Here is a 288,358-nt window from a genome sequence, read left to right as displayed (position 1 = left end):
GCTATTATTTCTGTCACACAGATGTGCTAACGTGATTATTGACTGGAGCGGGGCACAAACACGAGACAGGTCAGATTCCTGATACTTGAAAATTTCCAGGCAAGAGGATTTTAAGGAAGAAAGGCAGAGAACCTGAGAGAAAGGTATCAAGGTGGAGGGAGGAGGCAGGGAATTGCCAGGTACAGTGTGAGATAAGGTAAACCTGCTCATAGTTTTTCTGGTTAAACAGTTTAATTTTTAAAAAAATCAACAAAAATACTGGTTTGTTGTGTTTTAACTGATGAACTTTTACTGAGCCCCTCCTGGGTTCCTGCAGATGGTCTGGTGGCTGCACAGAGCTGACTCCTGTGCTTGGGGGTACTGATTCTGCTGCTCTGGAAAAGGTGGTGGTACAACAACTGGGTGAAGAGAAGCTTCCAGGACCTTGCAGATGCTCAGCAAGTTCCAACCTCCCTGGCTAAACACTGCTGACAGAGAAATGTTCATTTCACCAGCTTCATGCTAGTTTGCATCAAAACCAAATGGCAAAAAGAAATAAAACTTTTTTCTCCCCCTGACACCTTTCTTTCAATGTTTATAAGTCACTTTTTAAGTAGAACCAACCAAGAATCTCCACTGTGAAAAGCCCACTGTCCTTCCTCTGGGATTCTATTAAGCTGCCTTGTGTAATGCCTTTCTCTGTGCAGGTCTGTGGGAAGAGCTGTGGCTTCTCCTTGCAGAGGTGTGGGATGCTGGATGCAGTCCCTGGCCCTGGGCTGCAGCTCCATGAAACTCCAGGCCCCTCTGGCACCGAGCAAAGCTGCTCCATGGCACAGGAGGGTTTGGTCATTCTCAGGTGTAAAAGTGCTGTTCATACCTGCCCTGCTCATGCTGCCCCTGCTCCTGTGGGTGGGGAGGTGTTTTGGTCTGTGCAAAGTCTGAGAACAAGCTACTTTGCACATACTTGCACTCAAAATAGCTTACATGAAGGCTGGGGTCGGTTGTCCTAAAAACGAGTGGCCCAGGGCTGAGGCCAGTGTATGAAATGTAGGGTTTTATTTAAACTACTATGTGGATCAGTTTTGTTTTTCTAAACTAAAGAGTTTCCACAAAAATCCATGAGGCAAAAATGGATTAATTTTATTGATGCAGAAGTCCCGACCCTGTAGCTGCACATTCCCAGTGAGTTGTGCTGTTGGCTGGCTAACAAAGTCTGTTGTAGGCTACACACAGCTGAGGCTGACCCTGCTCATTGCATGGATTTCTCTCATTATTAGCACTTATAAAATGAGCAGGTAAGTGACAATGCAACCAAAGTCCCCGAAAGTATCAATGTAGTATCAAAGTATCAATGCAAGGAGCAGGGCTGGTTAAAACTGAAAGAAAGTCATTATTCACATCATGTTTGTGCTGTTTTGGTGGGTCAGGAGCCTGGCAGTGACGCTGCTGGTTTTGTTGCAGTTTCTCCTGCTTGCTGTTTTTCTAGCATTAGTTGTGCTGCTCAGAATAATGAGGCATGACAGGCACCAAAGGAATCAGCCTCTCGGGGGAATGGATGGCCCAGTGCTCTTTCCCCAGCAACATGGAATTCTAATGACCACAGCATGAAATGCACTTTTCTGCTCTCTTGAAATGTGAATTAACAGGAGGGAGGTCAAGGCAGGAGTAACAAATGTCCCCCAATCCCTACCTGAAACTTAAGTCACGCCTAGAGCAAAATGCTGATTGAGCGTGTGAAGTGTCTGTGTTAGGGCAATTATTTCTTTTCCTCTTTTCCAGAGAAATCATCTCAAATGTGTGAGAAATAGAGACAGGTGAAAAAGTCTTTCTGGGGGGAAAAGAGTAGATTTCAGTATTTGTTTCATTTCCAGAAAGAAATTAAGATTAGACCTTTAAAAGAGCCCGTGAAAAAGAAAATAAGGACACCACAGTGTAGGAGATTTCTAGGGTACTTTCTTTGGCTCCTATTTTGTTTTGGCTTCCATTTCAATGTGAAATGACTCTAAAGGTGAAAATCTTTTCACTTTGTTGAAAAAAAAATCTACAAAATGCTTTGCCTTATCTTAAACTGAGATTTTTCTCCTGAATATTCAGATAGGCCATTCAACCACGTGAAGATGGGAGAGTAAACATACAGTTTATCCAGCCTGAAAGGTAAGTTTAAAAAGACCTCTTGAGCTCTGCATATGTATGAGATGCATAAATATATGTGTGTGTAAGTATGTGTGTGTATATATATATATATATATATATATATAAGAGTGCAGTAGTTGAATGGAAATGAGGTGTTTCTTAGTGTTACATCCTGAAAAGTACCCAGTATGGATGTCTCCAAATCTTAAGAGAAAGGCAAAAAAAGGATCTCTGCTGTAGCTAAATTTCTATTCAGGAGAGGGGTTTGGTTTTAATTTTTGCTTTTCCCACATAGCTGTAACTGTGGCTTGAGTGCTAGGATGTGAAATAATCTTCAGATCAGATATTGGGATTTTCAGTGGTGTGTGTCTCTGGGAGTGGTAGGTGAAGTGGAAAATAATAGAGAAGCTCAGTTAAAAATAAAAGAAAGTGGATTTTTTGATAAGTTAGAAATTGAAGGATGGAGCCCTAAGAGGGAAGTTGAAAACATACCTGCCCTTAATGAAATATTTAAATAGAAGGATTGAACTCAAGACATGCGTCTATCCAGCAGTGAAAGAAGCTGAGAATCCCTGCTGAAGGGCTGCATCTGTTATGAAAATCATCTTCCAGCCATGGCTTCAGTCTCTTTTGCAGGAAATCAATTCCTTGGTGAAGCTACTTCTCACTTACAGTGTAAGATACAATAATAGACTAGGAGAAAAATGCATTTTTGGCACCTTTTGGCTTAACCTACTTGAAAATGAACTTCTCCAGCTTCCAAAATGAGCAAACTTCTCTGCAAGAAGGGTTGCAAGGGGAAGCCAATCTGTTTATAGAGCAATGGTGAAATGTGGTAAATGCAGATCTCAAATTTTTGGTTTATTATAAGGTTGTCATTCAGGCAAACTTCTCATTCTCCCTAATTCTCCTTCTCATTCTCCTTCTTATTCTCCTAATAGCCATGGTGCTTTGATGGGAATTGAGTCCAGGCCTCAGGATTTGTCCATATAGCTTAACAAATCCTTGCAAATATTGATTAAAACTGGAGTGAAGGTAGCAGGAACAGCCAAAGCTGACTGCCTAATGCAGTGATTTATTACACAACACGATGTTTTTCCTTTGGCTGGTGTGCACACAGGCTCCCAACACCAGCCCTGAATTAGAGGAATTATTCTGTTCAGACACTCAACAAATTCTGACTGATGCAAATACTTCTCACTGAAGGAACTGAGTCACAATTTCACAAATAAACCTTTTTCCAGCTTTAATTGCTTAAAAAAAAAAAAAAAAAAAAAAAAAAAAAAAAAAAAAAAAAAAAAAAGGAAAAAGGAACATTTGAACATTATTTCTACTGGCGCCATCTGGTGATTTCCCGGCAAGGGCTCAGGCTCCCCAGCCAAATGCCACAGCCAGCAGTTCCTCCTCAGTGTGTTCCTGTACGTGCTCCCCCAGAAGTTTCTGCCAGTCTGAAATACAGGGAGATAATTCCGGCTTCATAACGATCCACTTACCGCGGAGAAATACAAGTGGAATTCGGTTCCATGTCATTAGTCCTCTCTCTCCCCTACTTATCTCAAGATCTCAGTGCCTCTTCCTAAATCTGATGTATAAAGATCAGCACATCCCCTCCTGAGGGGCTGTTAACATTCTTGGCAATGTGAGCAGGAAAACAGCAGTGAGGAGGATTAATCCATTCCAGTCCATACAGCAAAGCAGAGCCCAGCTCCCCGGTTTCCAGACCCATGCTCCTACCACCAGAGCATATGTGCTGTAATAATCTAATTTGCTGTAATAATCTAATCTCTCCCACCATTAATTCTGCACCAGTTTCTCTGGTTTGTTAATAAAATCAAATGTCAGCCTTGCTGTAAGGAGAATGGACTGAGAGACATCCTGCTTTTAAAGGAGCCAGAAGTGTTGTGGGTTTTATTTCATGGAGGTACTGGGACAGCTGTACCCTTTTAGGTTCCCTCTGCTCTGCTCCAGGCAGAAAGTTCCCTTGCTCCCTCTCTACCCAGGGAAGTTTGCAAAGAACTAAACAGAAAAGTTTGTAACCTCTCTCCTTTCTACCTCAACACCCAGAGAAGTGGATGTTCAGGTAAGGAAGAAAGGCACAATCAGTGATAGAGTAGAGGAGGCTCCTTTACATTCCCTGCATGCTCACAGAAATCAGGAATGCCATGGAAAAAGCAAGGATACATGGAACTCACAGCTAGATGTTCTGTCCTTACAGTATGGGAAGAGTTTGAGCTCCTCCATGAGTAACAGTGAAAAAGAAACATTTATCCAAAAGGAAGAAAAGATGCCCCAAAGAATGGTGACTTCATTGTCTCTTGAAATAAATAAAATCTTCCTTACTTGGACCAACAGAATATCCTGCATTGGAAGAGATGGAGGAGGGTGTGGACACATTGATGTAGGTTTTCCTTTGGGTTTCCTGCTGGGGGAAATTCCCACTTGAGCTGGGATGTCCTGTGCACACCATGTGCTCCAGGACGTCCCATGGATCTTCTTTAATTTTATCACAGAGAAGCAAGTTAGAGGGAGGTGATTTTCAAGAAGCTCATCAGCATAAAGAGATGCAATGTCTAGACACCTACCTAGGATCAGTACAAAATTCAGGATGAGGAATTCAAGGACAACTTGGCTCATAATAGCAATGTGGAGTAGCAGAAGTTCCGTGTAAATTTTGAGTGTAATTGAGCACATTTTGCCCTGCTGTGGCAGACAACTTTCCTTGCAAGTGCGTAACTTGCATCTTCTCTTTTCTTTTGCCATGAGCTTCACTCCTACAATTTTTCTTTTTTATTCCACCAAAGAAGAGACATAAAGCACAGCCAGAATAATTTCAAAATCCCAAGGCTGATGTTATAAGATAAGATCAGCTGGTTTAGCAGTCACAAGTACTTATTTATTTTTTAAAAGAATACAATGTGCTTGTATTGAATGCTGAAGCTAAGATTCTTCTATCATTTGTAGAAGGCTTTGTCACCAATAAATCTTTATATCATTACTTGGGTGATGGTGGAGCTTCAGTAACCTTTCACAGCACAGTATCAACCACCAAAATAACTTCATCCCAGACAGCTTGCTATACTCTTAAGAAGCAGAGCTAGTAAATGACAGTATAGCTTCTGGTTTTGTGCTTTTCCTCCCAAAACCAGCTTTCTTTTGTAATTTAATTTGAAATATTAAATTTTAAAAAATGGTATCATTTAAGATAAATGGCAGTGCTTTTCAAAAGTGCATGGTAAGCTCCTTTTGGATACAGCATGTAGAAAAACGATGGAAAAGATTCATGTTGGTTCTTTTTTATTTTAATGACATGCAAATCATGGTTCCATTTTAGATACTTGGAAATAAGCTCTACAAGTGCTTGATTATGTTTAATAGGGGCTATGCAAGTCCTATCCAGAGGCTGGAATGCAAGCCATAATATGCAGAAGGAATGGAAAGACTGATATAAAAGCAGAAATTAAGATCTTCTTTAGTGTTTCTGCTTTCTTTGATTTATTTAACCCTACTTATACAAAATGCAGTGCACTTGGGAAGCTTGTTTCTAGACAAGAAACCCTTTTCCTCTTCAGCAGGACAATTCATCTAAACTGGCTTCAACACATTTTGATAAATGCAGCCATTTTCACATACACACACCAAAAAAAAGGAAATGGAAAAGTACAATGGTATTAAGAGGGAAATGGAAAAGCACAATGATATTTAATGCTTTTTTAAAAGTAATTCAATGTGCAGCTACTGCTTCTCTTCTAGAAACATCTGTGAATTCAGGCTGTGGGTCACAGGTATGTGTGTGTGTGTGTGTGTCCAGGACATTTGCAATACTGCATTTTCATGATGATGACGATCATCATCATTATCTTCATCATCACAGGGAAATCACTGTTCCAAACTCACAAAAATGTGTTCTTACACATTGGTTTGGTGAGCAAGTGGGATTTTCAAGGGCAATCCAATGAGGCCTTACCAGGCAGAAGCCCATGGCAAGGGTCATTTACATAAGCATTTAATTACAGTTGTATTAACAGCCATCTCTCTGGTCTCTTTTGTCTCTGTTCCACAAACCAGCTCTACCACTGAGTCTTGTGCTGCTGCTGCTGAACCCTTGCTCACGTGTCAGCAGTTCTGCCAGCACCATGCTCCAGAGCAGCAGCGATGGCGTTGTCTTTAGCTCCACATCAAAACAAACCCGAGCGGCAGAACCCTGACATCCGTTGCACAATGGAATTCTTGGATTTTAACCAGCCCTCTGTGTGGGAACAGGATGATCCACCACAGCACAACTTCCCTGTTAAGTGGGTGACGTTTCTCCCAAGCCTTCTTTTGTGGACTGGCAGAACTTCAAAAAGTGACAGTGCAAGTCTTTAACGTGTCCCTGATGCAGTATCACCCCAAGGCAAAAGCATCCCTTCAGCTGTTATTACCAGTGTGGTGTTTGGGCAGGGATCTCACTGGTGAGTGCACCTCCATGTCAGCCCAAGGCACACAGTCATTTAGTATTAAAAAATCCTCCTCAATCCAATTGTTTTTCATTGTTTATGCTCACTTTTAACCAGTAGCCTCCAAATATTAATTCAAGAGAATGGTTCTTCCCAAAAGGGGTGGGAAGGCCATGAATAAATGCCCATTTGCTGTTTGCAGGGCTGAGTGGTATTTCCCAAGGAGATCGTTGGGAAGCAGCACAGGGACTCAATTAATTGCCCCTGTCTTTTGTAATGAAGCCACTCTCCTAATGTGGAGAGCTGCTCTGGGGGCCACTGCAGTGTCCATTCTTGGTGGTCACAATGGGGTGTGGGGCAGAGAGGGGGCCCAGCCCGAGTGTTCAGCTGTGCCACGTGAAGATCCCGTCCAATTTCACATAACAGCAGCAGCCTGTAGAGCCTGCACAACTCATTTACATTTTAAATGAACCTGCTGATGCCTTTGGGCAATCTTGATGGTTAACAGCTTAGGAGTAAAACATACCATTCTTTTCTCTCCTCTAAAATAAACAAATACATCTAGGCATCAGAGCGTCTCTTCTCTGGGTAGGTGCTTTATCTCTAGTATGAGGTCTGCATTTTAAAGGCATTCCTAGTGCTTTTAAGCACTTCTAAATCCCTAATATAGGCAGTGGCACTGGATCTTTTTCTTTCCTCATAAAAAACTAAAGAAAACAGCATCATAACGCACACACACACACCCCCAAAGGAAAAAATCTCTCTCACAGACATCTTGGACTCCTTATCTTGATCTCCACAGAGGACAACACTACCCTGCCATCCTCTTGCACAGGCAATACAGTTCACTGTCACAGCATTTTCCTTAATACCTCAGTAATCCCTAGAGCTACTTAAAAGTAAATTCCACTGGTAATGGGGAGATGAACTGACTGTTAGCAGGTCTCCCCTGCATGCACCATGGCTCTAAACAGGATCATTGTGATGGGGATTTGACTGCAAACAACCATCAGCCCCATTAGGTGAGATGAGCAAGCACAGCTTTTTGTGATTAAGCCTTCTCTGGGAGATGCCTTCGTTGATTTACAGTGATTGCCCGGACAGTGAGCTGAAGGTATTTCTGTTTGCTGCTCATCCTTGCTGCAGTTTCGTTTTTAGATAGCACTCATCCATCTTCCCCTGGCCAAGTTTTCACCCTGTAGCTTCTCTTCACATCCTGTTTCTGATTTGCTGCCGTTCCTTTCAAGGACATCTGTGTTGCAGATGAGTCCTAGGACAAATAAGCATCAAACTACCTTTACTTCTCAATCTAGTGGCCATGACCAGGAGGGATTGCAGAACTGCTGAGTGAAGATAATAGAAAATTTCACATTTTGCTGCTAGTCCAACACTCAGAGCAAGATGGAAAGGAATTATTTTGTGAATAAACTATTATAGATACGCATAAAGCTATGGCTGGTCAGATGATGGCAGCTATACATCTTAAAAAGTGCCTCCAACTCCCTCAGGAAAGATGCAGGTTTAGGAGCATAACACAGATCACCTGTGGGGAGATTGAACAGTACCAGATGATGGAGAGGGAATTAAAGGAAATTGTGATGTTTCCTCTGGGAGTCACAAGAGCAAGTTGCTCTTTCCAGAGAATTAGCTGATAAAATTCACGAAAAGGGGACCCCAGCTTGCCAGATGGGTTACATGTTTCCTTTGCAAGTCCCCCTCGAGGCTGATCCTATCCCTTGAGCCAGCTCTTTGGAAACCTGCAGCCATAAAAGCCTCCCTCCAAAGATCTGAGGGTGAAGGAAGCTCTCTGAAAGATGCTGCTCTGAATCCCTTTTGCTGCACTCGTGGTTTCCCTAGCGTTTAGCACTCTGAAAGGCAAGTGTCAGCAGAGTGCTTTCTCCAACAGCCACTGCAGAAGACAGAGCTGGCACCCTTTCAAGCTTGTCCAAAGAGCACATGCAAGCAGGTGTTGTGCCTTGTGGCAGAGACAGCACTGCTGTGTGCTGCTGGAACTGGGGGCTGTGGTCAGGCTGCCTGACAGGAAACCCAGAGGGAAAACGCTGGCTTGGGTTTCACTGGAGCCTCCCACAGCAGATGGGTGGAACATTTGAATAAGTCTTCTGAGCAGATGAGCTAAATGTTTTAGACCGCATAAGTGCTGGTTAGAGAGGCCCTGTGTGTGTCCCCTGCTAACGTGTCAACTTTGCAAAAGCAAGAAATACAAGGTTGCTGTAGAAACAGAAGTCAAGTGGCATGGGAGAAGTCAGTGGAGGGTGAGGAAAGGCTTTGAAAGGGTAAAGATCAAACCCACCTCTTGGCTTCTGGTTTTCTGTGGAGATGGGCTGAAACAGAATGGGAGAGCAGATGCAGATTTAAGAGGGTAAAATTGGTTATACAGCCAAATAGAGGTTGATAAGAGGAAGGACTGGTGGAAAGTAGATGTCTGACTTGTAAGGAGAGGGGTTTATGAGACCTGTCTCCAGACAGTCTTGCAACTTATTTTCCCCCAAAATATATTTCTTAGTGGAGATGCCAGATTGGGAACAGCACTAGGAGCCCAGAATGTGCTAGCCTTGAAAACCAGCTTTAGCAAGAGAAGGAGGAAATAGTCTGTTTGTTTACTGGAAAGCTCTCCCAGGGCAGCAACAATCTGCAATATTGATTAGGAATAAAGGCAACACATGAAATGGGTATTAATTTGTAAGATGAAGCTTAAATGTTTTGCAAGAATATAAAGTGGCAAAGTTACCTGTAGCTGGTTCTTGGTGATTTAGGAGTGCCTCCCATGTCCCCCTGCATTGCCTGCACTGTGCTCTCCCCAAACTCCTCGGATTCACCAGCAGGGACTGCCCAGGCAAGACCACAACTCTGGATTTTTTCCAGTTACTACAGATCTGTAGAAGCTGCAGCATATCCACCCACAGTGTGAGGATGGTATGGCACTGGGATCCAGGCAGGAGTGTTTGTGTGGGCAGATGATGAGAGGACACAGAACAACCTATTACTCACCCACAAACGAGACTCTCTGATGGGATGTGATCTGAGAAAACAAAATTCTTGAGGAAGTGACGGAATATCAAAATTGAACATTGGAATGAAAGGTTATAAGCCATTTTTCTTTGATGCTATCTTTTCCTCCATGGGACAGAAACAAGTGGTTCAAAGTCCCCTATGAAGTCATCATTTAAAGACAGAAGAAATGCATAAGAATGGAATTAAACCTCATAGACCAAAACTCAGTGTTGAGCTGAAAATTGTAAACTAACATCAACGTTCAGTCCTGGAATCTGAGTCCTTGCTGAGGAAAGAAACAAAAAAATAGAATCACTGAGAGGTTGGGTCAGCACATCCACTGGCAAGCAACTCTTGGGGCAAAATAGAGAGCACTTAACTGGATCATTGCACTTGGAACTCAGTTGGAAGGAGACACCTGGTAACTTCTCCCCCTAAAATCCCACAACCTCTCCCTTTTTCCCTGGGGCCTGCAGAGCTGGTGTCCCTTTTCTGCAAGGGAAAATTTTTTTGCTCAATTCTCCCTTTCTCTCCCAATTCATTTTTTGATCAGGAAAGTGGAAATTGGAGGAGATGTTCATCTCAGCTGCAGAAATGTTCCTGACAGTGTAGTATCACGTGCATTTGTCAGTCCTGCTCTCAGCAGCTAAAGCAAAGAGGCTCCATCACTTTTGCTATGGCAACCACTCCATGCACTTTAGTTAAACTTCACTTAACTTCTTTTCCCTTGGTGATATTCAGCTTGAATTGTCCTTCCCATGGTCAAAAAGGCTGCAACAGCCACTCTGAATTCTACCTGTATGGACAGAAATCAAAGGCTCAGCAGCCCAGCCACTTTGACAGTGCAAACTGCCTAAATTAAAACATCTGCACTATCTCTACCTAGACAAATAAATCCAAATTAATTTAATCTTACAGAGGAAAGTTTGTTTATTCATTAAACAGAGTAAAATGGTGAGTCAATTTGTAGACACCTGGGCTGGTATCAGCCTTCTGACACTGCAGGGTGAAACCGGCAGCACACGTTCAGAGCAAGCTAAAAAATCTCCCTCTTCCATCTTCCAGACAAACAAAGGAGAAAGGAATCAATTTTAAAGTGTCTCTTTCTTTTTTTAGGGGGGTGATAAGTTGTCAAGGAACCTTCTTCAGAGTTCACCTTCTCCATTCCACTTCTGGGGGAGTCTCTTTCCAAATTTCTGAAGAAAAGTAACTCTTCCTGTACTCCTGTTCAACCCCCTCCTCCCTGCCTGTGCTGGCCCTGTGATCTGTCTTGTTTGCAGGATATTCCTTATTAGGGAATGACTAATGGCACAGTGATGTCAACTGGAAAATATCCCCAAATCTCTTTATCATTGTCTTAGATATCTGTCATCCCTGATCTTTTGGAGCCATTTTATGGATAGGAGCATGTAAACTTATCCTGCTACTGGTGAAACAGGAAAGAAATTTAGGAACTATTAGCATTAGAGGCACAAACTAAAAGTAGTGGCATTTCTGTTAATTCCCTTAGAGTCATTGCATTTACTTCCTGCTTTGTTGTTATTTAATCTGTTTGTACTATTTATACATTTGAATGTCACAGGTTGGAATCTGATCCAAATCACTTCCCAATAAATCATGAGTAACCTTGGGGAAATCAGAGGTGTGCTGGGGAGTTCAGATGAAATCATAATTTCCAAAATATTTCTCCACAGTGAAATTTCTCTCCCCCAGAGGATCTGGGGAATGCATGCAAGTAGTTTAAAGCCTAGGGATTAGACTCTTAGCAACGTCCCAATCCAGTTTGTTTTACTCATCCACCTTGTCATATTACCAGTCCACTCCTGCACGGAATTTTACCTGGTGGTAATTAGATTTGCCTGGAATTGCATATTGCTTTGCAGCCTGGATATTTGTAAACCTCTGGATATTTGTAAACAGAGAGACAAAGCAAGAGGTAACTGTATGTATATATAGACATATACATATGCAAATCTTTTCTGCAACTTTGCTCACATCTTGAATTGCACAGGTTTAATATTGGCTGCTGCTGAGATATTGAGATTCAGTGGCTTCAAGTCCTTAAGCAACAACTCCGAATTGTGCAGAAACCATTGGGGACAGCACTGCTGTGAGCAGGTGCCGGTGCAGTTTTCTTCCACATGACTTTGCCAGTGCTGAAGGGCTCCCGGTATTCCAGCTCCGGATTCCAAACAGACACAGTGTCACCTAGAGGAGAAAGCATGGCCATGCACACCGAGATATAAAGGGAATATATTTTTCAGGGGAATAAATGTCCCGAATGAAACCAGTGTCCATACTGATGCAGTTTTCCCTTCCTCATTATCTTTCTGGGTTGTGTGTGTGCGTGGGCACAGGGCATGACATGAAGGTCTCTTGGGAAACTCCTTTGTGATAAGCCATAAAAAATATCTCACTGATTTGGGTCATTTATGTCTTTCTATTATCTCCTCCTTATTTCCCTTCTCAAGAGCACGGCGGGCTAACAATAACTTTTGATACTTCAGTGCCCAGTTTGAAATGTAGAAATAGCTCAGATAGTGAATTATTCCTTTGTAATTGGAGACAAGAGCCAGCAGGAGCCAGAAGGAGGATGATTGGCTTGCATTCACGTTCTCCTTCTAAAGGCCCTGCTGTTTCTTTGCTTCTACTGTACAGGAAGCAGACAAGCTGTTATTTCTTGTTGTTGAGTACAATAGGGCTTGGAAGAAATGTGTTGGGTTAATATTAACCACCTTTATTGAAAATCTTGGCAGACTTAACTCAGTCCTGTACCTTTGCAAGATGTGATAGATAAATGAATTATTGAGCAGTTCACTGCATGGGAGGTATTTCAGTCCTGCTGTAGAATAAAAGAGATTTTCTCCATGGGCATTTCAGAGCATCGTGCAGGTTTTGGCCGAAGTTTCCTTGTGCATGTCCCTGCTGTGCAGCCTCTCCTTTTGAAGAGCTGGTATAATTTGTCCCCACAGATGGATATATTTATTTCATAAAGCACCCAGACAACTCACTGGCATTTATACTTCCTAATGATAGGCATTAGGAGAACATGAAACATAGTGGTCCTGGGGTTAGTCGCTTGATTGCGTGTTAGGATTTCATGGCGTGTAGGAGGGGGAAATGAGCAGTAACAATAACACAGTTTCAAAATATGCTCTTCAGTGAAAGTAAAGCAGTTCCAAAAAGGCTCTCGTGTGGGAGAGGCATTGACACAAGCCTGTCAGGAAAGGTGATCACAGTCCAAAATGAATTGTGCCCAGGTCTTGGAAGATAAACATCCATGAGCAGGGATAACTTTGCATGAGTGAATTCTTCCCCAAGAAATGCAGATGACAAACTCATTTGGAGAGCGTTTCTTGAGAAGCAATCAGCTGCCTCCGGGCTTTGGAAACAGCGTGTTATTTAGATATTACCTCATGGGAAAAGGGGTTTAAGAGACCTTTTGTTTAAAAGTATTTGCTTTAACCAAGCCCAGTAATTATAGTCAGAGGACTTGCTAGGATCACATACAAAGGTCACAGGAACCCCACTTAGTTTAAGAAAAATAAAGGTACTACTGGTACAAAGAAAACTGAAAAATAACAGAGGATAGCCCTGATAAAAACATTCAATAAAGTGCCAGAGTTTCAGACATCCTGAGTTACAAATTTTCAGGATCGCTGTTAGGGAACATGGAAGGTCTTAAATCTGAATGAGAAGAGAAATAGCAAGTCTAATTTTCCTGCTTCCCATTAATAGAGAGCAAGTCCCAATTCTTCATACCACTAGATCTCATCTCTGCCAGCTACCTGCTCTTGGCAGGCATTGGAAGTTAAGGCATAATTGTTCTGCTCTATAGCAGGACATATGAGTAACTCAACAAAAAAATCTCAACTCTTACAAGATGACAGGGCATTTTTAAATTTCTTTTTCCTATTAGAAGCCACAGAGAGTTCTTAAAGGTTAGGTTTGGCCCAGCAAGCATGAGTTCTTGCAAAGAAGCACCTCACTTGCTAGCTGATACAAGAAGAACTCCAATTTACATTTAGAGGACGTGAGTAAGTGGTCATATAGGCATTTTTTTTGGCAAACAGAACTATTAATCATTGCATTTATTGTAAAATTAGACACATGGCTGAGATGTGCTGAACATGAGCTGATCACTTGCAAGTTCAGTTGTTGTGAGGGGCAGTTTGCAAGATTTTGTGCTGCTCTGGATTGGATCTTCCAAAACCAAGACTGTTTTAGAAGGCTGCAATTAGTCATTTTGAGGATGATTTGATGATTGGTTCCTGAACTGGGAGTTTGTTTGCCCAGACATTACTTGTGCTCACTCTGTAGCTGGTGGGATAAGTCACCTGCAGAGTAATATTTAGTCTCCATAAAAACAGCAGACATGACTCACTGATGTGTTTAACATCTGGTACATCAGTTCATTTTAAAACAGGATCCTCTATCCACCCAGCTGTCCCTATCCTGATGACTTGGAAGAGTCACTCTGTGTAGGCCATAAAATCATAATGATGCAGGTGATTTCTGAGCACTTGTGTGCAGTGGGCTACATGCAGGAACTCCTGCAAACATGGTGGTATTTTACTATCCAGAACTTTTGTGCTGTAATTGTTCAGACAAAAGAAGATACCTGCAGAAGAAATGGGGTGAATTGGTTCAGATCTTCATACTCAGAGGCATCTGACAGGGATAGACATGAGTTTGTTAATAACAGCTCACAAAGGTTCTTCAGTTGTTAGCATGGCAGGGGGAGTACACATATTTTATAATCATTTGTGATCATATTCCTGGATTGGTGTGTTCCTGTAGGTTAATAGGTACAGGAGCCCCATAATTCCTGACTCATAGCAAGCTAATTGATTGTGGGTTGGGGACTGCGCTTAACAAATGACAAACCTCACATTTTGGGAAAGGGAGAAGAGTAGAAAAGAGAAATCCTATTAAGTCTTGTCCTCCACTAACACCGGACACACTGCACATCAAATCCTCTGCTTGTGTGTTAATCACCCCACTCATTAAGCAGTGGAAGCTGATGAAACAAAAGTCACTCAGAGGGTCTGATGATGGAGGCTCTGTTAAGTTCCAAAGCAGACCAAATTAGATGGCTGGATAAGTATTTGCATACATTAACATTTACTAGCCCTTTCTTTTGTAAAGATCCAGGCAATATCTTTCTGGGTGAAGCATCAGGATTTTAATCATATTCTCTCATGGATTAGTTCACTTATGTTTCTAATATTGCAGGTCGATAACTACAAACTAAGAGATGATGTCTCATTAAAAAATCATTAATAAATACATGTTAGGTAGATGTAAAGATTGATAGGAAGGTTGTCCCTTTTAAATCAACGTGCATGGACCAGTTACAGCTACATTTTGTGCTGCTTTAGATTCAGGAGTCATTGAGATCTAAATCCCCAATGACCTAGAGATTAGATGTGCTCAGTGTCCCGAGTCATCCAGACCCTCTGTCATCTGTGTGATGTATTAATGGCATTGCTGTTGCATTTCAGGGGTTATCTGATCTTGCAGTGTCATTTCAAGTTCCAGCATTATGAAAAGCCATACCTGTTCAGGTGCAGCTAGGTTACCACAAACAGAAGAACTGTTTGTACTGTTTCCCAGTGTTTCCTGTGCTGCTTCTGACATGCTGTACATTCAGAGATCCTGCTGAAATCTGTGGAAGCTGCATGTCTTCTGCCCCTTGTACAGGAAAGGAGGTGCTGCTGGCACTTCCATTGCAGAGCACTCACCTGTGAGTGATTGTGGGAGGAACAATTCCCACCTTCATGGCCTTTGGGAATGGGACTTTGTGCAGATCAATAGGAAAACTTCTTTCATTACTTCCAATATGAGAATATCTGTGTGTAATTATGGTCAGAATGTGTCACCTTTGCCAGTATATCTATTGGAACAGGTCTGTATTGTCCTGTGCAGCAGTGAGTTCCCATGTGTTGCAAGATTTTAAAAAATAACAGCCAAAGAAGTGATAAAATGCAGCTGTTGGCAGGTACAGGCAGCAAAGTAGGGGAAAAAAAGAGAGCAGCCATAAAGCTTTATCATTCCTTTCCTGCAGAATAAATTCAAATGCACTCTCCCCTATCAGTTTTAGGCAGACAGATGACAGATGCCAGCAGACTAGAAAGGCTCAATAATATTGCATTATTATTATGGCTCCTTTAGAGAGGATAACATTTCAACTATTACAATGACTTGCTTTGTGCTGGCTCATTGTTAACGACCTACTTTATCACCATCAGTAACCTGAATAGCAAAGCTCTCTCTGGATATGGTAATCGAGAATCGATTTGCAGCCGGAGCTAAGCCTGGCTGCCACTATTGGAGTCTCAGCTGGCTGGAGATGAGGAGTGCCTTCCAACCTGTTCCTTTTTCTTTCTCCTTTAAAAGCTGGTTACAAACAGACCAGTATCACCTCACTGGTACATACCTGAGCCTCTCTTACTGCAAAATAAGCCTATGTCATGCTTCTGGGATGAAACCTTGTGAAAAGTCCTGGTCTATCAGGATTTGCTGTCAGACTGCATGTAGTTGACTCCTGACTGGTATAAAGAGCTGAGAAAATATCTTCCTGAGAGAAAAAAATCCTTTTTCATCATTACCCAAAGACTAAATATCACTGTGGGTGGGCTAATTGCTGGGCCCATCAGAGTTCAGGTTCTTTGGCCACGGTGCACAAGAAGGATCACAAACTACTTCTTGATGCTGATGATATTATCCTTTTAACACACAAATATTTTTTTTCAATCTCACTAGTAGGAATAGGTCTCAGCACTGAGCCTCTGTCACTGTATTTTAAGCATGGCAATCAATAATCAGAAAACCTTACAGGCTTATCACATAACTGAATTGAAAACCTAAGGGTGGTTCTGAAATCAGATTTGAGCTGTCTCCAACCCATTGTACCACTTATGTTAAGAAAGTGAGGCTGCTTACCTTCTGCCTTCAAAGAGAAACAGAAGTTCCAGATGTCTGTTTTTCTACAATGGGAGGTGTGCTTTGAAGTCTGCATGTCCCAGTCTTAAACCTGACAGATAATCTCCAAAGCAGTGTGTTACAATAAATGTAATCTGTATTCTTGTCCCCAGACACTTTCTAAATTCACACCCTCTGAATACTCAGGATGTCAAGAGATTCTTTAATTCACCTCTCTGCCCTTGGACACAGATCCATTCCCTCTTCTGATCAGAGGCTGCAAAGTTCCCCAGTTTGAGGTTGCTGAACACCTCAGGGGTTCTGCTCAAAGAATCAGTGAGAAGAGGTTCTTTCTAGGCTATTTTTATGTGAATGGTTGGGTTCTTCTGAAATGGACAGAAAGTACCATCTCAGGAGCCTCCTGTCCTTACAAAGATCAGAGAGTGTGACAGTAATTTCTAGAGCAATAGAGTGAAAGAGCTAGGATTGCCTCTTAGGGCACTGAGAATATGATCTGAACCTTAACATAACACAGCTGAAATTCCTCCCATTCTGCAAAAGAAGGAAAGATGTTGCTACCTAGTGGTGACTCACTGTCCTATGAAATATTGTCCCACCACTGTCAACGGGACCAGGGCATGACAAGGTACAATTGATTCTGGATACAACAGAAATCCTTCCACCTCTAGAGGGGCTGGTGGAGAGGAGGCACAGTTTGAGCTGCTCCAGTTGGTCTCTCAAGTCTTTTTTTTCTTTGTCACTGGATAGATCCCTTTCAAAGCACCAAGGAAAGAGAAAGGCATCGCTCTTAATTGCTCATTATGAATTGTTACAGCTCCTTGAGTCCAGTCAGAGCTTGTGAGCCAGTCTTTCAGCATTGGCTTTATGAGATGTATTTATTCCATATTAATTAGTGCACACATTTGGGATTACTGAGCATCTTCATCTTGGGATATTAGACTTCCAGAGAAGCTGCTCACCTCAGGCAAAGATATTCCCCAGTAAGCAGATTCCCACTGGGCAAAGCTCATTAATTAATCAAAAGCTCTGGATTAGCATTTTGAAGCCAGGCATGGAAGTGACCAGCTAGGAGTAGCTGAATAAAAATTAAACCTGACTGCCTCATGACAGCAGCATACAGCTGCACTCTCTCCATTTCCCTTCTGACTTCTCCATTTCCCTGTGAGGATATTCAGCTTCAGCAGAACCTGTCAGGTATTCTCTCATTTCCTTCAGAAAGTTCTGGTAGGGCCTGTAAGAAAAAGGAGGAGAGGGGGAATGACACAAGGAAATGACAGTGCCAGAGGTGGCTGGAAAACACTGTCAGTCTTAAGACTCTCATCCTGGAGACTTCAAGAAGATTTTAAGCTCCTTAATGGAAGCAGTCTTATAGAGGGTGATATTATAGAAGTGTTTACAAGGAGAAAAACCTTCTGTTGCAGAGAACTTACATAATGCTCACTCAGCTTGTTTGATGGATGAGACAAAGGGAGGGTTGGCAGCAAAATGGACCTGCTGCAAACCACAGTGCCCTAGTGGGAAGCTGCCAAATGCTGGTGAGCAGGAGGTGGTGGGGGATTTACAGATGCTGATCACAAAGGAAGTTTTAAATCCTGGCAGTTCTAGGCATAAAAATTTTGTAGGCACAAAAATATTTACTATACTATTCTGTCTGCAGTAGAGTGATGAGGGCCCCAGCCTTAGTTTAGGAAGATGAGTGTCCCACTGCAGTCAATGGAGAGAAGTTCAGCCCGTGTTGAGCCTCCTTGCACTGGCCAAAGTGAAGTTTTATGAGTGCTGAGAGAAGCGAGCAGTTGCCTTCTTCTTGTCTGTACACTAGTTTTTATAGAAGGAAATTTTGAAAGTTTCAGGGGTTTCAGACAAACTCATTCCTTTTGTCTCTTGGAATCTCAGCTTCCATAACCACAGGTGCAATATGCCTGTGAGGCTCTGGTAATCCTGTCTGTATCAGCAAAATGAACACAGCTCCTGTTCAGCTCATGAGCATGACCTGGCTTCTCCTTGAACTGCAAGCAAACATCTCCAGTGCTGATTTAAGGGTTCTGTGTTATGACTCTTGGCTCTGCTAAAGGCAGTGCCTGACATGCCCTGCTTCAGCACCTCAACCAAGAGAAAATCTCATATCAGACAGATATAGTCAAACCTCAAAACTGACTGAGCCACTGCCTAATGAGTTTTCAGTTTAAGTAGACATGACAGATTAAGGGTAGGGAAAAGACTGCTTTTCCTCCTATATCCCTCTGTTCATTGTGCCAGACAGAAAAAAGAAAACCTCCACTGACCTAAAAACCCCTTCATGTTTAATATTGGGCTGAGGGAGATGAGGACCTTGGTGTCAGCCCTGGTTTCTGTGACCAGGGCCAGCAGCTGGCCAGGGCTGGGCTGTCCTCTAGTGGAGCTGCAGGAAAGAAACTCAGCTTTCTGGAAAGAAGCTGATAATAGCTTCCCTAAGCATTGCTTTGGCTTCCTGCAGAGAGAAGTCTGGAGAGTTCCAGATATTTTTGTCTGTTGTTAAATTCAGCACACAGTTGCCATTACGGGCCTCTCTGAGAGCCTGATCGCTCCCAGCGTGAATCCCACATTGCAGCACTGAATAAAGAGAAGCACTTGCCTTGCCTGCAAGAAGGAGAGAGATAATGCTCCTACATTTCCATAGGGGCTGTAAAGCAGATCTGAAGGCACTGTGGTGCCAGGCTTCTCTGGGTGCTGTGAGCTCAGTTGGTGTGCAGGCACAGAGCTCTGGCTCCATGTGAACGCCTCCCCACGTTAGGATCAAACAGTGGATGGGGCAGGGAGCTTGGGCTGAGGCCCCATCTCTAAACAGGAAGGATCTCGGTCACATACATGAAGCAGAAAGTTTAAGGGAAGTTCAACCTAAAGCTTGGGTCACAGCAGCACATTTCACCTGTCTGAGGTGGGAGGATAGATTTAGCCTCTGCCAGTTTTTAAAGAGCCATACCCAGCTGAAGTTGCCAAGTGTTGGGAAACACCGTAAAATTCAGCTGGTGTCTCTCTCTGGGGGGAAAGTGATTAACAACTCTTGTGTTATATTTCTCCATAGGAGAAGAAATAGGTGCAGCCTGAAGAAGCCAAGACTTATTTTTCACCCAAAGTACTTAAAAATTAGTTCAACTTGAAGTAAATGTTCCACTACCCAGCCTGCTTTGTTAGTAATGCAAGAGTAATAGAAAAAATACATGGGCAGAACTGTATCTGCAGAGAGCAAAGCCTGCCCGTGCTCACGGGGAAGACTATTACCAATTGCTGCAAGAGTGTTTCTCAAAATGGTTTATAAGGCATCAGCAAGTCTTTAATTTAACTGTGTGCCATTATTACATGCTGAGTGTGGTTTATTATTGTGCTAATAAACCATAAAGAAGACTCTATAACTTCATTACCACAGTCAATTGCCATGTGCAGTGTTAATTTGCCAACAGATCATTAATTGCCGGCACTTGCTGCAATGTAGACATAAAGCAAAACTATTGGGCAGAGTTTCTTTTCCAGATTCTGTTCTGCTGACAGCAGTAAGACTGAGCACACACAGAAATAGCTGGGATTTGCCAGCAGAAAGGCTTAGAAGAAAGAAGGCATGGAGGTTTCCAATCCCAGCAATCAAATCATGGAATCAGAGAATAATTTGAGTTGTAAGAGACCTTTAAAGGCCACCTAGTCCCACACCCCTGCCATGGGCAGGGATATTTCAATTACATCAGGCTGCTTGAGCCCTGTCCAACCTGACCTTGAATGTTCCCAGCAGTGGGGTATCCTGTGCCAAGGTGTTACCACCCTCATCACAATTAAACTTCTTTACAGCTAATCTAAATCAACACTCTTCTCATCTAAAATCATCACTCCTTGTCCTATTGCTACAGGCCCTACTAAAAAGTCTCTCCCCATGTTTCTCATAGACACCCTTTAAGCAGTTGAAGGCTACAATAAGGAATCCCCAGAGACTTCTGTTCCCCAGGCTGAAGAACCCTCAGCTCTCCCAGTTCTGTTCTCTCAGTACTCCCCTAAATGACCTCTTGGCCCAATAAAGGCAGCTTTCAAATAAAACCAGATATATTCTGATTTGAACCTTTAAAAAGATTTAAAAATTACATTATTTAAGGATTTCACAAATGTAACTGGGAAGTATCATTTTTCTGTAGGGGGAAAACCAAACCAAAATAACTCATTTGGCTGAAATAATCTCTTCAGCAAAATGCATTGTTACATTTGGTCTATTTTGGGGGATCCATTTTGCACATGAAGTTGGTTTGATCCCTCTTTATCTACCTAATGGAGAGTACCACATGCACATATATGGTTGTATGTTATTGAGCCCTTCGTGGTCAGCAACAGCCTAAAGTGCCTTGGGAAAGCTGCTGGAGTAGGAAAATGCAGTTTAATCCTGACAGAAATAAAGATGTTTACATAAGTCCGGCAATGCAAAACAAAACATTTTGTTTTTGAAATAGTGGAAATGCCAAAACACTCTTAAAAATCTCTGATCCTGTGGGAAGTTCATCTTTTGCCCGATTCACCATAAACTTGAACACTGGAATTTTATCTGGGGATGAAATTCTAAATTGTACTCTGCTGCATCAGTGCATTTTTCCCAGTTTCAGAAAAAAAAATGTAATGGTCCTGATGCTGCATGTGGTCTAGCTCTCTCTCTTAATGATGCCATTACAACAGGGAATATTTTAATGCTCACTTTCCCTGGAGATATACAGCCCCACTCAGTTCAGGTGCAGTATGGGGTTTATTAAGCTTCACAGGAGGTGCTCTTTCAATTCCAGTTCAGATTTGCTGGCATACTAATGTCCTGTTCCAAAGACTGTCTAACACTTTATTACCTGGAAATCTGAAAGGCTATAAGGTGATAAAAAATTCCTGCCAGAGCCAACATGGGATATTCCTTTACTTATGCACCCCAGAGGATTTATAGAGTGGGACCTGACCCTGTGAGACGGAGATGGAAAATTGCTCTGAGCTCTCACCACCATGAGGTGGCCCTGACCCCTGTTCTGGGGAGAGAGCTGGTGTCTAACTGGGAAGTTTCTGTGGCTCTGATGACAAGGTGGTAATGTAACACCATGGTCAGCTTTACCCTGAAGCTTGTTTCTAGTTAGTAGGAATAAGGTAAGGGGGAAAATACAAGTGAGAGAGCGCCTGAAAGTTTAAGGGCATTAATTGCCTCCCAGCTATCAGGGTTGCAATTAAATTCATCTTGTTGACTTCAGCTTTGTTGTGATTATGTGAAATTAATCTTCAAGCACACTGAAAGCTTCCATTGCTGTCTGTTTTAGTGCTGAAACCAGCAAATCCCAAACAATATGCAGAGAAGCATTGGCATGTGTCTGGCAGTCACCCAACTAAAAATGTCAAGTTAGAGAAATGCAATTAAACTTTTTTTTCCAGTTTGCTTTTGTGTATTGTTTTTCCCCTTGTTTTTTCTCCCAACCATATTAAAACTCTGTCTGTCTCTCTGGAAGGGCAGAAATTCAACTGACAAATCATTTGAGGAGGTCACGAAAGTCCAGTTGCAATTCTTCTCCCGATCCTTAGCTCAAGCTGGATTAGATGTAAAGGATTACTTGGAAATTTCAGCTCTCAAATAACAAATCCCTACTGCTTTTTAACTTTTGATTAGTGCTGTCAGCCTCCTGGTGCTGTGCATCACACACAATTAAAAGCAGTTTCTGCCCCAGAAAGCTGGAACTCAAACCCCCTGCTTAGTATGCAAATGCATTACCTGACTTGTGCACGTGTTAAAAATTTATGCATCAATGTAGTCAGTGAAAGCTTGCTATTAACATCAACTAGTACTCTAAGCCCTTTTTATGTAAGTGAGGTGTTCATAAATATGTTCATGCATTTTACATCCCTACTTTCAGAAAAAAAAATTGTAATTTTTCCATGAATATATAAATACCCTTGTAGCTGCAGTTTCTGTATTAATTAAATGATGTTCACTTTTAAGCAGCAATGTACCAAGGAGTAATTGATGGGGTGGGTGCTCACATCTAGGCAGAAACAATGTTTATTATCTCTGCTTGCTGCTTTTAGCTGCTAGGTTCTGCCTACGAGAATTTGAAAAAACTGCCAGCATGATTTAGTTTTTTCTGTTGTGTTTTGATGTCATCTTTGAGAAGCCAGAAACCTCAGTAACCAAAACCTGCAGGAAGAATCGCCCACTTCTCAGAGTATGAGGTAATCAGGTACCCCTTGATGTGTGAGATCTGCATGGAGGAAAAAACCAATGAAACCTATATTGTGTGGACAAGAAAGCAGGACAAGAGCAGCAGAAATCAGCATTGTTTTCTCTCCTGAATGTGATCACTGAGTTAATATTGTTGAGTTGCATTGACTGAACAAGTCACTGAATGCCTGAACATCCCTGCAATCAGTGCTCCCTTGTGCCTGCTTTAACAACAGAGAAACCCCATGGAGGATGCTCTTTCTCTTACCCTTGGAGTGAGCAGTTGGCACAATAATGAACTGGGATGAAGGAGATTGTAGTGCTGGATTTCCCACGTCTTGGTCTCCTGTAGCAATATTCACCAGCCACTACCAAAGGAGGACACTCAGTGGTCCCAGAGGTGTTGCACCTGGGGAAGGTACCTGGAAGAAGTGTGCCCATGATGGAGAACACAAGGAAGTGCTGGGATCCAGCTGGGTTCTCTCTGACTCCCCAGAAATTTGCTCAGGTGAATCACTCCGTGGTCGGATTGACTGACAGCTCCAGAGCTCTCTTATCTGGATATTCATCCCCACTTCTTTGGGGCACCTACCTGATTCCCCAGCTGCTCAGAGAAGGTTGTAATCAATACCTGCCTCTGCAGGTTGTGTACAAAGGCCCCACAGGGTTTCATTTGGGGTAACTATTTGACACCAGTCTGGATGATGTAGAGCCCTACTGACCCTTTTTACCTTTGAGGGCCATATTCAGTCCTATGATGCTGTGTTACAACACTTAACCCCTGTTCCTTGCCTCTAATACAGGTGATGCTGTACAAAAAATGTCAACTGAGAGAGGGCAGAGCTCAATTTTCCAGAGCTTGTATTACAAGGAGAGGGTTTGCATATGAAAGCAGCTGCTGGATGCACAGCCCGGCGGCTGCTGACATGGCCAGCCAGTTTCTGAAACCATTTGTTTCCCTGAATCTTACTAAATATTGCATTACAGTCTAAATTTGCAGATGTCCCAGTACAAACTAAAATCACTGGGGTATTTTTACCCCTCTGGAAAGCAAGAATTCTTAATATGCTGAGTATTAGCCATGATTAATTCCACTGCCACTGGCTACACAATGGGCAAGCATCCCAAACCAAGACTGTGCTCTAGCTTAGGGCAACTCTTGGCCTTGCTGTCTGTCAGCTCCCCCTGGAGGGAAGAGCCACGAGGAATTACTGCCAACACTTGTAATACTGCAGGACTCCATCAACAGAAAGAGATGAGACTGGTGTCTCAGATAAATCTTCTTTCCTTCATTCAGATACATCTTCATTTCCTTCATAAATCAATTTCCTTCATTTCATCATCCAAAGTCCTCGTGTGGTTTTCAGAGGGAAATACTTATCCATGAGAGCTGGAGCAGCACTAGATCTATAGGTAAACCTCTAAGAGAGGATAGTAAACTACTAGAGTTTTGGGAAATTTAAAGTCCCTGTAAGAAGGAAGGTCAAGTGTGCTCTGTTAGGTCAATCTGACCTGGCTCCTTTCCCAGATAACCTGGCCTGTTTGACTGGGGTGTCTAAGGAACATAATTGCTGGAAGCTGTCTCTGCAGCCTGTAGATATAACCAGTGAAAACAAGGACTAGCCCACCTAAAGTATGGTAAAAAGAGAATTGAAATGAAGATTGTAAGGCATAGTGTGGAGGGTGAGGGTAGTGAGGGAAGACAAACCCCTGCAAAGTGTGTAAAGTGTGTTATGTTCTGAAGGAAGTGCTGAGGTTCCTGGAGTTCCCTATCCCAAGACCTGCTGGTACCTCATTTAGCAGAACTTGCCCCAGGCATTCGGATGGGTTTGGCTCATTTTCTAAGATCCCTGAGAAAATAATTTGCAGGCTTGGGGTACAACCTAACTGTTCATTTTATGACCAAAACTAATTTCCTTATACAATTTGACTAAGCTCAGTTAAAAGTCCTCTGGTAGGTGCAGTCACCACAGAAGTTTCCTTAGGTTATAATTCTGAAATCTCATACCTGCTCCACAAAGAAGCTTTTCATCCACCCTGGCAGCCCCGTCCTCCATCCCGGCAGGGGAGGGCACCACAGTTTGGGCTGGCAGTAACCCCATCAGGGTGGTGCTGCGGTTATCAAAGCCCAGCTGGAGCATCTGAGGCTGGGGCTTTGCAGAGCTCTGCCACCTTCCCTGCAGTTCTGGCTTTCTGTGCTGCCAGGAGTCCTGGAGCCCAGCGAGGGGGCTGCAGCCCCAGGGTCAGCACAGCACAGGCAGGAGCAGATGCTGCCCAGGGGCTCCAGGCTTCTCCCTCCTGGAGCTGACAAGATCTGCACTGCAGATGGATCCTGGGATCTTCTGGGTTATGAGGATCTTAAGTACAGGTTCCCCCTCACAAGGCTTTTTCTACCTTCCTTGTTAAAAAACAGGAAAATTCCTGACCCTAAATTTAACCCCAAGGTTAACTTTTTAACCCCAATTTCTTTCAGAACTCTTTATTTTAGACTGCTCTATTATATTTTGAGCAGTGCTGACAGGCGTTAGTTCTGGAATAGCGAAATGTCTTGCAGCCATGGTAACACAATGTACTCATTGGAAAGTTTTCTGATATTAAAAAAAATCACTTTGCCACAATCTTGCCCATTAGATTTCCTATGATATTCCTATGTGCTTTTTGTTTGAGTGCACAGAAGCCTTTGAGTGATCAGGATACATTGCAGAGAATCACTCTGACATGACACACAGCATTTGCCCCTGGAGCACATGACAGGAAAAAGCCAAAAGGAATCTGCTTTTGAAAGCTATCAAGCTGGAAAAATTGGAACTATCATCATTAAAGGGTGCTTTTGTTCTCATCCATTGTAGAATTCCCTTGCTTCAGATACAAATACAAATAATGAAAAGTGTTTCTATAAATACATTAACAACAAAAGGAGGGCAAAGGAAAATCTTCATCCTTTTTTGGACAAAGTGGGGAACAATGTCACCAAGGATGAGGAAAAGCCTGAAGGACTGGACAATTCCCCTCCACTTTTTCACTTTTTTACCCTTTCTCTCAGTGGGATAGAATTCCTGCTTGCTGAAATCACCACTTTCTCCTCTGTAAATATTACACACAGTTTACCTCTCTCCATTATCGCTGTCTCTCTCCTGAATTTATATCTACTCTTACTCTTTTGCTCCTGTATTATGCCAAATTAAAATCTCCTAAGTGCATGAAAAGTGGTGACTGTAATGCCTGAGCGAAAATTAATAAAGCCAGAAGAGAACATGAAATCAATAATCTGATTCTGACAGCTTGCTTTGTCTCTGTGGCCAGGCTCTAAGGATATACTAGTGTTTCCCTGTTTAAAATTAATTGAACTATTTTATCATATCAGATAAGAGTGGACTCTTTCTGCTATTGAAGTGATAATTATGACATGATAATTACAGGCTGTGGCCAGCATGATTCTATGAATGAGTCAGCACAGGCAATTAGTTTGAGACAGCAACTTTGTGTGAATGTGTCCCTACAGACGGAGCTAAAGGATGGTCTGGCTGCTTATTAGCTCTGTTCCTCAAGGTTCCTTATTCACAGGGGACTAAGGCTTTTTTTAATGGCTGTTGTGGTTTTGAGAGGGAATTGGGAGGGGGTTGTTACTGATTTTGTTTCCAGTTTGGCCAATCCGTTCATATAAATCTAATGGAGGAAGTTTATATAAATATAAGGAATCAGAGACAGAAAAGACAGCAATGGGGCCAGTCCCTAAGGCTGGTGGTGCTGAGCTCTGTGGTGGTGTCCTTTAAGGAATTCTGTTTGATGCCAGGACGATTTGGGATCCCCATGCCTGCTGCATCTTAGCATGACTCCATTAAAGCTGATCCACCTCCGAGTTTCCTAAATCATCCTTCACTGTGACTTCCTGCTGACAAGCCTGTGCCCCCCTGAGCTCACTGAAAAGCCTAAAGAACATCCTGCAAGAAGGAATACAAAATACTTGTCAGCAGAAAAGGCTAGCAGCATCAAATATTGCTGAAGAACTGCTTGGTTTTGGCCAGCTCAAAGCACGAGGGTATTTCATCCCAAGCCATTCACAGTCTGAACCAGGAGACAAGGTAAACAGAAATGTGTGCAGATAATGAAAGAATGAAACCATTTTGGGAGACAAGAGAGAGTGCAGGGAAGTGAACTTGCTGGGTTATTTTCTCCTAGAGGGAAGGTAGGAAAGGAGGGGGTTGTTTGATTTGAGTTCTTGCCCTCTATGATCTCAGGTGAAAAGAGGAATAATCCTGATCCCAGAACACATCAGTAATTCATTGCAATAAATAACACGCAGGACAGCAAACTGAAGAATGAAGAGAAAACACAACAAGGAACAGCTGCTGACTAGGGGGAACATCATCCATCCTGTGAGCTGATGAGACAGTGGAAGGATCATTATGGGGTGGTGCAATTAATGATGATGCCTATCCGATCCAACAGAGCTGGTTTAGGGACACCTTCCATTGCTTTGCAGGGCTCAGGTTTGCAACCCTGATTTTCTTTGGCTCCGTGTGTAATTATATCTTAGCTGTATTATTCATTTATCACAATGTTTATTTTGAAGCTGCTTCCACCTTAGGTACACAAATATGAATGTCATAAGATCAGGCCAGATCCCAGGCAGCAAAAATTGAGAGGGCATATTTTTATTCCTTGAACGCTGTGGCGTGTCACCATCTGTGAAATTTCATGAAAGGTGCCGCTGCCTCATCCCAGATCCCTGGTGGATGTGATGAGCTACAAGGAGCTGTCAGCAGGAAGGGCTTGTGTAGAACATATTGCCTCCTGATAAAAGGAACATGTCAACACATGTACAGCAAGTCACTATTAGGTCTGGATTTGGAGTTCAAGAGACAGATGCTCTCTCATATCCCTGTGCTCCGTGGAACTCTGCTAGCACCAAGTGAGAATATGATTCATAGAAAACCAGGGGCCTGTCCCATGGTTTTTAGGAGAGAAAAATTTTGTCCTGTAACCTGCAAAAGAAAGGCATTTTTATTTATTGGGACAGGCCCTGTTGGCTTGAGGATAAACACGTGCTGTGCTTGTGTTTTGCAGGTCAAAGGGAAATTGGAAATAGTGTCCCATGCAGCCTAAGTGACAACTGTTTGAGTGGCACCCAGCAGATCTCTTGGACATGTAGTGTCTGGCCTAAACTCAATTGTAAGTATAGTAAGAAAAAGTAAGAAAAGTAAGAAAAATATCAATGTCAATACATATTTTTTAATAAGGAATTACATTCCTTTATAAATACCCTCTCCCCTCTTCTTCCCCCACTGACAATCAGAGAAAATAGTTGGGCATGAAGGCCAGACACATCTTCAGGAGCATTTTCCTTTCACTTACCTAACTGGATATGAATATTGATAATTGCTATCTCTGACACTCTTCTTCTTAACAGGTTTCAACTTGCAAAAGAATCCAAAATACCATGTATAAAATCCTAAATATTAAAATTCATAGTCTCTGCCAAAAATAATGTTTTTAGCTTTCCAGTTTCTTCCCCTGAACAAAGAGGGTAACAAATATTAAAAAAAACAGTAGAATGAGAGAAATGTTGGCTGGAGAGGACCTCTGGTGGTCAGTAACTCAAATTCCCATTTGGAGCAGGAATATTGCCAGCAGAGCCAATGAAGAAAGCTGTTACAAAGCAGAGATGCTCCCTACTTGTGTTTTTAATTATGTATGCTCATTCACTGCCCACAATAAAGCAGGTTTCTGTGTTACTGGGGAAACCACAGCCCAGGAACAGGGCACAGCAGGCCAGGGCTTGGCAGGGAAGGAGCTCTGAGCTGAGAACAATGGGGCACCATGGCTAGAAGGGTGGCTTGCACCTGAAAGGTGGTTTGTAGCTCAGCCCTGCTGTCCTGGTGGTTTGAATCAGCAGAAAGAGCTGCTCCATGTTGGTGTCCCACAGCAGGGATGTCGGGTGGAGATTCAGGATGTTCCCATCACCTCTGATCCTGTGGGATGTGGCTGGGAGTCAAAATTAACAGCTGAAGTTATTTTGGCCAAGATTTTGTTAAGGAAACAGTAACTGAGGTTAAGTGTCATTTGTTGATTTACACCAGTGTATGTTTTTCTGAGAGTGACAGTGGGGCTGAAAACCCAGCAGGATCAGGAAGTGAACCAAAATGTCTGTACACAGGGGCAACATTTCAGAGAGCCACTGATACAAGTGGAAGAAAGAAAATTTTAAAATATCACGCTGAAAAAGAAGCTGTACAGTTGAGGGACTGTGCAGTGTGAGGCTATTTGCTTTGACTTTAACTTACTGTGAAATCTAGCCTATAAATGTGATCCAAGTTCTCCAGTTCCTCTCATTATGAGGGAAGGAAAGCAGGACATGTGGTCCCAACGATGCCCTGCATGGGATTGCTGGAAAATCAGTGAAATAATCTAAGCTTTGTTTCTGCAGTTTGAACAACATTTCTCAAACAATTTATCCTACAATGACATCTGGTGGTTGTTTTCTTTGACAGGAGATTTCTTGCAGAAGTATCTTGCCAGGAGTTGGTTGGGTGTGAATATTCCTGGTGGCAATAATTCCCTGGGGTTCCACTTTTGGGGAAAAACTGGAGAACACTGAGACCTGTTGCCTGCTCCTGGCAGGAGCCTGGTGCCCACTCGGGAGCTGGTGATGCCCAGTATTTGCCTAATCCAGGAGAATCTGCAGGGCAGCCCAGGGCTCTCCTCGCTCCCTCATTGCTGCTCCACCCTCATGGCAGCAGCTCACCTCTTCTCCTTGGATGCTTGTCTTCACCCGTGGCCATTGAGGTGGACATTTGGGCACGTGTGGCTATCACAGGTGGTCTCCTGGCTACCAGGTGGAACCCAAGCCATGTCTGTCTTCTCAAACTCTTGCTGCCAAAAGCTCCTTTCAGAATTTGAAGGTAACTCAGTGCTCCTCTTCTGTGGGCTTTATCCTTCTGGGCTGCTGCCCTGCTCAAGGAGAAGCCAGGTCCTCAGGGGGAATTCTGCAGGTAAGACGTGGAGTTTTAAAACTGATTGGTGGAAGGAGTAACATGAATGAATTTCATGGATTTTGGTCTATATTAAAGTAAGGCAGCAGCTAAGCCCTGGCAGCTCCTGGTGTCAAATATTGCCTTGTTTCTCGGGGAAAACAGCAGAGAACTGCTGAGCTTGGTCTGTAAAGGTCTCGGTCACACAGTCAGGGTCCAGCTATCCTGGCCTGGATTGCTGTCTGATGCCCAGCATATTCAAACCAAGCATTATCAATGAAAACTGTTTCAGTTAGACTTCAAATTAAATTTTTCATTTTGATATCCTCTCACTAGATCCTCAAAAGTTTTTGCCTTGGAAAGTCACCGGTCAATGCCGGGAACCACTAGTGTTGGTTAGTACTGACTTTTGTTTGCTGCAAAATTATTTTTATCACTCCAAGATATTACAAAAGACTTGAAGGATTTTTGTGAAGTATGTGTTTTTATAAAAGATTAACAGAATTTTGGTTGTGTTTTATTTGTTTTGTTTTGTTTTGTTTTTTTTTTCCCGGGGCTTTTTAAAGACTTGGAAACTGCTAGGGAAAAATGGTGTGTGTGTGTGTGTATATATGTGTATGTATGTATGTGTGTGTGTGTGTATCCCATTTAAAAAATATTTTGGGAAGCATGTATATGTATATATATATATATATATTTCAGTCTTTCTCCTAGGGTTAAGAATGACCTCCCACTTGCCAGAGCAGGGTGAGGATGCAGCAGCTGTTGCTGTTTATGCTCTAGGATTGTGCAGGCTCCCCCCAGAGAATGTATAGCCACAGTAGCTCATACATTTGGACCCCTATAGCTCTGCTGCCACTGCTGCAGCTCTTTTCCCTTTGTTTCCCTGCCAGGACCAGCAATTATGAGCTTTTTATTCCTCCCCTCAGAGAGGGAGCCCAGAGTCAGCCCATGAAGATCATACATGGTTAACACTCTGTGGCTTGTTGACTCACACATCAAAGATAATTTCTAAATATCTTTGTACTCTTTAACCTACTGTTTCTTCTCATTACTGGCACTGAGAGAATATCTGTGATTCCTGCTGAAATCCCTGGCTGCTCAGGATGCACCACGGGTGCCCTGCTCAGCATCTCAAAATCTTTATCATCTTTATCTACTTCGCTCTAATGTTTGCTCTTGTTTATTTGCACTGGTGTCATGTCACTGAGGTATCAGGATCTGAACTAATTTATTTCATGGTTTAACACTCTAAATGTGTGAACATCAATGATGCATAAGATGCCATAATCCAGCTCTACCATCTGTCTGCTGGCTGGGGAGGGGAGCATTAGGATGTTTCACCATCAAATGCCACAGTGTTTTTCTTCAACATCAAAACCACTGTGAGTTTTCTTCTCTTGTTCTTTTTAAAAAATTTTGTTTTTCCATTAAAATTTGACCTAATTAGGGCAAGCAACTTGAAATCAAATATTTCCTTTACAGACCAGGGAAAAGTTTCTAATTGATCTGAAATTTGATCAGAGTGTATTTTCATTTTTCTTGAAGGGGAGTTGCCCTCATTGAACTTGCCTGTTCTTCTCTCCCCTTAAAGGAAATATATTACTTGAAGCCACAGTGGTTATGAAACCATGTTGATTGGAAAGTGTGGTGTTCCCCTGTTGTGCCTGCCTCACAGGTGATTTATTAGTGAAATGGAGATTTATTTCAGCTGCTTTGTGAGTGGCATTTCATTTCCTGAGGTGTCCTGAGGCCCAGAGCAGGATTAGGGCTCTGACAGCTCAGCTCTGTCACCTTACAGCAGCTTTCCCACCTCTTCTGAGGTTTCCAACATTCTGCTGAGGTTATCTTGGTAGGGAGATGGCATAGCTGGATGTGTGTCATCTCTGCACATTTGGCCCTGCAGAACCAACTGCAGCCTCCTCAGGAGAGGGTTTGTGTCAGCTCAGGGAGCAGCACATGCTCATTTCTGCAGCACCTTGTACCAGGGCAGCAGCTTCTGGCAGTGACAGGGCAGATGTGACTTCACTGTCCTTCCCAGAGCAGCACCCCTGGCACCTCTGCACCCTTTATGTCAGTGCTACTGAAAGAACTTGAGCTGTACTTTCAGCTTGCTCCCTTCCAGCAGCCAGATAAGTGCAGAAGTGAGTGACAGGCACGAGATATAAATGAAATTTTTATAATGGCAAAAAGATCCAGGAAGGTACAGCAAAAAGTGGTTGAATATTGTACAGAATGGAATGAATATGCAGAAGGGTAACAGATTGTATAGAGAGATTTTTTTCTGTGTGTAAAATCACTCATCTGCACAGACATCACTTAGCAGGAGCCTCATCCCTCTCAGTGACTGGCATCAGTGTCACCATCTGCTCCCTGGTGCTGCCACTGCACAATGGCCTCGCTGTTCTCAGCCTTCCAGAAAAGTCAATTGCTTGAAATACAATTTTAAAAAGCCATTCTGCTACTTTTCAAACTATGTCCAAAAAGAAGTGGGTAGGAATGAAAGGCTTTAGTGGGAATGGTGAGAAATAATCAGAAAACACTGATAATACACTGGAGTGCTGCTGGAGAGAAAAAAGGCAGCAGTAGCCTCAAGCAGTCCAGGCAATCATTTCCCCCCTGTGGATTGAATTTATTTACACTTTTCTGTGCCTGTGTTAAGCCAAGCTAGAGCAGCTAAGCTACCTGGTGTGGTCATTCCCCCTCTCCACTCAGCTAAATCAGGTTTTGAGGGAAATGGAGATTTATTTCAGCTGCTTTGTGAGTACCGTACCGAAACCCAACTGTTACCTGCACAAAACCTGGGCACAGCCCCCAGCCCTTTCTGCCTCCCTGTTCCAGCTGCATTCAGCAGCAATCTGAAATTAATTCACAGTCTGAAGGCGTGGGTGGGGGGTTTGCTGAAAAGCTGTGAATGGCCCCACTGCAGTCCTGGGTTTATGACTTAAGAAGACAGTGATTGAGTTCCATTTTCATAGGACAAAACACTTCAAATATTTCATTGCCAGCTAATGTTGAGCCTTTGGGGAAAATTTTAAAAATATAATTCTTCTGAGAAATACAGATTTTACGTTGTTGCTACAGTTGTCACTATTGATTAATATTGCTCAGCTAAGAAATACCTCAGATAGGAAAATTTCCTTTTAAGGCCAAATGTTTATTTGTTATCAAATAAATTAGAAGAAAATAAAAGTAACGTTCCTGAAGAGGGGAAGGATTTGATTGTCCATAACAAAAAATCTCTGCTTGTGTTCAGGTTGGAAACGGCCATGAACCAGCACCTCCAGAACCTGAATTTTCAGCTTTGGAAGAGCAAAATTACAACCTGACTGAAGGCTCTGAAAAAGCGGTAAGGAAACCTTCTGTCAGGGTGTGAGAATCAAATAGGGAAAACCAAGGGGATGTGTTGCCTTAGACACTCAGAAATGTGATTTATTAACAGATCTCTGCCAGTGAACTGGATCTGCCAGGAAGTTCTCTTCTCTTACCTCAGAAAAACAGTGTTTCTTCTTTCTGGTAAGTCAATGATGTGAATATTTTTGATTTGTTTTTTGTTAAAATGGGATTCTTATGTCCATTTTGATAATGTAAAAAACATGGGCTGCTCTATGAATTATTACTTTAAATAACTATTAATTGGGTTTTTTTGTGTTGAGTGCTTTTGTCTCTATAGTCAAACAAAAAAGGAAAAGAACACCCAGTCCTGCTAAAAATAATGTTTCAATAATCAATGGAAAAATGGGAGGCTTTTAGCAGGTTAGACTGGAAAAGCCTCATTAAGGAATATTCCACAGGCTGTGGAAGCAGGAGTTATTGGGGCAGACTGTGTCAGGATGATGTGGGAATTGAACTGAGCTAAGAAAAGCCCCTCTGTATTGAGCTATTCACTTGAAGAAAAGAAGAGCTGCTCCCACTGGATTTGGCTATGGAGTTGATGCTTTGTTTTTAGCTTCGACTGTTGGTTTTCTAAACCTCTAAAATTAGATTATATGAAAGACCTCTTTTAGCTGTTGTTTCTAGAGAAACAGAAGTATTTATTTCAGTTTGAATCAAACAAAATCATACTTGTACCATCTTGTAAAGCCATGATCCCTGGACAATTGTGGCTCTGCCAATTTGCACGTTCAGTAACAGTGAGCGGAGTAGCCAGATTAATGCAATTACACTGTAAATGACACTGAATGGCTGAGCTCTAATGGTAAATGCTCATCTTCCTCATGGGGCAATTTTTATTAGCAAAACAGGCAAAAACCCAGGGTAAGTCTGGGGGTGTTGTACTTGAATAAGAAATTGTGCTCACTCTGTACCAACTCTGAATCACCACGGCTTTCTGTAATCCTGATTGATCAAGAAATTACTGAGCCTGGAAGCCTTCAATTTCCAATCCATACATGTAGTGCCACGAGAATTTTCTCTGGATTCAGCGCTGCAATTTAGCACAGCAGCACGCGACTGGAAGAAAATGATTTGCTGATTAAAAAGTCTGAACTTCACAGCAGCAGCCCAGCTAATATTTCCTGAAAGTGGTGTTGCACCACAGACAGACACATTGTGTTGGCTGTAGGGCACTGTCTCATCTGGAAACACCCATTTCATAGTAGTTGCACAATTAATAGATATATTCCCAAATAACTCTTTGTCTGAATATTTTAACCTTTTTTAAAGTGTTTTTTGAAATACTATTTCCTTCCTTAAAATTTGCCTAATTCATTATAAATCACACAGTGCCTTCCAGGATGGAAAGATCCCCCAAACCCTGTCCCAGTTGTGCTCCTCTCTGCACAAGCATCCGTCTTGCTCCTCCTCCCCCCATGGTGAGCAATCTCTGTGTCCACTCTCAGCTGGCCACATTTCCAGTCTGTTTGACCCAGAGTGATTCAGAGCAATCTGCCCATTAGCAATGAATCTCTGCATCCCTTGCCCTGGGCTGGCTGTGCTGTAATTCCAGCAGCAGTGATGCAGTGGATCCCCAGTGGGACTGACCATGGGGAATGTGCTGGCCACAGCCCCCTGCCTGCTCACCCCAGCCCTGCTCATCACTGAGTCACTGCCTCCACTTTCTTCCTGTAGTTTTTTGCCAGTGTCAGGCTTTAATTTTGTTTTTAAAAGGATTCATTTAGCTGCACGTTAAGGCACAGTCTATTTCCATCTGAAGGGTTGGGGACACTCACACATCTATTTCTGTCATTCATGCTGGAGGTGCTCAGTTCTCAGGGGAACTGGATACTTTGGAGGATTGGGAAAGTGTGGCCAAAGACTCAGGCAGCACTGCTCCAGGAAAGATGTCTTGCCCAAAGGTATTGATAGCAGACCTGGGCAGGAATTAGCAAAGATTTTCAAGCTCTAAAAATGGCTGAAGTTGTTCCCCAGCTTTTCTGAGTTTTGAGGTTTTTTGTTTGGCTTTTTTCCCCATTTGTTTGGGGTTACATTTGTTCTGAAGTTGGACAGGTTCTAGGGAGCCAATTAAGATTTGTAAAATAATAGAAACATTTGCTAATGCCTTTACTAGGTCCAAGGGTATCCTGAGATTGTTTTTGTGATTCTGAAGGCATTGTCTGGACACAGAGGTTGATTTTTTCCTTTGGGTCACAGATGAAAATGAGGATGTCCCAAATCTCACAGGTCTCCGCACTCCCCACTCAGGAGGGTGGGCATCCTCTGTGCCAGCTCCACCTCCTGATCTCTGAGGGGGCTGTGGAAGGGACAGAGTTTTCCATATCCCTGCTGGGCAACCAACACCTTCCTACTGAATCCTCCCCTGGCATCACAAAATCTGTTACAATTTAGTCAGGAAAGGAGATTCATAAACAAATAAAAAACATATTTGTAATGAAATTACAATCTTTTCTACTCTGACACTTCTGTCCACAGATGGTCTTCTGAAATATTTCTTAAATTTTAATCAATAGTGCATATAACTGCCCTCTATTAATACACTGGGGGTGATTGCCATGGAGCATAAATTGCAAAAATTACAGAATAGCTATTAACTACCAAATACTATGAAAATGGTAGTTTGGGGAAAGACAAACTGCAGTGTAAAGCAGAAAGAAATTAATTTGTTTCTTCTACAAAAAAGAAGTTAAAAGGAAAGTCTGATAAGCCTCCAGCATGATAAAAATGTTTTTTTTTTTTTTTTACATGGGCAGTAATCTGTGTTTCACCATGTTCACAAATCTGGGGTGTAATACAAAGCCAAAGACTTGTAATTGAGATAATAAGAAAAAAAAAATCTGGCTAAAGAAAGTCCAGCTTTTGACAATGTCAAGTCACATTTGGAATTCTTTATGAATATATTATTTGAAGAACAAATAAATTTTAGAACCATTCATATTATACCTGATGGCTCTTCCTGTTTAGGTTGGTGGGACTAAGCTATATCTGGAGGTTAATGTGGCTGTTGGAGGACAGATAAATTTAGGCTGAAGGAGGGGTGAACCCCAGAGCCAGCTCACTGTACCTTCCCTCACACATTTTAAGTAACACTCCAGTCCCAATGTCTACTGGTAAAATATGAAAATATCGCCCAAACCTTCCAGATAATGGACTTTCCTGTTATTATAGAGGCACAGGAGTGAAAGGCCAGAGGACACAGGAGACAGGACAGCCCTGAAGGTATCCTGTGACTGCCACAGCCCTGCTGGCTGCAGGAAAACCAGACATGAATAATTCAGTGCATTTTACCTTGCTGCAATGAAATAGTCACCTGCTGTGTCTGGCTGGCTGAGAAGTGACTTGGAGCCACTAAGCTGTCATGCAGTTTGCAGCAGCAGAAGGGATTTGGGGGATTAGAACTGGCTGGATCAATCCTGTTATATTTAAACAGCCGAAGTTGGCACAGGGAGCCAATTTGGGAGAATTATCTGCCTGTTAAGAGTTCAGGCCCCGTCTTCATCTCATTTTCTGATATTTCCCCCTGGTCTGGCCCTCTGTGGAAACAAATAATTTTTCCAGGTGCTTGTGTATGTTGCTTTCCTCACAGTAGGAGTTCATTGCCAAAGACTTTATGAATATTGTGAAAGTTGATTACTTGGACTCACCTTGACAGGAAATTTGAAGCAGGCCAAAGTGTTTAATTAACATCCTTATTTCCTTTACTCTCTGATGCCACTTCTAAACATTGCTGAAATACTCTTCTTACTGACTGTAATTTTATTTTTCCTGATACCGTCCTGACACTGCAGGTGGTTCCTAGAGTTCCCTGGACTGCTAGGCATGATTCCCCCTTTAGATTATCATCAGTCCATGCACTGCTTCCTTCTTGCATCTTAACTGGTCACAAGGCAGTCAAATTGAAGCTGTGTCCCAAAACTGAACAAAAACGTCACTTTGTTCACACAAAATTAGAGAAACTGTGGTGGTGTTCCTTTTTGTTGGTGGTGGGTTTTGGTTGGGTTTTGGTTTTGTTTTGAAAGATGTTCTCTTTTTTGGCTTCAGTTGTTGGGGGCCAAGTGAGCCCTACATTCCTGGAGGTGTTTAGGAAAGAGCTGCTTGCAGGATTTGTTCACACAGACACTGAGAGCCCTCTGCCCCTGAGTTCTGGAGAGTTCAGCCTCACACTTGGAGCTCATTCAGACAAACCCATCCCTGAGCAATGGGATTTTCCAGGCCTTACTTTTCTGGCTAATAGAAAGATTATCTTCTGATTGAAATATTAGCTTTTGTTTATCATGTTGCGCCCACCAGAGGGAGAAATTCACTGAGCAGTAATGGTCCTTATTTATAGGATTATATGAAATTGAGGCACTCTTCCTAAGAGTATTTGCTGCAATAAGAACCTAATCGATTTTTCCGATAAAGTGTTTGCAAAGATCTGGTTTTCAAACAGCTCTCTCATTTCCTTATCTCTGTGCTGCATGGTTATTTTTTTCCTATTTTGTCCCCCAGATGTCTGATCCTTTCTATAAACAAAGTTGAGGAATCACTAAATTAGCCAATGTAGGCTCAGGATGAGTTGGCATTTTGCTACCACACACATTTATTTTGCATCTTCAGAACTTTACCACAGCAATTCCACTACATTTCCTGTGACATTGTCCCAGGATCTGCCATTCTCCATGCTCAGGTATTGCCTTGTGGTGCTAAACAGTGGCAGGAATGGAAAGAAAGGGATGCTGTTACTAACTGGAGTTTAAAAGCATTAATTACCTCTATTTCTCTTCCATGGCAGAAGGTTATTACTGTCTTCTAGACAGTGCAGAATTCCGAGTAAGTTGTTTCTCTTTGCTGCCTGCTTTCCACTCATCTTTAAATAATAACAGTGCCCTTTTTAGAATTCAACCACTTTGCCATTAAGTAGTAAACAAAGCACTCATGCTCTTCATGCTGGTCTGCATTTCCAAGACACATCAATAATAAACACTACATGCATTCTTCTCAAATCATGGGAGACATCTGCACAAAAATATGGAAATGAGAGTTGAATACTCAGAAGGTAAGGAGAAGGCCATCTCTGAGGGAATAAGGGTTGGGATGATATTTTTTAGCAATGGTGGATCATCTTTACTCCTCAAGCTCCACTTTCTTGGTATCATAATAGATCATAACATATAAATTTCCAGTTTTAATCCCCTTGGGTTTACAGCATGTTCACACACTCTCAGGTATGTCAGATGAGGCACATGGAAGGTGGATATCAGTGTTAATGAACTTAATAGCACACCTTATGTGGCAGATGTTGCTTGATTCTTAGCAGCACCTGAGAAAGGCTGAGCAAATGTCAGCCATACCTCCAGGAGAAAGTTACATAGGGATGGATAACCTGGGAGTGGTGAGATCCCAGATAAATTCCCTGCTGCAGAGTCCAGCAGCTGGAACACTGCAAAGGATGCAGCAGTGCAGGTAAAGCCCAGCCAGGCTCCTCTCCCTGCAGGGCAGGAAAAGCTTCCTGAGCATCTCCCATGCTGACATTTCACAAATGCAGTCAAGCACTTTGTGATTTTTCATAGCTGCAGTCCTGTTTGGGTTTGGGTTTTGTCACTTTTGCTAATAAGGAGGTCAATAGATTCATTAAAACAAGGCACTTGTCATTGAGTTCAGAGGAAAAGCAGGCATTACCAGCTCCTGAATACAGTCAGAGGCAAAACAAAATCAGTCTCATCTGCAGAAATTTTGTTCCTTATCACTCTCATTTCGCTGGGCTTCTCTTATTAGACTTCTCTTTCTCCTTCTAGAAATCTGCATCCTGACCTATACACAGAAAATAGCTAGTCCAAAGAGAGTCTTAAATATGAGCCTGACTTTGATGTAAGCATCTTGACTACAATTCTATTTTCATGAATTGGACTTTTATGTTCCTGTTACATTCAAGCCATTAAGATGATGATTGTTTTAAAAACTGAAACAGTTGTGCTGACAATTATGTGGATATCAGGTTTTAGTACAGTAGGTCATTTCTTGAAGTAAATTTCAAAGTAAAATTACTAGAACATCTTCCTAAAGATGCAAAAAAAAATGCAATATTTTGGTTTGTTTGTGTGTAAATAAGATGTAAATTAGATGCCACTGCTTTTTTATTTGCTTTAAACTGCCTACCTGTTTACATTTTCCCTTTCCAAGCCACAGAAGTTTCATTGCTGAAGGCATATTTCTGAACTACTTCTGAACACTCTAACATTTAGAAGATAATCTTTATCTATCACTTCATAATTTCAAAACTATTCTAAACAATCCCATTTTTGTCATTCTGTAAACACATGTTGTTTTTAAAAGTTCCTTTTTATTCTTTAGGGCATTTTCAGTATGCAAAGGAAACAAATGCACAATATAGGGAGGCAAAGAGGTGTCTGGGAGACATGAACATTGTATTCTTACAGAAGTTGAATTTCTGACCCATTTTCCAGTCTGGGGAAAGTCACAGAAGATTTTACATTTTGCTTGTCATTATTAATGGCCTTTGTTTGTCATATAAGGGAGAAGAAAGGAAGAAAAGCATTTTTGCTTATTCTCTGGAAAAACCTCAAAGCCCTCTCTGTTTAGCTGCTCATCCTTGGTGGGAACATATCCTCACCAGAATTTCCCTGAATCTCAGCTACCTTTGAAATAAAGTTCAGATCTTGAGAAGCAATGCCTCCTCTGCCACATCAATACTTTAGGGTCAGTTTTCAGATAAAACAAAGGCTGTATGGGAATGTTACCCTGGGCAAACCCAGAGCTCATGTGAGTTCCAGACTAAGGGGAAGGGCTCACCCTTGGTGAATCCAGGTCAGGCTCTGACAGCTCCACATCAAATGCCCAAATCTGCTCACCACAGGAGGAGTTTAAGTGCCAGACCTGTGGCTACTTTGGGTTTCATTGAAGTTGCTGTGTGGGAATGGAGAGCTGACCCTGCTGTCACACACACTGTGTCCATTCCCAGGGCCCTGAGATCCTGGCTTTTCTTGGAAAGGGGCAAAGTCTTTCACTGTCCTTCTTAGAAACCACATGAACAAATCTGTCTCCAAGTTTTCAGAGCAAGTGCCTTTCCAGGAAAGGTTTTTAGTGCAACAACTTGGCATTTTGTGATGACAGCTTGCTGCCTACTGAAAAAAAGATTACAGTTGAATTAATTGCATAATTAAGTCTAATGCATTCTGTGTCCCTTCCCCTCACTATTCTGGAATACTGCCTATACAAAACTGCTGAATTATTTCAAAAACTTCAGCCAGGATCCCACTGAGCTAAATATTTTCATTAGGGGGAAAAGTTTTTGTATTTGTCTGCACTGAAGCAGCGCAAGGGAGAATTGCTTTTTATATCTGCACTGGAGAGGTTTAAGACCTCAATCTTAAGGAGTAGATATTGTGCAGAAACTGTGCTTAAAATGCTATTTCCAAGATCATTAGAAACTATTTGTTGTATTCAGCCAAATCTGGGCAGATAAATCCCCAGATAAAATCTCGTGTCACCTCACACACTTAAAAATGCAATGGAAATGCAGACAGAGATAAGAAGCACTGATCTTCTTTCCAACAACATCAATACTTTGACCTTTTTGGAGTAATACAAAAGTTTAAAACACTGTCAGAAGCATTACTCATATTTTTGTCTTTCAAAATATAGACTAATACAGTTTGCCATAGTGGGCAGGTTATCTTTATATTTTCATTTATTGGAAGACTTATTTTATGTTTAGAACTAGGATAGACTACAGGAAAACTCTCCCCATATGTACTTTCATATCTACACTTTATAAAAGACTTTACACACATACATAAAACTGCACAGATAGAGAAGTCCAGAATGTCCTGAATTTATCTTGTTAGCATTTAACAGGCTCTCTCTGAACTGAGCCCTGCCTTTGCTGTCCTCTCCTCTGTGTGTAACCGAGGTCCTGCCTCTGAGTTTGTCTGATTGGCATGAAAATGAGAAATCTGATGATGCACCCCTTAAAAGCTTGTCTGTTCTGTATGTAAATACAGTCCTGCCTGCCTAAGGTCTGCAGATCCGATTTGCAAAGGTGACTGTGGAACATTTCACACATAACCAATCTAAGGGAAAGAAAACTGATGGTTTTTGGAGTTTGTTGGGATTTTGAGTTCATTGGAAACACTTGAAGAGTTATTTTCTAAAGCTTGAAGAGTTATTTTCTTTCAGAATCAGGAGGAATAACTGAAATACTGAAATCTGCTGCTGTGGGGGAAAAACTAAACAAAGCAAGATTAAAATTCCAGTGGTTTTTATAAAATAATATAATTTTTTATATGTTAAAAATATGTCCCAGGTAAACACCAGATTATCAAAAACAGCTATTCTTTGTGTAGTGTTTCCAGTACTGCTCTTTTCTTCTTGATTAAATGAGAAACACACTGAAAGGCTTCATGGTGCTTTTCCAGTTCAAACTCTATTCAGTAGGAACTGTACTTAAAACTTATTAAAAAGGTCAGAAAACATGTAAGTGTTGTGCTATTTCTGGCTCTGTTTCACACTGTAACTTGATATATTCCTAACAAAACATATTAAGTAATATTTATGACAGACTTTAAATAATACAGAAATATTCAAACTAATATAAACGAAAAGGCATAACAATATTTTTATATGAAAAGCTTTATTTTGACATATCTAAAGCAGATCAGTTTTTCCTTTCAGAAGTTTTCTGGAGGAGAGTGATCTCATTAAAATCAGTAACTCCTCATGAGGCAGGAAAATTTCTGGTTTTCATCAAAACATTTTTTTCCCAAAAGAAAATTTGTTTAACCACAAGATTGCAATGAAAATTTGTTGCTACCAAGAATTTCACTATTTTGTCTTCTATACATCCATTTGTAAACTTAAGATGGATTCACAAGGGTCAGGACCAGCCAGTGAAATGTGCAGGAAGAGTTCCCACACTGCCAGGAAGGTTTGGAAAGAGAACAGCAATGAAAGACAAGGCACTTTGAAACCAATGTCTTCATTGCATTAGAAGTGGATGAAGCATTCCCAGTGTCTGATCCCGTGCTGCTCCAGATCCACACAGACTTACAACAACCTCTAATAACACCTTGAGCAGCAGTTGGACTTATGGAGTGTCAGACTGATGCTGCCAACCAGAAAAGGGGCAGTGCCCACACAACTCATTCCACTCCTGCTGCAGCTACCAATGGAAACAGCTCTGATGGGCTGCGGCACATCCTCCAAGCCTTGCGACCTCTCTCCATCAGGAGTGGGGAAGAGAAATGGCTCTTTACAGCACTTTTGTGACACTGCAGTTTCATTTCAGGGCATTTGTTCCTTTCTTTACCTCGAGTGTGCCAACAGAGATTAGAGCGCAGTAGCAAAACTTTGATGTTAGAGCAGAAAAGTAGAAACCTTTTTGTTTTTTTGGTCAGCTAACTGGATAAAGAGCCAGCATTAATGTGGGTGCTGTCAGAAAATACCATGGTTTGAAAAGCACCTTTGGCTGTTCAGCTCTTCGGATTTGGGTGTGGGATTTTTCATTCTGCCCTTCAGCTTTCACATGCTTCCATGACACTTGTTTGTTTTTCAAATTTGGGCATTTTCTATCTGAATGATGCAGAGCACGTATTTTAAAATACTGAGGGTAATCTCTCTTTTCAGTTAAATACAAAACTATTCAAAAGAGGGGATTTTTTTTTATTTAAGAGCATATTTAATGTTGAGCCTCATCTTTTGGGCCCAGTTTTCATCTTGCAGTTGCCTTCATATCTCAGAAGTCTAGCTGCAACAGAGCAATACATCTGCAGAAGCCTGGCTGTTACATGGAAACTACATATTTTCCTATTTTTACCCTTTTCTTTAATGGGAAACCCTTTCATGGCCTGTACTTTTAAAATGCCAGGAGCAGATGTGAAAAGCATCCACATAATGGTCAATATGAATAAGGTCTGAAGAAAAAGCTTCAAGCTAATGTGTACCAAATGTATTAGCAGTTTAAAAATATTCAAATAATCATTGCAGCAGACTCAAATGGGCTTTTAAGATCTCCAGGGCTCTTGACATTATGGTAATTGTTGTCAGAAAGGACATAACATCTCTCAGAGAAGAATCTATATAATGCTCCAGAAAAGGTGGAAGGAAAAACAGCATTTCATTTGGAAAGAGGCAAAAATGCCTCATGTGTTGCTAGTACAGCACAGGACAAAATGCCACAAAGTTTAAATCACTACAATTTTTTTTAGAACTTTAGACTTCCTCCTTATCTCGCTGGGGGAGAGGAGCATCTTTCTTTGAAGGGCTGGGTTATCCATAAAGCACTTGATAATCACATGAGAATTTTATAGCCAAGCAAGGGGGATATCTCAGGAAAACGAGCTTTTTCCCCACTAAGCACAGTCTTTTTAACCTGTGAAGCACCATCTGCATTGCTCTGTAGATTGCTTTTGAAAGAATCACTAGCAAAGTGTACAGGCCTTGATTCTCACATCTTTGGAGACAAAATCATGGCCTGAACACTTCATCTGAAAAGTACCTGTTCAGCTCAGGCCCAGGGTGGGAGCTGCACACTCACCATCGGAAGTGTCGTAAATGTTCCTTAAAATGGACCAGAGATGTGCGGATTGAACATTTTTCCACCTATCCACTAAGAGTGGCTCTTTTTTCTTTCTGTCTAAGAGATATCCTTTAAACCTTGTGCCTTCCCAAATATCAGGAAATTCACTGTTTTTCTATAAGCATGGGGGCAGACATTCTCTGTATATTCTCAGGGCCCTATAAAACTCTTAGCAAATGTGAAATTCAGACAAAGAACTACCTGCACCTCTTCCTTTTCAGTTCTGTTTGCTGTTAAATCAATTTGTATGAGTGTTGTGTAAGACCCTGGTGATTGTCAAACAAAAGAAGTAAAGCACAGCATCTTTCTTCTTGAAAGGAGAACCACAGAGATGCTGGAGGGTTTGGCAGCCATGGGACACCCAGAAGTTTTGAGAGACTTACAGATCAACACTGTAAGGGCAGTGCAAGGGCAATCAAGAAGGCCTGGGGGAGGAGCTTTGTTCTAACTCTGGAACATTTTTATGACTTGAGAAAAAAAATACCTAGATGTTTTTTATTAGTGCTAGGAGACTATCCAGTACCGGCTCATCATCCATTAAATCTTCCAGGAAAATGGTAAAGTGGATATTTAAGCAAGACAGTCCCAATTCTGGAAAAAAATATGTTACAATATTTCTCTTCTGTTACTGGTAACATAAGCCTGGGCACCAAAGCTCTGAACAGTCTTTAAAATTCAAAATCTCATTTGTACCAGAGAGACTTAGGCTCCCAGACACCTCATAAATCGAGTCTGTGGATACTGCTCCCTTTCACTTCTGGGATGATTGAGTGATATGGAAGCAGAAGAGAGAATAATGAATAATGTGGGGTTAATCAGGTTTATTCACAGCATTGTCTTGGAAATAGCAATGCAGAAGGACCGTTCCTTAAATTTTAGAGGTAGGAGTTTCCACTCAGAGGAGTGCTAGGAAAGGCACGCGCACGCCAGAGTAAAGCTGGACGGGGAGCAGCTCCGCTGGGAAGCACCTGGGGGTGTTGGTAGATCTCAGTCTGGACAGGATCCGGCTGTGAGCCTGCAGACTGAGGGAGGTGTTCCTTCCACCCAGATCAGCATTTATGGGCTCGTTTCTGGAATACTGCATCAAATTCTGGCCTTCCTTCCTTCCTTCCTTCCTTCCTTCCTTCCTTCCTTCCTTCCTTCCTTCCTTCCTTCCTTCCTTCCTTCCTTCCTTCCTTCCTTCCTTCCTTCCTTCCTTCCTTCCTTCCTTCCTTCCTTCCTTCCTTCCTTCCTTCCTTCCTTCCTTCCTTCCTTCCTTCCTTCCTTCCTTCCTTCCTTCCTTCCTTCCTTCCTTCCTTCCTTTCCTTCCTTCCTTTCCTTCCTTCCTTTCCTTCCTTCCTTTCCTTCCTTCCTTTCCTTCCTTCCTTTCCTTCCTTCCTTTCCTTCCTTCCTTTCCTTCCTTTCCTTCCTTCCTTTCCTTCCTTCCTTTCCTTCCTTCCTTTCCTTCCTTCCTTTCCTTCCTTTCCTTCCTTTCCTTCCTTTCCTTCCTTTCCTTCCTTTCCTTCCTTTCCTTCCTTTCCTTCCTTTCCTTCCTTTCCTTCCTTCCTTTCCTTCCTTCCTTCCTTTCCTTCCTTCCTTTCCTTCCTTCCTTTCCTTCCTTCCTTTCCTTCCTTCCTTTCCTTCCTTCCTTTCCTTCCTTCCTTTCCTTCCTTTCCTTCCTTTCCTTCCTTCCTTCCACCATTTGGTATGTTTTTCACTTCTATTAATTTTCATATCTAAAATCCATTATGTCCTTTTTCACTCCTAGCTCTCAGTGTTTCATTGTTTATCTTCCTACGAGGTTATTGTTTGAATGTTGTTAGCTCTCCTCCTCCTTTTATTTCCTTTCTTTGTCCCATGAGCCATCATTAAGCTTTTCTTGTTTCAAGCAGCATTAATCTTTAGCTATTGATCTCTAAATAGAAAGGAAAAAATAAAACATCAAACTATCTAGTTCTGCTTTCCTTAACCTAATCTGTTTCTGATACCATTTGAGTTTACGTTAGCACTTATTTAAACACAACTTCCTGTATTGAGAGGACAACAACTTGGCTCAGATTTGAGTCATTTCTGTCTGGTGCAGAAACTTCTTTCATTAGAGGTACAGCGGAACGTTCAGATGTTGGTCAATACAAGATGTGTTTAGCATTTAGGACAAACACAGCAGATCAATAGAGTTCTGGGTCAGCTCAGATCTGATTGCTGACCAGAGTTTGCAAATTTGCAGATAATGAAGGCATCTTGGTTAGATGAAATGTCTGACAGTCTGATGTTGAGCTGACGTCCCAGTAAGGGGAGGAGGCCCAAGACAAATTTGTACATCTGCAGTTAAACCAGCGCTGGGGAAGAATAGAGATGCACTGCAGCAGCTGTGGCCTTAGAGCCCCTAAGAAATCATAGATCATGGAAAGTTTTGGGGTCATCATTTCCTTCCAACCCCAGGGACACTTTCCACTATCCCAGGTTCCTCCGAGCCCCATACAGCCTGGCCTTGGACACTCCCAGGGATGGGGCAGCCACAGATTCTCAACCTGTGCCAGTGTCTCACCACCCTCACAGTAAGGAATTTCTTCCTAATATCTAATCTAAACCTTCTCTCTTTTAGTTTGAAGCCATTTCCCCTTGTCCTCTCATTTGTCCTATCACAAATGTCCAAACTGCGTTGTTTTGCTTGTGAAATGAAGAGGGCACAGCCTTCATCCCCTTGCCTGTTTGCAGGGTTTTTGTGGGAAGCTTCTGAGACTCACACTCACCTCCAGTTTCACTGAGGGAAATAAAGCTCCAGACTCCAACTGGAAGATTGATCTAAATCCTGGTGGAGAAGAACTGTCCTAATAAAGTCACTGAATCCCAAATCACAGCTCAAAGGGATACTGAGGCCATCACACCCCCGGTCCTGTACAGGAGAGCTGCTCTCCCTGCATGGGGACTGCTCCTGGTTCTTTCCTCAGTTCTGGAAGTCATAGATGGAATATTTTACCTTATTTTGCAGTTCTGCCTGGGGTCATCTCACTACTGAGTGGGTGGTAAAGCACAAAAATGTTTTTGTGGTGTCCAGCACAATTTGAAGAAAGCTTTTTAATAATTTGATCCAGTTTGCTTTCCATGTGTAAGGTCCATTAGGTTATTTGAAAACTATGGTAAATCCTGCCTCTGGCTCATATTTTTGCATCACTGTTGTGTCTAGAGTTTTCTTTCTCTCTCTAACCTTGTATCAGGAGACATTCAAAAGAACATTACCATCCCTCGCTGCATTTAACTTAACCAAGATATGACTCCTGGGGATAGTCTAATGTGGAAAAGAGCAGGAAGAAATCATCATCTGTCAGCATATTAATGTTCTAAATTAATGCACATCCTTCTTCATAAAAATGGTTTCTTCAATTCCAAGTCAAATAATATTGATTATCAATGTGACACAAAGACAAGTGATCTCTGTAATACAACTTAAAAAGCAACCTGAAGAGTAGCTGAGGCAGGAGGGAATGGGAACTTGACAAGTGTTTTTGCCTACGTGTCAGTACAATCATTCTTTTAGGGAAGACAAGAAGTTTAAACATGCACAGGTAATTTAAACAAGCCTTTTCTGAAATTCCAAGAAGAAAAAAATGCTCTCCAATTTCCACTTCATTAAATTGTGATATTATTAATATTAGTATTCGTATGGAAGTAGATGTTTAATTCTTTGTAGAATATTAATTAACACATCACTGCATTTCTGTGGGAAAATGTATATAGTATTCCAATAGGAACAAAAGTTTTCCAATTATCTTTGTCTTTCTTATAGCCAGGCTACCTCCACCAACCCTTAAAGAAGGAAACATTCAGAAAATAAATTCTCTTAATATTTCTCTTAGATTTATATATGATATGTGCTTGTAAATTCCATGTGCCCCATTTATCATTTTCATGGATGGATTCAGTTGTCCTATCACAAATTTCTGACTGTCTACCATCTCCAGTAGCACAATACATCCCTACCTTTCTTTGAATATGTTAAGATTGTCCCTGTGGTTCCTTCTGTCCCCTCAGTGTGTATGTCTAACACATATCCAGGAACAATGCAGGCTCTAGGATATGGATGGCTTTTTTTTCCATTGGAGGAAAATCCTTGCCCAAACCCCAAGTGTGGAACAGAAGCCAAATGGATATGAGCTGAAAAATATCTCTGCTGTGTCAGGGAAGTTAAGTCTGTTTTGGGTCAGACAACCAAGTGAGTCGAGCTCTCTTGAGAAACATCCAGCACGAGGAGAGGAAGAGATGCAGGGGAGTGTTGAAACTGGAATGGGTGCAGAGAGCCACGGAGAGGTGCTGAATCATCTGATTCTTCCTACGTAAATCTGAGCCCTGTAGCACCAGACCCCTCCTGACTCAAACAACCTGACTCATCCTGGACCCTGCTTGTGACTTCCATTTTCTCTCATGAAAATCCTTTCCTCTTCCTGCACATAAACCAAGGCATGATGGACACATTCAGTATCACAAGATTTTCTGTATCAGGGTTCTTTTTCAGCTCTTTTTGCTGTTCTCCTCCATATCAAGACTGAACCACATCCCCGGCTGTCACCCACTGCCTCTTCAAAGCATGAGCACGTACACAGACACAAACACACAAAATGCTTTCTAAAAACAAAATATATAATTCCCAGTAATTTCTGGAGTCAACACTAACAAAGCAATCCATTGTTGGAAATGTGTCAATAGGTACCACCCCACTGGGTAAGAGAGGAGTAGGGAGTGATTTTAGCACTGGTCTGTCCTCACCCTGGACCTGCTGGCTGCCTCTCTGGCCCTGTTTTCAGCTGTCCTAAACATCTTCTCAAAAATGGAATCTCCCTCTAAAGCCTGATGGGAAGGGGAGGGAAAAGACTGTACAAAACTGAGGTCTAAATTCATTTCTGTTTAATAAGCCTGCTGTTAAAGTTATTACCCACTTCCCCTCTGCAGACAATGAGAAAAATTAAGCTACTTCATGTCATGTGTCTCACCTTGTGCTGTGGCTTAGGAGAAATCCCTGCTGGAGGTTCCTCTTTCCATTATTGACTAAAGTAGGAACCTGAAAAATCTGTGAAGACTCATTTGCTGGTTTTAATGACTAAAGTTAGTCAAAATGTGTTCCACTCCTGAAGTGGCCTGTGTCTGCACTGCCTGTGTAGGATGCCAGCTGCTCCAGGCAAAGAGGTGCCCTTATTGATATTTTATACTGTAGTTATGAAATCCACTTCTTATGTATGTTGATTGATATCCTTGGGACTTCAGATGTCATGCACAGCCATGGAGAAGCTCTCTGTGAAGAGCCAAGGTAATTGCAAAATTACTTAAAACAAGTCATGGAAAGGCTACTGCAGATCCAGCTTTTGTTATGGTGCAGGTCCATCCTCCAGCCTTGAGCAAGAGAAAATGCACAGAATGTACTCATGTGTTTGGTGGCATGTCGAATTTGATACTGAAGGTACTTAGGAAAATAAGGATTCACATTCCAGCTACTGTAGGGAACATTTCAAACAGGCCTTTCAAAGAAGAAAAAAAAGTCAAATCCACGAGCTATAATGATAACTCAGGAATTTATAAGGGGAATGGGGCTATATTTTTCTAGGAAATTGTGTTAACGTCTTCAGTGTAGTATAAATTAACATTTCTGCTTTCTAGCTTTACACCCTCTTGTTTGCATCCTCTTCTTTGCATTCCTCTGGGACAGAAACACTTGGTACTGCCAAGTCCTCCAAGGATTAAAACAGGGAGTTTGAATCTGCATTTCAGAACTTTGTGTGGCCCCAAGGGCAGCTCAGAAAAGTTCCATGAAAGGAGCAGGGAACTCAGGCCCAGACAGGCTACAGAGCAGCTCCTTCACACAGAACCTCCAAAGGCTTTTGCCCCTGCCTTCAGTGTCCTCAAACTGCAGGGGAGAGACCACTGAAACAACAGAATCTGCAAAAGGAAATTAGAAATGAGAAAAAGGCCAGGCTTCACCTGCCGAAGATAAAAAATACTGGACCTTCTTGCCAAGAATTCTGGCAAACCCAGCACCTCTCCAATCCCTTCAAGTGAAGCAGGATGACTTCCTGAGGGTGTGTGCATAGTAAGAAGTGCAGCATTTTCTGCAAACTCTGAGCAAAATCCCCTGCAGCTCTGCTGAGAGATGCCAGCTCCAGTCCTGGGTGCCAAGTGGACATGTCAGTGCAGGATTGCACTGACAGAATCCAGCAGAACTGATCTGTGTGGCACACCAGGGCATTTACACAGGTCTATTACTTCCAGATCCACAACCGAGCCTGTGATGCTAGATGAGAAACCTCCTTGTCTCACCACATAGCTAAAAATATCCAAAATTATCTTGTTTTGCATGAATGCAAGTCTCCATTCTGAAATAAACAAATGTTCAGAAGAGTCCATCATACTGGCTCATAGCTCAAAGTACACCCCTCACCCCTCTGTCACTGGGGCCAGTGGAGCATTTACCATTTTCTGTACCCTTCTACTGTCCTCTGCCTCTTTTGATTAATGTGCCCAATGTTCCCATTTCCCAATTACTCACCACGTACTAATATAAAGTAGTTAATGGTGCCCTTACAAGGGCTTTGACAAATACGAAGGTGCTTGAATTCAGCCCTTCTTAAGTGTGCACTTTGCTGTCCATAGTGGAATCCAGGGATGAGCTGCAGCACATTCCACTGGCAAAGGGAAACATTCCCCAGTGTAAACCTGGTACAAGGGACATCACCAGCATGAGGACATTGTCAGTGCCTCACTGTGACTCCTGCACAGTGCCAAAAAACGTGTCTGGGTTAATGCTGCCAACATTACACTACATTAATGGAGATATTACATTACATTCATTGCATTGCTATTGTATAAAGCTGCACAATTCCAAGGCCAGGATGCAGCACACCTTCTTCCTTCCAGTGTATAAAAGCAAGCACTATTGAATTTTGCTTTATAAAGAAAAATATCAAATGCTTTAATATTACTTTCATAAGGAAAATCTGTTTTTATTTTCTGTCTCGGTTGTAAAAATAAAATATTTCCATTCATATAGAGCCAAAGCAAGTCTTTGGTTGAATACATTCTTCTATCCTTATTGAGACAGATATGATATAGAACACAAATAAAGCTTTGAGAAATAAACTGAAATATATTTTCCACTCTCTTTGTCCTCTCCATCTGCAACACAGTCGTGGTCATAGCAACATTGGTCCATGGGTTATCTGGTTTGTTTCTGCTTCTATTCTTACAAGTTTTCAGCATTCAAGCTCAGCAGGATCAGAAAGGATTGAGAACAAGTGGAAGTAGGCACAGGTGGGTCTGGCACATCCACACTTTCAGGTGACCTGATGTTTTTGCACAGCCCATTGCTTTCCTCTCACAGAGATCACAGTGGGTGTTCCTGCCCTTTTGGCTTTTTAGTAAATGACTCAAACCTCTCTGGTTTCCTTTTCTGTGAGACTGGGTTCAAGCTGAACAGACTCAATCTTCCGCTTCAGTTTCTTTGGAGAGGTTAATGTGCAAGAAGAAAAATGAAGCCAATTTGGTAGCTACTTCAGAAGGGTTTACTCACCTCAGGTATGCTGCAGGGTGGAGTGAAATTATGGAATTTACCGGGGGAAGAAAAAGGAGAAATGGAAAGAAATTAAGTATTGGAAAATTATGTGGGGGAAAAAAGAAACAAAACAAAAGACATAAATAAAACAAAACAAAAAACAAATAGAAAATTAAGCAGAGGTACAGAAAATGTTTAGAACTGTACAAATTTTCAAATACTTGTCTTCTGCTGTGATCTGAAAGAGTTAATCCTGGTGTCAGCCAGGAACTCAACTAATAATTCCTCTCCTACCTCTTACAGCAGCAGCAGATCAAGATCAAATTTAACATTGTTAAAATGCAGGGAATAGCTATAAAATGAATCCTTAATGAAAGGAGCAATGGGTCAAAAGGGCACATTTGTTATTCAATAATCCAGTAAAACTTTTCAATCTGTTGAACAAAATACCTCTGTGCAATGCTGAAAATAAATGAGCTGGGTCCTTCGGATGCAGTTTAAGTGTGAGATAATTTCAGCAGGTCTGATAGTCATCACAAGAGACTTGCTTCTGCCTTTTAGTATGGTTGTTGTGGTACCTTCCTCGCCTTTCACATTTTAAATGATTGCTCAGTGATTCCCAGGCTCCACACTTTGAATGTGCCTCAAAGGGACCAACCCCTGGTCCCTCACGCATTGATGCTATTTTGGAGGCAGTCTGTGCTTATTGGAACAATCTTTTTTTTTTTCCTTGAGAGGTCAAGTTAAAGGGTCAAACAGAGAAAAGAGATCCACACACAAATAGCAGATTCAAGGAGTTCCTTGCCAAAGGATGTCAGGGATGTAAAAGGTTTACATGGCTTCAAGGAGGGGACTGGGCAGGTACTCAAAAGTGAGAGCTAATGAGAGGCTCTGGGCAGACAAATCACACACCAAGCTGACAAAAATCCTATAAATTAGCCCTCAGACCTTGCACCTCTTCAATTCCAAACAGCTGAATCTCAGAAAATTTTATCTACAGACTTGGGACCTTTTTTGGTTTAGAGAAATTCAGGAAGTAATCAAGCATTCATCCAGAGCTAAATGATCTATTTTGGCACAGCCGTGGTCCTTGCAGAAGACACTTATTTTTTGGCTCAGAAAGTGTGTTTACAGAATGCTTGTCATTCATGAAGAAATAAGTTTATAGAAGTTTATGCCCCATAGGCAATAAATATGGAATAATATGCTGTACAGAAATATTCTCAAAACAAGGCTCTCTAAGAATATAGGATCAAATTCCAGCATACTTGGAAGTGAGAAAATATTTTGATGTCAATAAGAATTGCAATTAAAATCTTTAGTCAGATCTCAGGAGAAAAACAATTGCAGTGTTTAAAAAAAGGCTGAAGCATTATAATTCCACAGAAATGGCTACAGAAACTATTTGGCTTTCTACTGTTCAAACTCTGTTTCCAAGTACTTGCTGCCATAGACAACAGAAAATAAAAATCAGCAGAGATTTGAACAACAAAATCATGACAGAATCTTTTGTTTTGTTGTGTTTTGCTTGTGGCTCATAACTAGGATGTAGCACTATTATAATTTTGTAAAAGCTTTTTGGACTGAGTTTTTGGGGTGTTTCTGGTCTGCTTTCCCACCCTCTGACATAAACAAATAACCTGCATCTGGTTTTGTGTCCCATATTTCAGATTCGCAGCTCCCTAAATCCCACTTTTGTGACTCTGTGAATGCATCAGCCCCGGGAGCTGATGCAAGTGGCTGGAACCTCTTTCCTACACTATAATCTAACGCACTTAGCGAGCCAATGAATATGTGGGAAAGGAGGGGCTTTCTGGCTGAGGGGCTCTGGCAGGGGAACAGCTGTTGAGCAGCAAAACCTTACCCAGAGCCAGGCAAACACACTCATTCACATCCTCAGTGGCTCTGTGCTTCCAGGGGTGGCAAGGCAGCTACACCCCTCCTCCTCTCTCTGCAAAAAGTGAGCAAACTTGCACAGAGAAACAGAAAGGACAGCAAACCTCAGCTGTGAGACATTTCAGCAGATCCAGCAATGGCCTGGGTCAGTAATTTCTCCTGGTTAAACCACCTTGCTCTACATGAAGAACGTCTCAGAGGGTACTTAAACAGCACTGAGGATTACTTAACCTTCCTGTGTGGGCCCAGACGGAGCCACCTGTTCCTGCCCATGGCTTTGGTGTACTCAGTGATCTTCGTTGTCGGGGTGGTGGGGAACTTCTTGGTTTGCCTCGTCATCCTCAAGCACCGCAACATGAAGACCCCGACCAACTATTACCTGTTCAGCCTGGCGGTCTCAGACCTGCTGGTGCTGCTTTTTGGGATGCCCCTGGAAGTCTACGAGATGTGGAGCAACTACCCCTTCCTGCTGGGGCCCGTGGGCTGCTACCTGAAGACGGCTCTCTTCGAGACCGTGTGCTTCGCCTCCATCCTGAGCGTGACCACGCTGAGCGTGGAGCGCTACGTGGCCATCCTGCACCCCTTGCGCGCCAAGCTGGCCAGCACGCGCCGCCGCGCCCTCAGGACCATCCTGGCCCTCTGGCTGCTCTCCGTGCTCTTCGCCCTGCCCAACACGGGCACCCACGGCATCGTTCTGCAGCACTTCCCCAACGGCACCCTGGTGCCCGGCTCTGCCACCTGCACCGTGGTCATGCCCCTGTGGATCTACAATTGTATTGTCCAGATCACTTCTTTGCTCTTCTATGTGCTGCCCATGGGGGTGATAAGTGTGCTGTACTATCTGATGGGGCTAAGAGTAAGTCCTGCTCCAAGTGTGCTCCGTGTTTCCTTGGCTCATTCTTGTGTGTTGCTGTCTATATGTGGCTTTTGAGTGAGTTTTGCACCTTTTTTGTTGCCCATGTTTTCCCCTCCACCACAGCAAAAGTGTTTCTCAAACCTCTGAAAATAGTAGTTCTAACTTCTCTGGTGCAATCCTGTTCAGAAATTAATATAGCTATGTTGGGGAATAATATACCCCAATCTTCTAATAAAAACTTACCATCGCTGCTGCTCACATCTGAATGTTAATGAAACACCCAAGTCTGTAGATTGATTCCAGCCTCTCAGAGATTTACACCTTTGCAGTAGGGACTAGAAAGAAATGGACCAAAAGGAAAATGTGAAAAGAATAAAAAGAAGATGGCTAGTGATTGAATCTTTTGTACTATTTGTTTTCCCTTTCCTTGTGACTGTAGAATTTCCATTGCATTATTTTCTTCTTTTCCTTCCCTGGAGCTGGTGGTAATATTCACTTGTTAAAACTCACAAAGCTCATAAACTGAAATGTTACCTTATTGCTCCAGCTAGAAAATTCAGCAATCATTTCTTTATATAACTAGAGCCTTGTTTCACCAGGCTACCTTAGAGCTTATATTCATTCTCAGTTCAGAAATTGAGACTACTTTTGACAAGTATCCATCATGTCAATGTGTGGAAAAACAATCAGGATCACAGTGTTATAAAACTACATAGCACAACACTGAAATGTACTGCTAATCACAGTGACTTGATGACCACTTTCTTCTCATAAGTTACAGACATTTAGACAATATAAATCCCATTTTATCACACTGAATGTAACTTAAAGTTTACAAAGATGTGTCTCATCCCTTAGCAAGAAAGGAAGACAAATGAACCTATTAAATAATATGCAAGAAACTCAGCTAAATCTCTGCTGGTGTACATGTCATTTTTACTTACCCAGGAAAAAAAAAACATAGATTATCTGCCAGAAATCCACAGAACAGAGCAGATCCTCGAGGCAGTGAATGGGTTAATCTATCCCCAATCTCTGGGGGCTCTTGAGGGGTCTTTTACATAGTTTCAATTAATACGTTGCAACATTAGACCTGAAGGGAATGAAAGGTGATGAAAATAGAATTGTTACAAAAAGAGAAATTTCTGAATTTATAGAAGGAAGACTTGAAGGTTGCAATAACTTCTATTTGCAGCAGCAGATATTCCTAAACCCATCCCAGAAGAGAAGCTCAGTACCAGATGAAGGCTGATCCCCCAGGACTTCTGCAAATTCCCACATTTCTTCAAGCTGTCTTTCCTGAAGACAGTAATGTTCACTGTTTGTGCCTCTGTTTTTCTGTATATCCAGCTCAGAGTTCCAAATTTTAACAGGATCCATCCTGGCTAGATCTGCATTATCTCCAAGCTGCACGGGCAAGATGATTTCATTTCTTCAACAGAAGTGTTAGAAGAATGATGAATATATATAATTTTCCAAGAGGAGACACTTTTCATTTACTCACAAAAAAGGAAATTCATGAGGCTTTAGCAACACCCTGCAGTCTCCTGCGTGCCATGTATCACTCACAGAACGTAGTGGAAAAGCTCAGGGTTGATCCAAAGGTTGTACAACAGCTCAAATTCAACAAACAGAGACGTGACTTTTTCATATCCAGGCTTTGTAGAAAGGGCATTTCTTCACCATTTTCTCTCTCAAGCTCTGGACACTCTCAGGATGCAATGCAGATGGGGACAGGGGACCTGCCAAGCAGCTGTGAGAAGCAGCAAACATGGCTCATAGGGTACCTGAGTTAATTTATAATTTAATCCCTTGAAAATGTAAAAATAATTTGTCTTTTTCACTGGGAAACGGTTGATTACCTCATTACCTACTTGGGTATAATTTTAAGTTTTGGTGGTTTAATATTGCATTGTTATGGTCAATTGATCAATCAAGCAGCAGTGTAAAGAAGAGGACACTGATCATTGCACTGTAAACTCATTAGGCTTAATTGTGGAGGCTTCCTGCTGCCTCTTTCATGGGGTTCTCATCACAGATACCTTTAGGATAAATCCCTAAATCCTCCAGGCTCTTCAAACCCAGTCCAGCTGTTGAGCTGTGGGTTGCAACCCACAGCCAAAGAGCTGAGGAGGGAGAGGAGAGGGATGAGATGAGAACATTGGGCAGTAGCTGCTTGTGGAAGTTCATCCCTGGGACACAGATTGAGATGGGATGGGATTGCTTGGGGAGAAGTCTGCATTGCAGCAGGATTCAGTGCAAGGTCCCTGCCCATTTCTTTCAAACTGGTTCCTAAAAGGACACAGATGTAGGTGCTGATCACTGCTTGTCTAAAAGTCATACTCTGTTTAACAAGGGTTTCTGACAGCATAGGCTGGATGATTCTTCTCCCAAGGTTCCAGATTTTCTCTTAGTCTCACATCCCCTCAGTAATTGGCAGCAATAATAATAATAATAATAATAATAATAGTAATAATAATAATGATAATAATTTTTTATAGTGGCAATTTTACTTTAGCTGTCTTTGAATCAAGACAACTTATTCTTGCCAATGCACATCTGGTCCAGCTTTAATCATCAAAATTGATTTCTCCCCCCAAATGCCCAGCTGTTAAACATCCAGAATTATCTGTGGATGGTGACTGCCTTTGGCTAATTTCTGCAGAGACCAGCACAGCTCTTCCAGAGCTGTCCCCTTTCCATGGAGGTTGTTTAGCAGTCCTTGTCCCAGTGGCTGGCTCTCCCTTGCCATGGGGGTGAGCTAAGGGTACACCAAGGCTGCAGCTCAGCCTGCTTCAGCCAAACCTCTGAAACAGTCAGGACTGTAATCTTTAGCAGAAGCCTTGTGGGGTTTGAATATCAATTTTTCCATCAGCTGAAGAGAAACTTTGATCACCACTAGTGTCAGACAGGCCAAGGAGTTTACAGAAACCATTCCTCTTCTGCAGATTACAGAAAGCAGTCTTTCTTTTGCAGAGTGGCCTCACTATGCTTGTCTGGGGATAGGTGAGACCCTGCTTTTCACTCAGCCTTTTGATTTCTGGGGTGAAATGCTGTAGCTAATAAAGACTGGGGGGGAAGAATCCAATTTTCAGCTTCTTGCTCCAGTCACTTTTAATTCTCTTGCAGTGAAATGGTAGCATTCATCTCAAACCTACACAGCCTCATACATCACAGTGATGTAAAAGTATCTTGGCTGGGGTTCTATCCCTCTCAAAACGTTGGCATTAACTCAAGTTACAACCTTTGCCACGGGCTCATTTATTTTTTTTTTCCCTCTCTGTTTGTAATGTTTCTCTGTTTCATTAAACTGCAGCTGCTGAGTTGTTCTTACCTGTTACACCTTCATCACTTGAGGCTAAAGAGGAGCCTTACAGCATCATCAAAATGACAGGAGGAAGGGGAAAAATAAAGATACATGTGTCTCTGGCTTATTACAGCATCAGCACACTGTACTCTCTGAGGCTTTGGAATATGCCTGGAATAGATTACTCTTGAGACTGAAAACCACTGAAGGGAATCCAGGAGTTTTAATAAATCTGATAATTTATCAGTAGATGTGTTACAAATCAGCTGAGGTTTTTTTTCCTTTAGCAACTGTGGCTATGACTAAAAGTTACAAGGGAAATAATGTAAAATATGAGAGGCTGAATTGCACTATACTTGACTATAATTCCACTTATATGTTTTTTTCCTTTTATAAATAGAATAAAGAGAACATTGAAAGAAGGGCTCATTTCATCATCCTTACAGAAAAGTATTATTAATCAGAAAGCAAAGTCACAGTGTAAAAGGCAAAAACAAATAGCACAACTAGCATGTCTTCACAAGGCTTTTACAAATCCAGAGTGATTACTATCTTTTCCCTCATTGCTGATATTGTCCCATGTATAATTAAGTTTTGGTTCCAGTTTCTCTACTTGAAAACAGACAAAGCTGTTGGCTAATCAGGAGTTCCCACTGCAGGAAGCTGGGACCAAATATGGACTTTCCAGATATTATTTTTTATTGATTCAAATTATTATTATATTATTCTTAATTATTATTAAGAATAATTATTATTTCTTTTGATTCAAACCAATTGCCCTGTTTATGTAAACCGACCTTTACATTAAAGCACCAGTCTTCTCATCATAAACATACTGGGGATGGATTTCAGGGATGATCAGATTATTGCTCTTTATATATTATTTATATTATATTTATATATATGTTTATATTATTTATATTATATTTATATATATATTGCCCTTTTTTTTTAAGTCTAGGAAAAGCTACTGGAGAAAACCCACTCCTTGTTGTGCCTGAGCAGTGTGTGGCTAAATCTGTGTGTCTCATGCACCCTGCCCATCTGCAAGGCAGAATTTCTGGGATTTGTTCATTAGATAGGTTGAATATCAACTACTCCCAACACTCAGGACATGAAACCAACTCCCTTGAATTCCACATGATTTTTTCCAGTGATTACAGCTGTGTTGTACTGAGACCTCTCTGGCTATTTTTTGGATCATTGGATTGTGCTTAATTGTGGGGAACATTTTTAGGAAAATAAACAAACAAATGATATTTTGCTAGAAGAGAAAATAATGCCTAGGAAAATACTGTTTAAATGGAACATAAACTGTGAACCAAATATTGACTCCTTAAGAAAGGATAAGTGGGGAAGTGAAATACAAATTTGCTGTAATCTGCAGATTGTTTTGAACCTAAAGCTTCCATGTTTTTCTAGACCAAAACTGAAATTTAAATGCAGATTTTTTTTTTTAAACGAGTCCCAAGTGGCCCCAAATTTTGCTTTCTCAAACTACAACTATCAAAATATCAAACAGCCTATGTCTGGTGTGGATGTGGTCTCTTGTCTAAGCTGTCCTTTGGTTTCCTTCCTTTTGCCAGTTGAAAGGAGATGAATCTTTGGAAGTGGAGGAAATGGCTGTGAATGTTCAGAGGCCATCCAGGAGATCAGTCACCAAGATGCTGTGTAAGTAGTGAGTCCTTCTGTGTTTTATTTACCATAAGCACGAGAGGGACCAGATCCTGAAGGGTATTGAGCAAGTTCATTGGATACAAGAGTTATGAGATGAGTAGCTGTCATATTAAAAAAAAAAAAAGGCTTTTTCTGTTTTATCTGGACTTGCAGGAGTGAAGCATTAGGGGTAACTACCAAAAGACTCAGAAAGCAAATTTTCCTCCCCAGCAGAAGAGGAGGGGAGGAAACCTTCGTGGCAGATGCTTACATGGCAATTCTCCAACATCCTTCACTCTAAACTAGCTCCTGCAGCCCTCCAGGGAGGATCCTCTTTTTTTCAGAGTGCAAATAGTCGATCTTGTACATTTTTACAGAATGTACATCTGTTTTGCATTACACCAAACTGTACTTTGGAGCCAGCCTGGTTTTCTGAACCTGGAATGGGTTTGGCCTCCATTTATACCCCAACATTGCCTGGCTGTTTCCTGCTCTGTCTGAATGTCACCCCGGGTGCATGCATTGGGTTATCAAATAGAGAAATTAGTGGAAAGATTGTTCTTTTATTTGGTAATGGTAAGACAGAAAGGATGGCAAAAGTTTTGAAACCATGAATATAATTTATATATTAAGTCTCCCATCCAGCTTTATGAACTCTCTGTCCTGTGCAGGCTGGTGAACCACATCCTCCCATTTCTGACCTGTTTTCCTTCTCCCCTTTCTGCACACCAGTTGTCCTCGTGATAGTTTTTGCCATTTGCTGGGCTCCGTTCCACATAGACCGACTTTTCTTCAGCTTTGTTGTGGAATGGACTGAGCCCTTGGCCAATACCTTCAACTTAATTCACGTGGTGTCAGGTAAAGCTTTCTTCTTCCACTTGCACAGGGACTGGCAAAAAAAAAGTATTTGTGAGTGGTATTACTTGGAATGTGTAGTCATTTATTTTGGGGTCATGAGACTTGTGTGGAAAACCCTCTTGAGGTTTGGTGGGCAGTGATGAGAACTGTGCCTGAATAAAAACTGCAGGCAGGTTTCTGCAGCTTTCAAGATCTGGACATGTTGTCAAATTCACAAAAAATAAAATGAAAAAAAAAAAAAAGGATATCATGCATCATTACTAGCTGCTTTTAATTCCTGGGAATGTTCAGAAGTAAAGACTGCTGTCATTCAGCTGCTTTTAAGAAGTACACAGGAGCAGGCAGCATCCTCCACAGGCTCTTAGGGGCAAATAGGAAAACTTACCAAATAGGAAACCTAACCAAATGCAAAAGCCTTACATACTGCTCATCACTGGGTGATGAAACCAAATGTTTATGGCCCTGCCAACCATAAAATGAAGGGCTTTTCAAAGAGGAATTTTATTTTCAGTCTGCCATGGGAAAACTCTGACTGTGGCCATTAGGCTGCTCAGAGAAATCCAATCTTATGCCATTGTCCTGGTGAGTTGTAGGAAATTAGCTTCCCCTGGCTGGAAGTTATCCTCTGACAGCTTTGATGGGGCACCAGCTGTGCAAGTCCTGCTGTGGGGATGAGGGCAGTGCTGGAGGCAGGTCAGGGCAGCTCAAGAGAGAGCTGGTTCCTGAACAGCTGGAGAGACTGGGCTCCAATTCCCAATCTCCCCCACTTGCCTTTCACTGCAGTGAAAGCTGAGCTAACCTTGGTGAGACATTCCTCTGCCTGTGCCAGGAAGGCAGCAGAGCTCCACTGCTGCTGTCTCCACCCTTGCATCCAAGTTTAGTGGAGCTGCACAGGCAATAAAGAGATTTTCCTCTCCTGAGATAGTTTCACAACCAAATAAATGTCTCTCTCTTCCCCCCACCCTTGTTCTCCCAGGTGTTTTCTTCTACCTGAGCTCTGCCACAAACCCCATCATTTACAACCTGCTGTCCCAGCGCTTCAGGATGGCTTTCCTCAGTGTGATTTCTCCTTGCTGCAAGCACTGTGCCCCTAAACATCCCACTTGCAAGATTTCATCCCAGAAGAGCATGTTTGTGATTGAGGATCACAATCTCATGGACTCTGCTGAAAACACAAGTGTCCCTGGCACTCACAGGACATCTGTCAGCAGCTCTCAGCTCTCCACTGGCCTGTGACTTTCTGTGTTGTCATCCAGGTGAGAGAGAAGGTTAAGAAAACTAAGAAACTAAAGCAGAAGAAAACTTCCTAAAAGACTGATTTCAGCAAGAATTGCTCAGGAGGTGTCCCACTGAATGAATGAAGGAGGAGGCTGTATTTAGGATATCTTGGGGAAGAACTGTACTGCCCCCAAGCTAATGGGAAGGCTGGAAATGGGAGTTTGCTTGCTGCAAGCTGTGGCAGCAAAGAGCTGCTTTAAAAGGTGAGAGACACTCCCAACGTTGCCAGCAAGGGAAGAGAATCAGCTTAGCCAAGTCTTACCAAATAGCTTCTTGTGCAACAGCCAAAACATCAGTTTTTACTTATTTTGAAACAGGACAATTTTCTCCATAAGCCTTCTCTCCCCACTTCTAGCTTTAGGTAAGCCAGTCCCACTTCCCTCTGCTACAACCTTCTGAGGTATGGCTGTTGCAGACCTCTCCTGTCAACATTAGCAAACAGGCAAGAATGAGAGCAGCTCAGAGCTGGGCTGATAAACTCCAGCTACCAGCAACAGCTGCTTCTGGGCCAGAAGAACCAGGGAGCCAACAACTGTAAAATAAATGTAAAGCAAACTTTTGCTTTCTGAGCTTCTTATCATTACTTCAACTTCAGGTATTTATGTGTTGTCTCCACCACTGAAGCCCTGTGGTTGTGCATCAGCAGACTTCACTGCTCCTGCACCAGGTGGACTGCAGAAGTCAGAGATCTACGTGGATCAGCAATCACCAGGAAGGAGCCTGGACAGCACTCACAACAGAGGGAATTGGGACGAAACCTTATATAAAAGGGCAATAAAAAGGGGAGTTTTGCAGTGATACTGAATCTACTAAATTCAGTTTTTGCCACAAAGCACAACACAAGTCTGACAAACTTCCCTGCATCCCGTGGTGCAAACAGATGTGAGGGCAGTACACCCATATCTGAGTGACAAATTCCTGGGCTCTGCTGACTGCAGGGACAGGCCCCTATAGAGTTTTGCCAGGGGAGGGTCCATTATGCCATAAAGAATTTTGTAAACCTCTGTCTCACACATTTCAGAGACTTTGCATTGTGTTTCAGGGAAATGCCTCCTGCGTGCACCCTGACGCAGGGCTGGGTTTGGTCCCCAGGCTGGGCTCAGGCTTGGCACGCACTGCCACAGAGAATCATCCCATGAGTGCCACCAGGGGACTGGCAGTCACTTACACAGCCAGAGAACACAGAGTTATCACAGCAAATAGCAACATTAGCTCCTCAGAGATGATACACTGTGTGCATAAAGGCATTTTCCATTCTGGTCCCAGGGGATGCAGATGACATTTTCTACCAAGGAGGAAGTGACTGTACTCCTGATTACCACGGTCTCTTTCTTTGTTTGCCCCAAAGTTTTCTGGTTTATTCTCACTGTGGGACTCCAAGGTGGGAGACTCATGGCAGCTGGAGAGTCCTCTTTTCCTGAAGCATAAGGGGAATATTTTCAGATTCTTATTACCACCTGCAGTCTTGAGAAACAAGCCTTGGAGAGGGGAAGAGCCACACACAAGGACTGCAGAGAAAAAGCCATTCCTGCTCCCTCAAGACACAGCTGAAATGCTTTGCCACCCCCAAGTGGACACTTGCATTTTACCAATGACATTTACATTTCTAAGCAGAAATTTTGCATTATTTTTCCCTCTGCCAGAGATTACAGTGTGTTTTCCCTCTGGACAAGCCATGGCAGTGGTGCCTTGCTGCCTGTGGGCTGCCCAGGTCCCTGTTCTCCTGCCTGTGCATTGCTCTGTGATCCCACCAACCACTTGGGGACCACCTGGGGACCCCCTGGGGACCACGTGGGCAGTGGCTGTGCTGGATTTCCTCCCTCACCCTGTGCCTCCCTTGGGCAGATCCCTCACAGAGCCCTGGGGTTTTTGCTCCCTGTCCCAGCTGTGTGAAATCTGTCCTAGACACCAGCCAAAGGGCTGAGGAGACACAGTCACACATCCAGCATGGGCTGGAGACATTCCTCTGCCAGCTTTTGTGGCTCTTTCAATGCCTTTTATGCATTTAGGGTGTGACAGCATCTTGTGTTGGTGCAGAGAGAGCCATCCATGAGTGAGAGACATCCTCAAGTGATGCCTCTCCTCTCCTCTCCTCTCCTCTCCTCTCCTCTCCTCTCCTCTCCTCTCCTCTCCTCTCCTCTCCTCTCCTCTCCTCTCCTCTCCTCTCCTCTCCTCGGGACAATCCCAACCTTCAGCTGCAGAGCCCTGGGTTGAGAAATGCATCCCTTGGCTTGCAGATGAGCACACAGACCTGCAGAGAAAGGCTGGGGGTGAAGCTGGAGGGTGGAGATTTCCTGTGATCTTAAACAAAGTGGCCATGTTTTTGTCCCAAGGGAAGATAAAAGTGTTTTGTGTGGAAGGGGAAGCAGAGGTGGGAAAATGTGCATGGATGGAAACATTTTAGAAGAGAAGTAGTGAGGAGCAAATCATCATGAAATCACCTGGTTCTGAATTAACTTATTTTCTTGTCCTAAAATCAGTTTTTATCACATTTAATTTGCTGTCAGCCAAAAGCAGTGGTATGCAAAAGCAAAACTACTGAGCTTTTTTTGGCCAAATATCAAAATCAAAGCTGAAAACATTTAGTCTTGCACCAAACCAAACCTTCTGTGAAAGTGTTATTGGGAGAGACATGTCAAAACTCCTCTGAATTCTGCTGAAAATAAAATAAATGCAGTGAAAAAAATGCAGACTAACTGGAGACTCCAAGTTAATCTCCTTGTGACTGCACAGCTTGGTACCCCCTCCCTCCTGAGGGAGGATCTATAGAAAACAGTTGATTCACTTTGTCCCTAAATGTAGTTGATGCCCACTGGAGGCTTTTCTTCCCAAAAGGTCAGTGCTTGAGTTATTTATCACTCTGCTCTGATATTTACCTCCTGCATTTTGAAAGCTGGATCCAGAGATGAAAAAACCAGGAAGATGGATAGAGATGTCATGAAAGCTGATGCTGTTCCTTTATTTATACATTAAGGAGCTTTCATAGGCAACTGCTGAAAAATGTTGGCAACTGGCTGAGAAAAACTCCTGTTGCACAAAAATGGAGAACAACTCTCCTTCCCCCACAGTGGTCAGGTGTGATAAAACTGTATTTATTTGAAATCAAGCATGACTTTGGAGACAGAACTGTCTATTGATTTATTTCTCTGCTTCTGTTTCCCTCTGGAAAATGTGCAAATGTGTGAGCAGAAAGTGTGAAGAGCAGGGGCAGTGCTCCAGCACTGTGAACAAAACGTGGAGAGTCTGAAATGTGCTACAAGGAAGACTCAAAGGGGAGAAGAATTGTGTTTGTTGCCAGTGAGTGATGCTCAGCTCTAATACCAGGTTCAGTTGGGAAAAACACCATGAACAGCAGGTGGACAGCTCTGTTCAGTTTATATGAAGAGTTTTTGAACACCACTGTGTTTTGAAGTGCTTTTACCACAGCTTATCAGTAAAACTAAATGTACATTTCAGCTGCAGAGATGGCTATCTGTATCTGTATGTGACATGAAAATAAATATACTAAACTCTGTCTACCTAAGCCTGGTCCATGCTCCAGAAAACCTCGTGCTTCTCCCTCTGATTCCATGGGAGCAGCAGAAGATGGACATTCCCCAAATGTTCAGCCAGCACCAAGTGCAGAACACCAAGAGCTCATTCCAAGTCACTGTCCTTAAAAAAAAAAAAAAAAAAACATATTTCAGCCGGTATATTTGCACAAAACCAGCACAAATCCCCATGGGCCTTGAAGAACAGCATCCAAGAATTCTGCACAACTGCTCCTGCAGAGGAGGAGGTTATAAACTGGGCAGCACAGTTGTCATAGCCAGGAGAGGGTCCCAAAGCAGAAACTGCTCCTTCCCAGCCTCTGGAACAGCCAGGCCTGCTCTCCCTCTCTGTTTTCACACAGTTGTCTCATTTTCTCTGCTTTCATTATGACACTTGCTAGTATTTTCATCACTGAGGTTTCTTTTCCTACAAAGTAGCAAATTGCTGAGCTGTGGCATTTCCATATCAAATGGATATTAATGTAAGGACAAATATGATAATGAAAGCAGAATGAACAAGAAATCAAACAAGCTCTTGCAAGGATTAAAATTGGAGTACAGAATTTGGTCCAAGTCAATGCAATGATGGCAAATGTCCTTCAGAGTGAGCTGGGGGTTAAAAGAGTTCACAAAGAAACTGCAGAAAATTGCCCAATCTGGCCCCTGCAGGTCTCCTCTCCTGGGAAAAACACACTTTTGAGGTTGTTAGGGCAGGTCACCATCCACCAAAAGACAGTGAACATCTTGTGCATGATTCCCTGACTCTGAGAAAGGAATTTGCCATGTACAAAATGGACCATAATGAAATAACCTCTCCAGGAGAGTCAAAAATTTTCCTCAACATTTCTTTCCATTTGCATTCTGGGTAGTCAACAGCCTGCCTTGGTCATACCCAGACAGAGCTAAGCTCATTTGCTTCTAGCAGAAGAGGACTTTCTTTTACCATCTAGACTTTGTGAAACCGTGAAAAGCTGTAGCTGATGTTTTAAAGGCAAATTATCTTAAATCCACTTAATTTTTAAAGAAGAATTAATTTTAGGTGTATGGGAGCTTTTGGAATAATTTGCTTCCCATAGGATAGCTAATTCATTAACAAAATACTAAGGTTCTTATTGTAAAATCCCAAATAATTTTTTTCTTGCATCCTCAGCTTACACTATTTTATGAAATGCAGCAAGTTCCTTCCCAGAGGAACAGTATTTTGTTTGATTTTTTGGCTAGATGTGGGTCTTCCAGAAGACCCTCTGAGTCAGATGTCTATAACATGATCTCCATCACAGGAAAACTGAATTCCTTTCTCTAGTCAAACGAGGGGGAAAAAAAGCTGTGCTAAAGTCAATTTAGTGACCTACTTCAGTCATCTACTTTAGGTGTTTTACAGGTAGTTTTTATGCATAACTTCTGCAGCTGAAAAACACAACCAGGCACAAGTCACCTTGGAGTGCTGTGTGCTCTTTGTTGCAGAGCAGGTATGTTTATCAGACCCTTTCAGTTTGTTTCATTTTTTCAGAACCCAGGAGAGTCCCTTAGAAATGACTCAGTAGGAAAATCATGCTCCAAATGAGCAAAGCAAATGGCTCACAGCTCAATCACCACTAAACAGAGGGAGAACAGCACCCTCAGGGGCTCACCTACCACTTTGTTCATTGCTCTGGGGCTGGTGCCTCTGGGACACCTGGGCTACACTCAAAAGGCAGAGAAGTTCCAACAAAGTTCTAGCATGTGGAGAATTTTTGCAGCATTTGTTTGCAACCTTGCAGTTTTCTTTCCTTTACTCCTTTGGAGATGACAAGGGCAGGGAGGAGTTCTGTCCTGCCAGAGAATGTGCTAAACAGCTGCCTGAACTGAATGGAAAGTCTCCAAAAAGAAGTTTCTTCGTGCTGCTGTTGACTGCAGTGCAGGTGGGTTAGGCAGCACAGAGCAACTGCAGCAAAAAAATACAAGAGTCACAGTTTAGAAGACTCACAGTTTTGGGAAAAAGGAAAAACTCACCAGACTGTCTGTGAGGAAAGAAACAAAGCATGAACACAGGAACCTGGAGGTATCTTTAACCATGTTTATTTAACCATATACAGACTGGGGTTTGTTAGCTGGCTTGGTGTTAGGGAAATCCTGCAAGAAGAGGGTTTTTTTGAGTGACATTTTTTTGAGTGTGAACAAACCTGGTTAGCACCACAAAACTCAGCTTCCACTAAGCCCTGCAGCACTGTTTCCTCTTAGCTCAGGTTACCAGCTCCTGCAGAAAAGCAATCCACAGAAAGAGCAGCAGGTATAAATTTCCATTTCAGTAGCACTGGCAGGCCCCTCCATTGGAACTGAGACAGAGCAAGCTCTTAGCTTAAAATGATGCAAACCAGTTTGTGTTCCTGCATGAAACAAAGATGAACAGCAGTTGACACTGGCCCAGATATATCTGCTTTGGTTATGTATCCCAGCCCCAAGATGAGGGGATGTGCTCTCTGTGCTTGTAACATTAAATAGTCCCAAAGCTGGGGCTCACATGGCAGCCTAGCAAATCCCAGCAAACACACTGCACTCCTCCAAGAGGCAGCAAGGACTGCCAGACGTGCTTCAGCCTCAGCACAGCCCAGCTTTCGTGTGTCTCTTGCATTAACAGCAAGGAACACTCATGTAAGTGTTAGTCTCAGCCTGGTTCCTTCCGGTCTCATTTCATTCCCTATCTTCCCTCCCAGGAGGAAGAGGTATATTGAAAATCATCTCTTTCCCCCCATCCATCCAGTCTTTTTTGCTGCTAAGAAATTCCACTGAGAGCTGAATCTTTTCTCTGCAACTTTATTTGCCAGCTGTAGGGTTTTCACACCGTTATTTGTATTCCAGTCCCGATTTCAATTACCTGGCTAACCTTTTCAATTTTCACAGAGAGTGAGAATCAGAAAACAGCAGGTCCTTTATTACAGCTCACACTGGCAGGGAATTCTTCACCCCCGCTTGCCTCCCCCATGTTTGCAGCAAAGCTCTGTCAAATTCAAACAAACTCATTGATAATGACTTGTCTATTTGCTTATGCTTTGCTGGCTGTTAAATATTCTGGTCCTTTCTGAGGACCTCTCTTCCATCCTCCTTTTGGCTTGAACATATTATATTTTACACCATTTCTAAAAGCCAAGGAGAAGCAATCTTAAGCCTTCACCCTGATGCTTGACTCCAGTGGGAATTCTCAGCAGGGTCAAGCACTGGAGAAGTTCAAAGCCTTGTGCTTTGAGCGGGGCTGTTTGCTGATCTTTGATAAGCAAGAGGTGGTGGTGGCCAGTCCTTCTGTCCATATCTCAGAGCACTTCCCAGGGGAGGCTCAGGGCATTGGGGGGGTTCCCTCAAATAAGGGGTGAGTCAGGCACAGGACACCACTCTGCTGAGCCCAAAGCCACTGCTCTGCCACTGATTTGTGCTGGCCACAGCTGTCACCCTTTCTGCCTTTCTCAATTCTCCAAGTCACACCCTTCCTCTTAGCTCCTTTATTATTCTGAACTCTTGATCTAGCAGTCATTTCCATGCCTGTGCTCTGTCTGCCCCATCACTCAGCCATTCAGATCCTAAAAGTGGTTTTATTTGATTGGGGAAGGGAGAGGATTTAATGCAAAAGACCTGTTCCTTAGCAACACCTTCCCATCTTTCTTCTTTTGTTATTTCCACCTCATTATCTTTGCCCATGTCCAACTCCAAATTAACTTAATTACAGACAGATTTCATATCTCTCTGAACCAGAAGGGGCAATTGTAAAACATCCCTCCAGTCCATAGCAAATGAGGGCCTTGGCCCATGCTAAGCAGGCTTTGGGAAAGGCAGCTCAGCTGTGCCTGCCCTGCTCCCTCCAGAGACCTCTCCCAGTTGCTCCCAGCTCCTGCTGCTCCTTTTCAGTGAGGCATTTCATCTCTCCATTTTACAGCCTGTCCAAGTTTACCTCAACCCCTGAGCCCCACAACAGACATCAGTATAAATCACCAGGTGACTGCTTCTCTCACTCAGATGCCAAGGGCACTGCAACCTTTCCACCTCCCCTTTCCAGATTCTGACAGGGTACAAGTGCCTCAGTTCAAAGTCTGTGATTGGAATCTGTCCTGAGTACAAATCTGAGCTAAAGCTGAGCCTTATTGAGTCTGAATATCAGATGTACTCAGTCCAGGATGACATCTGATTACCTACACAAGTCAAAGATCTCTCTTGGTTAATGCAGCCCTGGGTGCCCAGAAGTCATACACCAATGACAGCTCTCCTCTTCAACACCCCTCAGAGATAAAAATGCAACAACTGAACTAGATCCAGGACAGCCCCTCATACCATGTCTTGTCCTTACTCTGTGATGCCAGGTTTTCTTTGGAAATCAGCATCAGGACCTATCTCTAGCAGATGACAGGTTCCTCACCTTCTCACAGATAAATAAGCATTGCTGCATTGCTGTGTCTTACCATCCACAGAAGCTCTCCACTGGCAGAGGAAATATCTTCTTCCTTCTGTTGGAGCTCTAGTAGCTATCAGCCAGCCAGGACACCTCTTCCTAAATCCACCAAGTGACTCCCCGCTGGTAGAAGCTGGGTGCTGCAGTAAGGATGAGGAGAGATCTGTATTCACACAGTGAGGAAAGTGTTGTCAGAGAGAGCCACCAACAGAACCGTGTTGAGGACACATGAAACACAAGGAAACCCTCTACAAAGACATGGGAGAACCAAACTCCCACCAGCAATAAAAAGGGAAGGCTCTGTGTCAATTTTAGAGGAATCAGAGAGCTGTAATTCTACCATTAGGAGAGGATGTAGGGTTGGTTTCTGGAAAGGAAGGAAAGTCTGAGTGATGATGCAGGTGCTTCCTCCTCATTCAGGTGAGCACTTCCTCCCAGCAGCTTGCCACCCTGGGAAGTAGAACCACTGGTTAAATTGGGATGAGTTTCCCCCCTCACCCTGCAGAGGTAGAGCTGCAAATCATGCAGTATCCTGGGATTAAGTACCTCAAATGCAGGCAGCAGAATTTCATTTGCAGAGTGAAATTCACTCTGCCCCAAGAGTTTCAGGTTCTTCTTTCTCTTTTGCCCCTTTCTTTCTCACCACTTTGGCCTGCAGTGAGAGAAGCCATAGGTAGGATACTGCCTTCCTATTTCATGAGAACATTTTCAGAATTTCCCGCCTCAGCCAAACATTTGCCAGCTCAGCAGGAGACAAGGTCTAAAGAAGGCAAGGAGCAAATATCTGCCCTGAAAACTGAACGTGTAGCCTCTAAAGAGCATTTGTACACATCGTCCGCAGATTTACAGCCCAACCACACAAGTCAGTGCCACTGGAGGTCAGTCTTGTGCCAGGGAAACCTGTGGGACCGAGCACTGGGGTGCCCTGGTTGCCAGAAGCCTTGGGAGATGAGCCTGCATTTGTGGACACCCCAAGAGAAAACCTGTTCCAGCTCCCCCGGTGTTGATTTTTGATGTAGAGATTCTTCATTTCTTTTTTCCTCAAAACTGCTTAGTGGTCTGCTGCTGGATAAGCCCAGCACAAGATTCTCGTGTGCTCAGTCAGCCCAGGCTCACAGGAAGCCAGGCTGCTCCTCAGGCACAGCCAGTGCAAACAGTGCTAACACAGATGGAGAGCCAGGCTTGGCCTCCTCATCCAAACCAACTTACAAAATACTCTTGTTTTGGGACAATTCTCAGTCTTTTGTTTCACAGGGTATGGCAGAATAATTATATACAAGTTGCAAGTTCTGAATGAAAAATCAGGATATTGGTTCATGACCAAAACAAGTACAAGCTCAGATACAGTTAATTCAGCACCATATTCCTTGTCAGTGCCTATAATAAAGAATTCCTACACAGAATCCCATTCAAAGAGTCACTTCCTCCTTCCATAAGACCCTCCAAGAAGGGTGCAACAAATATTTAATTTAAAACAAAAACTTTCAGCTAAACATTTTGGTAAAACAGATTGTCTGTGCTTCTACCACAGCATCCCACAGTGCCAGTGCAAACCCAGCTCTGGCTGTGCCAAGTGAAGTCAGCTCTTGGTAACTGTAGAAAAAATATTCATCAGTGTGGTCTGAGTAGAAAATGGAGGCTGAAATGCTCAGTTGAGATATACTCAAGTTACTATCCTACATATATTCCTTATTTTACCTTCAGGATCAGTTAATTTTTCTCTCTAGATCAAGGATGGCAGTGCTGTTCTCTGCCCTGTCTCCAGCCAAACCACATCTGGAGTGCAGGGTACATCATCCGCAATCATTCACTGAATCTCAAGTCTGCAATGAGAGCCAGCATTGCACAAACATCTGCTGGCCCCTGATACAAACAGCCTTAAGCACAGACTTCTTCTGCTCTGCTGTAATCATTAAAGAGCCATTCCTTTTCTGCTATTTTTCCAGCAGAGCAATAGAAATATTGATCTCCTCCACTGGCTTCTTTCCTGTGAATGATCAGTTATCCTTAGGTGTTAAACAAACTGCAATTATGCATTCTAAATAACCAGAGAATCACAGGGTCCAGGTACCTTCTGCTCTCTTACCTCTTATTCCCATTAGCATTCCTGTCTGCACGGCCTTGGGCACGCCACATCTTTCCAGGGAGTGAAAAGCAGCATCCATCCCTCTGTGCCACACTCACCTCCTGCCTCAAGGAACAGCAAAATTCTTCCTGAACCCAGGCAGTTCTCAAGAGGCACTGGAGCAGACAGAAAAATGGAGACAGGGTTGGGTGACTGCAATAACAGTGATAGTGGCTCCCCATAACTAGGAAAGAAATCCCACAGTGTGGCCGTGACACTGGAATCACTTCTGGGAAGATGTGTCCCTAAGCAGCCAGGACCTTGGCATCCCCTTGGTGACACAGACAGCCAGAGACAGCCAGAGAAAGCTAGAGACAGCCAGAGACAGCCAGAGACAGCCAGAACCCAGGCAGGCAATGGGTAAGGACAGAGACAAGAAGATTATTAACCTTGGCAGAGCCCATCAGGCGTCCTTGCAGTGCTGCCACCCCGCTGGGTGCAGGAAACTGTGTCAGGAGAGTGGGGTGCACTGCTGTCAGGGTGATCCACAGGGGCAAATTCCACACCAACAGTTCAGGCTGAGGGGAGACACACGTCCTTTGCCTTGCATATTCATCAGTTTTGCATGTAGAGCTGAAACAACCTTAGTGAGGAACAGAGCACAAGCCTCTGTCATCCTGCCTGCAGTATTCACCACTAGAGCTCTTCCTTCCTCTCACAAGCCACGTTTTCATTCCTTTTTGGTTTCTTTTTGTTTCTTTTTTATTGTTTGTTTGGGTTTTTTTGGGTTTTTTTGTGTGTGGTGGTGGATCCCCCCCCCCCAACTTCCTTTGCTGCAACATTTGTGCTGTAAGCTACAGCAGATAACATGACAGGTTTTCACCTGGATGGTTCCTTACCACTTTCTTATGGGGTATTTATTTTCTTGTGGGTATTTTATACCTTCACAGATGGGACTGAACCATTCACCACCGTGTCAACAAACCACAGTAGCTAAACTCTTGTTTACTGCCAGGCTGGGCCAACTGTGGAGTATAAGTGTGCTAAGGACAAAAGGTTTGAACCAGGGATATATTGAGCTGTTCATATTTAAAGAAGGATTGGGAGGAAATGAAGAGTTCAGAAATCATCTGGGTGAAAAACAGCTGCATGGAAGCTGCAGGTGTCTGTGAGCAGGACCCAGCTTCATACATTTTGCCTCATTTACTCCACTGAACTGCCCAGCACATTTTGGAGTGAAGATTTTCTCAGCCTTCCTAAGAACACATCTCTCTCTCTCTCTTTCTCTGTCCTTGCACTCCAGAGCTGCAGGCTGAGTCCTGTCCATGACCCAGTGAGGAACTTCTGCCCTGGGCATCACTGGATAAAAAAATCCCTTTGTTGAAACACTCAGGGGTACTGGTGCATCACTCTTCAGTGATGCTTTGAAGGAAATAGTGCTTGTTTTAGAAATGCTAAAACAAAAGGCTTATGGATACTGAGGGGTTTTGTTAGTTTGACTCTGGCAGAAGCAGCTTTTCAATCGATTTATCAAGCTGCCTGCAGCTGCCATTTCAAGGCTGATGAAGACATAATAAACAGCAAGCCAAAAAAAGTCATTTGAAAGGTGCACCCAGAGCAGTTTAATAAATAAAAAATCAGGGGCAGGGGGGAAAGAGAATGAAAAATCAGTGCAAGTTTTGACTTTCCTCTGCTGTCCATTTTTATGGCATAAATTTAAATAAATGAATGGTGAAGGTTGGTGGAATCACTCTTTCATTCTCAGATACCCTCTCTAAAAATTTCTGCTTGTGAATTCATTGTTCTGCAATGTCTTACTGGCTCATGTTTTGCCAGCTACCCTCCAAACTGTCACTCCAAAATGTTTAAGGACGTCCATCAGACTCTGCAGAACCCAGAGCTCCTGATGGATGAAAACTCTTTGTGGAATCTCCAGTGCAATAAACCTCAACACTGCTAAGCAGCTGGATGCCAGCGAGCTCAGGTGATCCCAAATTTTATACTGCTCCCTTCCCACTGCTTATACAGAGGTGACCTTGGAGTTTGCACCAAGCTTTAATCTCCCACAGAGGAGACTTTGCTCCTGCAGAGATCGCTGCAGGTCCCAGTCCTGTATCAGCTGTCAGCTGTTTCTCTGGGTACAAGGACAGCTTTGCTCACGTTGGGATTAAGTGTCATTGGCCATGCTCTCTTTTCCATTTGGATTCATGGATATCAGGCAAGCTGGGAGCCTTCTCAGGCCCTTGCAGGGTATTCTGCCCATTGATCTCTGGTATATGGCGATGCAGCTATTGCACATCTTGCCATTGCACATCTTCCTGGTGCATTTTGGTTATCAAGGCCTGATGGACATTCAGGCTGGAAGTCCAGGTTTAAGTCTCAACATTTTTCTTCCAGAAGTTGCCACCTGGTTTCTTTGAATTGCAGGAACTTTTCTCCAGGTCTGATTCCTCCCTCAGAAGTTGGGGTCAAGGCTCATGAACTTCAGCAGATATCACAAAGATCCTGTGAGCAACAGAGAGAACAAAGAGGGTGTTGCAGACAATAAAAAACATTAACTGGTGAAACACGGCGAATGAATCAGAGGAAAATGAGGAGAAAAAGACAATCCCAAAGGAACAAAGGAAAGAATGGAAAAGGAAAGAGAGAAAAATAATTTTAAAAAATTATTAAAGAATTGAAATGAGAATAAGGATGAAAGAAGAGAGAAGAAGGGGAAGTAGAAGGAAAGGTGAAGACAAAAAAAGGCCCAACACTATGCATAAAGAAAAATATCTGCTGGTTTCCATTTTCCGTTAATGCTTCACCAGATGGAGATGGTATCAACAATAATAGAACCTCTGAGCTGCAGAACAATAGGTGAAATAATTCAAGCACCACTTTCAGATTAAAAAACAATGAAGAGAGTTTGATTTATTTCCCAGTTTTTCTTTTCTTTCTCTATATATAGAAAATAACCTCATCCACTTACTCAAGTTCTGTGGCTCATCACCACAAAAATATAAATAAAAGAATGAAACCACCCTTCAGCACAGACAGAAAATAAATCAGAGGCTTCGATGCATTTTCATTGTTGCAGCTGGGTCCTGTCTTCACATTTATTTATCTTTAAATTTGCACTCCAGAGACCATATCCCATAAAATGCTGGGTTAACAAGTCAACCATGAATAATTCATGAGATAATTATAAAACATTTACACCAGAACATTATTATCCTGCAACTAAAAAACCCCAAATACTTAACGTCCTCCAACATTAATGGTAAACCTCTTGTGACTGCAATGTTCTTTATCACTAAAATTAAATGGAAATAATCTTTGATTTGCTTTGTGGCCTACTAGCAGAAAATCACAGGGCAAAAAACACCCCCAAGTGATATGGAAACAAAAATACATAAATACATACACTTATTTCTGTGTGTGTGTTTGCACACACATATATATGGGATTCTGAAACATGCCCACAGAGGAGATCCAGTTTTAATCTTCCTCGCCCAAACACACTCCGAGGCAGGAGGGACATGAGGTTTTTTACTGAAGGGATTGACTCAGAGCACACGTGGAAAGGACAAACACAGACCTGCAGCACTCTGTGCCCAGAGCGACTGTGGCTTACCAGGTTTTCCTCATCCCTTCCCACTGCACAGGTGGTCCTTGGTCAGACCCTGTTCCCAAAGTAAGCCTAGAGCTTACCCTGAAATTAAAATAATAATAAATCTCAGTTTTGCACCGATATCACCGAGATGAGGATTTGGCCTCACATGTACACACATACAAAACTAAGGCTGTCACATGTGTGGCTATAAAGCTCCTACAAGAACACGACCAGTAATGCAGATCTCCAGTACAGCCAGCGTGACAGCCCATTAGGACTCCTGCAGTTCTAGTCTGCATAAAAGCTCCTCTGTGCCTTCCCTCTGGACATGAGGCCAGAGAAGTGTTGGGAAAATTCTCCAGCCATCCTTCACCGTGTGCTGGTGATCCCCTGAGGGCTTTAATGGGCACACACAGAGAAACCTGCAGAAGGTTCTTGCTTAGATCACAGAGACTGTCAGCCTGTAGTAGAGAGACCCGAGTTACACAGCAATGACTTCTCCTGTCCCTCAGGAACTCAGGATAACAGAGCAGCACTAAAGCAAATCTCCACCAGAGAACTCCTTCTGTGAACTCCATGGGCTGCCATGAACAGGGAGCCAGCAGACCTTGGGCTGGCACTGCCAACTCGGGCTACAGCCCCTGGGGAGCCCAGGGCAGAGGAAGAAATTCCCTCAGGGGAAATGCAGGAAACCCTCTTTCTTGTTTCTCTTTCTCCCTTCCTCCCTCTTTGAATGCAGTCAATCCACACAAAAAACTACCTGTGCTTTCTCACAGACACATCTACACCCAGGCTGAGACACTGAAAGCTTTTCTGCATGGAAAGGAAGGCCAAGGGTTCCTCTTCCTCACAGGATTATTAAGAGGTCACATATGGGAATTCAACTGCTACATCTGCCTGACAGCCAAGAGCAAGGGCTGGAAGCACCCTCCGCGTGTTCTGAATCCATGAAAATATCCCAGGAGATTTGGCACTAAGCTGATGGTCAACAAAACTACCCAGAGCCTGAGGCATTACAGTTTGATTTAACCATGCACACTTTTGTTAAAGGATTAGGAGGACTTTATCACTGTGACATTTGAATTGTAATTGAAAACCAGTCTCTCCCACACTTTACTGGTCTGGGACCTGGGAGGAGAGGTGTGTGTGTCCATGAGGGGTGGGTGTGTGTGTGTGTGTGTGTCTGCGAGGGGTGTGTACATCTAGCAGCTGCTTTGGGGCAACAAAAGTTTTCACAGCTCCAAAGAACCGTGTTCACCTCCCATCTCACATCAGCCCAGCAAACAACGTGGGATTTTACAAAGCCAATGGACACAGTGAGGATCTCAAGCTGGAATTTCAATCATCTCTGCAGAGCCCATTTAGAAATCTGTCTGCTGTACATGAGTGTCAACAAACACTCATGAAATTTCACCTCTGCATCAATTTGCAAAATAGAAAAAATGCTTCATGAACAGCAATACAGTCCTGTGTACACAGCTGCCAGCAGCTGCCCTCTAGGGTGATTCTTGTAATTTTCTATATTTTGCTCAGCAAGATGTCATTTATCATGAAGACTATCATCAATATATGAACAGGTAAGGAGCTCTGTTATCTTCAGCCCTGAAGCACAGAGGAGTTTTGTTTTGGATAATCTTGTCTGAGTACCTAACTCAGCTACACCGCACACAGATCTGCAGTCAGGAGTGGGGAGGCTTGGATTACCAGACTGCCAGGGATGGAGGGAAGTAATCCCAGTGCCTCACTCTGAGCCCATCACTGACTCTCTAAATGCTCATTTCTGAGCATTCCATCCCAATGTTCGTGTTACAGTGCAGTGCTGGCATTATGGAAGCAACAAGGCTGTCTGTGAATGGCTGTTTAGGCTGTCTGTGTGATCCTGCAGCTCAAAACCACCAACCATGGCGCTAGAGTTTGTCCAAGCCCCTCACATGCAGCTATAGACTCTTCCTTAAAGAAATCACTCTCTCAGAGAAGAGTTGATGTCAGCAGGCAGGGAAAGGAGGGGACAGAGATGAGACAATCTTGACTGATCTTACAGATTCTGAATGTACCAACAGCTTAACTGAGTGTCAGCAGCTGGTTAGAGATGCTACAGAGGGTACAACCCTGCAGCTGATTCTGCACAGCCACAGAGCCCCAGCCTGATGCCCGAGGACATGGCAGTACAAGGAGATGTGTTTGAGCTCAGGCATTTGCTCTTGCTCTCCCTGAATGCCTCTCCCCAACATCTGGGACCATCTGAGTGTGAAAGCTTCCCAGGGAAAAGAGCTGAAGACTGCAACATTCATTTCTCTCTGTAAGGACAAAGGGAGGATCGAGTCCAAGATGTTTCTCCTCAAATCACGAATCAATCAAGCAGCTCTGGTGATGTCACTATCCCTGGCACGGGGACCTAATTTAAAATTACCTCAAATCTGAAAGATTGATTTTCACCATCAGCATTTAATGTCTGCTGTATCTTTCTTTTCCCAGCAGAGAAGAAAAAAAGAAAGGAGGAGAGAGGGAGAAGGAGATGGTTCGGATTCAACTGCAATTTAGCATTCATTTGCATTTTTAAATTAGTTAAGCTGTGGACCGTTGCAAAGCAATGACAGAGAAATTTTGTAATAATTAGTCTGCTGGGAGTGTAGAAATGGCTATACAGGCAGGTTTCACTGAAAGAGGAGCAATATCCCAGTGCTCAAACTGGGATTTGCACAGGCAAATTTACCCTCCCTCATATGGGGCCAGATCCAGCTCAGCAGACACAGAGAGCTCCAGCTCAGACAACTTCATCTGCTTTAGACACTGACTGCAGCCAGGGGAGAGAGGGGGGCATGCTCAGACTATGATTCATCTTAACCTAATGTAGAAATCTAAATCAGGCCAGATGATTAGACACCTGGAGGGAGGTGAGAGCAATCTCACCACTGTTGTTTACAATAAGATCTTAAATTCTTCAGCCTCTGTGTGTGTGTCAGCCTCTCCTCAGTGGGCTCCACTCATCTGACCCCTTCTCCCTTCCTTCTGTAGCTCCAACCATGATTCTCTTACTGCCTGTATGGAGATATACCCCTCTCCTAAATGCAGTGGAAAGTCATCATTACCTCAGATCTGACAGTAGGTGCTCAGGTAAGGGGGAAAGGAAGGATCAGGATGAGAATGAGCTGAAGGACCCCCAGTTTGGCCACAGGGCCCTACCCTCCCTCAGTTCACCAGGGGGATATGACAGCACTTCACTGTACAGTGGAAGGAGCTGCATGTTCAGCAACCTGAGCCACTGATTTTGCAGTGCATCTCACAGCTGCTGTTTGAGATGAGTGGATATTGTAATGCCTCCTTCTTTGGATGGCAGAACATGGCAGCACTAATGCTCACTTTGCTCAGCAAGGGGAAGAGCCCACTGGTGACTAAAGATGACTTCAGAAACACTGCACACCCGACCATTCCGAAAGCAACTCTTCCTCACCCATCAGATGTTTTCTGTCTTGCATCATTTTGCTGTCCTTTGCTTGCCCTGCTCCAGAAGCTGGCATCTGTTTCTCAGTGTGACTGCTCCTTTTTGCCTAAATTGTCCCTCTGGGTGAACAGAAGCACAAGGAACACTCAGTGAATTTCCTGAAATCCTCCCCCTGATCTGAAACATCAACCCTTAGTACATTTGTGTTTATCCAGCCTCACCACTGCTTTGTTCAAAAATGTGAACTCATTCTCTTCCAAAGCAGCACCAGCCTAGTCCCAGCAGCTCACCAGGAGCCATGGGATGGTTTGTTTTCTCTCATAATTTGGGGTTACAGAGCATCCACATTTTACACACATTTAGTCTATAGTGGTGTGCCATGTACATATATATATAAGAAACAGAATGAAATTATTTGAAAACCATTCTACCTGCATCAAATGCATTAACTCTATAGCCACAAAATAGACACCCCATTATTCTGAGAGCAAAGTGAGTGCAACTAGATTTCCCTGAAGGAACCCAAACCTTTCCAGTTTTATTACCTTGTCACTCTGAGTTTTTGTAGATATCAATCACAAAGGTACATTTTGTTTCAGTGTGGACTCAAGTGACTTGATCCAAACTATCTCCTTTGAAATCAGAAGAGCAAGAAGATGAAGGCTAAAATAAATAAATGGCTCTACTTATATTATGGATACCAAGAGCAAAATGTGCTCTGTTTCACATTTGTTGGTCACTTGTTTAACTTTTGGGGCTGGCATTTCTGGAGTGTGTTCATCCCACCAAAGTTCCATTTTGTCCCATCACATCAATGGCTCTCATCTACAACAACCGGCATTGCCTTAAAAAATTCAAGTTTCTTGCTTGCTCACCTGTCATTTTGTAACTAGACACATGTCCAAACTGAGGTAAAAGTACTTCCTAGGATCCTCTGTGCATTTTCCCATAGGATATTCTTACTTTCTCGCTCTGGCAGAGAACTGTTGTGGGGTTTGTGCTTTGCAGCTGTGGTGAAGGCTCTAGAAAAGTTTTTTTATCAAGTATACAGGGGTGCATGGAGCAAACCTGAACTCTGTGTTGGTTTCTTCTCAACTGAGCATGGGCAGCTGACCTGCAGGATTTCTTGGTTTCTATTGCAGTCACTGGGGAGACAGACACCTCCCAAGGACCATTTGTCTCATCCTAAGGTGGCTGTCCAAGAGAAAAATTTCAATTTCTGAAAGTCACATTTTAGTCCTACCAACTACAGGGCAAACCTATACACTTGTTTTGACCAGAAGCCAGGGGGATCCACCCAAAACATCTGCGTATGTTTCCCTGTAAATACACAGGAGTGGACCCATTCCAGCTGTTTATTCCTGAGCCTTTTCACAAAAACATCACCTTGGAAAGGACACTATTTTCAGACAGAACCAAGCCAGTCCAGATTTAAATTTATAAACTATAAGCAAACATCCAGACCCCTTACACTGGCTGTGACTGTGATGGTGCCTTCCCTGAGGGACAGCAGCTTGTGTAGAGACAAGAATGAAAAGAGACAGAAAGGAGATGAGAGAAGGAGCTTCACTGGGTACCAGGGGTGAGGACAGATCTGCATTATAACCTCCCTTCCTGAGAGACTGAATTATAAGAAACTTTTCTGAAACATCTCTAACCATCCCAAGACTGTCAGAGTAGTTCCCTGCCGTATTTCTTTGCCGGTATTTCTTTGCCTTTTGTTCCCAGCGTGGTGCTGGAGTCAGGCAGAGAGGCTGGAGGGGCACAAGGGCCCATTCCCAGCGCCCTCTGACACCTCCTTAGACCCCACCCGCTGAGGCACAGTAGTCTATAATGATGTTTTTCTGGATATTTCCATATGTGTAAGGAGCAGTTCAGCTAAACCGCAGTCCCAGAAAGTACTTTTCCACAGAAATAAGATCCCACAAAACCTGTACCTTTAGATAACCCCCACCCTGACATAGCCCCAGTTTCTCTATTTTACAAAATAAAGGTTTCAGTGTTCAGTCTCCGGAGTTTTGCTGTGTTATCTGTGTTATCTGTGATTGTCTTGGAAACGCAGCTCACCCTGAGGCCAGCTATTAACATCTTTCAGCATAACAAAAGCCTTTATTGTCCCACTATTTCTCATGCATTCTGTCAAGACACGCAGATGAATGAGTTACCAGGGGGTAAGTTTAGGTATAAATTTACAAGGCCTCTACTCCATCATAATTGTCTGTATTCATATTCTCATTCTTCATGCTCATCCAGATGTACTTGGAAGTGGTTTGTCCTCAGGAAAAAAAGGGGTTGGTTGTTTTGCATCTGCTCTGTTGAAACAAAGGAAAGGATGTCCTGGGGCTTCTTGAGGAGAAGGTGACATCCTGGGAGGTCACCCACCAGCCTTCCCTGGGAACGAGTCCTTCCTTCTGTGACATCCATCATGTCTATTCCACGTTGTTAGAAAAGGTTTAGTGCAAATATGAAAACAGCTATTTAGTTTGAAAGATAATCTTCATCCAAGCAGCTGAAGGGTTTCGGTTGGAAGAAGATGTTTTAGCAGGGAGAAAACACCGAATGGGGTTTTCTACACCAAAATTCTCAACACTCTGCACATATGAGCAACCATCCGTAAAGGACATGCAATTTACATCACCACAAGACTCTTCTACAAGCACAGCTGTAACATTTCTCCAGAGGTACAACCCAAGAATTCTTCACAACCTGTATTTTTGCATGTGCCCCAAAGCTTTTGTTAGCATGACTATGATGGCTCGTGGGCATGATTTGCTCACATTCCCAGCTGACAGCCAGGCCAGGAAAATCTCACAGCTTATACAGGCTCCCTGATTCCTTTTATTATTTAGAGGATTAACTGAGAGTCCCACAATGGCTCCAATGACTGTTGTGTTCTCAATGAAGTAGCAAATAATTGAAAACACTAAATACCCATTATAACTGGTAAATGGCAATACCATCCCAGGCAGGAAAATATTAGAGAACTCACCAACCTGAGGGAAGCCAAGTATAATAAAGATCATCTTCAAAGAGATGTGCCATGAAGGGCACTTATCTCTCTGCAGCAGTTCAGTGCACCCTTCTAACCCAGGGTGCCTTTTCATTGTGGATGAGAACAAAACCAAAAAATTCCCCAAGTCCAGCTCGTACACACACGTAACTTACTCAGTGCTTCTCTGCCATGTGAGAACACAGATTTAGTCATCTTCTGCTCACACCAGCAGCCTTGCTTATTTTATTCTTTCTGACTACTCACCCAATCCACCGATGCTGGAATTGCTCTGTAATTGCAAGTGCCATATGGTGCCCTAATTATTGCAGTGCTTCTTGTATCAATGTGTTAGAAAATCGAGATGTGGGGAGAGGAGCAACAAAGAGAGTCAGGCATTTGGAGGGACAGGCTTGCTCAGTGAACACCATTTACTACAAACAACTCCAGCATGCCAAGAGCCACATCCAGGAAACTAAAAAGCAAGGGCATGAGAATACCAAAAGCATCATCTGCCTGGGGTCTCTGTATCAATGTGGCTGGGATTGGATTTTATTTCTCTTTTAGATTTGATATCCCTGTGGCTAGAGAACATGGCTGTAGTTTATAGGAATAGAAAAGTATAATGTTATTCAAGATTATGACATTGTTACTCTAATTTGTAAAAAGAAAGGAGGAGGAGCAAATAGAGGATGATACAAAACCCTTGGGCTGGATTCCCTTTCTGGCTAAGATGGACGTAGATAACATGCAGGACTGGAAAAGTCCATATTAACAAGGGAATTAAAATGTACCACTGAATCTGCATTGCTAAAATAATGCAAGATTTAACAGGCATAATCATAAAACAGTTTCCCCCTGAACTTCCTCTTTTACATTCACTGACTTGGTCAAACCCCCTCCCTTGTTCAGATTTCACTGACAAAAAATTACTCAACTAAAGGCTTTAGAGTAAGTGTGGGTTTGTACCACTGGAGGGGATAATAGGTTTTGTTCTAAAAGCAATGTGCCTTTTCCACAGTGGTTCTACAATTGTGGATGTTCAAGGGCAGAATGGACAAGCAGTTGAAAGAAGAACCCAAGGCAGCTTACTGAGAATCACATTAATCTTAGGAAATCCTGAGCTGACTGTACTCAGAGAGTAAAAATGTTATGGAGGAAGATTAAACAAGTTTTTTCTATTCTTATTCTTCACCAGGTGTCTGCTTATGGCCCCTACTGAAGACCCATTACTGATGCTGTCAGCCTCCTCTGAAGGCTCAAAAATATCCATTCCCCAGTGACCTTACAGACTCAGCTGCACCATGAACATCTTCCATACACTGCAAGAGTCTGATGAGAAAACAGAAGATGGTGAAGATTATTCACAAGAAAGGAACTCTCTGCTCTCTGCATTCCTGGCAAAGCCCTGAGCAGTAAACAGGGACAAAATGCTACAAAAAATTACAGACCTGGCCCTTGGCACAATGATTCTCAAAGATTTTCCACAAACTGGATGTGGTTTACGAGATGGACAGAGCAAATCCCAGTGTGCCAATTTCACACTTTATGGTGGAATGAGGAGGTGTTCCTCCAGGAGTAAAACACCTAATTGACCCATAACCTATCAGTGAAACAATAGAGAATAAAATTCCCAGTATAATTGGGTTATAAATCATTCCTTTGATACCAGGACCTAGCAATTTATTTTGAGTATCTAGGTGTTTATTCTGAGGAAATACAGTGCTTTAGATATATTTAAATGCTTTGGCTGGTGCTTAGAGGGGAAAAATGACAACTGTGCACAGTGATTTATTTCTCCACTTTACTTGGACTGTAAAGGTGTGAAGACAGAGCTTTTAAAAGCAATCCTTGCAGGGGCCCACAGGCACTGTGCAAGTGCTCTCCCTGCTGGCCCAGCTTCCTGGCTCCCACTCAGAACAGCTGGTGATGGGCAGTCTCCTCCATCCTCTCCACTGCCTGCCATACCATGCTGGCTTTTCACTGCTCTTTGAAGACCATTTTGTCCACAGGAATTTACCAGAGTCAGTGCCTCACACAGATAGCCTACACAATAAAAAATCCGCATATTTACACACCATCTCTAAGGTCACGAGTATTCCCTTGCAGATACGATTTCTCTACATTATTATGAACATTTTCAGAAGTGTTTAGGTGCACAGTGGACACAGGCTATGGTCAGGACCAGGGGGATGATCATTCCCCAATGCTCTGGTTTGTGAGGCACTGTCTTCACTTCCTCACCAGAAGAGCAGAAATGGTTTCTCAATGCAGTTTCTGGAGAAAGTCCTCAAAAGCAGCAGAAGGACTGGTGTGACATAAAGACCAGACCTGAGCTGGGGCTGAGGTCAATAATCATGTGTGACAATATTTTGTGACAGTTTTGTTTAGGCAGACATTTAGCAGATAAAAAAGCTACTCCCAACCTCCATGGAAGGAATAGGAACCACCTGCCAACCCTTTCCCACAAGCACGTGGCCAGGACAGAGAACATGACTGGCAATTTCCTTTTCCTGACACTTACTGCCATATTCATCCCTCCAGGAAGCAATAGCAGGGCCATCCCTGGATCTCTGCAGCTGTTCATGGCTTGCTCTGTGCCAGAACACTGACCTCAGTGCCAGCAGACAGGAAGCAATACAGGAACATCCTCCCTGTGCCACGGATTTACAAGGACAAAATATCTTCTGTGGCTGGCTTTTCATTAGCAGAATTGCACAAAGGGAATTCTGAGGTTCAGGAAGCACCGTGTACATATCCAAAGCAGACAGAGATGCTCCTAACAGACAATGAGGTACTAAAGTCTGTTAAAAGGCAGAGGGAGAGATAAAATTTTGCACCATGCTGTTCTCTTAAGTTATCAAAGGAAGTCTGGAAGCAGTGGGCTCTAATTGCAAATTTGGTCATGGAAATGCAGCTCTAGGGAAAAAAGGAACTAAGAATTAGAGCTCTTTCTAACTGAGATCATGGAGAACGGGTGAGCAGCAAGGATCCATATGATCACAGTAATCAGAACAGATTAATCATTACTTCCCAGTTTGGGCAGTGCTGTCTAGAACTGTATTTTTAAAGCAGATAATCCTGATGGTATATATCTTCTGATTAGTCCTTCAAAAGAATATTCATGTAAGTTGAAGCTGAAGCATCTCTGCTGCAGAATTCTGATGACATAATAGGTCATTATAAATAAATGATTTATCCAAGTGAAATAAGTCCAGCTATTTAGGGCAGGTCACAGTGACAAGTTCCTATGGCATCTCTAATGTAATTTTTACTATCTCTTAGGTCAGAGAGAGCCTGTTTAAATGCAAAAGCTCTTTGTAACATCAATTTGCAAAACAATGAGAGAAATATGCACAACATGGTTTGCTGATGAAGCAGAATTTTGTCAGAGTAGGACATTGTTTAAAGGTTTACCCCAGGGGCACCAGCTGTTTTCTAAAAGCACTGCTAAATGACAGAAGAAAATACATTTACACACAATGCAGGAAAGACCAAGAATGAAACCTGGAAACCTTTTATTTGTGAATAACAGCACAAATACAAGAAATCTGTGAGCCCACAGATAGGAAACTGATGCTAGAGAGACATTAGCCATTATATATCTGCCCCTTTGTCGAGAAGAGAAAGCCTCAGGAGGAGGGTGGGAGACAGCAGCTATTTTATCGTTTAGCAGTACACAACCACCAAAGGTGCTGATGTTCAGTGCTTACCTTTTCATCCATTACTACCTGTGATTTTTCTTCTTCCTAATACTGCAAACTGCTACTGATTTTTGCAACATGATGAGTGATGCTTAATACTTAGCTGAAATGAGAGCTGGGGGCAGAGAAGTACTAAATGCAGAGATGGCACTGTTTTAACAGGCTGTCAGCCTTAGCTGTAAATATGCTATCAAAAATCAGACCAATAAAATTCATCAGGAGAGCAGCAGCTTTGCCAGCAGCTGTTACAAAGGAAATAAGGAATAAGGAATAAGTAAAGGCCAATAACAGCTTTTAGGATTAGACTAATTTGTAGATGGTGGAACCAACAGTGTCTATGAAAAATGAGAGTCCACATGAAACCACTCACAATATCTTTAAACAGAAAAGGAGGGGTAGCAGAGAAGAAGCCTTGGAATATTTCTTTACTTGGCCTCCAAGCTGTGAAAAGGAAGTAGGAGAAAAGGGAAGCAAGCATCACAGCATATTAACTACAAGCAGTGTGTTGGACACTTTCCTCCCACATCCCTCAAATCTGTGGTGCTGATGCTGCAAAAGCCAGGCCACCCTAGATCTGACAGCAAGGAGCCAGCAGCCCCAAAGTCAGAGGAAAAAGGATGTGCACAGCACACAGGGAGGAGAAGACACAGGGAGAGGGGAGCAACACCGACCTGAGCCAAAATAAACAGAACCACTTGCCTGAAGGGCCCTTTGTTCTGGTACCATATGTGAGTTCTGATCACACCAGCCAGGTCTCCAGGAGAGACAATTCCTTGTACAGCATCAGCAAATTACTCCAGCCTGCAGTTGTGATTAGTGCAAGGGAGAGAAAAAGTAAATGCAATCTGGCCAATTATACACAGAGGAGAACAGGGAAAACAAACAAAAACTCTCTGAAACTGCAGGTGTCAACACAAATGCAAAAGACTGATAAGCTTGTTTTCTCAGTGTGGGACTGTAGCTGTGAGCTCAGGGCATGGGAGTGATTCTTCCAGGAGCTGCTTGCAGGAGGTCAGTACACAGCACAGGGGTCACCCCAAACAGGCATGGGAAGGCAGAGCCACAGGGTTCCAGCACTTAGGTTTGTTTTCCCATTCTTTTATCTGCAGTGAAGCCTGTGTTGGCAGTCACATGGGAAGAGACAATTATATTTCTGTCCATGGCTGCAGCATATTCTGTGAAATCCTGTATCCCAGAGTCTCAACAGCCAGCCCAGAGAGTTTGAGGCTGAACACACTGAGGAAAATCTGGAGGAGATTAGCATTTTATGGACCTATCACAAGGATTGGAAAGCCCCCAACCTATTTTATTCTTTCAGTTTTTTCCCTTGAGCACCGTTCAGCCCATTCCACTGTGCAGGAGAGCACACACACCCCTCAGGACTGCAGCTGCAGTGGGGCTGAGCACCATTGCAGGCAGGACCAGGGCCCATCCAAAACAGCAGCTTTGAGACCTGCTGCTACCAGGCACAGTCCTGGGAGTGAAACAAGAGACACAGCAGCGAAGCCTCTTTTTGCTATTGCTGATGAAATGAAGTGTCACTCCCCACTGAGACTCTCCCGGTGTTTTGCTGTTCAAATACAATTATTACTCCACCCTCAGCAATGTTTTGTGCCTGTCTCAGCCCAGGGGCTGCTTTCTCTGCCGTATCTGATCTTGCATTGCCACGCAATCCACAGGGATTGCTTCAGCCAGACCTCAGCAGTCCATACAGAAGAGGCCAGAACTACAAAAAATCATTGCATTCTCCACCTTGGAACAAAAGCAAAGTCTGGAAGGAAGAGATGCTCCAACTTGTTTTCTAAATAGATTCTTTCCACACTTTCCAATCACTCATTCCAAGCTTCATAAATACATGCAGGGTCAAAATCCTGTCCTCGGGAGTTGGAGCAGTGACCTGGATACATGACAGTCAATACAAAATCATTTCTTGGGAAGGAATTGCCTCCAGTACAATCTTTTGCTCATTCAGTCTTCTGTCTCCTTCAAGCAAAATCTGCCAGAACTGACTATTTCCAATTTATTTTCCCTTCTTCCTTCTCTTCTTTATTTTATTTCATGTGTTGTCCCAGCCTCCCCTCTGAGAGGTGTTTCCCTGGGGAAATTCATGTCCCTGGTACTTTTTACTCTGTGCACGTAATAGAACATTATCTGCATAATTTACCTTACACCACATGTTGTCTCCCTTCTGGCTAAGTGTTTACCTAAAATAAATATATATCCTCATCATGTACACTGTCAAAAGGAGACAAAAAGCCTGTCCTATGTGAGAACATAATATCCAAAACCTGAACCACCCAGAATGTGTTAGCTCAGTCCTTCAGGTCATATCTAACTGCAAAGCTGATCCTCCTCCTCCTGCCTCTCTCTGCATTTTTCAGTGTCCCATTCCTTTTGTAGATCTAAAGAAATCCCCACAAGGGGAATCCAAATAAAATCTGGATTTTAAACACAGCCCACAGTTAATGGGATTTCAATAAATCTTCCTTTAACCCATTTTATCACACCTCTGCATGGCAGGGTATGAAAGAGCAGCAGACTTGTGGAACTGGGCAGGGCAGGAACATTTCCCGTGGACTAATCATCATGAGTAAAACATCCAGATCTCAGGGCAGAGATGTTGCTTCCAGGAGCACAGCTGCCAGCCAGTGCAGCTCTCAGTGTGCAGGGCAGCTGACACAGCACTTGACCATGTTTTTGAAGTTAAATGTGCTGGGGCTCTTGTGGTCCAGTCAACACAATCTGCAGCCAGCTTCTCTCACACTCTCTTGAGCATGAGGACAGCACGGTGCTGGTGCTTTGCTGATGCTGCTGCTGGGGTTTCTAGGTATTTGTAGCTATCAGCAAGAAAAGTTGACAGGAAAACATAACAAAATATTGAAGCCTGAGGCCTTATGGCTAGTTTGAATCACGGTATATCAGGGTGAAGACATGTCCTGAATACTGGAATATTTATTTTTACATTAGCACAATTATAAGTGAGTGTGATGTTTGTTTCTTCCCATTTTCCCTTATGATGATTTCAAATGTGCCCTACTTTTGTTCTTTACACAACACTCCTATGGTCCCTGTTTTGTGTCATCTGTGAAAGACAACAGATAAATTGCCACAAGAAGAAAATAATTTCCCACCAATTTCTGTCTTAGTTTAAATTATCTTTCTACAAGTGTAAGGTGATGATGGGAATTTGCAAAGGTAACTGAAAATGTAACTGATTTATTTCCCTCAGCTTGTATCAATAAAACCTCAGTTTTATTCCACTGGGAGCACTGGACCTCAACCCAAAAAAAAAAAAAAATTTAAACAATTAAACAATTGCAGACATTCCAGAGGAGAGAAATGAGAACCATCAAAGACCATGATCTATGTGGGGCAATGAGGGAGCTGCTGGTTCAGGCAGAGGAGAGAAAAACACTGGAGAACATGAGAAAAACACTGGGGAGAGCATGAGAGCCATCGATTGTTTACAGGTTGTTGGAGAGAGGAAGGAAATAATCTGTTTGCCACAACCAGGTGGCAAGAACAAGAAATAATGGGCTTAAGTGATAGCAAGAGATATGAGGGTTAGACTTCAGGAAAAGCTTCTTAATGGTGAGGGAAGTAGGGGATGGAACAGATTGCCTGAGGTGGGGTAGAGACTCACTGTTGGAAGCTTTTAAAGAACAAACATCCATCAGAAATTATAAAGATAGATAGCTGATCCTTGCTAGAGGGGGAGAAAAAAGGATAAAGAAAACTCTCTAAAATCCCTTCTTTACCTGTTTTGTTTTTTTTTTTTTTTCTCTGATCCTATAAAGCCACTAAAGAGACCCCAGCCCAAGCAAAATCCCAGGGATGTGGTCAAAAAGAACTATAGCAAATTCTCCTGCAGTGAAATTGCAGTGTCCTCATAAACTCTTAACAAGCCAGGGGACTTCCCAGGATAACCCACAGTGCCTTACACCAAGGTGATGAGTGAACCTCTGCCACTTCATTTTGCATGATGTTTAAACCCTGGACTAACTTTCAGTAATACAATTCGAGTCCTGCAGTTGTCCTGTGCAGGGCCAGGAGCTGAACTCCAGTGATCCTTGTGGGTCCCATACTACTCAGGATATTTTATGATTCTATGACTTATATAACTGTGTACTTTTCCCCCAGAGAAATTCAGCAAGACTCTGTTTAAGGTCATAGATTTGTCACACTAATATTGGAATCAAATCTTCTCCTTTTTACTTCATTAAAAGCTTCAGGCAAGAGAGATCAAATTTAACCTTAACATCATTCTGTTTCAAACATCATACAGTCATGATGAACAAACTGGAAGGAGAGGCATTTATTTAATGTATTTATTTGTGTGGTATTATGAAATTTGAGGTCCAGAGACTGAAATCCTACTCTCCACAGTCCTGTGCACACATTTTTTAATACAAATTTTGCACCACGAGAAGAAACACACTGAGATATGCTAGATGGTGAAAACAAATATTATCATTGCAAAGCAGCAAGGTGGGGAACGAGACAGAATGACAGAGACAAATTAAATGATATATCCAAGGACAGACAGGAGGAAACCCATGTCACAGCAAGGAACTGAACTCACATCTGTTCTGCTCCAGCCCAGCATCTTTTCTACAAGGAGCCTCCCTCAATGTGCTTCATTTGTAGTCAAATTTCTAACCAGGGAAAAGAAGAAACTAGGAAATACTGCAGGAACTTTAACCCCACTATTGAGCACTTTTCACAGTGTCCAGATAGCTAAGTTTTGTCTTTAATAATGTATGACAGAAAGCAATTTACACCAGGAGAGGCAGGAGCAGGGCAGGGGAGGTAGAGGTGAGTGCTGAAGAGCACAAGCCAAAAGAAGACAATCTTGTAGGGGAAAAAAAAAGCTGTGAGCCATAACAGCTTTTTTTAACAGAACTTAACTAGGTTAGAGCGACCTCTGAGAGGTGCCAGAATTTTAACAGCCACATTTTAATGTGAAGGATTATGGATATTTCTGTATAAATTGCCCTTGTTTTACACAGACCGCTTTGCTGAGCACAATGTTAATTTTGCAGCTCCGCTGGAGCAGCAGCTTAGGAGAAGATAAACAGAAAATTATTCCTTTAGCAGCTGACAGATACCTTGGGATGCTTTGGCTGAGAGGGACAACAAATCTGTTTACATGAAGATGCTGGAGACATGAAGGAGGCACCAGATTTGTAGCAGTGCAGCTCTAAATGGGGTGGGGAAGGTGGCAAGAGATGGGAAAGGATGTATTTTTTTCACTCTGGCTCTTCACTCTGAAAGCCAAGGTTAAGACTTCCCCAAGCCTGACCCCAAGGCTGTGCTGGGACATACATTGTGTCCAGCTGTGCCACGGCCAGTTCTTTGTTGAGGGACGTACCCACTTCTTGAGGGACAGCAGATGGGGTAGGAATGGAAAATTGTTGAGTTGAAAGCAATCCGTGACTCCTCCAAGTACCACCCTCAACAACTCTACAGCCACATCTCCAGAGAGGTAGGATTCAGGCTGAATCAGCTGTGGCACAGCGGTGAGTGAGCAAGCAGGACTCTTCCCAAGCACTGGGAACTGAGGATGGAGGAAGGAAGGGGTGCTTGGTGGGGTCCTTGTTCTCCTGCCTCTCTGATCCAAGAGGTGACGTACTCCAAAATTACCCAGTCACAAACTCACTCCTTGACTTGTCAGCTACACTTGGCCTAATTTCAGGTAATTATGACTTAAAAACTAGACTATTTAATAATCATTCATAACAAAGTGTTTTCCTCTCTTTATACTTCCCTCTCATTAACTCTTTTTCAGTGTGAGACAAGTAACTGGCATTGATTCCAATTAAAAGTAAACATTTTTTTTTTCAAAGAAAAATGATATCACTGTGGTAGCCTCACTTGAATAGCACCAATGGATTTTTCCGCCCCAAATGATATAGCTGAATTCAGTGGTTACAGCGAGGTATTATTAGCTCAGGTACAATCCCTCAGAACTCCACCTGGCCACAGACATAAATTCCTGCCTCCATTACAGCTTTGCCAATACCATTTCCATGCTGGCTGCACAGCAGCTTTATCGTCAGATAATGCACACTCACAGGAGTGCACAGCAGTGACAGAATGGGGTTAGGGCGCCAGAGAAGCCACATTATTTTTTTATCTATGGGAGCTGCAAAAGAAGGTAGGAAAGAGAAGGGCAAAGACACTGAAGGCTCAGCTCCAGGCTGCTGCTGAGTGAAGAGAGAGGCAGACAGAAAAGGGCTGTGCTCACTCATCTACTCTTAGTGGAGGAAACTTTCCAGAGCAATTTCCCACTAGTCTTTCACTTGTTATGCATCAAGGGCAGAACTGTCTCCGTTTTATTGCACTCTGTCATTCAGAGCTGGGCTAATCATTGCTGCTGAGGAGGAAGGCAGCCAGTTGGGAATTCTCTCTTTAAGTGACCCTCATGTTGCTTATCCACTGCCCTGACTGGAGTTGTCTGGTGACTTTGGAAAAAGGATATGGATAGCTAAAGGACACAGTGAAAATAGACAGGTATATATGAGAAAAGAACTTAAGGACAATTCTGCAACGTCCTGAACTTGAGTTGAGTTCTCTTGAAGCAACTTTGGCTCTGATCTGCTCAGCACAGCTTTAGTAACAATGTGTAATGAGCTCTGAGCAGAACTGCCAAGCCCAGGAGATGAGCCAGTGCCTCACAGCAGGTGGGGTGGAAGCAGCCCAGCACCTTCGCTTCCCCCAGGCCCAGTTCAGCAAGGTCTGCTCTCACCACCTCGGCTGTTGAGACAGACCTGGGTGCAAAGTTCAAATGTGGAATTTTTCAGACTGCTAGAAAGTCAGATGGGCTAGCAACAATGTCTTGGAAAAGGTTGGGTCTGGAGCAGCTATTTCAAGCAGCAATGTCAGAGGCCATCATTCTCTCATCCTGATGTGCCCAGGCAAAGAAAAACACCTCTATCTAAAAATCTTCATATATATGTTTCTAAAGAAACAAGAGAAAAAAATAGAGATGAGCTTCCTCAAGGTGAAGAGCACACCTGGGAGTCACAGGAAGGTGTTGTAGCTGCACAGAGGTCGGTGTTTGTGCCAGTCACTTGAGGGAGGCAAAGAGCCACACTGGGGCTTGCCTGGATCTCCTGTGGTCTGCCTTCATGGGAGAAGATAAGAGGCACAAGGTTTGGAGATACGTCTTAGCTTCTGGATGGAAAACAATAAATAATGAGATGAAAAAATGAACAGGGAAATAGAACATTTAACAGGATTTGTGAGGACACCATCTCAATAAGACTACCAAGAATGAGTGAGGGGGTCAGCACAGGTTCAAATGACTGCTGTAGACAATGACAAGGGTTGGGATAGTTTGCCTGAAAGGATCTAAGCTCACTGTAACATTTGGTGAAAGAAAGGCTGAGAAAACAAAGGTCATTTTGATCCACTCAGCATGATCAAACATTCTAAACACCACAGATGTTTTGAGCAGATGTGTCAAACTTCTGCTTCAGAGCTAAAATACTGAGAAACAACATGCCAATGTTCTGTGCACTAGGGAAACCACAAGTCATTTCCTTGGTGAGTGCTGTGATCAGATCTGTGCCACAAACCCAAGAGGGAATGGTAAAATATGAACAAAATTTCAAAAAGGATTGTAAGGATAATTGAGATTTTTTTTTTTCTCCATGGAAAAAGGCTACAAAGATAATGGCCGCTGAAGAGGAATATGAAAGATGAATGAGATGATACAACACAGACATGGTCAAGAGCATAAAAACCATATTTGGCACTTTTGTTTCTAACCTGACACTTGAGCAAGCACTTTGGGACAATCTGCACAATTAAAACAGAAGTTGCTAGAAGACTTAGAAAGAAAACACTTTAAAGTGTTTAAACAAAAGTAACCACTGGAGCTCCATTCTGTGTGACAAAACTGAAGCCACCAGCTACAGTCTTCTGTAAGCTAAAAATGATATTTAATATAAGTGCCACACAATGTGATTTCTAACATGAGGGCTGCCAGAACATCTTTTATTTTATTGGTTCACATTGCATTTTCTTGGCAAGTTTCCACCCTCTCCCTTCCATCCAACCAAGAAGGATCTTGGTTTGTTAAGTCACAGCAACACAACAGATCTTTGTGGGAAGTTTTACCTGAAAGAAGTGAGTCACCTCTCAACTCAGTTTTGCTCTGGAAACACTACAGAGGGAGGCTCTCCCTTGCCATTGAATGGTGTCACCATCTGAATTAGCTGACAAACACCCTGAGATCAGCTGAGAACACCCTGAGCTGTGAGTATTCTGAGACAAAATCACAGAATCATAGAATGGTTTGGGTTGGAAGGGACCTTAAAGGTCATCTCATTTTCCCCCCTGCCACGGGCATCTTCCACTAGACCAGGTTGTTCAAAGCTCCTGGACACTTCCAGGGATGGGGCATCCACAGCCTCTCACAATGTGAGAAGCATTAAAGGACATGTGTGTGAACACTTGAAAGGAACTTCATTCAGCCATTAAATTTGGATGTATCTGCCTCTTTCTTAGCGGTCACAAATGAGAGCAATTTACCATAAACCTCTAGGGATTCTGCAGTATGAAGGCAGTGGTAGGTAAATATTTCAGCTGTCTGTAGAAATTTCTGGTCTGTTTATAATTGCAGTTTCAGAGCCACTTACGTGAACCAAAAAATAGTTTAGCAGTTCAGTAGAGCAAGACAGCCACGGTATCCATGCTGGACCGGACACGTGTGTGTTAGCTGCATCACTGACCATCAAAATGCCCCCAGGTGTGAGTGCAGGATTCCTGTGTTCTTCCAGCTGACATTTTGGTGTAATTCTACATTGATAGAAGTACAGCTGGAATAGCAGTGCAGAATCCAGCTCAGTGTAATCCGCTGAAGCTGAAGAAACACTGTGAAAGTCCTTTTGAAGCTGTGGGTTGGGGCTGGGTCAAACTGATCTGTATATCCAAGGAGTAGCACCCAGTCACTGCTCTCCCTGTTCCTACAGGCAGTCAGCCCCTGAAACGATGACAAATTGGTTTGGAAACGCTCTGATGCACCTGGATGATTTTAGAAAAGTAGAGGCCTGGGGGATTCCCTTTTCAACCAAAATGGGAAATAAATTTTTATAAAAACTAGTCATGTTACTTTTCTTTTGCTTTCATCACTGAGATGTCTTTGGTGACAATGAAAGCAAAACATGCACAGTCCAGGGGAGAGCCAGTATCCCACAGGCAAGCAACAACCCAGCTTGTCTCCAAGACCTTAGCCAGTGGCTTCACTGCAGAATTGTAGCCAGTTTCTCTCCCTGCTTTACTTAAATCGATCTCCTCATTACCTGTGGATGGACTTGACCTTAGTTTAGGCCATTTTACAATCTCTTGGACAATCAAATAAACAGAGATATGCCATAACCTTAAGAGTTTTCTCCATGGCTGGTTAGGGCTAGCAACTAGAGGGGGAAAAAGCAAGCAAATACTGAACCAGATGATAAATTCTCTGTTACTCCTAGACACCCTAAGAAAACATTCATTTCTTAGTTCTCAGAGATCACCTTGTCCCTCAAGCAAACATATCATTTTCTTTCCTAACAGAGGCATGAGTTACTTTAGATCAGTTTTGGGATTAATAGCAGCAGCACTGGGACTTCTAATACAACACTGGCTGTGCAGCTGGGTTATTATCCTAACACTCTGTCTAAACCAAGGATCAGCTCCCAAACTGAAAAGTTAAACATCCTATTGCCCAGGTGATTCACAACCAAAGACCCTGTGCTGGACATTTCAGCAAATCAAATCTTGGGCCTGCCCTGACCCACATCATAGAGCCCTTTCCACTTCTACTGCAAAAGTGCAAAATCTTCTCCTTCAGGAGTGTCACACCAGAGGAGGAGAGATTTCTCCTGCTTTTCAGGAGTGACTCCTGAACATTTAACAGGATGTGTAATGATCCACTGATCCATTTACCAGGCGATGGCTCAAGGAAGGCAATGGCAACTCAGACCCCAGTGAAGTCTTAAGGCAGAGCTCAGTGGTTTTAGCCACAAGTTCTTTACATTCATGTTTCCTGCCTTGTTCACACTAGCAACAACTTCCACTCATTCCTCTTTCTCCAACCTTTAGTGATAATTCCTGAAGGGGCCTTGCCCAGTGTTTAATAAAGCATTGCAGAAGAAGCAGTTCAGCTGTGACAGGTGGTCCTTGGGGACAGCTGGTCAGGAGCTGCCTAGAGAGGCTCTTACAAATTCACTCAGCCTCTGAGAGTAATGAGATTCACAGGAGAAGAACAGCAGTGCAAGGCCATGGGGGTTCCTACAACCTCTTGTGCTTGGGAGGGGAGGGGAATGTTCCTTCACTGCCTTTATGGACATTTCCTCCAGTGGGACAAAGCCTGTGTCTGGACCCCCTCAGGAAGGTACTGTTGACCCTCCTTGTTTCACTTCCAGTCTCAGTCCTGGAGTTTGATCAGTCTTGAAACACAATTTATCAAGAAGAGGCAGCTTGGGTTGATCATCCTTCTGTATCTCACCTTGCTTTGCTTACTTGGACAAAATTATTCCACACCGATGCCTTCACACAACCAACAGAGCTGAGCCTCTCCTCTGCTCCTGTAGCATCGAGTTAATTATGAGCTGCACTCCCTTGCCAGGAAAAGTAACCACCTTGGACACTCTAATCAGACACACGAGGGCTCAAGAGGATAAAACCAGATGCACAGAAATATATGCAAGATGCATAATTCCAGCCCCTGTTAAAGCAAGACTTGCACAGTCCCCTCTCCGCCTGCCTGCAGGTTCTCCATCTCCCCTGTTTGCCAGAGACAACAGGAGAAAACCTGTGTTCAGCTGTTCCCTCTGTGCAGAGATTAATTCATTGACAAGGCTCCTAGGAATGTGCCAGCTCATTAATTACCGTAAGAACTATGTCAGCAAGAAGTAGGGAAGGTGACTGCTGAAAATGGTCAGAGAGACTATCTATTAGTGCTTGCTATCCTGGTCATTACATGCCAAAATCCAAACCAATAACACCTGGCAAGGGTTTCTCAGCTATGAAATATCACAAATGGCACACTTTAATAAAAAGCACTCATGTAGATCAGCACTGGGGGAGCAGACTACAAGGAAATTAGCCCCACAGGCAAGTCAGCCCTGTTCCAGGGATAAGATTATTAAGTTACTTCCAATGGAGTCCTGGGAGAATGATGGGTCTCCTGGCAGTGAAAGGTGACATGGAAAACTCCCAAAGCCTTGACATACCACCTCATCTGTGTTTCTATATCTGTTATGAAAGACAGGGTTGCCAGAAGGTGTCCCATATCAAACCCACTGGGCAGAGACAGGGAGAGATCAGGCTCACCAGGCTGAGATCTCAGACTCAGCTCAAGTCAGTGCGTGACTCCACCCTGTCTACAAAGGCAGAGAAGTGGCCACAGCCCATTTCAGATCTCACAGCTTCTAGCTCTGTCTGATGCCTCCCTTAAAGGGGGAACATGAACACCAGAAAGTCTCTGATTTGCTATTAAAATTCATCATTCTTCTTGTAAAGCCAATGCTGGGATAATGTGCCGGGGATTAGACCCAGGAAATCCATCAAGGCCAACACTTAGTCACACTCAAGTGCTTTTATGGCACAGTTGCTATGAGGAGCTCTTCAAAAACAGATCCTTAAGAAGATCAGGAGGGCAGGGGGTCTCCCAACTGCTGTGCAATTGAAGGCAGGGCCCTTCCCCAGACAGAGCCCCTGCATTTGCAGTGAAGGGGCATTTGAATGTCAGGTAGTGGGAAGCAAAGTTTTATCAATGCATCAAAGGTTTTGCTTCCCTTAGCTCAAAGGGAATTAAAGGAATAGAGAGAATAAGCTGGAGAAACTTAATGTTGTTTCGACTGACTTGCACAGAGCTCAGAAGAGCTCTGGAGTATTCGTAAGAACAAAAAGGAAGATCCATGTTACAGCCTCTCTGCTTTCATGCTTGTCACATTGCAGGTGAAGTCATGCCCTAAGAGCAAAGGGCCACACTGAGAGTTGTGGTGTATCTTGCCACATTCCAAACCATCTACCCATAACCCTTTCCAGTCACCACACTGAATCAGAGGGGCTCACCTTCCCGTGGGCCCCATAAGCAGCCCACTTCCTTCTCGTGTTTCTGATAGATTTTCATTCTAGTTCCCCACTCTTCCCTTTCTTTGGCCACTCTCACTGCAGGTCATAGCTCTAGGAAACAGTAATTTTGTCATCTGACGTAAAGAGGATGTGACAGAGCTGTGCTGTAAAATGCCACACATCAAACCATAAGGAATTCCACAAATAACTGTTCAGATGTCCAGAAAGGGGAGGCAGGATGTGAATGGCCCCCAAGTGCTCAGCTAAGTGCACCAGCCCTGCAGAGAAACATGGCTCTGCCTAAGTCTGCAAGGTTTCAGGAGGTCCTTGCACAGGCTGAGAGCAAGATGTGCCAGCAGGCAGGCAGGCCATGTCACCCCCTGAGAGCTTTGTCAGAGGTCCTGCAGAGAGCCACTGCCCCTGGGTGACAGCATCAGCTGCATCACACACCTGCAGCAATCGATTGCCTCGAAGAAATCGGCACTTGCTGACGGAAAGCATGAAAGGAGTGACCTGGAGTCCCCTCTGGGATGTTTAGTGAGGTGTGGGAGGAAATCAGTAAAGGAAATGCGTGAGAGATTCCCCTGGCAGTGAACAGGCTGATGCTGAGCAGCTGGGTGAGTGTTGGTGCAGACAGGGAGAAAGCTGGAGGAGGAGGAGGAGTTGTTCTCTGGGAAAAGGGGGGAGGATCGGATGGGAGCTTCAAGAGACATTTGCTGGGGGTAAGGAAGGTGGAGGGGAAGGCAGAAAGCAGGTTGGCAATTCAGATAAAATGGATTAGATGCTGATAAAGGCGGCTGGGAGGCACTCAGATAACACGAGATTAAGAAGTGCACAGGGGAGATGATGAGTTTTGGAGGGAAATGAGAAGGCACGGTTGTCTGGATCCTGCTGATGGCTTTTTAGAGAAGAGTCTCAGCAGTCTGAGAGAGGGGCTGGCCACAAAGCAGAACAGATGTGCAGAAACCCCCAAGGGGCCCAGAGAAAGGCAGGGGACTGCTAGACCTCCTGAATGCCCTCTGGGATCATCAGCCAGCCAGGTTAGAACCAGCCCTGTCTGAACAGCACAGTGACACTGTGAGACCCAGCTGCTCCCAGGGCTGCACACACTCAGGGTGATGTTCAGTGGGGTACAAACACTCTGCAAGAGTTCCTTACTTTTCAATCTCTGTTTAGCAACATAGTCCTCAGCTAGCTGGGCTTAGATCCCAGCCAACACAGCAGACAGAGCTAAATGACACAGCTCCAGTCCCTGGGGACATGCCACCACCCTGAGGGGGACTCTGAGTGGCCCTGGTACAAGATTCCCTCCCCAGGGACAGACGAACACTTTGCCAGCCTGGGTGGGCCAGACCGGGCTGTGACCCCTGGGCTGGACATCACATGGCCATGGCATCGCTGCTCTCACTGGGAGAAAAGGTAATTGAGAGGTCTGAACAGGGCAGTGAGCAGGAGACAGAGAGGCAGAAAAAGCCTTGGCTCCATTCCTTGATCTCTTTTCTGGGCTGGGAATCAACTCATGTGCCAGTTTGGTCAGGCAAGAGCAACCACAGTGCTGCACCCCGGCTCCTTCCAGACTACATCTCTGTTTGCTTTCCCCTGATATCCTTCAGCATTTGCTGTCAGATTCCTGCACTGCAGGTCCTGTGAAATGGGCTGGAGCAGACCCTCACTTAGTGAGACCATCCTCAGCAATGACTCACACCATTATTAGGGATCCAGGCTGAGTGGTAATGCTTCTAAATGGGGCAGTAGATGCTTTAACTTGCTTACAAACCCTTGCCCAGAAAACAGTGCAATGGCAGAAACAATCAGCCAAAAGCAGGAGCTCACATGGTGCTTCATTACTACTAAAATGCTGAAGAAACACGCGTTTAACTACAGCCTAAAGGAGATTAACTCCTCTTTGGTGCTATGAAGACCGTGGGTTGTCCAGTTTGAGGTACTTTCTCTGCTGTCTTCCCGGTCAGGTGTGTAAATAGTTAAATCACTTTATAAAATAGAGTTCACGATTCTCATGCTGCTGAGGAAATCCAAGGAAGAGAATAGCAAAGGCAAGCAGAAGCCAAATCTGCAGACCAATTGATAACTCTCCTTATTCTTATCACAGCTTCCCCCCATCCGCCCCCGTTTTTTCCAAACAGAAACTGTCGCATCCGATGAGGCCAGGCCACCACCCTGCCCAGACGGTGCCTCCAGTGTCCCAATGCTCAAACACAAGCACAGAAGATTATTTTTCCCTTATTCCTTACAATAAAAGAAAAAAAAAAAAAAAAAAAAAAAAAAAAAAAAAAAAAAAAAAAAGAACAGGGAAGAAAGAAGACAAAAGGAAGAAAAGATGAACAAGTAGAACCTACTTTGAGCAATGGGGGTTAATCTGACTCAAAGCCTAAATCCATGTTAGCAATTAATCCAGTTAGTAAGGCTTTCATTGGGAGCTTTGAGAAATCCTTTAACCTCTTGCTGTAAACCAGGAGCAGCTTAACAGCTCAATGTTCATGAGAAAAGCCTGTCAATAATGCTGCTAAGCAGGTATTTAGCAGGATTTAAGAAACAAGCATGTGACAGCTCTTCTTTAATGAAGCAATTGGGTTTCTCTCCAGGAACCAAATGGTCACCATTTCCTTTCGTCTTGCCCGTGATCTGCTTTTCAAGATTCAAAAGAAGATGTTGTTCTGGTCCTGGCAACTTGACAAGTATTCCTTCCTGGGGAAAGCTCAGTAAAATGCCGATTTTTCTACTGGTTTTTATAAATCTCATGGATTCTTTGTCCTAAGAAATCTTCTATGACTGCAGTAGAAAAAAAAAAAAAAAAAAGAAAACTACTTTTTTTTTTCCTTTCAGAGATGTCTATACTGTTCCAAGGAAAGCGAGCTGACAAAGAGCTTTAACATTTAAGTCTTCTTACCCCAGCCTGAGTCTGAGGATCAACAGAACACCACGGTCTTTTCACCATTGCCCTGCAAAATCTGAGTTAGCTGTAGCCCAGAAATCACGCTGTCACATGTAGCCAGTGCTGCACCCCTGTTCCCGGCAAAGGCAGCGTGTGAGCAGGTCTGGGAGACACCAACATTCTGCAATGCAAACTTCATCCCTGTCCCGGGAGACCTGGCTGACAGAGGGAGGTGATGGTCCCTCCTTGGCCCCTCTGGGTGTGCAGCTGGTGCGGGGTTTGTGAGGATGTGCAGTCATCCTCTGGGCTGTGCTTATTCATCCCTCTGCTCATGGAAATCCCACCACAGAACGTTTCAGGCACAGCTGACATCATAATTATCTGTTTGAATTGCTACAGATTCTCTCAAATGCATGAGGTCCAAGGAGTCAGGACCCACTTTTTAATGTGTGATGCTCTTCTCAAGCTGCAAAGGCTTCTGGAAACCAGACCTGCTTGGCAGCAGGGCAGAAATCCCTGCACTGCCACAGTGCACCCTATCATACAAACCGAGATTTTTCGCTGTGCTCTCCCATCCACCCCATTTCTTCTGGGGAACAGGGCAGTTCTGAGCTGCAGGGAGGAAAAGAGAGAGGGGAAGCGAGAGGGTGTGCATGTCAAAGGTGAGTGACACACATACAGAGAATGGGGGACAAAAATCATAGCTTTCCTCAACCTTCCCATCTGACAAGGGGAGTATTTCACCCAGCCCTCTCTGCCTCTCCCATTTCAGACGCAGACACTCCCATTTCCATTCACTTTCACAGCTGAAAGGTCGTTTTGCCTATTTCCCTCTCTCAATTCCAAGGAGGAACGCTGCATTACCTCAGGCATTTGCTGTGTTCCCTCAGCAGACTGAGGCCCATGCAACATTAATCCTGTGCTAGCAGCCGGTGATGCTCAGAGGAGGCCGATCTTTGCGTTCTGGCTGCTGCACAAGAGCAAGCAGGGTCCTTCAAAGGGAAACACTTCGCAGCTCTCAGCTCCTGAATTCAGTCCCGGGTTAACAAAGCCAAAGAGTAGGAAAATCCAAGAGAAAATACTTCCTCTCTAAGCCCTCAGTCAGAATCTCAACAGTGTGCAGGTATTTTACTTTCTGGTTCCGTTAATATCATTTTCTGCTGATAACAGCAAAACATTTCCACGCATGCACACAGATATTAAACCACTTACAGAAAGATTGTCTGTATTGGAGTCCTACCCAATGAGACCATGATCCTTTGTGAATAACTCTGGTAGGCACAAGGACAGCACAGATACTAATTAACCTATAACACTGCCATTAAAAAGTCATGACATGAGTTAATGCACTGACTAGGAGAGTTATTTTTCCTTTCATAAATTATATTTTCCTATTGCTCAATTAGCCATTTTCAAACACTATTTTTCCCCCAGTCCTTACACTGTCTTTTCTGAAAGGATGGTAACAATCCATTTTAAGAAAGAAAAGTTAACCTTCAAGACAACAAGAATGGTAAAAGAGTGAACTCCTACTCAGTTCAAATTCCAGCTCAGTCCTTGTTGGCCAGGTATATTGATGGAGATGAGAGCTTTTATGCATTATGCAGAGACATCTTTTCACTGAAAAACATACTTCAAACAGATGCAATGTTAGCAGACACTGGGATACCGAGCAATTGATTATTCTGTTTACTGCAGAATAACCTGCTGTATCTAGGCTTGATGGTGCTGTGTTTTCACACTCTGGTTTCTTATGAAGCCAATACAAAAGACAAAGTGGACAAGGGTAACATTTGTTAGACCACAGTCACGGCTGAATTGCAGCATCTGGATGCAGGAGGTAAGGTTCAACTGAGGAATTCAAATTCATAAAAGCAGATGTATAAATCACATATCAGCTACAGAGAATAAAAACACCAAATCCTCAGTTTCAGGTAATTTTCACCTTGATGCAGCCACCTCCAGCCCCCAGAGGGAACCATCTCCTGAATTGCATCCTTGCTATGATTCCCTCCCTTCTCAGCAGGGAGACACATCCATGGCTTTTCCAGCTCCGTTTTGTTTTCCTGCTGAGCTGGCCAGGACAGTGCAGAGCCACTCATGGTCTACCAGCAGCCCCAGCCACCACCCCCAGAGCTCCTCCTGCCAAAGAGAGCAGCAGCACTGATGGTCCCTGCATCACCTCCCAGTGCCGCTGGGGACCACACTGGCAGGGATCTGCTGGGGAGCACCCCACGGATGGGCTGGGTGCTGCTCTCTGCTTTCCCATGCATCCCTCCCTCCTGGCCATCCCTCGCTCCTCCTGGCCATCCCTCCTTCCACCTGGCCATCCCTTGCTCCTCCTGGCCATCCCTCCTCCCTCCTGGCCATCCCTCCTTCCTCCTGGCCATCCCTCGCTCCTCCTGGCCATCCCTCCTTCCACCTGGCCATCCCTTGCTCCTCCTGGCTATCCCTCCTCCCTCCTGGCCATCCCTCCTTCCTCCTGGCCATCCCTCCTCCCTCCTGGCCATCCCTCCTTCCTCCTGGCCATCCCTTGCTCCTCCTGGCCATCCCTCCTTCCCCCTGGCCATCCCTCCCTCCTCCTGGCCATCCCTCCTTCCCCCTGGCCATCCCTCCCTCCCCCTGGCCATCCCTCCTTCCCCCTGGCCATCCCTCCCTCCCCCTGGCCATCCCTTGCTCCTCCTGGCCATCCCTCCCTCCTGGCCATCCCTCCTTCCCCCTGGCCATCCCTCCCTCCCCCTGGCCATCCCTCCTTCCTCCTGGCCATCCCTCCTTCCTCCTGGCCATCCCTCCTTCCTCCTGGCCATCCCTCCCTCCTGGCCATCTCTCCCTCCTGCTGGCCGCGGCCCAGCGCAGTTTGTGCTCTTTAGTCAGCATTGCCCTGGGGGTTTCCCGCAGCCATCTGCCCGCTGCACCATCTGAGCAGACCTTCTGCTAACTCTGCCTCCCGAGGAGGGAGCCGGATCCCGCCACTCGCCTGGAAATAAATAAATAACAAGGGAGCGAGAAGGGGCGCTGCTCTTTTGTCCTGCTGCAGTCTGGCAGGCTCAGCCGTGGTGTGCTGCTTGGAAAGATACAGAAAAATGACAGGGTCCATCCAGCCTTGGAAAATCCCCCCTGCCCAGGCTTTGCAGCCAGTGCTACAGGGAAAGAGCGAGGATGCTACAGGGTATGATCCCCATGTCAGCACTAGGAAGGATAAACCATGGCCACTTGGAAACTGCATGGGATTTGGGAGAATCTCTTCTTAAGGTGGGTTGTGAATCCCAGGATTGTCTTCCCTCAGGCTGGGAGATGCTACAATTTGGGACTTGCCAATTGCTATCAGCCAAGAATGAAAAGCAGCTCCACAGAGCAGGGAGTGATGGGACACAACAGCCAGCTCTTGTGCCTCCCCATTGCCAAGGAGATGCAAACCAGGAGATGCTCTGGAGAGAGGGACAGCAGAACAAGGAAAGGTAGGCAAGGGAGGAGCAGATGCAGAAAAGCACTGAGCTTAGGCATGGCTGAAGAGACCAAAATATGAGGGGATACACAGAGCAGAGTCTAAGGCTAATTCGGCAGCTGTTCCTGTGGGTATCATAGGCAGATGATGTGCTCATGTGCTCATGTTTGGGGTCACCCCATTGCATGAAGTCACTGTAAACCCAGGCTCAAAAGCCACCACACAGTTCTAGGGTCTCCAGTTGCCTTCAGGCACTGGGAGTATTTGCCTGAAGCTGTTTTTTAAAAAAATCTGTGCAGACACCCCTGAGAAAGAGGGTTCAGGAACCAACCCTCTGCTCACAGCACCCCCTCACCCCAGTCCCTTTCCACCTAAACAGAAACAGCCTGCAGTGCCTCAGACTGTGACTAACACCTGAAGTGACACTCACTGAAAGGGGGGATCATTTAACAAATTAGTCTGGGAAGATCTGCAGGAGCCAGGCTCTATCTAGGATGGAAAAGCTTTGCAGCAAAGCCATGCAAAGGCAGACTGAGTCAGAGCCCTGCTACAATAGCATGGTCACGTTACTCAGATCAAGCTCCTTGGGCACTGTTAGCAAAAGCTGACCTTCTGTCCTGCTGTCATCTGAGGCCTGACAAGCTCATCAGCCAGGCTGCAGGCAGGGAAATGACAGAGGTGGAATTAATGGGAATCACCTCATTTGCCTCCCTGCCCATCCCGATGGCTGCAGCGCTGGGACAGGGACAGCCCCTGCTCAGCCTCTGCTTGAAGTAATTAGGGCAGATGCAGGTTGAATGCACCAAGCACAGGAGGGTGGGGGCAGCGAGGGAGGGATTGGGAGAACATCAGGTAATGCCAGGCTCCGGGCACAGACGGATGGCACAGAGATTCCCTGTGTCAGGCTCTTGGTCCCAGCAGGTTAAGGTACAGCTGCCCTGACAGATGCAACCATCCAGCTCGGAGGGATTCAAATTAAGGTCAAAAGGGATAAAGCAATGGTGAGGAAATGAATGCTTTGTTCCTGCCTCACAGTCATGCCCAGATGCACGTTCCTCATCCTTTATGAGGATAATTAAAATGCATCATTTTTGTGTGTATGTGCATGCACATACATGCAGGCACACACCATTTATTTCTCTGGGCAGGAATACAACCGTAAGAAATATTTCTTTTTTTCACTGCCTCTGTGGCAGCTATGTGGATTTTAAGGTTGGGAAGACAGGAAGGGAAATGGGAAGGGAAAGGATACCCCTTTTCTCTGTTTATCCTCACCAGGAGAGGGGGGGAAAGCTGCTCACAGCTTTTCAGTCCTGAGCAGGGATTCAGTGGCACAAGAACAGTTCACACAATCTTCCATTTGCACAGAGCAAGGTATGCAATGCCTGTGCTTGGAACTGGGCCCAAGAGGGGCAGGTTTGCTCCCCCAGCTCTGTCACTCAGCAGATTAATTAGCCATTTCTCTCAGCTCTATAGCATAATCACAGCCCAAATCTGCAAACTCTGAACCCATCCCAGAGCCCAGTGCCAACTGTGCCCATCACTTCTCCAACAACCATGAAGGTCCTACATGCCAGGACTTCCTTCCCTCCTCCTGCTACAACAACGTGGCTTGAGGCTGTGACAGATTCTCTTTGCATCCTGCTGTGCTCTCCATCATAGCTGGTCAAATGTCCACATCTAAAACCGGAGTCCCAGGAAACAACTCGTTCCAACATTGGTGCCCAGAAGCACAGCCCAGAGCTGGCAGGGAGATGTGCTCAGTGCTGACTGAGGGAGAGGATGGAACTGCCCACAGCTGACAGGACTGGTTTGGCTCTCTGAGGCCACTGCACACCAACTGAACCCTATTTTTCAGTCTTCCAGCTGAGGCACACAATCTGTTTGCCTCCCACAGCAGGTTGTACCTTATCCCAAGGTAGGCACACATTCTACCTGAGACCCAAGAGCAGAGAAGTGTCTGAGCACTGCTCTGGTTTGCAGAAGCTATTTTTGCTGGCCTCTAATACCCTGTTAGTGCCTGTCAGAGGAGACACGAGTGCACTGAGGAGAGGGCTGAACACTTTTCACTCATGGTGCATTTGTGACACTTGGGAATTTGTTTATTCCTGGCCAGAAAATGCTAAGCCCATCAGTTATGTCCTCACAATTCTCATCATGCTGTCTTAATTTACACTGACCTCCCAGCCAGAGCACGGCCCTAAATTGTCACAAACAGTCAGCTCTCCATGACACAGTTCAGTGGAGTGTGGGGGAGAGACATCTGTGTGCAGGGGCTCAGATCTGCCTGTGCTCAGCACAGGATCCCCGGGCGTGATCAGCCTGGACACTGCACTGGATCCTGGCTGCCTCTCCTGCAGCCCCGCTCTCCAGCTCACAAACCTTTCCAGAGTGCCAAGTGCTGCCATTCCCTACTCTCCTCTGCAATGCTTGTCCCGCCTGCCCCCTGTGCCACCACCCAGCTGCTGCCACCTCCAGCTCGGACACACCCGACCTGGGGCTGCCCGCTGGGCTGGCAGTGACACTGGGGGTGCTGCAAAGCCCATGCTCATTGCTTGACCCGGGCTAGAGCTGCTCCCATCCCTCACCCTAACAGCTCCTCTGCACCACCTGCCTCTGCATCCTCTCCTCTGGGAGCCTGGGTGAAGGACAAGCAAAACTCACACAGTAATTCAGTGTCTCACCACTGAATGTCTGAGTTATGGATTCTTCACCACAGACTTGGCCAAGGTTGTCTGTGAGCTGAGACACAGGCATCTTCTAAGGAGCCTGGGAACCATCACCATATTGGTCTTCTTTGGGATTTGGTCCTCAAGAAAAGTTGTCAGCAATTAGCAGAGATGTATTTTAGGTCTGTTTATAAATGTCTTGCAGCTGCAGTGATCAGGAGTTGAGCACAAATAGCAAGTGAGAGAAGTCTGTTTGGGCTCTTTTCTGATGTAACTGGCTCTGGATAGAGTCAGACTTGGTTTTTCTTCTTCCAAAGGCTGATGGTGTCTTCAAATCTGTGAAAGCTGGGATGTGGGTGGGAGAGGAAAAGGACTATCCTATCTTAGAATATCCAAATTGTTCAGAATCACTGAGCATCAAGACTAACACTGTCTGGGGTGGGATCAGCAGAAGCTCTCTCTAAGTTCAAGAGCTCATTAATTCATCAATATTCACACAGGGTATTTAATCAGGATTTAGACTGCCATGGGGTTAAGATCTTTGCTTCAGAGACACCATAAAATAAAGAGCATGGTGATGTTTGTCCTTTGTCTTTCTGCTGGTGATCTCCTGCTAAACATCAGAACCCAGAACTGCCTGCCAAGGCCTCGGATGTTATCAATACCATCCTTGCTATCTTGCTACCATTACATATTTATCTCCTGGGATAAAGCTTCTGATTTACTGTATTGCCTCTGGTTCCCCAAGCTCAAAGCCCTTCCCCAGACACTACCCTGTGCCTCAGGCACTGCTGCCCAGGGTGTGCTCCCTCTCCCCTGCAATGGCACAAAAAAGGCTTTGACATGGTCTTTGCAAAAGGACAGTAGCCCAAGATGCAAGTCTCAAAAATAGAAAATACAATTCAGGCTGCCACTAAAGCATTAACATGAAAAAAGAGGAAAAGCACCTATCCCTGCTGATGCTCTGCACAGCTTCAACTTCCTTGGCTGGTTTCACTCTTTTCTGCTCCAGCATCTCTGACTATCTGGGAGCAGGACCTGACCCAGCAGCCCCCCAGCTCCTCCTGCCCCTCCATGCACTGCTGGTTCCATGGCCAGAGCTGTGGCACTGAGCCATGCACAGCCCCTTCAGCAGGTGGACATGCTGCCTTCAGCAATAAAGAGAGTTTGAAGCCATTAAAAACCAGCAAAATGACCCCTCCTGCAGAGCTCCTGCCATCAGGAAAGCAACACCACCAGCAAACAGAAAAAGACACTGGAATTTTTGCCAGGGCAGCCGTGGTTGGGAAATGAGTGGTGGGACAGGGCAGCAGCAGATGTAAAGTAATTCCATCTGCGAGTGTGCAGTGGTGGCTCCAGGAGCAGTGCAGGATGCTCCATCCCACCCTCACACCAGGAGTTCATAACAAAGGGGCAATCAGGACGGGCTGGGCAGGCAGCTCGGCTAAAGACACGGTTAACTGCTTTATTGCATGAAGTAATAATCCTGAATAAATCCAGAATTTAAATGCCTCAAGGGCTTAAGGGCTGTCAAGAGCTGCAATTCATTTCCAGAGGTTTTATTTAGTTGCAGCAGCAATTTTACCTGAGGGTGACAGTAAATTTGAGAATTACAGGGCTAATAATTTAACAGAATTGGCTGCGGCATTTTCTTAAAGAAACAAACACACACACACGGACCTGATGAAATGAGTTCTGCACATTACATGCTTGCAGGTTTCATTTGAATGAGAATGATTAATGGGAACATAAAGATAAAACACACCACAGCAATAAAACAAATCAGCTCTGCCTCCTAAAGGTCAGAGCAAACCTGCCTCCTGGTTTGGAAATCATCTCCCAGGACAACATCAGGCATTTGCTTCTGCATCCCCCTCTTGCCTCTCCCTGCTGATAACTGCTGGTTCCTGACATCCCCAGCAAATGGATGGAGCAGAAAAACAAAACACATTCGTAGTCAGACACACAAGATATGGACAGAAACTGTGGTTCACACCACTGACTCTTTAATTTTAGAGAATAACTTTTTCCTGTCTGTGTATCTCTATGATTTGCAATTTAAAAAATAAGAGCGCTTTCGCTCTGTACCTCAGTTCAGCTTGGAAGTTCAGCTTCCCTCGGGAAGAGATGGGGACTCAGCATAGCATCAATGTGCAATTTCCATTACCAGGAAGGTAAAACAACATAACAATTCATAGGGAGCTCTTTCCTTATTGCCTTGGTCCCAGGAATGAGAGCAAACAGATTCCCCTCATCCCCTTCCCAAATCGTGTGAGGGACAACGTTGCAGAAGTTCCCAGCCAGCCAAAGTAGTGTTTCAGGGAGGGAATTTAAAGATTTGGGAGCCTGGCCCAAGAAAAAAACCTGAACCTCCCAGGTGTGAGTCTGTCTGGCAGAAAAATTTTACATTATTTGAAACCGCTGATATATTTTCCCCCTCCCTGCCATTGTCATTGAGAAATATGTTCTTTTCTGCATTTCTAATTGGGATGGAACAGATGGCAAAGGCTTTGGTTAATGAAATATGTCCATTCAATTAACCCACGCCGTCAGGGACCCAGCAGTGCAAAAGGAATCAGCATCCCAGTGCTGTAAGGGGATCCTCCTGGCCAGACCTGCACACCTGAGCGAGGACCAGGGTGCCACGGGCAGGGCCTGGAGACACAGGCTGGACCTGCTGCCACTCCTGTTCCCAGAAGAATGGTTCCTCTAATTTTTCCTTTTTATTTTCTATTTTTCTCCCCAGTTTCCAGTTTCAGAACTGCATCCAGAGATGTTGCACCCTGTGCTCAGCCTTGCCTTAACAACCCAAGGAAAAGGCAGCATCTGTTTTCCCCAGGAATTGCTATGGGGTCCAGTTAGACAGGGAGCTCTACCAAAGGGAACTGGGTCCCACTGCCAGACCTGGCACCAGACCCTGGGGAGGGGAAGCCCTTCCATGCCTCAGTTTCCCCATTTGTGGTGAATGACTATCAATTAGTTCTCTGTGAACAACCCAATATGTGGTTCACTGACAGTTTGAAAATCAACCAAAAACCAACACAGCTTCCCAAAGCAAAACGTGGTATTTTATTTCCTGTCTTGGTCTGAAACAAAGTTTGGCCCCTTGAAAGGAAGGGGATGATATTTTGAAGCACAAAAATGGAAACATACATTCATACTGTGAAAAAAATCCTCTTTTTTTTTTCTTGTCCAATCACACTAATAGCATGATTACCAGCAGAAACAGAGCCAAAAGACACAAAGGCCTAGGATTAGATCAGGCTGCTCTGGAGTAAGTACTTTTATGCAGATAAATACTTTATTTCTAACCTTGCTCCCAGCTTCCACTGGTGCAGGAGCAGGGGCTCTTCAGGGGTGTGACAGGAATAATTTCTGCTAAAGAAAATTCATTAAATGCCAACTGGACTAATTTTAGCACTTTAAAACCAAGCCATTTCAGAAGTTCATTTCCAAATGGTGAATTGGTGCATTTACCAAAATAAATTGCTTTGGTGTTTTGGAGGTTTAGTTGATTGAGGGTTTTTTAAGTGAGGAAAGCAGAAAACCCCAGAACCTTTGGGGGTTTTCCTTTATTTTTCCCTTTCTCCTTCCTCTCCCCTTTCCTTTCTTTTCTCTTCCTCTTCCTTTCCCCATCCCCTCCCTTCAGGAAAGAAAAAGAGCATTCAGCTGCTTCCCATGCTCAGACACGGGGAATAAATCAAAATACTTCTACGGGAAATATTTCTTCTCTTCAATGATTGCTTTTCCTTATTGTATAGAAAATCCAAGGAGTTTATTGGTCCCTTTGGTTGTGGGGAAGCACCTTTGGATAGAGAATCATTCAGAAATGGGGTTTATGCAGCCAGAGGAGAAGCACAACCCGTGACAGCTCCCAGCAGGCCCCGGCTGAAGTGTGACACCCGGGGTGACACATAACACCCCGCTGGGGTGCCAGTCAATCCCTGCACTCAGGAGGGAGCCCCCAGGGTGCCCTCTGACCTCCCACAACCCTGGAGAGCCCAGATCCCTCAGCATGCCAGTCCTGGGCTTTTAGCCCTCACCACCAGCCCTGCCATGCTGGGACAGCTGCTCCCACAGCTCCCAACAGCTCCCGACACCCCTAAGGGTCCCCAAAACACATGCTTCAAACATTCCCAATTCTCTTGTGTTTTGACCAAGCTGGATGGTCTTCCTTCTCTCTTCACCCATTACAAGGCAGAGAGATGCCACTTTTGACTCCCTTTGAGCTGTTTATGGGCTTATCTGGCTCTCAGCTCTTATTGCTCGCCCTCAAATCCCTCTCCTCTCTCTGGTGGCATCACAGATATATTTCCTGGCATTTGTGGCTGTTCCCACACTGTCTTGAGCTGAGCTAAACTGTTTCCAAGTGCAAAGCAGCATGACTGAAACCCCTGCTAGACTTTCATAATGAATATGAAGTTGCCAGCCAGCAGAAATTCCTAACTTGACTTCATTCTCCAAATCCACTTATCAATGCTAATCAGCCAAGTCCACACAAGTCTTCCCATTTTCAGTAGAATTACCTTTTTTCCTAATGACAACAAAACAACTTTTGCAAAAATAACAGTATATCATCAAGTGAAACTCAGTCTTTCACTAACAATATTTTAACTCATGACTCAGACAAGATATTGGCTGCAAGAATGACCCACTTGATTCATCTCTGTTAATGCCAGAAGTTTCAGGATGTATCTGAGATCCTGCTGTGGAACAATCAGGCCTGGGAGCAGCCCTGGATCTGAACTCTCTCTGGGATTTGAAGACACTGATCTAGCTCCAAAGCTCCTGGTTTGGAGCATACAGGTATACAGGAGGATACTCAGATGTTTCAGCAGCCAAATCAAATTATTTTATGGTTTTGTAATGTGCTCAACTGGGTGACTGTGTTAACATAATTGTTGCTGATGGCTGGTAATAGAACTCAAGAAGAAATTATAATTTTGCAGCCCTGAAGTGAAAGTATGCTACATAAATGCACTAAGAAATTGAAGCCTTCCCAAAACACCAGATTTTATAATCAAAGCTTTGCATCCACTTGCCCATGTCAAATCACTAAGGCTGATGGGCAGGCAGAGGTGCTTTTTTGCCCAGGGTGTTGGTCATGGCCAGAGCAAGGGAAGTGCATTTGTGCCCCCTCCGTGGCAGCTCCAAGTAAGAGATGGTTTCTGACAGCTCGACCACCTCTCACTCTCACAGCTTGGCTTCCCTGTCACTGGCAGAGTCCTCAAGCAGATCCAGCTGCCCAGACAGAGCTGGCTCATGCTTGCAAACGTGGCAGGCAGCCAGAGCAGCAGAGAGACCTGCTGGCTTTTCCCTACACAATCCCCTAACAAGGAATCCTGATGTTCCTGGGCACAGCTTTCTTTCCCTGGGTACCTCACACCTCCCAGCAGCCACTTGGATATCTCTGACACTCTCCTCAGCACAGAAACAAACAACCTTTTTTCTTTCTTTCTCTTTAGGGGTGAGCATATTAAAAAACCCACCCTTGTTAAACAGGAATTTCCTTGCACCAGAGAGGCAACTCCAGGCCACTCTAACCAGGTGAATTCTGCCCTTGCTATTTTAACACCTGGCCTTACTGGGACTTGCGTTTTTGTTTAAGCCAGACACATGCACCAGCTCCCATGGGAGTGAGCCTTGCTGAGGCTGCCTATGCACTTGGCTGTAAGGGATGGACAGAAGGTTTGTTTTTTTTTTTTTTTTTTTTAAATTTCCCTAGCCATTCTGTTTGCCTTGACACAGATGTCCAGGCCACCTTCAGATGGTACTTTCTGTCCCACTATATAATACTTCCCCTTCTCTTAATATGCCTTGTGTGTGACTGCTCCCCAATCCCCTTGAGACACAACAAATGGATTAGCACAAGCAGTTTAACCCAGAGCTCTTTGCTAACCATCCTCACCTTGAGTGGGGTGGGCAGAGGGCAAGCACAGTTCAACACCATGAGCTGCTAAAGGTTTAACAAGCCACGGGGACACTGACCAGTCCAGCCAGCTGACAAAAACCCAGACCTGTAGCCAGGAAAGCCCCTACCACTCTCTCAACTCTGAGTTCTTGTCCAGAATAGAGTTCAGGAAAAAACAAGCAGCAAAGACCAGTAATTTCAGCATCAGAATGGTGCATTCAGCTTGCCACAGAAAGTCCGCAGTATGAAAACACAATTAAGTAGTTGCACATTGACAGAGTCTCCTAATTGCTGCAAGGAGCAATTCAATTATGTTTTCAACACTGAAATGAGTCATTACCAATCTATAGGGGAAAATTGTGTTTGTGGGGTCATGGTTTTTTATAGCATATGCTGTCTTCTTCCCAAAAGTTAGCTCTTATACTGCTGACAATATTAATTTTGGATGGATTCTTCCCTTTTGGAGCTAAATTGAGACAATTCTAGTTATGGGAGCAATTGTCCACTGTAGCTCAGAAAAGCCCAAAGCCATAACATCCAGAGTTATGAAAACAGAGATTTAAAGTCCCTTCTGCTTTTCAGAATTCAACTGCTTCATAATCAAATCATAAATAGTCACACTTCTGCTCTGACTTCATTGTAACTCTGGTGAATGCAGAGCCCTAAACATTGTTGGGCTAGCATCCCAGTTCAAACCAGTGATAGCTGGTTTTCAGTAAAGGACGAAATAATTCCTGCTATGAAAGCAGCTGGAATGAGAAGTGGCAAAGATATTTTGAAGGTATTCTGAATTACAGATGCTGGGAGATTTAAAATATACAGAGTACTCTAAGAATTGAAGCAAAGACTATTCTAAGAATTGAAGAAAGTCAAGTCAGGTTAGATCTACTACTTGGGTGACTGAAGATGGTTGAGAGCTACACTTGAACCTTACCAACAGAGATTTTGTTTTCTATTGTTCCTACAGCAATTTGAACACAAGATGATTGCAGAGCAGTGAGACTCAGCAGCACTGAGAAAGCCCTGTTTTGAGAGCTCTGGGTTAAAGAGCTCTGATTTAGATGTTCATGCCTGCACAGTAGTTCAACAAAGATAACAGGTTGCAGTAGCCACTTGGTAATTGACCTCTGGTGATTTAAAACCTTAATTTGCTTTCATGCTTTCTGATTTAAAGTAGCGTGTCCACTTGAGCATAACTGCTTTAAGATATCTAAGCAATATTTTAGCCTGGATTTCTCAGGAAACAAGGCTTAACAGAGCATATAGACTATCCTTCCTAATAACTCCTAAAAGCCTTGGCCATTTTCAGCCAAATTTGTTGCAGGGCTCAGAGTTGTGATACTTGTAAAATTCTCAGAGGTTTTGTGAAGAGCCAGGGCAAACGAAGCTCTTGCATATTCTGAGTGCCAGCTCTTGGATGAACAAGTTTTGTCCCTTCTGTGGTGGGCACATCCCATGGGACTTGAGGCCAGAAGAGGACAGTGGGGCTGGGTCCTACATTCACAAAGGAAACCATCGAGGTCCAGGCTGTACTGGACATGATGCTTGCTGAATGTTCTGTTTATAAAAAAAAAAAATATATATATATAAATATATACATATATATAAATATACAGCCATGACTCCATGGCATTCCCTTTACACAGCAGTGAATGCCATTCTCTGCCAGGGACAAGCAAAGGGTGAAGCAGATCTTCCTTGTGCCCACAGGTAGTGCAAGAAGCACCACACGGAGCAGAGCCCTGAGAGGCACCTTCAGGCAGGAAACAAAGCTCCCTGGGTGATTTGTAGGCTCTGAACAGCAAAGCTGTCACTGAGCCACAGTGAATCTTTCTCAGCCTGCACCTTTGCTGAGCTGATTTATTGAAGGTGTCAATAACAGAGGTAGGCTGGGGACCAGCTGTAAAGCTTAAAACCTGAATTTCCTGTAGTTTTGCACCTCCCCTCTGCCTTCAGAGCTTTGTTTCATCATCAGGTAAGTTGAGGTTTTGGCTGGCTTTCGGGGCAAAGGGCTGCTGGAAGGGAGCCCCACTGCTTCATCTGCACGGGGTAGCTCAGAGGATGCTCATTTTCACAGATTGCACACTTAATTGTTGGGTTAAGTTAACAGGAGTTAGAAGGCATCTTGGTCAAGCAGGCAGGGAAGAGCTGGAGTTAGAACATCCAGCTTTCACTGCCCATTAAATAATAGTATGCCCCTTTGGGCCATAGCTTCCTCACTTTGAAATGAGTCAATCTCAGTATGCTCTGGCCACAGGACAGTAGGCACTGCAGGAAAGAGGTGCTGCATTGCCATTAGTTCTATTCCTAAAATAAAATCCAAGTGCTGACCAAAAACTCATTAAACTAAAAATAAAATTCTTTGGACTTCAGCAAAATACAACGTACTCCTCCTTACACTGGCTGCAGAATTCCTGTCTCAACAGCATGGAGAGGGATTACAAAAAAACACCAAGAATGTGCAGTTAAATTTTCAAAGCCAGGCTGTGTTACCTGCAACCATGAGAGGCTGCAAAGCCTGTGCCTGTCCCACCAGGGTTGCAGTGCATGGTGACACGATCCCACCAAGATCTGCAGGACTCATCTTCTGGGCAGGGAGCTCAGGGCCATGAAGGGACGTGCTAATAGTTAAAAAGATGTCTGGAGTTTGCAGAAATAGATATTTTCCCAGGAATAAAACATGACTTGGAATAAATGTTTTATTCCCCTGCACATAATGAATGGCAGTGAATGTGATTTGGGGACCTGTCAAGAGAGGGGAGCACAGACATAGTACATGCACTACAGACAGTATTAAAAATGTTGTTTAACTGAAACACAGAGAATTGAGATCACTGATAATTTTATTCTCCTTTCCTCTGGGATTTTTTTTCCTTTTTATGATCGCCTTCCTATGTGGCTGAAAGAACAGGGCCATCAAAATGTTTATTGGAAACTCTTGCAGGAACCAATCCATATGCAATTGCACAGAAGGTAAAGAGGCATCCACTGCTCAGCATTTCCAGCAGATTTAGCATCAAGCTCAGCTTGCAGCCAGGCAAACAACACTATCTGCTTCCAGAAAAAGTAGTGGAAAAGAGTCACCAGGAAATAAATAAAGGACGGTGCTCTAACCCAACAGCTGCTTGAACTGCTCTGATCTGTGGCAACATCGCTTTGCAGAGGAGCTTTTCATCAGTCTCTGTGTATGGCTTAATAGAGGCTGTCAGGAATATGGAAAACTGTCACTCTTGTGTGGCTGTGAGCAGCTCTGAGCCCTACCCTCACCAGACAACACAGTGCACAGCTTGTACCAGCATGGGGGATGAGCCAGCATCTGCCACAGCAGCTCCTTCCCGGCTGCTACAGACACTGGGAAGAGGAGATGTGCTCCAGCTTTTATTAATTGTTTTCACATGCAGAGAGTATCCTTGTTGGGAGATAGTTTGCTCCTCCAGGAGGATCATATTTCCCTTGGCCAGCTAAATCTTCCCTCTACAAGGCCTGAAGGATCCAATGTGAGGAATGTTGTGTGCAGTTTCACGTGGTTTGTTAAACCTACAAAGAGACTTGTCCTGGCAAAGGAGCATCATGGTGCTATGAAGACAGCAGAACGGCACCAGGGCATCATCTCCAGCTAATTGTTTCATCAACTTGGAGAGCAACAACTGCTTGCTAAATAAGGCTCTTCTTTTCTGCTTTGCAATTGTGCTCTTGTGGCTGCCAAGAAAAGCTCCGACACTAAAGGCTTCTCAGGGCCTCTACAAGTGTTGCCTTTGGTTTAAGTCCAGAAAGGCAAAAAGCAAAACCAAGGGCTGCAAATCAGAGGAAGAGTTGAAAGCTCAGAGGAGATTTGCCCTCCTTCCACCCACCTAACCAGTAAGAATTGGGTAAAAGGAAAAGAATTAATGAAACTTGTTTGGTGCATTTGCCTCGGAAAATGTTAATGCTCAGCTGAATAAAAGACACTTGAGAGTTTCCTCAAATAAGTTTATGTTTTCAGTTGTTTCTGGAAAAACAATCAAGTTTGCATATTTTTACCAAAATATTGAAAGTGCTTGAATCTTTCCTATTACAAACCAGGAAACTGAAGCTATTCATCCAGTCCTATGAGAAGATTGGAAAGGAAATAAAGGACTATTTAGAACTAGTTACTGCTCTTCATAATTAACTGAACTGGCAAAGATTCTTCTATTTTTTCCTGCTCCTGAGTTATCCAGGAATTGAAACATGTTGCAGGCAACTATTAGTTAAAGTACAAGCAAGCTCATGCATGTTGATTTCCCTTGTTTCAGGCTCAGCTCATTTGCAATTGAAAGCATCAACAGTAAAATATTTCTGCACTTAGAGCTTTATCTTTTCACCAGTAAAGGTCCTTCCTGATCACATCTCCCTTCTGTTCTGGCACGACCATTTGTGGGCTGTCTTTAAACTTTGTGTCTTAATTTCTCCTTCCCTCATCCCAAGCAGGTGACAAGAGAGTGAGCCAGGCCAAATGTCGCTGAGTGCCAAACTTGGCGTCAGCATTATTGGTCTGTTATCAACAGCAGAGGTTCACTGGGTTATGCAGAAGGCTCCAAATCTGTGATTTTAAATTTCTGGAGCAATTCAGTCAATAAAGTTCACTTGAGGATCAAGGTCTCCTTGCAGACACAGGAGGGAATGAGTAGGCATTTCTCACTTTTGCAAACAAGACGGTGGGGAGAGAGGCCAGGGCCACCTCTGAACTGAGCATTCTGCTTCAGCAGATCCCCAGGGGACACTGGTAGGAGCAGATGTCCCCAGGTGGTAATGACACCCCACAGAGTGTGTTTAGTGCCTGCATGCCAAGCCAAACCTACCTGCCAGATCAGCGTGGGCATGGGAGAAGCCAGTCATGGCAGGGAATTCCTCTGCTTCCTCTTGTGATTGACAAGAAAAGCAATAAGAAGATAGGAGCTGAAGAGTTGTGTGCAGTAACCTTTCCCTTTGTCAGAAATGTCAAAGCAATTCCTAACAGCTCACTTCAAAATGCATTTTCCATCCTCTTCTTGACATCTTTCCGACCTCCCCAACATTGCCAGTAGATACAAATTCACCCTGACAGTCAGGAGAGGAAGGGAAAACAAGAAACAAAATGAAATAAAAACCAATCTCTGAACTCTTTCTAACCATCATAGAGGACAAGAGTTAGTATAATGCACTTAGTGACAAATCAAGCTTGAACCACGTTCTCCCCACAAAAAAAAAAAAAAAAAAACAGCATAATAAGGTAGGAATGAGGTTGCTTATCCTGTCAGGACCCAGTGATTATTGTCTTATTTCCCTGATAAACACTGATAGCATTTGGAATACAGCTCTAACAGGTTCTTTGGTTTTTCATTTCTTTTCTCCTTAACAGGTTCTTCTGGTTTTTAATTTCTTTCCTCCTCTCACAAGTTCTCTCCACTTCTTTTCTCTGTTATGTTGACTTACAGAACCTGATATCTTTGTACGTGGAAAGGTTATTAATTGCTGCTGAATGAAGATGCATATCACAAACACAAAACGGAACAAAAAACCAAAAACAAAACAAAAACCCAAAACCAAACAAAACCAACAAACCATATAAAAGAGGAAAAGAAGAGATTTTACTGACAAAACTCTCACATTTGGATTTTGTGACTTTGTGGTAAACTCCCTCTTAAAAAAATTCACATTTCCAAAAAATTAGATATCTGGTTTCATTAGCCATCCAGGCTTCTACTATCCTCAGTGAGCAGAGAAAGGGGAAGTCAGGAGAATGATTCACCATACCTTCTTTAGAAAGCTATTTTGGGATTGACTAAATCATTCTTTGGAGATTGGACAATTAGTACAGACTCGATGTCCATCTCCTACACAGCTGCAGGGTAAGATGTGTGACTGTCAGGACACAAGGAAAGATGGGTTCAGAGACTAAAAGCTGGTAATAGACATCAGTGACAATTAGTTAATTTTAAAACCCCTGGGAAGGAGCAGATCCAGGGAGAGAAAACATTTGTTCAAGGTCACAGAGAAGGTCACTAGAATCACTTGTGTCTCCTGAGTGCACTTCAATGTCCTGAATAAAACATTAATTTATCCTGCAAGGAATGAGGTTGAGGAAATGAAAGTTCAAATGCCAAATGCAAAAAAAAAAAAAAAATTAAAAAATCAGAAGGAAAAGCATGACCTTCCATTGCATATGTTAAACTAGAGTTTCATTTACATGGACAGTAGCACACCAGTTCTCTCAAGCTTCTGAGGAAATTAGTAGCAGGAAAACACAATTCTGTGCATTTTCAGGAACTGCTTTCATTAACAAAAAGCCAAGGCACAGGAATATATCAACAACTGCATCACCTCACCAAACTGAACCATAAGTGCAGTCTAAATAGAACTGGGGCAAAAGCTGAAGGCAACAGAAGGACTTTGCACTGCACAAAGTTAATGCTGGCTCTGGTCTAAATGATGTGAAATACCTTGAAAAGGTACTGCAGACAGCAGCTAGACACCCATCTGGGGGTGTCCAGTGATGTGGGACTTCCATATGTGAAGCCAATAGTGACCAGAAGGTGGGAAAGGGGCTTCATCTCTCCCATGTTCAACTCTGCCACAGCCAATAGGAGACCCTGGAAGCTGAGAGATCTAAGGATCTCTGGGTAAATGAAAGCCATAAAATACTTGGAGTGACTACAGTATGAAAAACAAATAGGCCTGACCATGGACTTGCACATAAAATGCCCACTGCAGCATGCTGAAGACAGCAATATTAAAAAATGCCTCTTGTAATGTCAGTGCAGAAAAGCCTGCATAGGACTGAAGGATGATTTTTATCCTGATAACACTACATCCCTTTGGACTGTTTTTTCAGCCATAGCCACTTTCTTAGAACAGGAACTGCCTGCTGAACCAGTGCTTCCCCTCCTCCATCTCCTCCTCCTCCTCCAAACACTTCATAACCACAAACCCCAGCTGCTCATACTTGTTTCCTGTGTTTACCCAACAGATCATGGCAAAAAGGGAGAAGAGGAAGGAGTTTATAATAGGAAAATAATCAATAGTGACATGCCATCACTGTCTGCAAGACAATCATTAGCAGCTCAGGGGAGATCTCAGTGGCTTCTGCGTGTGATTGCCTCCTGTGGAGAGCTAAGCTGCTGTGAAAGACTTCAGCAGGTGCCTTTTCCTCCTCCAGCACAGGGAATTCAGTCTAAGTCAGGCAGCTAAATTACACCTCTGGGTTATTATCAGCAGTATTAATTACTGTGTTCTCCCTAATTATCCTCTCTTAACACACTCAGTTGGTTTGTGGGAACAATGCAAGGTTGGCAAATAGTGGCGTTTAAAATTGATTGGGCCAGAGGCTCATCCGATGCGACACAGCACAGCAGGTTTATAGAAAGGTCAGATTAGTGGTGGAGTTTATCCACTGTTTTGTGAGGGTGTGAGCTGAGTTGCAGCAGGCTGACATGCCCTGGCCAGCTGGCATGAAAGGACACACAGTTCGGGGTCAGTTGTTCCCTGGTTTTACATCATGACCCCATGCAAAGAGCTATTTCCCACCACAGTTCCAATGCGACTTTCTGACCTACATTAAAATAAAAAACACAACATCATCAGCCAGAGCCAGGACATTCCTTCTGTCCCCTGTTTCACCCTGCATGAACTGCAGGTAGGCTTGGAAAACCCAGGCAGGCTCTGCTGTGTCCTGGCTGTTCATCCTGTTCTTCAAATAACCAGACCTGAGTGACTTGCACTGTGATCACTGACGTGGAAAGTCACTTTTGCAACATGAGACAACCCAGCTTTGCACTTTCCTACCTTTGTTTTTCAAATTCCTCATTTTCCCCAGGCTGGATCCCTGCTTCTTGGGGAGGATTTGTGTCTTGGGTACACAACTTGCCTCACCAGATTTAACCTGTCTCAAAAGTGGTTGAAAAGAAGAAGGTTCAGTGGCCTAACAGCCTGACATTGGAGCCTTGACAGATTTGCTGCTTTGGGGGATGACAAACCTGCCCCCTCAAAGTGTACACATGCCCCTATCAAAAAGATCTGTTCCTGAAAAACCATTGACATCCAGAGAAAGTGTAGGAAAAAGAAAATCCTGTGATTTAAAGCTCTTCTTAGACTGTAACCTTTCAGCATGATCATTTCATGCACATCTGCCTATAAGCTCAAACCAGCACCTCTAGCTATGGATCATTTTCCTCTATGTCTCTCAAAATAGGTTTTTGTTTTGTTCTCACTTGATAGCTATGAAAATCACATCTAACTGGTCTTCTGTCCTGCAGAAGACACAACATAAAATACAACAGTATTTGTAGGGGTGGACTTTGTAAATGTCACCCCACTTTCTACTGAGAGCCAGCCAAAGTTCTATTATTGTCCTCTTTTCAGCTATGGGGTCTGAAACACTTTCTGCAACTATCACCAGACTCCTGTGCTCATCTCCCTCCAGAGTTCAGAGTTTAAATGAAGCACTTAGAAAATATAGATCCAAACACACAAGACATATTTGCCAGTGGATAGAGAAGCCATAGAAATCCCATTTTAACAAACTGTTCTCTAGTTCAGAGAGTGAAACTCAGTCTGGTGAAGGTCAATTCTAACTCTGTGAGCATCATTTAAGTCCTTCTTAGGACTGTAGCTGTCACAGAGGCTATGCACTTTTAGAAATGTTTATCCTGACACAAGATCCTGTGCTTTTCAAGAACAAATAGCAGCTGCTGCGTTTTTAACATATTCCCTACAACACAACCACAACTATAACCAGGGCAAGACAAGCAACACTCTGCTCTAGGCACTCACTGAGTGGGCACCAGGTAAGATAAATCTGCTCATTTCTTGGCTCATTCCTGCTCCTGCAGGAATCCAAGGATGTCTACAGATCCACAACACTGAAGAAGAAGGAGCAGAGATGTGTAGGTCCAGAGACAACCCCAGAGAATGATGAGACAGTGCCTCAATTCCAACATCAAATTCCCTCAGCCTTCCCCTGCAGATCTGATAATTTACTTCCATTACCATCTTCAGCATGAGCTGGTGAGACAGAGATAGAACTGTGCTCCTTTCTGAAGGATATCAAGGGCTTTTCCTTCATTTTGATTACAAGGATATACAAAGATAAGCTCAAGGATACAAGGTCCAACCATGACATATATGGAGGCACCCAGGGGAACACAGAGCATAAGGAGTCAAGGTGCAATCAGGGGAGGTGCATTACAATAGCAAAGAAGCCATCTCAACATGAATTCATTAATGTCAAAAAGAAATCTGCCCAACCATGCTTCCAAAAAAGAAACTGGGACACATATAAACCCGTTCTCTCTTAGCCAGCAAACTTCCCTCCCTGTAAACCCCTGCCATGGCTGTGAGCTCTCTCTCAGAAAGCAGCACTGTCTTGTTCCACCAGCAGTTTTGCATCCCAAAGGTGACCTTCTCCATGGTGCTGCAAAATGTTCACGGTGTAAAATGGGATACTGGGGACTGATTGCCACCTGCACTGGGCCATTTTAGGTGGTCCCACAGCTCTTTTCACTCAAAGGCAATCTTTCCAGCAAGCTTTGGACCAAGCCTGGCATAGATTAGAGCTCCCAAGGCCTCCTTAGTTTGGCTTTTTTTCTGGAGGAGAGTGTGCAGGACAGTGTTTGTGCTGATGAATAGCTTGGCACTGTGGTAGAAAGGTGCAAGAGATCCAAAACCCTGCTGCTCTTAATATTGGTGAGTCACCAGTGCTGCCTGTGCCAAACATGCTTCCAAACAGAGCTGCAGTTTGCCCTTGGTTGTTTCACTGGGCAAAGGCAAATCTGAAAAACTTTTTATTTTTTTCAATCCTTCAGGATATCAACAGAGCAGAGATGTTGGTCTCGATCTGCTTACTGGCAAACATCAAACAATGACTGTCCTATGTTTGCATTTTATTAATGGTTTACAATTCACATTTTTCTTCTCTTTTGTTCCTGCTGATCTCACAGAAAGCTATAAAAATATATAGAGATGTCTGCCAAATAGATTTCTTGGAGGAAAGCAGGAAAGTGTGAATAATGGGTTCTGAAGTATGGATAATTAGCAGATCAAATAACCCCAAGGATTGGGGAATTTTTTCATTCTCTGCAGATATTTAACATTCTTATATTGCTAAATAAATTATACCTACTCTCCAGGTACACTTTTTCTTCTAGCTCCTACAGAAAAAAAATAGAGATGCCTACTGCAAGGTTATTTATTTATTTAAATGCTTCTGACAGTGAGAAATGACAGCTCTGACTGTAGTTAGGAGTCATATGGGCAGCTGCTGTACTTCCTGACCATAGCAGCTCTATCCTGAGCTTTCCACTCCCTCAAAAGGCTCTTCTTTGATTTAGTTCAGCAATGCCAAGCTACAGAAGTTTGCCAGTGTCAGCAGGATGGGCAGTGGGCAGCAGGTACACAGCAAAAACTGGGGACACATTTGTGTCTGCCTGCAACTCTCCCTTAGGTTTCCCAGTCATATTCCAGTGTTTTTTTTTTTTTTTCCCTAAATACTGCCTTACTTCTCATCTACTCACACTTCTGATTCTATCCCTAAATAAGGAACATACGAATCTTCAGACTCACAAAATCAAAGAAATTTACTTCTCATATGAAGCAAGGTACAGAACACAGGGAAGGGTCACCAGCTGATGCATGTTCTGAAAGGTGTGTGCAGCTTTGCCCATACATTTTTGGAAATAAATGAATAGATAAAGGAATGGCTGACTTCACTGAGGTGTTCAGCTGCCAGTTTGTGTAGAATGTCAAGGATTGATCTTTAAAAAATGGGTAAGAATCTGTTGCAACTTAGGGGTTCACAAGAACAGGTTTTTTTCATGAATTCTCTACTCAAAAAACAGAGGGCTAAACTCTTTATCGTCCTAAAGTCACAAGAAAAATGATGCAACTCTTACTTATAAATAAACCTGATAAAGTGTTTCAAAGCCTGAGCTCTGAAACCTCATGTTTTTTTTCCCTAATGTAACACTGTCATCTGAGAGGCAAAATAAAAGTCTTCCCTTGGAGACAGTAATTTAATAGTGGGGACATTAATTAATTCCATCTTCACATCAATGTTCTGTTTTATTTAAACTCCCATCCTGCAGCCACTGGGGTGCTGGAGCATCTGCAAAGCCTGCAAGAGCCCTGGACTGGGGCCAAGGGGAGGTTTGGTGAAGGTGGCAGACGGCAGACTAATGGAGACATGACAGAACCAACTCCAAGCCAGTCTGCCCGAGTGGCAGGAGTGCTTTACCAAGAGGAAGGTGGTGCTTGGCCCAGGAAAAGCAGGATAAGCTACAACTGCTCACACCTGGCCCAGGCAATAGGGTGACCAGGGGCCTTTGGTAGCAATAGTGAGATAATGCCCATTAAACAGACTGTAGGTATTCACATGCCCTAAACCAATCTGTTCTTCATCTTGGTTGATCAAAGTTTGCCACAGTCCCTCCCCATGGACCCAGAATGGTGCTGAGGAGCTGGCACAGGCTGCCCAGGGCAGCTGTGGCTGCCCCATCCCTGGAGGTGATCAAGGCCAGGCTGGATGGGGCTTGGAACCACTTGGGATAGTGGAAAGTGTCCCTTCCATGGGCAGGGGGCTTGGAATGAGATGAGCTTTAAGGTCCCTTCAAAACCCGAGCATTTTAAGATTCTAAAGTCCATTATATGTGAGAGTGATGGCAGTTTCCCTCCTTAGAAATCTCCTCACTGGACTGCCAGGGTAAATTCAATAAATGCACCCAGCAGGCATGGCACATCAAAACCAAATACCCAGAACTACAAAGGCAAGGTCTGACATGACCTAGATGCTTGTTAAATCCTTAGCTACAGCCTGCTGAGACCTGAAAAATATAATTCAATGTCAAAGAAAGGGGTCATGAAGCACTGTCAGGAAGATGTCTCCATCAGTAGCCCCATTGAAAATCAAATTGATCTTTCCTTACCCCATGCAATTAACCTATGTAAATACATGCTAATGACCACTTCACTCCTAATTCCTTTCATTCACTCATCAAGCCACAGGAAGACACAAGCAAGCACTGTTGATGGCAAAGTCTATGTCTCATCTGAACTTAAGCAGGGCGATCTGCCCAAGATTCTTGGACTTGTATTCCTCCCAGGACACATAAACGGTAAAGAAATAAGAATAAAGTTAAGCTTTGCAATTTTTTTTTTTCCAAAGAGGAATGGTACTCAATTCAGCATAGCCCTACTGAAGCTTAGTTTTCTAAAGGAGTAGGATTTATGTTGCCTGTTGTCTTCAAGATCTCAAAACCCTCTTGAACTTACTCCAGTGTCAGGTGTGGAGGAGTCCCCTGCCTCGGCCTGTTACTAATCAGTAAAATATCAACAGCAGCAGCCTCATAACTAGAATTACAACTATTGTGGTGGGTGCTCACTCTCCTAATAATGGCTGGGTGCAGGCTCAGCAGCAAAAACCCCAGTCTCAGAGTCCTTTTCCATTAGAAAGCAAATTCATCACTTCACTGCATCCATACAGATGGCAAACAACTTCTGGAGGATGGAAACACCCACAGGGTCTCTGCAGACCCCTGCAGCCCTCCATCCCTACAAACTCCCCACAGCACAGCCCTGTGCCCCAGCACCACGAGCCGTAGCAGGTTTATGTTCTGGCAATAATTCTCTCCAGCAGCTCAGCAAGCCTGGCAAAGCCCAAGGCTACAGCCACTGTTTTTATGAGAGTAATAAGCCGAGTTTATTTCCACACCACAGCCATAAACATTTCCAGAATCCCAGCCACGTACGCAGGGCACCTGAGACGCCAGCAGCTGTCTCCAGCTCCACTTGACCCCCTGCAAAAGGAGGCACGGAAAATGCTATCCCAGCAGGCATTAATGCAGGTTAATTAAACCTAAACTGCTCAGCAGGGCACGGTGAATCGAGAAGTGGTGCTTCTGCAGGCTGCCCAGTGCACCAGTCCCACCGTGGCATCATCATTAATGGTTTTCACACAAGCCTCAGGGCTCATTTGCTTGACAAGAGCAAAGCAGTAATTTTACTGTTGAACACTTGCAAAAATGATGCCCTGACTGTTATCAAAAGTGACAGGCAAGTTATGTGAGCAGTTAAGTGAAGGTTACTTTTTAGGGCTGAACCTCTGAATAGATCAGACGTCAATTAGTTCATGCATGGAAGGAGAAGGGGAAAGAAAACAAAGAGAGAAAGGGAGACTATAGAAGAAAGGAGTAGAAATAGCAGGAAAGAGATGGACCTGAAGTGTTTCCCTGAATCAGGGCTCCGAGGGATAGAAAGGGAGAGCTTTCAGGGTGGCAGCTGTGACCAGTCCCTGGCAGCTGCTGCAGTGTGGCAATGCAGCTGGGCAGAGGGAGGGGCTGAGCCTTCAGCACACCCAGGAGAAGCAGCCTTTGACCTGCACCTCCCATCAGCTTCGGGGGCTTTGGCTTTCCTCCACATTCCTCAAGCAAAAACTCTAGAAAACTTTCAGGGTCCAACAATTTGCTTCTTTTATGCTATGGACACTTGAAGAGGAACAAAATCATCCACACAGTGTAGGTACCTGGGCACCACTGGGCACCATTCCAGTTCCATATTTAAAAAAAAAAAAAGATGAGCCTTTGACTCCCAAGAAATTGCTTAAAGGAAAAAAGTTTCAGTTTTGACAAGTCCCTAACGAAAAGAAATAATTAGTGAAGTTATATGTCCCATTTGATTTGCTCTAAATTAAAAAGGGTTTTCACCTTAAAATGACTTTTCCTTTTCAAAATGTTAGTCATACCAGCCTACAAAAGCAAAAGCTGGAAAAAATACAGAGTAAAAAGCTGCAATCAAAATGAAGCCCTTGTTTTAAAAATAATTCTGCTTTTATTTTCTCATACTCAAAACCAATTTGAAACACAAAAAAGTAGGTGGAGTCACTCCCCCACATCCTATCCATCCTACTGCACCTGATGGCAAACGTGAGGAAAAGGAAGAAAATGGAGCTCACAGCCTGCAAGCTGACTCATGAGCAAGGGCTTGGAGGAGCCACCTGGCTCAGACAGAGGCAGTCACCCCCATCACCTGCAGGCTGAGCAGAGGGGTCTTGTCCCTGCCCTGGTGTGTGACATGCAGGGGTTCAGCTGCTAAAAACTGCTTCTGCTCCAGCTGTTTGCTGGGGAGACTTGCTCTGTTTGGTTCCTTTAGGATGGTGCAGCACAAGCCCAGCCGTTCTCTGACTTTTGTGGAGACTAAGAATGATGGGAAGGAGGGTAAGGAGTAGGATTTCCTAGGATTCAGACCTGCAAGAATTGAGCCTGTATACAACAGTTTGAATCCAAATGTATAACTAGAGGTTCTCTTGCAGTTAATGTTTTAGAACCCTAGAGTTTGGGTTACAGCTTTAGAAACACTTTCTTTTATGATTAAGAATAGAAGAAAAACAGGCTGCCCACTCCCTTGTGTGCCTCCCAGAGCAGCTACTGTGCAGGACATTTGGTCTCAGCTAAGCTCCCCCAGGTGGGGTGACAGCTGGCAGGGCCACCCAGGGACACCAACACCAAGGCCAGGTCCTGCAGCCCGGTGCAGGCTCAGCCCTGAGCTGTGCCCTGCCAGGCTGCACGGTCTGGGATGCACTGACAGAGCTCACTGCAAGAGAGATTAAAGCACACCACTGTTTATTCCAGATAAATGCAGCTCTGGATCTGTCAACCTTCACAGGGCCATAAATACTTCTAGGGCTGGGCTAAGGCTGGGTGAGTCTCATGGGTTTGGGGTGGAAATATGGCAAATGGGAGCTTATTTGTCTGAATTCCCACTCTCCCCAGTCCTCCTCCTGACACCACCTCCCACCTCTCTGATCTTTATCTCCCAAAGATAGCTTTTGCCCACTGGTTTGCACTAGCTTGGTTGGTATAAGCAGACTTGAGGCAGGCAAGGAATAAACCCTACAGACAGTGCCTGTTGGTTTTCTGATCACATCCTGGGCTGGCTGTCAGGCTCCAAAGGCAACAGGATTTATTGCACTGAAAGGCAGCAGCAGCAGCCGCCCGTGAGGAGCCTACTGAGCTTCATGCACAGGAATAAAAATTTCAGGGCCGCTTGGAGATATGAAATATTTCTTAATTAATTTCTGTTCCAGCACAGCTTGAGGATTTTGCTGCTGCTGTTGTTCTCGGAGCTTGTTTGGTAGTTTTGCCTTTTTTTTTTTTTTTCTTTTTTTCTTTTTTTAAGTGTAACTGGTAGCAAAGCAATATTAATGCCAGCATCTATGCTGCATTCCATGAAGGACTAGCCATGGCTTTGCGTGGGGACTGGCTGCTCGTGGTGGAGGCTGGCACAGAGATGGTGCCAGCCTCTCTCAGCATGGGATCATTTACCTCATGCTGAAATACATTAAAATCTCCTCCCCTGAGACATTTCTCCATAATGGCTCTGCAGAGAGGTGCATCACTGAAATGCTTAAAAGGAGGCAGGACAGGCTCTTTCACTGCTTCCCCTGCAGCCCTGCCAGATCATGTATTGCACCAACGCCCCAGCTGCTCAGTGAGATTTGTCCCTCGGACTGTGATTCCTAAGGCACAATTTTCCTAATCACCCTTGAAACAAGCCTTGTTTGGCTCCTGTTCTTCCCGCCTAATGTCTGCCCCTCAAACCACAGCGTGATGCTTTTCACTGGCAAGGCCAGCACCTGAGATGCAAAAGGTTTGACAGGTCCTAAATTACATTTGTTTCTGAGCTGTTGCTCACAGGGTCCTGGGAGAGAAAAGGGGGAAATCCTCAGGGGAAATGAGAAAACGGAGAGACTGAAGGCTGTTCCTCCTTCCATTCCCACATCCTCAGACTTTGGTTAAATACATGAAGCTCTTGCAGCCAGGCTTGTGACAGCACAAGGAAACTGCCAGAGCACAGCTTTCCTCTCTCAAAAACATTGTGGAAGTCTCCTCTTTTGCAGTCAGTAAATGCCCCTCAGCTGAACTGCCCAGGTGAATGGATGGTTCTATTTTAGGGGATTTGGGTAGATGCCAGGGCTGTAATACTGCCTTGGAGCCTCCCCTGCATCCCCAGAGGCCAAGGGAAGGAGAGACTACAGCAATGTGCTCCTATGCCCAGTTCTCCTTCCAGAAATTCTCTGGGTTGTGCCTTACACCAGGCAGGTGCAAGACCCAGAAAGAGAGCTAAAAGACTCCAAATCCCCTCATTCTGTGCAGGTGAAAAATAAAGGGAGAATGACTTTTCATCACATCCCTTTAACTTCTGCTTTACAAGTACACTGAGAACAAGGCAGCAATAGCAGCTCAAAAGTCTTCTCCACTCCCACACCACTGTGAGTGCATCAGTTCTCAACCAGGAGATGTTGGTTCTGCATCTTTGTAAAAGGTGAAACCCTGGACACGACCTTAGAGCACTCAGCCTCCAAACCAGAGGAGTGGCACAAGCAAGACTTGCTTCTCTGTTACCAGACTTGCTCAGATCTTTATTCCTAAAAATGGCACTTTTCTTCCAGCACAGCAGGTTGGGGAGAACAGCAGGGGTGGCAGCTCGACAGAAAAGAGAATGACAATTTTGCCAGGACAGCCCAATGACCATGGTAGGACATGTTTTTTAATATTTTCTAGGTTAAACACAGGCAATTGTGTCTTGTTATATTACATTATATAATATGATTTGCTGATATAGTTTGATAGGTTGAATCCAAGAACATCATGACTCATGTAGGAAATTGGAAGCCTCCTTGTCTCCAGAACAGTGTTTCCAGAAGATAGAGTGAATCAAATTGATTGTATTTTTTTAGTTATTTTTGCTGTTTAATAAATAACTATTGAGTTAGTTATTTTTTAAAGTCTGCAAGGAAAACCTCCACAGATTTGAGAGGGGGAGGGAAGCTAAAGCCTTGGGCACAACAGATTTTCAAAAATAAATATTTTTAGAAAATGCTGCAAAAGAATGGAACAAGTGGAGCGGGGAGCATCACCATAGGTGGCTGTCAGGACTCCAGGGTTGCAGTCCCTGTCTCCAGTACTGGCTTTAGAGAAAGGCAGATTTCCCTGCAAAGCAGCCTGGCTGCCAAGGAGTTCCTTGCTTTGGGAGCTGATTGCTTTTGACAAAAAGCCTGAGCTTTTCTGAAACACTCCTCTCTAGCATCTGGCCATGGTACTCTGCCCAGACATGAAGATCCACTTCACAACAGCATTGTAAATCTTAATTAAGATCTGTAAACTATAGATAAAAAGGATTATATGAGTACACAAGTATCACTATCAGGTAGAGCCCCTGAGAACCAGCACTTTGATGCTGCACCATGCTCAGTGGCATTGAGAAATGTATGAATGTCACAGCATTATTGATTCTGTAGCTACTAAAAAGCTCCAGGATCCCTGGCAATAAAAACACGATAATGAGAAGTAGCCAGGATAGCACTATTTCTGCAAACACTATTTGCATTCCCTGGGACTAGAGCATGAGCTGTATTTATCAATAGAGAGGTGGGGGCTGGTTTGAATGCAAAGGATTAGCCCAGTTCATTTTACAGAAAATGTGGTGGCTGTGGTTCACATTTTCAGCATTGGCTGCAAGGTATCAGCAACCAACGAGCAACTCACCCAAAAGCAAAGGCTGCAAAACAGCACCAAGAGATACCAGAAGAGAACATATCTGCTTTTTTTTTTTTTTTTTTTGTTATTTTCCCCCTAGGTAAAGCCAAGATCTAAATAGCTAAAATACTAAAATCTTGGTTTATTAATACTCAGGATTTGCAGGAGCACAACCTCATTTGAAGGTCAAGGAAAAGCAGCATGTTGTATTGCCCTAATGAGTAGCTACTATTTAATGAAAAAGATAAAGTATTACTTCATGGAGGCCCAAATCATGGGAGATTTCTATAGAGAGGGCAATATAATGTAATTAAGGCCAAGTGCAGTGATGAGAAGAGCTACCTCAGTGATGTATGCTGTCTGATCCCGCCCCCACAGTCCTGTGTAAATGAGGACACAGCTTTAACAGGCTGCTTTCCATGATGTACCAGAGCAGGGTCTTTCCAAAAGCAGAACGAAAAAGACAGTTTGTAAACACCAATCACTCTCCCACCGAGAGAAAAGGGAAAGATGCTGCTGTGCTTTAAGAGGGGCTATGTGAAACAAACGGCTGCTTTGATTCTGCAGCTCATTAGCATAGGTACAGCCATAAATCCTGCTGTTCCCTGCTGCGGTGCAGCAGGAATCCTGCTGAAGCTGTCCTTGGAGCACACGGCACTCTGGACAAAAGGCACCCTCACTTTCCACCTCTGCACTTGGAGACACACAGGTTGGAGCTGCATCCTCCCCTTCTCCTGCCTGAGGTCCCACATTTTCAGCCCCAGTGAGATGTTCAGTGCTCAGGCTTTGATGGAGATGGGGCAGTTTGCTCTGACATCTCAAAACCTGCTGTTTGGGCTTTTTTATCATTCCTCTCATTAAACGAACTTTTCTCTCTTTATTCATCTCTTTTCCCAGTGAATCTCCCGGCTGACGCACATGTTCCACATGGCAGGAAATAAAAGAAAACTTTCCTTTGGTAGCATTGTGCAGGCAGAGAACTTTTGTATTGGAAAGAAAAGGAAAGGCAGAAAGCAAATTCTTCCAACATTGCTTGCTTGGAAAAGCTTACAAATCCTGCTGGCAGAAAGTTTATAGTCCTCTGCAGAGATCTCAGTTGGGTGATTTTTTTTCTGTCTCTCAGACAAGACATACCATGCAAATTCTCTTCAATTACTTGGTAACTACAGAAGATGTGCTTGGCAAATACCCTGTCACTACACAACACAGTAATTACATATTCTGCATCCAGGTACCAATTATATTGCCTCTCAATTACTCAGTGATTACACTCCAAAGTAATTACACCTGGGTACTCTGGGTGATAAAGTAGCAACAGTCCTGTGTCCATTCTAGGGGAAATTGGCTTCCCTATAAACACATTTCCCAAACACTTTACAGCAAAAATAGATCCAGAGATCTCCCAAGGAGTGGCCATGTGAGAAAGGGAACGTGCCCTCCCTCCCAGAGCAGTGGTGGGCTGCTGATCTTCCTCAACTAACCAGCACTTGAAGCAAGACACTCATTTAATGTTAAAAGGAGACAAAAGTCACCAGGGCAAAGTGCATGGTGAGGAGTCAGGAGGCTTTGAAGACATAAAAAAAGGTGATGTGGTGGCTCCAGAGGAGCAGGTGCTCAGTGTGTGGCAGCACTAAGAGTGACAGCCCAGCACAGCCCCACACTGCAGCCCTCCTAGAGAAGCACTAACACCCCAGCTGCAGCCGCACTGCTCCAGAACCGGCAGGCTTTGTGCCACGTGGCTGAGCCCACACGCTCCCCAGGGTGGCTGATGGCAGCAGCACACAGATGTGCACAGCTGTGTCCCCAGACACCAAACCCACCCTCTGCAGTCCCTGGGCACAGGAGCACCAGGCTCAAAGTGCTCACACTTGCAAAGCCACAGCTCATGGTCCTCCTGGGATCCAGGAACCAAACCACAAGGCTTGCACTTGCTCTGCAAGCAATTCCTTCAAACATGCTAAATAAGTCAGAGGGGAGAAGGGAGGAGAGAATTTTCTAAAACAAAGACTACTGCCACCTGAGCTGCTGCCTGCCTTTCCCATCACCTCCTGAAGCTCATTCCTGACCATATACATCATCCCCATCCTCCCTGCATCCCAGAACGACACCTTTTAATGGCAGCAAGTGTTAGAGATTCACTTCTGCCAACCTTTTCAGATAAGTTCTGAGAGCTCAGAAGCAACCTGGGCAGCATTTGAAGAGCTCAGAGTTCTGGCACTGTCCCTTAACAACGCTTAAGAGGATGTTAATAGGTTAACATGTTAATATTGTCTCTTTCTTGCTGAGCCGGATGAGAAATATATCAATTATAGTATTCCCATGGAAGATCCCTACTCACTTGAGTTATTGTAAGCAAGGCCACAATCATCACATATCTGCCTGCTCCAGGCCAAGATCGCAGCTCTTCGGGGTGTTTGCTTTGTGGACACAGGACAGGAGACGCTCTGGGAGATCATGTTGCTATTAACAAATGGTCTCCAAGCTTCTCCCCACCCCATCCTAGAGCAGTGCTTGTCCTCCAGCCCATGGTGCCATCTGAGCTCTTGTTTGTCCCTAATTACTCACAGGTCTTACCTACAGTTTTTTGAAGTAGATGCGAATTTTCCACTGATTTCAGCATGTACAGGGTCTGGTCCCTAGAGTAATTTCTGGCTAAATAAGGTACTCAAGGAAATCACCATGACAGTTCATTAATAAATCTTATGATGAGTTTATTGCATACTGTTGAGGTGGAAGGATAGAAGAGAGAAACTGCATACTGTCTGAAAAAAAATGCATTTCCCCATTAAAAGAACCCTTCCCTCAAGTGCATCATAATTTTCAATGAAAAGTGGTCCAGCATGTGCTTCTGAGGAGCAAAATTATTTGCTACTCTGCAGAAAAACACAGTTCCTGGGCTTGCATTTCTGCACCTGATCACAGCTTTGGTCACCTGGCATTATCATGCCTGTACGACATGCTCCAGGTGGACAAGCCATAGCAAACCTCTGTCCAGGAACAACCAGTCCCGCATCTCAGGGGTTTCATCCTTGCCCCCTTTATACCAGTGGAAGGCAATAATCCTCTTGGATGATTATAAAGATTATCAGGATTTTACCAGAAGCTGTGAAGGTGGAAAATCAGGTCACTTCAGACCCCCCTTCCTTGCTCCAGTGGCAGTACCTTGTTTGTCTGCCCCCACCTCAGATTTCTATCTGCTTCTGTGGTTGGAGTGAGACCAGTCCTGACAAGGGACTGGTCCCTTAACTGCTTCCCCTTAACAAGGGAAGTTGCCAAAGACAAAATATAAACCACTTCTAGAATTTACAGAGAAAGTTCTCCAGTTAGGAACTTTAAAAGGAAACAATTCCCAGCCAGATGTGTTTCAGGCTGGAATTCCCCTTAAGAGAAACAATAAAAGTAATGCAATCCTCTCAGTCAAGATGCAGAGACACTCTCACTAGGGCTTAATTAAGAACATTCTCCTTCTGCTTTGCTGACCACATCAAATGTAGGAAAACTTCTGACCTTCTTCTTTGGCAAGACCTGGAGAGACTTGGCTGGCTGAACCTGAGCAGCAGCTTCTTCCTGCCCCAAACTGTGCTGTGAGGGTGGTGGATCCTGACTTCTCTCCTGCACTTGGGCTGACCTCAGCCAACACTCAGCCTGCTGGAGAGCCTCAACACTTGCAAAATAATCAGAGCTGAAGAGAGACCACATTTTAACCTACTTCAGATCATCCCACATCCATGTCAGCCATTCCAGCAAGAATTCCAGACCTGTCCTTACAAAATAATTCTCTCTTTGTGTACACATCAGCAAGCAGGTGACATTCCTTAAGCTTCTTGCCACAAGGAAGCTGTAATCCCTGGCTCCTGTCAAACCTGAAAGTCCCTGGTCAGGTCCTCTTTAGCAAGCAAAACTGAACTGGAAGGATCCAGCTTGTGCAGCTGCTAAATGGATGGCAAGAGGCACCGTGCCTGGAACACACAGTTTCACCCTCGGTGTCAAACACATTCGGCCCTATTAACATTTTATCTGCGTGCCAGAGCAAGAGCGGGAGACTTGGCAACCAGTCAAAAATAATCTTTCCTGGCACATAGAACCCTGCTGCAACAACTCCCATGGACCTAGGGACAGCTGGTTGGCAGGAGGGAAGAGACTGAAGATGGAGATGTGGAAGAAAGAGGAGGAGGAGGAGCAGGCAGGCTCGGGATGAGGAGTGTGAGGGGTGTGAGATTAAAAGATTTACATGTGCATGACACAGGCCTGAATTGTTCATTGCCAGAGGAGGGGGAGGTTGTTTCCTTCAGACACTGGCTTAGCAAGGTCTATCTGCTGTTCCCTTTGAGTCTCTGGTCTCTGAAAACAGAAGGAATTAGCCCTTATCTGCACTGGACGCCTGATCATTGGCCAGTGTTCACACAGCACTGTGAGAGAAAAAACCTTCTCCCAGCTAAACATCCCCCATCCACAAGGGCAGCTGAGACAATGCAAATGCCATGGATCAGAGCTGACGACATGGTCTGTCTTGGACAAACCCAGTAGTGAAAGGGAGGGATTGGTCACACTTCACAGTGAGATTTGGCATGGCTTGGTCAAAGGAGTCTGAAGGAAAAAATGCCCCCCCATCTTATTTACTTTCCACTGAATGTCCACAGAACTCACTCTTGGGAATATTCACCTGAGTCAGAGCAACAGAAGGTACAAGGGATCAAATCTGGGAAGCATCAGGAGTGAAAACAGGCTCCTCACATCAGCTGAGGAGCAGAGATTCAATTCCTCCATGGCCAGAAGAACAGGTTAAACATAACAAGCACTCAGATATGCAGGTTTCTCTAGGACCCACCTTCAGAGACTCGCTCCAGCACCTCTTACATATCCAAATGTGAAATTAAAATAGAAAATATACAATGAATGGTCTCCCGATACAGTCAAATGCCCTAGCACCAGGGTGAGATTAGTTAGTATAATTTATATTCACATTAATTAATTGGAACACCTAGAGTTTCAAAAAATAGCTCTGCAATTCCACTGCTTAAATAGCTTACAGTGTTAGCAGCTAAGGCAAAAGGGAGGGATGAAGAACCTACTGATTAAAAGCTATACTTTAATGAGATAGCAGTCCAAATTTTACAGAATTCAACAGGAATGGGGCAAAGAACATCCAAATTAGCGTAGGAAAAGCACAGTACAAAGCCAAACTGAGGCAAACCATCAGTGTCAGGCTCACAGAGTTCCAGCAGAGCAGCTGGGTTTGTCAGGCTGGGGCACAGCAGCAGTGCGATGACAGGAGGGTCAATACCTGCCACCAGCCATGTGACTCCCTGCATTCATTACTGCCATAAACATCACACCAGGAAGTTGAAATAGAAGCCAAAATGTAGAAGGAGAAGAGGAAAAACAAAGGAGCTTGGGAGAGGATCCTGATGAGGGGAAAGAGGTCCATAAAACAAGGACAGCTGGAAGTCAAAGCAGAGGTTTCCTACTGGAAGTGAGCCCTCATTTTGCCCAATTTCCTAAAAAAACAAGTCCTGAGTCATGTTCCATGTGTGTGTCTGCTCTGCCCATTCCACCCCAGTACAACACAGGGGCTCAGTCTCAAGGCCATGGGCGCCCCACATGTTTCACAAAAGCAGGAAGGCAGGGATCTGCTGGGAGCAGCTGGACTGAGCATGGAGCCCCCAGAAATTCCTTGTTGGCCTTCAGAGAAGCCACAGAAAATGCTTGATTCCCATGTTTGGTTGTTTGTGGAAAAATAGTATTTCTGTGCCCTGATATCTGTGAAGTTGTGCTGTGTCCCTGTGGCCTCATGCAGGGTTTAAGAGACTCAGCTAATCTGCACCTTGAGGATCCTCAACGACAAGAGTCAGAGCACGCTGCTGCCAGAGGACTTACTAAGCCAAGGAAATGTCACCATGTGAAGTTGAGGAAATTACCAGGTTGTCCCAAATGAATTTTTCCTGGTGAATTAATAATGTTTCAACATAAGGGAAGCAGAAAGTATCTGTCTTTAGTTTCTTTTTCTCTGTGATTTATTAACAGCATGGAAACATAAACATGGCACAATACTATGGTCAACTCCCAAATCCCCATTCTTCTTATAAATCAGAGAAATTACAATTTTTTTTTCTAACCAAATGAGGCATCAGAATCAGTTCCAGCATGTGAATGCATGCCATAGAGATTACAACACCTTCAGAGCAATTCAAGTACATGCAACATCTAAATTACCTCTGATAGCATGCGAGGGAGCAGAGGGACAGATTCCACAAACCTGAATCCTCCTTTCAACACAGCCAATTCAATCTGAACCCTGTAAAATAAGTTCATGAGAAAAAAAAAAGACATAGTTCCTTACTCCATCCCTAAAAATCCTGCTTGCAAAATTAATATCTTTATCCCCTTGCCTGTTGTGTTTATCTCCTGTCCTGCAGCCCAACCAGCTTCTGAGCTGTGTGCTTTGGCAGGTAAGTCCCACATCAGCGAGGCTCAGGGGGGAGGCATCTTTGGAAACACACTTAGGCCTGGCTTGCAGTGCTCTCCCCTCAACAACCCTCTGGCTGCCTCTCCAGCCAGCTTTCTGTGCTAATTTGTCCTTGTCAGTTCTTCAAGATGCAACTTTGTCCCATCCAGTGATTTCCCTGCCTAGGCTGACTTGGGGAGGTCTGGAATACCAGCAAAAGACAAGAAGCTCTACAAAGGAGGAAGACAGCAAGGAGCCAAATGCAGTTGGCCTGAAGCTTTTTTTCGTACCTTACTCATGTGTAATGAATCTGCATCATCCCACTGCAACTGCTGGCTCAAAGATCCAGCTCAGTGTTTCCCTTTTATTCACACTGATGATAATATGACTAATTGTAGTCTTCTTGCCCACTGAAAATTGAATGAAGGAGGAAATCTGCATACTGACTGAACATGCTGCCAGGGGGAATAATAAATGAAAATCAAAGGCCCGGCTCCCAGATGACTGTATGCAAAGGAATCTGTTTGCATGAGAATTCACACTTTCAATCACCACTGGAAATCTGCCGTAGATAGCATTTTTCTGGTAAAAATGATACGAGCATTTGGTCTTCCTCAGAAGAAAATCTGTGATGTTCAGGAGTGCACAAAATCTCACCCTGCTCAAAGCGCCCAGGCAGCGAGGCCGAGGAGAGCCCGGCTTTGGATGCATGAATTCCACATGCAGCATCCCTTGATATCAGCTTGATTTATGTGATGACTCCCTGAGAAAGAGATAATTATGTAGATTGGGATTATTTATTTACACAGCCCTGTCACATTTGGCATGGAACTGGAGCCCCCGATCTGCTCAGATTCCCTGATGTAGAGGTTCCCTGTCGGAAGGGATCGAGCTCGCGCCTGTCATGCCACCTCTCTCTGGAAGTGAAAGGACATTATTAAGGCATGAATCACCTGAATCAGGGCACTGTCTGTCCCAGAAGTCTGCTCAGCTCCCAGCCACGGTGCACTGCTGCTGTCGGTCACAGCAGCAGCAGCCGCAGCAGTTTTATGGGAGCGCAGCTCCCTGCAGCAGCAGCAGCAGCAGCACCATGAATGTGCTGGAGGTGGATCATGCCAGTCCATGGAGCCTGGTGGTTGCCTGGTATCCCAAGAGAAATTCAGAATAAAGCAATAGCACAGCTCAGATGAGGTTTCACAATGTAATAGCAGGAACCATGCCCGTACCCCACTGCCACCTCCTAGAAGCAATGTGACTGAACACTAGTGCTGTATTTTTCCATCTAGACTTGTTTCTCAAGGGCTTCTCTGCTTTTGTCAAGAGGGCACATCAATAGCCTTCCCAAAAGCCCTCTGGAGCCACCTTCCTGATGGAATGATCCCTGTCTTTCCATTGGATGGTTCAGAGGTGAACAGGTCACTTCACTTCGTGAGTCTATAGGATTTCCCCATTAGCACTGTTGCACCAGACCAACTTCCCAGCTTTTGAAGAGTCAGGGAGGCAGCTAGAGGTGAAAGTCCTCATACAACAAAGTTCAATGATTTTTTAAGACATCTTGAATAGGAAAGGTGTTCTGTAGCGAGACTTGGGTCATCATCTTTACACCCTCCCCATACCTCTGCCCATCATGCTGGGCAGAGCAGCTGCCAGGCTGTTGTGGTTTGTGCTGCTCACAATCAGCTTTCTGTGATTTTGACATTCAGGTTTATTGGATTGCAGTCTGGCCTGGATGTTCCCTTCCACTTTTCTGTTCATTATGCAAGAAGACCCCTCTTTGATTCTTTAGATCAGCTCTCTCTCCTTGCATCGCTGGAGCAGAGCCAAGGGGGCAAAGTTGAGGCAACAGTCTGAACTTACATATTGAACACAAGTCATATGAGTCAGTAAATCATTTGTTTCTACAGGGGGCCCTGCACCTGCCAGAGAGGAATAATTAAATTATCAAGTGTCCAGAAAACTACAGAGGCAGAGGACACTGGATATATTTGAGGTGGTGGAGCAGCCTTCTTCACAAGTGTCTGATTGTTACATTCCTCATTAGCTTTGCTTCCCTCCCATCAGCCCTACAACCCAGTGAAGCAAAAGGGTCAAAAGCAGAGCAAGAGCAAGGCTGAAGCACAAGACTCCCAACAGGGAAGAGGTGTTGATCTCACATACAACCTGCCTGCACTCAGAAGGACAACTTCACCTTGGGAGCTGGGCTCTGCATCCATGCCTGACACTGCCTCCCCATCCCCTCAGGTGCTCACTGCCCCGGGCATGCTTACAGCCTGTTACTAATTTGGAACAGTCTCTCCAGTGCACTCAATTGCTGTGGGGTGAGATGAAAAAAAAAAAAAAAAATCTGGAAAAATAAATCTAGAAAAATAAATCTAGAAAATAAATTTAGAAGGGAATTACTTTTTTACTTGGTGCTGGTCAGTGCTTAGTCAGGAATGGGACATCATTTGAACATACATTTTCCTGGAACAGGAAGAATTCCCAATTCTCTTCCTAGGTAGAAACATGGGTGTGAAGAGGAGGATCACACTTTCTAATAGCTGAGGGTGTTCCTTTGGACTTAAGGCCAGCATCAGGGCTATAATTAGGGTCAGAAGAATGCCCAGTGTTGGTAGCCACACATGGAGTTCAGGCTTCCATCCACCAGAGAAAGCAGCACCTCCCTGGCACTCTTCCAGTCATACTCCTTTCCCCCCCAGAGGGATTCCTGTCCCTTCCATGAAATTCTCATCACGACAGCTTTTGAGCAGCCTGTTGTGACAAGATCACTTTGAGTGCTGTGTGCCCAGCACCAGCAATGCTCCAGGTCAGGGCTGGCTCTGCCTCCTGCCTCGCTCCATCCTCCTGGGCTGCACAAACATTTCAGCCACCCATGGAAATAACAACACAAACTCTCCTGGCAGCAGATGGGGCAAAACCACTCAGCTGCTGCAAAACCTATGCCTAAAACTAGCTCCCCTGAAGAGGGAAGTGCATAATTTATGATTCCTGGCAGACCCAGGGAATGATTTTCAGTGAATGGGGAAAAAAAAAGGTCATTTATTTCTCCACTGCTGTAATATTTTAATTCTGTATTTATCACCCCAAAAAGTATTGCTCAGAAATTTGTGGTGTGTTTCAATTCAAGATTATTTAAATATATTTGGGGTTATTTTGGAACCAGCGGATAGGACCATTAATAAAAATTATAATTGCTTTCAAAGACCTAAAATAAAATGTAACCTTTCATTTTGGGTGAAATCGAATATTTCAGATAGACCAGACTGAATATTTCTGAAGGGGTTTCACCATCACCTCCAAGAACATTATGTTAATTTATCAGCATAAGATTCTCCTTCATACTCAAAACAAAACATCTGTCCCTTCCTACCATTCCTTGTCAGCTAGTGTCTTATCTTCCCCTTTCCATAAATGCCGAATTGAAAGAGGCATCAATTTGTTGGTAGCACAGCAGTTTGGAGAAAAAGAAAAGGTATGAAACACTGATGCAGAAACAACCCTGCAGGAAAACTTTCTGAGCTGCTACCACCACAGGATGGTGAAAAATGGTAAACATGCAATTAAAAAAAAAGGCATTAAATAAATAAATAAATAAACAGCAAGATTTAAAAAATCACAGAAAAAAATCCAAATTCTGCAAGAGCTTTAAAAATTCAAAACATTTCAACTATATGCTTGGACCCAAGGGGATGTTCTAAGAAGAAATGCATCTGAATGGGACATTCAGAATATCCCCATGAGAGCAATTTCACATTGCAGAACATTTTGTATTCTTTTGCCAGAATGCTGTTTTGTATGTGACCTGTACACTGAGCAGCAAAACTTTCACACCTCCCTTCATTTTATCCCAAGACAGGAATGGATAGCAAGCTTAAATTGTTAGCTATATTGTCAACATATTTTAAAGAAAATATTCCTGTCCTCATGATACATCATCACAGTTCCATTAGCCTAGGCCACTTGTAATAAACTAATATGCAGAATGATTTCTAGGTACTAGCAGCTAAAGAAATAATAAGCAGTTTCTCTTTCTTTATTTCTTTCTCCTTCTCTTTCTTTCCTTCTTTCTCTCCTTCTTTCTTTCTTTCCCTCTCTAAATGACAGACATCCACCCTGGAATTTCCTCAGCAGATCAAAGCAGGTCTCACCACAAATGGTAGATGGCTACAGTATTCAGGATATAATTGCACTTATGCCTTGTGCAAATAGAAACTCTTGACTGATTTGGTTATCTGGAAATGAGTTTTGTTGAGGGTCTCTTTCCTCCACACTGAGAACCTTGTCCTAAGGTCAGAGGACAGACATAAAGGAGAGTCTCCATGCAGGGTGGTCATGATGTTGATGCAGCTCCCAGAGGGTGTTATTTCCTTCTTCTCCAGGGCTGGATGAGCAACTGGATTATTTTATTTGTGGGTCAGCCCTGAAGTTACCATCATGAGCCTTCATAACTGGACAGTTCTCTAGCCATGAGGGAAGGAATGATTTTCACTCTAACAACTCTGGGCTGCAGCTGCACTGAGAGCAAAGATGCTGGGAACGTGTAACCTAACAGGCAACCAGTCACTCCCTCTGCCTCCCTCCCTGGAGATGGCACAAAGTCATCTTGGCAGGCTGGAGGCTGCTGCAAGTGAAGAACTGCTTGTGTGAGCACTGCAGAGATTAGATGGCATGACCGAAATGCCAGGGGAACAGCAGACTGCAACCAAAGTGCCCAACCCAGCCAGGAGTGGATGGACCAGCCCTGGAATAACAAGGGGATGATGCACGCTTCTTCTGAGTGGAGAGACTCAGCAGCACAGCAAAAACCCTGAGCAGCATCCCCCTGATGTGCAGGCGCCTCTAGGCAGCCCTGTCAGTCTCTGAGTGCCTTGAGCCAAGCAGCACTAGTCCTTTGGCTCCTTTGGCTGCTCCTGCTCCTTTGGATGCTCTGCCGTGTCCCACCCCGATGACGCACAATGCACCAGACAAGAGTGGAGAAGCATCATGGTTGCCTAGGCAATGCCTTTGCCATGAACAATAAATAAAATAAAAGACAATGCCTTGGGTTAGCAGCACCCAGGGGTCTGTGTAACTCCCCCCAGTGCAATGCCTCCCTGTGGAAAAGCCAGCTCCTGGCTCCACACGTGGACACGTACACACACGCGCTGGTGCATTCCTTCTGCCTTTCACTGCGGGAAACTGCTCCTCCAGCTCACTCCATGTCAGACAGCACAGAGGGAGAAGAAAACACATCCAAAAACACATCCAAAACCACGTTCAACAGAGCTCACTCCTTCCTACCTCTTCACAAATGACTGCCAAACTGTGGGAGGAATCCAAGACCCTGAGACAAGGAGTTCAAGCCCCCGGCATTGTGAACCGCTGCAGTGAAACCCCTTATTTAAATGCAATGGGAAATAGTGTGATACACACAGACGAAAACAAAAAGCCGGACACCAGCCCAGCACCCCGTTCAGAGTGGGTTTCTGTCAAAGGAAGACACTGCAGGCTGGCACTCGCTGCGGGCAGGCAGCCACCGCCTGGCCAAGCGTGATGGCGTGGCTCGTTTTTCACTCTGACACCACTGCAGGCTCCACAAGGCTCCTTGGCTCACAAGGTGATCAGAATATTGAGTACGGTACTGCAGCAACGAGCCTGGCGCCCAGCACGGCAGTGGAGCCACTCCCGCCCTCCCTCTCCGCCCCTTTCCCTCTCACATGCGAGGAAAGAAGGAAAAAGAAGGAAGAACAAAACCCCCCATGACAACGAGATTCCAACGCCCCCTCATACATCTTCGGGAATGGACCTTGGCTCCATTGTCTGCGGTCCTTCAACTCATTTCCTAAATGCCAGAGTGTCCCTGGGTCTTGTCCCCATGCACAGCCCCCTTTTTAACATGCATGCTTCTGCCATGGAAGTGTAACCCGGCAGAAATTGTGATGATGGCCCTGCTGCAGGGACACTGCAGTCCTCCACTGCCTGTTACTATGCAAATAAAATTCCTGGAAGGAGCAATAAGTCACCATCCACCTCCCATGGTGCAGCCCATGGATTGGAACTGCTGCCAGGGACAGCTCCTGTGGTGGGACCCAGCCTTGTCCTCCTCACACCATCTACCCTCAAACTCTCGTCACACATCTAGGAGATGGGAACAACCTGATGTCCCACCTTAAACCTGAAGCCATTCCTAACTGATACCAGCAGAAACCCACGGAGGCTGAGTTTTAGTCAGGGAAAAGTTGCAGACTTGAGTCTCCAAGGGCATGGCTTAATCAGTTGCCACCAAACACACCTGAAAGGAGCATCTGTGAACTTGTGGCTTGCCATACTCCTTCTACTGATCCTTGCTCTGCTGCATCTCCACCGGCTCTGTCCTTGGGTCTCTTGGATAATTTCTCCTGTCCCATCTTCCCAGCTTCATTCCTGCCTGTATCTTTCCTGCAATGAGGAGTGAGTCATCAAAAACACCTTCAGAAAACTTCACTTTCACTCGTGAGCTTCTTTACTTCATCCAGCTGGGCAGGTTGGACACAGAACAAATTACTGTTGTTATTTCTGAGAGTACTTAAGAACTCATGTCATAAATTGAGGGTGGGAGAGTCAGTCCTACAAGGGTTAAAGGGCAATGGCATATTTTCACTGTATTTCTGAGATGCAGAAGCATCCCCTGTGATCAAATATCTACAGGATGCTTAAGCACAGTCCCCATTCATCTTAGTTCTTTTTATTTATTTATTTAAATGAAATAAGATATCTCTGAAAAGCATTTGAATTCACATAAATATTGTGCAGAAGGAAATTTCATGCTGCCATCTGACTGATCGGTTACATGCATAGCAAAACCAGCACCAACAGCACAGCAGAGGTGGGGTTCTCTCTCCCTCCCACTCATATTACTTCTTCTGGATAACTCCTTATTGATCAGCTGAATGACACAGCAGAAATTTCCATTTCAAATAAAAAAAAATTCATTTGCTGATTCAGTTTTAGAAAATGTTTGCAAGAGTTTTCAGTGTCAAAAAGGCACCGTTTCATTGACCAGAACTGACTCAAGAATACAAAACTAATGTATCCTGTTGTTATTCCTTCCAGTGGCAAATGAGTTTTGCAATAATTAAGCCTGGGAACATAGTTTATTGTTATAAATATCTGATAGCAGATATTCTGAACTCATAAATGTCTTTCTGATGTGAGATGCGGATTGACAACACAATCATCTCTCTTGCCACTCTGCCTTTCTGCAGCAAAAATTTGTGTGCACTCCTGCTCTCTTTCTCCCCCCAGTCCTCCCCACCTTTGGAGTTGCTCAGGAGAGCTCATTGCTGCCTGTGGTGAATCAAAATGTGTTATCATTAGACTGAATGTGTTACTGAGTTAATTAAATGTCACACTTTTGATAACATTAATTAGAAGCGTTTCAGACTCATCTGAACACACACCCGTCACAAAACCTGAGGAATAAGTGCTGATGTTTTCATCTCAGTAGATTTTATTGATGGAAGCCCTTCATCCATTCATTCATTACTAATATTCAATGCATTTTTTTATACTGTCAGGCAACAAGTTCTTCCTCTCCTTTTCATTCTGTACCAGACTGTAAAAAACACTTGTAGCACTCAGCTGTGGCCCATGTTTGGAAGCTCAGGTTCCCAGGATGAGGTTGGACCCTTTTTTCTAGGACATGGTTTTAGCATGTTGAAGTCTGCAAGTCAATGACAGCAACCTTAGGCTGTGCTTGTCTGTGGCCTGAGAGCTTCACAAAGTCATCATGGAGGATGATGTTGCCCAGGTTTGCACAGCTCAATCCTTTCCCTACTTAGCATGAATTCTCCACACCTCAGATTTGAAATAAGGGAAAGTCCTAAACCAAAGCAAATCCCAGCTCAAGAAATGCACCCCTAATTAAGTACGGAGAAGGCAATTTTCCAGGCCAGGTACTAAACTGCCCCTAAATTCCTGTATGCACTGCAGACCTTTTCTCACACAAAATTGCATTTCCCTTTGGCCCATCAATCATCTCTTATTTTATCTCACCCACTGCAGGTTAATGCTCACCAGCACAGCCACCATCCCCTCTCAGAAGCAATCTCAATCATTTCCTCCCAAGGAACACAACCCCAAAATTTATTTGCCGGGCTTCACTTCAGGATGTCTCACACTCTTTTGAGCCCCTGACATGGCTGTTTTCCTATTACAGATTGAAACACTTTGCACCTTATCAGAAATGCATTTTACCATATATTACTGTATAAGGGACATGAGACACCAGCTAAAGGGCATCCTTCACAACACAGGATATGTGGGCACTCTAAATGTTAACTCTTGGTAATTTGTTTACTGGTAATTGCTGGGCTGCTTCTCTATGCACTCCACTTAAATGTGTTTTTTCTTGGTTTTTGAAACCTGCCTGGGTAAAGAACAGACACAAGTCACAGCTCATTAAGTTTTTCAGTCTATGAAACAGAAATAAGGATAGTAAAATTAGACAGAAACAACCTTCATTCTCTTCTCCATTCCAGCTGGCTGGAGCCTGAACTGCAATGCACACTGGCAGTGGATTTTTTCACCAGAGCCCATCATCTTTTGTTTCTTCATCACCATGACATTGTTAGTTCGTTGTGGACCCTTTGTACTCTGCTTTATTGCTTTGTCTCAAAGCTCTGTCATATGTCTGACACCTGAGGTGTCCCACAGCATCTTTCACTAGGCTTGACCTTGGCTTCAAAAAGATGTGGGGGAAAACTGGTGTCCCTGAAAGCTCTGGCTGAAGAGAGAGGAAGAAACAATAAAACCCTAAAGAGACGCTTATGGGAACTTTTATCAGGCAACTGTATAAAACACTCCATTTGCTATTAAAATGATAAACTGGAGTAGCTTCCAGAGATAAAGACTATGACAAAATTCTGTTATTAAGTGCTACAGCTTTGTTCTTGGCAGTGGCACACACCAAAAGTAGTGTAACATGATGAGGAACAGAAGTAAATTTTCACTGAACTTGCTGCAAACAGGAACAAGAAAGCAATGCAGACAATAATACCACGAGTTCAGCAGATTCCTGCAACTTTTATATGAGACTAGATCACATTATGAATTTGCAATAAACAGTAGCATAAAAGATGCTTCATTGTAAAAATGCAAAAGTTACAACTTTTGCTTTAAATTTGACAAAAATATAACGGGTGGGAGACCATCAGATTCATTCAGCCTGAGAATACATCCAAACATGTGAGGATGAGGATTGCATTGTTCCTACATGTCTTCAGAGCACCTCTGGCTCTAGAGAAAGATAAAAAGATTTTTTCTTAAACAAGAGAAAATTACCAGGGAAGGGACCTATAAATTTATATTCTTATCAGAGAAATAATGGCCATAGGGGCCAAGTCAAACCAGCTTAGTGAAATGTTTTGTGGCCAGCAGTTTTCATTAGGCAATTCTGAGATAGAGTACAACAGCCCTAGCTCTGTACACGTGGGCTTATTTAAATTAAGAGAAGGAAGAACTTCTTAGGAAAAAATAGTTACAACAAGGTTTTTTTTACCTAGAAAACACTAACTTTGTTCTAAAATATTTCATTAATATATTCTATATCATGACTAATTCACATATTTGAAATGAAGAAAAAAAAAAACCCAAAAAAGTCAAACAACAACTTGAAAGGAGGTCAGTGCCCAAGGCTATAAATATATTCAAAGACAGAATAAAAAGATAAAGTAGTGCATACAACAAATGTCAGACTTGCTTTTTGCAAGAGCAATTACCCACTAAAATAGCTCATCTACAGCTTTGTGCAGGTTTCTCTCACTCAGTCTTTAAAGCAAGGTAGGATGATCACACAAAGGTTATGGGTCTTGTGCAGATATAATGGACTGCAAGTCTGCACTCTGTAAGCTGACAAGATGAAAGTGTTGAGAGGAAATGATTCACGATCATCCTCTAGCCTTAAAATATGTGATTCCCAGACCCTCTGCATTATAGGTTTTGTTGCCTTGCTGTTTTCTGGGTGGAGTGGAGTCATCTGAGCCACAAAAACATCACCAGGAAGGCAGGGACGTCTTAAAGTCACTGCACTGCAGCTTCCTCCTGGTTATTGCTTTTTGCTTTGGTGTTTCTGCAGGGACCAGCTGCTGCTTTGCTACTTTTCTCCACATTAGAGGAAAAATAATGAGGAATCTTTGGTGACTGCAAACTTTCTTCTGTTTTCACTGTGAGGTGTTTTCCCATAACTATTCTGCATGTAGAAATATCCCAGCATATCTGATGTTCTTCAGAGAAATCAAAATCTGAGAACCAGGTCTAGCAAATCAGAGGGACAACTTGGTGGCAAAGGTGTGAAAGGAGCAGTCAGGAATGATGGGAACTTCTGGTGGAGGAGGGTGAGCAGTAAATCCACAAGTATCAGGATTAGGGCCAGTTTTAGTCAACATTACCTTGTTCAATGCATCTGGTGATGACTTTAGGAGCTGCTCCTGCTCTTCCTTCAGTCTCCACAAAAAAGTTTTAGTATTTGGGGTGGGAATATGAACAGCAAGCTGTGTCCTTCTTCTGAAGGGTCTTGATACCTTTGCAAAAAGCCACAACTGGACTTCTCTGCTTCTCTCCGAGGCAGCACTCCATTCTCAAAATGCTTGCATTTGAGAAAGAGCAACTCTTCAAACATCAAGGAGTAAATAATGTTGTCAACATCAGCATCATTTAGCTGCTGGTAGAAGACAGATTTATAGAAGTGGCAAAAATTGCTGGCATTAAGTAATGTGGCTGCAGGCTGGTTGTGTTTGTATTGTTTATGATCACAGAGCAGCCTTTCCCTGTGGGGCCTATAGCAGAAGAGATGATCACAGTCCTCCAAAAAGTATTGGATTCTCACTTTGGTAATACTTTGTCTCAGGAAAGGCAAACTCCTCCAGCAGCTTTGTACTGAACAGGATTTGCAATAAAGGGGATTTTTAAAGGGGACTGAAAAAATAGTAGTGATGTATGTTTGAGTGTGCTTGCAGAGAGTGCTTTTGAATAAAAGCAGGTAAGGAAGGTGTCAATCAAAATGCAGTGGGGAGGTGTGGGGAGGACAAAGAAGGTGTTTCTCATAGCCTGGCACAGGAGCAGGCGCCACTGCCTGAAACTTTTTGACAGATCCTGCCCCATTGCCTGTCTTATGTTCCTCAGAGTCATTCATACTAGAGCAGGCCAAAAATCTGTGTTCAAAAGAAGATCTTGCCAAACTGGATGCATTTTTTCACCTTACACTAGCCCTGCAGGGCCACAGCACCAGTAACCCTTTGAAATCCCTGTGAAAATTGTAAGGGTTTATCTGGTTCAGAGCACAGTGTGCCGGAGATGAGGCAGGAATTGCAGCATGTGAAGCTAATGTTTTACCTGGCCAACACAGCCCAGATTTATTTAGAACTAGGTTTACTGGAAAGTTCACAAACCTTTCAACAAGCCTGGCCCAAATGACCTGACAAGCCTGGCCTAAGGTCAGACTCCCAGAGCAGAAATTGCCACTGCTCTCTCTGCTGTGGGTTATTTGAGGATCAGCCAGCCTTGGACTGGCACTGCTTGACTTAAAGCAGGATTTAATTGGCAGTTAAACACTTTTATAAAAGAGGAGACAATTACAACAATCAGGACAAGAAAAAGGTTGCCCTCTGAGGTAGCACAGCTGGTCCCCTCAGCACCAGTCAAGGAAGATTCTGGGCCAAAACCCAGCCACTGCTCACAGTGCTGGGGGTACCTGGCAGCTCAGAAAGGTAAGGGATGTGTCTGAAATAAGAGACTGATGTGCTTGAGAAGCATCATTTTGACATTGTCCTCCCATGCCTGTCCTGCTAAAGCTTTTTTTTTTTTTTTTTTTTTTATTATTACAGTTCTTCACCGCCTCTCTCAAACAAATGGCAGGAAAGACAAACGTCCAAGCTGGTATCTGGAACCAGAAAAGATTCAGAATGGCAGTAATAGAAATGAATGTTCTCACATCTTTCAGCACAGATAGCAAGGAAACCTAAGCAAGCTGCTCCCATTACTGTCACCCTGTCAAGGCCAGGCTCCACTGGTCAAGCTGGAAACACATTATTTGCACTGACAAATAGTGAGCTTGTGCAATACGTTTCTCTGAAATCACCAGCATGATTCACAACAACTTCACAGTCTGGCCTCAGAAGATCAGTTGAAATGGCCTGTCCTATCCTTAATGTCTTCTGCAGCCTCTGTAAAAAAAAAATAACTACTGGGAAATGGCCTTTCAAGAACACTTCCCAGCTGTACAAATACCTCCAATCTACACTGACCTTCACTGAAATCTTCCTCTCAGGGAAGGAAAATTATATCTTTTAATTTTTTTCTAATGTTCTGGTTTATTGTTTTTGCTCTTTCTCATGCAATATAATTAAAATGATGTCCTCAGAGTTGGAGGATACTTACAATAAACAGCTTCTGTGGAAGCTGAACAACTCAGCTATGGTGCTTAATCAACTGGAGATGATGTTTATTGCTGCATATGCTCTGCTGCTGTGAAAACTAGCCCTTAAACACTCAGTTTCTAAACAAGAGAAAATAAAAATCCATTAAGAACAAGTTAAGGTCCTTGACACACTGTAGGGAAGTGAAGGCAAGAAAGAAGGATTGTCTGTTGCACAATAGGAATAGGCTTAGGTCAGTTAATGCATTGTAAAATGAATTACTAGTGATAGATGAACCACAGGACACATAAAATGCTGATATTCTTCCAATAAGTGCCCATGTATAGAGTTCCTTAAAGCTGCAAATTTCACTCTCATTCGGCTCTCCCAGCCTGGCTGCTCTAGAGCTCAGACAAAAACCTGTGGGCTGCAACACAGCTCATGAGCCTCCCCATAGGCAGTCCCAAGAGAGCTATTCCAGGGGCTGAAGAACACATTTTAAATAAACATCAAGGGCAAAAGAGCAGCTGTTAGCAGCAGTGATAAATAACTGGGAAATATGCTGAGGGCCAAATGTTCAAGAGCCCTCAAGTACAAAATGAACCTGTCACTGTAATGAGCCTCACACTTTGCAACGAGAAAAGGAGACAGGGAAAGAGTTGATGCCCAGTTTTGCCTCAAGTGAAAAGAATCATTTGACTCTAAACCTTCTGGGGTCCTTCCTACTGTGTACAAATAATCCAGAGTAATTTCCTGAGCTCCTTGGATTAGTCAGGATTATACAAAGCCATCAGTGCTGCTGTGACGTTCAGCCTGCAGCTCGTGTGGGGCAGAACCACCTGGCTGCAGGGAGGAGGGCAAGGAAGGGTCCCTGGAGCACAGCACTGGGGAGCTGTCACCCACCAGCACCAGGGCTGTGTCCCTCTCACAGGGCACCTTCTGAGCCACTCAGTTAAAGCATCTCTGAATCAGTAGCTCAGTTCTGAGCATGCCAAGACTGCCTGGAAAAATCCTGCAAGGCTCACCTGATCCGCCAGTCCAGCAAGGCTCCTCTGTAATCAGCCAGGTTTTACTGCTTGTATCATTCCAGTTTTTATTTCTGCCCTCTTATATATTTCTGTAGGAGCCCTTTAGCTGCATAAATTACATTATTAACAGCACTAATAGGAACAAAGTGAGTGATTGGTAGGAATTTCATTTGGCATGCTAGAAATTACAGTTAGAGGTATGTTTTAAATGTTGATAAATATAAGCAGAAGACTTCTGCTTCACTGGAGAACTAGATTCTGTCATTGCTTCCTCTTGTGACTGAGAGTGAAATATTGCAAAATTATTTCTCTCTGCAATTTGCAGCCCAGTCCATGCACCTTGTCTCTTCCTTCAGCTTTGAAATACAAGCATAAGGCTTTTCTACTTTGACTTATCACACCTCTACCAAGCTCCTGCACACCTAGATATAGTGACCCACTGTAAATCCTCTGGAGCAAATCGTTCTGCATTAGCAAAATATTATACAAGGCAAAGAAGAGCATTTGATACCTTTGGATACCAGGGAGGAATTAAATCATATATATATCACAAAATAAGCACCTGGTTAAGGGTTGCCTGTTGTAAGGCAGCAATATAACCTTGCCAGAAGAATCAAAGCAGTAATTATCAGATTTGATTTTCCCTAGCTGTGTGAAGGAACAAGTGCAGTCCTTCAAATATCACACCAAAAATATAGTGGAACATTCCTAAGGACTCCTAAGGCATGAAGGACAAGTACCAGGTCTGTATTTGGAACACACGCACAGAGACACCCCTTATCTTCTTTCTTCTTCCTTTTTTTTTTTAAATAAGATTAATTAAGAGAGGTGAAAAAACCTAGTTGAGACCAAAACTCAGCACTTACATAGATGAAAAGTATCTGTATAACATGAAAACAAACAGCAGCATCAGACTGCAGGGTTTTTTTTTTTACTAAACCACCTAAAACATGGCAGAAAATGTTTTTTCTTTGTTTCCTTCCTTTTTTTTTTTTTTTTTAAGAATTCATTAAAATCCTGTTTGTGCCCTGTCATATTTAAGGGTTCTCTAAGTCAGGAAATGTATAGGCAGGCATGATTTTGGGACAGACACCTCTCAGACAGAGCAAAGCGAGCTCCCAGACAGCGCTTTCGGAACTTGTCAGCAGAAACATTTGCAGCGGAAATTTTATTTCAAGAGCTGTCTGCATTCAATTAGGGAACAGAGGCAGAGCTGTGTAAGCTGAGGCCAGGAATGCAGCCCAATATTTTCGGCACTAAGTAGACAATGAGGCAGACTGGAGCACCAAAACAGTAAACAGTTTGTGAACCACAAATAAGCACAAGGGCAACGTGACTGTTTGTGGATAAATCATGACTGAAAGCTTGCACCAACAGCAAGGCAGAGATCTCTGCTCCTGCAAAATAACAGCTAGAAAGTCTCACTGGAACCACAGAAACAATTTCTTCCTCTCCCAAGCATCCTTGTCCTGCCAACCCAAACAAGTTCCCTGCTGCATATTATTTAAACTGGGAGAGCCAAAGGCTGCAAGGAATAGAGTTCTCTGACTTCCACCCATCAGATCATGTAAGCACAGGAATGTATTTAACCCATCTGAGTGATCACAGGGGGCTGGTCCATCAGACCCTCACGACTGAGCCTCCTCTGAGTGTTTATTTTGAGTCACATCCTGCTCCTAGTACATGGAGCTAGAAACATCCCAGCAGCTCTGATGCTGGGTTTTCAGCGACTTATTCAGACATCAGAACTCCCTGACCAATCTGAAGTGCTGCCTTCCCAAACAAAATCACTGCCACCACATTATTGTGCTGTAATCCCCTGGGATTCCCACCACAAGTAAAAATCCATTCCAAGGATTTTCACCAGAGGAAAGAGTTTCCTCAAACTCACCCCATGCTCCTTCACCTCCAGGCAGGCACTGAAGAACTCTGAACAGGATTTTGTGTGGAATGAAAGGAGAAAAAGATGTAAAGGCCTGATGGGTCTCTCTGAGGAAGGGTCACATAGGGAAACAAAGGACATGAAATAATAGAGAAGAGAGGGAAATATAAGAGAAAAAGGCTTTGTGATCCTAATAACAAAAGTTCATAATCCACCCAGTCTTTTGTTCTGCCTCAGAAGGACATTTCCCCTGAGGGACATCCATCAAGGCAAAAAAGAGATGAAGAAACAGAAAGCAAGGGGGGAAATTACTGAAGAATAATGAAATCAAAAGCTCCTTTTGGTCTGCAGTTTTCAGCAGAACACACTTCACAAGCTTGTTACTAATTGTCATACTATCAGGAAGCATTTTGAAAATACTTTTCAGTGAACAGCAGCCTCTCCTCTGACAAATATTCTGCAAATCCCATGGGTTCTGCAGGACTCCCATGGCCACCAAGCTACTGTAAACCTTGGCATTCCCTCTCTAAGCCTCCATGGGGTGTTTAATGTCCATTTGCATTTCTCCAGCAAACTAATATCAAAGTTTTCCAGCAAGGATGGGAGCAAACCTACTCAACCTTTCAACTTTGATGTCATATTTTCTTCAGGCAAGTGGATGGCAGTTTTGTATCTGCTGGAGTTTTTGGCCAAAGACTTGGAAATTACATCGGTGGTAACCAACAAAAGGTCCTGCACATCTAGAAGGTTTATAAGCAATTCACAGACTTTGTACACAACTGCTCTACTCAGCCTTTCCTCTCCCTCTCGTCTCTTTTAAACTGCTTTACCTCAGTTCCTCAAAGCTGCACTAAATAGGTGCCTTCTGAGGCTTTTTGCATGAGAGCTGATTTCCCTAAAGATTTCTCCACGTGAAAGCCAGACACTCCCCTCTGAGCATCCTGCCCAGTTCCACTGACAGAGAAGACATCCCACCCACCCTGCCTTGCTGCTGGCAGGAGCCCTGAGAATCAACTGAGTGTGTCATTCAGATGGACTTGAGAGTGAAAGGACTGCTGTACAAGCCAACACCATTGGCCAGTAGCCACAGCCAGCTGAAGCACACCAATGCTGCCTCTATTGCTGAGTGATCCTCTGTTTATCCTCAGGGCCACGGGAAGCTGAAGAGGCCAAAAGTGAAATTACCTAAGACAGCCATGCTTGGATCTTTTTGTCAATATTGGCTTTTCCATATTGGCTTTTGTTCAGGTGCAGTGGATGGAAAGGTTTGAAGAGACACACACAAGATGAAATTAATTTTCTCAATGAAAGCCTGGCTCTGTTGAAGTAGCTGGGAATTTTGAAATTAAATTAATTGGGACCAGGATTTTGCTTTTCAATTTCAAACATGGGCCAGGTATGTAGCATGTCTTCTGCATTCTCTTCAGTGTGTCTAAAGATGAACGAGGCAGTGAAAGATTTAATGCTTGGTTCAAATAGACAGACACACATCTGAGTGCCCCTGCAATCCCCCTGACCCTCCTGGGCAAAAGCTGCCTGACACAAATGTGTAGAATTTGACTCAAAACTGTATAAATTTAATGCAAATTGCATTGAAAGATAAAATTCTACAATAGGGATATTAATTTGTTGTTTAAAAATGCCAGTGCAAAGCTGTGCACAAGTTCTGATTGCTTATTAAATTTTAATAAAATTATGCTACTTAAAATGTTGCCTCAAGGGCACTGCTGGGGCCTCAAGCCCTCCGAAATTCCTGCCTTCAACCCCACCTGCTCTGATCAGTGTCCGACCACAAATCACCCTGATGCAGTTCTAGTAAGGACCACAACTCATGATGAGCACATTCTGATCTGTGATTGCATCTAAAATGAGATTATTATGGGCTGTCAAGCCTTGTTAATTTTCTGAGGATGCTGAAGAAAGGAGAGAAGTGAGGTCAGATTTCTCAAACAACTCCATCTCCCAGGAAATGAGAGCACAGCATCCTCTGTGGTCCCTGCAAGTGCAGTGTGCAGTCCAGGACTGCATTCCTGGATCATGAGCTCCAACAGTGCAGCTCTCTTGAATGGCACCAGCTGACATCTTCTCCCACCGATGAGCCACTTCAGTACTTTACTTCCATATTCAGTGTGTGGATTCACATAATGGTGATGGCCAGAATCATCTGGGACTTAGGCTGAGCCCTAAAAGATGCAATCATCTCACTTTAATATAATCATCCAGTTTCAGCTCAAACCTTTCTTCTCAACCTGCCGGTCAAAAAGAGCCCCTGCACCTCCATCCAGAAGGAGCACATCCAGAAGAATCATGTTGGAGTGGGAACATGCCCATGGCATTGATTTTCTCCCTCCCACAATGCACTTGCTCAGATCCTCTGATCCAACTAAATTTAACAAATGCTTCAGGGCACAACTGGTGCCAGCAAAAGAGGCCCATCAGCTATAAATGTTCTTGGGAATTCACAATCCTGCTTATTCACTAATTGCACAGCTGGATCCAACCCAGAGATGTTTCCACTACAACTCAGAGAGCCAGTAAAGCACATGCCTGATGTTTTTCCAAGTGGATTTTGGATGCATGGTCCATGACTTCCAAAAACATGGTGGTGAAAGAAAATTCTGCCTGGTTTTGTTACCAGCAATCACTGGTTTCATGAGGGAATGAGCATGATGAGGAACAGGAGGGAGGCAGAACTGCCTGGTTGGAGCCAGGGTCAGGAGCACCCACAGCTGGGCATGCTCCTCTCCCAGCTTCACTCTCTGACAGCAGCACAATCTGCCTCATGCATTTGACACAACTCTGCTCCAAGCTGCATCTCCTTCACATGGATTCATCTTCAGGCCTCAGTTTTCCATCCCTTGCCTGTGTCCACAGGTGCTTATATCACCCGAGACAGGATCAATTCCCTGCTTATAGGACTGCAAATGTGAGTATCAGGTAAATTAGTAAACTGGCTCTACACGAGCTAATTACTCAAACATACACCGAGGTCTTAGAAAGGCAACATCATGCTGAGGATTCCAAGATGTGTCCTGAACTATTTTCTGTTGGCAAAATCTCTTAAAACTGAAGATTTTTTTCCCACAGAATGAGAATGTCAGTAATGTTAGAAAAAGGAAAATCTAAGAAGCCATTCAATGCACTGTAATGAAGAGGAGCCAAGTGCAATCACTGTGATTGCACAAACTCCATCCCTACCTCCTCAGAAAAAGCACTTAGAGATGAAAATATACACGAGGATATGTATTTTTATCTATGGAGCAAAGCACAGCTCTACACAGAGAGCCACAAAACAAACAGAGCATTGAATCCCTACCTGAGAATGCAGCACCACACCCAACTGCAAGCTCATGAGTTTGCTGCCAAAATTGCTTCACGTGTTCTGTCCTCTTTGCAGAGGAGGAAGGAGGGAATGATGTTAGTAGGGCAGCACAGACTGCTGCTTTTGGGAGCCATGTGCTCCCAGAGAATCCATGCAACAGTGAATGGAGAGCAGGAATGAAAGGAAAACCCATAAAACATTGTGCTCACAGGGGTCTTAGACTTGCCCCAAAAGTGTAAAATCTGGGCCTGCAATGTGTGCAATGTGTATGAGGGAGGACTTCTCACCGCAGTCACCTTCCAACAGCTTTCCTTCAGCAAAAGGACACAAACCTCTGCTGAAAGATATTTTTTTAAACCAGAAAGACCATAAAAATTGTAGCAGGGAAAGGCTGCAAGAGGTGTGCAAGAAAAGGAATTTGTACAGTCTCAGGGTACATTTTGTCTGCTTTAGACCTTTCCAAAAAGGAGAACAAGACATTAATCTAATTTATTCAGCCAGTTATATCAGGTTTATGCCTTCTTCATATCACCAGCCTGGCATAAAACAACTAGAAGTGCACAGGTAAATCAATCCCATAATTTCCATTTTAGCTTTAACAAGTGATTTTACTGTTTCTAGGTGCTAAACATGTGTATCTGATGACTACAATACACATTATGCAGCGATGCATCCTGAATAGATACATGAATATTAAAGGTTGCTCTGTTCCGACAGCTCGCTCTGGAGTTTGCCTTATGCTGGCTGAGATTTTCAGCTCTTCTTACATGTTACTTGCATATCACTGTAAGCTCTCTCCCTCCTTTTGACAGGGTGCCCTTGCAGATGGTAATTTCCTTAGTAGGGAAGAGGAGACTCACAATTCAACTCGGATTGGGTTTCCTATGGCAAGGCATTTTTGCAGAACAAAAATATGTATCACCAGATCTAAAGCTGAGGGCCCGTTCTTGTGGTATGTTGTGAAAAATATGGGTGAATATTAGTGATGTCTTCATGGCCACAGAAGTGTGAGACTAGTACCAAGGAAGCTGAAATCATGGATATTCAGGAGTCCAGCACAGAGAGATACCATTGGCAGAGAAAACACAATACAGTGACAGAAAAGAATCTGCCATGGTGTTCTCTAGGCAATATCATAATACTCAGAGTAGGCAGAATAGCCAAAGCAAGTAACTCAATGAAATGAACTATAAAATAACATTAATTTTATCTGTACACAGTTACATCAACACTCCTCAAACAGTGGACTCATCTGAATCCAGACTGCAAGAAAATTCCACTTGGATCTCATGTCTAGCATTTGCTGTCTTCCACATTCCCTCAGAGAGCTTCTCTTTCTTATTATTCTGCCAGTTCTCCTGGGGAATCACCACACCCCACAGCCACCCCAGTGCTTCATGGACAGCAGAGCCTGCAAACCACAGCTGTCTTCTCTCCACAGACCTCCAAACAACACAATGTTCTTTGATTCAAGTTTCAAATGCTCCCAGTTTACGTCACATTAAGATGTATACAGGGAAATAAAGTCAACATCACACAAGGAACAGCTGCACATGGTGAGATAAAGCTCTGCTCTTATTTTACCACCAAGTCTGAGCATAGATAGATGTATTTAATAAATTAATGAACTAGAAGAGATGAGAGGGGGGAGAGAGGAGAGCCCAACCTCTGCCAGCTCATTTCTCATCCATCACCTGAAGCTCTTCCCATGGCACAGACAAATTTTCCTGAGTGGAGATCCCACCCAGAGCCACCCTCTCCAGCATTTCCTCCAGCCATCTTGGCAGCAAATCCACTCTCCATACTACAGTTAAATCCTGGATCATTTCAGAGGAGAGCAGAGACATGGAAACAGATACAGATGAACATGGGCTGCTGCTTGCCCTGTGATGTAACTACGGAGCTCTGCCTTGTAATGGGATGGGAAAAGACTTGTGACAAAATAACCCTGACATGCCATTAAGGCAATATCCAGGCTCTTTGTTTTTACTGGAAGCCAGTTCACTCTCTGCTCAAGCATTACTCTGTTCTCTGGGTCACTGAGTGAAGAATTCCTGCCTGGGAGTTAAACATGCAATGCTTTTCCACAGGTGATAGACAAAAAATCCTCTGTTGTGGGGAAATCCTCTGTTGAACCCACAAGGTGCAAGTGTCTCATGGCTAGGGATGCTTTTGAAAATGCTGGTCTGCACCTAGAGAGACTTTCTTAACTGTTTTAATCTCTTTCCCTTTTGTTTTTCAGAAAAAACAGACATGGAAGAAAAAGGAAACAGAAGCTGGAAGGTCTCCAAATGGGAGGCTTTTGTGGGTTTAAGACCAGGCAGAATAAGGAACCCCTCCAAGAGGTAGTAGTGAAGTGGAGAGAGGGGCAGGGAACTTGGTGGAGCCAGAAGAGGAGCAAATGAGGCTGTAGAAAGAGCAGAAGTTTGGAGAACAGCTCAGAGACCAGAGATCTTCATTTATAACATTTTTTGTAGCTTGTTTTAAATAGAGTGTCTTGAGTCACCAAGACCTGTATAGCAGAAGCTGATTGCAAGACTGCACCAGACAGGCTGAAGAGCAGAAAGGCTTTGTTTGGACTGAAGGTAGAGCAGTTTTAAGTGTTGTGGGAAATCAGGTGAGTTGGGACTGGAGGTTAAGCTACAACCCCTGGAGAACACATCATACAGATTCCACAGCAGAATATTCCCAAGGCATGAGGCTCCTTGCAGACTGAGAGGAGAATCACTGCACAGCACAAATTTGGGGAAAACTAGGTTAATAAAGGAAACAACCTGTTCTTTGTCCGGGTTGATAATACTTCAGCACCTGACTGCACTGCTGCTTGGGGAGGATGCAGCTCCCCAGAGAGCTGAAGCTTTGTTCAGGGCTTCCTTCCAGCTTTAGGAGGAAAGGGATGCTTGCATTGTTTGCAGAAGAGAACGGCAGTGGCACAGCTGCCCAAGGATGCTGTTGCACTGCAGATGTTTGCTCCGTGTCCTACAGCGCTCAGCAAAGTGCTGCGGCCAATCCCCCGGCTCCTCCTTGTCCCCTGCTGCCCCGTGACAGGGCACACACCGCCGTGCAGCTGCTGAGCCCCGCTCCGGCAGCCCGGCCTGGGCACATCCCACCCCCCCAGGCACCTTCCCGTGCGCTGCTGCCCCGTCCCCACCTGCAGCACCCGGCTGCTGCAGCTCAGCATCAGCCCGCAGGCAGCTGTGCCACAGAGAGCTCGGCAAGCCCTGCTTGAAGGGCACCGGGGTTTTCCCCAGTCCTGTGGCTTTCTGCTCATCTAGGATTTACATCACTTAGTGGAGCTCTTCAGAGCACGATTTCCAGTTATTTTCTATGTTGAAAATGGATCTCGAAGCATCATCGGACTTTCCAACTGAGTCACAGCAGAGCAGCACTTCCATAGTTTCTATTAAACCCTAAATCCAGCCTCAGATCATGTCCTGGAACCATTCTCTGAACCCCTTCTGTGTCCAGAATAGCCACTAGCACAAACACACAATGACAGGGCTCTATTGAGAATGCTGATCCAGTCCTTGACTTGGGAACGTGAGGCTGAATTTCATCTTTGCCCAGGAGAAGCTGCATCAGCCTTTCATCTCTTCCCCTAATTTGACACAAGGTCAAGAAAAGGGCCATAAAATACTGCATTTTGCTCCATAGCACACAGCAGAAAATGCAAGAGCCAAGCTTTTACTAACCTCCTAATGAGGAGGAATGTTAATGCAAAGCATTAAGTTCCAAGCAATAAAGTATAGGCATTCCTATAGATTCCTATAGGGTCCAGAAAGCCATGATACAAAAAATAGTAAATATTCAAAGGTTTTGACAGAAGTAATTAAGCCCTTCCACCTCATCCCTCACCCACAGATATTGTCTGTTTAAGGGATTATCAATGTCTGGCTGAGAAACCAACAGTCTCTAGACTTTGTCTGTGGCTAATCTACTCAACAACAAGAAAAGGGAAAATTGCCAGAATATAGATTCAGTTTCTCAGAAGAGTTTGCTGTCAGTGAGGCTGAAAGCAATGTAAAACAAAAACTTCCCCTTAAAAGTGATGGAAGCATCTGTATTTCCTCATTATAAGAGGCAAACGAGTCTGCCTCCTCTCTCTGGATGTGTATCTGTGGAGCACTTGGCTTCTCTGTCCCAGCAAAGCGGATGATCAGTAAAACATTGCTGTCTGAAGCCTACCCCACACTTTCTTGAGAGAAGGAGCAAGTTTCATTGAGGGTGAGAAGACACAAAGGGAGACTAAAGAACAACCCGAGGCATTACAGAAAGTCTGTGGTACAGCAGAGAACTCCAGCCTGCTCAGCCCTGCAGTGTGAGGACCAGGAGAGGCTCCTCTGCCTCCTCACTGGAGAGGGACTGGCCACATTTCCCCAAATCTGCAAACAGCCAGTGCTCTACAAGCAAAGAGAGTGGGGAAAGATCCAAGATGCTCCTTTGGGTGAGGAAGGCTGACCAACCACACTGTGCTTTCCCTGCTGGAGGCAGTGGTCAGCTGAAGAAGCAAAGGGCTTCTGCATCCCAAGTGTTGGATTTGTCCCTAGGGCAGCGTGGTGGGGCATGTGATCCCTGTCACTCTGCCACCACACCGAGGACCCTCCCTCCTGCTCAATCCAGGGGGATAAAAAGCTCCCAGGCAATTTTAAGAGAGATTTGTTTGCGGTAGTTCCAGGGACTCACCTTCTTTACCCTGGGGGAATTTTCAGTCTTTTCAGGCAAAGCCACAAGTACAAAAGTCCCAGAATGAGCTCCAGGGTGTATTTAAAAGTTTGGTTCTCAGTAATGTGTAAGAATTGCAGCCTATCTTCCCTGAGCTCATGGCATTGTCTCTCTAGAGATGAGCATGAATTTCCTGAGATATTATGAGTAAATCCATTAATTGTCTCAGAAGCTGGAATTAATTAAATACAGCCCTTAAAAGAAACTTAGCATCTGCATGTGCTCTCTTTGTTCTGGATGATCTTAGGAGTGAAATAACAGACTCCACAGATTTTCCATGTAATGAACCTTAATTGGAATCTTTTACATTAGAAGAAAACCTGTAATTAAGGCAGGTTATTAATGATTATATACCTCATTATAATAACTAGATAAGCTCTCATTAGACTCAAGCTAACTTTTCTGGGAGGGTCTGAGATACAAGAGGTGATAGGAGTGATCACAGCATCCCTGTGAGCTCTGCAATCACAGCTGTGCTGCAGAGGGGAGCAGGCTGCAGAGATCACTCCTGGGTGATGTGCACCACAGCTGTGCCTGGGGAGAGCATCTTGCAGTGCTGCTTCTCATCGTGGGTACCTCTGGATTCCCTCTTTGCCTGGACATGTGGTGTTCCTCCCCATGATTTTGGTAGCTGCAGTTCAAACCCTCCCCCAGCTCACTTCAGGAGAGTATTTTAGGCTGGTATTGAAACCCCTGTAATTCCCAGGGACACACAAGTGGCCCATGGAGTGTCACTTGGTGTTTTCCTCTTCATTTGCTTCTGTTGAGTCACTCGTTTTACAAAGCTTTGGGATGTCTTTGTTAAGGTTGGCATCCCTCATTTGTGCTCTGCTGAGAGGAGAGGTTAGGACAGGTCACGGGGTTCCTCCCCAGAGGAAGCCACAGGAAGCTCAAAGATGTGAGTGAATTTATGAAAACTTCTCTGGAAACAGTCACAGTGAGGCAGCTCTGCAGCAGCACTTGGAGGGGACAGTGGAACCAGTGCTTTGTGATGGGCCAGGGAAACAGAAAATCTGTGTATGGCTTCCCTTCAACTAAAGCAAACAACTTAAAATTCAGAGCACATAAATTCTTCAGTAGTGGTAGAATTTAAAAGTCTTATTCCCTTCAGGGGATTTTTTTTTCATTTTAAACACAAGTAAACAAATTTAGCAAAAACCTTTCAATTAAATCTTAGGACAGATCCCCAAATCTGTGCACCTGTCTAATTTTCCATTTAACAGTGGCAGTGAACAAAGCACCCAGAAGAAGAATGGCCAAATAGCAGATGCAAGGACACATTTTTGGGTAACTGTCCTGGGCCATGGCAGAGGTGCAGAGGAGATGCTGCAGCTGCATCCTAATCCAAGAGTCCACAGCGTACTGGAACCTCATATCACTCCAGGCTGAATTATGGCTAAGTATGGGCAACTGTTAATCTCTCTGGGAGCTCCTTTTTTGGTCAGTACTTCATGAAAACAATAGCAAATAATTTTTTAAGCTGACTTTTGAAGAAGTTTGCATCCCTAACTCAGGTTACAGAGTCCCTATATGGAGCAGTTCAGTTCCAGGGTTCACTGTGTTGCATTTACACCCAACCAGATGGAGAGAGCCTTGCTTCAATGGGATATAGCTCTGTCCTTTTCCCAGATGGACATTGCTCCCCTTCTGCCTCACACTCCCCTCCCCAATGCAAAAAAAAAAAAAAAAAAGCCTCCAGGAGGGAATGATGAAGAGAGTCTCTTAAAAATGGCCCCCTAAAACTTTAATGAGGGCACACCCTGAAAGGGCTTTTGCTGGGTAAATTGGCCTCACTTCCCTTGGTCTCCAGTACTAAAGAGCTGTGAAACTTAAAGAAAAATCATTTTTGCCTCAGGAGAAACGAGGTAGGCTGCTCTGTGTTGAAACAGCAGTACTGTGGGCTTAAACAAACATCCAGCCAGCAGCAGCAGCACACACACCAAACAGTATATTACCATGTCTCTCTGGATCCTGTAAATCTGCCATACATTTCCAACAGGCCTCAGCAAACACCTTCATTAAATGGATGGGAAAAGCCACACAACAGTCGATGTGCTGTGCTCCTGGCTTGCAGGACCTCTTTTCTGCCAAAACAGAGCATCATTTTCTACAGCAGCTCTAGTGCACAAGACAGCCTGCAGGTTTCTGACAGCTGCAGACACTGTTACAGGCTCAGCCATAAAGCACACAGCCCTAGGCTGTGTAGTCAGGGTTAGCCAGGGTACAAAAATGCTTTTTTCCTTGCTTAGCAAACAGCAGAAAAGCTCTCACTGTAACAGCCTGTCTGCCTGGCCGTGTGTGCCACGGGGACTGAGCCCCAGAATTCAAAACAGGTGAAGTCAGTAGCTGCTTTCACAGCCACATTACATCCAGGTGGATTCTATCCAAGTCCAAGTCTGTGTCCCCAGTGCAGAACACCCTGTCGTGGCTTTTCTCAACCTTCTTGGCCTCTCTAGTTCACCTGGGCTCCTGCAATGTTGGAGGTGGAGAGGGAAACAGCATGTGACAAAAACATGAGCTGCCTCTACAGACACCAGCATTCAGATCCCAGTCAGGACCTGGATGAAATAAAATTGAAGCACTTCACTGGCACTTGACCTCAGCCCAGAGTGGATTTGCTGAGGGGAGTGTTTCAGCAGAGCCTCGAGGCGAGAGATGCTCTCGTGTTTGCCCGTCTGTAACAGCTTCTCTCACATCCCATTGTCATAGGAACGTCTCTGTTGCATAAACACCACCCATAAACCAGCCTGGGAGATAAAGCTCCCCTCCTCAGGTGCTTTCATCATTCCCAATCCCTTTAGGAAAAAGCATGAAGGATTCATTTTACCCATCAATTTGGATTACATTCTCCTTTTATCAGCATCTTTTTTCTTAACGACTTTGGCCATTCGCTTTGCAGGTCTGCTCAGGTACTGTTTGCCTCACTGAAAACTTCAAAACATTGTTGAGAGGAAGGAAAAATCACCAGTTGTGTGTGCTGGACTATTGCAAGGGAGTCATCAATTATGCAGGTTTTGGAATATGTTACTCTACCCACGGCTGTTTGATAGCTGGCGATATGATTTATGGGAACAGCCAAGATTCAATTACTGATTTCCCATAAATTATCTATGCAGCCCTTTCATCCTATGCCAGGTTATGAAGGGCTCTGATGAACAGAGGGGACCAAAGACGGGGTTCTCTGACCATGAAACGAACTGGGATTTTCAAAGAGAAATCAAAAGGAAAGAAACAACAAGTGAAGAAGCACCTGTGGGAGGTGTCAGACTTCAGATTCATGAAATTGGACTGTCATTTCCAGGCAGAAGCAGGAACATTTAGTACAGATGCACTGATCAAGCCAGTCTTCAGACTATCTGTCTATTTGTCCTTGACTCCTTATCATGCGCTGTGGGAGAGGCAGATATGGCTGGAAGGAAATAGCACTTTTTGCTGCATCTTACAAACCTGTAAATATTATTGACAGGAGTCATTTAATAAGTGCCTGGGAAATTTTAGGTACAAGAACTGATTTTAGCAAGGGGTTTTTTTCAGAGTAGAGAAAGCACAACTGGCCCTTAGGAATAACAACACCAATTTAAGTGAGGTTAGCATTGCAGGGGAGTGAAACGACTGTCAATCTTGCATGAGGTAATGCTGACCATAAAATCCCAGCATATCTTGGGTTTAGGAAGCATTTGGGAATCTCACTCGGAGGCTGCAAATGAAATGTGAACAGAGGGGGAAGGAGCTGCAGGAGAAAATCTAATTCTTGTCACCCCATCAAGCCAGTGGTCCTGGCCAGGGCTCTTTCCTCTCAGCTACTCAATGACATCACAGTGTTGCTGTTTACATTTATTTTCTCTTGGACTTTCCCAGTCAGCCTGAAAGGCAGCAAGCCCAGTCTCTGACACACCCCACCTCCATTATCACCACTCTCATTTCAAATCTGAGGTTTGTAACCTGGTCCATGGCAGCTGAAAGGAGAAAACTGCCTAATTGGAGATTAAACACACCATCCAGAGGAGAATAAAACAATCCTTCCACCACACTTTGAAGGACTGAAAGAGGAAATAAAGGCAGACAAAAGAAAAGCTAAACAAGAAACTCCACTAGGACGTACTTCTCTGTGCCCTTGGGGGTTATAGGCAATAATTTTTGCCTCCCTCCAGAGCTACAGGAGAAACACACATCTCTCAAGATTAGTACAACTACACATGAGGCCTGGACCCCTGGGTGGGGCACACTGTTGCATTCCCTAAATTTAGATGCTTGATTTCTCCCTGCTCCCACCACTGACTTTTCTCCCACCAAAGAAAAGTCACACTTATTCTCTCCAGGAGTACACTGTACCTAACAAACTATGGACAGGGATGGAAGCAGAGCATTGAAAAATATCTTTCATAGGCATTTCAAGTTTTCTAGCTCTCTTCATTATTTCCTCTGGATTTGTCTTCTTTCCCCCATTTTTTTCATTTTGTACCACTCTGTGCCATCCCCTCCCATTCTCACAAGTGAGTGGGAGGAGAAGGCTGAAACAAGCAGTTGTTTGTCTGCTTGTTTTAAAATAACAGAGTAAAAATTAATGTGGTTCCTTCTTTGAGAAGAAAAAGCTCAGTCTGGGGCACAGCTATAATGGAGCAGCTGAGGGAAATGGATTCTATTAGCCTGGCTACAATCCCTTTACTTAGGGCTGGCTATTACAGATCTCCCCCCTTAATTGTGCAACCTGCTAGACACACAAATAACAGGTGAGACCGTAATGATTGCTTGTTCCACGCCAGAGCACTCAACTGGCAAAGTGATTCTCACAGAAAATTGTCTCTGCTCACCTGAGCAAACCCTGCAAGGTGCTCAGGGAGCCAGGCTGGTGCTCTACACCAGGGACGCAGCAGCCACTGCAGGGATTGCTCTTGGCACTGCAATGGGAACAGCCCAAACATCACCATCAGCACCAGTGAGGGACAAACCTGCCCCAAAACAGGCTCTGCTCTCTGGGAAAGGTCACAGAATGTTTAAACTGTGGCAAACTCTCATCTGTACTGCAGCAGCTTCACCACCACAGGGCCCATGAGGTACAAGCTCGAGAGAGACTTGAGCAGTGGTTGGAGCTCTGGGATACAGCAAAGAAGAGAGGCTGGCTCCTCAACCCCTGTGGTTTTTGGATGCACTTTCTCTACAGGCATTGTCCTGAAGAGCTTTTTACTGACTGGGGAGGCTCTGGCCAGCACACCACAACGATTAAGAAAGGTCCATGGTTTGCTGATCCATCACCAGCTCCCCAGGTTTCTCGGGGGAATAGCACACAGCAGTGGAGCCCTTCCTTGGGGTGACCAGTCCATGGACTGCTTGAATCTCCCTTATTTGCCAGCCCCTTGTTTTCTTCCTGTAAATGTCTGAAATGATTAATTTAAGATTAAAAGACCAAAGTTACTGTAGTGTGCCCAAAATAATAAACGTCTCAGATTTTCAATTACCCTAAATGTAGAAGTGCTGGATCCTGTTTCTGTAATGCGTCACACAGAACCATTACCCCACAATCCATTAATTATCACAAGGTCAGCACATTCTCTGGTGTCTCTTCATGACTGCACAATGAACAAGCACTGCCTCTGCTGTGGGCAGGCTCCAGTTGTGGATGTACTGACAGCTCTGGCTACCTGGAATGATCAGGAGCACAGGGCTGGGCTTTGGGGATAAACAGGAGAGGAGGACAAGGGAGACTAAGCTGCCTGTGTAACTGAGCCTAAACAACAAACAAAAAACCACACTGCTCTGGGGAGATGTGTAAAAGAGCCGGAACTACACCAAAGAGTAGCTCTATAAATGGAAAATGAAAGATTGCTTTCATCCACAAAAGATTTCAATAAATAGGAGGAAGGGAACAGTAGGAACCAAAATAGCAGGGAAAAATGAAAAAGAGAGTTCAGGCCAGGTCTAGTCCCCATCTGTTCATCCCTCCCACCATCACAACCCACATCTGCTGCCACACATACCATGGTGGGCTCTTGATGTGAAAAACATTTGAGCTCCTTCCTCAAATTCACCACAGCCCCTCCTACAAGGAAGAATTTGCTGGACAAAGGTGGGAAGGAGACTGGGGAGAGGTACAGTCTCACCCCGAGCACCAGACATTCCTCCAGGCTCTTCCCAAGTTTGGGGTGCATCAATCCAGTGAACCAGTCCATGCCATCCTCTCCATTTCTGTCCAGGCTTTGTCTGCTTCTGTCTAACCCCATTTCTGCAAAGACTCTCAAGACCTTTATGTGATTCCCCAGGCTCCACCTGCAATATGGCCTTTCTGGCACCTCAGATATGTAAAATGCCCACTCTCTACTCCTGCCCTTGCTTCTCTCACTTTCTCTGAGCTTCCTCTGCCTGCCTTTCATTTTCAAAGATTCTGGAGGTAATATTTTATTGTAATGGGTTTTATTACGATGATGTACAACACCCTTAAGTGCATTGGTGAAGGAAGAAAGAAAGGTTGTGCTATAAATAAAATTCTCATCTGCAATCAGAGGCGCACAGATGATGGATGTGTGGGGGTGACTGCACACATAACCCCACAGGCCAGCCCTCCTCTGAGTGGTAGCTACTCTGGAAGGAACCAGGGTCACAGTGAAGAGGAGGCCATTTGGCAGTGGCTTCCTTCCACAAGGAGTGAGCCAGCTAGTCTGGGAGCCAACAAGTGAGCAGGGAGAACCAGCCACAAACTGGCTGCTGGTGTTGCCTTTTCTGCCGTGGATCAACACAAATGTCTCTGTTTCCATGGCATCTTTGAGTCTGGGTTAATTAACTCCTGTCCCCCATCCTGCCAATTCAAACTGGTCAATACACAGGCTGGAATCATTCCCCAATGTAACAATTCTCAATATGTCACAGCTGGGTTGTTGTTTTGGGTTTGTTTTTTGTTTTGTTTTGTTTTTATTTTTTTAATAGTGTTAACTGGTTTAAGAGATGCAATAAATTCCTACAGCAGGAGAAGGAGAGAGCAAAGGAAGTTTCCAACTCCTGAAATCATTCTGCTTTGAGCTACACTATGAATGAAGGGAGCCAGGGGAAGATGATGGCATGGAGAGGAAACAAAACAAAGCAAAGCAAAAATATACATCTAATAAAGCAAAAGGCACAGAGAAGAACAGAGGAGGGGGGTTATCTATCCTGCAGCTTTACAGGCAGCATTAGCATCTCGTTGCCTAATGAGCCATAGAGGTAATAGACACACCACGGAAATAAAAGTGGGAGGGAAAAGCAAGCATCAATAACACAGAAAAATAACCACAGAGGCTGCTGCTCAGCAAATGTCACTCCTCTCACCTTCTCTGAGACTTCTCAGTCTGCTGCCCTTCTCCCTTCCCAGATGTTTGTTCTCTCTCTTCTGGCACTTTATCTCTGCAACCATTTGGTTTTCATTATGTCCTGGGGTTTTGAGTTGGCAACAGCCAAGGGGCAGGATTCAAGAACAGCTCTCAGGGGTCCTTTGCAAGTGTTCACATCTCCTTCTCACGGTGCAGAGAGATGGCCTGGCCTCACTGAAGTTAAGGAGGGGCCAGAGTGCAAGGACACAGTGATGTCACCTCTCAGTGTGCCACAGGAAGGATTTCATGCTCAGGAAAAGCAAAGAGACCCAGGCCTGCCAGCTTGGCTCAGCACAGCTGGGTTTGGTGAGACAGCCCTCTGGTCTGAAAACCCTTTGCTTGTTCACAGTAGCACAACCAAAGCTCTCAGAACAGCATCCACCATCCTTAGCAGTTATTTTACTGGCACAGCTTTTAGGCAGGAAGCTGGGGCAATGACAGGAGTGACAGCCAGGCAGAGGGCTGTCACTGCCCCATCTTCTCACCTAGAAACCTCTGCCAGCAACTTTGACATTACATGCAGCTGATTCTCACTTAAACTGCTTTTGTTTTCTTTTTGGACACAAAAGAATATGCCCTAGCCTGTTTCTTCCCTTCCCTATTTCTTTTTCCTTTCTTAACTTATCAGTCCCTTCTCCTGTCTTCTTTTTCATCTACAGCTCCTGCAGCTGCCTTCAAGGTTTATTCCTTCCCTGCAGGATTATTTGGAAGTTTGCTTGTGCAGGGTGAATAGCATTTCTGTAATAAAGCCTCAGCCACATTCCATTAGTGTCATTTCCATCTGCAGAAGTGAAGTGTCAGCTAATAAAAGGTAGCACAGACCCCTTGGGCAAGATAAAATGAGAGAGCAAGAGAGGGAGGGAAATCTACCATCAGAGATGGAGAAATGATAAATGTCTTTCCAGAAGCAGGAGCACCTGGAATGGGAAGAAGGGAGCACTGGGGGATGGGGAGGGGAAATGAAGAAGGGGGGAATATTATCTTTGCCAAGAAAGATTTGGATTTGGAAGGTCTCATTAACTCAAAAATGACCTTTTATCCATCTTCTCCATACGCTAAGGGCAATGTCCAGCCTGGCTGCACCTCTGCAGGGAGAGGATAATGTGCAATTATTGTTTGCAAGCAGCAGTGGCCTGTGGGAGCCGTGGGGAGCTGCACAGCAGGGTGCAGCAAGGCAGAGCTCAGCAAGGCAGAGCTCAGCAAGGTAGGGTCCAGCAAGGCAGACCTCAGCAAGGTAGGGTCCAGCAAGGCAGAGCTGAGCAAGGTAGGGTCCAGCACACAAAAAAAGGCATTCAGGCCATGTCCAGGTGTATCTGCTGAGCCTTGTCCCTCCAGAGGGATGAGAGCAGACAGGGGTGTCACTGGCTGTGTCTGAGCTGTGAGACCCAAAGGCATTTCTGAGACAAGTTTGTCTGTCTCAGCCTTTCCCTGACCCCACGTCAGCCATCCAGCAGGCTCCCCCATCCAGATGATGTCAGGACAAGCCCCGCAGGGTCCATCACAGGGTGCACCTCCCCTGCAGCTCAGGGGCACATTTATGACCCATTTGGTCCCTGTCTGCTCCCATTAATCAGGAGGGAGGTGACTGCAAAGCTGCTGTGGCCTCAGTGCTGTCCACCAGTCCTCACCAGCCCCACATGCTCTGCAGCAAAGCAGGCACATCACCTCTCTCTCCAGAGCACCCTTCCCTCTGGACAAGGACAGAAAGGCTCAAATGCCACAAGAGGGAAAAAAAAAAAAAGTTTAGTTAAAAGGGTCTATTTTTTTTTCCCTAGAATGGGAATTTTTTTTTTTTAACTAGAATTTATCTCCCTGAGCTCAGATGATCTTTGTCTGGACACAGGCTCCAGCTCTGGAGAAGTCTCAGTTCTCTGCTGACTCTATCCATGACATTCAAGATTTCCGGGACCAGACCAGCTACTACCCAGTGCAAAGAGCTCCCAGCTCCTTTAGAGAAGCACAACCACAAAAGAACATCTCTGATCAGATTGATGCCAACGTGGCAGCTCTTAATGCCATAATCATGTTAGCACAAGCAAACATGCTCCCATGAAAGGTGTCAGGTGTGCCATAGCCCAGAGTTTTCAGCTCTCCAGCTCGGCCACTGGAGCTGTTGGCAGCTGGCATGGGATGACAACCTTCAGGCCATCTCAATTCCCTGAGGAATATGATCAGCCCAGACTAAGCCCAAAGGCTGTGCTCATGAGGTCTGTCTGAGCAGGGATGAGCACCTCAGCCACAGGTGATTCTTCTAAAATATGCAACACATATGTACAGTTTTTCTCCCAGTAATGGCCAAACCCTTCTTCACTTCTGCCCTCAGAAACAAGGCTGTTGCTCAATTCCTTCCTAAACTTTCCTACCAGCAGCACATTACTGTCAATATTTTGGAAAGCAATCATGTCAAACAAAACCATCATATGGGTAAATACAGAAAGCTGCAGTGTTTATAGGCCTCAAGTTCTCTTAGTTGACCACCCAAAAGTACCTGATGATAAATTAAAGACTTTCCTTTGGATTTTAAATGGAAACATTATCACCTGCTAGCCATGCTCCCCTCCTCATTGCTTGGTGTACATATGGATTTTTCCATGTGTCTGTATAGGAGCATCACCCCGGGGGCAGTGGCAGGGTTTTTAAGCCCGTGACAGATAACCATGTCCCTCCAATTTCCTGGGTAAAAGCTTCCTAAATTCACATAGCTGAGCACTCCAGGGAGCCAACTGGATAGCAGTTTGCTTAATAAAAGTTGCCTTTATACAAAGATCTAAATCCTATTTTCCAAGAACTGGCAGGGGATTTGCAGGGTGTAATCCACCTGCTGCTGACCCTCCACAGCATAGAAACTTCTCACTTGCTGGGTGGGATTTTTTTTTTTTTTTTTATTGGAGAACAACACAGGGTTTTTCTGATGGTGCTGGAAGAGGGAAATGTGGGAGCACCTGAGGATTGCCACAGGCAGAGGAAAAAGGCTGGGCAGTTTTTTCCATGTCTGCTAACAGCCTGTTATCAAAGACAACAGGATAGAGAAGGGATTGCTGAAGAGGCTGCAATTCTCTGAAATTTTGCTCAGGGAAATGATTACCATGTTCAGTGTGGAAGTCTGAATCAACAGACAGGTCTCTGAAGGACCTTGGAAAGCCCTTTTTGTTGTTTCAGAAGCAAATTCTCCTATGATGCTATCACTGCTCAGAGGACCTGAATTGCTCCCAGGTAAGCCCTGGGGATTCTCAGCCATGCTGAGACATCTCCACTCTGATGTGAAAGTGCCACTGTGTCACCTTCCTGCCACAAGGAACAGTCACCTGGGTGGAAATGAGGCTGGTATGATAGGAGTGATTAAAGCTTGGAACAAATACCCATCAATGATTCAAAATATTTGAGGAAGATTTGCTCATCTCTAGGGCCTAAAAAACCATCTTGTGCAAGGCTCCTTTTCCCAGGAAAGAATTCACAGTGGTCCTTTAAGCCTCTGAAACATATGCAATGGATTATTAACAAATATGAGTGGAAGGGTGGCTCAGTTTAATGTCACCTCTGTATACACACAGGCTTCCATCCTTCCTTCACAGAAAGATTATCCTCCCCACAGATAGATGTTGGAAGTCATCCAAGACTGTAAGAACATTCTTTCATTCACAGGTGTTTTTGGAGCTTACAACAGCAGTGCTTATTCTGGAAGATGATGAGGGAGAGAATTACCTTGGCCCTTCAATCAGCTTTTGCCCATTTCACATCAAATTGCTATCTGATAACACACAGTGAAAACTGGAACACTAATGCAAACAGAAATGGCTCCAGCAGCCAGAAGAAACACTAATGACACAAATTAAATGGAAAGACGCTGAAGCATGGAGCACACCTCACTGTCCTAGTGGACAAGCTAAATGTGAGCCAGAAAATGTGCCCCTGTGGCAAGGCAGTCAGCAGGACCACAGGCAGTGCCAGCAGGGCAGTGCCAGCAGGTTGAGGCAGATGTGATCACTCCCTTCCAGTCAGCACTGGTGGCACACATCTGGAGTCCTGTGTCAGTGCTGGGCTCCTCAGAACAAGAAAGATGTGGAAGTACTGGAGGGTGTCCAGCAAAGGACCAGGAAGGTGTCCAGGGAATTTCATGTACAAGGCCAAAGGAGCTGGGGTGGTTTAGCCTGGAGAAGAGAACACTCAGGGAGCTCTAATCAATGTGTATTGATATCTAAGGGAGAAAATACAGATGGCAGGGCCAAACTCTCCTCAGTGGTGCCCAGAGTCAGGAGAAGAGGCACAAACCAAAATACAGTAAAGGAGCGCCTGCCGTGGCTCTTGGCTCCTCCCAAAGCAAAATCCCACGTGGCAGCGTGATTGTGGCATTGATACTGCAGAAAACATCTCCATTTCTCACCAGACCATCTCCCTGGGCTTAGAGACAGGGATGAGAAAGTTCCCATTCGCCTTGCTCAGACATCCGGGGCGTGAGGCTGAATTCACCAACAAAGCTCCAGCAACAGCAGAGAGAGAGGGAGAACATCAGAAAATGCATTCAGCTGCTGACAGCAGCCCAACAAAGGATCACTACAAAGGCATGCAGAGCTTGTGACAGGGATATAGGGAGTTAGTCTGGGACTGAGGGACCTTAGTTACAACAGCAGGGTGGAAAAGTGGAGCTGGAATCTACAGAAGGAGAAGAAATATGACCTGACTGAGTGATATCTATTCCAGAGGGACTCAGGAAGGAAAAGAAACTACAAAAGTGCTTGAGACTGTATCAAACACACAGAATGAAGACAGTGAACTTAAAGATGTGGAAAGTTCATGCCACAAAGGAGCAGAGGTGGAAATCAAGAGAAGCAAAAATAAAACAACTGCAGTGGAGAGTGCAATGAGAGAGACCAGGATAAAAAATGCTGAACAAGAATATTGACAAGTCAAAAATATCAATTCTGTGCTTCCTTAGCCAATAAGGTTGCCACCATAGGATCTGGGGAGGATGGAGGAAGTTCAGAGATGCAATCCACTGCTCCCTCTTATAACCAGACAAAGGCCAGGGATAGCTCACACCTGTACAAATATTGCAATGACTCTGCAAACCTACACGGTTTTTGCTGTCGTGAGGTTTTTTAATGGCAAAGAATGACGGTCTGTGCCACTAAGATTTTCTTTTTTTCCCTCACTTATTCAGCCCCACTCAGCCCAGATATGTCTCAATACCTCTTGCAGTCCAAGTGAGTGCCTACATCAGAGAAAAGGGAGAAGAAACCCATGACATTTTTCTTCTCTGGGACAGCTAGATTGTCTTAAACCCAGTGCTGAGCAAATGACATAAGCTGCCTTTTCCAGCCTGAGAGACAACCTCCTCCTTCTTCTCCATATATTTCATTAGCTATAAATTATTCCTGTTGCCAAGACATTTGAAAGCAAATTGCCAAAAAGCTTCAATGGCTACCCCCAGTATCTGATCCCCTAACAGGACTCAGTGCCCAGTCTAAATCTCATCAAGACATGACTTTGAAGGCACAACATCCTAACCAAGAAACACTGAGAGGGAGAGGCAGAACATAAGGCAGGAGATACTTCACATAAAAGCCCCAGCAAGACTTAGTAGAGTCTATTCTTCTTTCTTTCAGGGGCCATTTCCATATTCATCTGGACCCAAAAAACAGACCAAGGATCAGGAAGAATCAAAGAGGGGGTGGAAGCAGAGGGTGAGAACACGGGTGTCTGCTCTCATCCTGTGTCAGTGTCTTTGACAGGACAAAGCTTTGGAGAGGGTTTTAGTTGGAAAAAATGCTGTCCCAGTGAATCACAGCACTGGGAAAATTAATTAGCTACTGTTAAGTCAGCTGTAAGCATGCACAGCTCTGTGAACACCCAACCTTTCATCATTATTACTGAATCACAACAATCTGCCACCAGAGTCATCCCAGAGCCAGGCCAGGACTGAAATAGTAGGGCCCCTGGCTATGGTGACTGAGCTGCCACTGTGGATGTGCACGGGGCGGCTGCAGCTGCTGGAGGAACTGCTCCAGAGGCTGCTTAGGGGGATCCTGCCTCCAGAGGAGCTTCTGACTGGAGCAGCTGCAATGCAGGACTGAGAGGGTGAGAGGAGTCCAGGTGGAAGAGGGAGAAAGAGATGAGCTCAGGGTTGGACAGACTGTATTTTCAGGAGAACCAAAGTCAGGAGTGCTGTTGTAGCTGCAGGTCAAACCCAGGGGACTCTAACAGAGCTGCAGGCTGGCTTTGACTTGCAGGTGCCCTAGGTTGGGGCTGATGCAAATTTGCAGATTTCATCAGGAGATGAAAGAGAACCTGTCTCAAGCTCTTTTCAGCTAAGGGAAGAAACATCTCTCTTTCCTGTGACAGTGCACTACATGCTACAGATTGGAGCCTGACTGCACAATTGCCTCCTCTTCAGAAGAGACAGACAGACAGTCCTGATTAGGACTGCTTTGGGTGAGGGTCGGCTGGCTGTCCCCAGCCCTGGACTGCACAGTGCCAGGATGTGTGTCCAGTCTCTGCTGGGTAGCACACGGATGTTCCTCTACATGGAATCGTTAAGGATGAAAAGACCTCCAAGTTCATTGAATCCAACCTTTGACCAAACCCTACCACGTTATTACCCGTAACACTCAGTGCCACATCCAGTCATTTCCTGAACACTTCCAGGGATGGTGACTCCACCACCTCCCTGGACACCCCATATGTTCAACCTGAACCTCCCCTGGCACAGCTTGACACGCATCAGAAATAGACACAGAATGTTATTACTGGGTCTGGAGTGGGGTCCCCAAACTTCCAACTTTTTCATGTCATGCTACTGTGGACAGATAGTTGAAAGGGTTTTTTAACACTTGCTTGGCAGGCAAAGATGGGCTTCAGTTGCCTGTTTTCCTTGGCCTACCCTGCCTCTCTCCTCCCCTTGCTGCTTCTCCCTGGGTCCTACAGCAGCGTGCAAATGTGCTGGCATGCAAAGAGCACGTCTGCCCACTGGCAGGAATCGTGCTGGGCCATGAAAGTCTCCCAGCAGGAGGACCAGAACCTGCCAATTACCTTGGCACGCACCACGGGCTCACACGGGGCAGGAGCAGAGCAGTGGGTACAGCAGAGCTGAGCTCCCCTGCCAGCCCCTGCTCTGCCCTCAGCCTGCCTGGTAATGAAGTCATTTTGGCCAGCAGGACACGCAGCAGATGGGCTGTCACTCAGGGTGCACCCGCCACTCCTTGGGGTGAGAACTTATTAAGGTCGGTGTTTTACAAACGCAATCAAGGGAGAGAGCTTGAGCGCTGTTATGACAGCAATAAAAGTGTGTCCTGCTTCGTCAGCACTTTGGAAAAATTAGTTTAAATGTCCTCAGTGGCAAACAGCATTTAGTGCTGCTCAGCACGGGAGAGGGAGGCAGGAAAAAGAGACTACACAGGCTTTTTAAAAATAAAACTCAAAGCGAGTTTGGCAGGAGTAAATCACGAGCAACTGTCCCCCTACAGTGCCCCGCTGCATGAAACTCCTTCCTGAGATAAATCAGTGCCACATCCAGCCAAACACAAAAGCAGTGCCAGCTCTTGCTGCATAGTGCACCTTCCTCCAAGATACTGGAATTAGCACCTCCACCTCTTCAGAGAATTGCAGTATCTCACCTTACACTGCACCACCAGGTTCTACAGTGCTCACTGTCTCATCATGCCTATTGTGCATCTTTTTTCCTTGCTCTCAAGTCTATACTGCAGTGCAAATTCCATGGTGAACCTTAAAATCAATTGCAATTTTAGAACTTGATTTTCCCTCTGCCAATTTTTTTTTTCTAGATAGACCCTCAAATTCTGATCCAAAGTGTGTTTTCTCTTCCTTTCCTCTTTCAAAAAAAAAAAAACCAAACTGAATTACACAAATTACAAATTTGTGTAAGGGTCTAGGGAAACAGAAGACAGGAACGATATATATATCCTCACCACTTTCCTTAAAAATAACCACAGAGACAAAAAAACCCAATAAACTAAATAGCATCACTCAGAAAGAAAAATGCCTTGAGGCTTGAAACTAAGCAGTGTAGCCCCAAAATACCAGTTTGATTTAGCTGGTAAAAAAAGGGCAGCTGAAACAAAACACAAACAATTCTGCGTCAGCTCTCCAGAGCATCCTTCCACAACCACTGATCCAGCTCCCTTTCTGCAGGGAGGAGAAATCACACCCCCATATTGACCTCCCTGTACACTCTCCTGCCAGCCCTTATAAGTTCATGGTCTGCTGTCCCTGGGCTGCTGCTGGGCCAATTTGCATGAGGGAAACTGTAAATGTCACACCAAAACACTCACGGTGGTATTCTCCCAAAGCAAATAAAGCTTAGGACCAGCAAGCAGAGAAAATTACACCCACAAAGCAGCCATAAGTCAGCCACATTCCAGACAATTTGCAAGTTTTGTTGTCTCACAAGTATTTGGCAGATTCAAAAGTTTTTCTTTAGACAAAATGTAGTGATTTCTTACTTCCCCACTGTGAAGTTAAAAACCTTATGGAACAAAGGGTGCTGGCACCCTGATAACACAGGGCAAGGGACCTCTTGAGGTGGGAAATATCATGGCAGCAAAAGATTCCACAAAGAATTATAGGTTCATTCAGAATCACAGAATCATTTGGGCTGGAAAAAATCTTCAAGTCCATAGAGTCCAACCATTGATCCAGCACTGCTAAGCCCATCACTGAACCATGTTCCCAAGTGTCACATGCACATCTTTTACATCTGAGGCCTCTGCCCTGTGCAGGTGCCTGCCATGCTCTCCAGACTGAAATGGGAGGTTGTCTGGAGGGTACCATAGATGCTTTGGAATCAAAATTTGGTGGGCTAAACTAGGGGTGGGAGATATCAGCTTTGGATGTGAAGTTTCCAAGGAGTGGGGAACCCCTCCTGTCCCTGGGGAAGAGCTCCTAGTGCACCCCCCAACTAAAAACAATCATATTTTTAATGGAAATTAACCAAAACTTGCCTACATGCAGCTCCATTGCAGGTGAGGGACTAGAGCAGATTCTCCACATCAGACTGAGAAATAAATAATTCCCACTAAAATTGCCACAAACCACTTGGCCCCACTACAACAGCAGAGGACACCATCTTTCTGTGTATTTCCTTTCCTCTCAGCTTAACCCATTAACCCCCTCTCAGCTTAACACATTTTCAAAGACTGAAACTCTCTCACTGTGGCTCAGATAATGGAGAATAAGATGGGAAAAAACATATATCAACATGCCCAGTCTCTCCAGCCAGCCAGAAAGAAAGAAGGTGTTTAATGCAACCATGGCAAGGGTCAAAATTACCTTTGATAAATCATTCATTCTCCTGGTTCCTGTGAGTTGTTCTTCCAGATCAGTGATGTTCTGGGTGAGGCTTACAGTGGATATTTTTCCCTCTCAGAGTAAGATCACCCAGCTCTGGCAGACACAACCTGTGATGGCTCCAGCAGCAGGGACAGAGCTGAAGAGGTGCATGCACTGCAAGCCTCAGCCTGGAGGTCTCAGGGACAGGCAGGGACACTGCAGGGACAAGCTAGGTGGGGCAGGATGGGTCCACCCCATCCCTCACCAGAGGGAAGACAGATTTCTCTCTGTGTATCGGAGCAAGCCCAGAATGTTAAACAGCTTCTCTCCCTCCCATTTCTTCATCAATTTTTTCCTCAAAAAGCCAATTCTCTCTCATGTCTGCCTTCCTTACACTGTTGTCCCAAGGCTCTGTGTGTACCTCAGCTAAAAGCTCCTGAGAGCACGTGAAGGCACAGGATTAGATTTCAGCAAGCAGTGAACTGAGATTGTGATCAAGATGTTGCACTTTGTGCAATTCACAGTGCTGGATAAGTGATTTACACAAAACCAGTCCCAAACTACAGCACATATCACAGCTGTGCCATTTAGGGAATGCCATGCTCTGCTTTAATGGCCCTTCCCTCCACAGTATCCTGGTGTCCAAGCTAAAGAAACAACCCAGATCATGGGAACGTGAATTTCAGGGTAACTAGATGCCTGATAGGAAAAGAAATAAAGAGGAAATACGTATATGTGGCCTGGAAGCTGATCATCAAACTTCCAACTTTTTTTCCAGTGTGCCTGAGGGTCCCAAACATTTGTTTTGGGGGAGGAAAAAACACAATAAGCAGTGACAAAAAACCAAAACAATTAAAAAAAAAAAAAAAAAAAAAAAAAACAGGCAAAGCCAGAGAGCAATGAGCTATTCCATTTTGCCCAAAAGCTCTGACCATCTTGGCACAAACCCCCTTCATGGAGCTCCTGTACTGCCTTCAGCAGCCTCCTCACAACTCTAGAGACATTCAGCTGCACCAGGGCTCTTCCAGCACAAGAGCCTCTGCCAAGGAAAAGCAATTTCCTCATGTCCTTCCTCTCCCTCTCTGTCACTTCCAAGCAAGGCAGAGCTTGGCCCAGAAGATGTTGCTGTGAGGAAGGAGTTGAGGCAGTACGAGACTGATTCAGCAGCTTGGCACCTCACACAGAAGCACTGGGCAAACACGACCTGCATTCACTCGGACAGAGGAGACTCAGAGGTGACCAAGGGAAAACATAACTCTGAAGAGAATTCATGAGATGATATGAAACTGTTTAGGGCTATTTCAAATGTGGGAAGCAGGTGGCATAAATGAAAAAGCTCAGGAAAGGTCAAGCCTTGCAGCAATTGAGTGAGGATCTCTCCGTGCAGGGAAGAACTGATCTGAAACACTCTTGCCAGAGGCAGCAGGGAAGAAAAATCAAATAAATAGTTTTGAAGGAATTGGAGAATGGAATTCATCTCATTTTAAGCATCTAGAAATGAAGTGTGCAACCTGGGCCTGTCATCCAGGCTCCCTCAACAGCTGAGAGAGAGAAACACATTTTAGAGGGCAAGTAATCCTGGCTACCTGTGAAAATGCCTGTTAGCATGGATTGGGGAACTGGCTCAGAGATGAGGTGAGCAAAATCCCAACCTTAATCACTGCAGGGCTCCTGAGAAGGTGACAAACATTTGCCAACACGAATTTAATGAGGTGTCTCCTTGGAGTGGCACCCCACCAAGTTTTAACAGAGACTATGTGGATGTGAGTCTGGCCATGTGCCAGCTTCAGCTAACCAGCAAAAACAAAACAAAATGGTCTTTATTAGCCTTTAAATACCTGGGGGCTTATTTAAGAAAAAAAAAAAAAAAAGATGGAAAAATACAAAGAAATATGATGAATGCTAATGCAATAAATGAAGAAAATACATTATCTTCGATTCCTTTGTGCCTGGATCTATAGTTATTTTAGAAGGAGATTGGGTTATGAGGTAAATTTCATTTATTCCTAATAAAAGAAGAAGAATACTACATTTTTTTTGACAAGTGTTCTTCAATAAGCCACCTGGACAGTTCTAGTAACAGGTAATAAAAATGAAATATGATAGGATTTCCAAGAAGATCCCAGCAGTTAACAAGGGAAACGATTTCACAGCTCTTCCCTAGGAGGCACCTAGATTTCCCAGGGATAACAAGAAAGCTTTAATCAGTCCCTTTGCAAGGTGTGGAGGGGAGGTTTGCAAGATGTGGCTTTATACCTGTCCTAGCTGTAGCTGTTACTTAAGAAGCAGCAAAGTAAAATCAGAGCCCTTGGCTGGATGAAAGCCAGGCCTGTACAGCTGAGCAGCAGTGGGGTGTGCTGGGGATCACAGAAGGAAAGACAGGGTGAGTTTTATTAGAAGCACCACAGGCTCAGCAGCTGCAGCTGTCTTGGGTCTAATTCTTATTTTACCTGTATAGACAAACATGTTTTTAACTCTTCTTTACCCATGGACTGAGCCTGGCTGCAGACCCACACTGTTCCAAAGGCAGCCTGGTCTTGCACAGCCCTAACTCCCAGTTTGTTCTCCCCAGAATTACATTTACAGGGCCTTTACTGGATGTCAGGGAAGCTGGCTGTGAAGAAGGAACATACTTGAGATGCTTAAATAAATCATCCTTCTATGTTTTGACCTTACATTAGGGCACCAAGTGAATAAAATGCATCAAATCTGCTATTTCTTCTCCTGGGCCAGCTTCTGTTGGCCTTTGCATTTTTTGTGAGTTTCTCCTTGCTTTTCAAACACATTTTCCCATCCTAACAGAGCTGCCCCACAACAATGAGACTGCCCAGGAGCCAGGGGGACCCTCTCTTTGCTGATGTCTGCAGCCAACAGAGCAGGAATGCTGGAGAAAGTGGAGTGACTGCAATGCATAAATCATAGGGACAATATTGTCTCTCTTCCCTTTGCACAGATCCCATATATCACCATGACTCAGTGCAGATCTCCCAGTGGGGACTAATTCCAACTTTTAATGCACTTTCCATCTGATTCCTCCGTGACAACAGATGGGTCTCTGTCCTGAGATATTGCATTTTGCAAACAATATATTAAGCACCTCTGTGTTTCAGTACAATTTGGTTTGGGCACCCACTACTAATCCCATTTCAGTGGTTTGAATTGTGCATTTTACCACTGACAAGACAAAACTCCTCCAGTCCAATGGCCATCATCTCTTCCCCTCTCCTCTACTTTTTCTGGTTGTTTCACCAATCTTCCTGGATGTGATAAATCATGTAAATTTAATTTAGAGATTATACCCCTGGCTTTAGAGGCAGACAAGGTTAGCTCTCTGCTTACAGCCTGTAGCCCACTAATCTTATAAAATTCCTCCATTCCCACTTGGCTGGAACTGCTGTTGGGGAGTGGAGGGAGGGCAATATCTATTCTATAAAGTGTTTTGGATTTTTGTTGGACACTTGCAGATGGCATCCTGGCCACTGTCCAAATTCATACTGCTGCAGAAGGATAAATCCTGAAGGTTTTCACAAGCCCACTGTATTACAAGCTTTATCTCAGCAGTATGAAGTTGGTGCTACCATTTCCAAAGCCTTCCCAGTCTCTCCAATCAGTTATAAATTTCTTTCAGCTACATTTTTCCAAAGACTGAGCAGCTCCTAAGTCCAGATCACTTCCTCCTGGTGCATATTTGCTGCCTCCTTTCTGTATGACTGGAGGCCAACACTCCTTCCCTAAAGAACTATCAGATCTGCAGAGGACATGCAAGAAATAGGGAAATTCCTGATATCTACAAAAAAAAGCATCATTCTTTGCCATTCAGGATTTTTTGGCCCCAGGCTGAGGGTTACAAGCACTGACCAAGCCCGTTATCCATGCAATCTTTCCTTCATCTATAAATTCCCTTTCTAAGGAAACACGTAGCACCAGCAGGGGATTAAAATCAGTCGTTTCATGGGCATCCCAGGCGGTTGTCTTTCATCTCCTTTCCTAATATTTCTGTTAGGCTTGGATAGGTTTTATTGGCTTTTTTTCTCTTTGCTCTTTCTCACGCCTGAGCAGCTCCTGGCTTTGGCAGGCACAGAAACAGCAGTTTTATGACATGCATTTTTTAATGTATCAAAACATGTTCTTTTGATCCATTTTTCAAAAGGCAAACTCTGCTCAGCAAAGGTTAATAAGTTTCCCACACCAGCTGGATGTAAGAGAGGTCCAGATGTTGCTGAGAATCAAAACTCTCATCTTCAGAAGTCAGCAGGGCAAAACCAGAACCTTCTCTGGTACTGCCTAAGCCACAAGAAATTGCTGGACCCTCTAAGAGCTGGCCCAGAGTGTCCTTTAGTGCTGACAGTTTGGCACATCTGAGAGAAGTTTATATGATGTTATGATAGTTATATGAGCTCCACAGCAGCTGCCCAGACAATTCACCATGGCAGGTTTCTGTAGCTCTGAGTATCACACAGACAGGGAACGTGCTGGAAGCAAACAGCTCAGACAACCAGCACATCACACCCTCCTCGTGTAGCAACTCAGTATTTGCAAATCCACCACTAAAAAGAAATTGTTTCCAGCCCAAAGCCTGTGCTCTCTTTGCTGGGTGGCCCTTATGTAAAACAAAAGGTGGGGAAGGAACCAGAGTTTCAGCCAGCACTGACCCCCAGGATCCTCCAGGTGCTGTGGCAGGGCAGTGCCCACTGCAGCTTTGCCAGGACAGCTGAGGTGATCTGCAAGCACGTGGCAAGTTCTCCTTGACCTTTCACACAAACCAAGTCATGTTATTAATTATTTTTATAAAATTCTTTGGAGCTTTAGTCCACACTGAAGTTAGGCATCTCAGCTTGTTCAAAACTTTACAGACAAGCTAAAAATTCTTTTATTTTACTTTTTTCCCTTCAATTCAATGAAGAAAATGCTGAATGTACAAAGTATATTTTGTTTTACTACTCCCAAAGTGGATTTCTCTGGGATGTGCCTATCTACTTGCATAGGTATTATGACTTTTTAAAGAACTATTTGAATGTGAAAGGCAGGAGACTTACCAGACAGAACTGGAGGGAGCATCCCACGGAGGGGAGAAGGCTGGGACTGGAGGCAGTAGGTAATTTTGCAAATTTTGCACCTTGGTAGATCACAGAGGAGCACCCAAGGAACTCAGGTCAAGAGCATCAGTAAGAAAAGAAGGATAGAGGGCCTGGAAAGAAAGAGGAGGACATTTCCATTTAAATAACCACACAGCAGATAGGAACTGGACACATATCTTGAGCTTAGTCAGGGTTTTAAGCCAAGCCCAGAACACCAGCTTAGAAACATAGAATTGTCCAGGTTGGAAAAGATCTTAAATATCCTCAAGTCCAAGTGTTAACCCAGTACTGCCAAGCCAGCCACTAAAACATCTCCCCAGGCATCACATCTCCATGTCTTCTAAACACCTCCAAGGATGGTGACTCCACCACTTCTTTCAGCAGCCAGTGCATGACAAAGACAGCTCCTGGCATCTTCTCAGTGCACAGGGCACAGCTCCACTGATCCAGATGCTCCCTGAACTAGGCTAATCCCAGATTTGTTTCAGAAAAGTTTTATGGATGTTACAGTTCATTTATTAACATGGGAAGGACGATGCAAAAATCCCAAAGCCAAGAGAGACTGGACAGACAACGGTGCATGACTAGCCAAGCTTGCCCAGAAATCAACACGACAATTTTTATCACAGCACATCACAATTTTTCATGGCAGTGATCAGAAATAAGTCAGTTTTACAGCAGGATTGTTCTCAGCTTCTGCTTTTTCAGAGCAGCTGATGTCTCACAGAATCCTTTGGAAAACCACTCAGCCTTGCCGCCATCACTGCTTCTCCTGCTTCCCACACGCCTCCCTTTTTCCAGGAGGGAAAGTCACGGAGTCAAGTTGTGTTCTCTTCCCTGGACTTCACACTCAGCTCCCCAGCAGCTGCAGGTGGTGGCACCATGAGGGAAGCTGAGCAACAGCTGGAAGGTGGCAGCAAACTGGAAGGACAGGGCTGGGAGAGCCTTGGGCTCAAGAGGGGACAGCAGAATTCTCTCATGATGCCTCTGTTGTTGTACAAGGAAAATAATATCTCTTCTCCGAATGCTGAGTCTTTTTTTGCCTTCAGTGTCAATAAAAGCAGAGAAATGTTTAGAATCAAACCAAACCAGCCCTGCTGCAAAACCCTGTGTTTTCTAACACAGAGGACAAATCAAAGGAAAGGTTTCTACAAAGAAAATAACAGAAAACTGTGAAGCCATCCGTTACAAAAATATTGAAAAGAAGAAAATTAATCACATTAAACATCAAAAATTACTTTTAGATCCCTCACAGAGAGGCTACCATGACATCAGCTCTGAAGATATCCACAAAGCAAAGTTAATGTTACCCTGCCACACTGGATTCCAAGGGATACTTGCACAGAATGATATAGAAGGAGGGGGAATAACATAAACAAAAAGGAAATTCCTTGCCTAAAAGCCACTTCATACAAAAATGTAATCTTAAAACTAACCTACATTAATTTTTAAAGTGGAATTTTAAATAGATAACAAAAAAATCTGTTGTAAGTCTGCCTCCTTCCAGATCAGCCTTTAGAGACTTTCACCTATGGAAAAGGTTCCATTTTGAGGAGCAGCCCTGACAGCAACAAAGCTGGATAAGGATAAATTTTAATAAGTCAGAAAAGCATCATGCTTAGATGAGAACAAGGTCCTCCCAGGAGGTGGTGTTTAACAGCCTCTGTGACTGCTGCAGGAAGGACACTGCTCTGCATTGTTCTCTATAGGAAAGTCAATAGCCTGGAGAAAGAAAGATTATTGTTCGTTACACCTAGAAGAGCTTTTATTAAAAAAAAAAAGTATCATATTCACAGGGCATTTGAGGGTAAGCTGATAGTTTTAATTTCCCCTCTAGCTCACTTCCAATTTTTGGGAAAGCTGGTTAGAGAACAGAGTTGTCGGTGCAGATGCATGAAAGTCACAGAGCAAAGGAAAGGGAGTAGCAGCTCTCCCACACCATGTCTTGAAACCACTCAGCCTTCCCAAAAACAGCCTCAGGCAGAACCCTGCACACAGCCATGGCTCCTCCACGGATGGGAACAGAGCCTGTTTTAGGGCAAAACCCTCACAAGTCGAGCTCATTTTAGAATTGGGTGTCCAATGATTCACAGAAAGCAGCAGGTGAAGGTGCCAATCCTTCATGCTACTCATCCCTTCCCAAGAGCTCCCTGTGACCTTTAATTCCCCTCCAGAGAGGCACCAGAGGGTTTGTTTTGGCAGTCCTCTCCCAGCACAGCAGTTTCTCCTGAGCCTGAAGCCCTCCTGGGGACCAAGAGTGATGCTCTGGACCAGGGGCAGGAGAGCACAAAGTACAAGGCAGGGGCTCAGTACAACAACAACAAGCAGCTGTTGGGCAAGAAAAGGCAAAAAAGCTACATAAAGAAAAAATCACCTGCATTTTGATTATATTTTTCACCCAAACTTGCTGGATTTAATTGTTTTTTCCATTACAGGGTGCACTGTCCAAGTACAAGCTTCCTGGAGAAGAATTTGTACTGTCAAGATGCTCAACTCTATATGAGGTTATTTAGAAGCCAGTACAAATCGTGACCCCAATCTCCTTTGTATCCTAAAAAAACCACTGGTGTAAGGAAACAGTGCTTAAGGTGCCTGCAAATGTTTTATTCACAGGAAAAACAAATTGCTGTAGGAAATGAGGGACAAACATGCATGTGTAGCAAAACCCAGCTCAGAGCTGTGATAATTCTAAAAGCTACTAATTACTAACTACCTGAACACTCAAAAAAATCAATTTCTATAGTGGTTTCTGGCCTTATGAACAGTCACAAATTGAACCTCAAAGTTTAATAGAGGAGAAAATTTTACATATTTTTATTGCTAAGTGTCCTGAGGCACAGAGCAGTGAAGCGCTCACCCATCTTATCTTGGTGTTCCCTCCCTTCCTTCCTCTCCAGACAACATGGTGAGGGGACAGGAAAACCCTTCCCAGGGAGGCTGTGCCTCTGGATCAGTGCAGAATCAGCGAGGCAGAGACGTGATGCACTGAGCATAAGCAGGAGTCCCACAGGGGAGCACTGGAAGGGACACAGATGCCAGCAGTTGTCAGGGACAAAGCTCTACATATGGGAACACACAGAAATTCTGCACAGGGCAATAAATATGAGGCATTCTCTGCCCTGGAACACCCTGGAGACTCAGTGTCTCAGGAGGAGCATGTCCTGTTTCTGCTTTGCATGTTGGATAACTTGGGAGCAGTTCTGAGAACACGACTACCTGGATGCTGATTTTCTGTGTGAGACTCCATGGGTGATATTTGCCTCCCGGCCAGGGCACTGCTTTGGAGTTCTTCTGCTTAAGCAGAGTAAGGAGTAAGTATTTTCATTGACATTACTGTATATTCTCCTCTCTCCGTGTGTGAGTCCTCACCTCCAGGTTCCCTGACAGCCTCCCAAAAGGAATGCTGCATCTGTGGCAGCAACACCACATCTCTGCAGGTAAGAACTAATTCCTACAGTGTTAACTCCTGAGGCAAAGTAATCCTCACAAACTCCATTTTCCTCCACTCCAGGAGAAATTCATTTGGCTGGCCTTTTCCTAGCAAATATTTAGCATCCCGTGTGCACATATTTAGAAAGAATTCCTCCCAAATCACTCAACTGAAAGTGATTTCCCCCGAGGAGGGATGAGAGAGCAAACACGTGCCAGCTGTGAGCCGCACTGTTCACCGCTCTCCTGGAAGGCACTCGGGTACCACAGAGCTGCAAGCAGCACAGGAATCGAGGTGGGACACAATTACCCATCCACGTTAAATTAATTTTCACTCTGTTCTCCTATCAGGCTCACTGCTGCAAAAACAGGAGGGATGAGGTTCCATGGAGGCAGTTTACAAGGTGAGAGAGGATGGCAGAACAAGGTAAAGAGAAGTGCTAAAAACCAGTTTTGTTGTTGAATGTTCGTCTTCGCTCTGTTTCAAAACTTCTGTATAGCAGTGGCTTGATAGGAGAATTTCTGGTTATGGCTGTGAAAATATCCCTGCTACTTTTTTTATCTACTTTGTGAGAGTTCAGCTACTCTCAGACAACATTGACTGCAATCTTTTCATCTCAACAAATTGACTGTGGGAAAGCCATTGACACAAAACTGATTTCTATGTTTCAGTAATATTATATCAATTTAAATGAAAAAAAACCACTGGATCTTTTGGGAATTTGAACTTCTGGATTTTTTTATTTTTCTTTTATCTTGGAATGCTGACAGTTCACTGATATTACTTCCATTTTTCTATTTTCATGTGGACATATTGTGAAATCAATCACAAATATATTTTTTGTTGAAGATGATGATTTGGGAAAAATCATGAGGTTGGATTAAAATGTTGTTTTATTGTAAATCAAAATTACAATGAAACAAATTCAGAAGTGGAAACAGCATGGATTAATATAGAAACAGTAAGAAAACCTTGTTAAAAATTGAAACTCCAAAATGCCTAATTTACGACAAGAAAGAATTTCAGAAATTATTTCATATGAATACAGGAGAAAAAAATGAAATGTCAACACTCCCTATGAAAATGACATGCTGAAATCATCCATCTCTCCCTTAATGCATGATAACAAGGGAGGGAAGATGCACGTTAGGGCACTGGCCTGGAATATAGAACATTTCTATTCAAATTCCCAAATGGACAGAGATTTCTGGTTAGACTGTTGGCTTTCCTGTGTCTCAGTCACCAAAGTGGTGAAATGCAGTAAGAAAACACCCTATCTATTCCCTGACACAGTTACTATGATAATAAAGTGGCATATAAATTCCTTGGATTTAAGCCAGCTCCTTCTAGCCACTCTCACCTGCTCCCAACAGCAAAATGTTTACTGCTAATAATTACAGGCTGAGATTACCAGAGCTGCCTGGGGGATTTGGATGCCCAGGGGAACTTGCAGCTCTGAAGATCTCCACCCATGGGTTTTCCTGGTACTCTGATTGATTTCTGCCACCACCCCAACACTGCAGGTGCAGGCATGCAGAACAGCAGGAATATTTACAGTGATAACATCTTCATGTCAGCAAGGCAGGGAATCCCATTGGGCCAGAGGCTTTACAAGCAGCAGTAAATAAAAGAACATCCAGTCCAAAACAAGCACTCTGCAGTTCTGGTACACACCTCTGAGTAGGGACAATTCCCCAGCACCACTGTGCAGAAAATCTGACACCTGACACATTTCAGGAGTCACACAAATCCAAGAGCCTGCTCGCAGGACCTTCCTCTGCAGCTACAAAAGTAACTTCTTCCTGCTCCTTTCCAAAAATCCAATCTCAATCAAAATTCTCTATGCAGAAATATCCCTTCCTAGGTTATCACCTTCCTAGAGCAGCATCTTCTCCTTCTCACCAACAGAATTGTTGATGTTGCTTTTGTAGCTGGTAAATAAATCAGCTGCTGTCAGGTCAGATAAGATTTTCTATCAGGTGGAGGTACAGAGTTTTCTAGCAAAGAGCAGCACTGTGGCAGAGGAAAGGACTCACAGCACTCATATTTGTTGTTTCTGTTGTATTTGCTATATTTCTATTGAATTTCCTACAATAAATGTTTCCCTTCGGAATGAGGGAAAGACACCCAGAGGTCAAGTGGAGAAAGTATTGCTGTGCCTTGGGCTTTATTCTGACCCCTTAGTCCTCCTTGCCTAAACTCAGAGGCTGCAGACAGAGCAGAATTCCTCCCAGCAGCACAGCAGGGAGGTGCTGAGGGGGACCAGCAGCACATTCCCAGCTGAGACACAGATTTTTCACTTTTCAGGTGCCTGGAACCTGGCTCAAATTTTCAGCAGGCTTCAGTGGGCTTTATTCTGTATTTCCTTTCACACAGGAGCACTGAATAAAACTGATTTTCAATATACAGCAGAAACTGCCTCAGTCCTGCTACAAGGAAATGAAATGGCTTTGTTATTGTATCCAGGATTCCTGTGTTCCAGCAAGGAAGGAACAGCAAGCTTAATTAAATGCATTAATAATCACAAGGTAGTTAAATATCAGTTGGCCATTAAAATACAGAATGCAACAGAAGCCTAAATAATTACTGAATTATAAACAAAAATGTATGCATCAGAATAGGTAAAGTATTTACTGTTAAAAGGTGGCAATTTTCTTCTGGGAAATTGCCCCTGCTTCATATTTTTCTGGGTTTTTTCTTTCCATTAGGATTTCTATAGACTTTGGCCAAAACAATTTTCAAAGTTCTAGTTTTGAATTATTAATGCTGTTATGCTGTGTTTCATACACCTTATTTCTGAAAACAATCCCTGTTAAAATAGCATTTGTTTTGCACAAAACTTTGCAGAATATTTCACCAAAATCTAATTCTGACAATTCATATCATTTTTAAATCCCAAAAAAAAAAACCCAATTAAGAAACAACCCCAAAACCCCAAACAACCAACCAGCACATTGGTATTTTAAGTGAATTTTAGAACAGAGAAAAAATTAAAATACTGGCCTGGTATTGACCTCTTCTAGCTCTCTGCAAGCAAGCACACTGTGGAAAATGCCAGTACACACATTGTCCCAAAATGCCCCTTTACCACATGTCCAGCTTGGTAGAGGACACCTTTCCTCCTAAGAAGAGGAATTTGTCTGGTGTGGGTGTCCCCAGGTCACCCCAGAGAGAGTTCTCCATGCTTGGGAGGGTTTGAAGAAGATGGAGTTGGAGCAGTGGTTTAACAGCACCAGTCCAGGCGGAAATCCCATTCATCCCCTTTCATTTTTGTGCTTTAAATTACTCATTATCCTTTACTGCTTTTTGGTGAATTTGTCATTTTTAAGGATTTATTCCCATTTTAAAGTAAAGTATAAATAACACCCTATCAGAAGGGGTTAATAAGGCAAAAGAATATTTAAAAGATTTGATAAAAGCGACACAACATGTCGTGATTTCTGATCCACTATCAGCTGATCTAACCACTCATGTTCACTGCCTCTGAAATACCAAACAAACCATGAAATTAAAAATCCCCTATGCCCTACCTTTTGTACACTGAAGAAATCAAAGGATCCCAACAGGGGCTTAATTCCTCACTGATAAAGGAAAATTGCTTTTATTCAAAAATTCTTTTTGAAGGAAAAAATCCAGCATTTGGTATGAGAAATTAAAAAAAAAAAAAGGATAGCATAGGTGTTGCGATTTAGCTAAAAATATACTGGCTCATAAAAGGTACAAGCTTGGCATTGTTCCTTCAAAAGTTAAATATTTTTGTCCCAGGGAGGAAAAAAAATTAAAATCTAAGAACATTTTGATCCCAAGGTTAGTTCTAAAGTAGTTTGTAATTTAAGCCGTATAATGGCAATAAATTTCCAAGGCTGTAAAGCATCTAAAGTGGAAACTTGAAATATGACTGAATTTCCCATCACCTGGGTAGTCCAGCCTCTTTTTGACATTGTGGCTTCTCCCCTTCCATCAGACTGGCCAGCTCTGTGTCCAGCCTGGTCCAGGCGTGAAGAACACACACCAGCCCTCACACAGTGATGTTGTTTCCCTGCACCTCACTTCATGCAGGAGACCCACGTGGAGATTGCTGTAGCCAAACCTGGCTGATTTTAGGGCTGACCTTTACTGAGGTGCACTGAAGTTGGGCAGGATGCTCAGGTAAACAAAAATAGCCTTTTTTACACAGAAATCCCCTCACTGGTATCCTCTTGACTCAAAGGAAATGGAAATTTTTACTTAAAATAAAATTAACAAGGTAAATAATCTGAATCCTTTGTGCGAGGTGGCAACAGGTGCAGATCTCCAGCATCCAGCTCCTGATGTCCAAATGAAATCAGCTACCAGCTGAATCTGCTCTGTGAGCTCCACCTTCCATGCCCCCACTGACGGCTGGCAGAGTTTTATTTGCCCACACTTCCTCTAACCTGATCTCACTCACATCTTTGAGTGAGGAAGGACTCCTCAGTTTCCTGAGCTGTTTTTCACTTTGAGCCTTCAGTTCCATCAGAGTCACAGGGGCTGGGCTTGATGCACCTGAGTGGCAGAGACCTGGCAAGGACAAGGCTTCAGAAAGAGCAGATCAGGCTGAACTTATCGGGAGGGAAAGGGAACACCACTAAGCTGAGAAAATTCAGGCAAGGAACTCAGAGGCTGGCAGTACAATAAGCAAGGAAAAAGCAAGTAGAATGGTGAAAATGATGTTTCACAGGTGCCAGGAAAAGAGAATTATCTGGCCCTAAGACAGCCCTTCCACATCCCCTGCTTGATGTGTGCCTGTGGTTGTTTAGCATGAACTTTGAGCTGTTCTAAGAGCAGCTTTGGGATCTCCTAAGAAAGTTTCATGATACCAAAGGTTATTGAAAGAAGTTCTCAGCACTTCCACACACCTCAAGATTGCACAGCAAAATGCCCAGTTGAACTGTAGACAAGGGAAGAAAACTTACTACAAAATTCAGTGTATTTTTTGATCAGCATGGATATATAAATACCACGCAAATTTGTATGAAGACATTGGCAATGTCTTTCCAAGTTATGATTCCAGGACATCTGTCATGCTGTCCATTTGACGAGTCTGCAGCTTGCTTGTAAACCAGGGTGTGTATGTGATGTGTTACAACTGGAAACCAAAACCATAAATCCCCTGTGCTGACCAACTCAGCTGAGCCCCAAAGCAAGTCAAAATGCAGGCTCTCCACAGAGTCCACAAAGCTAAGGGCACTATTTACTTGCATAAAAAGAATTAATACTGAAACAAACAAAGAAGTCTGGTCAGCTATGTAGTGCTGAAATATTAATATTGTTGGCAGAGATAGTACATGAACCTATTATTTTGCAAAGTGTGGCTGGATATAGTGAAGGCAAACACTGAATAAGAAACGAGAAAATCCAGTTCTTTAACTGGATTTTCTGATGCCTGTAGCCAGACACACAGATAGTTTATTCCATTCTGCTTCTATAGCTGGAACGGATTTGGTATTAAAACTTCCTAACAGGTTTTTTAAGTATAGGGGAAATGTATTTTAAACCTAGATGATTTCATTTCCAGCGATGAAGGCACATCTACTGAGCTGAGAACTAGGTGACATCAATGGGAAGAGATTTGACTGTAGGATCTACAGAGAGTAAATTCTGGGATAATTATTCTGAATTAACTTACAACAGTAATGTCAAGAGAGTTTAAATAGAGACCCTCAAACTAAACTGGTATCAAACAGAGTAGTTCCACATCACTGCCATCACAGACACTCTTTTCCATGCACATCCTCCTGCCTGTACTCCTTGCACATAAAACCTTGCATAAAGGGATCTCTGCAGAGTGTCCAAGATATAAGGCATATTCGTCCTTCCATTCCCTGTTTTTTGATAACTAAATTCCTGTAGAGGAGAGAAAACATCACCTGCAGAAAAAGGAAAAGTAGAAATCTCATTATGCAATCAGTGAAACAAGTCTGGTTCCATGCAGCAGAGCCCTAACAATTGCATAGAGTTAAATACTGCTCAGCATCTCAGCAAGTGCATGCACTAAATTCATTGGATGAGCCCTTTAATTTAAATAGAATTAATGAAAGACAAGAACTAACACTACAGTTAGGCATGGCTTAGCAGGTTATCAGTGATGTGAGCCTCATCCTTTAGGTAGGCACTGAAACCCACAAACATCAGAAAAAAACCAGCAATGTTTTCTTTCATGCCTTGTGCTGCACTGGGATTCAATTCTCCCTTCTACCTGAGGGAGTTTGAATTCACATTTCTAGAGACCTCTCAAGCCACCAAATAAGCCACAATTCCCCAGGGTTCTTGCCCACCAGGTGTGGTATTTTGGCTGCTCAGAACATGCAGGACTGCTCGACATTGGGGTGAGGAGATGCTCTTTCCCTTGCTGAATATCGAATCACACACAAAGTACAACCACTGAAGCAGGAGTTCTGCCTTCATGCACACACACAAACCCCTGCCTACAACTTCATTGCCAGGGATATGTTCTGTGAAACAATTAAAGCAGGTTTGAACCCAGTCAGGCAGAGGAAAGGATTAAACTTAAGTCACTCAAAACATTGGGAGGGGGGAATTAATGAAAAACTGCTTTTGAAAGTCAGCTCCTACAACCATGAAGATAAATCCTCAAGTAATTACATAATGACCAAAGGTGCATTTCATTTTTTGCCCTTTTCTTACAATGACAGTGAATAAAAGAGGATTTTTGCCACAAGTAGAATTTTGTAAATTTGCATAAGCCTGAAGAGTATACAGCTCTTTGACCACAAGGATTTGGCATTTGCTCCTACAGAACAGATGAAAGCTAGCTATGTCTATATTTACTTCCATACACTTTATTTCCATTGTTTGCTGCTGGTCCAAGACAATCCTGGCATGGCTGGACCTGCAGACTGTCTCTCTGTGACCATTTGGGTGTTGGCATCCCAGCAGCAAACAAGACAGGCTGGGAAATCCCAAGGACCTGAGATTCACTCCAGCTGGAAGATGGAGATCACAGCCCACGATCCTGCCACACGGTGGCTGGGTCCTTTCTGCTGCTCATCCTTACTCGGGCTAGAAGCCCACAAAGGAATCTGAGCCAGATTTAAGTCTCAGATTAAAAGAAAATGGCCATATGGGATTTTGAGAGGTACAAAGAGCATCTGTGGCCTCTGCTGTTTGAATGCAGGGTAGCTACATCCCTCATTTTCACCGTGACAGAGAGGTAAATGGAGTTCCTCCCTCCCTCACACGGGGAAATATAAAGCAGAAAATTACAGTTATTACAACTGCCTCTTGTTTGAAACAAAGTTCAAAGGCTTGTCTTCTTTAATCAATCTTCCAGCAGAATAATAGGGCTGCAAATTTCACTTTTCATGGAACTAAAGTGCTTGGGCTGAATCAGTTCTTCCCCTTTGTTCCCCCTTCCCCAAGCAGACCAGGAGCTCAGATGAGGAAGTTAACTGGGCTGCCACAGCAGCCACTCCACGTTCTCTGAGGAAAGCAAAAGCCAAGAAGGTAATAAAACATCCTGGCTCCAATGCTGTGTGCTGGCGAAGCACTTTGGGCAGTCAGATATAATGAATATTCAGCAATCTCTGGCTATTGTGGAATAGCAAAGTGCCTCTGTCAGGGGAGCCATTTCTGTGGCTGAGGTGAGAAAATAATAGATGTCCACTTGGCAGAGGTAGCCACAGACACGTCAGCTCAGAGCCCACAGATCTCCCTGGGTAGGTCTGGCTGGAGATTATTAATAAGTCCATTAATGAGCCTGGTTCCACTGCAACAGAACGGGGAGGGAGCCTTTAGCAAGTGTGTTGTAAGTAACCCTTGAAATTAAATTCTCAAGAAAAAAAAAAAAATTAAAAAAGAAAGATAAAAAGGAAAGGAATGTTCACAGAAATCAGAGTAAGAGAAGAGACTCACACAAATATATTGTGCTATTGAACAGCATCCACAAGCATGCACAGAAATGTCTTTTTTCCCCCCAAAGACACAGTCACAGGCACCAAAGAGCTCACAAATGCACAAACAAAAAGATTCAGAAGCATTGCTGGAATTAAGGCATCAAAAAATTGTAATTTCACCCTCTTCACAATAGTCCAGACATAATTTAGTCTGGATTTCTTCCAGTTCAGATTCACTAATGATACCATGGACTTTAAATGACTCCTCAAACTCCAAGAATAATGGATAGCACGAGACCAAGTCAAAAGGAACAGTTTGAAAACTGTGTCAAATTTAAGGACAGGTTTTAAACAATCTTGGTAATTTTCTGAAGTTTAAAAAAATCACACAAGTGTAACAAAACACCAACAAAAACAAACACCTCTAAAAATGTTAAGGACCAAATTTATTCATTTGGTTGTCATGATTTAATCCTCTATACTCATTTTATCCCTATTTTTATTGGGTGCACAAGTGCCACCCCCCCACACACCCAAAAAAAAAGTACTTATGTAGCTGTAGTTGGCCCAAAGCACATGGTGATGGCTCATACATGAAGGGAGACTGAAGAGAAACTGTTTAGCTGTCTCTGATGGGCTGCAGTAGGAACTAGATTAGAAAATTACAACTGACACAGCATTTGGCAGAAGTTTCTAGCTCAGGGTCCAGTCCAGCAGCCAAAGCAGACAAGATACATCTAATTCTACAGAAAATCAAGATGTTTAGAACTCAACCACCTTCTCCTCCTCTACACAATCACATCATCAGTGCAGATTTCCTGTCTTCCCCCTCTGTCCCTGATTCCTTTGCATGGTGACCCCATGGCAGCCTTGCCTGTGCCACTGCAAGGCTCCTGGTGTTGGATCACCCTCTCTCATATCTGGATTCCTGTCCTGAGCTACAAAACCTGTGTTTTCCAGAGGGTGACAAGCCCATTTTCTGTGTGACATATCCTCTCTGGATGCTTGGTCCAGTAGGTGTAAGAGCAAAAATGAAAGTCTGGTAACATTCATCTCTACTGAAGTTCAGCACCCAATTTCTCTTCTAGTTGGTGAAACCATCTCATAACATGAGAGTTTCAGCCTTGCTTGTTTTGCACTGGGATTTTTTCTTGCTCTTCCTTTCTTTCTGTATAAACCAGCTCTTAACCCTGTTTTCCCTGCAGGAAATATAAGAAAGCACCGAGTCATGCTGTGCTTTCCTAGAGAAAGACATTTTCCACATTATTCTCCTGTCAGATTTCAAGATTTGCACAGGAACTGGACCAACAAAAACGATTCTTTCATCAGCTCAGGTATATCCCCAGAGGCTGGGCTATTTGTAGAGTTAAAGAGAGCTATTATCAAAAAGAAACTTGTCTCCCTTCCCCCTCACTGTACTCTCAGAGCATATCTGGAAACAGCTCAGTGCTGCAGAGAGACATGACTTTGGAGAGTAAACTGATTAGAAGTAAAAGGAGTTTTGTGTTAAATCAGGGTTGGAGAGGAGGGAAAGGGAGAGGGTGGAGGCAGCTGTGGGATTCTCCTGGGACCACACAGAGGGACATCTGAGCTAGTGCTGCACCCAGCCCTGCAGCTGTGCCTCTGCAGAGTGCCAGGTGAGCTCCACGATGCAGCAATCCACCCTGCCAAGCCCAGCAGCTCCCTGAGGCACAGATGTCCCCAGACACAAAGATGTGTCCACCGCACGCAAAGTGGCTCCCACCAAGTCCTTCCTTAAGTGGCTGAGAGGCAGAGACAGAAAGCTTTGGTTTGCTTTTACATTTGCTGAGCTGTGAGACATGCTGAGAAAGGAGGACTGAACTGCCAGCCCAAGGTGCTGGACTAACACCAGAGTTCAACAATGCACTGTGGAAGGGTGTCCATCCCTGCAACCTGAAAGTACCAAAGAAAGCAAAGAATGGCATTTTCTCTGCCCCAGCACCACCTGGGTAGCACAGAGACAGTTCCACAGAAGTATCCCTGGGCATGACAAACTTCATCACTGCCAAGTGCCACTCTGCAGGTACAGCCTTTCCTGTCCTACACAGCAGAGGATTAAAAACTCAACACAATGAGGAGGGCTCCAAGCATGTGCAAGGGAACTCTGTGAGGACATGGGACACCTCTTTGTGCTGCCTGAGAAGCCTTTTGTTACCAGAACCTGTGCTTGTAGAGCCATGAGAACTCAGATAACGCCTGCATGGCTTTGTCACACAGTCCTACCTGCCACAAGGCTTGTGGGCTCTTAGGAAGGCACCATAACCACAGGCTGGCACAGAGCAGCCCTGGGAATGCAGCAGCCAAACTGCTGCAGAGTGCCTGACAGCTCCAAAGATCCAAGCAAGTTAATTTAAGGCTCACTGCTGCAGCAGGGATACACCCAGACAAACACCACCCAGGAGGAGAGGGAAAGGTGAAGGGGCTGTCTCTCAGAATTCACACACTCAAATACTTGAAAAGAGGGCAAAAAAAAGTATGGGACTGCATGTTGTTGATTTTTCTGCAGGCTACACATGAACTTCATCTTCCATCAAATCTTGGAGGCTCAAACATAACCTCTCCTTTCTTCAGATGGAGGAGGAAGAAGGAGCAAGGAGGAGCAAGTGTGGCAAAGTCAGGTTTGAACACGTGCAACTGGGACAGAGCAAGAAAACCAATTGGAGAAACCAGTGGTGGCAGAGGGCCAAAGGCAGCACCAGATCTTTGGGGGGATTCTTTTGTGGTGGTTTTTAGGCCAGTGCAAAGCTGTCAGGTCAACAGCCCACACCCCTGACTTAGAGTTTTGAGGGATATTATACACTGCCAAGCCATAGCAAGAGGAGATATGCAACAGGATAACAGACCCGGACAAGAGCTCTCACTGAGACTCTGTTCCTTGTGAAATCAAACACTTGGATGATGAAGGACAGGGGAGTAGAGGAACAACACCAGATTAAGTTTTTATTATATTTGCTTTAAATACTTTTTAGGCATACACTGCTAAACTCAAGAAGACTTAAACTAAAGATGATTATACTCTGATCAATAACTTATATTAAAAAAACAAGTCATTTTAAAGCCAGCTGTGGATCTCCACAGAGATGCTTACACTTTTTTGATGAAAGCATTTTGAGTTTGTGCTGTTTCCAAAGTCCAGGCCACATCCTGGCACGGAGAAGCCTCAAATGTCTCTGATGTTTCCTCTCTGCTCAGGGAGTTTGGAACTGTCAGCCCTGCAAATGCACTGCTCCGAGTGGAGCTGACCACCTGCTGCTCAAGCACACATCTCCTGCCACTTGAAAGAAGCACACCAAAAAGCCTCTTTCAAAGAAACCCCTCAGGCTGCTGTGTTTGAAGAGGCAGAGACAAAAGCTTTTGCAACTAGTGCCTGCAGAGCCTCTCCTGGGCAGGCACTAAGCGGCAGATTTCCCTGGGGAACCCGTGTTTTCTCCCTTCTGCACCAGTTTCTGCAAAGGACAATTTTGCTGGCAGCTCAGCCAGGACTCCTCAGCTGGGGCAGGTGGAGCTGGAATTCCTGTTCCCTGCTATGGGAGGCTCTGCCCCTCTCTCTGCTGCTCAGCACCAGGGCAGTTACTGCAGGGAACTGAGAACTCAAAGCCAACAGAGAAAATCCTCCCTGGAAAGCCTAGTGGTGTCTCAACAGCAGCTGTGGCTGAGGTTTGGGGTCACTTCCACACAAGGCTCCTTTTCTCTGAGGATGCCTAGCTCCGACCCCTGTGAACAGTGCCCAGAGCTGCTGGGTCCATACACTCCAAGACAAATATCCACCTCCCCAGGTGCAACCTAAATGTGTCCAGTCATCCCACCTCTCATCTGTCACACACAAATCCCTTTAAACCACCTCCCTCGCAGTGTTTCTGGTCTACAGACAGCCTGCAAGCACAGCACAGCCTCCTTATGTGAGGAAATACCATTGTGATCTCATTCTGTCCTTGGTGTAAGTGTCACACCTCGACTTGAGTAATTACAAATAATTGGCTTTGAACAGGCCACATTTCCTCTCTCAGCCCCTGCTTGTACCAGACTCCATCCTGTTTTGGCCCTAATTACAGAGAATAATAAATCCAGCTAGACAGTGCTTTTCTGAAGAGCAATTTGGTCTGCCTTGTCCCAGCACTAATGAGTTTGTTAATAGAGGGATTTCCCCTCTCCCTCCCCTCTTCTAATCTGTCTCCTTAAATAGCACTACTCACTCCCGTAGCCATCCCCTTCCACAGCAGGTGATGCCTCTCCCTGACCCATATTCTCCTCTCCTCCAAGCCAAAAAGAAGCTGAGTATTGCACCTCCCAACCTTCCAACCTTCTTCTTCATTCAAAGCAGGCACAAAACAAGCACGATTAATAACTCTTTGTTAACGAGCATCAGGAGAATCACCCACTTCACAATGCTGGGCTATTCCAGCCTGCCTGGTCAGAACCAGCACAGGGGCCTGGAAAGCATCTGAGTGCTGGAGAATCAGTTTAGCTGCTGGCCCAAATGGGGGAAAAATCCACAAAAATCTGATCAAAATGTCACTTTTTTTTTTTTTCCACCAAAACAACATTTTAAAGCATCTTATTTATCTGCCCAAATGGAACCTTTCAAGTGCCCTACAGGAAATATGTTCTACCTCAGTCTCCCCTGAGAGAAGCAAAGCACAGGAAGGGGTAGATGTTCCCAAAAGATCAACAGCTTCTGCCAGTCCCTTGTGCAATAAAAGCCCTGCTAGGAAAGTGAAATGCAGATTTACTTTCCCCTCTATCTGGAGAAAAAGAGAGTTGTATCTTCCCTCCTAAGCAAACATTTCCTAACAACGAGGACTTTGTCAGTGACTTTTTGGAAAATCTCATCCCCAGTTTTTGTCCCCAGCAAATTTAAACAGTATTTGCAGGGGCAGATGTCAAACTTCACTTACTATTAACCCAAACCTAAGAAGAATCCCATTTCATGGTACTGAAGGGAGATGACTACATGGGTGGCTTTGCCTGCACCATCTCTGCAAAGTGATTACCAGACCCTGGAATTCCAAAACCCATTTTCTATTAAAAAAAAAAAAGTATTCTTTATTTTTCATCTTACAGTTGGAAGGCTTGTCAAAAACAATTTCCTACATTCTACCCAAATTCGTGGACAGTTCCAGTTGCCCTCAACTGAGAACTTTCCTAGAGTATTTTCATGCCTCTTCTGGATCTGGAGATGTGTCATAGGTCTGTAGGTATTCCATTCTTGGATCATTTACAGTCTGAATTTAGCCTAAAGCAGCAAGTCTGACACAAGGAGAGAAGGTCCTTGATTTGATGTGAGGGGTACAGAGAGGCACCAGTGATTCTGAAGATTACAGTTCTGACTTCAAGCTCTGCATTTTTCCCCCCCTAAGTCCCTTATTTGACAAAACTATTTTCTCATATCTCTCTGCAGCCCATTTATTATCCTCTCTATTAATAAACCCTCCTTCCCTGATGAATCACTGCAATTTATCATTAAATTAGAAGATGAAATGGGTCTTTTTTCTTTAAACACGGAGATTAACTACTACCAACAGGCTATTTCTCCATTATAAAACTCCATCTTCCTCACCAAATGCAGCAGTACCTTTGTTTGAAGCAGCCCTAAAGGTGATGGAAGGAGGGAGGTTCAATCAGAGAGGTGACATCCTGCATTATAAATATATGGATCAACCTAAAAATGGCTGTGGAAGACAATACATGACATTATGACCATGATTCACTCTTCAGTTTTCTAATAGTACTATGAAAAAAAAAGAAAACTATGAAAAAAAACGCAAAAACATTTAACTTGTACGTAGATGAGACTGCCAGGAACTGATATGACAAAGCACAGTCTAGACAACAAAACCCATCTGTGTGTGCACAGCCCAGGGATTAATCACACCCCAAAAGGTCACTCAGGAAAAGAATTCAGCTAAACATGAAGCAACCTTCTGCAGGAAACCCACACCTGCCTCTCAAATCCCTTTGGTATCATGCAGGTCCTGGGAGCTGTCCCTCACCAAACTGCTGAAGTTCAGCACCATCACAAACACAGAAGGTACCCCCAGCTCCCCTGTGGCCAGGAAAGCAAGTTTGAGCCTTCTGAGCTTCTCTGCATCATTTCACCGCCTGGACACATCTGTCCGTGAGATTGAAATTCCATTCACTGTGGTGGCGTGGGTATGAACAGCTGTGTGAGGGGAGTGGCAAAGCCTGGGTGTTTTCTGAGGTCTCTTTCTGTCCCATAAGTGATGCCAGCAAGGGGCAGACCAAGATGTGAGAGGGATGGAGGTCCAGCACACGCCCTGCTCCTCTCCAGGAAACCACTTCTCTGCAAGAGCTGCCCTTGGCTGGTGGCTTTTGCTGCTAAAGTCAGCCTTGGGAAGGTGTAACAGAAGTCAGCACTAGGCACCACAGAAAACAAAAAACTCCAGTACCATTCCCTAACAATCCCCGGATCCAACCCCTTCACACACCCAGTAATTTGATTTTTTATCTCCAGAACTACAGAAATTCTTTTCTTTTATCCTTAGATGCTAAGGAGATAACCTGTCTTCTGCCCTCACAGGTCTGGCAGATGGGAGAAGAAGATGGAATTAGGATTTTATGCCACTGTCACTGTTAGTGATGAACTTTCTCCTATAAGGAACACAGCCTTATCAAGGCAGAGACAGCCCTGCCAAGCACCCTTCCTATGTGTCAGTGCGCTCCTCTCTCCAGATGTGATCTCTTCTGGAGCAGCACTCTCTGGCGGGGCTATTCACAGGCTCGTGTCAGCTTTCTGCATTGAAGGAATCTATTAATTCCAAGTAGGGGCTCATTCTCAAAGGAACTGCTGATGAAATGGAACTGATAAAATGGAGGTAATTTAAAGGTCAGATGAAATCCAGCTCATGTTCATCCTGCTTGTAATGGAACATCACCAAGATGCTTCATCAGCAAAGGGGCATTTATATGTATTTTTATTTTTTAAGAGGCATTGCTTATCAGTAACAGAGACTCCAAACATCTGATAAGAAAACTTCCCACATTAATCTAACCAACAACTGGCATCCTGCTGCCTGCCTGGGTGTTCCTTTCTGGAAATTAAATCTCCTATCATCTTTTTATCACACTTTGGAGAGAAGAAATGGGTGCCAAATGCATCGCTCAGATGAGCAGCAGAAGCAGGAGCTGAAACTGATAGGGCTGCATTAATTCAGGCATGCAAGGCAAGCCACTGCTGCCCTCAGAACATTCCTCCCCCTTTGCTCTCTGCCTACAACACCCAGTTACAAATTCTGGCGGTGGACTCCTCCTGGTTCCTTTCCTTGGCCAGGTTTGGGTGTTGAGGTACTCCCGAGCCCAAGTGAGCAGGGATTCCTGTGCAATGAAATCCACTCCACACGCTTTTCCTCAGGTTCCACACACCCTGCCTGAGCCCAGCAATGTCCAACGAGTGCACGCAGAGGAACAGGGTCTGTCTGCAACACCTGAAGCTTCTTTGCTGGGAGCAGAATCCAACTGGTACTTGCTACAGATAAATCTTCCTTCACAGATAAAAAAAACAGAGTTCATCTGGCTGCTCTGTTTCCCAGTGAAGCAAAAAGCTCTTGCAATGGGATCTCTCCTTCCCTCCAGTCTATTCTCTGCCTCCATCCTTCATGTGCTCCTCCCCCAATCCCTATAATTAATATTAAACGTTACAGTTTTGTCCTATTAACACAAATTGGCCTTTCCAGAGGCAGATTAAAGAGTTTCCACTGGGGATTTCTTCTCTCCTTTACAATTTGCCTTCTCTGATCAGTGCTGTCTATGTCTCTCACTAGGCTCCTAAGGGGAAAGGAGTGGGAGGGAAAGAGAAGACAAACACTTATTAGCAACTCCTTTGAAGAGCTGGAGTTGTGAATTAAACTGATTATTAACTCCCATCATACCAAGTTTCCCCTTTCTCCCTCTTTCTGCTCCTCCTCTGGGAATAGCAATTGGTAACCACACAAGTTGTGTGCACAAATTTTCACCTAAATCATTTACAGGACAGCATAAACCAACAGACTCTCTTAATTTCTTTAGAGAAAGTTGTTTTTTGTTGCTCAGTGATAAACACAGGCACATAAAATAGACACAGACATGTAATCTTACATAGAAATGCAAGTGTGAGGTGTTGGCACATTCCCAATTGCATGACCCTTCCAGTTTGGTGCTTGGAACAGGAAAGAAACACACATGTTGGCCCTGAGGCAGCTCTAGTTCCCTTCCCAAATGGGTCCTCAGTGATATTTTAGTCCTGAATCCATGAGGGGCACGAAGGGACAGACCTGACTCGTCAGACATGTGTAATTTGCACTCACCATCACCAGGGCTGGCAGAAGTACCACGCTCACAGCCCCACACACAAACCCAGCCACCACCACAGCCAAACGTCTCCAAGCCCTTGCTCTGACTCCTCATTAACACAAGCCCAAGAGAGGAAGAGGTGTTCAAAATCTCTGGGCACCTACAGATTTGGTAATCTGTCAAATACACTCCACACCCACACCTCTTGTGCCTTTCCAAGAGGTCCTTCTTCCCCAGAGCCCCAGCTCCATGGGACAGTCTGGCCAGCTGATGCCACTGAGGGCTTTGGCAGGAAGTAAAACACCTTTAAGCCTGTCAAGCCAAGTGAAAAGGAGCACAAACGTTATCTGGCTTATTAAAATATTTCATAAATAAATGGCTGTTTCTGGGGTTGTGATGGTAAATGGATAACTGAATTTAGTCGCAACAGCAGTGAGAAAGCCTGGCCAATGACAATTCACTGTGACAGCTCACCGTACTAATTAAGAAACAGTAGCATAATGAGATGTACAATCTATTAAATGTGTGTTTACAGTGAATAAGCTATTTATAATCAAGATGCATTTATTTAGTGTACAGCAAGCCTCTTATAAAATCTGAATTAAATGCAGAACTACCTGTAGACATGTGGCATTTATTTAAAATGTTTCAGGATGCAGTAGCTTTTTCAGCAAAGAGAACTTAATCAGTCCCTGGAGCTTTCCCTTCCTGTGCTAGGACAAGGCAAGAGCAGCTGTATTGATTTCTAGCATCCAGCATTGCCATGTGAGCCAGTTTATTGGGCCAACAAACTGTTTAACAGACAAGGTCCCAGAGGTCCCAGGTTTTACCTAGGAGTATAGGCACACCCTCTGTGGATAGCTGGTGCAATGCTAACTGGAATTTATCAGACAATAAATACATCACATCACCCAGTGCCAGGAGCAGAGCCTACGTGTCAGACTGCCCAAAGTCCACTGTAACACCCCATTTCATTTAGAACTTTGTCCACCTTCTGTTATGGCAATTTCATACTGGATTCCTCCTCAGCCTTCCACCAAAATAATGCAGACTTTTTGAGGAAAAGATGGTGTTTTACCAATGTTAAAAAAGCATCTTGTGTATAATTTACACGGGCACTAACCTGCTCCCAGCGATTCTGAGCGAAGAGGTGGATCCAGAGGGCTGGGAGATGTCTCTCTTACAATTCCCAGTGAGACCCGCCAAGCTGTGGGTCCTGGAAAGCCTCAGTTCCCACAGGTTCATAGTTCTCAGAACTTTCTTCTCCCCTGCAGTTGGACAGCTGCTTGAGTACATCACTGGGAGAGCAAAGTCTACCCCAGATGTAATCAACACAGTCTACAAGTTCTCATATCCAAGATTTTGGAGCTTTTTGGAATGCTGAGACTTATAAGAGACTTTTCCTGGGTTTTTGAGGAACATCAGCTAAATAAGAAGTGGCCCAGGTCCAGGATCTGGAGACTATCTGATCGTGGATAAAGTAATCACCCTGGCAGTTCACCTCTGGAAGCCCTGAAGTGCTTCAAATCTCAATGTCAGTTCCTTATCCAGAGTTGCCCAGAGGAATTCAGTAAGTTGGAGAGAGCTTCAATTCACAGACTTTAGAAAAGGAGTATTTTCCTGTTAAAAAGTCCAAGAACAATGAAGTTTCTCTAAAGAGATGGTTGTAACTTTTAGGTGGGAGAAAGAGACTTTGGAAGTTCTCTAATATTCCTGGGAATGAATATGAATATGAATATGAATATGAATATGAATATGCTCGAGGCAGGACATGGAATATCCTCATGGCACAGCTCAGATTTGGAGGCACTTACCCTGTGAGTCTCCAGAGAATAGCTTGGCGGTACAAAAATATATGTGTGTGTGTACATATATATACATATATATATATATTTATATAAATATATATGCTATAATATTTTGGTGATTCCTCTACAGACAATTCAGCCGCCTCTCAAAAACCAAGAGAAGTACATCAGAATAGCTCATGCCTATGCAATAAAGCTCTCCAAAATTTATTTCAGTAACCAAACTCTGGTTCATTGGTACAGTTTTTCCACTAAAAATACTATGAGTACAAAGAGTACAATAGCAGAAATATCTCCAGTGTTTTTGTCCACACAGGAGTCAGGTGATTGTCTCCAAAGTTCTGCCTAATATGGAATTAAACCAAGGCTGCTCCCTCCTTTTCTCTCCCTATCACAACCCACAATGTCAAACAAAATTCTCTGCCAGTTGAAGGGACTGCTATTCTCATGGATAAGTCATCTGGGAGGAGACTGGAAGATTTACTTCCATGAAGAGAAGTCTTTCCTAGACCATGAAGACATGAAGAGTTAAAAAGTTAAGGTATATTTGCACCTCCACGTGCCAGCAGAAATGTGCAGGGACGGGTTTTGGTGTCTGCTGCATTCAGACAACCAGCCAAAGGAGAGCATGGAATCACGAGCTCCTCCAGCCCCCTTTGAAAGCTGCCCATTGCTTTGATTTACTGCTTTTTGTTTCCAGACAGCAGCTTCATAGACTCCATAATCAGGCAGCAAATGCAAAGTGAGGCCAGCCTGGCCATAGGCGTGGAGATTTAATGAGAGCATTGTGATTGCCATGTCTCAGCCAAGCTGTTTCTCACCCCAGGTGTTTCCATGTCTTCCCTGAAATCTAACAAAGCCTTTTCTCTTCACACAGACAACACAAATCACTTCTGTTCAGTTCAATTGCCTTGGCAGAGAACTATTTTCATGTTGAGGGAAAGCTATAGAAGACAAAAGGGCCAATGTGGTGCAACATTATGAACAGGCTGGAGTTTCTTTTTTCTGATTTGTCCAAAGGGAAAAAATCATGGTAACACTCTGATTTTTTACTACAAATAATTGTATTGATGCTTGGGGGAAAAAAATCAGAGCTAGTGTATTTTTACAAAAAAAAAATCCATTCTGTTTACACCCTGAGTTTTTTGCATTCATTCCATTCAATAAATACAGGCCACTGATGCTTGCAGGGATTTGCAAAAGCTTTGCAACGTTGGGCTTTCCAGCACGCAGCATATAAAGGCAGCAACAGAGCAATGCTGCAAAACTTGCAAGCAGTAGCACTTTGGTTTTGTGTCAGCTGAGCTGTAGACACAGAAGATATCTGCCTGGAGAGTCAATAGAACCCATCGTGATTTTCATATTTTGAAGAGGGAAGAGAATTTTGATTGTGGCAGAAAAAGCAATCCTGCAGTTAGAGCAAAAAGAATTGTCATCTAAGATTCTCCAACATGCACCTGTTAGAATACTCACTGTGCAAGAGGCAGTTAATCATTAGTATCTTAGGAAAATCAGGGAATGCCATTCATTAATGGTGGCAGTCATTTAGAGGAGGAGCTGTGTCAAGTGCTATGATCAAGCAGAGCTTGACCACAGAGGAAGATTCCCTCCATTCATATCTGGCAGAGGATAAGTCAGTGTTGAGAGCTCCCATATTCCCTTTGCTGAATCCAATGAGTGGCCCATGCTAATCCCCTTCTCCAGCTGCTGAATTATCAGTTGTATCAGACCAAAGGTTGGAATCAGAGCTCACTGAACAAACTTTGCAGCCCCCCTGGGCGTGGCAGGAGGGGAATTTTGTCCGAGCCCTGGGCGAACACTGAGCTGAGGGAGGGCATGAAAAAGGCCTTGTACCTGTCACAGGGTTTAGCTCAACAAGCTGCAAAGAAACGTGTAGCCCAAGGCAATAACAAGCAACTTAGCAAATGTGTTCAATTCTCTGTTCTCTTTCACCTGAGGCTTGAGATAGCGTACCTGAGGCAAGGATTTTAGGTGAGGTAAGCATCTCAACTCACACAGCCCGGCTGAGATTTTCAAATTGCACCTTTCACCTCCTTCTAGGACTTCCAGAAACAGTTATCAGTAAATCCTTACTAACCCAGCCCTACACCAGGGCTCTCTACCTGGAATACAGGGGCAGAAACAAGATACTTTTGTGAAGGCCAAACAAGTCACCCTAGTCAGTGATGCTCAGGGAAATTTCTGTGAGTCCACAGGGCCACAGTTTTAAACAATAAAATAAAATAAAGATGGGTAATAAATCCTTTGCCTAATGACCTCTCAAAATCCCTGCTTACCCCACTAGAGATGGCAGAATTGCTTTGGATGGCAATGGAACGTACTTCTCCCTCAAAGCCAAAAACGGATGGAGGATCAACCCCTTTGCAATGTCTAAAAGAGGAGGGATCCTACAAGGATTCTTTTTATTCTTCAGACGTCTCACATGCAAATATTTCTATTGGCAAAAGCTTAAAAATAATAGTAGTAATTTAAAAATGCAGATTATTTCTTTCACTCCAGAAGATAAATTTTCCTGCTTGGTCCTGTGAGTGAATTGGGGCATGTAAGAGGATGCTCCTGTATCTGAGCATTTGAACACTGAGGGGCCACTTCAGCATCACTGGTTGTTTCTCAATTTCCTTTCTGAGTCTGGTGTTTCCCACACACACTCTCTTGAATTCACAAGATGAGTGAAGCAATGAAAGTGTTCAGTGTATTTGTTTCTATTTATTTCCCTCTTTATCCTCCTACATATTTTTGGTTTGGGGCTTTTTTTTTTTTTTTTTTTTTTTGAGAGGTGTGGGGTTTTTTAATTGAGTGATTATTGTTTTGCTTGTTTTTATTCCAAGACAATAGAAATGAAGATGGTAATGTGAATAACTCTAGGTCTGCCCTGAATCCTTCTATACCTCTGCAAAACCTGGTGCCTGCTCACAGCAAAATAAATAGAGGGTTTTTTTCATTTAAAAGCAAGATAAAGGATAGGAAAGTTCAATTTCCTGCAGCATTTGATGGCAGCTAAGGCAGGAGCAATGGGCTTCACGACACTGAGAGCTAAGAGAATATTTCCAACAATAGCAGAATATTTCCAACAACTTCCAACAAGTCCTCACAAGACTAGCTGTAAAAGTAGCTTTGGCTTCTTTTTCATTTACACAGTAATGTAACCAAAAAAAGTTTTGTTGGTGAAGATTTTTGAAAGAAATCGTACTTCTGGATTTTCATGAATCGCCTGGTAATTGTTCTGCACAGGTCAGAAACAATTAACCTAAGTCCTGCAAGCTTCTAGTGGGAGTATAATTTTCTTTTAGGATTGCACTGTAATTCTAGCAGTGTGATTTTTGTAGGGCTACGAGGTCCTTGCTGCTTTCTTATAGCAAGACAGGTAACATACATAAATTGCAACCATGACAAGCCTGTGATACTCAGCGAGACCACTCACAGCTCAAGTGTCATTATGTGACATATGAGACATGGAAATTTATTAATAACTCAGCACTCCTAGGGGGAAACAACCATCCATTCTTTTTTATTTCCTCTTCCTCAGGGATTACTGCCTTAGCCTGGACATGGGAGGACAAACACACATTCAAATCATGTTTCACAAAGGCCTTTGCTTGGCCTCCTGCAAATGTCTAGGGTGTCATGAAGTCATCCTAGCCCAGGGCTGCACTGCCCTTCCAGAGAGTCTGTGATCACAGGTTGGATGTCACCAGACTCGTGGGGGCCATGTTTCCAATGATGAGAAATCAGTTCCTGCTCTACTTGTCAAGAAATAAAGTGCCCAGGAGTGGGAAGGTCAAGGACAATCCATGGAACGGCTCTGTCTGCAGAGGAAGTTGTAGGGCTGAACCTCAAATATAGTTAGACCTGTAATTTTAAAAACATGTGGGGTAATAGGCCATCAAACAGTGATATTTGTTCTGAATTTCAGTCAAAAATATCAATCATCTACACCATAAATCTATCACCTCCATCCCTTGCAGCCTTCCAGCCTTGGGCTGCTGGATTTCCCATACAAGACACCAGTGGTTGTTTTCCAAAGAGCCAATTCATATCAAAAGAGAATTTATCAAACTTTTCATCAGCGTTCAATTCTAAAAATATTTTTAGACTACTGATACTTCCAAAAGTAGTGGTAGATGGACCTTTGCATTAGGTCCAGTGAATTCTGTCATCTGTACATCTTTTAAGTAAAGAATCTTTTTCTGCATTTTATTGCAGAAACACTTTATGGTGTTATTTTACCAGCAATTACTTTCTTTAAAAAAAAAAAAAAAAAAAAAAAAAGAATTCCAGGTTCTCAAGTTTCTAAGAAAATTGCATTTACTTGAACCATCTTGCATAGAAATAGCTTACTCAACATGGAAATTAGCTGAATAGGAAATTACTTTATAGAACCTTGTAAAATTCTGTGAACTTAACTCTAATTTAAAATTTGTTTTTCATTTGTTCAGTGTCAAAAAGGCAAGTAATGCTGCTGTAGCAATTTGAATCTCTGCCTTGGGAAGCAGAATCCAGGTTCTTGGAGCACTGTTTCCTCATTAGCCATTCTCCAAAGAACAAACTGACAATAATGGATTTAATATTCCCAAGATAATGCTGAGTGTACTTTACTGCTGTGCTGGCCACCTCTTCACCAAAAATCCTGTCATTTATGTGGGGAAGGAAGGCAGTGCATGGTCAACTTGAAAGAGTTTATCACCAGGATGAATTTATTATCAGATTTTGAATTCTAAAAAGCAAGAAGAGACTAAAATGGCTCTACGTGCTATAAAATCCAGAGATGGAAAAGAGCAGGAATGAAATCAACTTGCAGTTGTGAATGAATCTTTAGGTTAATTCTCAGCATAGACTGCATGGTCACCTCATTACAGAGTGATTTCCAAGGCCTTCTGTGTTCTTCTTGTCTTTAAGCAATTCTATTCTATCAAATCCAAAATGAAGCCACCGCCTACCAGGAAGAATAGTTTTCTTCACAAAGAATTCCACGTGCATTGCTCAAAGGGAAAGGATCAGGGAGGAGCCACATAAAGGAAAAACAGATATTCCTTGACTTTTATCAGTCCCCATGCACACCCTTCCCAGCAGATGTCCCCAAGTTTTAGTTCAGTGCCGAAAAACAAATTAAAACCATTATCTTTGTGGTGTCTTATATTGAAGAGAATCCATCACTCACAGCCCAGAGAGAAGATGACAAAAATCTTCCCAGACAATTTCACCTACAAGCGAGTTTTACAAGACTCATCTACTTTGAAACTAAAAACAAGAACAAGATGAACACGCAGCAGGCAATTCTAATTTTAAGAGCCTCATTTGACATAATGATAAGTTATCTTCAACTCTGTATTTTGTACAAGTGCCACCAGAGAAAGATGAATGCCTTTCAAAACCATTTGGACTCTGTTTGAAAAGCAGCAGACCTGGCAAGTGAACCTTTCCCCTAAAAAATAAATCACAAACCACTGCCACAAAACCAAGCAAAAAGCTAAAACCTCGTCTAAGAGGAAGCCAGGACAGACTCAGGGAGAGAAGTACCTGATGACAAGGGTGACTTAAAATAAAACTGATAAAATTGAATGCAGATTATTCAATCTCCAGGCCTATTTCCAGTTTATCTGCCCTAAACTTCTTGGAGAACAGAAGAAAATCTAAATATCTGGCATGGTACAGAACAAATTTGGGAAACTTCATCACAGATATCTACAGATGAAAGAACATCAGGAACTACAGAACACAGAAAGTATAGATGGGGGTCAGTGAGGCTGTTTCTGGAATCGCCAGGGTTAAATCAGAGGATGTGAATTCCAAGGACCTGAGATCATCCTGGCCAAGGTCTGACATGTTCACATAGCACAGTACAGGGCACTGTACCAAGGCAAGCAGTTAAGAGTGATAGTACAGCATAGACAAATATGTAAAGCAGAATGTGTGGGTACCTTTGGTGTCATCCTGATAAGACATGCAAAACTTATATCCTTAAATTCACATTTATTTTTTACTCCCTGGTCTAAATCACCTCAATGCCTAGACCTGCTCCAAGTCTCTCTTGTACCCTGTTTTTTCCTCCATTTCTCCAAATGCCAAAGCAAATAATGCTCCAGTTTCTTTCCAGTAAGAAGAAATATTTGAATATCAGCTGAAGAGTCCTTGGGTCAGCACCAGGGGAGATGACAGCAAAGCAGAGAAGTTCTTTCCCTGGGAAAAGCAGTTTTGAGACCCTTCAACAGTAACAGCCAAGTTTATCCTATAAACACACAGATTTATCCGCTTTTTTTGATCTTAAGCACAGTTCCCCTGCTCCCCTGGCCCAAGAGAGTGCAAGAACAGCAAGTGGGCACAAGAGGAAGCAAGCCCAGATTCCTTTGGTATAAAGATCAAACTCCCAAGCAAGGGAAATACCACTTGAAACATTGCTATCTCCTACAGAGCCCATTTCCATTTCTAAGGGAACAAGAAGGCTGACAGCCTCTACAATTAACCCACAGATGCCAAGAGATGATTCTGCTTCCTGCTCTTTGTACTGCTTCCCAGTAAAAAAGCCAGGGAAAGACCATTTCTTTCCTGCCGTGTGGGTCCTGTTAACACTCTCGGTCTGGAGCTCCTCCTCTGGTCTGTCAGCGCACAGGGGGCTGGAAAAGTACAGCGACAGGGGCTCATCCATGTGGGGATAAATGTCAGGAGAGAAGGGACAGCGAGGATCCAGCAAGCAGCAGGCAGGGAATGCTGCATGGAATCACGTCCCCGGGAATCTCCATGAGGTGAAATCAGAGCCTGTTATTAATCTATCCAGACACCGAGACCCAGGAGCTGGAGTAAATCCGATTAAATTCCCACTGTACCAGTGGCTAGAAGCCAAGCAGGTCTTTCTTTTCTTTTGAATGGTGCCCAAAGGATATTTCTGTCTCCTTCACTACATAAACACACTGCTTTAAAACAAAACAAAACAATGAACCAGAAAAAAACAGAAAATCAAAAACATCAGGTGAATTCTAGTATGGCAGTAAAGTCCTTTGAGATGCAACTCAAAAGGAGAAGAAAAATGTAGTTATTTCCCAGCCTGGAGGGGGGCTACAATAGTGGTGGAGAAAGCACTCATCCTCCAGCCTTCAACGTGGGATAGGAAGAGTCCTTGCACAGATTAAAGACAGCTCAACGGGAGTTAAAAGCAAATCTTCGCCGTGGGGAGTTTTGCAAAGCACAAGACAAGTAAACAAAACAGAACTTAAAGAAGAATAATCCCAATACAGCGGGACAATAGAGAAGAAAAAAAACAATCCTGGATTATTTAGGAGAGCTAAGTTTTTCAATTCTCAGAAGTTGATGCGAAGCCGGGCAGAGTGACACTGACAGTGACCAAGGACCAATCCTCCCCACCCAACCACCAGCTCAGCACCCTGTGAGCACAGCTGGAGCTGTGATCAGAAACTACTGAATGCTCCTTACCTGCCCTGGCCTTGGTGGCTCTGGTGTTTGCCAAAGCTCTTTGCAAAACCAAATGCAAAAGACCAAAAAAAGCCAATCAAACAAAACAAAGAGAAAAAGGAAAAAAATAATAAATCAAAGCTAAACAACAACAGAATCACAATACAGAGATGCTCCTTAAAAGCCAAGAGCAACACATATCAGCTGCCAGCCAAGCAGATCTTCCACGAGATGGAGATTTAAGGCACATTTCGCTTGCCCTGTGAAGGGAGACGATTTCAGAGACTTCTTAAAAAGACAGCAATTCGGGTTAAAAAATTTGAAATAAACCAAAACATATCAGCGCTTTAAAGGTTAACGGCCTCTACTGAACAACATGCATTTATCCAACCACATCCTAGAGTAGTTTTTTCAGCCCCGAGACCAATGAGCACAGCTAAGAGGAGGGCCTTGGGATGGTGGAGAGGCTGAGTTACCCCCTCCCCTCTGCCTTCCCTCTCTCCACCTCCCCCTCCTTTTTTTTCTCCTTCTTTCTGTCTTTTTTTTTTTTTTTTCAGTTTAGTAAATTAATGCAGCAAGAAACTCACAAGATCTGGCGAGTCCTAGCAGGGGAGAGAGGGCAGAGGGGAGATGAGATGCATTAGGAGGACACTGAGCCACTTTCTTTCTGAGCACAATGGAAGTGCTTCCCAAGAAACTTCCCCTCCGCTCCCCTCCGCTCTAGCCCTGAGCAATGGGACACCTTCCCTACAGCAGCAATAACTTATTCGGGAGGAAAACAGCCCAGGAAGCAGGAATCAACAGCAGCCAAACGGCGGGCAGGAAAGCGACACAACCGGGACTGCAGCACGGCTCCACACTGACAAATTCCTGTGGATGTAATTAGGAAGACGCCCCGGCCAGCAGCGGAGATTAAGCCCTGGGTTGTTGAGGGTCGTCGTCCCCCCCGCTCCCACCTCACCGCCAGCACGCCGATGGCAAACCTACACCCGCTGCGTCCGCCCCTGTCGCCAGCCTGATGTCCGGAGCGACATCCCGCTGAAGGGAGGGTTCCGTGCGGGCAGCCCGGAGCCCCGGCCCCGAGCGGCGCTGCAGTGGCGGCGGCCCCGGCGGAGGAGGGCCGAGCGCAGGCGGCGGCGCCGCTGTCCGCGGTGCTGAGCGGGCGCGCACGGGCGCTGTCCGGGCTGAGCCCGCCCGCCGCTGTCCGCGGTGCTGAGCGGGCGCGCACGGGCGCTGTCCGGGCTGAGCCCGCCCGCCGCTGTCCGCGGTGCTGAGCGGGCGCGCACGGGCGCTGTCCGGGCTGAGCCCGCCCGCCGCTGTCCGCGGTGCTGAGCGCGGCCGCCCGCCCGTACCGGGGCTGCTCCGCTCGCCCCAAGTGCCGGGTTACTTTATTGGCCAACCCCACCGGCCCACCCCTCACGGAGTACAAAAAAAAAAGAAACAAAGCAAAAACACAACAGCGAGAGCTGGAAAAATGTGCAACGTCAACGCGCTCGGAGTCTACGTGTGGGAGACGATCGTTTTCTTCAGGTAAGGCTCGGCTTTACGCGAGGAGCACCGTGCCCAGCCCAGCTCGGGCCACAGCCCCTGGGCACGGCGGTGGGCCCCTGCCCCGAGCTGCCCTTTGCCTCCCCTCGGTGCCCCGGGCTCGGGACGCTCCGCGGCTCGGGGAGTTACTCCGTTTAATTAGCACCGCAATCTCGCTAACCGCAGTGCTGAAAACACCGACCCCGGCTGCTTGCAAAGTGACAGCTAGTGGCGGCTGGCAATGCTGCACTTGAATTTGCCCGGGTAAATATTCCCACCTCGCCCCCTCCCCATCCTCAGATTGCAGGTGAGTTCCGTGGGATGCTTCCACTGCCTGCCTCGGAGGGCTAGCCCTCTATCCTTAGCTGGCTCTGTTTAAAATCAACAAAAGCAAAGAATAATCTCATTCCTTCCCAACTTATTTTTTCTCTTTCATGCTGTTTTGAATATTCTTTCTTTGCAGAATCTAAATGAAAGCCAAAGGGGGTGGGGGGAGCTTTTTCCAATTATGCCCATTATCACCCAGCTGTATTTTGACTCTGATTTAGATGTGTTCAGTTTCTCATTAAGGCTAAGATAGAGGGAACATCTTTAGTCTTAAAGAATTGCTTCTTGTCCATCTATCCTTGCAGTGCTTTTATTAAATGGACAAAAAAATTGGACGGTAGAAGCTTCTATATATCAATGAAAAATGCAGCCTGCTGGAGCAAATGAGAGACACCAGATATAGGCAATTGGAGAATAAAGCCCTCTTTCATGACCTGAACTTGCTTATCAGTCTCAGCCTTCAATTCAGTTGCATGGCTCTTACTTCTGTGTTTTGCCAAAGTCTCATCTCATAGTTTAATGTGAAAACACAGGCGTTATTTGCATAAAATCACTGGCATAATACTTATTATTTTATCAATCACAGTAGCAGACCTGCCAATACTGGCCAGACTTTGAGCTAAAATCTCTTTCCTTTTGAACACAAAAGTATTTCTAGGTATAAAAAAATGGAACATCCCTGTTGTTCCTGTAATTCAGAGACAGCAAGATTGTCTCATGAACTCAAAGCAGTAAATGTTTATGTTAAGTAAAACAAGAGTTCTAGAAATAACTAAAATCACCAATCTCTGAGAAGCAGTGCCCAACAACCCACACTTCAGAGCCATCCTTTCTCATCTTAGTCACAGGTGTATTGCAGCCCTGCACGACACACTGGGATGGGCTGAGAGGGAGCAAATGGATGTACAATAAACTCTTAGTTCAACAGTGGAGAAGCATCGGGTTAAAAAAAAACAAACAAAACAAACAAGACTGAACAACACAAACGCCAGAAAACAAAATGAAAATGACATCACTGAAAATAAAGAGTATTTCCAGGCTTGCATTTGCTATGTCCCTGGTACTGAAGCCTCTGAAGTGCCAGAACAGGGAAATCGATGCACACTTGTCCTGTGGATCTGCTCACACTTGTGCTTCATCACACCACACGTGTGAGCACTGACAGGTTCCCAGCACATCCATCACAGTCATGAGCAATTCAAACCCCTGGCAAACCAGTCACTTCAGATTCTAATGCAAAGGTTCATAACGTTATAGATTGTACACAGATATATGTGGTATTACATCACATTGCATCCAAAAGGTATTTCTGCAACTTTAATTTCCCCAAAATCAACATTTAAGAATATTTGAAAATGCTTTAACTCAATTACAGGGAAAGGATGAAATCAAATTGGTTTATATACTGCAATAACGGTTTAAATACATTTTTAAAAACTCAAACAAAAAAGCAGTCAGTAATTCCTGCTCAGAACTGACTCTACGCAATTTTTTTCTTCTTTTCTCTCCCGTTTTGTGTTATGTATTCAATTTATTACAGGCCAAAAATTCACCAGCCTTTCTAGTCCAGGAATAGCTTTGCTATTTCAGTTTCAGTAAGAGAAGTTTATTAATTCACAATCATTCATAAATTTAGTGTGCCAATTACTCCTGCACTCAGTCATACATGATGTTTAACAAACCCACAGCTGATAATCCAATAATCCAGAAGAGAAGTATGCATTGCTTAAAATTACAGAGTGCACCATGCTTTATTGTCAGCCTGTCAAAAAGAATCCGTTGTATGTTAGTATATATACCACACAAATATATATTTTAAAAAAAAGAAAAAATCTAACGCTCCAAGGAAAATTATATACAGCCAATATAGGAAAATGAGCCAATATAGAAAATAAGGCTAGATTTGTTGCTTAACAGAAATGTCCTCCACCAGCCATTTAAAAAACAAGACCCCATGGGAAAGAGTAGCAGCTGGTGTGTGAATGCAAATATTATGGTACTGCCAATATAATATTTGTTTCTGTTCCAGCTGGGGTGTTTTAGAAGGAAATTGTGATATGTGCCTTATTCTGACATGCCTTTCTTTATGGAAGAGCACTTCCCATCCAGCCTCCTCACACTGCAGTCACTTAGCTGTGACTCAGGCTTTTACTGGGAACCTGGGCAGGGATGGGAACTGGGCTGGGATGGGAGATGAGGACAGCTTGTTTGTCCAAGCTTTCCTTACAGGTATCTAGATAAAGCAAAGTGCTAGTTCTTTAAAATAGATTGGACAGTTTGGGGCAATATTGGACACAGGGATTTCCAGATGTCCTGTTTATATCTGTGGAGACATTTACAATTAATCATTCTCCCAAAGTCTAACTACACACCTGAGTGCTCAGCTGTGAATTCCTTCATGCAGAACAAAATGCTCCCTTATCCTGTGATGATGTTGCTTGGACTTTCTGTGGTACCATTGAATTTTCATAGTTGTAATGGTCCAGAAACACCACTGCATAAGCTGGAGAGAATTGTCAAATTAGGAGAGAAAAGATGCCCTAGAACTGACCCCTTACCCAAATGGACACTGTCCTGTGAGGCTTTGAAAATCTCTGGGCCTGATTTTGGTCCTGATATCAGGAATCAGCAGCACGACCTTCGTGACTCAAGACCAGGGCTGGCCCCTTCTGAACAACAATCTGTCAGCTAGCAGGAGTGATTCCAGGCAACTGCTCCAAGTGAGTCACAGGCTAAAAGTTGCTGCCAGCCTCAGTCCCTATTGGATTGCTCCAGCTGGCATGTTCATATTCCCTCCTGTCAGTAACAGAGCTCTTCATTGCCAGTTTTTAAAATAATAAGAAGGTGCCACTGCGAACATGAAGCCTCAACTTCGTGGGGAGGAAAAAAACCCACGAACAAACCTTCTTCTAAAACAGTCTTGGCAGATGAAGGGGATGATTGGAGAGCTGCTGGTTTCATTTCCTTGAAAATACCAAGAGTGAGAAGAATAACCTGCACTATCTCTAAGGTTCCTGCTATAGCTCTGCAGGGAGGGGGTAACATTACAGAGTGAAGCCCTAACCCGAGACTTCCAGAGCCACAAGGTAAATGATGTAGCAGATATTGTCAATAGTCACAGAATATTTGCTGTGTGTACTAAAACTCACTAGAAGTTGTTCCTTATGACCTGTTGTGCCTCTGCAGAGTCCCTCATCTCCATGAAATAAAAGTGATTTAGCAAGTCTTGGACCAGATGGTTCTAAGGATACTCTTTAGCTTCTTTGGTCTGCAGCCTTTAATAGCCCCATTAGAGACCCCACTAAAAGGGTTACAGAGCCAAGGTTTGAACATGTGACCATGTAGACAATTCTAGAAACCCTTATAAATCATTCTGTAAAGAAAGATTAATTTGGTGCCATTGCAGTAAAAGCACAAAATGTCTGGGACCCTGCCTTCTGCAGGAACTTTGATCCATCCATCCCGACTCTTGCATTTAAGACAAATCAACAAAAACTACATAAAACATTTCTGACAGTCTAATCTTATCCTCCTTCTTAGCCAAACAGCTGCCTTAAACAACTCCAGACCTGCTCTATGGATGGGTCAGAGCAGAAGACAGGCTCCACAAATGTCTGTGAAAAGAAACCATTATTTTCCCCCCACCTTAGGTTGGCTACAAAGAGCAGGAAAACCCTAAATAACCAACTTGCTTATCAAAACCATTACAACCAATATTGCAGTTTCTCACATGGGCTAATAAAATACCCTTGGTGTCTGAGGCACTGGTGCTGTGCAAATTTTAGGTGATGCAGACTGGCTGTCCACCTTGGCTCGTTCTGAACATTGCCCCACACTGCAGCAAGTCCCACTGGCAGAACTCAGATTTACTGTTCAAATACCTGAGAGCTGCTGCTTCTGAAAAGAGCTCGAGATTGGAGGGAATGGTCAGACCCTGCCCTTACATGCAAAGGCACTACAGAAACTTCCTTCAAAACAACAATTTAGGCATGGGAATTCTTATTGTCCTTCTCCCATAAGAAGTGTTGGAGACCCTTAAGTATGAAGCAGGTCAGCAGCCCTCTGACTCAGAGAGTCCCAGTTTTAACAGCAGAGAAGAGGCTCAGGAAGTTCACTCTGCTGCTGACCAAGTGACTCCAGCCAGAAAGGAAAGGTCTCATAAGCAACAGCACAGGGCAGCTCCCCCGGTCCTGGGCAAACATCCCTTGTGAGCTTAAGAAATTAATCTCACCAAACCCTCATGAGCTGACCTGAATAGAAAAGGATCTCGACGTTCGAATTAAGAAGTTAATCAATGTCCAAAATTAAATTACTTTATTATCCCAGCACCAAGCAGCAATCATTCATCTGCAATAGGAAACAAGCAGATAGGCCTGTTCTCATTTCACCCCAGCATGCAGCTTAAAAGGAGTCTCCAAAATCCAGTGTCACAACAAGGTGTCAGACCACTTAATGAATAGAATTGCTATTTAGGTACTGATGAAAGACAAAGGTCTTATAAATATAATTCATGCTTTAAAAAAAATCACACTAACTCACAACATATAATTATGTCAAATCACATCACCTATTCTCACTTGCTTATTTTCCATAACCTGGAACTCTTCTGAGATCCCAAAGTGATCAGTGTTAAGACAACAGATAGGCTGTTTACAAATTATTACTTCCATCTGGTTTATTTGCCTGTATCAGCTCTCACTGCTGTGGCACATTAAATTGGGGTTTCACTATTCCAGTAAATTACCCTTTTGCTCTCATTACATGACATGTTTCTACTCACCTTCATCTGTCAGCAAGAGCAAAATTATTGGGTTTTTAATGAACTATGGTTACACCTGTGCATCTCACATCTTCCAAGAGAAAAGATTCATCATAAGCTTTCAAAATGTCATAAGCTAAAAATGTCATTCCAGCACACCCTTCCCACCACATTCAATTTTTTGAGGGGCAAAAATATTAATTCCAAGAACATTTGATAACTTTAGTTGGGGAAAAACAAATCCAACAAAATGACAAAAACCCAAACCAAAACACACCAAAAACCAACATAAGCTTGGGATGCATGAAGCAAAAAGGAAGGAGTGAAAGAAGTAGGAATTCTTCCTGCAAGGCATCGGAAGGATCAGCAGCAGCCATGACCAGAAATTCAACACCAGACTGTCTGGCTGCTGACTTCCAGACCTACTTGCACAGCCCAGGAAAGAGCAACTTTTGCACTGTACCAGCATAAAAAACTATTGCTAATTCAACAGGTCAGTACCCTTTAAAGAGACAGAAAATTCACCAGTTTCTTTTCTCTCACCCTTTCCCCAAAGTATCCAAACAATTCACATTCGTGTTTACCAAGGCAGGCAGAACAGAAACCATTTCCCTCCAAAGGGGGTGGTTTGCATTGGGATGTCTTAGCCAAGATTGGTGCAAAATGTTACAGTTCCCTTCCCCTCTTGGGAAAGTGCTGATACAGCCCAGCTGATCTGGTGCTATCGATCCCATACACACCTCCAAGCTGCTCTTAAATCTCTCTGATGCTTCAAGAGACTAATGCACAAAAACTGAAAAAATCCAGAAATACAATATTTGTCCTCCCCTCAGCAAAGCCCGGAGGGGGCCTGCAGAGAACAGAACTATGGAGGCAGATGCACCCGTTGTTCACAGGAGCTGAGCTTTGCCCTTTATGCAGACAATTAGTTCATCCATAGAGTGCACCACGGTGAGCTGCTGATCTGGGGACGGCACCACATCTGGCTGGTACATGGGCACCTGGAAATACATCTCTGCTGGGTATAAGTGCCAGCAAAAAGAGCAAGAGAAATCTTAATTTACCAAGCCTCACAAAATTTGGATTTTAAGAGGGAGGGCAAAACATAAGAAAACACTTTAGCACCCCTGCTTTCCTTTTGATTTCTCCCTCTTCACTCTTCCATTGAGGCTCACAGCCTGCTAGAAACAAAACAACATAAAGGGGAAAAAAAGGACAAAACACCCAAGTGCCTTAGCAGCCAGCCAGGGAACCCTCTGGTGTTTATCAGTGCCTCACTGTGGGTGGGTGAAGAGGGAAGAGAGCACCTGGGGGCTGCCAGGCCCGGGAGTGTCGCATGGCTGGAACAGCAGGGCTTGCAGTGCCATCAATCATCCCCGGCTGCCTCCAGAGCAGAGCTGCCGACAGCAGCTCCCCTCGCCCTGCCAGCGGCGCCTGCGACCACTCGCCCAGAATGCAAATCCCGAGCCCAGCCCCGGCAGGGCCGGAGCAAACACGCAAATCAATTACACAGCAGCGCAAGGGGGATCAGGGGTGGATCAGTCTGGCTCAGCAGCAAAACGCAGCTGAGCCAGGAATCCTGCAGGAAATCCAAACCAAGTCATGGTTTTCTCGCTTTTACTTGATTTCTTCCAATTTTGTTTTTATTCTTTTGTTTCAGCTGATGCCCGTAAAAAGATGCATTGTATAAAGCCTCGAGCAGAGACCCCTCCTCCTCTCTTTCACAGGGGAGTTACAAAACCTGAAAGCTTGCAAGGGCCAGCTGTTATCAGCACCCTTTAAAAAAGCCTTAGCTCCAAATGTCCCTGCTGCTGCCATCGGTGTCTGTGCAATGCTGGTTCAGTCCCCCACTACAGCAGGATATGTTCACCACGGGTATTATTACCTCAGTGAGGAGTGGAGAACCTCTGGCTTGCTGGGTAGGAGAATTTTGTCCACAGCCTGTATTCACAAAGTGACTTTGGGTTCACAAAGTGAATACAGGGTTTACAACCCTCTCTCTGTTTGCTCCCAGTGCTTTCACCTTCTGGAAGCACTGCTGACCAGGGGAACAGCTGCTGGCACACCCACACACAACACAGAATTCTTTCCTGCACCAGCTCTCCCAAGACCTCATTTACAACCCAAAATGTGTGTATCCCACCTCTCCTGCCATCCCATGGATCTGGGAATTGCAAACATTGCCCAGCTTCCAGCCCCATCCATCACACCCTGACACAGAGCTGTGGACTTTGAAATCATCTCCCAGCAGTGTGGCTGACAAAGCAGCAGCCTCATCAAACACAACTTGCTCTCCTGCACCAGGACTGAAAAGATGGAGTTTGGTTTCTTCAGTTCCCTGACAAAACAAAGTCAGAGGGCACCTGGAGTGAGGAGGAGAAAATCCCTCCTGGGCAGGGGACCCAGGGCTCAGCCATTCATTCCAGAAGTTGCACTTCATTATTGCTCATGAATAAACTGATGAATTACACCAGGAATCACAGAGGGCACAGAGGGAACATTCAAGTCCAGCAGGGTATTTGCCTTGCAATGACAATGATCAATTCCATCAGAAAACATCAACATGAGCGCTCTCATCACACAACTCACTTTACACAGCACAAATTTCATCAGAGAGCCCCAGTTTTACCACAGGACCCTCAGATTTGTAGGTAGGTTACACAGGTTAGCTCAGGAGACCTCTTCAAAGGATCTGCAGCAAAAAGTTCTGTCTCAGAAGATAAAATCCACCACCACTCTGCACTACACGTCATATCTCTTAAAAGAATTCTATTCATACTTCTGATTTAGTAAAAAAAGAGGCTACAATTTCCTTACCCGATCTTAACGAGCAGCATAAATCCTTAAACTAAAACTAATTTTTCAAAAGCTGCCGTAGCGAGCTATTTGAACTGATGGAAACGCGCCCGAGAGCACGACTGCAGAGCTATAGATAGAAGAGCACCCACGATTTCTGGTAATTCTCTGACACTTGTCTGGTCTGTGATCTAAAACCCTCTGACGTCAATTGAGGTTCCCATTGCAGCTCTCCATCCAAACACCAAATCAGGAGCACATCAGCAAAGAGAATATTCTTACCTAGATTATGAAGTTTCATCTTGTTAAGACGTTTTCCCCCTTTATTTACTGCCTTCAGGAGGGCTGTTTATGCACGACTTTGAATATCTGACTAGCCCTCCTGACTTTAAAAGGAATATGCAGTGTGTGTGTGTGAAGCTACAGACATGCTTTTGTCTTTGCAAGGATGTTTTCCCCTTTGTTTTTCAACAAAAAACAAAAAGCAATTATAACTTTGGGGTTTTTTTGTAAGCCTCTCAGTATAGGCACAGGTGAGAGTCAATGCTGGTGTTTGCTGGATTTATCTCACAAGTGGTTAAAACCTGAGTTTTGATTTGTGCTTCTCTGTTGATTGAGCTGTTTTCAGACCTGTCTCAGAGGCTTAGGATCATACCTCTCCAGAAAGTCACTGCATGGGCTCAGAGAGCTGTAGATACTTCTGGAAGAGAGAACAGTTGGGAAAGTCACTAGAGATAATGCCTGTGGCTCAAAAATTAATTTAACAAACACTTTTTAGTATGTGATAAGTACCAACACTTCTTGTGATAAGAGCGATTGCACAACAACAGTCCTTGTGAGGAGCAGAGACCCAGCACAAAACTGAGCATTATTCCCATACAATTTATTGGTCTTCCTGTGCTATTCCCAACTATATACAACATGCAGATTTCTCCTCCCCACAGCCAATTGTCTAGTCATTTATTATTTTCTTACTGCTCTGTCCAGGCAGCGTCAGCAAATATTCCAAGTGTTGGTGTCTTTCCATAGAGTTAATCAGTGTAATTGGGATGGTTTATAGCTCTGGACAGAGTGTTTTGCCATATGGCATAGGAGCCATGGGCTGCAGGAATGTGGCAGTGGAGCAGAGACACCAGAATGCTGCAGTCTGAAGAGATTTTTCTCACTCCAGTGAAGTTGTTACAGCTTTCCCTGGATGGGAATGATCACAGAGGGTTAATGCCCTAAGGTTCATGAAAAAGCACCTCCCAGCTCCTCTCCTCAGGTACAGCCACAGGGACCAGTGACAACAGGGGTGGTGAGGGACCTTTGAGAGTGTTTTGGGATCCTTTGGGTTAAAACTTTAACTGATTACATCCTGTGACTACTGCAATGCAGTTACTTCTGGTGCAAGAGCTCACAGCAACAGAGCACAGCCATCCAGGACAGAAACATTTAACAAGTCTGCTCTTTCTGTCCTGTCCCCATCCTCCTGCCACTAATGGAGACACATAATAGCTCATTGCCCATTTCTTTCTCAGAGTGAAATGTCTCCACAGGTTCTCAATTTCCATATTTCTCCAGTCTCACTATACACATCCACTTTCCTATCCTGTTCCTGTATCCAGGCCTGCTCCCTGATTATCCTGCATAAGCACTCAACTGAATTAAGAAAACAACCATGTCCAAATTTTCCCTTCCCACCTGTGAGAATTAACTTTAAAATTCCCCCCTGAGTACACCCCACACACCAGGGGCTGTAACACACCAGCAGCTGAGCACAACCAAGGGATTGAGATCACCACTGGGAACCAGAACATCTGTAACACTCACAGCTCCTTCTACTCAGCACCAGGATAGGCCAAAAATTCAGTATTGGTGCTCTCTTCTCCCACATACCTCTACTATTCCATCTCCTTTCCACCTCTAATGCTGCAGGCCAGAAATTCAGACAAGGTGCTGGAGAAAAACAGGCAAGCAATGAGTTTCATCCTATTTAATTGAATTGCATATCAATATTGATTGTGCTATTAATTTTGATAGTAAATCTTAGCATTAAAATAAAAAGTCTGCTTGCAGTCTCTGCCAAGCCTTCCCAGCAAGGGTCTGGCAGCATTCCCCTCCAGATAACATGTTGGTGTGCAATCAGAAATAAATGTCTGGGTGCAGAGTTTAGGGCTGCCCCTTTTTATTTTCAGGACAATTTGTCCTTCCTGGTGCAGAGGAGAAGAGAGACAGGCAGCCCCAGCATCATCTGAATCCAAGCTGGGCTCTGCTGAGCTCCAGGATCTGCTCAGGGGCCTCTGTGCCCGGGGAGAGGGTTCAGGAGGAGGAAGAAGAGAGTTACCCCGGGCTGCATTGTTAATCATGGACAGCACAATGCCTTTCTGTGCTCTGATGTTCTCTGTGCAGCTGCACCTCTCAGAGCCCGCTGGAGTAATAAAACAAAACTGATGAATTCTCCCACGTCCCCCAGCCCCAGCACTGCTCCAGCCTGGCTCTGAAGGGAACGGGGAAGCAGTTATTCTGCACACCTCAGCCTGCCTCAGGGCTGATGGATATTTCCTTCCCCTGGGATATCTTAAAGAACACGTCACATCTGAAGGACAACCGTGTGAGGCAGCTCACCTGAACACTATTCCCAACACATCCCTGCCAAGGTTTCTGGCTTGCTGTGTTTCAAAAATAAAATTCAAAACCCCCAAACAAACCACTTCAGAAACCTTTGCTGAGGAGTACAGAACCACGGTAGGGGTGAGGTATCTTCTATCTCCCCAGCCTGCAGATACTCCACTTCTCTGGAGCCACTGATGTGGCACCACTTTACCTTCACAGAGACCTGAGCCTTCCACACTTTGCAGAGAGCTATTTCCTTTGCAAAAACTGCTTGGCAACAGTTTGTTTCTGCTGCCAGACATTATTTTTTTACACTCTGAATTAATGATTAACAATTAAATTATTTGACAAGGGAATAGAAGACCTGTGCTAATTAAATTCCTTCTTCACTCCTCTTTGAAAAGAAAAAAAAATGTACTTCTCAGTATCAGCATTCAGCCAGAACGGGGCATTTTGTGATGTTGGACTTAATTAGATGGACAACCATGGCCACAGCCAAAAAAAAAAAAAAAAAAAAAAAAGAAGAAAGTACAAAAATACTGCTCAAGGATCATGCAAATGGGATGAGGAAGAGAAGGAAACAGTGAACTGGGAAGCCAGGAATCAAGTGAACAGACACATCCAGACTGCAGAAGAGCCACTTTCTAAACCAAATAATTGTTTATAAGAATATATCATCTGTTTAGATGAAACAAAATGATGCAGACAGAGTAAACAGTGTCTGTATAGGCTGGGAAAAACCAGCAATAGGTGTCCTGCAAATCTTGACTGCTCTGTTTTAAGGGATGCAATCCTGAGCTGCTGGGCTGCTCATCTCCACCATGCTCACATCCTGCTCGTGGCTGGAACTCCCGGGGACTTGCTGGTGTCTGCTTACATGCCAGCATTAATATCACAAAAGATTATGCTAGTTCATCGACCCTTTGAAGAGATCCTTCCCATTGTAGCCGCTGTGATGATTGCCTGATGGCACTTTCTCAGCCAGATCCACCAGGGATTACAGCAGCATAAATAAGATAAGCCTCTGTCTGACTGCTATTAAAATGCACCGAGAGCTCGGCTCAGACAACTCTTACACCAATGCAAACTCCATCCTCGGTGGGTTTGTTACAGCCTTTGCCTCCCTTTGTTTATTCACAGAATAAATCTCTCTGAGAACACAACAACCCACACTAAATTTCCAATTCTCTTCTACTGCCAATAATTTTAGAATCACTTGGCAGTCCCCCTCTCCTTGTCTCTGTGAGCCAGGAGACGAACAGTCCTGTGGGATTTTGGAGGGTGTTCTGGAAGGACTGAGGGATGGAGAAAATCCCAGAAAACTCTCAAGGCAACACAGCACTAGTCCAGACAGACCTGGAAGACAGAGGAAGCCGGCAGACTTTTTGGGTGCTGTTGGAGCTAAGCTGCCATTGCAAAGCTCAGCTGTCACAACCAGAATGGAGATTTTGGGGCTCTGCTAGACAGAATCCATCTACCTAAAGCAGTGGGGTGGATCAGCCTCTCTGCAGCTCCCAGTGGTATTTTCTGCCATTATTTCTAAGATCGAGAACAGACTCAGCTGCCTGCTTCTAGAAAGGCTCCCCATGCACTGCTTTCTTGCCTTTTCTTGTTAAATCCAGGGGGAGTCTAGTTTTAGGAAACCATCTAGTAACCAAACAAATTGGAGGAAACTCAGAACTCACCATTCCCAGGTAAAGCCACACAGCAGCCAGACAGATTTTGAAACATGCATCAAGCCACTGAAACCTTGTGTGACTGTTTCAGCACACCCCCAGAGGTGCTTGCAGGGACTGGTCACAGGGATGGGCATGAAGCTGCAGAAAGCAGTGGGGCTGTGAGAGAGTGGTCCTCTCCCAGAGCTTTCTGAGCTTCAGTTATCCAAATATTTATTTCCATGTGGGAAGTGAGCCCATGAAATTAATTTATTTGCAGCTTTGATGCAGAAAGGATTGGAAAGTGGCACCCAAGAAATACAGATTCACTCATTGGAAGTGGGGTGAATAAATCGAGTAGAGGCTTTCACACTGAATTTAGGGGAAAGATGAGCACCAATTTCTGTGCTTTTCCACATCATTTTTTAAAACAAATGCCAGGGGAATTGCAGTTTCTAATTATCTTTTTCCACTTAAAGATTATTAGATGCTTATTAGGTTTGTATTGCCTCTCCCCTCCCACACACATTTTCCATTTCCATATACTTCATCCAGTCTACAGTTAATGAGAAGAAATCAGTGTATTGCACTGTCTGGCATCTTGCTGAAGTGGCAGAAGTCTTTGGTTACCAAGTAATTTGCTGCTTAATTGAAATCTTTTCTCTGCACTCATTGCCATGCAGACACTCCATTGGAATGCAGTAGTCCAGCCCAGTATTGATTGTCCTCCCACTCCCAGCTTTCTTCTGCGTTTGCAAATCAATTGCACCCTGTTGCTTTCCTTCTAAAAACAAATTAAATTAAAAAACACCACCCATTCCACAACCCCATTTACCCCTGAAACACATTGGTTCTGCTTTGCAGTATTTTCTTGGGGCAGAGATGGGGACAAGACAAGAAAGGGGAGATGGTTGTAGCAAGAGCAAGATCCACACTTTGTCAGATCACCACCGAGAAAAATGTGCAGCAACCTGTGCAGATATGGCCCAGTGGGGGAGTGGACTGGGAGTACTCAAAGAAGTGAATAAAATCCTGGTTTTAGGCTCTCACTGGAAGTGATCTGGAATTAATCTGCCCTCTTCACTGCAAATTAAACTATTTTTAACAGTTAAAAATCCAGCAATCAGAGAACTCTGTTGCAACTTGCAAAAGGAGCCAGACTGCAGTTGTGAGTTTGCAGGACTGAAAACCAAGGCTTGGCAAGCCACTGCTGCTGACACCAGAAAACAAAGTCAATGCAATGCAGGTTACCAGATTCCTGATTTTGAAATTAGGCACCCAAGCACTGTAGAATCCCATCTGATTTTTTAAAGTTTTGAGGTATCAAATGGTTCAAAGTGTTCTTGTAAAGATAACATGTATCTTTGGGGTTTCAGCTCAAACTTCCATTGGAAGAGCTCATCTTTGGGGGCAGGATCACATTAATACCAAGCATAGTTACAGTCCCAAATTCTTCCCAAAAGATCTTGTGTCTGTACTTAGCACTACTCCTGCAAAACTTCCCAAGGTGAGGCCCTCATGCTGTCAGAGGACTCTGGTGTCATTTGTGAGGACATGTGTAGCCAAATAGCTTGTGCCTGTTGTAAACTCCCAGCTGCTCTATCAGGAGCTCCTCATCATTCCCACAGCCTGTGTACTTAAAAAAATTCAGGAGTTTTGCAGCGTGTGAAGCAATGGCCTCACTTCTCCTGAGCAGCTTCCTTTGGCTCATTGTACATTTGCATTGCAATGCTGCCTGCGGGCTTTAGTCAGCACCAGGCACCTGAACCCACAGGCTCACCCTAACCACATTGCATAGGTGATTTGTGGGATTATTTTTGGATCATCTTGGCAGTTTTATTCAACACTTGCAGCCTGGGAACAGACTGGTGTTCAAATAGAAACCACACAACCAGAGGGAGGGTACTGAATGGTGTCTGTTCCTGTCTAGGAAATCAAACCTTCCTGCAAAGCTGAGAATGAGCACCTAATACCAAGGGTTACTTGCTCCTCTGTAGATGGCAACAACTGATTTCCTAAGCTCAGATCATCACCTTGCAGATCTTGCAGACTCCCATCCAGTCAGAAGGCACATTGCCAGCCATAGGTTTTGGTTTTCTACAGATAAATTCATGATTTCACTCTTTTTGCCCCTGGGTCCACATAGATCCCAGAAAGATTCCATTTCCTTTCATCTTCAACACAACATGAGTAAAATTTTAGGAACACACTCCAGTTCTGTGCTGAACTCAGACCCTGCATTGCAGGTACCAGTAGCAAAGGCTGGACTGATCAGCAGAACCACCCCTCTCCCCTCCAGCCCCACAGGCTCTGCACGAGCTGGACCACCACGTGATGCTCATTTAAACTTAAAACTCCAGATTTCTCTGATCCTACCTGCCTTTTGGAAAATCATACTGTCAGAGTACTGAATATGCTCCTTGCTATTTGCCCTGTAATTAAGCAGTAATTGCTGCCCAAGGCTAATCTCAGAGTGTATTTTACCTGTGGAGCTCAGCGCCAGAGTTCACGTTTGTAATTTAGTGGCACACCAAGGAGCTATACCTAAACTCACAAAAGGATTTTCACTGCTCATCATCTCTCTTCTACTTTGGTGGCAGCTGGGATTCTGTATTTGGAGATGTTTGGGCTGGGCAAACAAATTAGCCGAGACCAGCCTCATTAGGAATTCACATGGGTACCCATCCTGCCTCAGCAGGAATAAGATGCTGACTGCTCTGTTTCTGGACCCCAAGCCCTCCCCAGCATGGGATACACACTGAAACCTCCTCTTTATTTCTACTTGCACAGCCTGGCAGCCTCCAAGGAAGCTGAAGCAGCAGCTCGATCTGCCCCCAAACCCATGTCTCCTTCCGACTTCTTGGATAAGCTGATGGGGAGAACTTCAGGATACGATGCCAGGATCAGACCAAATTTTAAAGGTATGCAAAAAAAACCCATCTTTCTCTCATTTTGGGACTGAAAACTGCATCCAATCCTCATTAATATCTTCCTAATGCTGTATAAAATATGAATATTTATGTTCTTACCAAGTATGTATTATAAAGATATTTGGCACATGGATCCCTGTAGATTTCTGGAAAGACATCAACAAATGTCTGCTCAGAGTGGAAACAACCTTGTAAGAACTTCACATACTGTAAGCATAGGGCCCCCCGATCCCTGCTTGGATCAGGGAATCTCAATGTATCAATCTCAATAGATAGACTGAGGATCCGGTCAAACCAAGCAGTGACTGGCAGGGAACTGAACTTCTTTAGAGTTTCCCCAACTTTCCTTTCCCCTGGAGTCACTCACTGCCCACAGCACCTGCTAATGGCAAGCAATGGTCCCCCCTTACAGCCACTGCAGCCAAGAGCAGCCTCTCCCATCAGCTCCCAGAAATCCCACAAGATGCCAGGGGCAGCCCAAACCCATCCCTGTCCCCCATAGTAAAGGGGCTCTTCAGCCCAACACTGCTCTATTTTTCCCACCCAGATTTCCAGTCTACCCCATATTCCATGGCAGCCAAGCAGCCCTGAGGCAAGCCCTGGCAGAGGCAACAAAACCTCTTTTCTCCTCAAAACACCTCTTCTAGCAAGTGTGGGGTTTTTGGATGGCTTTTTCAGTCTGGTCTAATGGAAGATGTCCCTGCACATGGCAGAGAGGATGGAACTAGAGGGTCTTTTAGGACTCTTCCAATTCAAACCATTCTATGATTTTTTGTTTTCCTTTCTTTTTAACTGAGCTCACTTTCCCAGGGGCTCTTTGGCCCCAGATCACACCCAGAGATAAAGCAGGACTTGCTCCTCTCAGCCACTGCCCAGCCATCGCCAAAGCTCATTTTGTTCCACTTCTTTTGTTTCCTGCAACCAGTTCCCTCTCCCCTGGAGCCACTGGCAGGGCTGGCAGGATTTCCAGGACCCACTAATCACTGGTGACAGCACCTGGCACCCAGCTTTGAACAATAAACTCTGTACTGGGCTTTTAAATCCAAAGAAAGGTGGGAATCCTGTGTCCCAGTAACCAACCAGGCAACAGAGGACACTGCTGCTCTTATCCAAATGACAAGGAGTTAAAATACCACCCTGTAAACCTGCCTACCTCTAAATTATGCACACGCACAAATTAAACTTTAATATTTAATGAAATGTATACATTCACTTTCTGCTGAAGGCAGCTGTATTGCATTTTTATTTGAGATAATTTAATTTCTGTTTTATTTCAATGAACTACACCTTCCCCTCAGGGCAGTTTTGCTGGCTTAGCCTCCCACACATAAATCAGGCTCCAATTTATATGGGAGGCATAGGAGGTGTTTTACAGAGCTTGGGGTTGTAGCTCTCAAAGCACATCATTTAAATTAACTGCAGTAACTCATAAGGACATTTTAATTGCTTAGATCTAAATGAAAATAATACCGAAGATCCATATCAGATTGATTTTTGGGGAGGGGAAGATTAACAAAAAGAAGATTGCAGCTTTTCCGTAAATGCTGTAAAGTCTGGACTTAGCTGTGGATTCACATTCTGAAAACAAATAAGTAGTATTTGGGTTTTAATTTGGAGGATGAAGTCAGGAGCTCAAGCAGGGACAGAGAGGAACCTGGCAGGGGACCTCTCACCCAGGCTGTGCCCCCATCCCTGCTGCTGGAAAACGCCATTCCTCCACAGCTGCATCCCAGCATAAAGGAGGAGTATTTCAAGTGGCAGGCAGGCAATTTTCTAGAGCCTTTCACAAGCTAAAAAATGCCAAAAATCACCAAATCCTGCAGGGAGCTCATGGCTCACCTTAGACACACTGAGTAGAGCTCAGTGCCTCAACAAGAGCTGGGCTGCCCCAAGGAGCCTTTACATGCACGGGGCCAAACCCACCCCAGGCTCATCTTCATGTCAGCACTGGATCAGGAATAGGGGGACCAAAATATTCCCCACCTGTCAGTCATGAGCATGTGCAGTCATCCAGGAGATCAGCTCAGTGTTTTCCTTATACTGTGCCCTTTGGGAAGGGAATCACCTGTTCAAGGACCTTTTATGTAGCTCATGGATGGATCCAGAACAGAAAAACAATGCCCCTGAACCCAACAGAAGGGATGAAACAAGGACTAAAGCCTGGTAACTGTGTGCTTTCAGCTTATGGATAAACTTCGGGATAAGAGGGGTTGGTGAAGGCGAGGGGGGAAAAAGATACAATTTTTGTGTCTGATAGCTCAAGCTATGCCAGTGTTTAACAGTCTGGATAAAGCGGCACAGACTGAACAGTGTGAGATGCTGCTGAGCTGGCAGTGCTTCTCTGGGGGCTGGCTGGCACAGCCTGCTCAGATTGCCTGGGACTCGCACCAAGAAAACCCCAGCACAGAGCATCACTGCAGGGGACAGGCACAAACTTTCAGAGGAGGCCAAAGCAGGAGAGGAGGAAAGAGAAATGAAGAGGAGAAAACCAAGCTCCAAATGTTCCTCAGTAATCAGGAAAATCCATTAATTTCCACACAGGAGGAAGTTTGCACTGATTAGAGGCACAAGGCTCTCGTTAAAGCCATTCCTCCCCCCCAGTATTTCATGCTGCAGCAACTGGCAGACTGCAGATGTGACCTTAACAGGAACATCACTCCCCCAGCAGGCTGAGCCACCAGGCAGTGTTTGAAATGCAGACACCAATCCCGATTCCATAAAAAATGGGGGAATAATCTGAAAATCCACACTGTACTGTCACAGATCTTATCTTCCCAGAAGCATCTGTCACAGGGATGATATGGGATTAACTCTGGTGTAAAAGGGGACCTTGGTCCCTGGGGCAGTGTCTCTGCTCTCTGCCTGGGCTGCCCTTCTCCACCACATCCTGGGCAGTGCCCACAGCAGCCTTTGGCAGCCCCCAGAGCAGAGGCCCCTTTTGCTTCAACCCACTACAAGAAAAATCATCTCATTATGTGTGAGCAAGCTACAGGTTTGTCAGGCACCAGGTATGCCCTGGCTCCAAAATATTCCCCAGCATTTTGCTTTGTGCTGAACTGCAGCTCTTGGCATCTCCCTCTGTCTAAATGCAGCATTTCCACCTCAGATTTTCCAGGCAATGTTATGAAACACTTCCAGTCACACCTTGGGGCATCAGTACCACATGAACAGGCATGTTCCTATGCCCCCAAACCACAATCTTTTCATGCCTTGACCCTCACGCCTTTCCTTTGGCAACCCCTTAACTTCTCCAGTACACGCAGGGTAAGCAAAGCTCTGATCTGAAAGCAAATCAAGCCCAGGAGAGGCATGGCCCAGAGACCAGGATTATCTTCTGCCCAAACAGGACAGCCAGAAAATCCCTGCTGGCAGAGCCCTGAATTCTCCTACCCAGCTGTGAGCCCTGACAGCCTGGATCAGGATCATCACCTGGGGTTTGGTGTTTACAGGCAGTTCTGCTTGGAAACACCAACAGCAACACAAGAAACACAGGTACTGAAACATCTAAAAAGGAAGTCTCAGGACACTGGAAAGGTCTTTGGGATTTGGAACCTGGGATTTACCCTGCTGAGCAGCCAGTCTCTCCCTGCTGTTTGAGGATGCAGAGGGTCAAGCAGGCAGGGTCATCCCAACACCACCATCATCATGTGGGGTATTTGCTGCTTTAGCCAGCCTGATCCCTACAGCTCACTCTGCTGCACTGGCTTTGAAGGGAGCACATCATCCTAGTTCAGGAACAGTGAGTATTTCACAAGTATAGCTCTAAATAAAAGTCGATTGTCTCTCAGCTCCCTTCTGGGATACTTTGCTATCATGTTCAAGGTGAAATTGCCACCCATATAACCAGGTCAAGACACCTAGAAACTGTCCTGGTTGGCTCTGTTCTATTCCTGTTCATCTGAGCAGTTCCCAGCAGAGATTTATAAATACTGCCAAACAGGGGAACAGAGGCAGAGCACAAGCCCTGCCTGGTGTCAAACTGGCATCGGAACCAAGACTGGAGCTGGCAGGGCACCCAGGCCTTCCTCCCCTGCTCACCCCTCAGTCACCCCATTCCCACAGCAGGTTTTAACTCCAGAGTTGAAATCCTCTGTTCCAGGAGCACACAGTGAACTGCTGTTCCAATCTGTGTTTGTCATGCAGGCCCACCAGTGAACGTCAGCTGCAACATTTTCATCAACAGCTTTGGTTCGATTGCAGAAACAACTATGGTAAGTAAAAATCACAGAACAGCTGCTCAGCTACTGCCTCAGCCTCACTGCACTCCCAGAAAATGCAGCATCACCCTCCTCCTCAAAGGGACCAGGGAAAAACACTCAGTGCTCCCGAGCTTACTCAAAGTTTGAGTAAATTAATGGTCAACACGCAAGACTCATTTCATGTGGCTGAAGATCAGAGTCTCCATCTGCATCTTATAAAAACACCCCATGAGCAAAGGACAAGGGTCAGAAAGGAATACAGATAATCTTTTTCTGAAGATTTGCCTAAGGCTCCAAGCTCGGTGACAGTTACAGATATTTTGTGTTTAAATGGGCATAAATCCAAAATTAATCTGGATTCAAAGAGAAGGGAAATCAGCTGAACTCAAATTCAGCTTGCACCAGGATTTCAGATCCCCAAAGATTAAGAGAATTATTAAAGACTACAAAGATTGTTTTCTTGGAGACATATTTCTAGTAGACAATGATTTTTAGTAGAAAATCAAAACCAGTATTTCTGATTTAAGGCTCACTTCATACAAAATTAGTGAGCATGGCTAAAGGCTGTATCTAATTGGCAAGGCACTAGGAGCAGAGGATCACTAGAACAGGAGATAATTGCTCCATCTGAAAACTATTAAAGATTGGTTGTGACATAACCAGTGAACAGCAAAGGAAAAAACTCTGGAGGTACTGTGCCTTACTGCTGTGCTAATTAAAGATAATCCAGAAATATGGTGTTTAATTACCCTCTGGTAATTCTTTTTCTAGAAAAAAGCTGAATGAAGAATGCAAGGCTCCAGCTTCAGGCATTCTGTGCATTCAGGCAGGAAGTTTTAAGCTTTGCATAGAGATCCCACCCCTTGACTTGAACAAATTACTTGGCATGCACACCACTGTCAGGGGAGAGCCACAGCCATACAGCTCAGGTTATGAGTCTCTTCTGACACTACATCATTCTGCTGGAAATATTTGGGTTGGGACAGTTCAGTTCTGGTAGTGGAAGAGAAAAACAAAGCTGTTATTCTGTCCAAGCACAAGGAAATAGATTTCCTATCTGGCCTGCAGAATTTGTCAGAGCTCACAGGTGGGGAGTGTAGCATGGATTAATTTGTGTATAAAGCAAAAGAGGAAGAACTGCCACTGAAATACACATCTGTTCCTAATTTACTGTTTATTGGTTACTTCCTTTGGCCTTACAGGCAATAAATGCTGTTCCTACACACCAGCCCAGAGCACAAGGGAGCAGGACAAGCCCACAAAGGATGTGTGCAATGTACAGAGCACATTCCACTGAAGCGTTTTTCAGTGCATCTGTCCCACACTGAGAGATGCACTGGAGCAGCCAAAGATGCCACATGATCCCTGCAAGCAGGATGCTCCATAAAATTAGCACAGGCTAGCACAAGAGAGCTGCAGTTCACCTCCAAGACACGCTACAGGGACTTGCTATCATCTCCAGATGCCACTCATTTCATAGGCACTCTTCCATGGAAAAAAAAAACCCCATGGGAGCCCGAGAACACCCTGTGGGCACGTTGCTCTGTCTGGAAATATCCGAGGCAGCTCTGACAAGCCAGCCCAGATGTCAGGCTGACACAGCAGCACACAGCCCGATCTAATGTGTGGGAGCAGCAGTTCTGCTTGTAAACACCAACAGCAACACAAGAAACAGGTACTGAAACAGCTGAAAAGGTGATCTCAGCAAGCTGGAGAGGTCCTGGGGATTTGTAACCTGGGATTTGCTCTTCAGAGCAGCCAGTCCCTCCCTGCTGTTTGAGGATGCAGCAGGACAATCAGCTCCCCAGCAGTTTCTGGGAAGAACAGACTGTCCTGTCTTGAAGGGTTTTTGAGACAGACCTGACCATTTTGAATTCAAACAAGTGGTCAAACATCAGAGGAAAGGGTGGCAGAAGGTAGGCGAGGAGAAAATACAAAAAATAGAAAAAAAACCCAGGCATTTGATGTAAACAGCTGGGTCTACAAACTTCAGAAGGAAAGACAACGAGTTGCAGCCAAGAGAAGGCACAAACTCCCCAGAGTGGGCAGAAAGCTGCTACCTGCCCCACAAAGGTCCAAAATTAACAAGGCAATAAATGGAGAGCTGAAAACTGCCGCAAGGTTAGGGGGAACTTAAAAAAAAAAATTAAAAGGCAAAATCATCCACCAAATTGAATTCCTAAGGCAGAGCTGATTTAGAGCAAGGGAAGCAACTCCTTTAAGCATCCTGCAGCGCTGGAGACCCAACATAAAATCCTCTAGTGGTGCACATAATTGATGGGACACTTATGTTGGATTGCAGCTCAGAGCTTGTGTCCAGCCCCACTTGCACGGAGCTCTAAGGACAAGGGAGGCTGGCACGGGGAACACATCCCTTGTTGTGCTCCAAAGGGAAGGAGAGGACCAACCCCAAGAGCCAGGTCCTCCTGCCCCAAAGCATCGCTGCAATAGTGCATCCAACAGCCAGGGACTCCCAAGGACAAGGGCAAGATGCAGCCACTCTCTCCAATTATTATTATGACAAGCACCAAACAAGCCCCAAACACAAGCTCTTAAATCCCTTTTTGCTGTTCAAAAGCATGAACAGCTCCCCAGCCATACCAGACTATGAAACCCCATAGCAAATGTAGAAATTTCTCATTCCAAATAAACAGAAGTGAAGCACCTTGAGAACAGGTCTTGGGTTTTGAGTGAATAAACTGCACCAGCTTTGGCTTTTCTTTGGGGCATAAGGCAACTGATGGGATTATCTGAGCATTTCATTAATAAATTCTCTGCTATAACAGCAAACTTGAAATTAAGTGATGCTCTTGCTCACTCTTCCAGTGGAAGCTGCAGTTTTGTGGCCTTCCAGTGGCTTAGGCAGCTGGGAGCATTTTTTGTACACAGTGCAGGCATGGGGAGAAGAAGAAATACATTTTTATACCATCACCCAGGAATGCTAGCAGCTGGACTCAGGATGAGCTTTTCTAGACTCTTCTTTTAAAAAGAACCCACACAGAGCAAAGAAGAGACTGGGAAAGAAAGAAAAATCACAGAAGAGCCAGCACAGCCTCCCTTAGACACAGTGTAAATATGCAAATTCATTTTTGCTGCTTTCATGCCATAGTTATCTCATTTGAAAAGAGCAAAGCAAATGTGACCTTCCAGCCAGCTGCAGCACAGCCACAACTGAGCTCCCAGCATCTCCTGAGGACAGGAGGAGCTGGAGGCTGCAACTGTCCAAATGTTGAGTGCTTGTTCAGAGACGTCTGCACATGAGATTTCCAATGAGAAAACAAAGCATCCTGCAAAGCAGACCAAGAAATTCAATCAAAACTCAAAAACCCCAGCACAGCAGAGATTCTGATGAAGAACTTGGGCCACACATTTAATACTGGTCCCACTCACTCCAAAATCAGCAAAAGACATGAGCTTCTATGCACAAAGCCCATAGCAGAAGTTAGGTTTTGAGCAAAATTTCCTGCAGTCAGTCATTCTTAAACCCAAGCATCAGTCCCACAGAGATGATAAGCACCTAACAAGTCACACAACACAAAATGAAAAGGTTCTCACAACTACTCACAGCCTGCTGCCATCTCAGTGTTAGACCTGCAGTGTTCCAGCTGTCTGTGATTGGAGTTTGTCCTTGTACTAATGGAGAAGGGAGGGAGAAAAGAAAAAACAGCAAAAAGAAGCCATGAAATAGGACTGTGCAACTCAAATACAAAGACCCAAAACACCCTCAAACTGAAAAATAAGACCTCACTACTAAATACCCACATTTGCAATTCTGGGTGCTGGCTACAGCTCACATCCAGGCATAGTGGCTCAGAGAGATACATATTCCCCACTTTTTGGAGGAAGACACAAAAAAACCTTCTGCTTTGGGTTCCAGCATAAAAATTCCCACACTTATTAAGGGTACTGCTCCCACCCCTCACCAGGTGCTTGCTCTTCTCTGATACAGATCCCTCCTCCCCTCACCCAGGGGTGGTTTCACACAGTCTTCAAATTGGCTACTTGGCTATTAACCCTTCCCAGGGCTGCTGCTGGTGTGCTTGGTGGTTTTGCAGTCTGTTGTAGTGCTCCTTGACAAGGCAAGTTGCCATCAAAATATTTGTTCATTTCCATTCTAGAGACTTAACTCAATGCTAGCAAAGCACCTCATGCTCTTGTAGAGTCCCAGAATCCCCTTCTGAAAGAGATCAGTCTCTACCCTGTTTTTTCCACCAGCAAAATGTAAATTTATCAAAGGGGAAATCTCTCCCCAAAACTGTTCAGTGCAGAGGCTGTTCTGATAGGACCCTGAGTCAGGAGAGAAAACCTATGGAGTGTCCTGAGGGGCTCCATCCCTTCTGCTCAGCACTGCCTCCAGCCTCCTCTGCTTTCAGCAGAAGATGTCAAGGCTATGGGATCCTGGGAAGGGAAGCTCTCAAATGATCTTCTGTTTCCTTGTCTCCTTGCGAGGTCACTAAGCAGAATTTCATTTCAGCATTATCAAATTGAACTACTTTGATCACTCCAGTTATTCTCTTCCTGCGTTGTGTCATTTCCCTCTTGGGAGTAAAATGCCTTTGTGCCAAATTGCAAAGCTCCTGAATGCCTTCCCTGCACAGAGCTGCCGCTCCCCTCTCCCAGGCCAGCCAGAGGAGCAGGCTGCACAAGATAATCAATGCCTGGATGTGATGGGCACACAAATGAGGGATGTGAGGGATAAGAAGGAAATGGAGAAAGAGATTTTTTTTTTTTGCCAAGTTTGCAGCCCCAGTCAAACCTCTTCTTTCTTTGCTTGAAAATTCACATCAGAAACTGGCCAGTGCTGTCCATCATATAGGAATAACTGTGAACTTCTTGGGGATGCTAATTAAGATCTCCTATACAGCATCCAGGAGAAATGCTGCATGTCTCCAGTAGCCAAGGAATGAGTGTTGCTTGGCTCATCACCACTCAGCCTGACTGCAATGCTGAGGACAAAGCTTTCAGCAGAGGATCCTCAGCTGGTACAGAACACTGTAACCCTTCTCTTAGCCTGTGTCACAGCACAGACATACCCTGACTGCTCTCCATGCCTTCTGCTGGCTCCTCAGGCAGTGTCATGTCCAGTTTGCAGTCACAGTGCTTGGTTTTACAGTGATGTTCAAATAAGGCTCGACACAAGAAACCTAAAAGGCTGCTCAGAACCTTCAACATTGCAGTGCAATGACATAAGGGCAAATGCATCTGGGAGAAAACCACATTCTCAGTGAGCAGGCCAGGACTGTGGAGTAAACTCCCTGAGTAGGAAGATCTGCATAAATGCACACACAGAGGTAAAATATTAATGCCCTGAAATGGCAAAGCCAGAGAATTGCATTCAGTGCATATATCAGATTTCTTCGTCCTTGCCTTTTTTATATCACAACATAATGCCTTGTTTTCTGTAGTCCAAAACAAAAAAAAAACACCCACAGCAAACGTCTCCAAAGGAGGAGCACAGAGTAGCACAAACCAGAGTGAGTTACTCCACACAGTGCTGCACATCCCCGGGGTGGAGGTGGTGCAGTTTCTCCCACCACACATTCACAAGGTGCCCCTGACTGCTCTCAGCAGGGCATGAGGACTGGACAGTGTCAGTCTGGAGGTGAGTTAGGAGGGGCCTTCTCACAGCTGTCCACTGTGAGAAGTCAATTTTCATTTGGCCCACAGCGTTTACTTAAGATGCCTCCTCACGGTTACAAAGACTCTAGATGACATTCTGCCTGTGGTCTGTTGCTGTGGAGGCAACATAAACCAAACACCTCCTGTCTCACCCTTTCCTGTCCTTTTGGCAAGTTTTGGAGCTGAAGCAGTGAATTTACTCCATCAACAAAGCTTACCCGCAGTAACTCAGGCTGTTGGAAGGAATTTGGCTCCATTCCCTCCCCCCTTCTACTACTCCATCAGGCTGAGCACACTTCTGGGCAGCTACCACTGAAGTTTCTTCCAAACATGAGTTTAATTTGTGTTGTACATGACAGAAGTCCCAAACTGGAGCTGACCTGCTAGCATCCAGCTTATTTGTAGCTGAATAAGCAAAACAACCTTTTACTTTCTACCTATTAGGTCAGTGACACTGATTTCCCCTGGCTGCAATGGCTGCAGATCTTGATGCACAGAAAAGAGAGAATTGAAAATATACAGGTAGCTCTGTGAGCTGCTGCCTGCTGTGGAAAGTGAGAATTCATGGTTCCTTTCCTTTTCCAGGCTTGCATGATGGGCTGGCCCCGTGCTGAGACCCTGGTCCCCAGCTGTCCCCAGCTATTCACATTTCCTCCAGACACATTATCCAGGGTCGACAGAGATGAATAATTAAGTCAGAGGGATGCACTAGGACTTGTGAAGGTGACACTTGGAATATCAGCAGAAGGAAAGAGTGTTGCAACTCTTTTTTGTGTTCAGGGGTCTGCTCCTTTTAGCGTCAAGTCTGTGGTTCATTTGCTGTTGTCACAATCATTAATGTCATTAGCAGCTTCTGTGCTCTGAGGGTGCAGATGGCACCAAGTGGCCTGAAACAGACTCTAGACCATGTGCTTGGCTAAGAATTGCCTCATCCAAAACACAGAGTACCCAACACAATCCTCTTATGGGAATAAATCACACGGGACTCCATTTTCTTCATGGTGGAAAAGCCCATTCTTTATTCACACGACTCCTTTTTATACAGTTTTACAGACCTCGTGTGGCACTCCAGTTGGTCAGTAGTTTTCCTGCCAATGACTTTTATTGGTTAGTAACAAGTTGTTACCCTGTATTGTTGGTCACTCAGACTCAGTGTGTACTGCAGGGAAAGCTGTTTGTGAGAGGTAGTTTTCATTTTTCTGTCTAAAAGTGGAAAAGCAGTTTATACAGGTGCAAGGTGTTTTTACCCAGGAATAGATTGTTATGTTAATGAACTGCTCACACCAGGATTGTTTTCACGTAGGAACTTGCAAAGTGCTAGCTTTGACAAGGCCAGCCACTGATTCCAGGAGAGCAGGTTTGATTTTATGAAGCCTTTCTTTATGATTTTTCTACCTTACTGCAACTTCCTCTCCCAACCCCCCAGTGCCACTGGACACCACGAGAGTCGTGTCCTCCTGGACAAGAGGCTGTAGGTTCACAGTCAGGTGAGCTCTTGAGGCAGCAGCATCAGAGAGTCTCTACTATACAGGCACCCTTCAACTCCAGAACTTTGTGTTCTCCAGATGGAAAGAACAGACCTGGTGGCAGAGTGAGGGGGAGCCTCTCACCAAGTGCCTGCAGCAGGTATCAGACACCAGCAAGCACGTCAGACACCCTCCATTAACTGTGTCCTAATAAAAGTCTTCAAAGTACATTTATATTAGAAAGGCAGCAAAGAAACCCTTCATCATGAGAAGGACTATTCATTTGGGCCTGGGCAGTGGAATTGGTTTATTATATGCTGCTCTTCAGATGCAGTCTGCCTCTATACTTAGAAAATGTCAATTAATTTATGGTTGTGGAGCTTTCATCCCTCTCCTGATAGCTGGCACATCCTCTCCCCATTTCAATTTGTTGTCTCACTTTCTTATGTGAAAGTCAGAAGAAAAGGAGCATGCAGATCACCCTGGGAACCTGTCGGTCAGACAGGGAGAAGAGAAACTGCCCCTAATTTTCCAGTAGTGTCTGAACTCAGCCTCAGCAGCCAGCCTTGACCTGGGAACTTAGGGGAACTGTAAGACTTATGGCTATGAAGCAAGTGTAATTTTGCATAGTGCTGAGGGACTATCTTCAAGTAAGGAAGATGGTCATCCTATAAAACCTGTTGCCTTTATGGCATTTTGACATTAGAGAGGGGAACCCAGAATGCTCAGCATTAGGACAGCAGACTTCATTAATATCCCTCTCCTGCTCACAAAGTCTAACCAAGGGCAGCTGCTCCCATTGGCTCATCTGAGTTATCCTTGTATTAGCAGACACACAGGGAGTTTCTCTTTCATGGACAATCTTTCTCACTGTGCCTTTTCCTTTCCCAGTGCTGGGTGAACTACAGAAAGTCACGATACAGGACAGTTCAGCACTGCAAGGAAGCTGGTTTCAGTTTCTTTCCCCACTTACTCCTCTGGAACATCCTCCTGCTGACAGCGGCCGTTCTGCCCTCCAAAACTGCTCATATTCTCTGCAGCCCCAGGGTCCAGACAGAGAGGTCCTGGCCCTTCCCACACAGCTGACAATTGCTGTAACAGAGGGATGCAGGGACAGGCAGCTGCTCATCCTATGCCATAGCTGTAAGCTATGAAGCTAAAAATTAATAACAGTTCCTTGAAGAATAATACCAAAAACACTTGGCATTGCTTGGGAACTCTAGGCCTGGCATGGTCTGGCTGATTTTAGGATGGTTTTAGTGTGTGCTCCCCAGCTGCCAGCACCTCGAGGCTGCTCTGAGCTCTGCTGTGTGTCTGTGTGCAGGATTACAGGGTGAACATCTTCCTGCGGCAGCAGTGGAACGACCCCCGGCTGGCCTACAACGAGTACCCTGACGACTCCCTGGACCTGGACCCCTCCATGCTGGACTCCATCTGGAAGCCTGACTTGTTCTTTGCTAATGAGAAAGGGGCCCATTTCCATGAGATTACCACGGACAACAAGCTGCTGAGGATCTCCCGGAACGGCAACGTCCTCTACAGCATCAGGTGAGGAGACTCCACCAGGGTCATCCCACCCTAGACTCTGGGCATGCTGCTGGAAAAGAGAAATTTAGGGGGTTTTAAGGTGGGAGATCATTCAGTTAGCAGTGACGAAGCAATGTGGTTAAAAGGGACCTCTGCTAAAGCATATTGAGACAGAGGCTTGGTCTGGGAAGGAATTTAACTCATCTTTACCTCTTTCAGTTCAAGGACTTCTGCTTGTAGTAGATTCCTTAACATCCCTAATGTAAAATTACTTCAGATATCTTATGTCAGTACAAGCCTAAAACCAGCTGTGCTGTGTGAAAACCAGTAGAAGCTCATGAACACTCTGTTTTCAAAGCTGCAGCATTTCCTGTTCAAAAAAAAAAAAAAGTAAAAATCAGGGAAAATGCTAAGTAGAGCCCCATGGCTTTGTCTCAGCCCAGTTATCACTTTATTGCTAGATCCAAGATCCAAGAGTCCATCAGCAAAATTTAACTAATTACACTGAATTTCCCACAGGAAATCAACCTTAGCCCCCTCCTTCACTTCCAACCAACCCCATTCACACTTCATTTTAAAGCAATGAAATTAAGATCAAACTTCACCGGGCCCAGACTGGGAAAGTTTAACTCTATATTGAAGACCTTTTCACCTCATGTATAATGTAAATTTGCCTCTGGAACACACACCCCATCTCACACTGCAGCTCCCAGGGACAGCAATGGGAAGGAAAAGCAGTGTGGAGCTGTAAAATGGGAAATAAACAGCTTAATGCTGCAAAGTAGATGGCCTCCATCAAACACCAAGGAGGTTCCAGCCCAAAGACCTGATGGCCAAAACAATAAGAGAATTGCCACGTGTGTTGGCTGAATGGGGAAACCTCACAGTTGTTAATTTTAAAACCAGGCAGGGAGCAAAGCTAAGAGCAGCACTTGGCAGTGAGCATGGCACAGAGCCCTGCTCCCAGAGGGTCTGCAGGGGCACAGAGGGGCACAGGGTGCCCCAGCACTGGGGTTGCTCTGCCAAGCAGAGCAATGACTCAAGCAGGGAGCATGGTAATATCACCATTTTCAAGGCAAAAGCTTGAAAATATTTCAGTTCTTTTTTAAAAATAACAACTTTCCTATCTCACTCATCTCTGAATGAAATTATAGGTTTCTTTGTAAGTACACTTTCCTGTGAAAATTAAAAAGAAAGAAGGGCACACTGTAAATGCAAAGAGTTTCCAGAAGGAGAAATAGTCTTTCCCTTTAAAAAGAAAAATCTCTGCAGTTTTTAACTGGTTCGTTGCTACTACTACTTGTAATAGTCAAACTCTAGGCAAGGCATTCACAAGAAGGTGGATTTTGTCACATCTTCTGTCCCAACATGCCTCTAAACTCAAGCTGAGAATTTCTAACATAAGATTTTAAATTAAAGAATCTTTCCCTCCTGATAAGTTTCTTGTAGGTCAGATGATAGAAAAATTCAATTTCTGTCCCCTAGGTAATTCTGCTATTTCTACATCAAGGCAAAAAGTTGAAAATCCTAAACACTTCAGGGAACAGCATTTTCAATATTATCAAACCAAATAACTCAAGTCTAACTATCTGGAGCAAATCATTTAGTATCAGCTTGTTGAACCAACCAAACATTTTAAGCATTGATCATGGTACAGAGCAGCACAGCAATATAACACAGAAAATGCAGCCTGCACCTAGTGGAAAATGGAGACAGAAATAGAGGTCTCAAGGGCTCTGCAGGAATTCAGGAAGGTATAGGAGTTCATATTGGCTTAGAACAAGGCATTTTCCCTGCAGAAAATCACACTGAAGTCTTTCTTTCCCCACACACAAACATATGATCTTGATCATACTTATTTTGGTGGTTTTTTTATTACACACAAATGTTCTGTTCAGAGATTCAAGAGCAGTGCCAGTCTCTAGAAATGCCTCTGGGGGCTCCAGAGAGTGGGCTTGTGCTTTCTGCTAACCCAGCCTGTTGTGAACCTGAGGCAGGCCAGGAAAAGCAGCAGAACTGTTTGTGAGGGAGCTCTGTTGCACACAGTCTCAAAAAGCACTGCAATGAAAGGAGCAGCAGGCTCTGCTGGGAATGGATCACAGACCCAAATGTTCAGCATTTCTGGTGCTTTCCAGCTCCAGAGTGAGAGCACAGGCAGAAAGAGATGGATGATCTGCCATTCCCCCAGCTCAGCCCTCAGCAGTGCCCACTGTTTGGCATTCCCTGTGCTCTCCTCTCTCCTCAGGATCACGCTGACTCTGGCCTGCCCCATGGACCTGAAGAACTTCCCCATGGATGTGCAGACATGCATCATGCAGTTGGAAAGCTGTGAGTCCTGTGCACATTTTGGAGAGGAGACCATCTCTTCTCCATGCTGCTCTCCCCTGCCATCTCCTTTCCCAGCTGCAGCCCATCCCCAGCCCAGCCTTCACTGGAGGCCTGCTCGACTACCTCGTGCTTAGGATTTTCCATTTATTCAGCCCATGTGACATTTGCTAGGAAAGCCAAATCTCAAAAGATCCCATGTGAGGAGCCCTGGCTTGCTCGTGTTTACACTGCAAGGACAGTGTTTCACTTTGCAGGACAGAGGTGAGAGTGCTTTCAGCTGCAAGGGGGATTTTTTCCCTCTGGATGAACATCTGCCACTTGTACATGCTGCTTATCCCAGAGGAGGGAAAGATGATGAGCTCCTTCCAGAGAAAGCAGTCAAGCTGGAAACAGTAGAAAACAGTTCAGCAAGCCAAATTCAAGAAAAAAAATATTATTTATTGCAGAAAATCCATTGCAGCTCCAGTGGAGGTCGTTGCCCTGGCTCTTACCATATGAACAAGCAGTTTTGCCTCAACCCAAATCCCATTCATGACAGCACTGTCAAGGAAGGCCAGGATGCCCCCCTGCCTCCAAGCTCTCTTCTGCAACACTGTCCCTTTCCAGATCAGTATTTAATGTGATTCACATGACATTTGTCCCTTCCTCTCAACAGTTGGCTACACAATGAATGATCTCATATTTGAGTGGCAAGAAAAAGGAGCAGTGCAAGTTGCTGACGGGCTGACATTGCCTCAGTTTATCCTCAAAGAAGAAAAAGACTTGAGATACTGCACGAAGCACTACAACACAGGTCAGTGCTGTTAACCCTTAACTGAGGGGTTCAGTAGAGAGGAATTCAGGAGTGTGCATTTGCCAGAGTCTCTTGCTCTGTCTGATGGCACTATGGCCTTGTCCTACACTTCCAGAGATAACAGACATGTGGAAACATATAGATAATTAAAAGCTAATGGACATAAATGTGCAAAACCCTCTTGTCCCCAACAACATCTGCATCAATCCAAGGGTGTTTGGTTGGGATCTTCTCTCCTAAAACCTTCTTTTGTCTTTGTAATTTAAGTGACAAAGGACATACTGTCAAAGGGCTTTCTTTGCTATGTTAATGTTCATTGAATCTTAGAATGGTTTGGGTTGGAAGGGACCCTAAAGACCATATTGCTCCAACCCCCTGCCATGGGTAGGGGTGCTTTTCATTATCCCAGGTCATTCCAAGCCCTGTCCAACCTGGCCTTGGGCACTTCCCAAGGCAGCCACAGCTTCTCTGGGCAGCCACAACTTCTCTGGGCAACCTGTGCCAGGGCCTCCCCACCTTCACAGGGAAGAATTTCTTCCTAATACCTAATCTAAACTTTCACGCTTTCAGTTTGAAGCCATTCCCCTTTGTCCTATCACTGAGCATGCCCTGGGCAACAGCTGTTCATTTCCTCCCCTAACAAGACTCCGGTTTAGGCAACTCAAGGAAAAGGAAAATCCCCAGGCACTGGCTGAAAACAGGAGGCTCGCTGTGCCTTACCAATAACCTTCCGTGTATCTCCCATCCTCCTCAGGCAAGTTCACCTGTATAGAAGCTCGTTTCCACCTGGAGAGGCAGATGGGCTATTACTTGATCCAGATGTACATCCCCAGCCTTCTCATTGTCATTCTGTCCTGGATCTCCTTCTGGATCAACATGGATGCTGCACCTGCTCGTGTGGGCCTGGGCATCACCACCGTGCTCACCATGACCACGCAGAGCTCTGGCTCCCGAGCATCACTGCCCAAGGTAGGGAACACCAGGGAAATCATGCCCGTTTTGGGGCCAGCACCTAAGGAAATCTCTACACAGATCCTCCTGCTGCCTTTGCACAGTTCCTGTGTAAGGACAAACAGAGCAAATTCCAGCCCCATCCTGAAAAAAATTTATATTCTCTATGACTAGCAGCAAAACTTCCCCTATGATTCAGCGGTCACCACAACTCCCAGTAACCAGGAGCTCTGTACTTTACAAACCCTTGCAACAACCACACATGGATGTGCACTCTACATTTTAGCTTTTTAGTCACTTGACCATCCTACTCTTATAATAGTACTGAATTTCCCTTTATGAAAGGCTTCTGGTATGATGGATTACTGTTTTCCTTGCATATAAACAATCGCAATCAAGGCCTGAATAAATTAAAAGCTGTGGAATTATTGCTACTTAAGAGCCCATGAGGAGTTTCAGTGGCCTGATAACACATTCACGTTAAATGAGCATGATTCTGGTATCCAAGAACAGATGTCAGCCACGTAAAACACCAAGTAAAAATACATTTGGGTAAGGAAGCCACCCCATTTCTGTCTCTTTCTCTGACTCCTAGGTGTCCTATGTGAAGGCCATAGACATCTGGATGGCCGTGTGCTTGCTGTTTGTGTTCTCTGCCCTTCTGGAATACGCTGCCGTCAACTTCGTGTCTCGGCAGCACAAAGAGCTGCTCAGGTTCAGAAGGAAGAGGAGGCATCATAAGGTAATACATAAAGCATGAAGGACACAGTGAAATCTGTCCCAGCAGAACACCATGATCAACTGAACCAAGCCACTAGCCCCCAGGGAAGTCCCCAATATCTGGTCAGATGTTAAGGAGGCTCACACACCAAAAAGCAGAGCTGCCTCAATGAATTATGCCTGTTCTAACAGCCTGCTGGCCCCAGGAGTCCAGCAAGCTGGGTTTTGCTAGCTCAGCCAAAAGGGTTGTTCTCAACAGCACAACTGTCACACAGAAATGTTCTGGTGTGAGTTCTCCTCCCCAGAAGCTGCAGCCAGGGCTGGGGGGAGGCAGGCAGGGAGGCGTGAAAGGTGTCTGTCAGAGAGCAGCACCCCCAACACAACAGCCTGCAGTAGCCCAGAGGTAAGTGACACCTCTTTTGTCTCTGCCATCTCCATGTTCAAAAGCATCTGCTTCTCAGACTGACTGCAAATTCCTCCTGGAAGGAAAGAGCTTTGTTCTGAGCCTTAGCCTGCTCCATGCTTACCTGCCGTGGCTGATCCCAATCCCAATCCCAATCTGAGCATGCATGCAGCTCCGACAGCTCCCCAGCCTGGGCTCCAACAGCAAAGATTTCACCTCACAGATCACATTAGAAAGAAACATAAAGGTGGCTGTGGATCACATGGCCAAAGACACTTAAGAATTGTCCCTATATGACTGGTAGAATCAGGAAAGGGGTTAGCAAAATTTCAGCACCAGGCCTGAGAGGCTGCCCTTGGGAGAGTATTAAAAACCAGTACATTTTCTAGGAGAGAAAATCAAAAGACAATTTTGCTGATGAAAATCTCAAGCAAACCCATAGGTGACAACCAAGGTCTACCTTAAATATTCCTCATAGGTATTTGTCTACTTTCCATGATCCATCCCATCCAGAAACCTTCTCCATTCCATTGTTTCACTGTCCCAGCCATTAAAAGTCTTTCCCAGGGTCTAACCTGTCCTGCAGCAGATCACAGTGTACGTTTGCAGAACTGCTACCATTCCAGGAGGAAGTGGGGCAGAGGAGCAGGAATCCCTGTATTTTTCTAGAGTTGTCTCTCTCTGCCTCAGTCGTCCTATCTGCAAAACAGGAGATAATTGTTCATTTGTGCTCAACCCAGTCAGGACTAGGGACAAAAAGTGTTGGACAAATGCAAGGGAAAAGAATTAATGGATGAGACCCTCAGCATCCACTGATTTTGTTTGACCAGAACAGGGTTCTGCCATCCCAAAATCAACAAAGCTTTGGTTCAGAAGATGCAGCTGAACAGAGGCAGAGCTAAACCCACCCACGTGGGTGCCTCCATAGTGCATTTATCTCTTCATCTGGATTCAGACATGCCATCTCTGGATCTGTGCTGTTGTATGCAGATCAGTCTGTTGATAAAACAGTAAGAAGGAAAAGAAAGCTACTAATACTCAGACAAGTTTAAGGGATATTTGCCAGAGCTGCTACACTGAACACAAGGCTGTTAGCACAGTCCCTGCTCAATCTCACAGCTATTTAATTGGAGCAAAGCATTAACAAAAACACTTGCAAAAGCTAAATGAACAAGGTTTGCAGGCTCATCAGAAAACTAAGCTGATTGCTAGTGTGTAAATGGGCTAATGCAGCTGCCAAAGGCACTAATTGCTCTGTCCTGATGTCCTGACTTGTCTGGGTAGCTCTGACTGGTTTAGGCATGACACATCAGGCTAAAAAAAAGTGAGATGTTGCAGTGGTATGAACCAGTCTTGTTAACACAACACCATCATCAGACCCACATGGAGTGTATTTGGAAACACTTCCCAGTGTGGCTGGTGATCTTTGCCTTTCTCCTTTGATATGGCATCTTGAAAAAGGCACTATTGTCTTCTCTAACCCGGTACACCACTCACCAAAACAAAGCCACAGTGGTCAAAACAAAGTCACAGCCGGTGGCCCCTCAGCAATGAAAAGATTAAAAAATTCAGTAAATTAAGGATCAAGTGGTTTAGGTTAAGCTAGACATGTGCCAGGGTTTGTTTGTGCAATGGGAAAAGAGCAGAGGCACTAATTGCAGACATAATGAGAAGGTCCATAAGCTCTGAGTATCACAGAAAGAAAGATCTTGATTTTATCTGTGTAGTTTTGTTTTGCTCAGGTATGGCAGTATCCTCTGTGTCCTGCTCCTCATCCCATGCAGCTGCCCATGGGATGCAGGGGCTACCCAGAAAAGACTCACTTCAAAGGACAGGGGAAGGGGCAGCAGGGCACAGTGGGCAGGCAGCTACAAGGGAGGGGGCTGCTAGGTCAGTGTTGGGGGACACAGCATGGATCAGCCTCTGTTAATGATTAATTAGTGCCACTGCTCTACAATTAGCCTTGGTGACCTGAAGTCAAGAGACTTTGGATTCTGACTCTGCCTCTGCAAATCACTGCTTGAATTACTCAGGCCAAACTAAGTTTTCCCTGTCACTACATCCCTGCATCCCTGTGTTCAATAAAATGGGGCTAAAATATTCTGGGATTCCAGCAAAAAAAAAAAAACAAAACAAAACAAAACAAAACAAAACAAAACAAACAAAAAAAAAACAGCAACACCATTTGCCTTTAGATCTTTAGATTAGAACACAAATTATATTTTTTTCTCAACAATTGGCATTAGCACAAGCAGCCATGTCTTACCATTGACCCACAGAAGGACACTTCAGTTCCTCACCTAAAAGTTGGCTCCTGGGGAAGGCTGTGGGGTGCCGTGGGCAGGCGAGTGAGGGCTGGTTGCACGCTGCCTGCAGAGCTCTTTTCCTGGACAGCTCCTGGCTCCTGCACATCCATGTAACTCTGTAGGAAGCAGCTGCAGCTTTGGCTACGGGAGTTACATGGAGCCCACTCCTTCTGGGCAAGCTGAAACTGCACAGGCAAAGCAAAGAAGGTGCTGATAGGAGGTGGGGGGGGTAGGGAGAGGCAGAAGCAAAACAGGGGATGCAACTGGAAAAACGAAAGCAGTGCCACAAACCCTCCAATATGTCAAAGACCTCAACGGGGTGGAAGTCAGTCCTGTTCTCCACGGGGTGCCTGGATCCCCTGATTTGCATCTGTGCATCACACAGCTGGCACCCCTCTATAAGGCTGGTCTCCCAAGAGCAGGGGTTTGCCCAAGGGTGAGGCTGGGGCATGGTGGGAGCATCTCTCCCGTGCAGAGCAGGACGCTGTCAGCGGAGAGCCTTATAGCGAGGGTGCACTGTCTATATCTCATTTTAAGTAGAGTCCCATGCTCAATCTGTTCCAGGAGGACGAAGCTGGCGAAAGCAGGTTCAACTTCACTGCCTACGGGATGGGGCCAGCGTGCCTACAAGCCAAGGATGGCATCTCTGTCAAGGGAGCCAACAACAACAACACGGCCAACCCGGTGCCGCCGCCGTCCCGCTCCCCCGAGGAGATGAGGAAGCTCTTCATCCAGAGAGCCAAGAAGATCGACAAGATCTCCCGCATCGGCTTCCCCATGGCCTTCCTCATCTTCAACATTTTCTACTGGATCATCTACAAGATAGTCCGCAGAGAGGATGTGCACAACCAGTGAGGGGAGGGGAGCAGCCGGGAGGGAGCGAGCAATCCTTTATATATGTGCAATAGCAATGCAGCAATGCATGAATTTAAGAATGCGGCAATATCTACTAAAAAAAAAAAAAAAAAAAAGATGGGGAGGGGGCTGGGAGGGACTTTTAATCATGTGAACTGAGGCACAGGGAGGAGAAAAGAAGTGCTCTTGATCTGGGGAGCACAGGGTGGGAGTTAGTTTTACAGCATAGAAAGATGTGGATTGCTCCTGCAATCCAAGCAGTGTAATATAGTAATATATATTCATGCTTAATTATAATGCAAAAAGAAAACAAAAGAAAAAAAAAGACCAACAAAAAAATTTCCTTTTTTTAGCCTATTAACAGCTTAGATTCTCGAGTCACTGGAATGATTCATGATTCCATGTGCAGAAACTACTGCAATTATGCTTTATCTGACTTTTGCTATAGAAAGGCCATTCCAGTCAAGCACGTGGGGGGAAAAAAGCCCTTACAAAAGAGGAAAAACACCTCAAGAATATCATTCTGTTCTTCTCTAGGTTTTGCACTTTGAAAACCAGATAGATGGGGAAACTTAAGAAAGAGGCTGTGGATTGCTGTTTATTTTATATATTTACTTTTTTTAGTCACGGGTTTGCCGATCAAACACTTTGTGACTTTTGCATAGAGGAAAGCAAATACATTATCTCTCTCATCCCCACCAGAGAGCATCCAAAGGAAAGCCAAGAAGGACATCAGAGCCTTCACCAGAAATCACAGGTACCTTCTGTCCTTTTAAATAACCTGGCAGGATTCAAGTCCCAGGAGGCAGAAATGTTATTCAGAAAATAGAAATTATGAAGAATTTTTTAAATAGTTTTTTTTTTCCAAACCCCTTTCTGCCATGTTTGTTTACAATGGGGGGATGGAAGCAATTGTATTTAAAATATAGAGAAAACAGGCATCCTGATGCCTTGTTTTGACAGGACCGGGCGTGTGGCAATACTGTCAGTGAGGGGGGTGGGGGGCAGGTGTGTATAGAGAGAGCAGCTTTTATTTTCTGACATTTCATAGCAGTTATATTAATAGTGAATCTGGGCCACTGGACCCAAAATTATATTTTTGTATCTATTTTGGTGCTGCATTTACCTTGAACATGGATGGGAAGATGGAGCGGGCTGCTTTACCCCTCTCTGCTGCCTGGCAGAGAGATGGGGGAGGCTGGCACAGCTTGGTGGGGATGGGGAAAGGGGGGAGGGAGGTGGGAAGGGGTGAGCAAAGGGGTTTCTCTTTGCCCAAGAGGTAGCACAGGTTGGCATTGCTGTTTGGGGTGGGGAGAAATGTGTCGAGCACCTCTAGGGTGTTACTTGAAAGCCCATCTTGGGGCCTGTGGGCAAGCCAAGGGCTTGATGTCCCACTTGTCCCTCTGGGCCCCTGGGTGTGAGCTGGCTGCAGCACCCAGGATGACTCCGTTGTGTTCGTTTGCACTTTAGGGAGAGAGGTGAAAGCACCAAGGAAGAGACAATCAGTCTGCACTGAAGCACTTGGGGTCAGGTCTGGGTTAGGCACCGAAAGAAGGCAGAGAGAAAAGTGGCACCCAGGGGGTGCATCCGCTCTCCTCCCTCTCCTGCTCAGGATGGGAGCAGAGCTGGGCTGTGGATCTGCTGCTTGCAGTGGGAACAGACAGCTCCCTCCTGCAGAGGCTGGAATAGCTCACAGCAAAGTGCCCTGGGGCACTGCCAGCTCCAGCCTGGCCCAGGTCAGCAGCACCCAAGCCTGGGATGGGAGGTTGAAGTCGTGCTTAGCCATGGGTGTCCCAGCCAGCACAGAAAGAAGCAGGTGAGAGGACAAGGGAGCCTGGGACCTGCCAGCTGCCCTGCACAGGGGTGATGCCAGGAGGAGAAACACCAGAGAAAACACCAGGGCTGGGTAGAGGGATATCCATCTCCAAGGCTGCCATTCAGCACCTTTCACCAGCACTAAAAACACTTTCGTTTAAGAGGAAAAAAAGGAAAAAAAAAAAAAAAAAAAAAAAAAAAAAGGAAAGAAGGAAACAAAGGACAAAAATAGCAAGAGGAAAAAAGGGAGAAAAGCGGTCACTGTGTGGACTAGGGCAAATGTTTGGCAAAGGCCACCCAGTTTTCTGAGTCCCTTTGTACTGTTGAGACAGGGACAGGTCACAAGGTCACACAGTGGGAGCGTGAACCAGCACATCAGCCCTTCCCTCCACTGGAGCAGCAGAAAACCTGTGGGCTGAGGATTGCTTCTTCCCCTGGCAGACGGTGCTTTCCCAGACAGGGAGATCTCAAGCAGAGGCGTTATTTGATGCTGGGGCAACATCCCAAGCCTTGGCTGGAGCCCAAGTCTGCTGCTGGCTCTGGGCTTTTTTGCTGAATTATTGAACTCTCCCTGCGTGTGCCAGGGCCGGCTGTGCCAGCTGCGGTTTGCGATTGCTTCAAACGGCGTGTCCTTGTCTGAGATGAAAGGCAAATCCAGGGAATTTCCTTCCCTGCCCGGCAGCACAGCAGAGGCTTGGCAGCCCACATACCACAGCTCCTTCCTCGTTCAGGTGAATGACCTCAAATTGCTGTCATTTGGGTAAAAATGTCCCATCTCACTGCCTGGACCTTGCACTTTGGAGTGGGGCAATCTGGCCGTGGCTCACACTCCTTCCGTGCCCGCAGGCTACCTGGGCTGGCTCTCCAGGGCACAGCAGGGCTGCAGGGCTCCTTCCTAAAGGAGCTGCCTGTCGGTCACCAAATCCCATGCCCCATCTTCCCACCTAGCTGAGACTTGGTCCTACATGAAACCCAAACCCCGAGGGCAGGAGCAGAGCAAGGAGGAGGAAGACACTTCCGCCTCACTTCATTCTGCTCCAGCTGTACATCCAAGAATCCCGTGTTCATCCTGGGTGGAGGTGCAGTTATGTCACAGCTGCTGCTCCACTAGAGCTCCACTGCCACTTCTTGGCACAGAATAAGGCTAGAGGAAGGCATGTAGGGAATAAAAAATCATCAGAAAGATGCTGTTTCTTGCCCATACAGAAGCACTTCAGCTGCCAGTGAAGCCCATGGAATTTTAGGGACTGAAATAAGAGTCACACTCTTACCAGCCTGCCTTGGCTTCCAGTTCAGCTTTGCCAAGCTCTGGGCACATTTGATGCTCACCATAAGCAGTGTTATTTTCTCTTCCTTAAGCTGCCAGTTTCCATTTGGGCCATTTTGCAGCCCCAGGGCTGCCTGCAGGGTGACAGTGAGCAGCACTCACATCCCAACAGGAAGCACACAGGAATCTTGGTGAAGGTGTGACAGGGCTGAGATAACCCTCCCAGGGATGTCCTGCCAGAGACTTTCACCAACCTAGACAAGACTTTAGACTGTCCTGTGATCCTCTGGCAGGTCTGGGTAGTTTTCAAAATCAGAGATTTCCCTCCATCTGTACCCGGTTGTGTTTAGTCTCTGTATTGCAAAAGAACTCGTTTTGATAACTTATCTCACCTTTAAAGTAGGGTGTTTTAATGGGGCCAGCAATTATGTTTATTAGTAAGAATGCACAGGGTTTGCTATTTCAGGGTAACTTCCAGGCACATTGATGGAATTTAACTCCATAATTGTTATCTCTCCTTAAGAATGAGGCTCAGAAGCAAAACCTCTGAATAAAAACAGCATTTGTCTGGCAGTAAAGAGAGAAAATTGGGTCATAATTCACTTGGCTTCTTTGGAAAAAGAGAGCTTTATCCCAAATATTATTTCCAGATGTTGCTGGAGATGTAATGCTTTGTAAGCAGGAATTCTTTTTCCTCACACATAAATATAATTGTCCAGAGTAAAAAACCACCAGCTTGTTATATTTTGATCAGGTAGAAGAGTTTCTCCCATGTTAATACTTGATCCATCTGGGATCCCAGTGCCATGGAAGTCAGAGAGGTGCTGGAGGGTCCAGGACAGAGCAGTGAGCCCATGGTCTGCTGCAAACTGCAGAGCTCAGCCCTGGCCTTGGCCAAGCACCAGCTGCCTGGGAACACTCAGGTCCTTTCTTCCATGGCTCTGGTGGTGCCCTAATTCTCCTGTCCTAGAAGCCTCTGCTTGCCAGGCCTGGGGGACTTTGCTTCTAAAACCATCAAACAATTTCAAATGCTGAATAACCTCATATCCTCCAAACAGGAACTTTTTTGGCTTTGTTTTTTCTCAGACTTTAGTGGAAGATTTTCTTATTCTTCTGAAGATCTTTCATTTTGCAAAGCAAAGATAATTCAAATTACACTGTTGGCTGCCCTTTATTTTGACTGTGATTTAAAGACTTCATTTCCCAGTGCTGGTAGAAAAAAAGTTAGAAGCATTTAGAATGTATATTTATGAAAAAAAAAATGAACATATGAAAGGAGAAAAGGCTGTTTTCAGTAGTGCCATATTTTTCAAAGGTTGTATACAATCATATTTTTGTACTGTACTACCATTACTTAATAAAACATAGTGCTTATCCCTGTGCCAAAGACAGACAATCTGTTTCAATATCCTATTCCTCACTCCAAAACCTTGATACTGGCAGCAGTGGAGAGCACAATGTGGACCCCAGTACCTCAAACTCCAATCCTGCTGCAGCATGCCACAGAGTTCAGCTCAGCAAAGGAATTATCTGGTCCATTCCCAGCTTGGAAACACCCACACAGTCCTGTCTTCTTCTCAAAAGAGGTGTATGGAAGGGGCATCTTGTGCTGCTCATCATTAGTTTTCCATTATTTGCATGGAGAGAGTATACTAGTTAAGTAGAAAACTGAGATACTCAATTGTTCTTCAGGGTGCTAGGATGAGCACCAAAGCAGAAGCTAATAGTTATTAATTTTAGCATCTTAAATTACTTCAGGTTCTTTAAGTCTTCCCATTCCCTTCTCTTCCTCCTTAACAATTATTTCTTAAGGGCAGTTGCACATCTCTTGCTCAAATGAACCTGCACGAGTCTCTCACTTCATTTGAGTCTAATTCACTTCTCTGTGTTCATCTCCCTTTTCTTCATTCCTGTGGGGCACAGTTCCTCAGCACTGCAAACTTTGAAGGGCCTGGGATCAGTGTCTTGGCAAAATATGGCATTAAAACCATTCCCCAAGGCAGGCACAGTGACAGCTCCCAGAGAAGTGCTCTCATGGCCAGCCATGCATGGAGAGGACTCCTGGGGATTGCCAAGGTGGCCACTAAGAGCTTTCTTGACTGTTCTCTGTGAAAGAAAGCAGGGTCAGTGAGAGGGAATTCAGTCTCTGGCTGTTATTCCTGTAGAGCTCTCTGTTTTACGTGGATCCAGCTAGACAGCAGCTGCTTACAGGAAATCAGGTCCTTGCATTCTCAGTCTCCTACCGTGGTGTGGAGCAGAGGGCCCCACAAGAAATCAGCTGCTGTGAACCAGGCAGGGTGGAAGGAGCTGTTGCACTTTGAGCAGAGCATCCACCCAGAGCTGCCCCAGCTCTGCCTGCAGGTGTTTGCAGTGGCTGAGACCTTCTCCTCTTGAGAGCTGATGGCATGAGCAGCCCTGGGGTGATGCCCTCAGGTGATCCCAGGCTGCAGGAGCACTGAAGGGCACAGCCCAGGTTACAGGCACCAGAGCCAGCGTGGCAGTGGGAAGCACAGTCTGTGCCAGGAATCCTGGCCTGAGAGCTCCCAAGCCCAGGAACAATGACCTCTCTGCAGCTTTCCTGGTTCAGCTCCTCCCTCACCTGATCATATTGTCCCAGCATCACGTGCCTGCTGCTGTACCATTGGAAAGGACACAAACCACAGGGAAGGAAACAAGAAAAGGGATGATTTCAGCCCCCAGCAGAGGAAATTACTGGTTAAATTGTCAAATGAGGATCCTGGCAAAGAGTGGCAGAGAAGGGGAAGGGGAAGGAAAAGCACTAGGAGAGGTTTAGTTTGCATGCCACATCACTCCTGCCATCCAAGGCTAACAGTGCCAACAAGGATGGTGCAAGGCAGCAGAAATTACATGATGTATTGAAATAACACCATCAAGTCTGGCAAACCTAAGCTGCAGTCCTTGTGCACTTCACTGCCAGGTTTCTGTGCAGGAATGATAAGGGAGTCTTATGTTTGTGATATTCCTGCTCCTGGGTCTATTACAGACAGTGCTGAAGCCCATCCTGGGACAGGACTGGGTCCCAACAGTGCTGGAGCTGGGTCAGCCATGGTTTGACCCAGACCACGCACAGGGAGAGGGAACAGGTGGAACAGATTCAGCACAAGCTGATGTTGCCACTCTGGGGAAAGGCAGGAGGATTACTGTGTGTTGGCTTAACAATCCCTAAAGCACTCAGAGCCTCAAAAAGCACAAGGGAGAGGGAGCAGCAGCTCCCAGCCAGGAGAGGGGACAAAAACCCTGTCCCCAGACTGAGGGTCAAGTATGTCAGCACTTCCAGTATAAAATCATCCATGTTTTCCTGGGCAGAGGATGATACCAGCATAAATAAGCCATCAGCACAGCTTGAATTTAGCTTTTATTTACAGATTTTCCACTTGAATTGCATAAGTAGCTTAAGTCAAACAAGGCCATCCTCCTCACCTATCCAGGAAACTGGAGCATGAGGTATCATCAGTAACCACGTGGCCAGGCTGTGATCATGTCACTGCTGTGGCACATGAGTCAAGTTTGGCACAAGCAAGGGCAGGTAGAGCTACCTGGAGCTGCCAGGTCTGAGGGACACAGAGCTCACAGCTAATTTTTTGCTGCTAAGGCTTTTGGGAAGCTGGGCCCAGGACTGTTAGCAAGCCAAAAATCCCCTTTCCCAGAGGGTCTGTGGGAGGATATCTGCCTTATCCGGGCACTTGGTGACACTGCAGCACTGCTGGGTTACCTGTCTGACAAAAACATGAATCAGGCTTTAGGCTGCAACCAGCAACCAGCTGAACCAGATGGCCTAGGTGAAACACACCACAGAATTTGGGCACTAAATTACTGCTCCAGGTTCAAGCCTGAACCACCTTTGCAGCGATGACACCATCACAGTCACAATTACAGTGGAGGCCTGGTAACTGCTTAAAGTAGCATGGCCCTGTCAGAGCCCTGCACACACCAGCAGGGCATGACCTGCAATGGAAACAGAACTGGGGCCTGGGCTCCAGTGTTTCTCGCCTGGCACCTAATCCCAAAACACTGACCTTTACTGAACGAAGACTATGCAATATTGAAGACTGTGCCACGGGCGGTGCCTTAGCCACCTCTCCTGGGTATGCACTCACACATTCCCAGAAGTATCCTCACCACAGTTACTTGGGCTGGGGTGAAGAGCCAAGGAGTTCCTGAGGAGCAGGGCCAGTTCTGGAGCTTGTGATGTGCCACAACCAAGCTGTGATCGCAGCCAGGTCTGCTCTGCTAAGGCTGCACTGTTAGAAAATAGAAGAGTCCTAAGAGTTCGGCTCCCCAGCCAAGACTAGAGTGAAGGCAGGGATCCAAAAAGAGAAAGGAAGAGCAGCTCAAGGATCATGTAAGGCAGAGGAACCTGGAGTACTCACTCCTTGCTGAAGCGCAGTCACTGCAACCAATGTGGTCTTCCTGGGAGTCAAGGCTTTAAATACCACTGCTTACTCCTTGAAGGGCTGGAAAGAGAATTCAGGAGGCTGGACTTGTCCCATGGAGGAAGAAACATGGGGCAGCAAGGGCAGTATCACCTCTAAAAACAGAGCTCAAGAAACCAGCAAGGAAAGGAAGTGGAGAGGGGTAGCCCCTGTTACGTAAGAATGGTGCTGGGAGCACACCTTGCTGCATGCCAAGGTGTGGGACACAGGTACATCCTTCACAGGCAGGAGTGTAGCTATCCTGGCAAGTCCTTGGTCAGATGCATGCCTCCACTTGTCGTCAATCCCACTTTTGAGCAGGATAACTAGAATAATTAAAGAAAAAAAAATCCCTAATGACTTAGGCTATTCTTACATCCTGTCCTTACCATTTTAAGTGGCTGTGGCCAGTCCCTTGGTCACAGCAGTAGAGCTCAGCTTTACAAAAGACACTCAGCTAGAGGCTGACCCAACAAAATCTTAGCACAAGGGAGCAGAAGTTCCTTTGCTTTGTGCATATCTAGGCCAGGGAAACAAGTGAACCAGGGCTTTGAAACACTCTGCTCTGCCTACACTGAATCTGTACTTTCTATTCCAATGTTCCCACATCTGCAATGTTTTTGTCCAAAACATTGTCATTCTTCCAATTCCAGGGTTAGATCAGAAGAGAAAATAAGCTCAGAAACAGCATGGGCCAAGCTGACAAATCCCCAGGTTAACCTACTCAGAGTGGAGAACTGTAAAAACAGCAGCTCCACACCCAGACTGATGTCCCCATCCCTACCCCATTCACAGCCCTCCAGCCCTGACCAGTGCCACTTAACTTGACAGGGCATTTAAAAGACACACATCTTTCAGAACTACAATTGATCTATCCATCCTTAAATCAGGTCACAACAGCAGGTTATTCTGGGGATCTGTCAGCTTTGGGAGCGTTCAAATTGTAATTTTTGGCAAACAATCATGATCCAAAGTGATGTTATGTGAGAATTTGAGAGGCAGGTAAGCAGTTAACCTTCTCCTCACTGGGAAGAGTGACCTGTTGTGCTTGAACTCTGCCTCTGAGCTCCTTTCTCACTGTACAACCAGCCTGGTGCTCCCTGTGACTGGGGCAGGGGGACAAGGGACAACTGGCAGCCCCAGAGGTACCTGAGGCACAAAGGCCAAGGGACTTACCTCACCACATGCATGTGGAATAAATGATCCTGAGAAATGCACCGCCTGGAGTGTCTCAAGCCTACTGTGAAATGGAATTCCTACACAAAAAGAGAAGTTTGTGTAGTTCCCAAGTCTGGTCATGACATACTGACAGCACTAATCACGGCCAGAGCTCACCTCTTCTTTCATGGACTTATCAAGCTGCAGCAAAGGTTTGACTGTTTCAAAAAAACTGAAATAGGAGGTAACTGTGCTAAAAGCCATTCATACTCGTGTGTGTGTGTGTGTGAGATACAGCAAAACTTCAGTGGATTAAGAGACTGAGAGATGTAAAGACAAAGCACACACAAAAGACTTCACCCAAAAATGGCCTGACATGCAAAGGTCACTGCACTCCATTGCAGTTTGCCATCCCGCAGCATTGGTGACACCACTCTGGAAGCAGCCTTGGAACCCTGAAGATGCACAAGCCTGTCCCAAACAGTTTGTCACCATCCACCCGAGATCAAACCAGAGCCATGAACAGGCTAAACATTGTGGACAGTGACATTTTATGGACTGTGTTGCCTCTCACCTTCTATTACAGTGTACAGCATATCATGCTTGTTAAATTACAACTAAGGAGTAATGAAAAACTTACACTTAAGTGACATGAAAAAAGGAGGGGAGGACCTAAGAATTTCTCCCATTCAATTATAAACGCACACCCATTTACATGGTTTTGTAAATAAATTTAGAAGAAAAATAAATATATTAAGATATTTCTCTTCAGGACAACCATTGCACATTTGGTTTTGCTTTGGAGGGGAGATACAAACACACACAGCAGGAATATTTTCCAATTGAAAATATGCAAAACAAATAGAGGTGGGAACAGTTCAACACCTAGACAGCATTTTCCTTCTGTCTTTGATAAATATTATCTCAGTTTCCCACAGCATTTACTTCACTAGTCAAACCTTCAACATCTGGTATTTAGGAAGAATACCTCACAAAACCTTCTGAAAAAAAGCCTATTAAGCAGTGGCATTGTACTGCCCCATTTTCTGTATCTCTCCCATCTGCAAACCATTTGTATGAAGAAAATCTTTGTTCCCAAAACTTGGCTTACTAAAGCTCATTTGTTCCCAAACACAACAGCGCCTTGATGCTGTTTACAGCAGGGGCAGGCAAAGGCTGGTCTGGTTCAGCAGCAGCAGTGGGAGATGTTACGGGGTGTCCCATCCCTCTGCCAGCACTGTCACCCGGGAGGGCAATGCCAGCCACCCTCCCCTCAGGGTTAGAATGTGGGGTTTAACACAGACCCAAACCTTGGCTGTAGGACAAACCCTCTGGACACACACGTCCCCCACAGCCCCTGCACCAGTGTTCTTTTGTAAGTACTAAATCCAGATTTGAGCTATTTATGTGGGGTTTCATGTGCTTGCTAAAAATAAAATTTAAAAAAAAGACATTTTCCCAAAGTTGTTCATCAGCAGGAAAGGATGGCAACAAGGTCAGAGTGTTTTCCTTCTTCAATCTTATCAAGATGACAGAAGCAGTGACATCAAATTGGCCCAATTTGACCAACTTTTCAGCACAGGAAAAAGGAGTAGCTGCTCTTAACAGGACAAAACTCATCTCCCGTTAACTTCACATGAGCCTCTTTAAAATAACAAAAGAGCTGCATCTGCAGCTGTTTTCGTAGTCTTCTTTGCAAGGTGGGTGCTGAAATATCCACATCTCACAGGAGATAATTATAAAAATATCCAGAGTAAGAATCCCTGGAGTTAATGTAAGAAGGAGGAAAGAAGTGGGCAAGGCAAGTGCTCTCTGAGTACCTCTACTGGTTCATTTACACAATTTGAAAAAAGAATGGAAAAGGCAGTCCTTTTTAATTTTCATGCTACTCTCCATTCAAGAACAAAGGAGGCAAGTGAGAAATACAAAATATAAAGTGCAGTCGTATTTAAAACATAAATGTAAAATTTTTGAAAATTAATAAACCAGCTTAATCATCAAGTACTTACATTTTCTTCTCCCTACCCACCTTAAAAAGATATGTCCCTGTATTTTCTGTATGAATTTACTATGTATACATATGTATAAATCTATACATACACAAAATTGGTATGGCCTTACACTCCATTTAAGGACATTTTGCTACACTGCTCATAGTGCAAAGCAATTGCTTCCTTCAAATCAGTATTTTTACATCATGAAGTCATAAACCTGTAACTTAGACAATTTGCATGACCACACAGCCACAGTGGCAAATTATTTTTCTGGCTTTTAAAAAAAAAAAAAAAAAAATTTAAAACAGAAGTTCTTTTTCAGCAGTTTGAAGATGGAATGTAAAGTTTCTGCTGTTAAATGTATATAAAATATATTTATTGAATCATACATTCATGCTGATTCCAATTTAAAAAATTAAAGATTTTTCTGAAATTTCTCTCCATGGATTTTTACTGCTGGTTGTTCCACGCAGGAGCTGGAAACACCGAAAAAAAAATGTATTTATTGTACTATTTTGCAAGCTAGGATATTATTTATACATAGCTTTAAAATTCTTTGGTAGATGGAGCAACCTTGGTGCAAACACCCAAAACGACATTTCAGAATGCAGGACTCACACTAAATCAGAAAGACGGTCACAATAAAGCGTTTTTCCTTCCACTGTCAGGTGCTTTGTCAAGTTTGAAATATCACCAGTGGAACAGCAGGTCCCTCTTGGCTTGGCAAATGGCATTTTGTGATAGAAAATAAAAGGGCAGCATTCTGCTCTTCAAATTTATTCTGAGAACATGTCATTACTCTAAAAACTGTCTTTAAGTAATGATGGAGTTTGAAAGAATTTTACCCAGTTCCATATTTCATAACGAAAAAAGTTATTAATGGACCACCTTTCCCCATTCTTCCATATAACATACAACTAACTTTCCCAACTTACTGTTGGGAAATTAAATCAATGAGGCAATTCCTTCTTCCCACCGCACACACAGCTTAAAACTTCACATAGTGTGTGTGCTCCTATCCCCAAAAACCTTGTAATGGAGCAAAAACAGTTAAGAAACGCAATTTGTTCAAAAATATGCCCTTCCATGAGGTACAGAATAAGCAGCTGCAGAGATCAACTCCAGATCTTCATACCTGCCCCCAGAACCATCCTTTTCACTCTGGACAGTGAACTGCCAGGTCTGAAGGACATCTCTGCCATGTGGCACCAGAGGGAAGTTTCTCAGATTGAAGTCAGAGCTCACTGTTACCACACAGGCTGTTTTCTACCTTGGGAGTAAATCCTCTCTGCCAAGCTCTCCACTTCCACTCACCTGTATATGGATAGTGGATACCCAGCAACACCAGAGCTTCAGTCTGAGCAAATTTAAAGAAAAAAGAAAAAAGGGCCCTGCAGAGCAAGTGATCCCAGTCTGAATCTTTGAATGCAGAACCAACATCTGCATTCCCAAACACACAAAGATCTCAGTTCAGCTTTACAAAACAGCCCCACACAAGTCTGCTGGTGCACCCCAGTACTTCAGATGTTTCTCTGTGCTCAAGGGGTAACTTAAATTTTTAATTGTGCAATGCTCTTGAAGGACGAAAATGCAGCAGAGGCAGATCACGGTTCCCAGTCCTGGTTTGGGTGCCACAAAATACCCCTGCATGTGAAATGCCCTCATTTCTGCTTGTCTTATACTATTAAGATCAGGCAGAAGAGGCCAGATCACAGCAGTCACACATGAAACACTCTCTGCACTCCCAGAAGGGCAGATCAAGGTATCATGACCATGAAAGTTATTCCAGATCTGTCCATGCAGCTCTGATGGGTGCAGAAGTCTTACAGCTCTAGACAGCTTTTCTTCATTTCCCAACTCCCTGCAGAGCACTGGGAGACCAAGAGCAATTCAGTACCACCACCTCCTTGTCTTGACTGGAGGCACCAGAAAGGAGACACGTACAGTCTGATTCATTTCAGACTGTAGCATTTGGTTCCTAGAAAGAGCTGGACTACCTTGCTTATTAGCCTCCTTGGAGCTCATGTAGCCCATGAGCTCTTGGAGCTCATCTGCAGCCAGATGAGGCAAATCACATCATGGTTTCTTCACAGTCATCTTCAAGAATGTATGCAAAGCACTGGAGGCCTTAGACAAGAGATACTGAGGTTTTAACAGTACAGCAAGGCAGAAACCTAAACATCAAAACCAAAGTGCAACATCTCACAGCAGGTATCTTTAGAGGACTTTGTTATTAGCAAGTCACAGAGCCACCAAAATGCAAATACTAAGAGTCACTCTACAACATAACTTTCTTTTTGAAAGTATTTCTTTACAAGACATTCTCACAGAATTTTATGTAAATATTTTATTTGCCTGTCATCTTGGGACAAGAACATGATTTTCTGGGTCAAGTTATCAAGTATGATCCATGAGTACAAACACACTTCACCCTTTAAAATTCTTTACTGACACTCTTCTTTCAAATCAGACAGCAATGAGCCAGAACTGTCCAGCTCCCACTACAGAAATGGGGGTTCAAGCTTACAGATGCTTTTGCAGATTTGGTTAAGAGGTATAGAAGCTTCTATTAAAAGCACTTTGATAAGTCTGAAGTGCAACCTGTTACTGCAGTCTTCGGATTCAACGTCAAGAACAGAATAAACCCAACAAAGGGATAAAAAACATATCACAAACAACAAGGACAGGGTTCAGTAAAAGATCTCCGTTGCATACTTTCACCTCGCAGGTATTCCTGATAGGAAAAATGCAGACAGCTTTTGTTTTTTAAAAAAATACCAGTTACCACCACAAGAGGAAGCAGCAGATTTTCTCCAAATGCTGGCTGCGAGAGCACACCACAGCTCACATTCTCCCCCAGTTCACTAAGGTATCAAATCTCCAGGTACAGATGGTAAGAGGCCAATCTGAGACACAGTTGTAAGCAGGGAAGGGACAAACAGTGTAACAAATGCAAAGAGAAAAATAAAACAGAAAACAACACTCCAGCAACATTTAGTACAACCAGCTTCAACCAGTAAGTCGGGCAAGGAAAAGGCAAAACATGACTGTTGGGGACAAGTAATACCGAGAGCAGCTCTGCTCCAGAGCTTACAGCAAGTACAGGTCAAGAGATGATACACTGCATATGCAGTCATTACAGTCATAAACCAAGAAACATGGAAACAGTGACACCTGACACAGATTAGCAAACTCCCTACGCTAATTGTCCTACCAAGAGACCTGGAGGTCCAGTGGAGGCACAAATCCACCATTTTTATCCAGATGTTTAACACCAGGCATTACAGAAATACTGCTTTGTGCAGCACCATCTTACAAGATCTCTTGGATTGAAATTACCCAGTTTTTTATCTTATTTTCAGTTTCATCTTCTTTCAGAGGCAGTGGAGAGCGTTCAACATCTTAACACCAGGACTGACAAGCACCTTCCATACTTCTGACAAAAATTCCTTCTTATCCACTTCAGGTCTGAAGCAAGGAATGAAGTACTGCAAAAACTTACAGCAGTTGGAACTGTAAAGGATGTGACAGAGGTATTTTTGCTTTGCTTGTACTTTTGCAATAGTTACAACAGGATCTGCCCAGCTTGAAGTTATTAACTTCTGCATCCAAGAAGTATTTGTTTTCAATAATTTAAATGCAAAGTGATGCACAGAAGGTATTAAAAGCTGTAGCTACAACCACCTCTACCTTGTAAACCTAGTGACTGAAGAGCCTCTTCTTCCCCTTGGACAAACTCCAACATACTCTTGACTTGATAAAGCAAATCTAGACCTTTTTTATTTTCTTTTTTTTAAACAATTTGCCAAAACTGGAATGAGAGATAAATAGAAGGCACAACAATTTTGCTTTTTTTTATACAAATACAAACTAAACATGAAAAAAACTCCCTATTTCAATAAAAAATTTCACAAGTTCAGGAAAAGTGTTTGAAGAGTCAAGTTCTAAACATTTAAAACCTATCCCACAATCCAAAATTTCAAAGTGGTAAAACAGTAGTTCGAATTCCTTGCTGTGATCATGTATCAAAAGGAAAAGAGATTCTACGGATACCCAATATTCCACTTTTACAGCGCCACAGAGAGAAAGATGAAAGTCAATTTTTTCAAGTGGCAATGTCTCCAGACCGGAGGATGTTCGTATGACCCTCAAAGAAACACCAAGAGTTTTGCTTTTCTGCCCTTGGAATACTTGCCAAGAACTATGTTTTCCTACAGGCTCTTGAACGCATGCACGTGAAATATTATTCCGCTGACTGCACCCAAATTCATTAGAAAGAGAGGAGAAAAAAAAAAAAGAAAAAAGAAAGACATTCCTTTAGGAAAAACCACTGGTACCAAAAAAAAAAAAACCACAAATCAGTCCGTAAGTTTGAGGTGAAGAGGAAAATTCAGTTCTGTTCTTTTTTTAAAATCCACTTTTCCTAAAACGTTGTTCCACAAAGCTGGAATCTGGGACAAGGACTAGAAAAAAAAAAAAATCACAGAACCATAACACAAACAAAAAGGGGCCAAAATAGTATCAAACGTAGCAGTCTATAACAGGCTAGGGCCACATTCCAAGACACCCAAGGCTGAAATTCACAAATCTGCAGGAAAAAGGGTTTGCGCCACCATGTCAACATCCACGATGAATTCACTGGCGTTGCCCGATCCCCCTTCCAGCTCCAAATCCTGGCTTCTGGGACATTCCTCCACGTGGAGGCCCTCGAATCCCACCTCCCAGCCCCCCACGAGTGCCTCCAGGTCCACGGGGTCTGTTATCTCTGCGGTCACCCTCCCTGGCAGCTCGTGTTTTCTTCTCCTCCACGTTCAGGCGCACCTCTCCCCTGAACATGATGGGCTGCAACAGAAGCACAGAAGGTACTGTCATTAAGGGGTCACCTGGAGCTCTTCGAGGTCTAGCAGATTGCTGCAACTTTGTCTCATATCCTCCTCTCCATGAAAGATTGAAAGGTCTTAGGATTACTTATTATACAATGGCAATAGCCAAGCCATGCATCCAGTCTTGGGGCTTTACTGCAAAAAAAGATGTGAAGGAGTGACCCTTGAAAAGCCATCTCAGGTTTAACACTGACCATTCTGATGTGCTTTAGAAAAGAGCAGAGCTGTAAGCAAGCTCCCTGCATGGCTATGAGGGTGCATCCAGAGTCCCTGCCTACCACAGCAGGCAGGCATGGACACACATTCTGCATTAGCAATCACTGCTGACAGGCTGAGCAGGTACCTCCTGCCTTTGTTAGCAAAATTCTTTTCAGCGTGCACACCAATACAGCTTCTTCCTTTCAGCCTCTGACAAACAAGATGCTACTTGTCCACAGAATCAGACTCACTCTACCTTGACTTCATGAAAGCTATTTATACACTTCCTGTGTTCAGCAAACTCCCACCAGAAAAGGTTCTGTAATGAGCTCCTACAAGCTACTCCAATGACAAAGACTGCACACGTCTTGGTAATAGGACAGAAAAACATCACATCTACTTTAATATGCTCAAAAAAATCTAAAGGGACCAAGTACAATCTCTTCCTGTTAAGGTGAAAAATACTGCTGTTGCCAACAGACCAAAAACCACTGACTAGAAATTTATTTACCCTGTTGCTAAGGATCTTCTGAACAGGCTCAGGATCATCAAACACCACAAACCCAAAATTAGGGAGCTTTCCACCACTGTTAATGCGGAGTTCAACAACATTGCCATAGCCTGCAAGAGAAAAGCCAAGTTCTTGGGTCATACATTAGAATGCTCTGTTGACCACACCCATGGCTGCAACCCCCAACCCCTCAGAGGACAGCAAAGCAACCAACTTACTTTGGAAAAAGTCTTTAAGTTCAGATTTATCCACATCATGGGGAAGGTTCCCAACAAACAGCTGATGACTGTCTGGGTATCTCACAATCCGCCTGGTTTCCACATCGCCTTGTTCACCCTCGCGAACTTAAACAGAAAAGCAGAAACTGATTTTAGAAAAGTCAGTCCCCACAACAAATAGAAAAACAAGCCATGGTCAGAATTATCACCATTAGAAAGAATCAATTCACACTATCTATCCATTCATATATAAAAAAAAAGGACAGCATTCTACACTAGCAAGTGTGTAATGATTTGCTTTTTAATCACGTGGCTGAGGCCTGGCTTGAATTTTTACTTGAGTAAAAACAGTTTGCTTACAGACAAAAATAATGATATTTTAAAAACTTGAATTATCACATTGCTTCCCCAAAACCTTTAAGCAACAGAAACCAGCTTCTTTGCAGCTTCTCTTACTTGGCCTAGGACCCCGCTGTGGTGGGATGCTCGTTCGCTGCTCCCTCACTCGCTGATCCCTCTGAGGTCTCTGAGGGGGGGTCTGAGATTCAGGCTTTGCCTCAGGACGGGGCTGCATCAATTCAAAGAGGAGTGAACAGTTCAGAGTCAGACCAGCAGGCTCAGCTTTTAACATCTCACTTTCAAGTTGGTAATTAAAAAAATACAGGAAAAGGTAATTGTTTTTCCCACCTGTGACTAAAATGCATGTTAGCTCATGTTGCTTTTATGCTAAAAGCAAGCAGCATTCACATGAACACTCCCTGTTTTCTTCCACAAGAAACAATTATCAACCCAAAAAAACAAGGAATAACATCTTCATAAAGACTATGAGGAATCACAGAATGCTAAAGTCTTTGGGGCCTGGGAAGTCAAATCAGAAGCAAGCAGATTTCACTCTCATTTTCCCCGTCAGCCAGTTTAGCACTTAAACTTCTGCAGGTGCTGGATTCCTACCTGCGAGACTGGTACTTTCACAACATGAGGTGGTATTCCTGATACTGGCACAGCCCCACTGGGAGGAAGGTTCTTGCTGGTTACTGATGCCCAGGAAAATGTCTTAAAAAAAGAAAAGAAATTATAAGAACATAACTGCATCTCCTTCTGAAATATATTACTTTTAGGACAGCTAACAGACAAGGATGACCAGAAAAAATTTTAACTTATACTTGAAAATCAGGAGCCAGCCAATAGCAGTTTCCCCACAATTTCCTACAAATTATTTTCGTTCAACATACTCAGTGTAATGACAATGGAGTCGCACTTCTACTCTATTCCTGAATTCCAGAGTTGAAAAAGGACACAGCAGTGGCCTAACACCAAGTATCACATCAAGATTAACCAAAGTATTGGATTCCCGAGTCCCAATCTGTCCACTTTACCTTCCTTAACACTGAGAAGGTAAAAATAAAGCTCTGTAAATAGACAGGAGTGCCATACTGATGAAACTGCACCAGAGTATAAAGAGAGCTCCACTGTCATTACCCTGGAGTCCTCTTGCACTGCAGGAGCTGGATCAGCAGGAGCTGGAGAAGGACTCTTCTCCACAGTCTCTTCGGGAGCAGATTCCTCTAATACTGGCTCAGGCTTTTCTTCCTGCACCTCTGGCTCAGGTTCCTGTTCAGGTTCTGCCTCTGGCTCAGGCTCTGCCTCTGCAGCTGTCTCTTCCAGGTGTTCCTCAATGTCATTGCTATTATACAGCAGCACAAAAAGCAGGAAAAAGAGGTGGTATTATATTTATTCTATTACTGGTGATAAGCAGTGCTACTTATGCAATACAGAAGTCAGGCACATGACATCTGAGAGGAAGAACAAGGCCAAGTAAGGCCACATTGCAAAAGAACGCAAATTTTGCACTGGTACACAATAAAGCAGGAAAAAAAAAATCCAGAGTCTCCATGTTCAGACTAACACCATTTTCATTTCAGCTGATCAATAAACAAATTTTTTGACTATCAGAAGAAAACTATTAATAGCAATAAATTCATGTGACCTGTTCTACAAGCAGCCTGTCTCACACAACACCTAACTTCATCTATAAATATATTATTACCTGACAGCCTGCTCATAATAAGCACCACTATCATCAGGAACAGCCTCAGGTGTCTGCTGTCTTTCCTCAGGTTCCTCCCCTTCCTCCTCTGATTCTAAACAAGGTTAGAAAAGAAAAAAAAAAACAAAAGACATCTTTAGTAATAAGCTCAAACGTAAGGCACCTATCACAAATTACAGGTGAAGTTTCTGCCAAAAAACACACTGGAAGCACTTTTGAGATGTGACACGAAACAGACTTTTTTTTTGTATTTCCACTATCACTTCAGTTGTGACCAGTTATGTTCAGTTATTCAGTTTTGACCAAGGTATAAAAACATGTTCCAAATACTTCAGAGAACAAGATTTATAACCTATAAATCTGACTGCAGCTGCCAAAGTAAGTCCTACAATTCTTGTAACAGAAACTGATTATGCCAGAAAAATAATCATCTCCATGTCACAACTCCTTGCTGGACTGTAAAGAGCTACAGGCAAGGAAAAAACCTACAAGCACATGAAATCTAATACTGATCTGTCTTCTCCAGCAAGAAGATTTTCTTTGATCTGGGAACAGAATGTTGATATAGATCCAGAACCATCCAAAAATTTCTGCTGCTTACCCTCTGGAGGCTCAGTATCAGAGTCCCCAAAAACCTCATCCTGGTAGCGGAAGATATCATTGTGGACATAGAACTTGTTTGCAACAGAGCCCTAAGAGCAAATCAAAGGGAAGAACTGAATCAATAACAACAATCCAGTAATGTAAGAATTCAAATAATGTGAAAACAAGAAATGTTTGAGCAAATGGTCCTTCCCACAAGATTAATTCAAATTTTCCTCTTTTAAGAAAATAATGATATTTGGGGCAGGAAAACGAGAAAGAAAAAACGACATCACTTCAAACAAGTCAAGTGTGGATGGAACAAAGGAAAAAAATTGTTGAAGTGCTTTTAATTCCAATAGCTCACAACACCGAAGAAGTGTGAGTGACAACTCCCTGGTGTCTAAAGTATCAATTTTTATCTCCAAGTCATATTGTAAAACAAAGTGATCTTGCAACACTCGTCCTTCACTATCATTTTCAATTCTGTGAACTGCTTTGTTCAAAAAAGTCTATTTAAAAATGCCACTTCAAATGCCAAGTCAGCACATTATGGACAAAAAATCTGGAAGCCATATTTTCAAAGTGACAGGAAGCATTCCCCTCTTTCTACTACTTATTTTTCAGTAAAAAGACCAGTTGCTGGGATAGTAAATCAAAGAGAACATAATTTTAATATGCTTAAGAAAAAGAAAGTGTTGCACTAACCTAGGAGTCCAAAGTCAGGATATTTATAACTGATTTCAATATCCAAGGTCAACGTACAGTCATAGAGAAGTAGTGTAATTCCCAAAGGAATTTTCAGAACGTAACTGCTGAATTTTGTGCCAAGTTACCTTCCCAGTCTAACCCTTCAGATTGCAACCCTGAGGCAGAGAGAGCTCAGCAATGGTGTGAGAACCCCTGGCAGCCCAGCACACCCACCTCAGGTGCGAGCACGAAGGTCTGCATGAACCTGCGCACGGGCTGCATGTTGTTGGAGAGCTCCCCCATCACCTGCACCACCACACCATCGTTGAGGGTGGCGTGGGCGTCCACGTGACGGATCTTTGTGTGGCAATCCTTGAAGTTTAGTGACAGCACCTTCTTGTGGATATCCTAGGAAAGAAGGGTACACGTGGGTTACACTGCAGAAGCCATTTCTGCCAAGTTAGCAGCTTTCAGAGGAAGCAAAATCATAAAACTGGTTTAAGATACATTCCCTAACTCTGGAGAGAAAGCTTGGCAGGATGCTGGTTAAGTTTGCTGTGCAAGCAATTTTACATTATAAGCTTTTTATAAAGGAAGCACATTTTGCCTAAATATTGCTGTCCACAGTCAAGAGGATTTTTTCCCTCCCCATTTTTTTCTTTTACAGAAAGCTCCTGAACAGTGTGGGAGTGAATCACAACTGGATAAATTTCTCTTCTCAGCCATAAAGGTGACAAAACAGGAGGAAAGAACAGCTTTCTTTTTAAAAGTTCTTACAGATTGCCCATAGACTGCATCAGCTGGTTTTCCATTGGAATCCAAGCCACCGTGGACATAGGAAGAGTTCTTTCCATAAAACCTGTTGGAAAGAAATATTTTAATGCTAAGCTTTGCTGTGTAAGAACATTGAGCCTCTACATTAAAGTACAGTATGAATAAAACACTTTCAAATAAGTTTCCTGTCTGAGTCTCTAGAATAAAGCCACAAAATCTCAATCCTGTTGTCAATCTAGGGGGAAAGCAAAGTTCTCATGTAAACTGTAGCATTCAGGTGTGTTAGAGACCCAAGCACCAAGAAGCAAAACCAAAGTCTCATGAGAGCTCATGATCCAATCTCATTATCCTCTTTCTGCATGAGGTCCCCAAAGCAACAACCTGAACATTTACAGTCCTGAAGACTCCCCCTCAAGTTCTCACTTCAAGCTTGAGCAAGGAGCAACAGGTCTGTTCTACTCTTCTACAGTAAAAAAAAAATATTACAGGTAAATCCTCCTTTCTGGAGCTGAGGGGTTACCAGCTGAAATGCCCCAAGCACCATGGCACTGCACTCTGCCAGCAGATAAAAGACTGGAATGGATTCCATGGCACAGAGTCAACTGTCCTCTGACCCAAGGGGATGAGATCAGCTGTCCACCTAAGTGGAGAAACACTCTGAGTAAGTGTTCCTGAGACTGGAAGGGGGAAGGTTTCAGAAACTTTATCTGGCTACTCAGAACACAACAAAATTAAGTGTATCTTCATAAACAAGACTAGTTTCAGGAAGGATACCTGTCACACCAAAAAGGACTCACTTGTTTAGATAATGGATTATAATCAACTGTATACCCACAATTTCCTGAATTTCCTTTAAGAAAGAGCTGGTGTGACTCCCAAGAGAGACCACTAGACAAGCACACAACTTATTAAATGTTTCCTCCTAGGCAGGGGGCATTCTATCAAGCCAAAAACTACAGAAATGCTTGACTAAGTGGTATTTCTCCAGCTTCAGTTTATATTGATTACAAGCAGAAGTGGCAAGCAGCATTGCAGTTAGAACCAGAACTCAGATATTTAAAGAATTCTTGTAATCTTTATCACCCATCTTTTAAACCAGCTGATCAAAACCAAAAGTAAATGACACTCAGAGAATCTTGAGGAAATCAGTTTAAGTGACCAAATTCAGCAAGCTAAGACACAGTAATAAGATCATTCACCAATTTTAGCACACAAGTTAAGAAATTCACACAGAAAACCAGATCAAAGCAAAGCAGAGCTTTACCTGTGCAAATAGTCAGGTGCTTGGTTCAGCAGGGTATAGTACTGCCTCACGAATTCCCGCCCGACCAGCAGGGGACTTGGCTTCTCCATCACCATTTCTTTGGTCAACTGAAAACTATGGAAAAAAACAAAAGCTCCATAAACCATGAGCATTTCAAATGGCTGTTCTCATCCTGATTGCATAAGCCACCTAATCACAGCGGAAAGCACGCACCAGGAGCATTTTACCCCTGTAAGCAGTTTAAGCAATGTGTTGTCAGAGTTTTGGTGCCAGGGAGAGGATTCCTGGGTACCAAACCAGAGGTGGGAAAGGCTGCAAGGCCAAGGGAGGTCACCTCATAACCTCCCAGTAGTTATAGGGGATATGCCAGTTAAGCATCCCACACATCCTCAGTAAAAAGCAGGTGGCAAGCAAGTAAGGTTCTTCAAGAGGATTTGCTAAGTGGCTAAGACATTTACAGTCGATCCAAATTCTACTTACCTCACTTGACTTCACAATCAGAATTAAAAGTCAGATGTTCTCAGGCAAAGCCTGTGCTACTGTATTAAGGGCATTTTTAGAAGGTCAGAATAAGTCCAACCTATTTTTATCAGCAGCACAGCACTACTTGCTGTGAGTGTCAAGCACTCTGTAGGAATATTAGATTAAAATTATTATGCTACAAACTAACATACTGCTCTTCCCCTGCTTCCACCAATCTCAGCAAGTCATTTCTCACTTAAATTCAGACCACCAGTCAAGTGAACAGCACCACCATGCCCATCTGGGTGGGCATGCCAGCACCACTCATGCCCATCTGGGACAAATCCATCTGGGAACCTTCTACAGAGATGCAAGTTACAAAAATAAAGTACTTGCAGGTAGGTTACACAATACACATATCTTCAGCCCAAACCAAAGCAGATTCCCACATTTCCTTGTCATTCAATACTCTAACACTGTCCAAACTCATTCAAAATAGTTTTAAACTCACAGGGATAAAACACCAATAGCAGAGCATGTTCTTAGTACCAAATACAGAACCAACAGCAGATTTTCTGCTTCACACTCAGTTGTTCCAATCAATAGAGAATGGGGGCTTAGTTCTTTCAGCAGCAGAACTTTTTGCTATCTCCTTCACTACACAGCCCTTTTCCCAAACACATGGTTTTCAAATTCCATATGCATTCTCCAGGTGTGCTATAAAAGTCAAAACTGACACTATTCCCCTGAGCCCTATAAAAGGCAATTGAGGAATTATTGATTACTTACCTGCTTTTATTTAATACTGATAACCATAAAAAGTGACAAGAAATGGTGGCATCAATGACTGGGGGAAAACCCAGACTGGATCACAGCCAGAACACAGAATGGAGGGAAAAAAGGAAGCCAAATTAAGTAGTCTTTTAGCATAGAATAATCCAGAAGGAGCCTGCAAAAGCTCGTGCCAAGCCAGGCACGTCTTAGGACAAGCTTTCTCTTGTCACTATACCCAAGAACATCCCATATCCTGGGAAAATTGAGTTGCCCACAACTTATCCTTCAAACATAGAAAAAGGGAAAGAAAAAGACTGGCTTTCCCACTTGCTTGTACTAAGCCCTGTCCCAGTTCATCCACAGATCTTAAGCATTTGATACTCACTGTTATTTAGTGAATTTCAGAGAACTTATCCTTTAAACACCAAAATCTGACAACACAGCAGAGCTTCAGAAGACAGAGGTGACCAGGTTGGTGTTAATTTCAAACACACAACATACACAGGGCTGCAAAGAAAGTCACAAAAAGACTATTGGATGGACCAGGAATTAAAGACAGAAGCTTTAAGCCTCAAAGAGATGAATGTACTTAAAAAGATGCCATGGAAGCTTGTACTTTGGGTGAAGTTAAGTCCTAATGAACCTGGCAAATTTCATACATCTCAATCAATGGTCAAATACCCAACACATGGTAATCAAAGGACAAGGCAATGTTTAGCAACACTGTCAGAACATCCAGGTAATAGATCCGAGGATGTGATCACACCTAAATTCCCAGCAGTGGCCAGAAAGCACTGCAATCAACTTTGCTGGAGGAATGCAGCTAAGACTCAAGCCAGAAGACATAACAGCAGAGCTGTAATTTTGTATACATTGATGTGTTTTGTTCTCATTTTAATACAATCACACATTACCATCTTTTTAAGTCTAGAATAAATGAGAAGTCTTCCCACTCTATTTTAAAACACACTTTTCTCTAGGTTTAAACACAGAAAGATCTGGTGGGCTCCACAGGATGTGTCCATGAACTCCCTCTCTTTCAGCAGGATATGTGCCTATCGCCACCACATAAAGAAATGTTACCCACATGATAATGTGCAGAAAAAAATAAGACTAAACATGACCTAGAATTCAAAGAGGCTTTTCAACACATTCAGAAGCTTTCAGCTGTTAGAAGATATTTTCAAGAGCTAACCATGCAGAAAGGAAGAAATAGTCCATGGCTGGGTCTGGCCTGCAGGAAATGCTCAGATTCTGCAAACCACTTTCATTTCAGGAAGGTTCTACTATCTGTGGTTTTGCAGAAGCCTTTGAACTCCAAGTGTAATGTATTACAGATACAGATGTCCAACACCCAGCACAGCCTGAGGTGACAAAAACCTCCAAGAAATGAACTCTTGCCTTCTACTGCATGTTAAACGAGATCCCCATAAAATATTATCAGACAATAAGAGAACACAGCAAAGGCAAAGTACAGCTAAGTGGTGGCTACCATTGCTGACTTCCTCATCCCATTTTGTTTCCTCTTGAGTACCTGTGAAGCTCTAGAAGGAGCAGGCCAACACTAAAGCAGAGGGAGCAGAAATGGCAGACAGATATGACCTACACTTTTAGCTCCAGTTAGCTTAACTGACAACACAAGATTTCCTTGCTCCACAACAGTTAAAAAATTTGCTTCTGTGCTGACAGTTTACAGCCAGGAAGCCAGACCTACCATGCACCAAAATCACCATTTGGAGAATGACAGGAGGTACACTTAATTTTTTTGTGAAGATATAGCTTCCCTGGAATTCAAGTTTATTCCTACAGAGGTAAATAGGCAGTTCTGATAAATGATGAATTGGGCTCTTCTGAGAATTATTTTCAAGTGCTTCCTAGAACACCAATGTACAAAGCTCGACATTCTCACATTATAGCAAAGTCTTCATGTAGCACTCAAACTCCAACAGCTGATTCACCAAAAGCTCTTTCACATATCTGATCTTCAGTGAAAGCCCTCACCTACATTAACCCACAGACACATCATCTTCCATGCTGGTGTCAAGAAATACTGGAAGTGGCTTGATTAGATCTGTCATACTCACATGCTTAAAAATACACATAAAAGAACTTCCCTCCTGCTAAGGGTGAAAAATCTATCACAACCAACTCCTAACATGAAAAGAGGAATTGCTGAGTGCCCAGTTGTTCTCAAGCAGATCTGAAAAGAAAATGGAAAGACCTTTACATGACCTAATCAGAGGACAGCAATCTGTTTTTACTGCTGCTGCACCTGCTGCGATGTTGCCAGTTGCCATCTGCTCTTGTTCTCCAGCCAGCACAACCTGAATGGTGGAAGCCAAGCATCTCCTCAGAGAGCATTTGCTCCCTACCACTCATGAGCAATTTACTACTCCACTATTCCCTGATCCAAGAAAAACTGCTAATACTTTATACTACATTTTCATTGCACAGCACATAATAGCACCAAATGTTTGAACTGTCACTACACTACTCCTGATAAAAGCTTATCCACACATTTTCCTGTCAATTGACATAATGATGAAAGGGTGAAAATTGACAGGAAAAGCTGAAAATCTGATTATTTAAGATTCATTCATAATCATGCATTCATATTATCCCTTACATAAAACAAATTGGATAAGTGAAATTTTAACAAATACACCATAACAATTCTGCAGCATAACTGAGCCCCTTCCTTAAGCCAAGGATTTAGAGGAAGACAAATACCTCCTTTACAGTGGTTATCACCTGGCTGATGGAAAATTCCACCATCTGTTACAATGCTCCCACTTGGCAGAAAATCAATGTCAGGCACTGAATTTCTGAAATACTGTTATGTAAATTAGAGCCATTTATGTAAATTCCTCATTAGCAAATTCAGATCTAGGTCTACAAAACCTATCAGTATATTAGTGTTCAGAAAAATGGACTCAGCACTCACATCTAGCATGGGATATTGTTTTCTTACCAAACTGCAACATGGTGAAAGCAAACTAATGACTGCTGCCCCAACTCAATTTGTTTGGGGTTTTTGTGGATTTGGGTTTGTTTTTTTTTTTTTAATTTTTGAATCGGACAAGTTTAGCCTGAGTGTTGCTTCTACTGACTCCCTACACAACAGAAGTGTGTCGTATGCTCATCACAGGTGTCTGGGCCCTCAGGACAACCAGTCCCAAGACTCCGGCAAAAGCCCCTTGGCCTGATGTAACAAGCCAAAGAACCAAAACCCAAATTTCACTTCCCAAAGAGTGTAGCAATTTTAAACTTCTGTCAAGGAAAAAAGTTAGAACTAACAAGAAGACAAATTAAATTTACTTGCATTTTAATACAAGGAGCCTTCTCAAGAAACCCGAAGTTCCTACAATGCATTCTAGTCCTGACTGGAATATTGCACAGCAGTTGACCCCTTCTCCTTTGGCTACTCAGGTGCTATAAGGTGACCATCTGAACACCACTCCTTCCATCTCTACAAACTGTTGCAGCTTACAGGGTGCCAAAACAGCCATTCAGAATGTCAAACTTTTCACACAACTCCACTCCCCCATTTTGGTATCCGTGAATTCCTCAACTTAAAAAGGCTTTCTGGAAATTAAAGAAACAGCAGGAAAAGCTTACAGAGAAAAGAGATGTCTGTATCCAAGCACAACACAGTACAAATGTGGCAAACAGCAATTTTGCTGGAAATTAAAGGTCTGGTCAATAGTTAATAGGATTGCATAATTAAGCATCATTTGGGATTTCTCCAAGTTGCTTAGCAACAGGTAAGCATGCTCAAAGCCACAAACCATTTATCTACATGGAATAACCCGCTCTAGAAGCAGTTACTGCTGCTGTTATGGTCAAAAAAAATGAAAGTAACGGAAGAAAATGCCAGTAGGCCTCTAAGAGGCACAATACAAACAAAGATTAACTACAAAACATCTAAGACAGTTAATTCCAACTCTCCATACATTTTACATGATAGCATCTGCTCTGCTGCTGACTAAGCAATAAAAGTAAAAAACTATGAGGCTGGTACCTGTGTGAACCATGATACAAAATATTAAAGTGAACAATGAAACACAAGCTAAACTTGCATCCCATGGCAAATTCCAGAGCCCATTTCAGCTGGGGATTTATATCACCACACCAGCTTGCTCTCAGGTTAGGAAGAGTGATGTCAAGTAAATGTTTATTTAAAACACAAAGAGTGCAGATACACTGAGATACCCTAATTTTAATAGAGCCTTAACTATCCAAGGGGAACAAAGAAACCCAAAACAATCCAGTTGTTGACCTGAGCCTAAATTATAGAGAGCTGAAAATGCACCTCAAATAAGCAGCCAAATGAAGTCCCAAAACACTAATCTGCTTTAAAAAATAGGTCTCATTACTTGCCTCCCACTGCATGCAGAGGCAGACAATGTCACTGGGACAGTGTCCCAGCAGCACAGCCTATATTTCAGACACAAACCCTTACAGCTGCCTACCTGTAACCAGTTCATCTTTTCTGCCTTTTGACAGATTCAGAGGCAAAGTATTCAGCCTGGAACAAGTTATCAGCACTATTCCACAGAAGGCAAGATGCTTGGTAGTCACATTCAATGGAAGCTCAATGATGAGATAAGTTATGCAATAAATAAATATTTGAGGATCAAACTGGGACAAGCTGTGAAGTTACCAGCATCTCCAGGAAACTGTGATATAGTCTGCAAGATGAATGTATTCACCAGGAACTTCCAGAAGCAGGCACTTCAGAGCAGTGTGAATGAAGTGTCAAGCATATAATGCAGACAGAGGAGCCTTTAATAATCATCCAAACACCTAATAAAATGTGGATCTAGACTGTCAAACTTAGCACAGCTACTTCTCCTTTCACTTGTGACTCATCTCCTCTGAATGACCCACACAAACCTACAAAGACAGGCAGTGCCTACATTCATAAGATACTTGAGGTGTTACAGGGAACTAAATCCTAAAAAATAATCACACAGCAATCACCAGGCAATCAGCTTTCTCTGTGCTTAATTATCCAGATGCAGCAGAAAGGCAGCACAATACCTGAGCCCCTTTTGAAGTTGGATACACACTGACATGGGACTCTCTAGAAAAGCCATATATCACACCAACACATGGATAAGAAAAAGTAAGTTAGAAGCTTAACTATTTTCTAATCAAATCATCCAATCAAACAAAATTTAAGCATGATAAAAAGAAGTTTTCATCACAAGATTAAAAAATAATTCAGAATTACATTCAGCACTGCCCATGCTGGTACCAAAAACCCCTCTGCTTGCCAGAGGCAGATGGGAAGCCTTACTCAGCAGCAATGCACAGCCCTTCAAACACTGGGAGAATACAAATAAACAAACCAGCAATTGCTGAAGAGCTGTCAGTGTAGAAGTCGTAAAAGTCTGCCTGTGTTTTTGCTAACAAACCTAAGTGTGATCCAGAAGTTGATGGATATGATGGAGTCTGCTATTTTTTAGACAAAATTCAGCGCTTCTTGTGATTTTCAGCTCTACCCAGCAAGAAAGAGACAAACTGAAGATTTCTAAAGCTTTCAGTCAGAATCTAAAAGACATCATTTTGGAGAAATGATATTTCCAGGGCATTAAGGTCAAAAGCAGATTAAAAACACAAAGGTCACCTGAAGGGTAAGTCAAGGTACTTGAGATCAGCATATCCCTACAGTAAGGGACAAACATTCATCTGGGTAAGGAAAATGATACCAAACACTATTCCTGTGGCTAAGAGCATGAAGCTCCAAAGACAAATAGCAAATTAGGTCCTGCTTACAAGAGAAGGAAAAAAAATCAAACCCAGAAGAAGCTTGAAAACTGGCTATTAAAACTAAGTGATATAGTAAGAAATTCTCAACAAGGTGCTTGGGTTTTCTATTAATCCCACAAAACACTCTGCCTTCCCTGAATGCTGAGCTTAATGTGGTGTGGGTTTGGGGTTTTTTTCCTTCCTTTTTAAAGCTGTTTCACCTGGCTTCCAAGTTTCTACTTGATACCACTCAATCATCACTTCTATTCAGCAGTTACCTGTAACATTAAACTAAGGTGATTTGTCCTGAGCCTAACAAGCAACACTTCATATCCTCACAAAAACAAGAGCTCTGTTACATTTAGCACTACAGAAAAACACGTGGCCCTTGTGATTTGACAGAAGTCAAAAAGGAACTCCTCTTCAAAATCAGAGTTCTCTGAAAACTCAAAGCCTTGAGAATTCCCAGAAATATTCCTACATTTTCAATAATCCTAAAATCAGATTATCCTAAATGGGCTCACAAACGTGGGGGAAGGACTTGCCTTTCTAACTGAACTTATTTCAACCTCATTTACCCCTCAGTTAGAAGCACTGTTTTTCTGCAAAATTACATTTTAAACATGTAAATTTCATCCTGAGCAGCAGTAGGATAGTGCTGAATGGTTTGTTTACTTTTTCTTTCATAAGAAATAAGTCGGCTTTCTGCCTATACTGTTCTCCAGACTGCTTCAAGATAAAGCATTTACTTAGACTCTGTGATTTTGCCATTAGAACAGGTTTTGTTTTGACATCCAAGAGCTGCTCCAACATCTCGATGAAGTTGGCAGCAGGTCCAGTCATCTTCTCTTAGGTCTGCAAATTTTCCATTTGGCTCCAGTGCAGCTTCTTAAAGTAAAAAAGCAAAAGTTACTCATCAGCAGTCAGAAGAGGCAGATCAGAACCCTGAGCTACACCAACACTACAGTGAAAGTCAAGCTTAATGCCACTCAGATTAGAATCACCAAGATTAAGATTCTAAATATTTTCTGCATGCCAAGCAACAGAGAACTGCAAAGAGAATCAACTCTTTCACCTCTACCCGCTTAGGTCACAGAAGATGCTTAAACTTGATGTATCAGCTGTATCCTGGCACTCAGGACTGACCCATTCCTGCACTGTTACATTAAAAAGAAAACACAGCCCAGCAGCAGCCAGGAAACAGCACAGGGCAGAGCAGATAGAAATGGAAGATGGGCACCAGCACTCTCCAGTGCAGTGCTGCACGTTTGCCTCGGCAAGGAATCAGGTTCAGCACAGATCACTCCTACGTGACTGACAGCAGCCGGGCTCCTGCTCTGAAAGCTGCACTGCACCAGCCATGTCTTCCTGGAAGAGCTCCAGACTTAATATAGCAAAACTGGGACCTCAAGCCAGCACAACACTCACTGCCTGCAAAGTTTAAGGATTCTTTTGCAGTACCTGAGGATCAGACTTCAGTTTTTCTTTTTAAGTACTCAATGAGGTAGCATAAGGTTATCAATCAAGTCTACTAGCAGGTGTACCCCAGGAAATCAAATAATTACTTCAACTCTGCAGATTTTATATAGGCACCTGTAAAAAAAAAATCACCCAGTCTTCGAGAGCAAACTATCACTTTTAGTTTGTTCCAAGCAGAGCAGACTACAGCCAGCACAGCAACTAGCACCACCCTGCTGAAGTCCTGCTCTGCTTGGATTTCCTCTCTGAGTCTTCAGTCATCACCTCAGTCAGACAAAAAGGCCCAGGTGTTAATATTAAAAACTAGAATAGTGTTTTCTAACAGGCCATTTATGCTGACCTTATGAGTGCTCTCTCATCAGGTCCTACTGTTTTGAACAGAAATACCAAGATGTACTTAAAGCAACATCACCTTTGCTTTATTTCCCTTTCAGTAAAAAGTGTTGCTCTGTATGTTTGCCTTACAATTTGCAAGGTGAAAAATAAAGCTCTGAAACAAAGAATTTCCTGCTTCATCGACTACATAAAGATTCTGTTTAAAATTCAGATGCTCAAACTCCATCAGTTGTGTTCAAGTCTACTGATGCTGTTGTGCCAGCACCAAAGTGAGCAGCAGAGCAGTGGTCCTGCTATCACAGCACAAACAAATCCTCTGGTGTGCTTTTGTTGTTTCTCAGACTGCAAATGCAAAGATTCCCAACAGAAGATCCTGATGGGCTTGGCACACGTAGACTAAGTCTTGTCCACCAGGTTTCCAACTTTAATTTTAATTATGCTTCCCTGCCTTCAACTTAAGGAGTTCACACTTAACACAACCTAGCAAAAAAAAGGGCAAATGTACACCAGTCAGGAACTGGGGACACTCTTTACCTCCTGATGTATACAAGCTAAGGTTTTTAAAAACACTTTGATTTATAAAATTATTATATACCTTTGCAAATGTTCCAGCTTTGATTTTTTTTTCCCCTAACAGACTTTGTACAAATACACTTCCTAGCAGGTTTCAGTAGTGCCTTTCAGGCAAACCAGTCCCTGCAACACGTGAAAAAGGTCGTGAGATCTCCATCATAAAGCATGTGAGACTTTAAGCACATGAATACTTCCAGCCAACCTTCAAATTAGCTACATATACCATCCACTAAAAAAAAAAAGCTAGAGTCACAACTTTACATCATTATATATGGTGACTGAAACATCCCAGGAAAGGTGTGCTCAGTTCACAGGATGAGAAGATGCTAGCATCAGCACCATGGAAGCATCACAACGCTATGTGATACTGGTTTGGCTCATTCTTTAGACAGGGAATAAGAAAAGTGAAAATCTGGTTGAAGGGAAAAATATCAGGAAAGGTCTGAAATGCAGTTTTTGTCTGTAAACTTCTGCACTTCCCTTTATGACATCAATATAACAAGCTTTGTTAGCTAAAAAAAAAAAAAATCCAACACACCCCTCCCTACGTTTGATTTATGGCATCTGGAAGCATCAGCTTCCAAAGCTTGATAGCAGCGTCCAGATTTCCTAAATCTGTCACTCCTGGCTGCGAGAGCAGGGGCTTGCCAAAAATAGCACACACTGGAAACATGGCGGCTTGCTGCAAATGCTGCTTTCCCCCGATGGTGGAACAAAAAAATCCTTTTTTTGGTAAAGACTACTTATTATATTCATGCAAGCCTCAACACAGAAGGGCACCAGGAAAGCCCGCTGGGAATTCGGAACGCGGTAAAACATCCAGATCAACACTAGGAGCTACTGGAAGATGCATCGAAACCTTTTCTCTGGGGTTTCTCCAGCACGTACATCTGGGGCCTTGCAGGATGCTGGAAAGTCTCATTACAAGCACTACTTCGCATTTAAATCTTAGCTTAATCTCGGATCCAGCCAAGGTCATGCGGTAAACCAGGTTAAGATCCATGCTCTCCTGCTCGAATTGTAACTTCCTTCGCCTATAAAGTTATAGCAAGGGAGGCAGCTGGAGCTGATACCCAGGTCCGGACCGTGCGAGCAGCCAGCACTGCCCCTCAATCCGCATCCACAACTCCCTGCTACCCGGGAACACCCCGGGCTTTGGGTGGGCTCCTCCCCGGCCCCACCTGCCCAACACAAAACCCAAAAGCAGAGAGGGAAAAAGCCTCCGAGTGTGGAAACCCGAGAACAAAGCTCGAGCCGCACACCTCGCCTCGCACAATGCGGGCCCGCGAGCAGCCGCTCCCCCTGCCCCGCACCGCTCCCGCCGGCAGCTCCGAGGCCGCGGCGGCACCGGGAGCTCGGGCGAAGGCCGCGGACCCCACGGGGGCCGCGCGGCCGCGAGTCGGGCGGGAGGGCGCCGGCGCCCGCCACAAAGCACCGCGGGCACCGGGCGGGATGGAGGGGGAGGGGGCGCCAGCAGCGCCGTCCCGCACGGCCCGCGGCCTACTGAGAGCCGGGGGCGCCCCGGAGCCGGGGCGCTGCGTGCGGCCCGCGGTCCCCCCGCGAAGGCGCGGCCGCGCCGGTGTCTCCCCGCGCCCCCACCCCCTCACCTGCGGGCAGAGCGGGACGGGAGCGGAGGCGCCGCTTCACCACAGAGCCCGGCGGACGAGAAGCGCCTCACGCAGCGGCGTGCTCTGCCGCCGGCTACATATATCCGGCGCGCAGCCTACCCCGGCGGGCGCGGCCCAGCCAGTCAGAGAGCGGCGCTCGCCCTCGCTCGGATGCCGGTTGGCTCACAGCCGTGAGGAGGCGGGCGGAGAGCTGAGGGGCAGCTCAGCCAGCCAACCATGCCGCAGCGCTCCGCGGAGCCGTGAGGGTGATTGACAGGCAGGCGAACCAATGAGCGGTGGGCGACTGCTGATAGATTTGCGCTTTGGCCAATGGGACGACGCTCCCCGCGCCAGCAGGCGCGCAAGGCGGCGCGCGCCGGACGCCGCAGTGTGGTTGAGCCGCACTGCAGCGCCCTTGAGAAGGTGCTGGTAAACCCCGTTCTAGATGGGGCGGGACCCGCGGGGCGCGGTGGCCAATGGGAGGGCGCGGTGGGCGCTGACGGACAGGTCCCCGCCGCGGCTCTTAAAGGGGCAGGCGGGCGCCACGCGGGGCGGCGTCCCGCGCTCCGCAGCGCCCCCTGCGGGAGGGAGGCGAGCGCCGTCATGGCGGCGGGCGCCCTGTGGGGGCTGAGGGGCAGCCAGGGCCCGGCCCCGCGGCCGAGGGCTGCGCACTCCCAGCAGGGAACAGGCAGCGGCCGCCCGCTTTGGCTGTGTCTCCACAGGCTGCTGGGGGCTCACCTGTCCCACGCACCTGAGAGAAACCCCCAGTGCGGGTGGGCAGAAGGAGCTGCTCAGCCCGAGGCGCCTCCACCACACCCAGCCCCGGCCGCTCACGCCAAGCCGAAGGTGGAGGTCAGTGGTGGCCACTGACCGCTGCCCATCACGGGAGGCTCATCCAGCTGCTGCTTTTCCCTCACAGCTTCTGAGCAAAGCACACTCGGCATCCTCTGCCGCAGAGGAAAGACAGTGCATGCAAGGAGCGTTTTCTAACACACCTGCAAAGGAGGGGGAAGGCCTGGAAGTTCCCAGATCCTTTTGCTCACCAGCGGCTGCTGGTCCAGGCACCCCGGCGAGCAGGAGGGAATGGGAGCAGGCAGTGCGCCAGAGCTAAGCAGCTTCCAGGCAGCCACAGCTCTCCATTTGTTTGTGTCGCATCCCATCCCACACGTATCTATGACATGAAGCACTCAGAGATAGATTTCACCCTATAAAAATGACTTCCTGCCCACCGCCACATCCCTGAGCGCTGCCTAAACCCCTCCCTGCCATGCCTTGCAGCAAGGGATACAGACGGGGCATTGGCGTGGGGCCATGCTCGGCATTAATATCTTCCCCCAATACCTCCTGGCTATTTTTATACTAAGCCACGCTGCAATCTGCCAGTTCATAAATCAGCACTGCAGACTTTTACAAAGTTTAACGTGAGCCCAGTGACCCAGCACAACAGCCCGCCCCGAATAAACCCTGCCAGGGGGATCTTGGACATCTCTCTGCAGAGCAATAGTGGGACAGGGAATTCCTTTTTTGTAAAACCATCGGTACAGCAGCAGCATCCTGTGCACCTCAAAAGAGATGCCCTGGCCCCCAGCTGGAGGGGCAGAGAACAAGAAATACACTGGTTACATTCCCTGCTACAGGCTGGGCTTCCCAACGGGAAGATGCTGAAACCCAGCACGTGGTCGGGAAGTGTCACACGCACCACAGCTCTGCCAGCTCTTCTCAGCCCTGATGTGATGCGCTGTCCCCTCTCCAGCTTCCTTGTGAAAGCTCCTGAGCTGCTCCCCGGTCCTCCACCTTGACTCAAGTTTTTTTGAGAAAGGGGCTCATTTTTCCTTCAAAGGGCCATACAGCCAGGGAAGGGGAAAAAAAAAAAAAGAAGAAAAAAAAAAGAAGAAAAAAAAAAACCAACAAATCAAAGCAGACACATCTAATCCTTCTTCTCAAACCTCCCGCCGTCAATATCCAGTCTACCCGAGCTCTCCCAAGCCAATGAGTCTCAAACCCTCAAAAGACTGAGCTTTCTTTTTCTTTAGCAGCCCGGCCCCATCCTCACGGCTCTCCCCACCTCCCTCCCGCAGCCATTTGTCCGTGCTGATCCCTGGCCTGGAAGCGAGCAGAGCACCCCTTTTGGAGCTCCACAGGGACCAGCCACCACGCAAACGCTCTCCACCGCTTCTTCCCTCGCCCTCCGTGGCATCCCCGCCTCCCGAGGCCGCGGCCGCGCCACGGGGCCGGGCACGGCCCGCCCCTTCCTCCGCGCCGCGCCCGCAGCCGCGATCGGGGATCCGGGAGCCGGGATCCGGGAGCGCGGCTCCGCCATGCCGGTGGGTGCGGGCCCCGGGGGCCTCTGCGGGCCCGGGGACTGGCGGGGCGGCGGGGCAGGGAGGGCGCTGCCCGCTACCGGGAGCGGCCGCGGGGCTCCCCCGACCCTCGCTGCTCCCGCAGTCCCCGAGGTCCCCCGAACCTCCCGGGCTCTTCCAGCGCCCCGGGCTCCCCAATCCCCCGGGGCTCCTCCAGCCCCCGAGGTTCTCCCGGCGCCCCGGGGCTCCTCCAGCCCCCGAGGTTCTCCCGGCGCCCCGGGGCTCCTCCAGCCCCCGAGGTTCTCCCGGCGCCCCGGGGCTCCTCCAGCGCCCCGGGGCTCCCCAATCCCCCGGGGCTCCTCCAGCCCCCGAGGCTCTCCCAGCGCCCCGGGGCTCCTCCAGCCCCCGAGGCTCTCCCAGCGCCCCGGGGCTCCTCCAGCCCCCGAGGCTCTCCCAGCGCCCCGGGGCTCCTCCAGCCCCCGAGGTTCTCCCGGCGCCCCGGGGCTCCTCCAGCCCCCGAGGTTCTCCCGGCGCCCCGGGGCTCCTCCAGCGCCCCGGGGCTCCCCAATCCCCCGGGGCTCCTCCAGCCCCCGAGGCTCTCCCAGCGCCCCGGGGCTCCTCCAGCCCCCGAGGCTCTCCCAGCGCCCCGGGGCTCCTCCAGCCCCCGAGGCTCTCCCAGCGCCCCGGGGCTCCTCCAGCCCCCGAGGCTCTCCCAGCCCCCCGACTCTCCCAGTCCTCGAGGTTCCCCCAGCCCCCAGAGTTGCTCCTGTCCTCGCTGCTCCCCTGGTCCCCCAGGGCTCCCCCAGCCCTCCAAAGCTTCCCCAGTCCCCCTAAATCCCCCAGATCTTGCAGCTCCCCCAAGCTCTAAGGCTCCCCCAGCCCTCCAAGGTTCCCCAAATCCTGCAGCTCCTCCCAACCCCAAGGCTCCCCCAGATCCTGCAGGTCCCCCAAACTTCGAGGCTCCCCCAGTCCTGAACTCCCCCAAACCCCAGGCCACCCCCAACTCCCAGGGCTCGGACACAGAAGGGCAGCATTGATGGGACCTTCCTTCCCCCCTGCTCGCACACTTCCCCAAAGCACCCAGGGCCTTTGGGAAATAAAAGAAAACTGAAAAAACCCTAATGGGAACCTCCATCCCAAGCTCCTTCCTGGGTGAATGACCCCAAGAGGGTTTTGGCTTTGCAGTGGCAGGGGTCACAGGGTGGCTCTGAATAGAAGGTAATATGGATTGCAAGTAACAAATGCACAATAGTTTTACTTTTCTTTTTAAAGGAAAGTAAAAAGCACGTGCAAGAGAAGGAAATTAGGACCTATCTGGTGCCAAAGGTTGAAGGCAGTGGTTAGTTACAGGCAAACAGTGTTTTGTTGACCCAGTGTTGCTCTCACAAGTAGTGAAGATATTGCTGGGGCCCTAGTGGAGTGGAGGGATGAAAAAACAGCACTAATGGTCCTTAAATTTCTGGTTTGCTTTTATTTTTATTATGTTGGGGACCAGAAGCCTTGTAGGTGCAAGAAGAATAGGATGGGGAAGCACTGAAGACCTCACACACTTAAGTCAGGACAGCGAGTAGCTGGAGGCAGGAGATTTGCTTCTCCTTGGGTCCCCTGGACAGGCTGAGTTAGCCCTGCACAGGCCATGGAGATGGCCATTTGTACTGACTGTGGAGGTAGCCACACGATCTCCAAAGGCCCCTCAGGATTATGCTGTGGGGGACAGCACAAGGACACCGCAGGGAGGAGTACCAAGCGTTCTCAGTTTTGCTGAGGATCCCTTAGTGGTGTGTGTATGGACTTTTTGACTTGGGAGGCTTTGAACCTCCCCAAGGAAAAAGGCAAGTGTGGAGTGCTCATGGTTCATTTCCAGCTGTGTTCTCCTTGACCCCTCGACTGCCTCTTTTCCTTCCAGAAACACGAGTTCTTCGTGGACATGACCTGTGAGGGCTGTTCCAATGCGGTCACCCGTGTCCTGCACAGGCTGGGAGGTGAGTCAGTGCTGGGTGTGGGACAGCCAGCTCTGGGGCAGTGCCCTGGGGTCCTCCATCCTGAAGGATAACGCTGTGGATTAAAGTTGGAAGTTGGAGACTTGTCCTTGCTCTGTTCTGAGGCTGCTCCTTAGCTGGTAACGAGTCGCTGGTTGTTTGCAGGTCTGTGACCCTTGGAGAAGTGTCAGGGGAGGGAGGAGCTGCCACGGCTGCAGGTGGCTCTGGGTCACCAGGGCCTCACCCTGAGCCCTCTGGGAAGGACAATGGTAGACCCCTGCTCAGGCTGCCTGAGGGAAGGGAGGTGAATGTCCTGTCTGGCCTTGTTTCCAAGGAGGCCTGGGGTGTCTGTGATGCTTCCCCAGATGTGTCATCAGCAGTCACAGGGAAGAGCTGCTGAGCAGAGCGTTTGGTGGTTGTCTGTGTAGCCTGTTTTTAATACCACCTGGAAAATTATAAAAATTATAACCTATGTCTTCTGTTTGCTGGCATTTCCAAGAGAGAAGGATCTGGCCTCCACTCATCAATTGTGAGGACCTGCTCCCTCCGAGGGAGAACAGCTTCCAGCCACCAAGGCAAAGGCCTTGCAACTTCTTCCAGACCCCATTACCAGGCTGTGACAATTCCATTTTCTCTGTGTGTGGTTGTCAGCACCTCCATCACTCTTTAGCAGGCTGGCCAGTATCAGCCTCATGTGATGATGAGGCATAGCTGTCAAAGCTGATACATACCTACAGGTTTTGTGAAAATACATAACTGGATAGAGACTGCATGTCCAGTTCCTCTCACTGGGATGAGAGTGGCTCACCTTTGTCGCCCTGATTTCTTAGGATTTTCTAAAGCCTTCTGAATTTACATTCTTGTAGAGAACTTTCTCACGCAACTTTCTGTAAACAACCTATTGTTTTGCATTCTTTCATAGAGGCAGAGAAATTTGATGTACTGGTAGTTTGTCCAGTGTCGTTGGAGAGGTGGCACGTTCACCTTCCAATCCACTGGCACCTTTTGAGAACTATAAATGATTGGAGTCAGAAAAAATAAATTAGTCTCTTCATGGTGACCAAAGCTGTGGTGCGTCGTTTTTTCTTGTGTCCTCTGGTGACACACCTTTATTAGGCACTGGGAAATCCACATGGTAAAATGTGTTTTCCCTCCTTTTACTTCCAGCTGTTAGGTGGTACTACCAGTTTATGCATCTTGTCCTGAGCCTTTCCTAACCCTATTGACACTAAACCAGAGCACAGACTGGGTTGGATGGAAATTGTAGTGGTTGGTTTGAACTCAGCTTACCCAGGTCCTACGTGAGTAATTGTGTTGATCCAAGGTGGGGTGAGCAGATTAAAGCACTTGAGAGACTGTGGTACCTGATGTGGAGCTAAAGCAGATTTTGCTTCCTTCATACCACTGCTGGCAGGGCAGCAGGCTGATTTTGCTGGCTGCTGGTGGTATCAGAGTGTGCTGACAGAAGATGAATGTCCATTTGACTGATGCCCTGCGGAGCACAGATGTGTGAAGGTGAGCTTCCCCTGTGCTTACACCATTTGGCTGCTTCTAACTATGCAAAATGTTTTTCCTCATAGGTGTCAACTTTGATATTGACCTGCCCAACAAGAAGGTGTATATTGACTCAGAGCACAACGTTGACACCCTCTTGGAAACCCTCAAGAAGACTGGAAAGAATGCTTCCTACCTTGGGGAGAAGTCTGCACAGTAGCCTTGCCTGGTGTGAGGAGCTAGGTATATACCAGCTGTACCCAGTGTGGAAGAGAGACATCTGAGCTTTTTCCAGCTCTCCCAGTAAAACAGGCATCTTCCTGGAAAGCACAAATTTAAAAAGACCTGCAGGTCCAGCTTCAGCAAACCCCTCATGTCAGAGAAGCAGCTGGAGCACACACAGGGACCCCTTAGCTATTCTGCACAGCCTGTGTGACCCCAGCCTTGGCTGTAGGGGAGATGTAGAACATGGCTTCTGTGCCATTCCCATTTGAACCCAGAGTTTGCCAGAGCATATTGTGCATGAAAACAAATCCCAAACACACTTAACAGCTGGCCAGAGAGAGTGGTGGGCCCCAGCAATAGCAGGGAGGGCGATGGGACACAGAGAGCCCTGTGGGTGTGAGATGCTGTGGGCTGGCTCTTAGCACAAGGACCTCCAACAGCTGATTCTCCTGATAGGGCTGTTAATCCTCCACTACACTTAAGGGTGGAAAAAACAGCAGCTCCCTGGCACTCTTCTGGATGTAAAATGTTGGGTTTCAGAATCACTCCCAGTACTCACATTCCCTGGCCAACTGTCTACTCCAGTGACAACCTGATTGTTGCAGCCTGTCAGTTTTCCCAGAATTCCAGCATTATGAAGACATGTACAAAACTCTGCTGACTGTAAAATATATTGGCAGACAAGGTTCAATTTCAGTGAAAAGAATGAAGTGGGAGAGAGCTGCCCACTCACTGCATGTATCGTTCTTTAGTGTGCAAAATTGTTACATGCCATCTCCTAAGAATTTGTTTTTGTCAGTGGAGCTTTCTGATCCAGTGACATTTTTTTAATGGTCTAGTTGGATCATCACAAATACCCAGCACAGATGCACTGAAACCAGTTCATGCTGATTTAATTCCCAGTCAGTAAATTAAATCAGGGATTTATACCAGCAGGAATTAAACTGGTCCAAGAAAGAGCTGAGCTGATAGTGATGTGTGTGCAATAGATCTGCATTATTTAATAGGCTGACAACAGATTTTAAATCTGCAGTTTGTATCATTTGAGTAAGCTCTCGGTGCTTCTTAGAAATTGTTTAAAGTCATAGCTGTAATCAAATAACCCCACTTAACAGAGGGAGGTTGATCTGAATTGATCAAATAATTTTCAGTGTATTTCAGTTTCCTAGTATTGACTGCAAGGGCTGTTACAGCTTGCAGGGACTTGTGGACTATGTGTCTGCAGAATTTAACAATTACAGCAAAGTCAGTCTCAAATAAGGGGGATGTGTCACTTTTCCTGGCCCAGTTTTCCCATTTCTTTCCTTATATGACATCAAGGCAGCCAGTGAGTCAGTTCAGCTGGCCAGCGTGGCAGAACATTTCTCTGGATGCCTTTGTTTTCCTGTTGCATTTGAACTGAAGCTCTTTGACTTATCTGAGGATCTTAAGACCCAAAAGAAAGGAGAGCGGGGGGCTGGACTCACATTGCAAGATCACTTCAGCAGTCAGGCTGAAAATCCACTAAATTGAAATTTTGCACACTACATAGGGAATGTTTTTAGGGGCCCATCTGTAAAAGGAGGGAGGGAAGTTGCAAATCCTTGGCTCTGATGGATAGATTTCCTTTGGCCCTCTTCCTGCTTGACCGGCAGAGGGCATCTCTGTATAACGTTATCACCTCTGGGCCTTGCTGTTCTTTCCCCTTCATTTACTCATGTATTTATTTATGTATTTATTTTTCAGGAACTCAGTCATGACTTCAGCAAAAAAAGATGGCTTAACTGTCTGCATGTCTCCCAGCTTGCTGTGTCACTTGACCTTTGCCAGATGTGGGAAAGCAGAGGGCTGGCAGGAGGAGACAGCTGGGCCTTGGGCTCCAGAAGTGGAGAGGGCTGGAGGAGGAGGTTGTGTGGTGTTTCTAGTCCCACAGTAAATCAAGGCACTGCTTTTAACTTTCAGTGCATGTCTGTGTGTCCTGTGTGTCTTTGTACTGCTTTGAGTGGTTTTCTGTGAAAGAGGCAGCTTTTAGGGATGGAAAACTCTGCTCTCCATGCAAGACAGGTCTCCCAGGAAATTGCAGCTATCCTTAGAAGCTGACTGCAACCTCTGCCTGAGGAACACGTCTCAGGAGGACTGTGCTTGAATGTCACTTAGATTCAGGGAATCTGCATCTTGGAAGTTGTTTTTCCATCACAGAACAAATAGACTTTCCATTTGGGATGCAAGTGCTGGGAAGAAG

General features: G+C 44.5%; 4 protein-coding genes and 2 long non-coding RNA genes across 10 annotated transcripts in view; 4 read left to right on the top strand and 2 right to left on the bottom strand.

Moving 5' to 3' along the window:
• LOC137483116 (uncharacterized) overlaps positions 1–4,426 on the top strand; it is a 4,842-nt gene extending 416 nt beyond the window's left edge. The window contains exons 1-3 of the long non-coding RNA XR_011004345.1: positions 1–441; positions 2,078–2,133; positions 2,663–4,426. The exon at positions 1–441 is cut by the window's left edge and continues 416 nt beyond it. This is a non-coding gene — a long non-coding RNA (uncharacterized lncRNA). The remainder of the gene's footprint in view (positions 442–2,077; positions 2,134–2,662) is intronic.
• A 48,528-nt stretch (positions 4,427–52,954) lies between these two features.
• NMUR2 (neuromedin U receptor 2) lies at positions 52,955–61,755 on the top strand. 2 transcript variants are annotated; one of them, XM_068205969.1, is made up of 4 exons: positions 52,955–53,906; positions 58,800–58,884; positions 59,602–59,727; positions 60,704–61,755. In XM_068205969.1, exons 1-4 carry the CDS (start codon positions 53,187–53,189, stop codon positions 60,961–60,963), a joined length of 1,191 nt encoding a protein of 396 aa, XP_068062070.1. In that variant the 5' UTR covers positions 52,955–53,186; the 3' UTR covers positions 60,964–61,755. The 2 variants fall into 2 exon arrangements, 1 of the variants encoding a protein (XP_068062070.1); XR_011004344.1 differs by lacking the exons at positions 52,955–53,906; positions 58,800–58,884; positions 59,602–59,727 and adding an exon at positions 60,402–60,530 and having other exon boundaries at positions 60,704–60,840.
• A 23,950-nt stretch (positions 61,756–85,705) lies between these two features.
• On the bottom strand, positions 85,706–210,638 carry LOC137483114 (uncharacterized). Its single transcript, XR_011004343.1, has 3 exons — positions 210,552–210,638; positions 180,679–180,830; positions 85,706–85,859 (listed from the first exon to the last, which is right to left on the bottom strand). It is a non-coding gene; the product is annotated as an uncharacterized lncRNA (long non-coding RNA).
• A 299-nt stretch (positions 210,639–210,937) lies between these two features.
• On the top strand, positions 210,938–247,853 carry GLRA1 (glycine receptor alpha 1). 2 transcript variants are annotated; one of them, XM_068205957.1, is made up of 9 exons: positions 210,938–211,094; positions 226,014–226,144; positions 230,297–230,364; positions 238,762–238,985; positions 241,210–241,292; positions 241,948–242,085; positions 242,840–243,054; positions 243,632–243,778; positions 247,006–247,853. In XM_068205957.1, the coding sequence occupies exons 1-9, from the start codon at positions 211,039–211,041 to the stop codon at positions 247,318–247,320; spliced, it is 1,377 nt and encodes a 458-aa protein (XP_068062058.1). In that variant the 5' UTR covers positions 210,938–211,038; the 3' UTR covers positions 247,321–247,853. The 2 variants fall into 2 exon arrangements, with proteins under 2 accessions (XP_068062058.1, XP_068062059.1); XM_068205958.1 differs by having other exon boundaries at positions 247,030–247,852.
• Positions 247,854–261,741: 13,888 nt separating this feature from the next.
• On the bottom strand, positions 261,742–282,254 carry G3BP1 (G3BP stress granule assembly factor 1). 3 transcript variants are annotated; one of them, XM_068205952.1, is made up of 12 exons: positions 282,205–282,254; positions 269,155–269,268; positions 267,894–267,975; positions 267,351–267,524; positions 266,446–266,536; positions 265,845–265,938; positions 265,277–265,481; positions 264,749–264,850; positions 264,254–264,365; positions 263,798–263,923; positions 263,580–263,689; positions 261,742–262,829 (listed from the first exon to the last, which is right to left on the bottom strand). In XM_068205952.1, exons 1-12 carry the CDS (start codon positions 282,219–282,221, stop codon positions 262,623–262,625), a joined length of 1,434 nt encoding a protein of 477 aa, XP_068062053.1. In that variant the 5' UTR covers positions 282,222–282,254; the 3' UTR covers positions 261,742–262,622. The 3 variants fall into 3 exon arrangements, with proteins under 3 accessions (XP_068062053.1, XP_068062052.1, XP_068062054.1); XM_068205951.1 differs by having other exon boundaries at positions 263,580–263,710; positions 282,205–282,249; XM_068205953.1 differs by lacking the exon at positions 282,205–282,254 and adding an exon at positions 280,140–280,297 and having other exon boundaries at positions 263,580–263,710.
• A 145-nt stretch (positions 282,255–282,399) lies between these two features.
• ATOX1 (antioxidant 1 copper chaperone) lies at positions 282,400–288,077 on the top strand. Its single transcript, XM_068205926.1, has 4 exons — positions 282,400–282,463; positions 284,346–284,421; positions 285,999–286,155; positions 287,863–288,077. The coding sequence occupies exons 1-3, from the start codon at positions 282,458–282,460 to the stop codon at positions 286,130–286,132; spliced, it is 216 nt and encodes a 71-aa protein (XP_068062027.1). The 5' UTR covers positions 282,400–282,457; the 3' UTR covers positions 286,133–286,155; positions 287,863–288,077.
• Positions 288,078–288,358: the final 281 nt, after the last annotated feature.

This window comes from Anomalospiza imberbis, chromosome 15 (genome assembly GCF_031753505.1).
Source record: "Anomalospiza imberbis isolate Cuckoo-Finch-1a 21T00152 chromosome 15, ASM3175350v1, whole genome shotgun sequence".
NCBI lineage: Eukaryota > Metazoa > Chordata > Aves > Passeriformes > Viduidae > Anomalospiza > Anomalospiza imberbis.
The sequence above is the reverse complement of the archived record's forward strand: the minus strand, read 5'-3'. Positions and strand labels throughout refer to the sequence as shown.

What these genes read in the sequence shown, in the direction of transcription:
- NMUR2 (XM_068205969.1), top strand. Translation starts at nt 53,187, where the DNA reads ATGGCCTGGGTCAGTAATTTCTCCTGGTTAAACCACCTTGCTCTACAT. An exon ending in ACTATCTGATGGGGCTAAGA is followed by an intron (nt 53,907 to 58,799) that starts GTAAGTCCTGCT and finishes TCCTTTTGCCAG; the next exon opens with TTGAAAGGAGATGAATCTTT. An exon ending in ATCAGTCACCAAGATGCTGT is followed by an intron (nt 58,885 to 59,601) that starts GTAAGTAGTGAG and finishes TCTGCACACCAG; the next exon opens with TTGTCCTCGTGATAGTTTTT.
- ATOX1 (XM_068205926.1), top strand. An exon ending in TGTCCTGCACAGGCTGGGAG is followed by an intron (nt 284,422 to 285,998) that starts GTGAGTCAGTGC and finishes TTTTCCTCATAG; the next exon opens with GTGTCAACTTTGATATTGAC.
- GLRA1 (XM_068205957.1), top strand. Translation starts at nt 211,039, where the DNA reads ATGTGCAACGTCAACGCGCTCGGAGTCTACGTGTGGGAGACGATCGTT. An exon ending in CGATTGCAGAAACAACTATG is followed by an intron (nt 230,365 to 238,761) that starts GTAAGTAAAAAT and finishes GTCTGTGTGCAG; the next exon opens with GATTACAGGGTGAACATCTT. An exon ending in AACGTCCTCTACAGCATCAG is followed by an intron (nt 238,986 to 241,209) that starts GTGAGGAGACTC and finishes CTCTCTCCTCAG; the next exon opens with GATCACGCTGACTCTGGCCT.
- G3BP1 (XM_068205951.1), bottom strand. An exon ending in TGATACTGAGCCTCCAGAGG is followed by an intron (nt 265,939 to 266,445) that starts GTAAGCAGCAGA and finishes AACCTTGTTTAG; the next exon opens with AATCAGAGGAGGAAGGGGAG. An exon ending in CAGTGCAAGAGGACTCCAGG is followed by an intron (nt 264,851 to 265,276) that starts GTAATGACAGTG and finishes TCTTTTTTTAAG; the next exon opens with ACATTTTCCTGGGCATCAGT.